The sequence below is a fragment of the Monomorium pharaonis genome, chromosome 10 (assembly GCF_013373865.1).
Source record: "Monomorium pharaonis isolate MP-MQ-018 chromosome 10, ASM1337386v2, whole genome shotgun sequence".
In the NCBI taxonomy this organism is placed as follows: Eukaryota; Metazoa; Arthropoda; class Insecta; order Hymenoptera; family Formicidae; genus Monomorium; species Monomorium pharaonis.
The window spans coordinates 14,093,267-14,356,168 of record NC_050476.1 but is presented as its reverse complement, the minus strand read 5'-3'; the positions used below and the strand labels follow the sequence as shown (position 1 = coordinate 14,356,168).

The 262,902-nt window shown below is 37.1% G+C and overlaps 3 protein-coding genes and 1 long non-coding RNA gene across 13 annotated transcripts; 3 read left to right on the top strand and 1 right to left on the bottom strand.

Annotated features, from left to right (window-relative positions):
• The first annotated feature begins 26,301 nt into the window (after positions 1-26,301).
• On the top strand, positions 26,302-213,963 carry LOC105833171 (sodium-coupled monocarboxylate transporter 1). 6 transcript variants are annotated; one of them, XM_036293368.1, is made up of 16 exons: positions 26,302-26,392; positions 26,648-26,732; positions 57,278-57,574; positions 82,130-82,344; positions 82,425-82,476; positions 82,690-82,757; positions 124,643-124,797; positions 148,289-148,429; positions 149,573-149,681; positions 162,443-162,552; positions 193,556-193,742; positions 200,850-200,936; positions 201,040-201,128; positions 201,576-201,686; positions 213,119-213,323; positions 213,676-213,963. In XM_036293368.1, the coding sequence occupies exons 3-16, from the start codon at positions 57,310-57,312 to the stop codon at positions 213,778-213,780; spliced, it is 1,899 nt and encodes a 632-aa protein (XP_036149261.1). In that variant the 5' UTR covers positions 26,302-26,392; positions 26,648-26,732; positions 57,278-57,309; the 3' UTR covers positions 213,781-213,963. The 6 variants fall into 6 exon arrangements, with proteins under 6 accessions (XP_036149261.1, XP_036149266.1, XP_036149262.1 ...); XM_036293373.1 differs by lacking the exon at positions 57,278-57,574; XM_036293369.1 differs by lacking the exon at positions 26,648-26,732 and having other exon boundaries at positions 26,307-26,392.
• LOC118647813 lies at positions 184,498-186,285 on the top strand. Its single transcript, XR_004964946.1, has 2 exons — positions 184,498-184,828; positions 184,918-186,285. It is a non-coding gene; the product is annotated as an uncharacterized LOC118647813 (long non-coding RNA).
• A 31,998-nt stretch (positions 213,964-245,961) lies between the features above and the next one.
• LOC105834307 lies at positions 245,962-255,547 on the top strand. 4 transcript variants are annotated; one of them, XM_036293067.1, is made up of 5 exons: positions 245,962-246,787; positions 253,514-253,759; positions 253,901-254,040; positions 254,285-254,846; positions 255,005-255,547. In XM_036293067.1, the coding sequence occupies exons 2-5, from the start codon at positions 253,560-253,562 to the stop codon at positions 255,258-255,260; spliced, it is 1,158 nt and encodes a 385-aa protein (XP_036148960.1). In that variant the 5' UTR covers positions 245,962-246,787; positions 253,514-253,559; the 3' UTR covers positions 255,261-255,547. The 4 variants fall into 4 exon arrangements, with proteins under 4 accessions (XP_036148960.1, XP_028050557.1, XP_012532151.1 ...); XM_028194756.2 differs by lacking the exon at positions 245,962-246,787 and adding an exon at positions 251,480-253,399; XM_012676697.3 differs by lacking the exon at positions 245,962-246,787 and having other exon boundaries at positions 251,480-253,759.
• Positions 255,548-255,665: 118 nt separating this feature from the next.
• On the bottom strand, positions 255,666-259,860 carry LOC114255608. Of its 2 annotated transcripts, XM_036293069.1 has the most exons (3): positions 256,592-259,860; positions 256,153-256,469; positions 255,666-256,013 (listed from the first exon to the last, which is right to left on the bottom strand). In XM_036293069.1, the coding sequence occupies exons 2-3, from the start codon at positions 256,459-256,461 to the stop codon at positions 255,693-255,695; spliced, it is 630 nt and encodes a 209-aa protein (XP_036148962.1). In that variant the 5' UTR covers positions 256,462-256,469; positions 256,592-259,860; the 3' UTR covers positions 255,666-255,692. The 2 variants fall into 2 exon arrangements, with proteins under 2 accessions (XP_036148962.1, XP_036148961.1); XM_036293068.1 differs by having other exon boundaries at positions 256,153-259,860.
• Positions 259,861-262,902: the final 3,042 nt, after the last annotated feature.

Genomic DNA, 262,902 nt, shown 5'->3' with positions numbered 1-262,902 from the left:
ATATGTACAAAAGTTTAAAACTTTATTTTTATTTATACAAAAATTTTTTTTAATCAGAAGTATATATTTATTAAAAATATTTAAAAAAATATTTATTAATTTAGAAATAATTATTATTACATTCCAAGAAAAAACTAAAAAAAAAAGACAAACAATTGGACAACAAGATTGTCATCAAGCGGTTATAGGATACATATTTGTTTACTATATTTACACACTTTTGTCATTTCACAATTTTCTTCATAGATCTACAAAGAAAGTTATGGATTTATTACACGTTTTCTTATCTTAATTTATGAATTCACAGTTAACTCTTTATGTCAGGTGATGCAATGTTTAAAGCTGTTTTATAATCTGTTTGCAGACATCAATCATGGCGTGTGAGTTTAACGATGACGTTGTAATAAGTGCTGATTCTCGGGATACATGAGATAAAGTACAATCTATTCTAATAAATTTTATTGATTACAATTTTTCACATTAAGTCACATAATGTTTTTAAAGTCTATGTCTCTAACCGTTTTGCTGATAAATTGACGAAAGTAACGAATTATATTTATTACTGCCGTTCCGGCTCGGCAGTAGACACTCGAGCAATCTTTTGACATTGTAGCTTATCATTGTATCAGTAAGATATCAGAGAACATCCATAAATTTATTTCATATATATCACAGAACATTGAAAGAATGTTCTTGAGATCTGTCAATGTTGAACATTAAAGTGAATTTTTTTTAAAGATTGAATTTATATTGATTTTTCCTCATTGATTGTTAATGTTACTGCAACGAAGCAATACAAAATTAAACAATTTATTTGAAAATTTAAAAAAATTATACACATGTACATGCATTTGCACGCGCGTACATACAACACTCGTTGTGAGATAAGAAAGCAAAATAAAAATGACTAATATGATTAAAATATGATTTAATTTACTTAAAAAATATATTTATTTATTAAAAAATAGTAACATATTTATAACATTATTTTTTATTGAATATAGAATAAAAATTCAGTGTATCAAAATCGACATTTGTTTACCTAAATTTATCTATTTCAAAGTAAGCCTATCATATTTTAAGCAGCAAAAAAAACAATTTAAATTTATTTGCTATGTTCTTTGACGTAATGATTAAAATGCATTATTACATATATAAATATTTTGCATTCAATTGCGTATGACATGAAGATTTTACATAGTAATATTATAAAGATAATATAGAGAATCTAATTGCAAGATGCAGAATCTAATTGTATCCTGAGGAATTTCGTGCTATAGGCATTGTAATGCTATCTTTAGTTGCTATCTCCGTGCAATATTTTCTTTTGTCCAACACACACACACCACACACACACACACACACACACACACACACACACACACACACACACACACACACACACACACACACACACACACACACACACACACAGCGCAAAATCTAGCAACCTTCTCGTGGTGCGCATCGGATAATACTAATGCTGGCGGTAACAATCATAAACGGACTAAATTTAATATGTTATAATTCCGCTCCCAAAAATCGTACAGTTTTCAAGTTTTTTTCAATTTGTAGGGAAAAATTTATATTTTGCAATAATTTTTATAAAGTTTACGAGAAAAATTTATTGCACCCCGTACAGCGCGTCAAAGTATGAAAATTTTTGAAGACAAAACATGTTTTTACTTTTAAAGAGATGTCGAAAAGAAAAAGGAAGAGAATTGAAATCTGAAAAATCATCTTTAAAGTAGAGACTTCAAGCTTTAAAATGGAAAAAAAAAAAAAAAAAAAACTTTCCAATACGATAAGTTTTTGCGAAGTTACGATTATTTAAAATTTAGTGAAATTTGGTATAAATTTTTGTTAAGCTTATTTTCTTGCTCAGTATATATAAAAAAAAATTTTTTATACATACGTTACAATTTGTTTTTCAAAATTGAAAATATGCTCTGTTACATAATATAATTCTAGTTTAGTTATTCTGCATATAAAAATGTATTAATACTATTTTTTTATATTATGTGCGCAATATTGTCATGTGTGCAATGTGTATGTGTGCAATAATATCATGTGTGCAATGTGTAAGAGCGTATTAATATTATGTGTGCAATGTGCACATGTAAAGTAATGTCATGTTTGCAATGTGTATGATCGTATTAATATTAAGGGTGCAATGTGCATGAGCGTAATAATATTATGAGTGCAATATGCATGTGCGCAATAATGTCATGTGTACAATCCGAATGTGTGCAATAGTGTCATGTGTGCAATGTGTATATGTCCAATAATGTTCTGTGTGCAATGTGTTAACATTATTTCTTTATCTTATGTGTGCAATAATATCATGTGTGCAACGTGCATGTGTGCAATGTGTATTAACGCAATATTATCGTGTGTGCAATGTGCATGTGTGCAATAATGTCATGTGTGCAATGTGCATGTGTGCAATATTATTGTGTGTGCAATGCGTATGTGCGCAATAATGTCATGTGTACAATCCTACTTTTGTACCTTAATTATTTTTGTATGTACAAACGAAGCTATAGGCAATCGGGATGTAGGCAATCGGGAATGTAGGCAATCGCGCATTTTTGCAAAATTTGTGTGCAAACGAAACTGTAGGCAAACGAAGCCCATTCTTTTTTACGCTCAAACTATTGGAAGTTTTACTTTGTCAAAAGAACATTTTAAGCGTAAAATTTTTTTTAATTTATTTAAACAAATTTTGTTATAAACAAAAAAAAATTTTTACGCTTAAAAGGTTTTCTTGACCCAATGTAAAGCTTCCAATATATATAATAATTATTTTTATATTTTTTCATCATATTTTCCAATATATATATAATAGTTCCAATATATAATAGTTACTTTTCCCACCCTGGTCTAGCAGGACAATAATAGGTACAAACGGGGGGAGGGGGGTTCCGTTTGCTTACAATCCCGATTGCCTACAGCTTTATTTGCACACAAATTTAGCAGAGCTGCTAGATTGCCTACATTCCCAATTGCCCACAATGTCGATTGCCTACAGCTTCGTTTGCACACATGAAAATAATTAAGGTACAAGAGTAAGATTGTACACATTACGCATTGTTACGCTCATACACATCACACACATGATGTTATTTTGTTCATATACATTGCATACATGACATTATTTTACATATGCACTGTGACGTGACGTTTTTTGTCAGATACCGAGGCCGCCTTGACAGCAGCCGCAAATGCTGTCGACGCGGAAACTACCAACGACGAGTGGTACAAGAAGCGATACAAACAAGTCTTCACGGATCCGAAGCGATTTCTCCACTGGAAAATCGTGGAAGATCAATTATATTTCTTGAGACCGAAACCTATTATTTCTGAAATAGTAGAAGATTTAGACCGGTGGAAACTTGTATTGCCGTGCGAATTGCGGGCCGACGCGCTGGGCGAATTCCATAACGCGCCTCAGGCCGGCCACTTGGGGATTGACAAAACGTATCAACGCTTAGCAGTCATGTATTTTTAGCCGAAGATGTTGATCCGAGACGTGGTCAGGTATCTGATAGTGTGCGATGCCTGTCAGAAAACGAAGGTAGAGCAGACAAGTCCGGCGGGGTTGATGGGTTGTCGCATAGCGGAGAGCCCTTGGTTGGTAATCGCTGCGGATATCATGGGTCCATTACCCTGTAGTAAAGCAGTCTTTTAGTATCTTTTAGTGGTGCAGGATCTTTTTACAAAATGGATCGAGTGTCGAGCTCTTAGGGCGGCGAATGGCGTGAAAATCAGAGAGGCTCTAGAAGATCTTGTTATCTCGATATGGGGTACTCCAAGGTTCCTACTAACAGACAACGGAGTTCGTGAATCGAGTAATGAGAGATTTTGCGGACGAGCACAAAATCGTATGTACGACCGTACCGCCGTATCACCCCCAGGCAAACCCCGTAGAGCGAGTGAATAGAGTTTTAAAGATTATGATCGTGGCGTTTATCGATCAGGACCATCGAAAGTGGGATGAACATATTATCGAGTTCCGCTTCGCTTATAACATCTTATTCTTCGTTAGGCACTTCTCCCGCATTCCTGAATTTGGGTCGTGAATCATTACCGAAGAAGTTGGTGAGGGGAGCAAGGGGTGACGTGGCGGAGATCAAAACACGCAATATCAAGGAATGGTCCGAATATGAAGCAATTAGAGACTATGCATGAATGGGTTACCGAGAATTTGGAGGAAGCCTACGACAAACAGGCTTCGCATTACAATTTGCGTCGCCGACATCGCGTCTTTGGGCTGGGGAAGCTGGTGTTGAAACGACAACATGCTTTGTCGTCGGCCGCACAGAATTTCGCGGCGAAATTGGCCCATTCGAGGGACCGTATTGAATAGCGCGGAGGTTATCCTCCGTAATATATGAAATAGCCCGTTTAGACGGGTCGCTCGCGGGAAAAATACATGTGCAGAATTTAAAACCGTACCATACTCTTGTCTTAATGTAGAAATAATGAGACTACCGAGCAGAGAAGACAAAGTGGAGGAGCAGCGTTCTGTTCCGGTACAAGAATTTAGTAAAATACATAGACGACCACTACTCCGGATTTTGGGAGGATGTGGTGGACGTCCAGACGGTTCAACGCGTGTACAACGCGTACAACGCGGGGGGCCACCGTCCGAGATTGTCCCGCTACGAGCGACGTGGGGGTCAATACGCCCCGAGTTGCGACAGATAGTACCATGTCGCAAACAGACCTCCGGGGCCGCGACATAAAGCCCCGAAGGCCCACGCGAAACGTCAGGATCAACACCCGCCCCACACCGCCGGAAGACCAGAACCCAACGGCGACCGCGACCAGGGCCATACCGAGAGAGCAGGGACGGAGTGTGGAGCCCCGCCGAGCTGTCCTTCGGCTGTTGGAATTGCGGGGGCCGTCACCGTTATTCAGTCTGCCCAAGGCCAATGCGAGCCTTCTGTTTTGGGTGCGGACAAGAGGGGGTGACAGTGAGGTCGTGCCTCAGATGCGGACCCACATACCGAGAGGGAGCCGCTCTGCAGGACGAGCGAGGACCGCGAAGCCGCGGGAGAAAGCGGTCGCTGAGTCGTCGAGGTCGCGAAAGCATGGAGCGGCGAGACAAGAGCGACCGGAGGCGTCGTTAAAAAGCACTGAAGGGACGGGCTGAGGCCACAGGGACCCGACAAACCTCCTCACTTCGGAACCCTGGACTTTTTGTTTCTCCTCCCCTTTCGTCGTTTTGTTTTTTTGTTTTTGTTTTGTTTCCCACATTTTTTATATTATTATCTTTAGTTCCGTCGGTTTTCTGTTATTACTTTAAGTGTCCCCGGTGATACCGAGCCGAAGGCTCGTGGGGAACGTCAAGTTCTGTGCGGTACTAAGTGTCCTGTATAAAGTGCAAGGGAGGAGTAGGAGAAAAAAATATAGTTTTGTACGAGTAGAGTAAGAGTTGTTATTCGCGTGTACGTCCCTATCCCCTTAGATTAAGGAACAGCGTGACACGTCGATTTCTTCGGAGATCTCGAGAGTTGTTTCGGTGCGGAAGAGGATATTGCTTCGTTGATTTTGGTGAGTGATGAAGAAGTCGGCTCGTGGAGGCAGGAGAGGTGGGAGGTTAGTGAAGGCAAGTAATGTGGAAATACCGCATTTTGTCAGTTTTGTGCAAGTCTTTTGGTGCTCACTTTAGTGAAGTTTGTGCGAGTCGGTTGGTGCTCATCTTGGTGAAGTTGGTGTCGGAGTGGTGGTCATCGACGTTCGTCAGTGGCCAAGACCTTCTCAGTCCTTCTCCGGAAGAAGGAAGTTGTGACGTTTCTCGTCCGTCACAAGAAGCGGAACGGCCCAACCGGGAAGAATCATTTAGGACCACGTCGTACCTTGAAGGGGGACGGCGGCCTCTCTCTTTTTGGCTAATTTTATGTTAGAAATTAATAGCAAGCGGATGGAGTGATGTGCCAAGACGACCGATTGTAAATCGCGGAGCAGCCGTCGAGAGACTGTCAATGGAGGGCCAACGAAGGCAAAATCATTTATTCAATTAATAAATTTTTTGCATCTGGATCTATTATTAGTTTTGTTCTTTTAAGTTTTTGTTCAAACCCTACTGTGCGCCGCTGGGTCGTCTAGGGGTGGTATTCATAGTCGAATCTTATTTAAAGATCGTCTCAAGCAATGTCTTAAGATGCTAATACGGGCCTGTGATTAGCTGATGGTATCTTAAGACAGTACTTAAGATGATCTTAAATATAAGATCCGACTATGAATACCGGCCTAGGCTCTCCATTGACAGTCTCTCGACGGCTGCTCCGCGATTTACAATCGGTCGTCTTGGCACATCACTCCATCCGCTTGCTATTAATTTCTAACATAAATTAAATAACGATCCCATCTTCATTGCCAAGATCCATCACTGATCTTTTTTACCATTATTCAATGGCAAATAGTTAAGTTTTAAGTCCAAAATCAAGAGACACGGTAGTATCTTGCGCCAAGTGAAAGTATAATTTACAAAAAATTATGCATGCGTACATACGTATAGGACTGTATATATATCCATTCACGTACAAATATACATGTATACATATGAAACAACGTACATTAATATATAGTTACATAGAATTGCACATACACATATTTAGGTATCTATAAATGTCTATATACAAGTATATACACACGTATATACGTTAGTACATATATGTATATAGACATATGTCTCGTATACATACATGCACATATATGCACTTGCGCACATGCCTATAAATACACACATACAAGCATACACACATAAACATGTTTGAGAACCGTTCATTAATCTATTTAAATACGTTTCATGTAATGATTCATCAGCCAAAGTTTACTTTCAGGAAAAAGTATCTGTGTTTGTATGTTTCATTAATTTTTAGCAATCTTATTAAAAAATTGGCTACGAGGGATCTCTTTCAAATTTCAAGACGAACATAAAAAAATGCATCCAAATTGGTTGAAAAATAAAGGCTCTAGTCATTTTTGAAACAACGCATGTCGGGCGGTCCCATTCTGCGGCGTAGCCCCGGACAGCCGAAGGACCGCAAATCAGGTCAAGTATCCAGGGTGTCAATACCGAGATACACAAGGAAAGTCGTGGGGCAGTCACTGCCGTTATGTCCTGTTTTAGAGAAGGAGGAAAGGTAGCAGAGTAACCGGGAGTCACCAGAGACGACGCCGGGGAAGTAGCATACGCTCTCATGCCCGCCGGCCAGAGTGGAGGAAACCCCAGCAGGAACGGTCGTCACGATCTCGAGAAGTAGGCTGGACGGGGCCTAATCACCCATGAGCCGGCCCAGCAGGAGCCAGAGCCGTAAGGAAGGCCATCGAGGCGTGCAAGCGGCAGCCTTCAAATCGCGCCGCGTCATGACCAGAAGCACCCTTGGACGCGAAGATCCTATAGAACGAGCAAATGCCTCCATCGACTAGCGATCTGTGTGCGCGGATCGAAGCGCGATCAATGCGCAAGCCGCTACCGGCGTTCGTGGCGCCCTCGACCGCTCACGGTTCGTCACTGTTTGGTGAGGTGACCAAGGGTGCGGATCAACGACCACCAGCGACGTCCACGACTATTGTAAGGCCACCACTTCGTCCACGATGTAAGGACGGAGACGACATGATCACCCCGTGATTCGCGAGATAGTAAAAGAGTTGATAAGCGCCGTAAGAAAATTCTGCGGCGAGTAAATTTAGTGATACCGAGCATATCTGGGGCCCGTGTCGAACTCCGTCTTATAATTTAAGTGCCCTTTTCTTGTAATTCTCCCTCTCGAGAACCCCCGAGCCGACAGTCGCGTTGTAAGCAAAAATTGCGATTTGCGGGATACCGGGACGACGCGAGAGAATGAGACTTCTGAGATGCGTGTTCCGGGATTAAGAATACCGAGGGCCCTGTGTGGCGGGCATTGCGCCGAGACGAGATCTCGAGAAATCCGCCTCTCGGACGAAAATACCGAGTACCCGGGTACGATGCCGTTATACCGAGGCGCTGTAACTGCCTCGCGAAGATTTGTGTAAGACCCACTACGGGCGGAGCTATACCTCGGCGTATGTTGAATTTTCTGCGTAGTGTGTGTAATCGCGTTTGTTGTTCGCATAATATTGTGTCATTCGTACAATCGGAATTGTACCGTCTTTGCATAGAGCAATTAATAAATACACTTCTGATTCGGGTGCGCTCGTTGTCGAGCCTTAATTGTGTCTCCGAACCGTCAGGAGAGCGTTCTACCAGCGAATAATGATTATACCCTGAACTGTTATATATTTCGATAATATATGATTTATTATATTGTTATTAGATGAGTCGTTAGTGACTGAGGGCCTCCTATTCCCACTTTCCGAGCCATAACATCCTAAGAACTCCGCCCCTCTATCATTTCGTGTAGAAGCGGGCTACCGGGTAATTAGCCGTCGTGATTAACTAATCTTTCAATTTTGTGCGGCGCGGAGTATCGTGCCTGGCGCACAGAGTTTGAGAGAAATAGAGTAGTGGGAATTGAAATCGTGACGAAGTTGCTGACGAACCGAGAAATTATCGTCGCAGCACATTGCACACATGATATTAATATGTTTATACACATTGCACACGTGACATTATTGCGTATAAACACATTGCACACATGATATTATTGTACACATAAGCTAAAGAAACAATATTAACACATTACACACATGATAATTAAACGTTCGTACATATTGCACACATGATATTATTACGCTCACACACATAGCACACATGATATTAATACGCTCATGCACATTGCACACATGACATTATTGCACATATGATATTAATACGCTCATACACATTACACACATGACATTATTGGTTACATACACATTGCACACATAACAATATTTCGCACACGCACATTGCATACATGATATCATTGCGCTCATATACTCTGTAAACAAGAGGAAGGGCGTGAGTCGCAGATGCGCACAGTGTAAAACGGACCATAAATCATCAATTAAATTCTATAAATTTATCCTAACATTAACTGAAACAGTAACCCGAAACAGTAATCTGATTGAAACGATGTCCACGCTTGTACTGTACCATATGCGACTGTCCAGGCACTCCCATCGATAAGGTGAGTGCGAGGGGGAGGGGGACGAAGTCTCCCTTGCACCTGCCCGTGTGTGCGTGCGTGCGTGCGTGCGTGCGTGTGTGGCCACAGCGAATAAGTGTCCACGTTTCGTACTGTTTCACATGGGTTTGCGACTTTCCATGCAAAACGATACCTACCTTTTTTTTTTATTTTTAATCTACTTTTATTTTTATTTTTAATATGATATATTTCGAAAACTAAAGCAGTTAGCTCTATAATAAGATCTATACAATTTTTTGTTGAACATAAAAAATATTATCAAAAACAATCGTCAAATCAAGGCGCCCAAGTTATTGTAATCGTGCCTTCAGAGTGTATGAGCGCAATGATATCATGTGTGCAATGTGCGTGTGCGCAATATTGTCATGTGTGCAATGTGTACATGCGCAATAATGTCATGTGTACAATCCTACTCTTGTACCTTAATTATTTTCGTATGTGCAAACGAAACTGTAGACAATCGAAATTGTAGGCAATCGGGAATGTAGGCAAGCGAGCAACTCTGCTAAATTTTTGTGCAAACGAAGCTGTAGGCAATCGGGATTGTAGGCAAACGAAGCCTTCTTGTACAAACAAATAAATTATTTATGACATTAATACAGCAAAATAAAAAACATTTTTGGCAACGTAATACATCATTTCCATATAATTTTTGCCGTAAAGTCAAATAGCGCTATTAGTTTTTTTTTAAAGTCGATTTTGTAATTTGTTTAAACAAATTTTGTTATAAATTGTTTATAATATTACTACAACAAAATAAAAAAACATTTTTGGCAACGTAATACATTATTTCCATATAATTTTTGCCATATAATCGAACGGCGCTATTAGTTTTTCTTAAAAAAACGATTTTTGTAATCTGTTTAAACAAATTTTGTTATGAACAAATTACAAAAATCGACTTTTTAAGAAAAACTAATAGCGTCATTTGATTATATGGCAAAAATTATATGAAAATCATGCATTACGTTGTTAAAAATTTATTTCATGTAATATTTATGAAATTTTCGTTAATTGTTCTGTTATAATTAAGAAAAAAATCTAATTAAGGTATATTTTACAAAAGTAGACCTTGCTTTACAATTTCTATGCGTTTGAATTGCAAAAAAATCTTATTTTATTAATTATATAATAAATGTTTATAATAACGTTTATTTTGTCTTTGTACCGAGTGAAAAAATGTTTTATCCATTATTAACGTATGTAACCAACTAATTTTTAATTTTACTATAATATTATAGTATCATCATAAAGTACACACTCTAAGCTTCAAAAAGCATACCTATAAAAATATTTTATGCTTTATCTTGGTCTTCAATATTCTGAGACAAGTTGAAAAACTTATGACAGAAACACAATTTTCTTAAAATTGCGAGCTTTTGAAGTCTTGTATTTTGCAAAATAAATTTTTGTAATTTTTTTTCACCTACAGTGCTCATAAAGTATTATAACAGAAATAATATCTTGTAGTTTTAAATTTAATTTAAATAAATTTATAGAAATAGCAAATGAAATACTGGATCAAGTTGAGAATTTCATATAATAAAATATTACGTTTTGATTACTAATTTAAAATATTATTTTTGCATTAAAATTACATTAAACTTCTAATTTGAAGTATGTTTTATCAAAATCAATCGTTTTTTTATATTTTTTAAATTATTTATTATTAATTAATTGGATACTAGGAACGTATTTGTGCCGAGCGTGCGGGCTCACGCGGGCGCTCCGCACTTGCCGTTACTCTAGGTCACTAACAAAATGGCAATACTTTTAAAAAATTCTAGTTTTTTAAATTATGGTTTTGAAAAAAAAAAATTATGAACATTTTTTATGTGAAATTTTCTGTTCTTTCGATTGGCGGCATTACTTAAAAAAAAAGTTTAATTAAAAAGTTATTTACCAAAAACCTCAATTTTGCATTTATTTTGTTAAATAAAAAAGCTCACTATTTAAAGTAGTAGATAATTTTCATATTTTGAATATATTGTAAAAGAGATTCCCATTGAATCTACCCTTCTATTGTTGCGAATTTTTCCTCAGTCAAAATCTAAGTGTACTCCACTATATAGCAGCACCTTAAGAAAGTGCTAAAGGAAACCGTAAATCTGAGTTTAGTTTATATAAGAAAAGAAGAGAGTAATCCATTAATATATGTTAGGTAGACGTAGATTGGGGAGGAGACACACATGATCAGAAATCTGTATCTGGACACTTAATTAAAATATTTAGTAGCATGGTACATTGAATTACTAGGAAACAAAATTGTATTGCGTTATATAGTTTCGTTGTAAATGAAATATGGTTCAAGAAACTATTATTTAATTTTAACATAAAGACTGGCAATTTTATGATTTTTGAAGACAACCAAGCATGTACCCTTTTCATTAAAAATCCAGAAAATAATAAAAGAGTTAAGCATATAGATTTAAAATATAAATTTGTTTGTGGAAAGTTTAGGAATGGCGATATACAATTAAAGTACATTAATAGTAAAAACCGGAAAGCAGATATAACTTAAGAGTTAACTAACAAGCGTTTTGTTTTATAAAATTGATAAAGTTTTAGAAAGTTTAGAAAGGTTTAGAAAGTTAAAGAGGGTGTATCACTTAAATTGTTATGTATAATGTTATTTCAGTTAAGATGTTTATTTTAAGGTGAAGAAGAGTGGTAGCGAAGAATAACATTAAGAGAGGATGTTGAGATAGTAATGTCATTTTACGTTAATAGCTAGTCTATAACAAAGTTTTATTTTATGTTAGCTAGACTGACATAGAAAAAAATGTATAGAGAGAATGTTCTTTCCGCCTTGCTATAATTAAGAAATAAAGGATATTTGGTAACGAAATACATAGTTGAAATATAAGCTATTGGAGTGCTTAACTGTGTCTTAATAAAACTTAAATAACAAAGGTTTAGAAGAAAGTTCAACGGGATTTATTAGCCTACCAAGAATAGTTTCCACTGCCAGTTTTACATCATAATGTTTCATTATTTGTAAATTTTGCGATCGATTCTCAATTATGAAAAGAGCAAGCTTGTGACTTAATTGTCATATTCTGCATTTATTTATTCTGTTTATTTAATATTAATATTTTATAATTTTTATAATAAATAGTATAAGCTGCAAGAGTTGCAATATCTGTGATGTTGTAGAAAAGAGTAAGCGGCCATCTTAGAATACATCACTGGCTTGTACCTTCCAATCACTTGATCAATGGATATTGCGTCGACTTTAGTTTTGTATTTATTATGGTAATGATTGATTTCTGGTTTCTTTTTGGTGATATATAAATCTTTGTGATATTTGCAATATAATGAGTGTTATTATTCATAACCTTTTCTTGTAATATACTGTACTTTTTATAAAAGTGCGTAAAACATTATAAATAATTGTAATTATCTGTTTAAATAGCCGTAAAAGTGTGTTAAATATTATTATTAATTGTATTTTGTAATTAAACTAGGTACTTAGAAAATTACAAATGTTTTCCAAATCTAGCAAATTTTTATAAATTTCTGTTAATTTTTGTAAAATTCACGTAGAGTTTCGTACATTATTATGTAATTTTTTTATTTTGTTGCAGTAATATTTTTAAATTTTTGTAAAATTTTGTAAAAATTTTTTCGCCAGAAAGGTTTGCTTTGTTTTTGCTACAAAATTTGTTGTTATGCTTTACTAGCAAGTTTTACCCTGTTATTTGCATAAAATATGCGTCATACTATCCAATGAGCACAACGATGTTTGAAAAATATTGTTTGAGAAACATTTTTAAAACATTTTTAAAAACGTTTAAGTAATGGAATAAGTCCCCTTTTTCTCATTAAGAAAATGTTTATTTTACATTAAAAAAATATTCTTTTATTATTTAATAAACATTAATTTAACGTTTAAACAAATTCTTTTTTAAATATATACTGAACATTTGCTTAATGTTTTAAAGACAAAAAATTGGTTGCATTATTCGATAACTTTGATAAATTCAACGTAAACTCATCAGTCTAGCAACGTTTAATTTCCACGATATAATAATTTAAGGGAGGAGACTATACATGTTTCAGCCAAGCCATAGTCGTACCTATTAGAACATGTTTAATTTATACACCCGAAAAAACGGTCATCCATTTAACTGTTAGCCACCGTCGAAAATTGTACGCAACCTAACACTTCGTGATGATCCGTGAATACTTCGTGTTTATACATACATATTTGTTAATGATCATTTCAATAGATGTTGTCAGAAGAATGAAACATGTATAGTTAACTCATACTTTTATAATTAAACATAAAGTTTTACAGTTTTTTTACTAATTTTTACATATGCGAAATAGCTGCGTGGAATAACTTATGAAAAGATTTATTTTTGTTCTGTTCGTGAAAAAATGAATGATAGATGTCATTTCTTATAATTTTTTAGTATTGTTAATGTTGTGCGACACTCACACCAAGAATAGCGCGAGTGATAAGGGTGTCGAGTGACACCTCGCGAGATGACACCGTCCGGCCTTCACACCGGACGTCGCACCGGGTAATGTACTCGATTGCCACCCGAAATCTCCTGATTTCCAGTGGAATGCACGTAGCCAGCAATTGCTGGCTAAGCAAGTGCACGTATCGTGTCCCGAGACACCAGGGACACAATATTAATATGCTATATTATTTCGATAAGTGCAATATATATTGTCTTAATCTCTATTTTCTTTATGTTCCGATGTTTCCATATGTATCTCTTAGAGGTTTCATTTATATTTATGTTTTTAACACTTTTATTTGCGACGTTACTTTCTCGGCTCGTCTGCAACTTTATCGCGATTTCACTTACGTTATTCTAATTCTCTTAATTGTTGGGCGCCAGGCGCGAAAAATCGCCGCACAAAATTCACAAAATAGTTGATCACGACAGCTAATTAATTACCCGGTAGCCCGCTCCCACGCGAAATAGTAGAGGAGCGGAGTTCTTATAATAAGGTGTTTTTTCTCGGAGAGTGGGAGAGGAGGTTCGCAATTACTAAAGACTTATATAATAATGATATAATAGATTGTATATTAATAAATTGTGTAACAATTAAGGAGTTTTAATCATGGATAGCTGTTCGAAATTCTCACAACGTAATCATAATTAATAGTTTGTAAGTTCTCCTTGCGAATTGGAGACGCGATCAAGCTCGACATCTCTACAGCAATCCTATGCGAATTTATAACACGATTGATAATCGCTCTACACGGTAACGATACAATTACGATCACAAAATTAGAACAAATACGAATAACGAAACATCTCGATGTTACGCGAACAGTTAACGCGATTCTCGTCGACGCTCGAAACACGCACGCATCCTACTCGTGATTCCACGCGCGACCTCATACACTACGCACAGCTCCAATATCTACGCCGAGGTATAGCTTTGCCCGTAGTGGGTCTTACACAAATCTTCGCGAGGCAATTACGGCGCCTCGGCACAACGGCATCGTCTCCGGGTACTCGGTATCTTCGTCCAGGAGACGGATTTCTCGAGATCGCGTCTCACCACAATGCCTGTCACTCGGGGCCTTCGGTATTCTCAATCCCGGAACACGACTCTCGGAAATCTCACTCTCTCGTGTCGTCTCGATGTCTCGCAATTTATATTTACAACGTGACTGTCAGCTCGGCGACTCTCGAGGGGGAGAATTACAGGAAAAGAGCCTTAGATTATGAGACGGAGTTCGACACGTGCTTCGGATATTCTCGGTATCACAAAAATTACTCGCCGCGATCTTCTCTTACGACGCTTACCAACTTCTTTATTATTTCGCGAATCGCGGAGTGGCCGTGCCGTCTCCATCCTTACCGCGTGGTCGAAATGGTGGCCTTACATAGTCGTGGACGTCGCTGGTGGCCGTTGGTCCGCACCCTTGGTCAACTTGCCGAACAGTGACCAACCGTGAGCGGTCGGGGGCGCCGGTAGCGGCTTGCGCATCGATTGCGTTTCGATCCGCGCACACGGATCGCTAGTCGATGAGGGCGTCCGCCCGTCCTACAGGATCCAAGTGTCCGACGGCGCCTCTGGTCCTGACGCCGCGCAATTTAAAGGCAGCAGCTCGCACGCCTCGATGGCCTCCCTTGTGGTTCTGGCTCCTACCGGACCGGCTCGGGGGTGGTCAGACCCCGCCCGGCCGACTCTTCGAGGCCGTGACGGCCGCTTCTGCTGGGTTTCCTCCACCCTGGCTGACGGGCGTAAGGGTGCACACCATTTCCCCGGCGTCATCTCTGGCGGCTCCTGGTTGCTCTGCTCCTTTCTCTCCTTCTAAAACAGGACAACGGCAGTGACTGCCCCACGACTTTCTCGTGTGTTTCGGTATCAGCACCCTGAAAAATTGACCTGATTTGTGGTCCTTTGGCTGTCCGGGGCCCCGACGCTCGGTCGTCTTGGCTCTCCATTGACAGTCCCTCGATGGCTGCTCCCCAATTTACAATTGGTCGTCTTGGCACACTACTCCACCCGCTCGCTATTAACTTATAAACTAAATTAGCCAAAAAGAGAAAGGCCGCCCCCTCAAGGTACAGCACGGCCCTAAATGACTCTTTTCGGCCGGGCCGTTCCGACCTTTGTGACGGGCAAAAACGCCACGTCACACATTATACAGATTCACTATTCCTTTACACTTGATTTATGCTCCATAATTAGTGAAGCTTCTTAATCGGGAGTCAAATATTTTTTGTAATATAAAATAATATTTTAAACTTTTTAAATGTGAAATAAAAATTACATAAACATTAAATAAATTTACGTAAATATTATTTTAAACAATTTATTAATATATTAAGTTAATATTATAAAAATATCAATTAAATATTATATATAAAATAGAGGAACTAAGATGGCGTCAGAGTGTATGGAAGTGAGTATGTGAACTCCGGAATAAAAAAAGGAATAGTGAAGATGAATGGGGGCGGAAAGAGAGTTGGGAGACAGATAAACGTGAAGAAGAGATCGAGAAGAACGGTAAGAAATGGAGGGAAGAAACAAAAGAAAGGAATAAAGAAGCAGTGAAGATGTGAAAATCGGAGTAGGGACGAAAATGAGTAGGCAAGACGGGAACGGCAGAGGAGATCAAAGAAAGGGGGTAAGAAGAGAGATGGTGGAGATAATAGAGCGGAGTTGGTGAAATACGAGGTATTGAGATATCGGGAGAGGACCAATAGTAAGAGAAATTGAGAGTTGTTCGAGAGTCGAAAACCGGGTTGGCAGGACTGGGATAAAACGGCGGTAGCGTGTCTTGTAAACGCATTGTTTACGAACATGTGGTCCGCGGCAAAAGCAGCAACAAAGGCAGTAGTAAGTGAGAAGGAAAGTGGAGAAAAATGGGTAGTTGGAAGGAATCAAGGGAGGAATGGAAGGAGATAAAAAGGGAGAAAAGCAAGAGATGTCGAAGGAAATGAGGAGAATGAGAAGGGAGATAGAAAGGTTAAGAAGGATGACGGAAGAGACGGCGAATATGATCAGGGGAAGAAAAAGGGAAGAGATCAGAGGAGACAAAGAGGGAGGGGAGGAGAAGGAGCAAGGAAGAGAACGGAGACGAAGAGACGAGAAGAGGAGACGGAACGGGAACGAGCGGAGGAGATGGACGAAGGAGATGAAGATGATCGGAGAGTGAGAGAGGGAGTTCGGAATGGAGGAAGGCAGAGAAAGAGAGGCTAGAGGGATAGGAGAGGAGACTCAGGTGGAAGATAGTGGAAAGGGCAAGGGCTGAGAGGGCGAAAGAAAAGGTGGTTGTTTATAATAGGAAACTCTGGGTGGAAGGGAAAAGATGGGGATGGGATGAAGTGATGGAGAAATGGAGGGAGACGGACGAGGAGGGAGTAGAGGGGGAGGGGAGGGAGGATGGGAAGGGGTATAGAAAAGTGGTGAGGGGTAAAGAGGGGGGGTGAAAGGGGAGTACAGAGAGACATGAGAAAGAGGGTGATTGATGGTAGAGGGCGGGAGAGTGGAAAAGATGTAAGGCTGCTCAATGACCAGGTTGGGTAGGGGGAGAAATAATGACATTGTAAGATTGGTGTAAATATATGTATATATGTAAAGTTGTGCAGAAGGAGTATAGAAGAAAGGTGCAAATGTAAGGGGTTTGGTGCACCCCAGAACACACCCCGCGAACTCCAATAGGAAAGCGGAATAAACGTATCTATATTTATCTATTATATATAAAATATTTGTTCTAAATTTTTATTTAATTGACTAATTATTGCAATATAAATATTAAATCAATATTTTTCACGGAAAAAAATAGTTTTGCTGTAGCAGCAAAACCGTTGCTGCTACAGCATATTTGTTGTGACAGCAATAAAAATTTGTTATTATAACTAATTTTTTACGATGTTGATTTTTACAACAAAATATGTTTTGTCTGTACAATTAAACGAATTTTGTAAAATAAATTTGTCCAGAAACACATTAATTTGCTGTGGAAACAAAACAGTCTGTTCTTAGCAAATATATTTTGTTAATATAACGAAATCATCACTGCTGATATGAATTTGTCACAACAAATAAAATTTTTTATTGTAATTAAACTAGTTTGGCCACGTCATTTCCCGCCAGTTAGTGCGCAGCGCCACCGATAGGCGAACAGGTAGCTTAACTGTCTCGAGAGTAAGATGTAGCCAACGCGTTACATAAAGACCACCCGCAGCGCGATTAAAGCAAACCAAAATCAGTTTCCTTTTCTGCGAAAGAGTTAGATCGGCTATCAACAGCGCTGCGCACTAACTAGCGTGCAAACTCAAGAGTGCTCGACGTGGCGGAGGACACATAATACTTTTACAGAATATATTTAGACGCAACTAGGTTTATATATAATTACAGGTGTTCGGGATTCAGTCTGTATTGAGTTCGCACCGTCGCGTCAGATGGCAGCATTTATCGGGCTAAGCTAACCCAGATGGTGGAGCGCCGCGCTAGCGTACCTTGTGCATATGTTGGCTCCCGTTTTACTTCGGTACGTGTGGCGGCGGTTTACGTTTTTCTATAGTGCGACCGTTTTCGACGTAATTTGTGCTCGATTCTACTGGTGGGATCTTCGAATACTATCTCAAGGACTGCTCAACGGAAGGACTCATTTAGTGATAAAGAGAGACTATCATCGCTCAGGTACATCATCAACGAGAGACTCACGCTCACCACGCTACACGTACGCCGGCGCCGCGTGATACCGGCTCACGGGCATCCTCATTACCACCGGTAACAGATTAATTCAATCTCTCCCGTATAAGTGATCAAGACTCAATCACACCCGTTAGACTCATTATTGTGCTCAGTAAAGAACAAGCGTGTGCATGATGTAATTTTATATCAGTGATCTTAAATATACGACAGCTCAAATTCGGTCTGAGTATTATGTGTGTCTGAGTATTATGTGTGTCTGAGTATTAATGATTTCCACATCAAATCAAGTTGTATTATTTATTCGAGCATTGTTCCACGGTGTCCTCTCACCCTGCTTCCATCCGTAGGGTGGCATCCATTTGTAGGTTAACTAGCAAACTCATCGCCGTCTCGCGAACAACAGGTTTCTTCATTTTTTTCAGATCTTTTCTATTCTAGTGAATTTTGTTCGTTTATGTAGCAAAATTATATAGTTGATATAGCAAAAATACTTCAATGGCAGCACAGAAATTATTTTGTTCTTATAACTAGATAATTTGCGAATTCAGTAAAACCATTTTTCAACTAATAAAATTAGTATTCTTAGCAAATCGTTTTGCTGCCCATATAATAACTAATGAAATTTGCTAAGACAGCATAAAATTTACTTTTTAAAACAACAGATTATTTTTCTTCATGTTTAAAATATTGTTTTAAACGATTTTTTAAATAAAGAATAAATATTAAATATTAATTTAATATTACTTAAATATTAAATAACATAAATTTTAAATAAATATTAGGTGTACAAATTTGCTTCCGCTGTTTTTTTTTTTTCGAAATTCAAGGCTTTATTGTGAAAAACTGGTTATACATTTACGATTCAATGTATTGTCCATCGCTGGCCACTACTTTCTCCCATCTTTCTGGCAGCATACAAATTCCGCGTCGAAAAAACTGGTCATTTTTTGAGACAATCCACGAATCGATCCAATTTTTCACTTCTTTATAAGAACGGAAGTGCTGGTCAGCCAAGCCGTGTGTCATTGATCGAAACAAGTGATAGTCAGGGAGCAATGTCCGGAGAATACGGTGGGTGGGATAGGACTTCCCATTTCAACGTTTCCAAGTATGTTTTGACGGGCTTTGTGACATGAAGTCGAGCATTGTCGTGACACGAGTCTTTAAGTAATGTCTCCAATTCTGTATTTTCGAAAACCTTCTCTCTTCCACCGCTATACCGGTCTTCGGCGTCAAAATCACAGTTCTTGTAACGTTAAAACCACTCTCGGCACTTTCTTTCACTAATAGCGGCCAAGTGGATATAATTTGCCCACGTTCGAAATGGCCACGTTCAGAGTGGCCACGGGAAATATTGCACGAGTTTAATTTGCCCACGTTTGAAACGGCCACGTCCGAAACGGCCATGTTCGGAATGGCCACATTCGGAACGGCCACGTTCGAAATGGCCACGTTTGGAATGGCCACGGAAAATATTGCACGGAGGTCAATTTGCCCATGTTTAAAACGAGTGAGTCCCAGATGCGCACAGTAATAAACGGACACAGCAAGCTGAGTGAAACGGACACAGTAACAAACGGACACAGACCAAACGGACACAGTAATAAACGGACACAGTAACAAACGGACACAGTGCGAAACGGACATAGTAACAAACGGACACAGACCAAATGCGCACAGAGCAAAACGGACACAGTGCAAAATGGACACAGACCAAATGCGCACAGAGCGAAACGGACACAGACCAAATGCGCACACTGTACATGCGCACGGACCAAATGCACACACGGAAAGTTGCAAACCCATGTGATGCAGGGAATGCTTTGCACGGCCTTTGGCCTCCCTCCCGCACTCCCCCGTCCAAGTCGCTTACCTATGTGGACTTTACTCTGCTTGCAATGTACATGGATTGCATTTGGACCGTGCAATGTGCGCATGTGCAGTGTGCGCATTTGGTCTGTGTCCGTTTCGCACTGTGTCTGTTTCGCTCTGTGCGCATTTGGTCTGTGTCCGTTTGTTACTGTGTCCGCTTCGCTCTGTGCGCATTTGGTCTGTGCCCATTTGTTACTGTGTCCGTTTCGCACTGTGTCCGTTTGTTACTGTGTCCATTTGTTACTGTGTCCGTTTTTTAATGTGTCCGTTTGGTCTGTGTCCGTTTGTTACTGTGTTCGTTTCACTCAGCCTGTTGTGTCCGTTTATTACTGTGCGCATCCGGGACGCTCTCTTTAAAACGACCACGTCTAAAATGGCCACGTTTAAAATTACCACATTCGTAATGGCCACGTTCGAAACGGCCATGTTTGGAATGATTTTTTTCTTGTTTTGCGTGGAAAGTTGCAAACCCAGGTGCAGAGAATGCTTTGCACGCACGCACGCACACGCGCACGCGCGCGCGCACACACACACACACACACACACACACGGAGGTGCAAGGGGAGCCTTTGGCCTCCTTCCCGCACTCACCCTGTCTAACAAGAGAACCTCACGAACCCGTAAATTCTGATTTTAATAAAACTTGGCATAAATGTAGAGGGGGTGAATACATGAATTTATAAATTTTTAGTTGGTGTCCAAAAACGGTTTAAAAGGGTAAAACTACCCTTCAAAGTTGAGACATTTTTGCGGTTTTTTGATGTATCTTGTAAACTAGACAAAATATTAAAAAATGTTTCATACAAAAGTTTTACAGCATAAATACCTCCATTTAATTACGCTATTCATTTTTCGAAAAAAAAAAAAAAAAAAAAATTTTATAAAAAATTTTTTTTTTTTAATAAGTAGCATAATTAAATAAAGGTATTTATACTGTAAAACTTTTATATGAAACATTTTTTTATATTTTGTTTAATTTACGAGATATATCTTGTAAATTAAACAAATCCGCAAAAATCGTCTCAACTTTGAAAAGTAGTTTCACCCCTTCAAACCGTTTTTGGGCACCAACTAAAAATTTCTAAATTCATGTATACATCCCCTCTACATTTATGCCAAGTTTCATTAAAATCTGAATTTTCGAGTTCGCGAGGTTCCCTTGTAAGTCGCTAATCCATGTGCATTGTACTGGAAATTATGTAAAACGTACGTGTCCATTTTGAACATGGTCGTTTCGAACGTGGGTAAATTGAACTTCGTGCAATATTTCTCGTGGCCATTTCGAACGTGGTCAAATTTACGCGTGGCCATTTCGAACGTGGCCATTTCGGACGCTCCCATAGCGGTCTCACCATACGTATTTGAGAGTATTCCATGAACCTCAGCAGCAGATTTCTTCATATTGAAGCAAAAAATTAAAACCTCCCGCAAATGACAATAATTTGGCTCGTAAGCTGACATTTTCAATCGAGAATAACTTTATGATGCAGATACAAATTAACTAATGTGGCCATTTCGATGGCGTTATATTTACAAATGCTTAAGTTTATTGTATGTCTATTTGTTTCGACTACCACTTATCGCTTCAGCCATTTATTGGAAAACGGCGGAAGCAAAGTTGTACACCTAATATTACTTAAGTAATTTTCTTAAATCATTATTTTTAATAAAAAATTAATCATTTATAAATAAATTAAATAATCGTTATAATATTAAATAAACGTTAAATATAGGTTATAAATATTTTTTCTAATTCATTATTTGAAATAAATAATTAATATAAAAAAATTGTTTAATAAATATTAAATAAATATTATTTGTACCCTTACGGAAAGAAACTACGGATTGCAGAAAATTATATTACAGGAAATACATAAAAGTATTACACGAAATTACAGGCTGAACTATATGTTGTAATATTCTGTAATATTTTCGCACTGCACACTCGGATTACAAGAAAATAACTTCTAATATCTTGCCAGTAATATCTATCCAGTAATATATTGCCTTTAATATATTGTCGATATTACAGGATAATAGCCTGTAATATCACAGCGGGATTACAGGAAAATAATCTGTAAAGTATAATTATACATAGAAACAAATATATAATGTAAAATAATGGAAAAAATCATTTATTTAAAAATTACGTGCATGAAATTTGTACATTGTTTATGGCTAGTACATCCAATGTGGTTACAAAGTGATACAATGAATCTAATAAATTTCAAATAATATTTATGGAAATAACTTATATGACAAGACTCGCTATCTCAAATTTCATGTATTACTGGTGGCATTACACGTTTAATGCATTATACGCGTATAGTAATGTATTATATACATTTTGTAGATTACATGTGTAGTATTATTACACATGTAGTGGATTACACGTGTAGTCTATTACACAAGTCACTTACCACACCTGTAGTATATTACACATGTAAGATTACACACTTCATGGGCTAGACATGTATTCCGTATTACAGGGATTTCACGCACTGGTAACAACAGCGTGTAATAACTACAAATTACTGTGATCTTTTCTGTGATAACTATCGAGTGTCTTATAATAACTACACAACTGTAATATTTATTGGCTGTAGTTTCTTTCCGTAAGGGTACAATTAACGCTAATAATATAAAAATAATTAGAAATAAATATTTAAAAGTATTGTGTGCTTATTTCCACATAGGAAAAAATTATGCAAAAATTACTGCATAAAAAATTACATATTTTTGTGCATAAATTGTTGCAGTTTTTACAGATTTTTATACAAAGTTTTGCCTTCAAAATTTTTCCGCAGAATATTTTGCAGAATTTTATTAATATTTTCTGAAGTTTTTTGCCTTCAGAAAAAATTATATAAAATTCTGCAAAATTTACTATAAAAAAATTCTGAAGGCAAAAATTTTATACAAAAATCTGTAAAAACTGCAGAAATTCATGCACAAAAATATGCTATATTTGTGCAGTAATTTTTGCGTAATTTTTTCCTACGGATTGGGTATTTACAACAAGCTCTGCCAACAAAAGCTTAATGTGGACACAACTTGTAATTTTGCTGCAAAGGTTTGCTCGAGTTTGCGGCAAATTTTGCGCAAAGTTTGCGTCATTTTGCTAGCTAGGTAGTTGAGGTATTTGGTAACTGCAGGAATAATAGATCAGTTTTAATTTATGAATTAACATCTATATATTGACGTCATATTGTGTGGCCATTAAATTATTATTTCTATAAATGTTAATAAATTTGCAGAAAATTTGAATATATGTATAATATAAAAATTTACATAGAGCGTTTTGTAATGACCGCATAAATCATTTAAATTTCTATAAGCATACATGTTCATGCTCTATTCTTAAGATGTTCCCCAAGTACTACGAATTTTTTAACAGTTTCATTGTATTTAGGAGATCAAAATGTAAAACGATTCGCGCGACTTAAAAAGAATAAAATAAAAACAACTTAAAAAATAACAACTCTCGATTGTTAAAAAATGTTTTAAATAAAAAATAAAAAAGGTTAGAAAAGTTAATACGCTTTTTTAAAATAAGGTAAATTTATGTTTAATTTCGGAGAAAAATTTAATAAAAAACTTTTCGGAATAAATTGTAATTTATTTAAAAAAAAGTGAAAAGAATAATGCGCGTGACCAAGAAAATATGTAGCAAAATTTGCGCTTGCATTTAAAAAATTATTGCCAAGTTATCTAAATTAATGGCCTTTAATATTTCAATCTAAAAAAACAAAAAAGCTTTTATTTTATCCCAATAAGAAAGTTTGAAAACTTTCCCTTGTTTTTCTATAAACGTTTAAAAATAGCTGAAAACACTTTTTTTGTACCTTTGATTCTGTTTTGTTTAAAAACTGCAGCCAATTCACTACTTTTAGATTCTTTAGGAAAAGAACCCATCAGAATCAGTTACTATTTTTCTTTTTCGTTCCTCGATGTTAACAATAAATATGGCATACGCATATATCCACGTACATTCCTAATTCGCGAATTTTTATTTAAAAATGAATGACAATACATCATTCTATTGGTGTTGTATGTTTAAACACCTGTATTTCTAATAAGCTGTACCTGTATATAACAGATTGTTATGCTTGTTATGATTGTTAAAATTATATTGTTTATTTTTAATACTTTCTCAAATTTAATATTTAAAACTTAAGCGATTTTTTTTTTATAACTATATGATTAAAAAGCTAAATAACTTAATTAAAACTACATTAAATTAGAATTTTTGAAAATCTGAAAATTCTTAGGGAAGCCTTTTACAAAATTTGAGTAACATGGTAAATTTGCTAAATTTTTGATACGTATCCCATACATACTCCACAGTTTATTTAAATTAAAAGCATCTATTACATTATTGTAATATTAAATTGCAATATTATTAAAACTTTTAATTTAAAAGCAAATATGTTACTCTTGCAATAATGTTATAGCAATATACAGTAACAGTTTGCAGTATTTTTGTAATGTAATGCTATTGTAATGAGATATTTTACGATCTTTTTCTGCTGTATGAAAAAAAATTGTAAAAAAATAGTTTGAATAATAATTGAATACTTATAAAAATGTAATATTGAACAGTATTCCCATACAGCACAAAAGCTTGCAGCAACATTGCTGCAACGTTGCAACATTGCATATTGCGATGTAATGTTTCAGAGATATTGCAAAGACATTATTTTACAATATTACTTCAGCAATGATGCAGCAACATTTTAAAATATTATTAAAATAGTGAAAATAGATAAAATTAATATTCAATACATAATATTGAATAAATATATTACAGTAACTTTTCAAAAATAATATAAAAGTGATCGTTCTATATTATTTAAAATTTTTCATCTATAGAGATACATGCATTCTGGAGTAGTTTTAATTTGTGTGTAAAACTATTATTATGTAGATTTGTGTATAACAGAGTACAAGGTTATTCAAAATTATTTTAAATAACTGTATTTTTTAATTTAACAAATACAGAGTGATTATAGTGACATCAACCAAACGATCATCCGATCAATTCATTCAGTTTTAAATAACTATATTTTAAATTTAACAACAAAGTGATTACGTCAACCAAAAGATAAATTTTGTAAGTTTTGTCTCTCTCATCTTATAATGTACTTATATAAGATAAAAGACAAAACTTGCAAAGTTTATCTTTTGGTTGAAGTTTCACTAATCACTCTGTATTTGTTAAATTCAAAATAGTTTTTAAAATCAAATGAATTATTTTGAATAATCTTTTTCTGAATAATATTGCATACATATTTTACTGCAATATTGCTACAATATTACGTAACAATATTTCTAAAAGCGGACATTTTACCATTGCTGCAATCTTGCAGCAACCTTGCAGCAACATTTCACAACGTTTATGCAATATTGCAATCTTGCGTTGAAATGTTGCCACAATGTTGCTGCAATCTTTCTGTGCTGTATGGGATTAAGTTGGCTAGTATTTATTACTTTTTTAAATATAAAAAGTACTAACAATAGTGCTTTTTATACTTAAAATAAGTAATACCTACTCGCCAATTTAATATTATATAGTATTATATTTTTATAAGAAAATGACTTCTTTAAGCGCTCGCAATAGCGCATAGCATGGTCATATAGTAGCAGTAATGGTGTGATAAGCTACTAGTGTGATGACACAGAATAAAATCGAAAGAAGTCATATTGGGCAACGAATTGTCACGCTTTTATAAATGTTGAATATTATATCATTTAATATGATTATTACGATACATATAATGTAAGCTATATGTAGATACTTTAATGATGTAACGAAATACAAATATATTATAATTTTGAAGTTTTTAATTAGTTGTTATATATATATATATATATATATATATATATATAAATCATGTTAATTATTTGAAAGCCATAATTATGTACTAGGATATTATTATTACTTTATAATGTTCCGATTATAAGATATTTTTGGACAGATTTACATAAAGGATTTAGTTTTATATAAAAAATTTATTTAACTATGTACATATATTTGTATCACCTACTAAATTTAGATCGTATTATCCACTCGCGAGTTTTTCTTCTAACGAGTTGTACCCGTCAACCGTTCGTATTGTGCGCCATACTTTGTGCCTACTGTCAGTTTAATTAGAAGATTGTCACAATGACACTATCGTGATACGTGTAATCGCGACGCAACGTAACGCTCCGGACTCTCGGGTTCCGCTATGGTTTGAGTGATCTTCGTCGAGGTAGTTTTCTCTTGACTTCCGCCATAGATTCACTATTCTTGTGTACGACACATCTAACATCTTTACTTTGCTGATAACGATCAATTCAATCAGAAAACGATTTGTCCTAATGTAACTCATGAGTTATTACATTCTTGAAGTTATAAACTATCGTCCGCGAGATAAGTCAATAATGAATATTTTGTTGCAAGTGATTATTTTTCATTTTGATGTTTAAATTAATAATGATTTGTCTTTCCTGATTTATTTGTGAAGATGGTTTAAGTGGCTAAAGAAATCATAAAATTGGAAATTTATATCGGAAGCTAAGGATTGTTTTCTAAATATTTCAATATTAAATGTAAGTAAAAAATAAATGTAATTATTCTGGCAAAAATTTTTCTCAAAATACCTTTTACAATATTTTCAAGAATACCTTATATATTTTAAATTTATAAAAATTTTTGAGAAAGAATAGCTAGAATTTTTTTTAGATTCTGAGTTTTTTCAGAAATAGAGAAATTCTTATAATATATAAGAATTCACTTTTACAAAAATTTTTAAAAGATATAAACTTTTTATATTTTTTCATATGTTTTAAGTTTTTATAAAAATATGATATAGTAAATAAGAAATGTTTTATTAACATTTTAAAAATATCATTTTTATATAAATTTTCTGAACATCGTGACTTAATGTTTCATAAATATTTTTAAAATATTTTATCACCACGAGTTAAGAGGTTTTTAAATGTAATTAAACGATAACATAATACCTTACAAATATTCTTAAAATATTATTTAATAAGTTGTCTAATATTTTAAAATGATTTTACAATATACACTGAGCAACAAAATTAGCGCAACACAATTTTATACTAAAATTTTATTCAATTTCTCGTAACTTTGCGAAAACTTATCGCATTTAAAAGTTTTTTTTTATTTTAAAGCTTGAAGTTTCTACTTTAAAAAGCATTTGTCAGATTTTGATCCTCTCCTTTTTCCTCTTCAAAAGTAAGAACGTGTTTTGTCTTCAAAAATTTTCATACTTTGACGCGCTTCTCGGGGTGCAATGAATTTTTTTTGTAAACTTTATAAGAATTATCATAAAATATGAATTTTTCCTACAAATTAAAAAAAATTGAAGTCTGTATGTACGATTTTTTGGGCGGAGTTATGACATATTAAAATTACCTATGCATTTTAGTTTGTTTATGCCTGTTATTGCCAGCAATTATATTTCAAGAAAGTATATTTTCTTTCTAATTGATCTAATCTCATTTTGTAGTGTTACATAATAATAATAATTGTTTCGAGGACTAGAAGAAACATTATCTCTATGTGAATTCTTTCGAATTTTTTTACTACATAATTAAAGAATAATAAATTCTTTTGAAATGTACTACATAATTAAATGCAAATAAAAAAATTAAATGTTTAATACTACTGCTTAATACCATTAATAAAACGTTCCAAAGAGTTAATTAATTCTTTATTTCTCCCCTTGCCTTAATTTAAAATAATAACACAGAACCACAAAAATTTTTTTTCATTAACAAGTACCAAAAGAGATCTTCTATATAGATCTCGGGATGTTGAACTTGAATCTGTTGCCTGTTTTACTCCAATACTACAAGTTTTTTTGTAAATCATGAAAATATGTGATTTATACATTAACCCACATTAATGCCCATGGCTAGATCAGCGGCGGGATCGGAAAAGTAACTATTAATTTCCACTTAATTTTTCCCGTTGAATCGAATGGCGCTATTAGTTTTTCTCAAAAAGTCGATTTTCGTAAGTTATTTAAGCAAATTTTGTTATAAACAAATTAAAAAATTGTTTACGTCTAAAATGTTCTTTTGACCCAAAGTAAAGCTTTCAATAGTTACTTTTCCAATTCTTTCGTTGGTCTAGCTATGGGCAGTAACGCGTATAAATAAATTGTTTATAATATTACTGTAGCGAAATAAAAAAACGTTTTTGGCAATGTAATACATGATTTTCATGTAATTTTTCTTGTACAATTGAACGGCGTTATTAGTTTTTTTTCAGAAAGGCGATTTTTGTAATTTATTAGAAACAAATTTTGTTATAAACAAAAAAAAAAATTTTCACGTTTAAAATGTTCTTTTAACCTAAAGTAAAGCTTCCAATAATTACTTTTCCGATCCTCCCGTTGGTGTAGCCATGGGCATTAATGGGTTAATATTTAAATCACATAATTAAACATTTTTCAACACAGTGTTATTAGTCGCGTTTATTAATTATATAATGTTTATTTAATAAATTATAACGTATTAGGGAAATTTTGTCTTGGCTCGATATATTGACCTGTTTATTGTGTTATTTTTACTTAAAAATTTTTAACAAATATTTACAATAGAAACATCCCAGCAAACACAAAGTTACATGTAACGTGCTTGTTAGTTGTAATTTCCCACTCAATAATATAATTGCAATATAACACACGTGTTATATTACAATTACATTGTTGAGTGGGAAATTACAACTAACAGGTACGTTACATGTAACTTGGTGTTTGGTGGGATACAAATGCTATAATATTAAAAAAATATACATCATATGACAACATCTCATAAAACGGTTTCCTTATGACGAATCAGCACATAATAATGCTACAAGAGTTTTGTCATTTATGATGCCGCCATTGCGCAATATTTTCATGATTTTCACATCGGGCATATAAAAGGAAACTAACATCAATCGCAATTGTAAACAGATAGCATTTAATATAAACAAATTGATCAACATTGACACGTAACCATTGACATGTAACCAATATTGACGTGACCGATATTAGCGTGACTAATATTGACGTGGCCATTATTGATGTGGGCAATATTGACACGACTTATAAAGAGTTTTATAGGTTATACACAGGGTATTCCACGTAAAGTAAAGCTACCACCTTTTGTTTTTTAAACAAAAGCATGGTGCATTGTTCATCTTTGTTGTTTGTCAAATGTTAAATGAGGATAAGTAATGCATTATGCGCATCATGCGTGAAACGAAACATAGATAGACCGCGTAAAATACATGTACATCAATTTAAATGATTTTAACTAAAGCCTATTTCAACTCTACTGAACTCTATTCGAACTTTACTAAAGTAAACTTGTTATTACAGTACATGAAAGTATTATCTGTGTCAAAGAACGGATAGGTATACATAATTTTTAAATTAAAATAATACTATACGCTCGTTTTTCTAAAAAATAGAATCAAAACGATAGATAAGTCGCAATCATACGAGCAAATTGTTGGTTAATAAATATAATAAAACTTTATTAAATCTAATATGCACCGCTCCAATAAAACAGTTACGTAACATCCACGTGGAATCCACGTGACTTACGTGGATGCAGGTTTTTTCACAAGTTATCCACGTGGATGCAACGTTCTTTTTTCATCATAGCATTGAATTCTTTTATCTTCGAAATATCTACTAGATTTTCTGTGGATATATCTGTTAAGAAATATTTATAGAGAATTTACATGGATATTTCGAGAAATACCGTGCGCTTGTTCGGCAGTTAGTACACGCCGAACGTCGACAGGCAGCGTAACTTTTTCGGGAATAAAGTGCACCCGACGCGCTATATAAAGACCATCCGCAGCACGATTAAGACAAGCAATAATTAACTTCTTGCCCGATGTGAAAGAGAACCGCCACATAATACTCTTACTCATTTTAATTGAGTGAACGATTCGTTACAAGAAAAGTGACCTTCACTGCAGTCAAGTGAAGAGATCACTTATTGAGCGAAATATTCATTCTTATAAGATGTGAGATGTCACCCAATTTGAGTGACCGTATTCACTATCGTTTAGAGTATAATTTCATTATTTTGAAGTGACGTTTCACTTTAAGAAATTTAGAGAGTACATGTATATTACGAGAATGTTTCTAAAATTCGTAAAATTTTTGAGTCCTAGATGCGCACAGTAATAAACAAACACAGTAACAAACGGACACAGTGTCGATCAGACAAATAAATTCGTGCAAAATTTTTAATAAAACATTATAAGCATGTAGTATTTACTAAATGAAGTCGAATGTAAACATGGAGGAGGGGGAGGAGTGGAGGTGGACCTTGCTACGCGTAGAAAGTCGCAAATCCATGTGGTACAATACAAAGCGTGGATACTTCTTTACTGTGGCCACACACACACACGCGTGCGCGCTTACGCACACGCACGCACGCACGCACACACACAGGGTGTGCAAGGGGGGGTTTGCCCTTTCCCTCTCCTGCACCCACCCTGTTGGTAGGGGTGCCCTGGAAAGTTGCAAACCCATGTAGTAAGTCTGTTACTGTGTTCGTTTCGCATTGTGTCCGTTTGTTCCTGTGTCCGTTTCGCACTATGTCCGTTTTGCACTGTGTTCGTTTTGCAATATGTCCGTTTCGTAATGTGTCCGTTTGTTACTGTGTTCGATTGCCACCATGGTGTGTCCGTTTCGCACTGTGTCCATTTGTTACTGTCTCCAATTGCCATCACGGTGTGTCCGTTTTGCATTGTGTCCGTTTCGTAATGTGTCCATTTCGCACTGTGTCCGTTTTGCAATGTATCCGTTTCGCAATGTGTCCGTTTGTTACTGTGTCCAATTGCCACCACGGTGTGTCCGTTTTGCATTGTGTCCGTTTCGTAATGTGTCCATTTCGCACTGTGTCCGTTTTGCAATGTATCCGTTTCGCAATGTGTCCGTTTGTTACTGTGTCCAATTGCCACCACGGTGTGTCCGTTTCGCACTGTGTCCATTTGTTACTGTGTCCGATTGCTACCACGGTGTGTCCGTTTTGCATTGTGTCCGTTTTGCAATGTATCCGTTTCGCACTGTGTCCATTTGTTACTGTGTTCGATTGCTACCACGGTGTGTCCGTTTTGCATTGTGTCCGTTTTGCAATGTATCCGTTTCGCAATGTGTCCGTTTATTACTGTGTCCGATTGCTACCACGGTGTGTCCGTTTCGCACTGTATCCGTTTGTTACTGTGTCCGTTTCATTTAGCCTGCTGTGTCCGTTTATTACTATGCGCACCTGAGACGCTCCCTTTTATTAACATAGGCTCTTATAAGAATCGATAATTTTTCAGAATTTTTCAGTTTGTGTTGTCGTATTAAACCTAAAAGTGATAAACAGATGTTATTAAAACTTTAGAACGATACATCTTAACTGTCCAGAAAAGTACTGTTAAATTTTTGAAACGATGCACTTGCTCGTTTGAATAAAATAACTGATAAGATAAAAAAAGTTTACAATAATCGAATTAATACAACACGTAAGTGTGGTGAATGTGTGCTAGTGATATAATATGAATTTCAAATTGTTGTATTTAGTTATCTAAGCGTGGTATAATAGTAAAGAATGTTTATTTTTAATAAAAAAAAGTATTTCAGTAATGAAGGTAGTACTTTAGAGCCGAATTTTTTTTATATTTATCTTTATTAACTTTAGACCATTTACTGCAAAAAAAGAAAGCAACAAAGTTATCATTTAAATATTTTTCTTTACTTGAACTCCTGTACCACTTGTTGTGCCGGGCCTGAGCAAAGGAACTCCCTTAAGGAGGCTGCCTTAAATGTTTTTCAAAATGTTTCCTCGGAACAAGTTGGACATTAGATCTTGTAATACAAATACTTTCTAATACACAGCACTGCAAAAAAATTGTCTATTTTGTTCTATTATTTTTTTGTAAAATTACATTTAGTACTTTCAAGTTTACATATTTTGTCGTCCACATTGTAAATTCCGAGCTTTGAGATTAATTATATTATATTGTAGGGAGGTTGATTGGGTGAAGTCAGAAGGTCTTATAAATCTTAGAAAACGTATTTTTTACATTTTTTGTTTTATGTACAGTTGTGCTTGTGTAATCTGATTGTCTTGAGATAATCGCAAGAACCTGGAGGTCAATCTTAAGACGAAGATCTTAGAGCCATATCGGACTAGAGAATGAGATTGAGATTAAATTGGAATTTGACCATTCAAAGTAAAGTTAAAGAATTTTGGTTTTGTTCCTAATTAGTTACATTTCAATTCAATCCCAATATTAATCTCTTGTCTGAAACAAGCTTAATGAAAAATTAAATTTTTTTTATAACAAACCGTTAATCGGTTGTTCAGATGCTTAGAAGGCTCCTCGTGTGGTAGGATTAGTCTGTACTCAGAGGTGCCTAAAGACGATTAGTGCGTCTTAGTCACTGTCGTTCTCACTTTGGATTTCGGATTTGGAAAAATTTTGTGCGAACATTTGCAAATAATATAATTCTTCAAGAGAGAGATGCTAATTTGCACTCCCGTAAACAAAATAATTAAATTGCAATCATTAACCCATAATCAGCTTTCTTTGCTTAGATTAAGAAATCTTTTCCAATATGCTTGGTTTAAAAGCGAATATGTAGAAATATATCCTGGCAAATTTCAAAATCTTGTACAGTTCTGTTACTTACAAAATGAAAAGCATATAACCAAATGTAGTATTTATGGAATGGCCGCTTTTATGCGCTGTGCATGGTGCGGCGAATATTTCTGTTTTAAACATTTTTATGAGGAATATTATTATTGTACAAATTATAATCCGTAATTTATAAAATAGTTAAACATATTCGCATTATGTAAATCAGAAAGTTAGACAAGGTTATCAATGCATTATATAGTTTTACGTCATTTAATATTAAATTAGAGTTTTAATATATTGTTTATTGATTTGCAAAATTATCCACTGAAATAATAAATGTATAAATGTTATTATTATAAAATAATAAATAACGTTTATTGTTATTATGATTTATACATGTCGTTAATTAGTATTAATTTGTTTCAATTTTTATATAGTTGTAAGTACATACTGATCGGCTTAAAAGCTATCTGAAATGTATGTTAATATTAATTTGAATAATTTAAATATTGCTTTACAAAACCATTTTAATAATTAAAATTGCTAACAATTAAAAAAAAATTACTTTAGATACAATTTTTTGATATCTTACTTATTGATAGTTATTCCGCAAAAACAAAGTCTATATTTTTTACAAAGTAATTTTTCTTAAATTGTAGTATCGTCGTTGTTTTCGTAAAGAATTGAGTGCTTACACGAATAGCATACGAATAGTTTATATACGGATAGCGTATATGCGGAAACGTTTATAATTGTTTTTCGAAAATGGTTTATTGAAACATAAATTAATCATATATGGTTAAATTCGAAAAAAAGTAACCTTTAATTTAGTGTAAACAAAAATAAAAAAATTTAAAAAATTTTTTTCTATTTTTTATACATAGTTTCGAAGATATTTACATGAAAGGAAAAAAACCGATTTTTTCGAAAGAGTGTTTTACCCCCTCAAAGTAAAAGTTAGCAGAAATGAAAAATAGTTCTCTATTAGGAACGAACTGCTCTACTTGCACATAATTTTTCAGAATTTTCAGAATTTTCGGGTTTGATAACTTCCCTTGTCAGTGATTAATTAATTTTACATTGGTGTTCATGATTAAATAAATGAGGTGTAACGTAGAGTTGTGCGCCTGTTAAATATTGATAACATTATAAGGATACTGATCACTCTCGCTGTCTTTCTTTCTCTCTCTCCCTTTCTTTGCCTCCTTCCCTCTCTCGAAGTTCTTCCATCGATGATTTCACGAGTATCTCAAACAATTATCAATAAAGAACAATTCGCGAAACTGTCTCCACAGAGAAAAACCAAGGAGAGGTTTCTCTCTGGTCTCCAACTGTCTCATGTTGCGTATGTCACTTAAAGCGAATCAGTATCATACCACTCGAAACTTTGACCTCTCTTAAAATATAACAAATTATTCTTTCAAATAAAAGACACATCAGTCATTGTTATAGACATAACGGTATAATAACTACTTCACGAAACTGTCATAACAACATAACTTCACACTGTACGTCGCTTCGCGCGAACCCCTGGCGACCAGGGCCACCAAACTACCACGTAATTTTACGTGACCCGTTAAAATAAAACTAAATAGCAATATATATACATATACATATATGTATATACATATACATATATATATATATATATATATATATATACCCACATAGAAATGAAACCTCCAATAGACGTCCATTAGACGTCTGCCATGGAAGTTTGAACTTCTAGTGGACGTCCATTAGACGTCCAATATAGAACCATTAGAAATCCACAGTTCCGCATTGCGTACGTCTATTAGACCTCCATTAGACGTCGTCAAAGAGGTCTATTAGACGTTGTGTGGATTATTAATAGAGGCTTCACGGAACCTCGATGGATGACTGACGGATGTTTTGTGGATCATTAATAGAGGCTTCATGGAGCCTCGATAGATGATTGACGAAATAAAAATTTAAAATAAAAATTTCATTTTTTTTAAATTATTTTTATCAACAGTACATACTAAATTTAGGACAAATTTTTATTAATTAATTAAATTTAAATTATATTATTTTATTTTATTCTTACTTGCCGCTGGTAGGTTTTGAACCCGGGACCTTAGAATTACAAACCTTGTACTCTATCTGCTATGCCAATTTGACTCATCAATATGGGTACTTGTTATTGCCTACATATATTATATGTTATAAACTGATGCAATTATATTATTTTTTATAAAAGCAATTAAATTTTGCAAAACATATTAAAAATAAATAGCATTAATTTATTTACTTATTAATTTTATTGTTAAATTTATCTTTTTCTATAACTTTAATAATTTGATGGAAATTGCGATCTATTTAGCATTAATACTTTGAAGCGTTCAAATGGTTAATTAGGTGGTTAACTATATAGATCATATATTCTAAGAAAAATTGAATAGTGACATTTATTATCTTGTTTTCGTTCAGTACATGATGAATTTAGATTTTGTGCATTTTTCTTTGTGCGCACTAATTGTAGACAAACCGTTATTTTTAAAAACATTATCTTTATGATAATTTTTTTAAATATCAAATAGATCTCTCATTCAGAATGTTATAGTGTTGTCTGATTTTTGAGTCAACTACGAGAGTGAGTCCCAGATGCGCACAGTAATAAACGGACACAGCAAGCTGAGTGAAACGGACACAGTAACAAACGGACACAGACCAAACGGACACAGTAATAAACGGACACAGTGCGAAACAGACACAGTAACAAACGGATACAGTGCGAAACGGACACAGACCAAATGCGCACAGAGCGAAACGGACACAGTGCGAAACGGACACAGACCAAATGCGCACACTGCACATGCGCACGGACCAAATGCATACACGGAAAGCCAAACCCATGTGATGCAGTGAATGCTTTGCACGCACACACACACACACACGGGGGAGTGCAAGGGGGGCCTTCGGCCCCCCTCTCGCACCCACTCCGTCCAAGTCGCTAACCTATGTGGACTTTACTCTGCTTGCAATGTACATGGATTGTATTTGGTCCGTGCGCACGTGCAGTGTGCGTATGTGCAGTGTGCGCATTTGGTCCGTGTGCATTTGGTCCGTGCGCATTTGGTCTGTGTCCGTTTCGCACTGTGTCCGTTTCGCTCTGTGCGCATTTGGTCTGTGTCCGTTTGTTACTGTGTCCGTTTCGCACTGTGTTTGTTTCGCTCTGTGCGCATTTGGTTTGTGTCCGTTTGTTACTGTGTCCGTTTGTTACTGTGTCCGTTTGTTACTGTGTCCGTTTATTACTGTGTCCGTTTGGTCTGTGTCCGTTTGTTACTGTGTCCGTTTATTACTGTGTCCGTTTGGTCTGTGTCCGTTTGTTACTGTGTCCGTTTCACTCAGCCTGCTGTGTCCGTTTATTACTGTGCGCATCTGGGACGCTCCCAACTACGACGCGCATGGACGGCTCAAAAATCGGACCATTGTGATATCTTTTATGCGACATTAAGCTGGTATTATTTAGCTGATGTCATAAAGATAACATTTTCAAGAAACTTAAATGAAACTCTTCAATGAGATATCTTAAAGATCTCTCTTAGTAGACGTTTCTGATAAATGTTACCATTTTGACATCATTTCCAAGATATCTAATAAAAATATCTAAATGTTTTCTTAAAAAAGTTCTCTTAAAGTTTTCATTCTGGCAAGCGTGTTGTTTGGGTAACTTCCCCCATGGAAGTAAATGTTCCATAGAACTTTCGTCAATCCCTAATGGACGTCTATTTGACTTCTACCATGGAAGTAAATGTTCCATAGAGCTATGGAAGTTTAGTGGATCCCTAATGGACGTCTATTTAACTATCGCAATGCAGGTAAACCTCCAATGGAGCTAAGAAAGTTTACTAGACCTCTAATGGACATCCATCTGACTTCCACCGTGGACATAGACGTCCCATGGATCTATGGAGGTTTAATGAACGTCCATTGCACATCCACTGGATGCCAATTTCTATGTGGAATTTATCAAAATGTTGTCTACCAATAGTGTTTCATACCAATCTATGTTAAAATTGATTGGAATTCATGTTGAGCGTTGAAAATTGGGATTCCTATAAAGCATTTAAATTTTTTCGAAGTTTGAATGAGTTTTTTAAGATTATGTTACTCGGGACCTAATTTATAGCAGTGATCTGTTAAAATAGAACTCTTTCCAAGTATTTAAAAAAAAAAGTTAAAATCGGTTAAGATTTGAGTTGTAGCCAGATTTTTGTCTGAAAAAGCGACTAAATTTTTTACTGTGTTTCGTTGCAGATCAGCACGCTCTTAAATTGTATATTAATTGTATATTAATTGTATATTAATTTGTTAATTATATATAGCGTATTTCGTGTATAAAAGTATAAATTAGCATTTGTTAAGCGATATATAATTGTAAAAATGTAATTGAGATTGTCCAAACACTCGAGTAATTTCTGATGAATACTCAAAGTATTCCAAATAATAAATTGCGAGGTATTTATTACAATAAATTCTTAAGGAATACTTCAATGTAAATTAATTGTGGCTAATTCTTCATGAATTCTTCATGTATTTATTTTTTTACTTTTGCAAGTATTTTTTAACCTTTTAACGTCGAACCAGCACTGTTTCGTATCGTTCACTTCAATCATTCAGGACTCAGTGAAAATGACGAAAATATCCATAAGAAATGCATATTCGGATATTTTCGAGTATGCTCTTTCCGATTCTGATCTTCAAAATTTGAAAAACTTCCAAATTCTTGATGATTTTTGAGATTAAAACAAAAACTTATTTTTTACAGGTTTTTTGGTTTTAATTCGAAGTTTTGATACATCTTTGATATTTGGTCGGAACCTTTTTAAACCGTGCAATTTTTGTTTGAACTTAAAAATTATGTACTTAGTTAAATGAATTTCACCATGGCGGATGCAATATATGGCGGTCGAAACGTCGAAAGATACGAAATTTCGCTTTTTTCTCATATTTATCGTTAATAATTGATTTCAAATATGCATAAAACCATTCTGATTAATGTAATATATAGTCACAAAATAATAACAACAAACAAATATGGCAGAATCCAAAATGGCGCCTCGAAATATTAAATATCCCACACAGCACGGGGAGCTCCCGAGGAGCTTCCGAGGAGCTCACAAAATTTTTCATAAGCTTCATTTATGCTTCCAAAAAATTCGCACGGAGCTCCCTGGGAGCTGCTATGTCCACTTTTGAGAGTTCCTTGAGAGCTTCATTTGAGCTCGCAGGGAGTTTATAAATCATGTTTTAAGAGCTTCCTGCGAGCTTCAAAGTAATTCCCGGAAAGCTTTTATACATGCTTTCTGAGAGCTTTATCTAAGCTCGCAAGGAGTTTAGAAATTATGTTTTAAGAGCTCCCTGCGAGCTTCAAAATAATAATTTTGAAGCTCGCAGGGAGTTCTTAAAACATTATTTCTGAACTCCTTGCGAGCTTAAATAAAGCTCTCAGGGAGTTCTCAAAAGCGGACATAGGAGCTGCCGGAAAAAATTTTATTTTCATATTTTCACAATTTTCGGAAGCCCTCTCTGAGTTGCGAAGCCCACGAACTGTCTTCGTGTAACAAAAACAATATATACTACACTTTGCTGCTAGTGAAGTACTAACTGCTAGGTAAGCCGTGAATGGTTTTCTTTTATAAGCCTTTTGGAGTAAATTTTCTCACGAGAAGGAGGAGCGCCGCGCCTTCGCCTAGTGGCGATCTTGCGAACTACTCGCGGCTATATGACTATACATGCAGTACATTAATTTACCTGATATGTTCAATCTCTGGGAGTTTGTTTTGTCGAATTTTGTAAACTTCTCGTTAGTTCAGCAAAATGAACTCCCTGGGAGCTTGTTTTGTCGAATTTTGTAAGCTCCTCGGGAGCTCAGCAAAATGAACTTCTTGGGAGCTTGTTTTGTCGAATTTTGTAAGCTTCCCAGGAGCTCAGCAAAATGAACTCCTTGGGAGCTTGTTTTGTCGAATTTTGTAAGCTCTTCGGGAGTTCAGCAAAATGAACTCCCTGGGAGCTTGTTTTGTCGAATTTTGTAAGGTTCTCGAAAACTCAGCAAAACGAACTCCCTGGGAGCTTGTTTTGTCGAATTTTGTAAGCTCCTCGGGAGCTCAGAAAAATGAACTCCCTGGGATCTTAATCGGAGCTTTGTGTTATATGGGATATTGTAAAAATTAAGGATTTTCTCTAATTTTTTGCACTTTCCTCCTTACGGAAAGCTCCTCGCGGAACTTATAACGTGAAATATGATAAGAATAGTGGAATAAATTTCATCACAGTTGTTGATTCGAAACCTGTATCTATCCTTTTTACATCTATCTCTCTCTCTGGTGGCACTACGTCACTTTCATCTGTAAAACGTTATAAGGAAGACAGGATTATATAGCAGATTTAAGTTTTTAAGATCTATAAGTTTTTAATAACAGATCTGTTATTAATCTTATATGAATTATCAGTCGGAAAAGAAATAAATTTATAAACATAATGTTTCCACTTCGTATTCTTCTATTAATTTTGCTTGTTCCACAAACTTGCCATTTTTTATAGTTGCCTCCAGTAAAAACCGATTTTCAAGGAAAAAGCTTGCTACATCTGATCTTCAAACTTAACAATAACTTGTTGCGAATACAAATAAAGGCAACAAATTCTGTTTGCTGAATGATGAGAAACATACATAAGTATCAACAGACTATATGACAAAGAAAAAATAATATTAAATATTAATTTTACGAACCTGTTCTTCAGTTTGTCCATTACTATAGTGACAGATGTGACACATTTAATATGTTTAACTTTGATATTTAATGTTAGCATGTGATTTCAATATTTGCTTATCAGGCTGCATTCAAGGATATAGCATCCTCAGAATTTGGCAATCCTACTTCACAAGAAATTGTTCTCCAGCTCTTAACATTTTGCGAGTCGACAGCTAAAAAAAAATTCTATTAAAAAAATTGGTTCAACAATAATATAATTACAAAAGAACATAGATATTCCCATACAGCACAAAGCTCCGATTAAGCTCCCAGGGAGTTCATTTTGCTGAACTCCCGAGAAGTTTACAAAATTCGACAAAACAAGCTCCCAGAGATTGAACATATCGGGTAAATTAATGTACTGCATGTATAGTCATATAGCCGCGAGTAGTTCGCAAGATCGCCACTAGGCGAAGGCACGGCGCTCCTTCTCGTGAGAAAATTTACTCCAAAAGGCTTATAAAAGAAAACCATCACTCACGGCTTACCTAGCAGTTAGTACTTCACTGGCAGCAAAGTGTATATTGTTTTTGTTACACGAAGAGAGTTCGTGGGCCTTCGCAATTCAGAGAGAGCTTCCGAAAATTGAGAAAATATAAAAATAAAATTTTTTTCGGCATCTCTTATGTCCGCTTTTGAGAGCTCCCTGAGAGCTTTTTTTAAGCACGCAGGGAGTTCAGAAATAATGTTTTAAGAACTCCCTGCGAGCTTCAAAATAATTCCCGTGAAGCTTTTATATAAGCTCCCAGATAGCTTCATCTAAGCTCTCAAGGAACTCCCAAAAGCGGACATAAGAGCTCCCGGGAAGCTTATATATAAATTTTCCGAGAATTATTTTGAAGCTCGCAGGGAGCTCTTAAAACATAATTTCTAAACTCCTTGCGAGCTTAGATGAAGCTCTCGAGAAACTTGTATAAAAGCTTCCCTGGAATTACTTTGAAGCCATGAATTACTTTAAACCACACAGCACGGAGAGCTCCTGAGGATCTCCCGAGGAGCTCACAAAATTTTTCATAAGTTCCATTTAAGCTTCAAAAGAACTTGCACGGAATCCTCCGGGAGCTCCTATGTCCGCTTTTGAGAGCTCCCTGAGAGCTTCATCTAATTTCTCAAGGAGTTAAAAAATCATGTTTTAAGAGTTCCCTGCGAGCTTCAAAATAATTCTCGGGAAATTTCTATATAAGCTTCCCGGGAGCTCTTATGTCCGCTTTTGGGAGCTCCCTGAGAGCCTAAATAAAGCTCTCATTGAGAGCTTAGATGAAGCTATCAGGGAGTTTATATAGAAGCTTTAGGGGAATTATTTTGAAGCTCGCAGGGAGTTCTTAAAACATGATTTCTGAACTCCCTGCGAGTTTAAATAAAGCTCTTAGGGAGCTCTCAAAAGCGAACATAGGAGCTGCCGGAGAAAAAATTTTATTTTTATATTTTCTCAATTTTCGGAAGCTCTTTCTGAGTTGCGAAGGCTCACGAACTCTCTTCGTGTAACTAAAACAATATATACTACACTTTGCTGCTAGTGAAGTACTAACTGCTAGGTAAGCCGTAAATGGTTTTCTTTTATAAGCCTTTTGGAGTAAATTTTCTCACGAGAAGGAGGAGCGCCGCGCGTTCGCCTAGTGGCGATCTTGCAAACTACTCGCGGCTATATGACTATACATGCAGTACATTAATTTATGTTCAATGCAACCAAAATTATAGACATATGCGTTATCCTTGGTCCTAACGTGAATATTAGCTACGTAGTACATGCCCACGGTAAAGCACTCGTTTATCCCACTAACTATAGTGGAGATAAATATAGTAGGGATAAACGAGTGCTTTACCGTGGCCATGTATTACGTAGCTAATATTCACGTTAGGACTAAGGATAACGCATATGTCTATAATTTTGGTTGCATTCCGTGCATAAAATGTCCACGCGATAACACAAAAATAAGCAAAATTTCGAGATTCAATGACCGAATTGATTTTTGTACGCAGTTATTCTCATCTCACTCACTCTTGTTATTATCTAACTTTTAGACAGAGAGAGCTACACTCCGGATATTGTTCTTTCACTCTTTTGTGTCAGCGTACGTGTTCCTACAAGATGCGCAGTTAATGAGTATAAAGTTTATGGGTCAGTGTAGAACTACGCACTCCGTCCAGATAGCACACGGACGTCCTTAGGACGTCCTCAGGACGTCCAGGACGGACTTCGTGGATATCCTGAGGACATCCTGATTTTATCCCGGGACGTCCTCAGGACATCCTGAGGAATAGCAAACGAGCGCCACTTTTTAGTCCTCAGGACATCCTGAGGACAGTCCATCGGACATCCTGAGAACAGTCCATCGGATGTTCTGAGGATATCATAGGATTTCCTCAGGACATCCTCAGGAATAGCAAACAATGACCACTTTTTGTCAGATTTTTTGGATTCTTTTTTTTTAGGATTTTTGATAAATGTATCGATTTTTTGTAAGAATTGAAACGTTTCTCAGAAAAATTTAAAAAATAAAAAATTCCGATTAATTTAGAAAATTTTTTAAATATTTCTAAGTATTTTTAACAGTTTTTGAGAATTGAAAAAAAACTTTAACAAAAAATTAAAAGTTCAAATTATCTCTACAATAATTTTGTAAGAGGAAGAAGAGACTATACATGTTTCAGCGACAGTTGTACCTGTTAAAGCATGTTTAATCTCTGTACCCGAGAAAACGGTCATCCATCCAAGTATCAACCATCGCCGACGATGCTTGACTTTGAAGACCATACGCTTCCTAACGCTTCGTGATGATCCATGAGTATTTCTTGTTTATGCATACATATTTGTTATAGATCATTACAGTAGATGTTGTCAGAAGGATGAAACATATATAGTTAACTTATATTTTTATAAATAAATATAAAGTTTTACAGTTTTTTTAAATCATTTTTACATACGCGAAATAGCATGTGGAATAACTTATTAAAAAAACTGTTTTTGCGCCGTTTGTATAAAATAAAATAAAAAAATTATTTAATGTCATCTTTTATAATTTTTTAGTATTGCTAATATGCCATATTTTTTCAATAAATGTAGACATTCAATCTGACTTTGAAGTCAACATTTTTACACATTTGATTTTGAAATACATTCTAGAAATACGTACGATATTCAAAGATTTCTCACTTGCTATATTAATTTACCCGTCTTTTTCAAAAATTACTATACGTCCAGGATGTCCCTGAATACTATTTTAGGATGTCCTGAGGACGTTCGTAGGATGAGGACTCTCTTAGAACGTCCTGAGGACTTTCAGAATATTATATTCTTAGAACATTCTAGGCTATCTAAAATGTCCGGTATTTATACAGTCATTATATTTAGTTTATTTTCAGACATTTTGTAGCTAATAAAACTCTTTATACAATATTTTAAGAATAACGTTTTCAGCTAGAATACATATATCCTCAGGACATCCCAAAGATGTCCTCAAGACATGAGTAAAATTTCAATTTATATTAATACTATTACAGAATTTAACATTCTAAACTTACTTTAAAAGTCAAATTTATACATAAAATATTTACAATAATACAACTATTATATCCTGACAAGATCCCAGGACATCCCGGGACATATTCAGGATGATCCTGAGGACGTCCTGTGCTATCTGGGCGAGCACGTGTTCGTAGTAACAAAAAGTTACTAGCCACTGGAACGGAACGAGTGTATGCCAATCGAATTTGCCATAACTCAACTAAATGTAATACTATCCAGGTAGCAAACACAAGTCATTTTTACGTCAAATTTTGGTCATTCCCTGACTATTATTGACGTCTTAATGACGTTAAAATGACGGTCTAATGTCACAGACTGTTGACGTCATAATAAAGACGACATTTTAACGTCATTTTTATGACTATCCCAGATAATACAAGTCGCCGTTATTTTGACGTTTTAAAAAATATTTCGGGTACATGTCCTATAAATGCAGCACTTACATTGTGAAAATATTGAAATAACATAATTATAATGTAAAAAAAAATAAATTTACGTTGTTTCTCAACAAGCATTGTTATCCCCACCACATCATAGTCACATCTGGCATTGTCTAACTTCTGCGATCACCCATCCAACTCTGAACCGCCGCGCGCCGTCGACATTGTTTGACTTCGAAGATCGTACGCAACCTAGCACTTCGCAATGATCCATGAACACTTGATGCTCATGAATACATATTTGTTATATATCAGTTCAATAGATGTTAGAAACATGAACCGTATAGTTACATAATATTTATAAATAAATATAAATTTACAGTATTTTAACTGATTTTTACATATGCGAAATAACATGTAGAATAACTTATAAAAATATGTTTTTGTTCTGTTCTTTTGATAAAGCTAAATTATATCCCAGACAATATTTATAAAACATTTACAAAATGTTTATAATATTTATTTGAATATTTTATAAATATTTATCCAAATATTTTATAAATATTTTTATGGTCTTAAATTTGACAGATTATAAAAAGATTTATCATAAATATTATAAAAATTTTATAAAATATTTATAAATATTAACAAAATATTACTTGTACAAATCTTTATTTTTTATTCATCATAAATATTGTATAAAATATTTAGTCTATATTTTAATAATATATTAAATAAAGATTTTTTTCTTTATGTACTACACTGAGCAACAAAATTAACGCAACAAAAATTTTTACTAAAATTTCACTCAACTTTAAATAATCGTAACTTCGTGAAAATTTATCGTATTGGAAAGTTCTTTTTTTTTATTTTAAAGCTTGAAGTCTCTACTTTAAAGAGCATTTGTCAGATTTTGATGTCAGATCTTCTCCTTTTCCTTTTTCGGCATCTCTTCAAAAGTAAGAACGTGTTTTGTCTTCAAAAATTTTTATACTTGACGCGCTCCATGGGGTGCAGTGAATGCAGATTTTAAAGTGGTCCTTCATCAGTAGCCCTCACGTAACAGCCGTGATGTGGTATCTTGAATACGTCAGATATCAAAATAATATCAAGTATCCACCAACAATGCTTTTAAATAGCATATTAGATGCACAAAATGAAGACATAATAGTAGAGGTGATTAATTTATAAGAGAAAAATCAAATAAATCCAGTTATTAGTTCATTAAGAGTGGTTGATTGGGGGGTAAGAGGGAAAGTAGATGCATAGGACTACTAGTAAAGGATGACTATAAAAATTTGTTACACACACACACATGTATACACACCCTTCCCACGCATTCCTCCTACACATCACACATGGCACCCCTTTTTTTAAAAAAAGATAATTCTGTTCGGATATCACATATTTTGTGGTGTTAGGCATTTTATTTAATCTACGAAACTATGGTTAACTTATTACGACATGCATAAACAATGTAGTGAATTAGATTCAATACATTAGTATTCGATATACATTTTTCTTTGCATATTTTTAATGTAAAATTAAGTTTTATTTAAACACTTATATGTTAATGTTAGTTATTCAATTTAATCAAACACTTCACAAATAAATTTAATAATATAACTGTTTAAAATATATGTAATATTTTTAAAAATAATCACATCTCTAATACATATGGTATGGCATTTCATCCATTTGTTTTATCATCAACACCAGTGCACATTCTAATAAAAATCTGTACAAACAATCAAAATTAAATTAATTTTTATTTAAAGGCTTTAATTTAATTTATTAAGAGTATCAACAAACATTAGTATTTTTAGATTCAATACATTTCCCAAGCAACACATATTAGTCAAGATGACATCAAACTGATATCAATTTGAGGTCAAAAGAACGAAGTCATTTTAACGGCAACCAGTCTCTCAATAATGATCAATTTTTGATGCCATTTGATCGTCAAAATTACATCACATTGACCATTTTATAAAAATTTATTCATAAAGTTGCATAGCTACATAATTATAGTTATAAAGAAAATTCCAATCACAATGTATAATAGAAATGCGACTGGGTTGTAAGGGAGCGTCCCAGATGCGCACAGTAATAAACGGACACAGCAGGCTGAGTAAAACGGACACAGTAACAAACGGACACAGATCGAACGGACACACTAAAAACGGACACAGACCAAATGCGCACAGACTAAACGGACACAGTAACAAATGGACACAATGCGAAACGGACACAGATCAACCGCGCACGAATTTACCACATGGGTTGCAACTTCTCAGGGCACCCCTACCGACGGGGGTGGGTGCGGGAGGGGGGGCAAAGCTCCCCTTGCACCCTCGGTGTGTGTGCGTGCGTGCAAAGCATTCTCTGCACCACATGGGTTTGCGACCGACTGTGTCCGTTTCGCACTGTGCACATTTGGTCTGTGCGCATTTGGTCCGTGCGCCTTTGGTCCGTGTGCATTTGGTCCGTGCGCATTTGTTACTGTGTCCGTTTGGTGTGTGCGCATGTAGTCTATGCGCATTTGGTCTGTGCGCATTTGGTCTGTGTCCGTTTGTTACTGTGTCCGTTTCGCACTGTATCCGTTTGGTCTGTGCGCATTTAGACTGTGTGCATTTGGTCTGTGTCCGTTTCGCGCTGTGTCCGTTTGGTCTGTGTCCGTTTTACTCAGCCTGCTGTATCCGTTTATTACTGTGCGCATCTGGGACTCACTCGGTAGTAACGAGTACAGAGTACAGACAGCGAAAAATTGTTTATAATATTACTACGGCAAAGTAAAAAATATTTTTGGCAATGTAATACATGATTTCCATGTAATTTTTCTTGTACAATCAAATGGCTATTAAATAACTTTTTTTTTCAAAAAGTCGATTTTCGTAATTTGTTTAAACAAATTTTGTTATAAACAAATAGAAACAATTTTTTACGCCTAAAATGTTATTTTAACCTAAAATGAACGTTCCAATGGTTACTTTTCCGATTCTACCGTTGGTCTAGTCATGGACATTAATGGGTTAATCAGCTACTATGTTATAAATACTGATACGATGAGAAATAATGTTGAACCGATTATCTACGTCTTTTTAATCATTATTTCTCACCAGGGTGGAGAGGGGAAGGGTAGCCGCTGCGCAAGTAGTGCTTTCAATAATGTATTATTTCCAATACATGAAAAATGATTGTACTAAAATTTTTTACGAAAAATTAAATGAGTTATGTAAATATAACTCAAATCTAACCAGGAAACTTACTGTATAACTTTATGATCTGTTAATTAATGAATATTAACATTTAATTAATATTTATAATTAATGTTAATTTAATAAATTAATATTTATTATATTATTATATTAAATTAAGTAAAGTTTATATTTATTGTAAGTTAGTATAAATGTTAATATATTATTTATTAATAAATATTAATTTAAAAGTATGTTAATTGTAATTATATACTATGGTACACTTATTTATTATTAAATATATTACACTTTACTATTAAATATAGTACACTTATATATTATTAAATATTAGTGTAAAACGTTGTCATTTATAATAAATTATAAAAACCTTAATACGCCACAGTAATAATATTATGAGTTAAATTGATAAGTTTAATAATTTAATAAATACATCTTTTAACATTATATAACAATTTTATTGGCAACATTTTTTGTAAAACTTATACTTTTGTAACTGTGAATCATGATTCGAATTATCAGTGCGGATAGCCGCGGGATTCAGGGTTCGGGCGGTGTACTCAATGAGTAAGGCGTACGTTTGATTAACTAGTGATTTATTGATAAGCAGTGTAATGACCCTAATACTAATATATACCATACAATGCCCTATTCTAATATATACATGTCAAGCTCGTCTTGCGAGAGGCGTAAGCGGTATCTGGCGATCCTTATTGCGGCGCAAGTGGGCGCGTTGTATCTTGATTGCCGGTGACGGCACACGGCCTGCGGCCGGTCGATCGGCGCTGTGATTGGCGGCGGCGGTCGGTCGGTGCTGTGATTGGCGGCGGCAGTGGCCCCGGTGTCTGCGACGTTCGGGGTGGTGCAGCTACGACTGCTCGGCGCGCGGTGGCGTTCAAGTCGGTCGCTGTGGCGGTGCGATTGGTCGGCCGTTATGGCGGCGGCTGCGCGATACGGCGCGAAGCCCGTACTGGCTGCTCGGTCGATCACCGCTCGGGAATTGGCCCCGGCGGTGCGCGGCTGCGCGGTGCTCGCGGTACGATGGAGCGCGTGTTCCGGCGGAGTCAGCTGTCTACCGGTGATCAGCTGTTCGCATGCGGTCGGTGATCATCCCGCGAGGATGATCTTTGCGGCGCCGGTTATCCCCTCATTCCGGGGTTCCCAGCGGTGGTGCGGGACCACTCACTCCGTGGCCGGGACGAGAAGCGTGTCGGGATGTCGTCGCTCAGTCCGCGACTTGGGAGACACTCAGTGCGTGGCGATGGGATTTGCAGGTTAGGTGCGCACTCACTCCGTGCTCTAGGAGACCAGGCTCGATCCACCCGGAGGTATGATCAGCTCACTCCGCTGATCGGGAAAATCTGCCTTCTCTCGATCGGTGGGGGGTTTTTATACCCTCCACCGGGTGACGAGAAGGATAGAGAAGGAGCGGGGAGCCCGCGCGAGGTAAAGGGTAACGGCCTCACAATGTTTTTACCCGGCTTATTCCGATCGCGGCTCGTTACACTTTTTCAGATATTTTGGAAGTCCGACCTATGTATAGAGATAAAAAGATAAAGTCAAATTAATCATTAAAATGATTTAATGTCATAATATCGCTTATTTATTTACAAATATCACTTTTTTCCTACACAAATTTATGCAAATAATGCATCCACATACCAGATATAATGGAAGTAAATAAAAAAGCATGAGGTCAAAATACAATCAAGTTAAAGTCATTTTGAATCAATGACGAATTTCGAGTCAATTTGATGTCTTTTGACGCGTTGATTGATGCGTTGCTTGGGTTTTGAATTAAATTAATAATAACGTACTTTGATGCAAACCTGTACAAACAATATAATTTTCAGATTAAAAAATACACATTTTTATGTGTGTATTTTTAAAACGTCAAATTAATTTTTATTTAAAATTATTTTTAATTTAAGTTATTTAATAATAACTCCATAAAGTAGTTATCAATAACACAGGCACACAAAAAAAGTGGTTGGTCCGGCGGACCAGACTAGTCAATCCTTATGTATTTTGACCCGCTGAATCCGAATCCAAGGTCAGAATTGCAAAGTTAGCTCGTATTTCCTAACCTCAAAAAAAATTTCTTTTTAATGTTGGTCCGGCGGACCAGACTAGTCAATCCTTATGTATTTTGACCCGCTAAATCCGAATCCAAGATCAGAATTGCAAAGTTAGCTCGCATTTCTTAACCTCAAAAAAAAATTTTTTTTAAATGTTGGTCCGGCGGACCGGACTATTCTTATATATTTTGACCCGCTAAATCCAAATTGAAGATCAAAATTTCTGTATTGGCTCATTTTTTCCTAATCTCAAAAAAAATTCTGTTTTAATGTTGGTCCAACGGACCAGACTAGTTTATCTTTATGTATTTTGATTCGCTGAATCTAAATTCAATGTCAGAATTGGTGAATTAACTCATATTTTCTTAAGCTAAAAAAAAACACCTTGTAAAAGCAGTTTGGGTCACAAATGTATAACCCGGAGCGTTCAGGGTTGCGTAACCACATTACCCGGGGAAAATTCAATACGGATAACAAGTCTGAGCTTCTGTGAATAAATAGCGTAGAAAATTCACTCCCCTTTTCTATTATATCTAACTCTTTTATTCTCGAAGGTTCTGTGCAAAGGTTTTCTCTTACGTTTCTTCCCTTTCACAGAGACATCTCGTTTGAGCGTCCAGCAGAAGTCAGCCATCATGTTCACATCCCACTTGCCTTGATATCGATGCTCCATCTCCTTGATGTCCTGATGAATTCTTTCTCCCTGTACTTCACTATAATCACCTAGATTTTCTGGGAAGTAGTCGATATGAGAATCCAAGAAATGCAACTTAAAATTTATTAAGCAACTTAGTTTTTTATGAGTGAGGCCCAATTGCGCACATAAGCGATTGGACACAATAGTATTTCCCGATTGGACACAGACCCAATTGGGACTCTCATCGGGAGGTGTGCAATCGGGTCTGTGCGCAATCGGGTCCGTGCGCAATCGGGTCCGTGTGCAATCGGTTCGGTGCACAATTGGGTCGTGTGCAATCGGGTCGGTGCGTAATCGGATCCGCGTGCAAACGGGTCAGTGCGCAATCGGGTCCGTGTGCAATCGGGTCGGTGTACAATCGGGTCCGTGTGCAATCGGATCCGTATCCAATCGGGTCCGTGTCCAATCAGGTCCGTGTCCAATCGGGTCCGTGTCCAATCGGGTCTATGTCCAATTGAGTCCGTGTCCAATCGAGACTGTGTCCGATCGGGTCCGTGTGCAAACGAGTCGTGTGCAATCGGGTCGGTGTGCAATCGGGTCCGTGTCCAATTGGATCCGTGTTTAATCGGGTCTGTGTCCAATCGGAAAATACTACTGTGTCCAATCGCTTATGTGCGCAATCGGGCAACAGTCCCGTTTTTTATAGTTCTTTATCATTTCCACCACCCTTTTTCTGTAAACTTGACTCTTGTGGTTTCCTAGAAAATTTTCTATAACACCTTTAAACTCAGCCATTCTGCTCTTTCGTCTTTATTTATTTTGGTGACAAAATCGTTGTCTCAACATTTTACGTATTTGAGGTTTATCGAAAATTTTTTCCCGCAATTTCGCATTAAAGATGGAAAATTTTTCTTGTAAATATACTGATACTATTCACCTTTTTTATTCAAAGCTTTTACCCATTGTTTCATGAATCCTAATTTGATATGAAAAGGTGGAAAAAGAACTTTTAAAGGCTCAAATAACGGTTCATTTATGATGTTTTTAGATACAGGTTGCAGAGACGTTCTTGTCGGCCATTTTTTTCTTATGTAATGGTTCGTTTGATCTCTACTATCCCATTCATATAGGAAGCATAGATTTTTTGTGTAACTTGATTGTTGAATAATATGGTGAAAATTTTCAAATCCCTACAAATTTGCCATCTATGTTCTGTGTATTTAATTTTTTCAAGAACTGTTTTCGGGTTTGTGTACTCTTCTTTTGTCACTACCGAGTGTACTACAGGAATGGAGACATATACATTAGTATTATGCAGCAACACTGCTTTCAAGCTTTTTTTAGAAAAATCGATGAATAGTCTCCAGAATAGTCCAGACTTGTAACATCCAGGTTTCAGTTTGTTCATTAATCCGGTATCATCATGACAATAGACTAATGAATGTTCTAGCATTGTGTTTCAACCAGGACGCCAGAAACTGCTCCATTCTTGGGCAAACCCAAATTTCGAACGAGATCGTTCACCTTCTCTTGTGTTATTTTTTTTGACTTTTTTGAAATATTAGAACATAGTCACCATCAGTTGATTTACTTTCACTCTTAGTCTTGCTCTCAGTTTCACTCTCAGATTCTTCCAAACTTCCATCAATTTCCATTTGATTGAGTTCAGAAGTAACCTGTATCTATGACTTCATCGTTTGTTTCGTCAGATGCTGATATATATATATATAAGTTTTTTTAAATTCGAAACATTGGCGTAGCATAATGTCGATTTTTTGTGTTGTTTATTCAATTCAAACTTGTCATACAGAAATATCAATCTTTTTTGGTTATCGTTTTTTTCCATATAGCAGGTACTCTTATTCTCAGTTTTGTTTTGTTTTTTTCACAACTTTGCAACATTTTGTAACAAGAACTACATATTTTCTTGGGGACCCAATCGGATTCTTGGTTCGCGATTTCAATACAGAAGGAATTTTTATAGAGGTTTTTGTTTTTGTTATTAATGTCTCTCCGGTTCTGTGGTATCTCATATCGGAGGTTAGAAAAAAATGAGTCAATTTAGCAATTCTGATCTTGAATTTGGATTTAGCGGGGCAAAATATATAAGGATTGACTAGTCTGGTCCGCCGGACCAACATAAAAAAATTTTTTTTTTCGAGGTTAGGAAATACAAGCTAACTTTGCAATTCTGACCTTGGATTCGTATTCAGCGGATCAAAATACATAAGGATTGACTAGTCTGGTCTGCCAGACCAACTGCTTTCTTTTTGTGTGCCTGTGTAATTAAACAATAAATGAACAGGGATGAATATTTTCGAAAATAATGTAATTGTAAGAATACTTTATTCTATACTATATTGATGGCATGTAAACAGTAGACAGCATCATAGATAATAAAATCCTTTCACAACATCAATTATAAAAAAAAATATGTACAAGTAATTCAGAATTAAATTAATTTTTATTTAAAGTTTATATTTAATATGAGTTATTTAGATTCAGAGTCATCACAACATTTTTGCAAGTAAATGTGAAAAATATTAATCTATACTTAGTGAGAAAGAGTGTACCCGTTTGGCCACGTCAATATTGACCACAATCCCGATTGACTACGGGGTGGATTCGCCACGTCAATATTAATCAATTTTTTTTGTTTAGCGTGGAAAGTCGCAAACCCATGTGGTGCAGAGAAATGTTTTGCACACACACACACACGCACGCACGCACGCACGCACACACGGGGGGGGGGCCTTCGGCCCCCTCTCCCGCATCCACCCCGTCCAAGTCGCAAATCCATATACAGTATATGTAATAACGTGGCCAATAGTGACGCGTGGGCAATATTGACGCGCGACCAATAGTGACGTGGCCAATATTGACGCGTGGCCAACATTGATGTGGCCAATATTGACGTGAACCAACGGGACGCTTCCGTGAGAAAGGATGATGAAATCAAATCAATGTTGAATTAATGGTTTTTCGATTTGTACTTTTAAAACATTTGAAATTTAATTAAATATTTAAATAAATATTTTTGAACATAATACGATTATAAGAATATTTTATTTACTGACATACTGGTAATATGTAAATAGTGGCAAATACACGAAGCAAAGTATACAGGATAAAGTTCTTTCACAATATCACATCTAGATGCACATCTTCTTTGCCACATAGCAGCATTTCGTCTATCCGTCTCCTTATTAACACTATTGCACATTTTAATGAAAACCTGTACAAACAATATTCAGAATTAAATTAATCTTAATTTAAAAGTTACTTTCAATTGAAATTATTTAGAGTATTAATCAACAGTACCTTTAAATGTAAAATACATTTTTAAGGGGTTATACTACTCAGCAAAAAATTTTTTTTCCGTTTTTTTTTATTGGCTTAAATGATGCATAAACTATCTAAAAATGATATTCCAGCATAATTATAAGTGGGAAACATTAAAAAAAATTTTTACAACTTATTTTCCGAAGCGCCGCCAAGCGCTTTGAAATGTTTAAAAATGCCACTCCGTCACGCGCAGCATTTTGAAGCGTTGTAGTCAAGTCGGTATTTTTATATAGGTAGAAGTAAGTTATACTTTCTCAAATTAAGTGTTAATTAAATGCGAATGAAAGTTTAAACGCCGTCGTTTGGATAGTAGCCGAAATCGGTATCAAGCAGCACAATTATTATTGATATAGCGACTAACGTTGCTGCAATCCTTTATAATGATGGTTTTCAAGGATTACTTGCTATAATGAGCACTTAAACTGAAGATTAGCCACGAATTTTACAATTATTGTATAGAAATCGATGAACGGCGCTGCAAACCGCTCAGCATCGATAAATAGAAAAAACGCGCGGAAGGACCTTACATCGCTTAGAAAGGAGGCTGAAGAGCAATATTTAGGCTTGGAAGAAATGTTTTACGGTCCTGAGATAGCAGAGTGAAGGTAAAAAAATCAGCAAGCCGATATTTTCAATTTTTCATATAGTAAACATGTTTTGAAACTTTAAACGCGATTATCTCAGAACCATGTTTTTCAAATTAGCGTGCAGCATAACACGGGCAATTTATATTCGATTGACTTGAAATTTGAACTGTAGCTTCTTAGATAGATTATCTATCGAAGTACCAATGATTTTTACGATCAATAAATAATTACATTTTTTATAAACGATTTAAAATCAATTTTTCATCGAAAAAAGTAATTTTTGTTTTTAAATGCATGCCAAATTTGTAAAAATCAATATTTTTAAATAATCGTTAGTACTTCCAAAGAAACACTAATATAGAATATATTAAAAAATTTTTTTTATCCCTGTAGATACTGTATGAACATTGCTACCCTGCACGCCGTTTATCTCTTTGAAAAAAAAAAGCGTTCTTAAGTAACTTATTGCCACGACGCCATTTTGTACTTTAAATAAAAAAAAAATTTTTTTGTATATCTTAAAACTTATATAATAAACCCTGTAAATTTTAGTTTGATTGTTTTATTAGTAGTGGAGAAAAAAATTCATAAAAAAAGCCTCATTTTTCAGCACGCCTGGGTAGTATAACCCCTTAATTAAATCAATAACAATTTATTATTTAAAACCTGTACAAACCATGTAGTATTCGAATTAAAAAGTACACATTTTTATCTGTATATTTTTGAAACGAAATTAAATAATAGTTAAATTAACTTTTATTTAAAATTATTTTTAATTTATGTTATTACGTGAAAGAAATCTTACATGAAAAACAGTTTTTTTGTATACATTCGAAATTAAAGTAGAAATATGGTATTAAATAATATTACATAATTTTTTTATAGTTAATTTTATATATGCATTGACTGTCTGAAGTCTGCCGATGGTACTAGTGCTTATCCCAAGTTCGCATCTCCAATCGTTCTCGAAATATGCAGTTAAGAACAGATCAGACGAACTAGCGTGAGCTAGTATAAACTTGACATAGAAAGTTGTTTCTTGAATGAAAATTTTACATTTCTGACTTTGCATTGCGATACCTCCATTCGTAGAACACATAGCAAAAAAATTACAAAAATTTTCTTATACAAATCGAACTCAAACTTTTGATTGAGTCTAGTTAGAACTCAATCGTTTTGGCCATTATTGAGATCTGATAATTTCAGGTGTTCGCAAGTCGCGTACTCGCGTAAATATACACGGTCTGTCTTGTGCTGCGCTTTTACTTAGCGCGAGAAACTACTGTTTCTCTTGATTTCTAGTTGAGAACAGCATTTCATGCTCATATAAAGGCATATAACATTCAATAATAAAAATTTACTTGCAGCAAGTATTTATTTTTTTTGTGTATGCGTAAATGTAGAGCAGTTATATAACCATATTTTTTGTTTATTTCTGTTATAATATTACAATCAAATATCACAATAAAATTTTGAATAAAAAATTATCAAATACAAGTACACATAAAGAATTTAAAAAATTTTAGATAACATATAAAAATATATTTATATTTTATAGTAAAATATTGTATTAAATGTAAATAGGTAGCCATATTATCATCTTTCCTCTATATACATATATAAAATTTTGAATAAAAAATTTAATTTTTATTCCACTTATAGAAACATGAAGAATACGTTTTTTGAACTGATTTTAAAAAATGTTTCTATTGAGACGTTTCTTAATAGTGTTCAACAGTCAAAAAATATTGGATACGTTTAGAAAACGTTTATAAAACAAACATGTGCTGCCTGAGGTGGTAGCTATCGTGTAGGCCTGAGGAGCGGGAGAGTTGATTTCTCGCCATGGGTGGTCTTCTTATAATGCCCTTGAGGCAGCATGTTTCTTCAGAGTGAGCGGCGCGGCACTCTCGTCTAGCGACAGTCTTGCGTACTACTAGCAGCCGACCACCGTCAAGTTAGCAGATGAATTGAACGTTTTTAAATAATTCTTTTTTATATAATAAATATAGAACTCTTAGAATTATAATAAAATGAAATTAAAACAGGCAAATGAGTTAGCGCGGTTGGTGAGGTGCAGATAATAAAACTTTTTCGTGCAGTTTAGCACACTTATTACATTTGAATTATAGATTTTTGGCGACAAAATTATCATTTTCGCCCATTGTAAGCGGTGGCCATGGATGCTGTGCGCGCGCGTGCCGTATCATGGCGTTCGGGCTGTGTTCATAGAACTTATACTAATGGAAGTGGAATAGCGTATACCGTCCGTATGCCGAAACTGTGTCCAACATCTGTGCCACAAGGATAGGTAGAACATGACTTGACATGAAATGAGACAGAACTAGTTTTCTGTCTCATTTCACAACTTTTCCTCATAATGCGCATAAGCCGTCGTATTTGTAGGTATGAGACAGAAATAGTTTTCTGTCTCACTTCTTGGACACACTTGTACGGGTTTTTTTCCCCTTCCATTAATATAAGTTCTATGGTTGTGTTTTAAAATTGCTGTCAGCGCTGGCAGCACTGCTAGTACTGTTCCAAAATGCCTCGCAGCACAGTGCTGTTGAGGAATAGTAACGTCATTAAATTTTTCGTCACTTCTTGCTGTAGCTGCTGTAACTATAGAGGTGAGGCAATTACAGCAAGGTACGTTATCAAAAATGGCGAACACCATGGAAGAGATAACTTTAATTGATCCCGAAAATAATATAGAATACAAAGTTGAAATTTCGTTAAAATAATTAGGTACTTATTATCTCTGTTGAGTCACTAGATTCTTTGCTAGAATCTTCAACAATCACTTTTAAAATTGTTTCAAATAAAAATTTCTTTTGTATATTTTCTCCCATATTTCTAAGTTATTTTGCTGTTGCTGTCAGCGCACAAATACCGTTCCAATTTGAAAACCGTATTCTTACTATCAGCATGCTTATTGAAATTGGAACGCAATTGGTAGCATGATTTTGTGACGTCATGCTCGCAGCACTGACAGCAATTTTGAAACAGCCTCGGTAGCCGCCACAATATAATATTCAGGGGAAAACATTACATACACAAAAAAAGAGAAAGAGGTGAAATACGTGCATGTACATACATGCTCATATGTATATTTGTACATACATATAATATATGTATGGACATTATTACATAATATTATTCTCTCTCTCTCTCTCTCTCTCTCTCTCTCTCTCTCTCTCTCTCTCTCTCTCTCTTTCTTTTTCTTCTTATTTGTCCACTCTTTTTTCTTTTATCTATTCTTATTTTACTTTTATTTCAAATAAAGCGTTTCTTCCTCTCTTTCTTTTAATATAATAACTAAAAATAAAACATAACACAAAGTATTAAGTTATCTCAGAATAATTATTTTCATTAAAAAATAAAAATTTTGTGTAATGTATATATTTGATTGTACAATGCATTACGTTACATTAACCTTCAAATTTGGCTTTCTTTCTACGATGTAATATGCATAGAGAAACTAAAATTTAATTCGCCACTAACCAAACATGTACTTTTAGTCTATTCTCATGTCCGTGTCACTCGTACGCTATTTATTGTGCGGATAGTAACAATACAAATCCCCTTTATTTATCGGGGAGCACGATGTAGGCGAGTCCGCTTCCCGCACGTGTGCTGAAAAGCCGACCTTCCGCACTTGTTATGCAATGTATTAATCTTCAATTTAAAGTATTAATAAAATATTACTAATTTATAAAGAAATAAAATTTTTATTTTATTTAACTTTTATTTCATTGCATAAAATAATTTTTGTAATTAGCGAATAATATTTACTTAATAGAAAAACTATGTTCTTCAAATAATATAAATATGATCTTTTATTAAGAAGATAATTATAGTTGTAAAATTAATATAATAATGATATAGTACAATTAATATTTATTAAAATTCGGAAATTTTATAAGTATATTTTTTTCAGTTTTTGTTTAAGAAATACAATCGAAAAACAAAATGACTTCGGGAGGCATCTCGGACCATCTAAGTATAGCAAATTGGGCGCCAGAAATGCCCACTGTTCAAGAAATCAGCGAATCTATGCAGAATTTCGACGTGCTGGATTATATCGTATTCACTGTTATGTTGATCATATGCGGTATCGTCGGTATTTATTTTGGTTTTATAAAGAAATCCTCAGGTGAAGACGAATATTTGATTGGTGGGAGGAACATGAGTACATTTCCTGTCAGCCTCAGTCTACTAGCTAGTTTTATATCAGGTATAATCACATTTTGTATTTCTTCCTACCATTTTATTGCAAATTAATTATAAAACAGTACAAAATATTTACAAAATATGAATCAACTGAAAATCTATATTACTTCATCCATATTACAATCATCGTTCCCATGATTTAATTGTATTATAATAATGTGCTTTTTAATACTGATTCGACCTGCGAAACGTTGTGAACACACGCTTAAATTTACAAATTGTCAATTGTGGTCAAATAAAAAATCGTAATACGGATTTTTTGTTACTGACGATTAAAAAAAGGCTTCCTATTGTTGAATTAACTAATTTCTTGTTTTGAATGTAGATAAACAAATGCATTGATTAACGCAACAAATTAAAGAATTTAATTGGAACATTTTGTGATACTAGAATGCAACAGCGTACAACACGTGCGCCATTAAATTCTAAATGTTTTATATAATTATGATATATTTTTAAATATAAACAAATCTACCTTTTTAAAAAATTTTTTAAAGCGCTAAATATATACCGTTCGAAAAGTTCTGATTACAATTAAAAAAACAGAAAATATTAAAAAAGAACTTTTTTATTACTTTAGATGTTCTACATAGTACATCTCCTCTAACATTACAATGTTTATTAGCGGTCTTACAATCGTTGGAAACTTGTAACGACCCCGTTCTCTTCATCTGAACAATTGCGCGATAGTTTCAGTTGGTAACAGAGAGAAGAAACAGATCCGGAGACACAACATATGATTTATGGTTATTACAATAAATTTATTCTCCTTTATTTATGTATATACATCGAATAATTAAAAAAATTAAAATGCCGTGTTACGTAGTTACAGTTAGTATATGCAAATTGCCTATCGGCGTGGCCGAAGGTTCCGTACTTGCTTTCACTGTCGTGCGTGTGCTTTATGAACGCGACCTACTGGAGCCGCATTTGGCGGGTGCGTATTGTTTGGCGGACGCGGCGTATAAGCGTTCTTCACGTTGAGCACGGACTGTAACGCAGGGACCCGGTGGGAGTAAAAGTGTTTTTGGACACGATATCTTGCGCACCGTTTATTTGCACACAACTCACTTGCACATCGTTCAGTTGCACACTGCTCACTTGCACACCGTTCAGTTGGACACGAAAAGAAACGAACACATACACACACGCGCACGCGCACACCCACACACGCACACGCACACACACACACACACACACACACACACACACACACACACACACACACACACACACGGGGTGTAAAGAGAGCCTTCGGCCCCTCTCCCGCACCTACTCCGTCCGAGTCGCTAACCCATGTAAACTGTATTAAAAATCTGCAAACACATGTGAATGTGTGTGTGTGTGTCCAATCGTGCAGTGTCCAATAATGTGGTGTCCAATCGTGCTGTGTCCAATCATGCGGTATCCAATCGTACGGTGTCCAATCGTGCGGCGTCCAATAATGCGGTGTCCAATAATGCAGTGTCCAATCGTGCGGTGTCCAATCGTGTGGTGTCCAATAATGCGGTGTCCAATCGTGCAGTGTCTAATAATGTGGTGTCCAATAATGTGGTGTCCAATCGTGCAATGTTCGTGTCCAATCGTGCGGTGTCCAATCGTACCGTGTCCAATCGTGCAGTGTCCAATCGAGCCATGTCCAATTGTGCGTGTCCAATCGAGCCGTATTCAATCGTTACGTGTCCAAACGGGATACTCCCCCGAAGCGCAAGTGAATATTTAAGAGACTTCATATAGACGTAATTTGGTAATTTCCAAGCCGGGGCCGATTTCTCAGACTTTGTCGTCTATCGGAGTCGTAAGGATTCTACTCGATCTCTCATACCGTTTTTTTATATACTTGGGTTAAGCGGTGGCCTGGTCTTAATCTGGGAAGTGGGGTACGTTATCGAGTAAGATTGTTGGTTTTTCCGATTGTTTAAATTTATGAAAAATTCAATAGCGAGTAACAACCTTCAGTCGTTTATACGTCTTGTTTAAACGCGTGCTAGTGCCCTTGCACGGCCTGTTAGTCGCAACGCGGTGACTGCTTCGTGCTTGCCGGTGCAAGTTACTAGCGTAAACTCTCTGGAGCGATTAAAATGGGCGCGATGCATCCTTGTCATTGCGGTCATAGAATAGTGTATTTTTGGGCACCGTTACAAACTATTTGTAAATGCTTTTGACTGAATTTTCTTCAATTCGTGCGTCGTATTGGAAAGATATCTCAATATCTTTTATGTTATCGTAGCTTTCACTTTTCATGTGTAACTTGAGTTTTGGAAAACGAAAAAAGTCACAGAAAGCTAAATCTGGTTATTTTTTTGGGGGGGGGGGGAGGTGGGTATCGAAGTATAGAAAGGAAGGTATAAAAATCAAGGATTTGCTGACCGCGAGGTGAACTCAAAATTTTCACGTTTTCTAATGTATTTTTCCCGTAAAATCCAAATATAAATACTTTTAAAATTATGCTAAGTGTTACGTCCGGCTGACTCCACGATTTCTCTTCTTCAGAGAAACAAATAAGATTACAAAAGAAATTCCGTTTCAACGGTCTCCGATAATTTTTTATGCGTCTAGGATTAGTTCGTTAGAAACGTGACGACAAATATGGATGGACGAAACGACCAAGTTGATAATTTCAATTCTTTTTGAATATCGAGTCAACAAACAATAAATTTTGAAGGTAAAAATACAAAAAACAAACTCGGGATTGAAGCAAAGTTTTACGTTTCCTCACAAAAAAGGGAGCAATAAAGTATCTAAATATTAGCAAAAAATAAATAACCGTTTCCTCCATCTGCAAACCATACCGTAGCACGTCTAGCACGATAAAAAATTATTTATCTTTTAAATCCAAAGGGAAGATGACCTACGCGATAGATCGGATCCCTTCGATAAAATTAAAGGAATGTGGGAGGAAACAGAGAAACTTTCGACAAATGACTCAACGTATGATTGGTCAAAAAGGAAAAACTATTTCTCCAATAAGAAAACTTAGAATTCACCACAAAATCCTGAAAAAGAGTCCTACCAATTAGAATATTTGAACCACCTACATCTGAATTCTTCCCCCCGTAAGACTCTGTATATATAATACCAAATCTTGAAGAGAACCAGTTAGTAAGAGAGTGAGTTAATAGTCAGTTAGTCAGTATTCAGTAATCAGTAATGAGTAATCAGTAATGAGTTAAAACAGTTTTTCACTCGAGTAGTCAGTAATCGGTAACGAGAAAAGGTAGTTAGTAAAAGAAATGGTCATGTAGAATTAGTGCGCGAATAAACGTTAGTGCCGTTCCATCTGGTCAAGAAATCTATTCGATTCCGACAGATTTGTTCGAGAACTAGTAATGAGTAAGTCCCACAATCACAATTTCTTTCTTTTGTTTTTACGTTACACATCTACCCCCTTCCGTTTTAATTCTTTAAAACACGCTTCTATTATTTATAAATAATTCCTTCTTAGAGTTTAATCGTCGAGCTCGCGCACTACTCGACGCTGTCTACTCCGAATACTTGGACTCTTTTTAAAAAATACCTCTACCGGCATCTCACAATCTTGAGAAACCCTTGTATGATCCTCAAGATATCCCTCACAACCTTGAGGAACCCTTGTATGATCCTCAAGATATTCTTACACTTCTCACAATCTTGAGGAACCCCTGCGTGATCCTCAAGACGTCCCCGCTCCTCTTGCTTCTCCTATTTATTCCCCGATTAGTTTCCCAAAACCCGAAGATGTTCCATCCCTATTCTCTCCTGCGCTATTCTTTATCCTCTTACAATTTCAAGCATCCCTATTTTCCCCATGTAACTATTTAGTAAACTTTTCGACTATTTCTTTGCTCCGCGTTTATCGTAACTATAGAACTAAAAAATCTATAGAACAAAAATCTTTTTGTTTCCCTATCTCCGCCCACCACATACTTATATAATATTTGTACAACTATATACATATTTACTATGAGTTTTAAATTCGATTATACCGTTATTACAAAATTGTCAAATCACGACTTCAGCGCCTATTTATATTGTAACCGTGAATCGTGCTTTCAAATTACCAGTGCGGATAGCCGCGGGATTCAGGGTCCGGGCGGTGGACTCAATGAGTAAAGAGACGAGTGTTATGTTCGGTTAATAATGTAATTTATTATACTAGTGAGAATGTCCTATGCTACTATAATACAGTGCCCTATTCTAATATATACAGATGTTGCCTCGAGTGTCGCGAGGTGCGGGCGCGTACGGCCCTCTGATTGGCTGTGGTGCCACACGGCTAGTGCGTCAGTCGGTCGACGCTGTGATTGGCGGTCGCGACCGGTCTCGGAAATCGTGGCGCTCGTGGCAGTACAGTTGCTGCGGTGCGGTGCGAGGCGGCGCTCGTGTCGGCGACGGCGGTGCCGGGATTGGTCCTTCGCTTCGGTCGTGACGGCGCGGTACGGTGCGTCGTTGTTACTGGCTGCGTCGAGCGGTCTCGGCGTCGCGATTGGTTACGGCGGTGCGCGGCTGCGCGGTGCTCGCGATGTTGTAGACGGCGGAGCGCGTGTCTCGGCGGAGTCAGCTGTTTACCGGTATTAGCTGTTCGCGCGGTCAGTGATCATCCCGCGAGGATGATCTTCGTGGTGCCGGTTATCCCCTCACTCTGGGATCCCCAGCGGTGATGCGGGACCACTCACCTCGTGGCCGGGACGAGGAACGTGCTGGTGTGTCGTTGCTCACTTCGCGACTCGGGAGACACTCAATGCGTGTCGACGGGAATTCGAGGTTAGGTTCGCACTCAATCCGTGCTCTAGGAGGCCGGGCTCAATCCACCCGGAGGTGCGATCAGCTCAGTCCGCTGATCGGGAAGATCTGTCTTCTCTCGATCGGTGGAGAGTTTTTATACCCTCCACGGAGTGACGAGAGGGGCAGAAAAGTAAGGAGCGGGGTGCCTACACGAGGTAGAGGGTAACGGCCTCATATGTTTTTACCGGCTTATCCCGGTCGCGGATAACGGCTCGTTACAATATTCTTATAACTTTTTGGGAAATTTAGAATAAATAATTTAGAATAAATATGTTTTTTTTGTTACATAAATTTTATCATTTATTTTAATTAATAACGATCTCCCCTCATCCCGAACAAAGACTGCACCTGGTCCGATCCCGAGTTAAAGCGATTCAATTCGTTGACTCGAAACTTGGACCGACGGACGTACGACTTGAAACTTAGCGGGCCTATCGGCACGTTGACCTATATTTTTGAGTCATAAAAAGTGCGTTCGACCCGAGGCACCTACCCACTCTTAATTTGTGTTCCTACGGGAATTCGACGTGTTTGTTACGTTCTTCCCTGCCTTACCTGTTCTTCTTGAAGTATCTTTCCTACCAAATAAAGAGTTAAAATCCCATAAAGCTGGACGTAACACTAACAATAAGTGAAGGGAAAAAAGTTATTTTAACGTCGATAAGTGCGAGCTTATGGTTGTTGATTTAATTTAATTTTATGTTTTATATTCTGTTACTTGATTACAATTGTTTTAAAAATTAAAAAATTGGACACTGAAATTTACAAAATTAAAGTTTTTTATTCAAAAATTATATTTTGAAAACTTAACTAAAAAGAAGGACCATGATCAGTCTGGCACAATCCTGGCTGAGACAAGAAAATTATATTGGCACGTAGTAGAAGTGGTACGGTATATTGACTTATAATACTTAGCGATTGCAAGAGCTTATTTAACTGTCTGCCATAAATACTTATAGCTATTTACTTTACTAAGGTGATTAATATAAAGTAATTTCTTAAATATCTGTTTTCTAAAATATTACATAGTGTCAAAAACTTTTTGAGATTATTGTTGAGTTAGCTTTAGGATTTAGACTCTAAATGAGGTTTAGACTTAGATTTGCTTATCCATTTCTTGAAACATATATTACAGTAGCATTTGACGTAACAACATGACATTTTCTAAAATCCTACAGATTGTTTTAGACACCCGTGATTACTAGGGCACTTCCTATCGTTACATTCCAACGTTTGTATTATTTTTGTTGTCGACATATTTTTGATAGACCTATATCAAAAAGTTAATTTGTTTCTTGGATGTTCAGGCTCAGAAGATAAAAAGTAATTAAAATATCCGTCCATAAAAATTCCTTCAAAAGTATAATAAAAATAAAAACTAATTTTAAAAATAAAAGTAAAAAATTTCAAAAAGTTAAAAAATAAAACAAAAACAAATATGCACCCATTTCTCTCTACGTTCCCGTTCGTGGTCCTCGATTCGACAGAGAGGGAGTTAATAACTGATTATAGTTATTGATAGGAAATGATAAAAGCACGTTTGTATCAATAAAAATATGTAGCTTGTCAAAGCTTAAATAGCTTTAACTAGCTGCAACTTTTTTTTCTCTTATTTAGCATAATTTTAAGAATTATACTCTAATTCTACGTGAAAAAATACACTAGAAAACATGGAAATTTTGCGTTTCTCTCGAGGTCGGCAAATCGTCGATTTTTCATACTTTCCTTTGTTCTTTTCAAGCTAAAAACTGCGTAACAATTTCAGCTGTATAAGCGGATGCGTTGTTGTGTAACAGAAAGAAGCCTTTTCTATCTACCGTTCTCGTCGGACTCATCGAATTTTGTAGAAAAACCGTTCTTTTACACCCAAATAGTAACGAAAAGTTATAGTAGCGTCCTCGAAAACAAATTTCTTGTGAATCATGCCTTGCGCGTCGAAAAATGTGATGGGCATGGTCTTTGTCTTCAATTCCCTGGTGAAAATGTAAAATCGGAGCGTAAGTTGAATGTAAAGGGAGAGTAAGAGCGTAAGTCGAATGTAAAGGGAGAGTAATAGAAGCGTTAACCTTCTACGAAGCGTAAATTAAAACAATGAAATGTAAAAGAAGTGTTAACACTTCTTTTACGTTTCATTGTTTCAATTTACACTTCGTAGAAGGTTTGTTAACGCTTCTATTACTCTCCCTTTACATTCGACTTACGCTCCAATTTTCCATTTTCACCAGGGTTTCATTATTCGAACTTGTTTTTATTGGCCTTGGCTCAACTATTCGATATTTTGTCATTTCGTAGTAGACTTATAGCAAAAGCATCTTGACTTGTTACTCGTTTACCAAGTTTAATTTTATATTTGATCAAAACTCTTGCTTCATGATAATTTTGATAGTATAAATAATTTAAACGAATTAAAAATTTTTTTACTCAGCACAGAATAATCATAACTGATTTAAAAAGACTACAGCTGAATGTTTTTATTAAACGGTTATTCAGGTGTCCAACAGATTGTGCCACATGTAGGCCAGAAAAAATCAGTCTCGAAGGGATTCCAGTTTGACGCATGCGTTTTTCGTGTTTACATCTTTGACTTTATTGAGCTTTATTCTTGCAATTTATAGTATTTTTAATGGGAAACATTCCCACTTTTCTCTTGTGTGTATACCAAAGGATGTGCACTCTTCTTTATCGAGCTAGGCATGTAAGACAACCACATTGTTTAGTTCCAACTTTATCAACAAGTGTCCGCCATGTGGTCGGTACGTTCTCGCCAAGTTTGGAAAACGCTGACTCGGATTTGCAAATGTGCCTGATATCGAGAGAAGTACCGATGACATAATGTGAAGCAATGAAAATAAAGGCTAGGAGATTGCTGTTTTTTGACAATGTAAAAATGTCTGAGGACCAGCGTAGCTCACTGTTGGAGGTCTTGGTAAAAATGGGCTTTCTTTCTTATTAAGTCAACTATCTTTCAGCAATTCCAGATTTTGATATTATTTATTTACTTGACCGTTTCATATGTTTAATTAAAAACTTTCGCATGGCAATGTGTATAAATCCTGCTGTTGTATTCTTATTTTATCGCTGTATCCAAACGTGATATTGGCATACGGATTATACGTGTGAGTCTCCATCTTGACAATGCTATCGTCAAAGATCGACTCGCCTTCAATGTTCAAGATGTTAGATATCTCAAATATTTCGTGTGACGAATCCCAATGGTTTAAAAAGATCAACGTTTAATGCGGTGAATTTATTTTATCAGACTATCGAATATCTTTAACTGGCGTAAAAATTTTGTTAGACGGCCGAATATTCTTGATTGGTGTAAAAATCATATCTCACACCTGCTCATTCAACACAAGCATCTCACGTTATCGTATTCGTACATACAATTTAACGGTGATATCCTCTTTCCTGCGAAAATCGAGTAATCGACAGTAATATATGGGCAGCCATGGGGCGTTAAAACAAACCCCCTCTCCTCCCTCGTCTGGCGACAGGTGGGGGTATTTAGACGGTGTGACGTCACGGGAAGGGATGGAATGGCGCGTTCTGATTGGCTGACGCGTGGACATTGCTGAATTTTAACAAAGCGTTTTGATTGGCACCCCATGGCTGCCCAGAGCCTTGATTGGCTACCCTGAGTATATTACTAGATTTTAAATAGATAGAAATTTTGGGGCTAGGGACTCCACATGAAACTAGCGGAGGCGAAAAAAGTTGTGAAAGTCAGATTCCGAACGTCTTGTACGGCGGGGGGTGCGGGTTTTTGTAAATGAGATAATAGATCTGTAGGTCAAGAGTACTTTGTAAGAGAGAGAGAGAGACAGAGAGAGAGAGAGAGAGAGAGAGAGAGAGAGAGAGAGAGAGAGAGAGAGAGAGAGAGAGAGAGAGAGAGAGAGAGAGAGACAGAATTAAAAGCCGAATCTATTCATATATAATATTATAATATCTTGGTTCCATCATTCTCAATTATTGACAAAACGATATGATAATCTCGTGCTATAGGCGCCGCGCTAGAAGTTGCGTTATTTCTTTAGTCGCGCCATATTCAGTAACTGCCTTTCCTGCGTATATTTTTATATTAGAACATAAAAACGGATAAAGACGGTCTCGACGACCGCACAGCATCTCGACCGCTGGGATACGGAAACCGAAGGGACTCGAAGACTCATGGGAATCCCCGAGCTTCCACCTGAGCGGGTATAAAAAGCCGCTCCGGTGGGAGCACCGATCACTTCTCGATCCACCGGCATCCGGCACACCGATCCGCCCGATACCGAGAGAAGACCTTTCAAACGACTAGTAGGGTAGAGAGTTCGCCGAGGGTTCTCGGTATCGTTCGACTAAATTCCCATTCCGAGCTAGCAAGCAGAGGGTGAAGGGTTCTTCGCCTGCGCTGAGGGTTCTCGGCCGCTGCTCACTCCATTTTTTAAAAATGGACGGATTATTGAGGTGGAGAGTTCTCCGTCTCTCTCGAAGATTTTCGGGAGTCCGCATACCGTTTCCAACGCCTGTCATAGTCAGCAGACAAAATTCACGGAATCACCCGCCGCACACCGCACTCACCGCGCACTGTCTACTTAAACACGGGCTATCGCCGTCCCACCGCGCCGCGCATCGCGCCAGTCCCGAGTTTGAGCGCCCCGTCGTGCGGCCTACCGCCGTATCGTCTCGCGCCCCTCGAACACCACGGAACACGTCGTGCAATACAAACAGCTGATCAACCAGCCAAAACGCGTGGAAACATAAACGTGTATATAGTATGTACATAATATAAAATAGCTTTAGTATTAAAATATATAGTATTAAAATCGAACTCGATTTCTGTTGCCTCAAAAACCTCTTCCTGCCGTGGCGCCAAAAAAAAAACCAACGAGCTAGTGCGTGCAGAAAACAAGGTTGTTACAATCTTAATTACATAATACCTAACGTATTACACGGTGTAAAGCATAAATGCATATATATAACAAAAGCATCCCACACGGCATGTAACATTGCTGAAATATTGTAACGTTCGGAAATGATATAGAAATATTTCATTGACATTTTAATTATAACTTTTCATCCTAAATATTTCAGAAATGTATTTGCTTTATGTTTTTATAAAATTGCAAATGCAATATTTCTGAAATCCTTTAGAAACATAAAAAAAGGTTGATTTCATATTTGACTGTCTCAGTCGATTTTAGTAGCTCATAATACACTACGCTGAGCTGATCTCACCAAATACACAACATGACCTTGGAGCCGTGAATATTCGGTTTGGCCGTCGACGTGGAAGCATGGCCGGGAAGTCCTTATGATTTTCTGCGCTTGAGATTATCGTAATAAACCCATTTTTCGTTCCCAGTCACAATACGATGCAGAAATCCCTTCCGTCTTTGTCTTACAAGCAGCTGTTCACAAGCAAACGCCGTTCAACATCTTTCGACTTCAACTCGTACGGCACCCAATTTTCTTGCTTCAATCATTCCCATGACTTTTAAGCGTTTTGAAATGGCTTGTTGAGTCACTCCCAATGATCCTGCCAATTCTTCTTGCGTGTTACACGAGTCTTGATCAAGTAATGCCTCTAATTCTGCATCTTCGAAAACCTTCTTTCTTCCACCGCCATGCCGGTCTTCGATGTCAAAATCACCATTCTTGAAGCGTTGAAACCATTCTCGGCACGTTCTTTCACTAATAGCGGCCTCACCATACGTATTTGAGAGCATTCGATGAACCTCAGCCGCAGATTTTTCATATTGAATGAAAAAATTAAAACCTCCCGCAAATGACGGGAATTTGGCTCGTAAGCTGACATTTTCAATCGAGAATAACTTTATGATGCAAACACAAATCGACTAATATTTCGATGGCGTTATGTTTACAAATGCCTAAGCTTATTGTATAATGTCTACAATCTATTTATTTCGACCACCACTTATCGCTACAGCCAACTATTGGAAAACGGCGAAAGCAAAGTTGTACAGCTTATATATTAACCAGAAATGTTAAAAAAAGTATTCGAAAAAAAATATTTGAAAATGTTCGATAGCATACTTAAATTTACCGATAAAACAGGTTCAAATTTTTAAATACTTTATTATTTTTTAACATATTATATTGTTTTATTAAATGTGAATTTTATTGAATAATATTAAATAATAACGAAAGAAAATTAGTTCATTAACTATTTTATTGTAAATATGTTATTCATTAATTTTATAATTAAGAGAAATAGTTATTGTATTATATAATTCTCATACACTAATGGAAAATTTAATTACGTGATTAATTATAAATACGAATACGTAACTTAGGATATTTAACGATAAACAGCAAGATATGAACGCTTTTTAATATGAATCAAATACATGCGCTTTTAAATTACATTCAATATAGATAAAGGAAATTGGTTGAAACGTTGGGCATGAAATTAATTATGCTCGATATTTCTTAAATTTATACTGTATTGATGAACTATATTTCCTTTCCTCTTGTAATACAATTAATAATACTGATGACGTGTGTTCGCAAGCTTGCATTAATCGCAGTGTTCGGCACTAAATTTATGTGTGTCTCGGACGATGGACGACTCCGTACTGCTGGCGTGCCGGCGCTGGATCATGCTTGATGCGCGGCGGTGACGCTAGTTACTAGAGCGCAGTGTCGCTTAGCACGGATGCCCCTTTACTTAATGAGATTAACCAGAAATATTATCAGCTAACAACCGCTATTTACATACAATGTATTTAGTAAATATTTCCGGCTAAAAGCCGCTATATATTTTTATGATATTATTCCAAAAATTATAAATATTTTAATATATTTTTTTGAAATAGTAACCAAAGTATTGGCAAGAATGTCCTTGAGATTATATAGATCACATGTTAATTAGAAGGGATACGTTCTTCTTCTTACGCGCTCCATGAGCGTTCACCGAGCCAGATCTGACGTCAGTTATTAAATAATATTTTTAGTTATAATATCATTTATTATATCATATCATTCTTCTATTCATTCACTCACTCATTCATTCATTCATTGGTTCATTTATTCATTCATTTATTTATTCATTTATCCTTTTTTTAATTTAAGAGAGATTTCAAAAAGAAAATGAAACATATATAGTTGCAACACATCGGTACACTCTATCTCCATGGAACCGCGTAAATGCTATCGACGTCTAATCGACGTCGATTCGATTTACTATTTCTACCTGGGAAAACTGTAGACGCCATCGACATTGATCAATGTCGATCCGACTTATCATTTCTCCCTGAGGAGGATGGGGTCAGACCGATCTCTAAAGTTCTTTAGATCTAAGATCCATTATCACGTCCTCCTTTTTACTTTAGACTTAGGTCTTTAATCCCAGCCTCTTGTCAGAGGCTAGGTATGCTAAATCCCCTGCCAGATTAAATATCTTTTACGAGGGCTGTATGATAAGTACCTGTGTTAGGCAAGAAAACACATTAAAAAAAATTTTTTTTTTATTTATTTCTCAATATAGTCTCCTTTCAGCTCGATACATTTAGTCCAGCGGTATTCTAACTTTTTCAAGCCATCCAAAAAATATGATTTGTTGAACTCCGCAAAATAGGCCTCTGTTGCGGCGATGACTTCTTCGTTTGACGTGAATCGCTTTCCGCCAAGCCATTTTTTCATGTTTGGAAACAAAAAGAAATCGCATGGGGCCAAATCTGGAGAATAGGGTGGATGAGGCAGCAATTCGTAGCGTAATTCGATCAGTTTTGCTATGGCGATTGCGGATGAGTGAGCTGGTGCATTGTCATGGTGAAAAAGGACTTTTTTCTTTGCCAAATGGGGCCGTTTTCTCATCAATTCAGCATCGAATCGGTCTAATAAATCAGCATAGTACTGCCCCGTGATTGTCCTTCCATTCTCCAAATAGTCGGTAAAAATGATGCCTTGAGAATCCCCAAAAACGGTGGCCATGACTTTTTGCGGCCGATGAAACCGTTTTCGCGTTCCTTGGAGCAGTTTCGCCGGATGAAGTCCACTGTTTTGACTGTTCTTTCATTTCTAGCTTGTAATGATGGATCGATGTTTCGTCAACAGTGTTGTGAGTATGATGCACTCACACAAGAAATGTCGCAAGCGATATAAGGTGTCAAATGACTACATGCCGGGCGTCGCACCGGGCAATGCACCCGATTGCTTAATAAACAACACCCAAAATCTCCTGATTTTGGGGTGGAATCTGCATAGCTAGCAATTGCTGGCTAAGCAAGAACATTGACCAAAGGCCAGTGATCGAGAAGTACCCTCCCCGGTTATACACCAAAAATCGGTGTATATAAACACCGAGGTACAGACAACGAGCGGGCTTTGCTACACATTATACAGCGACGAACGTATGTCGCTCATTCTTTTATATTTGTCACGGGTATTAACGAATTAAGTCAGTGTAACTCAGTGTAATCAAGATAGGAAATATATACACATTGTTATACGACATTCGGCTACAATCTCTCAAGAAACCTGACCCGAGGAGTATCGACGGACGATCCCAAATACCTGTGACCCTTTATCCCAATAAGAGCCACAACAACAGTCACGAAACGCCATAGAAACTCTTTTGGATTGCGCTTAAACATGTCCAAACAGTGCTCCAAAGTTGTCATGCGATTCCGTTTTTGCTCCACTGTTAGCAAACGCGGCACCCATCTCGCCGATAGCTTTCTCATGCCCAATTTTTTGTGTAGGATATTTTGTATGCGTTCAATTGAGATATGTACAATGTCAGCAATCTCTCTGATATTCACTCGACAATCTGCTAAATCATGGATTTTGTTAACCATATCCTCCATAGTCACTTCAATCGGACGGCCTGGGCGCTCTTCATCAAAAACGGACGTTCGGCCACGCTTGAATTCAATAAACCAATATCTGATGGTAGTCATCGAAGGTGCATCCTTATAAACGGCATGCAACTTCACTTCGATTTTTTCACACGTCTTCCCATCCGAAAAAAGAAATCGAATCACTGGTCGATATTGCTTTTTCTCCGTGGTTGTAAACAAACACGAACTTGACGACTTTCAACAGCTATCAAAACAAAACTACTCGATAAATCTGTCTGAAATTTTGACAGTCATCGTTTTGAAGATGGGGTTAAACGATGGAATAAACAATTTGCGTCAGTGGTGCCATCAGTCGGTAAACACGGGTACTTATCATACAGCCCACGTACAAGCCAAAGCGGGATAGTGGCAAAGGATATGCACACTGTCCTCTTCGACTTGTTCGCAAAGGCGACATATACTGCTGCCTGCTATTTTCAGCTTGAGCAGTTGGGCCTTTAGAGTCACGTGTCCCGTAAGGAGTTCTATCGTGGTCCCAAAACCGCTGTCTACTCATTGCTGTTAGTTCTAATGCTCGTTCACGTCAGTGAACCTAGCACCCCCACCACTAAAAAAAAATTCGGACCTACCCTATAATTTTCTGCTAATTATTTGCTAATTTTCTGCCCTAGTTCCGAATTTTTTGCTTCTACTCGTTTGCAGGAAATTAAGATCAAAAGTGGGGGTGCTAGCTTTACGTAATGCTAGCACCCTCACTAATACAAAAAAAATTTTTTTTTTAATCAAATATACCAGAATTTTCTGCTCATTTTAGGCTTTAAGAAACTGTAAACAAATATCAAAAATATCGAACAATTATCCAAGTACCGGTACTCAAAAACAATATACCGCAACATTATATCGAAAAATAGTTAAAAACAACAAGCTACCAGGACAATACCATAACAGGACAATTTTAAAACTATTTCTTGAAATATTTAATTTGCAAAATAAACTTAAAAAATCTAAAATTCACAAAAACACAAGAGTAAAATACCATTACAAAATTATTTGCTGCGTCGACTGTGGTGTCAAATTGTTTCCCTATTTTTCTGCTCCTAAAATACCAAGTCTCGAATTTTTTGCTCAATATATAACTTGTGCAACTTAATTGTTATTCCGCGCGTGCAGGAGTAAACTACCTTAAAAAAATTATTTGCTGCGTCGACTGTGGTGTCAAAATGTTCCCCTATTTTTCTGCTCTTAAAATACCAAGTCTCGAATTTTTTGTTCAATATATAACTTGCACAATCTTATTGTTATTCCGCGCGTGCAAGAGTAAACTACCTTAAAATAATTATTTGCTGCGTCGACTGAGGTATCAAAATGTTCCTTTATTTATCTGCTTTTAAAATATCAAGTCCTGACTTTTTTGCTCAACATTCAACTTGTGTAACTCAATTGTTAAGGTGGGGGTGCTAACGTCATGCTGTGTTGTATATCGCTCTCATGATGGAGAGTTCTAGAGGGCCGTTTCCAGCGCCTCTATTGGTGTGGTTCTCACTGCCAGGTAGTTTTCCTATAGGCTTTTCAGCGGGAGCGGTGCATTTGCACACGGTTCAAATGGACATGATGCATTTGCACACGATGCTTTTGGGCACGATATTTTGCGCAACGTTCATTTGCACACCGTTTATGTGCATACCGTTCAGTTGCCCACCGTTCATTTGTACACCGTTCACTTGGGCACAGTAAGAAATAACTATGCCAAGGGCACCCTACCGACGGGATGGGTGCGGGAGAGGGACCGAAGGCCGAAGGCCACCCCTCGTGTGAGTGTGTGTGTGTGTGTGTGTGTGTGTGTGTGTGTGTGTGTGTGTGTGTGTGTGCGTGCGCGCGCGCGCGCGCGCGTTTAATTGAACGGTGTGCAAGTAAGCGGTGTGCAACTGAACGGTATGCAAATGAATGGTATCCAAAAATACCGTGTCCAAATAAATGGTGTGCAAGTGAATGGTGCGCAAGATATCGTGTCCAAAAATACAGTGTGCAAATGCACCGTATCGATTTAAACCGTGTCCAAGTGAGTGTCACCCTTTTCAGCAGGTTCCTCGCCTACACCTTTTTCACTCTTGGCTACCATACGACAGCGGCATAGGTGATTCTCGGTAGTAATACCGCTTTATATAGCCACAAAGTAGTCGCGGGTCTAAGGCCCCAGGACTTACTCATGCTTCTTCTACATGCTCACATGGACGTATAAAATTTCTTTCTCTTTTTTAAGAAATTTTGTTTCCAACTTAACTTGGAGTCGATTAAGACTCCATGGTGTTTAATCATACTTACGTACTTTAGCTCCTTTTTCCTTTAGAACCTTAGCGGTTCTATCGATTCATGCTTGTATTTTCTGGTGAAGATTACTACATTGATTTTAAGAGGATTCACTTTCAGACCCTTGTCTTCACACCATGTTTCTATAATTCTCAGGGCTTTTTGCATGCGCTTTCTGAGATACGTTAGGAAGTTTCCTTTGATCACCACGGCCACGTTGTCCACGTAGCCGTAGACCAGAAAACCCTCCTTTTTGAGTGACTTCAGGAGTCCGTTCACCACCACACGTTCAGGCACCACAGAGTAGGCGACAAAACGCCACCCTGCGGACAGCCCTCGGTTGATCGGTCCTCCAAAGTTTTGTCTCTATGGCTGACGGTCAGGTTCCTGGTCATCAGCATATATTTTGTCTACTTCACGATTGCCGCCGGTATTCCTTGGCTAATCATGGTTTCTTATAGTTTTATTCAAGGTGCTATTGAAAGCCCCTTCGATGACCATAAAGCATTCTAGAGCGTATCTTCCGATTGGTCGACCGCCAATTGGCTTCCTATGCCACACGCTAGGTGGTGTAGGACGGTCGTTGTGGACCTCCCCTGTAAGCGTACTGCGAGGCTGCCAAAGGTTTTCGCAGTAGGGGAGCACTCTTCATGTATATATCAATTAATCTTTCTAGGGTCTTTAGAAGAAAGGAGGTGCGGTGTACAAATTTTGCGTGTCCAATTGCACGGTGTACATTTTTATTGTGTCCAAATTGTAATTTGTCTAGAATTTATTTTTTCTGTGTACAAATTGCTGTGTCCAAAATTCCTGTGTCAAAATGAACCGTGTTCATTTGAAACGTGTACATTATTTTGTGTTCATTTGCACCGTGTCCATTTGCACTGTGTCCAATTGTACTGTGTCGAAATGAACCACTCCCGACGAAGGCCCCCCTTGCACCGTGTGTGTGTATGTAAAGCATTCACTGCACTACATGGGTTTGCGACTTAAATGGTGTGTAATTGAACAGTGTGCGATTGAACGGTGTGCAACTGAACGGTGTGCAATTGAACGGTGCGCAATCGAACGATGCACAATCAAACGGTGTCCAATCGAATTGAGTCTAATCGAACGGTGCCCAATCGAGCTATGTCCAATCAAACTGTGTCCAATCGCACGGTGTCCAATGGAACTGTATCCAATCGAACCGTGTCCAATCGAACAATGTCCAATCGAGCGGTGTCCAATCGAACGGTGTCCAATCGAACTGTGTCTAAACGAACTGTGCGCAATTGAGCGGTGCGCAATTGAACGGTGTGCAATATTTCGTGTCTAATAGCACGGTGGGGAATTGCAACGTGTCCAATTGTACTGTGCGCAAATGGAGGCCACTCTCTCCGAATCCTAGGAAATTACTTTTCATAAAGTCGTTCAGAGTCTCCTCCAACGATTTTGTATAGGTTTAAGCAGCTCCAGCCGGTAGCCTTTTTTGTATTAAGGATTTTATGTAGTTTGGCCGCCTCCGGCGTGCTTTCCACACTTTCACAGAAGCTCCTCCAATTGATCGTTTTTGCTTTCGCAATTTCTGTTTTATAGATTCATTGGGATTCTTTGTATGAGTCCCACGCTTCTATGTTTTTAACCCTTTTGGCTTTATTGAAGAGTCGCCTAGTTTTTGCTTTGAGCTTGTTGAGCTTTGCGCTCCACTATGGAGTCTGGGCTTTGGTCCTCTTTTGCTTAGATTTGCAATTGAGTTCGAAGGAGCCCCTTATAAAGAACGCCTCGAAATTCAACTCTTCTATACATTCTATAAAACCTTTTTGGGGTCTTTTGGAGACGTTCCTTTAGGCTCTGAAGGTATCCCAATTTGTGTGCTTGGGATTTCTGACCCAGATTATTTTGGTGTCAATTGTTCCTAGGGTGTAATGGATCTGTCTGTGATCTGAAAGCTCACTTGAGACTCTCCAGTCTCTCATCAAATATATCAGCCCCCTGAACCTTATTGTGATGTCGATTACTTCCTGTCTTCTTGAGTCTATAAAGATAGGTTCTTTGCCCCTGTTCAGGATATATAGTCCGCTATCTGTTACAAATTCGAGAAGGCTTTCATTTCTTGAATTGTTATCTGTGCTGCTCCACACCAAATGGGGATTTAATGGGGTGGGAATTAGCATCGCAAGGGAGTATCTCGTTTGAACACATAACGATTGGACACGGCTCGATTGGACACGCACGATTGGACATGACACGATTAGACACCGCACGATTGGACATCGCATTATTAGACACTGCATTATTGGACACCGCACGATTGGACACCGCACGATTGGGGATACACACACACACACACACACACATTCACATGTGTTTGTAGATTTCCAATACAATTTACATGGGTTAGTGACTTGGACGGAGTGGGTACGGGAAGGGGGGCCAAAGGCCGCCTTTACACCTCCGTGTGTGCGCGCGCGAACCATTCTCTGCACCACATGGGGTTGCGACTTTCCACGTAAAACGAGATGCTCGTAAAAATACGTATATAGACGTTTGAATCGTACGGTGCGGTGTTTAATCGTACGATGTCCAATAATGCGGTGTTCAATCGTGCGGTATCTATTAATGCGGTGTCCAATAATGTGGTGTTCAGCTCCCCTCAGTCCCGTCTTCAGCATTTGTTTTTTTATAGCGTGACCTAGCGGCTCCGTTCTATCCAACTCGGGTCTTGGTGACAGATTCCGTATCCTGCTTTTCAGAGCTTTTGCTACTTAACGTAGCTAACCCTTCGAGCGCTTTATTGTAAGTTTTTTTAGTTTTATTTTCGGTTTTTATTTTGGTTCCATGAGTACCGCGGTAAAGCCTTCTCACGCGGGTAGAGCCGCGATTGCCCGGGGCTTGGCTTTTTATTCCTGAAAGTCGCCCGGTATTCTAGAGGCACCGTTATCGACGCAGCTCCCTCTACGCCATGCAGCTTTCGGCATGATTGCTTACACCTTGGTTTGCGGGGTTCCTCTTAGCTGACTGCTCCCAGGTACACTCCCGAGCGGGGGGGTGTTTTCGGTGCAGTCATTGCCCCTCTACTATTAAAATGTACTCGTAATATGAAACTGAGCTGTTCGAAAGGCTCAATAAACTCTTATGAAAAAATTTTGTCTAGTACACAAGCGCGCTCTTATTTATGTACGTCTTAAAATCAGGAACTACGTAGCCAAAATTCAATATGGCGTCAGTTCACACGATCTTAACTGCAACATGGATTGTTGAGTCTGACCGAATGCAGTGCAGCACACTAAAGCACGTTTAAGCGCGTTTTAGTGCATTTCTTACTTAACAACGTTTAATTGCGTAGTGGCATACAGATGTGTTTTGCCGGGTCTGGCCGAGTGCATTGAAGCAGCATATATCTGAACATATTTCCAACATGCTATTTCCAGTTGTACAGTAATGTAAGGCCTGAACTTATGTAAAGCCTAAATACCATATGCTTCTTCAATACACTTGGCCAGATCCGGCAAACCACGACCAAACACGACCAATACGCCATTACCTAATTAAACGTTGTACATACATATATGTATGTATTACAGTTTAAAATAAGAAAGAATTTAAAGTTTTATTATAAAATAAACATGAAAATTTTATTATAAAAAAGGACAAAAAATATACATTTTTATCATAGATACCGTACTACATTCTTACCGACAGATTGCTATTTAGTTACAGGGATATAATCCAGTCGACGCTGGATAACTAGACAAAAAATAACATGGGAGTTTGATGATCCTGATTCGACGGTATATTTAACTATCAACATGCCAAATATTCCGGTAACTCTGCGTTATATGTTGCTAGCACTGACAATTCAGCGCGAGCAGTAAGACGGTTGGAGTTGCTTCTGCGCGAACCGGTTAAAAATTCGTCTACTTCAAGCGGCGTCTCTCACACATACATATGAAATTTTCAGACAAAATTTTTTTTATACCAAAAGGTTCTAGCTTATTTTTGAAAACACATTATTATTTTTTCCTGTAATGACAACTCTGTTTACTAGTTATTTTGTATGTATAGAGTTTTTAAAACTTACAAAGTGCTGTAGATAAAAGTTTCGAGATAAGTGCAGGAAAGGACTCACACAGCAGTGTAATATTTCAGCGATATTGCAAGAAAATTACAATATTGCAGTTATACTACGTGATAATATATCGGTAATATTACAGAAATATTGCTAAAATATAAAAATGTCCGCGAAAATTTATCGCTGAAATGCAATATTATGGAAATATTACGATAATATTACTGCCATTTTTCTAATATTTCAATAATATTTTTGCAATAAAAAATATGTATTTCAGGTACATGTTTTATCTAGCATTTGCATCCACATTACAAAAATATTTCACCGTAATGGTGCACTACACATATCGCGACCATCCAAACCATAATTATACTCTATTTGTCGCATTGCATAATATCTATAATCAGAAAAACGGTCACCCATCCAAGCGAGCCGCTTTTGACGTTGCTTGATTTCGAAGATCGTACGCAACGTAACATTTCGTGATGATCCCTAAACACTTGATGTTTATGAATACATATTTGTTATAGATCAGTTTAATAGATGTTAAATTAAATAAAAATTTTATGAAATCAATAAAGAATAAGATTGTCCGAAAATCAAAGAGTAAAAAATCACAGGAGGGAACATATCAATAGTGGGGGTACGATTTACTTGAGACGGATGTGCTGTATAATAATCGAACCATCTTAAGCATTAACTTTTGTGAAATGCGTATCAGCATGTTTTTTATAATGTGCTTTCATATGTTGTATGCGTGTGTATGTATGTGTGCATGTATGTGTGCATGAATGTGCGGCCATCTTGAAGATCAACTATATACATAGATTTGTTGCCCTCTCTGAAACCAAATGGAATCTCCTGTGATTTTTTACTCTTTGTCGAAAATAATAGTGTTTAATTGATAAAAGAGATGACTCCAGCATCTCTTTAACACACAACGTGTTAGAAAGGACATAGGGAGATAAACATATAGAAACTGCCCCTGCACATAACAAGTATAAATTGGTACCATATATTGATATACTATACCCTGATAACACAGAAAAGTTTCTGCAATGTTGCAGAGACATAACACTGAAATGTTGAAACTATTACAGTTACGTTACATTATGCCTCTGCAATGTTTCTGTAAGGTTGCAGCAATGTCAAAATGTCCGCTTTGGTTCGCAAGAACGTTTCTGAAATATTACGGGAATATGACTATCCCAGGTAGTAAAAGTCGCCGTTATTTTGACGTTTTAGAAAATATTTTGGGTACATGTCCTATATATGCAGCACATCCATTGTGAAAAATATTGAAATAACATGGATTGTATTTGGTCCGTGCGCATGTGCAGTGTGCGCATTTGGTCTGTGTCCGTTTGTTACTGTGTCCGTTTATTACTGTGTCCGTTTATTACTGTGTCCGTTTATTACTGTGTCCGTTTATTACTGTGTTCGTTTGTTACTGTGTCCGTTTCACTCAGCCTGCTCTTCGCGATAATCCATGAACACTTGATGCTCATGAATACATATTTGTTATAGGTCAGTTCAATAAATATCAAAAACATGAAACGTATAGTTAAATAATATTAATAAATAAACATACATATGTATGTATAAATGTAAATGTACAGTTTTTTACTGATTTTTACATATGCGAATAACGTGTGGAATAACTTATAAAAATATGTTTTTGTTCTGTTCTTTTGATAAAACTAAATTACATCTCAGACAGCACACAATATTTATAAAATATTTACAAAATATTTATAATATTTATTTGAATATTTTACAAATATTTATCCAAATATTTTATAAATATTTTTGTGGTCTTAGATTTGACAGATCATAAAGATTTATTATAAATATTATGAAATATTTATGAAATATTTATAAAATATTTATGAAATATTTCTAAGTATTTACAAAATATTACTTGTACAAATCTTTATTTTTTATTTACCATAAATAAATTATATATAATTATATATTTATTTACCATAAACACACCTATAACCCATATGCATATACATGAGGAAGCCATGACATGAGGCGTAACTTGCATAATGCTCTTTGGCGCTGTACCCGCGTTGCCAAGAATGTGCGCCAAAAATATCATATGAAAGGTTTCAGAAATTTTGTATTTATAATATTACAAAATACTACCTTGCAGGTACATTTTAAATGTAAAGTTTCAATCAAGATGATTGCAGAAATGTTGCAAATGTAATGTTAAAAAAAAGGTAGTCTTAGAAATATTACAAATGTGATGATACACAATTGAAACATTGAAACGTCTCTGCAACATAACTGAAACTCTTTGTGCTATCAGGGTAGATTGATGTGACTAAAAAATTCTACAAATATCAACCTTAAAATTGCATTTTTTAGGAGTTATAGATGGATAAAGTAAAATAAAAAAGAGGTTTTTCTCGAAAACGGCTGAACCAATTTTGATAAAAAAAAAATTATAATCATTACTAACGAGGGACCGTTTTTAGGTGTAAATCTCTGATTTGAATGAACTTGAAATATGTTGTAAAGCAGCTAAAAATAAAAGACACGTATTTTTTTTAAGTGCCAAAACGTACGATGAAACACCCGTTAAAAGAAAACGGTTTTTCTCTTTCGGGGCGAATATTGACGAAACAATAAAGGATTTTTTTAAATTTCAAGTAGAAATTAAATAACTCTAGAAGTACTATAGAACAATGGAAAACATTTTTTGTCTATTAAAGTTTTAATTTTTTTAAACCACTTAACACTTTGTTATTTAATTATGACTAAATCGAAGGTTATTTTACTACAAATTTAGCCATGTATAATAAAGTTATGCTATGTAAAACTATTTTTGAGAATTAATTATAACCTCTCTACAGATACGTTAAGAGGCATTAAATTTCCAATAATCGATATCGCATTAAACGCTTTCTAAAAAAAATTTAAAAATGTTTTCAAAAACAATTTTTTTTCGACCATACTATGTTACACACACACACACACAATGTTGGAAAATTATTTTACCTATAATTTTAAATTATATAATTTAATTTTGTGATTTTTAATTTTTTATACATATTAATAATTTATTCAACATAAGGAAGTTGAAAAACGCTTATTTTTTTATACGTTTTCAAAACAAAAACTTATATTTATTCTTTATTACTGAAAGATGAACAGAACGTGTTGCGTGAAGATTCGAGCACATAGCAAGCACGGAAAGTGTATCTGTAAAGTGGTTATAATTAATTCTCGAAAATGGTTTTCCGTAGCATAACTTTATTATACATGTCTGAATTTGTAATAAAATAAGTTTTGATTTGGTTATAAATAAATTTTAAAATTTTGAAAAAAAAATGTTACGTGGTGGGATTATTTTGAAAAACTAAAATAAAACTTTTTTTTATTGTTTTATAATAGTATTTCTGGAATTATTTAACTTTTACTTGACAATTTTTTTTATCTTTTATAGTTTCATCGATATTCATCCTGAAAGAGAAAAACCGATTATTTTAAAACGGGGGTGTTTAGGTTTACTCCCTAATAAACGTGCGATTGCGCACTTTTAAAAAAATACGTGTCTTTTGTTTTTAACTGCTCTACAACATATTTCAAGTTCATAGATTTACACCTAAAAACGTTTCCTTATAAGATTTTTTTTTAATTTTTTAAAATTCTGACAAAAAATATAGACAAAAAACTTTTCAACTTTAAAAAAAATTTTTTAGGTTATGTTTTAGAAATACACCTTCAAATTTTTCAAAAAACCTTGAAATGTTTTCAATATATTTTTTTTTCCAAATTTTTGATGGAAGGACTTTACGGCGAAAAATGATGAAAATCTGCGCGGCGCAGCATCACGCCTTCGCAGCACACTCGCTCCAGCCGCATACATCGAATGTAACCTAGTTTTTGTCGGATTTTTTAATTATTTTATGACCACAAAGTTAATGAAAATTTAGATTTTATTTTTATTTGTATTGTATATTTATTTTTCCTTATCGGAATGCTTTTTAAAAAAATGTCCTCCCACACTTTTGATAAAATGGGCATTTTTGAAATGAGTCTTTTTGCATTTCGGGCAAAAACGGATATTCGAAAATAAAGAGAAACTGTTAATTTCAATGAAGCTGAAATTGTAAATATATTTTTTATAATTTTTATTTTAACTTTTACTTTCTTAAAGTGTGTTGCAATCAGCATATCTCGAGTTTGTTGCTGTCGTTCTAGGCATTCTTAAAAAAAAATTCTAATAGTACGAACGAGTGAACAAATTAGATTAATTAAAGAAAATTAGATTTCTCTAAACGAGTATATAACATATATAACATATATTTTTTTCATCAAAATTGATTCAGCCGTTTTAGAGAAAAATCACTTTTTTGATTTTACTTTTCCCCTCCATAATTCCTAAAAAATGCAATTTTAAGATTGAAATTTTTAAGATTTTTTAGTCACATAGATGTTAATTAATGGTACCAATTTAGACTTGTTGCGTGCGGGGGCAGTTTTTACATGATTATCCTCCTATACCTTTTAACATAAAATTTTATACACATTTTAACACAAATACAAAATTTTTTTGTTGGGTTTGGAAAATAAATTTTCTGTTTACATTTGTTTAAATAATTTGTAACAGGTATCTCGTTATTGGGTACACCGACGGAAATTTACGTACATGGAACAAGTTACCTATTCATCTGTTGTGCGATCGTCTTTGTCAGTATTGTCACGCATTTTGTGTATTTGCCAGTTTTTCATGAGCTCAAACTCACTAGCACTTATGAATACCTCGAAAAGCGTTTCGATAAAAGAATGAGATTATTAGGGTCAGTCCTCTTTGCTATCGGTATCGTGAGTAAATTCAGAAAATCATATTTGTATAAATTTTTTTTGTATATCTCATATAATATAAATATACAATGTTTTTTTAGATAACTTGGCTTCCAATTGTCATCTATGTACCCGCATTGGCCTTTAATCAAGGTATTTATTTTTCAAACAAAAGTTTAATGAAAATTTTATAAAAAATTAATTTTATAATTTCTAAAGTTTTCTCTGTAAAATATTTACTTTTAATTAATTATGCGCTCCCGCACATGAACAATTTTAATTTTTTTGGTAATATTATGCAATTATGAATAAATCACAACTTGATATTATTTTTTTAAAAATTATTTTAAATTATTTTATTTTCAGTCACTGGAGTAAACGTACATATAGTTACACCTTTCGTGTGCATCGTTTGCATATTCTACACTTGTGTGGTAAGATAATTGATTTAAAAAGTATGTAAAAAAAAAATGAATAAAAACTCTATAAGAAAACAGTACAAACACAGATAATAACGGAATTGCAATTAAAAAATATTCAATATTCAAACTAAAACAAAATAAGTAGTTGCGCATATTTTTCCTATTTTTATTATTCTAATAAAAAAGATATTTAATTTTAACCCTCAAACTCTTTAACGCTCAAATGCACAAGATTTTTCTATAAACTTTGACGGTGTAGACTTTGTATAAAACGGACAAACTTTTTCCATAAGTACTTATCCAGAAGTACTTTTCTAGGATGTTTCAAGTGTGTTTTTTTGAATGTCGTCGAGAAAAATTGAAAAAGAAGTCAAGAACATCAAGTTTTTGAGATTTATTTTAAAAAAATCACTATTCTTTTGGTGTAAAATATTTTTTTTTTTAGTGGATTTTCTTTATCGTAACGGGTTTGAATTGGGAACTGCATAAAGCGTGCACTTTTTAGTTGTACTTGAAGACTATGCAGCGCAAAATTTTTTTAACATGGCGAATTTAATATGGCTGCTTAAATGTCAGAAATTTAAAAAATTCCAATTTTTTACAATTTTTTCTATTCAAATAATCGTAATTCGTTTTATACTAATGCACATAAATCACTCAGAAACGTTTGACCATATTAGTTCGCACCATAAAAAGTGAAATCCAATATAACACTTTTAATATGGTGGCTAGGATTGACGGAAACATCGAAAAAATTAGTATAATTCGTAGTTTTTTCTATATTTTCATGTACTAATGTGACTTAAGAGTACAAAAGTAACTATCTACACTGTGTGCGAGTATGTGTGTACGTATCCAATTCAGGAAATAATTATAAATGAAAACTGATATCATTACTGACTTCTAAATCGTTTTTTGCCAATGACTTCATATCAGAATTATTGATTCTCACCGCGTGAAGAAATGGACAATTGTTGGGGATCTTTTTTTACGTTTCGTTTTTTAATATTTTTTGGGAGCGTTCCAGATGCGCACAGTAATAAACTGACACAGCAGGCTGAGTAAAACGGACACAGTAACAAACGGACGAAGTAATAAACGGACACAGTAACAAACGGACACAGTAACAAACGGACACAGTAATAAACGGACACAGTAATAAACAGACACAGTAATAAACGGACACAGTAACAAATGGACACAGACCAAATGCGCACACTGCACATGCGCACGGACCAAATGCAATTCATGTACATTGCAAGCAGAGTAAAGTCCACATAGGTTAGCGACTTGGACGGGGTGGGTGCGGGAGGGGGGGCCGAAGGCCCCCTTTGCACCCCTCCCCGTGTGTGTGTGTGTGCGTGCGTGCAAAGCATTCACTGCATCACATGGGTTTGCGACTTTCCGTGTGTGCATTTGGTCCGTGCGCATGTGCAGTTTGCGCATTTGGTCTGTGTCCGTTTATTACTGTGTCCGTTTATTACTGTGTCCGTTTGTTACTGTGTCCGTTTATTACTGTGTCCGTTTGGTCTGTGTCCGTTTGTTACTGTGCGCATCTGGGACTCACTCTATTTTTTTATATATATAGTAAGTTTATTCCGGTTTTCTTCAAAACTGCCGGGGTGTTATCAAGAGACCATCAAACTCTTTACAAACTCCTAATCCCTTCTACATATAAAATACATCATACACATCATACGAATATTTATAAAATACTCCCTACACGATCTGGCCATTTGGCAGCCGTACAGACTACACCATCTTCTCCTTCAGATCCACTAACATAAAGTTGAACAATAGCGGACTGAGCGGACACCCCTGTCTTGCCCTTCTCGCTGTCCGAAAACTCCCACTTATTTCTTCTTCCACTTGTACCCTGCTTCTCGTTTCCCTTAGTACTTCCTCTACTCTCCCTATCATCCCCTTTCTCTCCATTATTTCTATTTACGCCCTCCTATCTATTGAATCGAACGCCACTTTCAAGTCTACAAACATTGCCATCCCCCTTTTTCCAACTGCCTGTTTATCAACAAGTTTAATGTGTAAATATTGTCAATTGGTCCTTCCCCCTTCCTAAATCTCGTCAGGTTTTCCGGTACCATCCCCCCCCTCTCTCTCTCTTTACTTGTTCTTTCAATCTCTTCGCCAAAACTGCTGCATAAACTTTATAGAGTGTGGGCATCAATGATACCCCCTGTAATCTTTTACCGCCTTTCCCTCCCCTTCCTTTACTATAGATATTATGATGCCCTTTCTTCAACTATCCGGCCATCCCTCCCCCCTGCATACCCCTGCAAAATTCCCTTGCCTATGCTTCCAATCCCTCCTCCGTATTTCCACGCCTCATTCGGTATCGCATCCATCCCTGCTGCTTTCCTTTCCTTCAATCTTTTTAAGACTCCCCTTGAATTCTTTCCTGCCCAACTTCTCCTCCGTATCCAGCTCTCGATTTTTCCTTCCTTCCATATAACCACTCTACCTTCCATCTCTTCTAACAAATTCACGAAATGCATTTTCCATTCTTTTATCTCTATTTCCTCGCTTATTTTCTTTCTCCTTTTCCTCTTTTTATTAACTAACGCCAACACATCCTCCTCTCTTCTAACCTTCAATGCCAGTTTTTCCCATCTCTCATTTTCTTTGTATGCATATTACATCATAGAGGGAAAATACGCCTGTGCCAAATTTAAAGATTAGTATAACACAATGCGTTGTACAATTAAATAAATATATTACACAAATTTTTTTATGGAAATAAGTATTTTGAGATAAGTTAATACTTGTGTCATGTTTTGTTTTTAGTTACTATATTTATACAAAAGAGAGAAAGAAACGCTTTATTTGTGTGTGTGAAGTTAAAGTAGAAGATTAATAGATGAAAGAAAAAAAAGTGGACAAGTAGAGAAAGAGAGAGAGAGAGAGAGAGAGAGAGAGAGATTTTTGATTGATTGATTTGATTAATATTTATTAGCTTTTCCAACTATTTTAGTCTCTTACTACACTTAATTTCCATTGGTAAATCATTATTCTTTTTTTTCTTTTTTACATTTTTATTCTTTTATACAACATTCTTTTTTGCGCGCTTCTCATTCGCCAAAATTTAATCGCAATATTTCCCGCTTGACACGTCTGCTTTCCACTTACATCATCTATTATTTGTATCTCATTCTTAAAATAGTCAGGTAATAGTCCTTTCATCACTTTAAAAACAAATATACACATATTATAATATAATATAACCTCTGCCTCATTGACATAAAACGCAACGCTTGCAACATACATTCTACTTTAGTCTCCCGCTTACACTGTAATATGACCCGCATTGCCCGATTTTGCGCTACTTGTAGTTTTCTAAGTTGTGTCTCTCCATCTCAATTAATAACGTCGCACAATATTCAAAATGAGGCGCAATGATTGACTTATATACAGTACATTTGCTATAAGTCGATAAACTACTACCTAATCTATTAAAAAAACTTGTTTCTTTACCATACATTTCCTTTAACACACATTCACATTATTCTTGTAATCTTAGTTTAATGTCAATCATTACACCTAAATATACTTTATTTTTTCAACTTGCTTTATTAATGAACCATCTCTACACTTTACTACAATGTTTGTTTTTAACTTTTTTCTTACACTCCTCACCACTATAAAATTTGTCTTACTCGTGTTTAATTTTAATTCCTTAACATTTAATCATTCCTCAACTACGTTGAACATCTTTTTTTTTTACTTCCTCGCAACTTGCTCCCGCAATATACAATATGGTATCGTTAGCGAACATTTTTATATTACATACTTCTGGACAACTATTAACTATGTCGTTTATGTATAGAGAGAGATTCGAAACAACTTTTTGTTCTTAAAATGTCGTATTCCTGACTTAATTCTGAAACGATTTTTTCTTTCCCAAAATTTAGTCTAAAGTTTAGTTTTTGAATTATCAAACGAAACAGTTGTCTTATTATTATTATCAAACGCATTTGAAAGCACCTTCATCACTACTATTTCTAAGTGCTTAAAATTCTAGCCATGCCATTAATTAGTAGTACTTTAAACTCTTCCTATTTGAAAATTATTATAGCCTCAACATTTTCGTATTAGAATTTTCTTCTCAAAATGTTACAAAGAATTTGTTTTTAAAAAATTCGCGCCAGTTTAGATACAGCTGTATATATATATATATATATATATATATATATATATATATATACATACACACTCAGTCGAAAAAAAAGCGGTACACCTAAAATTTGTAAAAAATCACTAAACTTTCAATAACGATAACTACGCGAGTAATAAAGATAGGAAGGTTTCTAAAAAAAGAAATTAAAGCTTCAAATGTCTACTTTAAGAATCGATTCATTAAAATTTTGCATAATAATTTTTTTTTTAATGGCGTATGACAAAGCGAAAGCATGCGAAATTGAAAAATATTGGTCCGAGTTTGCGACGATCCATGGCGTGAGGCAAGTATCACAACTTAATTGAATAAAAAGCATGGGATAGAACAGAGTGTTGCGTCTTGCGGTACAACAAATGATTTTTGCCGTACCTTGCGGTGCGACAAAAGATCTTTAAGGATTCGTTGCTGCCCAAGGAATAAAAACTCGCGGAAAAAGGCGGCTTTTGTTGACAGGGTCTTCAAATCACTCACTCACTGATTTTAAGTGAATTTAATAAAAAGGTTTATTCAGTTTATAATGTACAATAGCGGCGGTCGGCGAAAGTGCCGCGTCGGGTTACACTTGATTAGATACGGCGCGTGACTCGGAGTTAGCGCGTCGTCTCTTCGCTCGCTCGAGATTTGCTTGCGGCTAAGTCCCGAACTCGTGCGTATTTTACTCGCGCGGGCCGTACGTATCGGCTTGATAGCTTATCACTGATCCCACGGGCCGCTGTTCGGCAGCAGCTTAAATAGTGTCGCGGGTTTGATTATTAGTGGGGGCATCGGGCCCTCCGCATGACCATATATGGTCATTCCCGCGCGCCGGATGCGCGCGGGAAATATTTGCGAGCTTAGCAACAATTGCCAAAATGCAGGTATGCATTTCCGGTGGCATGATTGTTGCTAAGCTGGTTTCGCTAATTCCTTAAGGTGGCTGGTGCGTTGCCCAGTGCGATGACCGGCCGGCAGCGCACGAGGCATATGTCGCCTTGTGATAGCGAGCCTTCCTCGGCGATCTATATCAGTGCTGCCAGACCCCCCGCCATGGGTCAAGCCGCGCATGTGTAATGGATGGCAAATACAGTTATGTGTATTATGGGCGCTTAATTTTGGCGGGCCCAGTACTCTCAGTACAGAGGATATCTCAGTAGTATTTTTGCCAAATAAAATATTTTTCTTAATTACAGAAAAATGTGTATTTTTTATCATTATGTGAACATTCTACTCTCTACTTATCCACGCACACCTGAGTGTGTAGTCACAAGAGTCTACAGATTTGTGATACGTTACTGTATTTCAACTCGTAAGCGCATGCGTCGGCCTACCGTGCCGGGCAACCCGGCAAAATCTGGCAGCTCTGATCTATATGATAATTTTAATACTCTATATTCTTTATTTATAATATAATTTTATTGGTTGTGAGTGTTTTGCTCACAACAAGAGTTTCCCCTTCAAAATGCTTTTTTATTCTCTATATGATGATTTTTCGCTGAGATATGCGCATTTGAATAAAAAGGCAGTTTTTTACTTTAAATGCCCATATCTGACCGAAAAATCATCGTATAGAGACAAGTAGAAAAGCATTTTAGGGAGGAAACTCTGTTCTATCGCATGCTTTTTATCCAATTAAGTTGCGATACTTGCCTCACGCCATGGATCGTCGCAAACTCGGACCAATATTTTTCAATTTCGCATGCTCTCGCTTTGTCATACGCCGTTTTAAAAAAAATTATTACGCAAAATTGTAATGAATCGATTCTTAAAGTAGACATTTGAAGCTTTAATTTTTTTTTTTTAGAAACCTTTCTATCTTTATTACTCGCGTAGTTATCGTTATTGGAAGTTTAGTGATTTTTTACAAATTTTAGGTGTACCGATTTTTTTTCGACTAAGTGTATATATATATATTGGGGATGGGAATAAGTTTTAATCGTTTTCCCATAGATGGCATTAATAGTATTGTTTGCATTTTTTCTAACCTTTCGATGCATGGATTTGAAAGGTGTTTATGTGAGCTATTAAACGCAGTATAAGACTTTTGTTTAGAGTGTAAATGACAAGTATTTATATCACATCGAAAATGTCGGAATTTGTTCCAACAAAGCAGCATTTGCGGAAAGTTCTTCTCCACTATTTTTTTTTAAAGAAAAGTGCTGCAGAAACGTGCCGTTTGCTTGTAGATGTTTGCGGCAACCATGCTCCATCAGAGCCAACTTGCAGATATTGGTTCCAACGCTTCAAAAGTAATGATTTCGATGTCAACGACAAAGAACGCGATGGTGCCCCAAAAAAGTTCCAAAATGAGGAACTTGAGGAATTACTTGATATTGATCCATGTCAGACACTTAAAGAATTGTCTGCAGCATTGGATGTTGATCGGTCCATCATTGGAAAACGCCTACATGCTCTGGAAATGATTCAAAAAGGCAGGGAATTGGGTGCCACACGAGTTGAAAAAAAGGGACATTGAAAGGCGTTTGGTCACGTGCGAAATGTTGCTTCAACGACAAAAAAAAAGGGTTTTTTGCATCGGATCATTACTGGCGATAAAAAATGGATTTACTACGACAATCCTAAACGCAAACTAGCATGGGTGAAGCCAGGCGAACCAGGTCCATCAACGCCAAAACGCAATATTCACGGGTCAAAGGTCATGCTCTGTATCTGGTGAGACATGCGGGGTGTAGTCTACTATGAGCTATTGAAACCGTCAAAAACTATCAATTACCGACTTCAACTAATTCGTTTGAAACAAGCTATTGAAGAAAAACGGCCGGAATGGCGCGATAGACACAAGAAGCTGATTTTGCAGCATGACAACGCTAAGCCACATGTTGGTCAACCCGTCCGGACATACCTAGAAGGGGTGAAATGGGAAGTTCTACCCCACCCGCCGTATTCACCGGATATTGTCCCTTCAGATTATCATTTATTCCGGTCGATGCAATCAGCACTTACTAGAGAGCGCTTTACCTCGTATGACAGCATCAAAAAATGGGTCGATGACTGGATCGCCTCGAAAGAAATAAAATTCTTCACTCGAGGAATCCGTTTATTGCCCGAAAGATGGACGAAGGTTGTCGCTTCCGATGGAAAATATTTTGAATAAAATTATTTAATATTATTTTATATTTAAACTATGTTTTTTTCTACATAAAAAACGATTAAAACTTATTCCCATCCCCAATATATAATATATATACAGGGTGTCTCATTTTAATCTATCATCCCTTGTAACTTTGCAGGGAGCGATCGTGTAGAAAAATATTTCAGACAAAAGTTGTATGGTTTCAAAGAAGACATATTCAAGGGAGCCTTGATTTTGGAATCAAATTTAAAGAACTATTTGTATGTTAACTTAATTTTTTTTAATGAAACCCCCTACTTTTCATTACATATTCTTGTAGTTTATCTCGAAACCTTTTCACAACACTATAATTAAAAGTGTTTTGTTTAACTACTTTTTGAGTTATAGGATTTGAAAGTTACAATACCGCCGGCATTAGAATTACCTAAGATGTACTACTTGGAGGTTGCTCAGATTTGCATCTCGTGTGTGTGTGTGTGTGTGTGTGTATGTGTGCGAACGATCGTGCTTACGTCTTGATGTAAATACCTAAAAATGAAAAAATATTTTATTGTAGGTATTTAAAAACGCGTCCCTCTTTTTGGCTACATAAACGCAATCTTTCGTCAAAATTGTTACGAACTTTTTCAAGCATAGCTGATGTTATTCTCTGAAATACGTTACGAACACACACACAAACACACACACACACAAACACACACACACACACACACACACACACACACAAGAGGTGTAAATCCGACCGAGCAACCTCCATGTGGTATACTTTGGTTAATGCTAATGCTGGCGGCACTGTAACTTTCAAGTCCTATAACTCAAAAAGTAGTTAAGCAAAACACTTTTAATTATAGTGTATTGGAAAGATCTCGAGATGAGCTACAAGAATATGTATTGAAAAGTAAAGGGTTTCATTAAAAAAATTAAGTTGACATACAAATGATCTTCAAATTCCTTTGATTCCAAGGCCAAGGTCAAGGTCACCATTTTATGTTTCTCTTGAAGCCATATAATTATTGTCTGAAACATTTTTCTATACGATCGCTCCCTGCAAAGTTACAAGAAATCATAGATTAAAAAATGGAACACCCTGTATATATATATATATATTGTATATATATACACACACATATTTATAATTACTTAGATTCAAAACAATTTTTTATCCTTAACATGTCGTATTTCTGATTTAATTCCGAGACGATTTTTCTTTTTCCAAAATTTTGTCTGAAGTTTAGTTTTTGAATTATTAAAAAAAATAGTTGTCCTATTACGAGTCGCGTACAAAAGGTAGACAAGAGTGGCGCAACGGACCGTCAGACACGGGCGCTTACGCGGGACACTTGGTGTGATCAATCAATGTCTATACATAATACGCGCACATACATGTTTTAGAAAAGGAAAAATCGTCTCAAAATAAAATCAGGAATACATTTTTAAAAAATAAACAGTTTTTTGTAGGCACACATTTTCTCGTTTCAACCTTTTTTTCCCTTGCATACAAACGCGCGCGCGCGCACACACACACACACGCACTCGCTTTCTCTCCCCTTTCTTTTTCTTTTCTCCCACCCTCTCTCTCTCTCTCTCTCTCTCTCTCTCTCTCTCTCTCTCTCTCTCTCTCTGAAATGGAATAGTCGTGTCGAACATTGCTCTTTATAGTGTTTTGAGAAGAAAAGAGAACATGAGGGAAGTACAAAATTGCTGTAGTGATAGTTCCATAGATCAGTGACAACAGGAATTGTTATCTAGCCGGGAAATGCAGATTTGAATAGAGAGGTATATTTCTAATAATGTGTGTAGCCGACGTTGTGACAAGCAAGCACTGACGTGGATAGAATCTGTTGACGTGTAATTTGACGGAACACAGGTGTCGACGATCGATAAATTATGGAAAAGAATACCGAATAATATCAATGTTTGGCATGCAAGAAGGCTATTAAAACTGAAGTAGTACAATGCAAATTATGCGTTAAACTGTTTTACCATCCAGGTTGTGTTAGTAGACGTTGTGTTAGTATCACAAAATTTATGATAATGAATTAGTAACGTGCCAAGGTCCCTTTGTAAAATTTAGAATAGAGAATGAACTTGGAGAAATAAAGAAAACGGTAAGTAGCAACAGAGATAGGTTCAGATCGACGGAAGCATCTGGAAGACCAAGCACAAGTACAAGTGGATCAGCAAATATGGACTTAAAAATTGATTGACTTATGAGAATAATAAAAGAAATAAAAGATGAGACTATATATAAAAAGAAAATTAAAATGATGATAAAGAAAATTATCTAGCATGAGTTAAAGAATATCAAAGAAGAGCTAGAAGAAGTAACAAGGATGCTGTCCACTGGACCTAGTAATTCATCAAGAGGAGCACAGAAGAGTTATAGTGAGATGGTTAAAGAAAAGAAGAAAGAAAATATTAGCTATAATATAATTATAACTGTTAAACCGAAGGTTCAGCAAGAAAATGTTGATACGGTTATATTAATAAAAAGAGTAAATATAATATAAGGAATATAAAAATGGGAGTAACGAAGGAAAGGAAACAATGATACAGTCATCCTGGGATGTGAGACTGGAGAAGAAATGGCAAAATTGAAAACTACAGTGCAAAACAAGCTAGGTGATGACTTTAAAGTTATTGAATCACTACAGAGGAAGCCGAAAGTAAAAATTGTTTATATTGACGAAGAAGAATGGAACCTGAGTGATGAAGAATTAATTGACTCAGTCAAAAAGCAAAATAAACTTGGGATACAAAAAGAAAGTAATATGAGAAAAATGAAAAGATTAAAAAAACTCAATCTATTAGAAGAGGTAAAACAGAAGGCGCCATGATAATTGAACTGGATGAAAAAACACATGAATTAATGTTGAGCCAAGAAAAGGTAAATATAAGATAGGAAAGATGTCCTGTGTTCAATCACTTCAGCATAAAGAGATGTTTCAGGTGCTAGGGATGCTATCACATTGCAAAGAACTATACGAGAGATAAAACGTGTCATAAATGTGCAGGAAAGCATAAAGCAAGTGAATGTAGAGAAAAGCATAACAAATGTATAAATTGTATGTTTAAAATAAAAACATAATTTGGAAATAAAGGACGATCATGATGCTCTAACAAGGGAACCTCGCGAACCCAAAAATTCTGATTTTAATGAAACTTGGCATAAATGTAGAAGGGGTAAATACATAAATTTAGAAATTAAAAGTTGGTGCTTATAAACGGTTTAAAGGGTTGAAACCACCCTTCAAAAATGTTGAATTTTTGTCTTTTCTCGATATATCTCGTAAACTAAACAAAGTATTAAAAAATGTTTCATACAAAAGTTTTACAGTATAAATACCTCTATTTAACTATGCTATTTATTTTTTCAAAAAAATTTTTTTTCAAAAACAAATTTTTTTTCTTTGAAAAAAAAATTTTTTTGATTAAAATAAATAGCATAGTTAAATAGAGGTATTTATGCCGTAAAACTTTTGTATGAAACATTTTTTTATATTTTGTTTAGTTTACGAGATATATCGAGAAAATGCAAAAATGTCTTAACTTTCAAGTGTGGTTTCACCCGTTCAAACCGTTTTTGAACCAAAATAAAACATTTCTAAATTAATATATTTACTTCCTCTACATTTATGCCAAGTTTCATTAAAATTAGAAAATTTTTTGTTTGGGCTTATAAACGGTTTGAAAGAGTGAAATTACCCTTTAAAGGTTGAGATATTTTTACCTTTTCTCGCTATATCTCGTAAACTAAACAAAATATTAAAAAATGTTTTATACAAAAGTTTTACAGCCTAAATACTTTCATTTAACTACACTGTTCATTTTTCAAAAAAAATTTTTTTTTTTTATTAAAATAAATTTTCAATAAAATTGACTTTTATGTATATAGCATTTATAAAATAATTATACTATTTTATACTACGTTCTATTTATATCATCTATGTGTATATTATGTATGTTATATGTTATCTATGTTATAATACTATACATTTATATTATCTGCATCCCTATATGTATTAGTTTTCATATAACAGTTGCGCAATATTAGAGTAGTCACGTTGCTTTCACACAGTTCATTCTGTCTACGTCACATATTTCACATTCAAGTTTTATATTTGTCATATCACGGTATATATCAAATATGAAATGGAAATCACGTATTAAAGTTTGATATCTTTATTAATGATGTTACGCGTCATTTTCACATCTGTATCAAGTCTAACGTGTGCTTGATCAGTACATCAGTATCACATCTAACGTGTGCTTGATTTTTCTGTTAGATTATTTAATTAAGCGAAGCATAATGTTACACGTAAATGTTGCGAATGTTCTTAATATGTTAATTATTTTATTTCAAATTATACATATTCCACCTATAAATGAAAGAGAAATACAATTACGTGATGTGATAGAGGATATTATAACAAATGATATTATAACAGTGAATGTGACTTATCATTTGATGTACACACTGATACTGCTTTAGAATTTTAAAATTATTGGGAAGTGGATTTACCTGACATAGAATATGTAACAAATGTTGAGGAAGAATTTTTTAAAAATGATAATTGTGGTAAGGACTTCACCTTTCTGAAGCGACGTTGCACTCCTAAAAGAGAGTGTCGGCCTTTTATCACTTCTCCAATATTCGACGGCTTTCCTTTTATAGCTACTATTTAAAATTTCGTCTTCTGGTTCACAATTATATTTATTATCAGGTTCATAATCAACATTATCATTTTCTAAAAATTCTTCCACTTTATCTGTTACATATTCTATGTCAGGTAAATCCACTTCCAAATAATTTTGAAATTCTAAAGCAAAATGAGTGTGTACATCAAATGATAAGTCATTCACTGCATTTGTTATAATATCCTTTATCACATCACGTAATTGTATTTCTCTTTCATTTATAGGCGTATGTGTAATTTGAAATAAAATAATTAACATATTAAGAACATTTGCAACATTTATGTGTAACATTATGCTTCGCTTAATTAAAAACAATCTAACAAGAAAAATCAAGCACATGTTAGATGTGATACTGATGTACTGATCAAACACACGTTAGACTTGACACTGATGTGAAAATGACGCGTAACACCATTAATAAAGATACAAAACTTTTATTAATACGTGATTTCATATATGATACATACCGTGACATGACGAATATAAAACTTGAATGTGAAATATGTGACGTAGAGAGAATGAACACTGTGTGAAAATAACGTGACTACTAATATTGCGCAACTGTTAGATAAAAACTAATACATACAAGGATGCAGATAATATAAATGTATAGTATTATAACGTAGATAATATATAACATATATAATATACACATATATGATATAAATAAAACGTAGTATAAGATAGTATAATTACTTTATAAATGCTATATACATAAAAGTCAATTTTATTGAAAATTTATCTTAATTAAAAAAAAAAAATTTTTTTTCAAAAAATAAACAGCGTAGTTAAATAGAGGTATTTATGCTGTAAAACTTTTGTATAAAACATTTTTTTATATTTTGTTTAGTTTACGAGATATATGGAGAAAAGGTAAAAATATCTCAACCTTTGAAGGGTAGTTTCACTCCTTTAAACCGTTTATAAGACCAAACAGAAAATTTTCTGATTTTAATGAAACTTGGCATAAATGTAGAGGGGGTAAATAAATTAATTTAGAAATGTTTTATTTTGGTTCAAAAACGGCTTGAAGGAGTGAAAGCACGCTTCAAAGTTGAGACATTTTTGCATTTTCTCGATATATCTCGCAAACTAAACAAAATATTAAAAAATGTTTCATACAAAAGTTTTACGGCATAAATACCTCTATTCAACTATCATATTTATTTTTTCCAAAAAAATTTTTTTTTCAAAGAAAAAAAAATTTGTCTTTGAAAAAAAATTTTTTTTTTAATAAATAACATAGTTAAATAGAGGTATTTATACTGTAAAACTTTTGTATGAAACATTTTTTAATATTTTGTTTAGTTTACAAGATATATCCAGAAAAGGCAAAAACTCAAAATTTTTGAAGGGTGGTTTCAACCCTTTAAACCGTTTATAAGCACCAACTTTTAATTTCTAAATTCATGTATTCACCCCCTCTATATTTATGCCAAGTTTCATTAAAATCAGAATTTTTGGGTTCGCGAGGTTCCCTTGTAAGTCCGAAATGTCCGACATATAAGATGACATATAAGAGGGAAGAGGAGAAAAGGAAAAGTGGATGAGAAGCCAAAAAATAGCAACTACAGAAAAAAGAGGAACAAATAATATATTCAAATGCGCAAAGTTTAATGGCACACAAGGACGAGATACAGCATCAGATTATGAAGAAATTAAATCCTGCAGTCATAGCATTGTCAGAGTCTAGACTAATTGCCGAAATTGAAGACAACGAAATAAGTATACCGGGGTACAGTGTGGTTAAATGCGGCGCGGAAAATAGGAGTACAGAGGAGGTTGCTCTGTATATAAGAGACGATATCAAGTATGAGATAGTAGTATCGAAAAAACTAGAAAGGATCGTTTGGTGCATTGCAACAGAAGTAAAAGAAAAATTGTTTAAAGGGTTGTTAATGATAATATATCATTCACCGAGTGCGTCACATGGTTTATAGGATTCTTAGAGGAGATAGTAGAAGAATTAACGATAAAAGAAGAGTGTATAATATTAGGAGATTTTAATATAGATTGTATGATAGACTCTTATCATACAAATAAACTACTAACGACTATGCAAAGTCTAAGTATGAAGCAATATGTTGATAAACCAACGAGAGTTACCGAAAATAGTAAAATAATTTTATAGATTTAGTTTTTGCGAATAAAGAAATAAATGTACAAGTAAATTATAAACCTAAGATAACGGATCATGCGTAGATAAAAATTTCATTAGGAGGGAAGAAAAATGTTAGTAGATATAGAATATTTACTGCGAGAAATTATAAGAAATTTAGCATTGAGGAATTTAGTTTACTAGTAGAGAAAAATATAAGACAGAGTCTAGCTCAAGGAACCAACGAACGAGCATATAGGTTTGTAAATGGTATAGTTGATGCGCTAGATATTACAACACCAAGAAAAGAATTTCGAATTCCGAAAGTCTGGAAAGAAAAAGTGTGGTTTTCAAACAAGATTAGGGAAGCAGCAACTAGTAGAGATAAGGCATTTAGGAAAGCTATAACTGAAAATACGGAGAGCAGCTACAGTATAAAACAGAGCAGGGTACAGTATAAAACAGAGAGGAATGCAGTAGTAAAATTAATTAGGGAAAAGAAGAAGGAGTATTATAAGGCTATGTATTATGAGGCTCACACGTACAACGTTTGCCAACACAACGTTCGGGCACAGCGACGAGATACGAATACTCATACAGCAACAGGATCTGTACACGTTGCCGTTCAAAAGTTTTCTGTACATCGAGGGAAAAGTGACGATAAACAAACCAGCCGAGGGATTCTCGGTGATACTAGGAAATAATTGCGTCGCGTTCATGTTCGATACGAGCTCGACGGCGTGGAGATTGATCGCAGAAATGTCAAAATAACCAGCACACTGAAAAACTATGCAACGGTGTCGTTAGACAAAAACTTGAGGAACGCTGGCTGGATTTCAGGCTGGAACGTGAATGGATACTTTAATTATTGCGTATCGCTCAACATGTTGTTGGGGTTCTGCAAGAATTATAGACGCGTGGTGATCAACGCTCGTCACGAGTTAATTTTAATACGCGCGCGTAACGATAACAACAGTCTGATGGGAAGTTCGGAGTTGGAACCCGTGATTGATATATTCAAGATACAATGGCACATGCCTCACTTGCTGTTGAACGAGATATATAAGTTGTCGATGCTGCGTACTGTGGAGAGCGGACGATACCTGAGCATGGCTTTTCGCTCGTGGGATCTGAATTTTCACTATTGCAGCAAATAACTGAGCATTCGTGGGCTATCAAGACCGCTACTCAACTCGAGAAGCCGCGATACGTCATCTTTGCTCTGCAGACGGTTCGAAAGAACGTTGTGTCCGAGGACCCAAGCCGATTCGATCATTGCAAATTGACAAACATGAAGTTGTATCTAAACTCGGAATGTTATCTATACGACGATATGAACTTAGATTTTGATAAAATAGGCGATTCTGTACGACATGTACGCACGTTTCTGCAAGGGCTATTATGGATACGAGTATCTCGAGCCGAACCTCACCGTTTCAACTTTTCTACTTAACGGTCCGTTCGTAATCATCGACTGCTCTCGACAGAATGAATCAGTCAAGAGCGCAACCATGAACGTGTACATAGAATTTAAATGCAAAGAGAATGTGCCGACGAATACCACCGCGTACTGCCTCATCATACACGATCGCGTGGTTCAGTACAACCCGTTGCCAAACGTTGTGCGCAAAATCACCTAACCGTTGTCTCGTTATACGTTAAAGGAGAGGGAGTGGGAATGAGACGATATATCGGAGTCAATCACAGTATTCTCAAAAACAACAGTAATGTCTACACCAACGTTCGTAGACCTGCAAGGTTTCACCGTTGGAAGAAGTTTTGTTGTGAAGGAATTTGCCTCTCTCAAAGATGAATTCGCACTTACGCATTATGCTTTTAAATGCTCCACACCATGGCATAATCTCACCAAGGCGGAGAGACATCAGGCGATGTGGTTGAATAAGAATCATCACAGAATATCATGGGAGGATGGAATGGTTCCACACATCATGGCTAGGAGTTTGATTACCAAGGCGGATGGGTATAACGACGACCGATGATGAAATTGTTGTGTGAAATTGTACGTCAAGGGACGTGAGAAACGAGAATGGCTGCGGGATTTGGGTCTAATATTTTTTTATGTTCTACAACATATCCAAAGCTCATTAAAATCGGTGAGAAACAGTTCTGTCCGTTCCCTTGTTAGTGAATTTGAAAACATTGAAAAAATTGATCATCGATACAATACTTTCATTTGAAAGGTCTCAGTCCAACCCAGGGTTGGGTCATCTAACCATTTTAGAAGTTTTCTACATTTCCATGTATAATACGTATGAAAACGTAGGAAACGTATTATGCACCATACCCAATCGCGTTGCTCAATTCAGCAGTCCAGAACAACGCGATTGATTGTAATTTTATGATTATAGAAAGACAAAAGGAAATTATATTGTAACCTCTAAAAATCAAGTTTGTCTTTGTGTTACATTTACATCACAATTAACCCTTTGTAAAATGTTACATTAACTAACATTTGTATCTGGCAGGAACATTCCGAACTTGTAGTTGTAGCCCTTACCTGTGGTCCCTTAACCTACATTCGGCACTGTGCTGTATAATTTTTTTGCAGTAATTGCAATGTGCAAAAAGTTTCTGGCCTTCATAATACTTTACAAAATATCCTTCCTCCCAAAATTTATGGCACGGCCTGCCTCCACAATTTATATTTTACAACTAATGAAATTTGTTTTACTTTTTATTATTATTGATGCAGAAGCCAAAACATCTGGTTTTTAAGGAAAAACGGTATGTTGATTGGCTACCGTGTCGCTTCTTGCCTGTGTGCCAGAGCCATATTAGTATACGTATAATACATGGTTAAACTCACGTCGTATTATACTAGCTTTAATACATGGAGAAAACCTCGTATAATACATCGAGTATAATACTTGCCCAACCCTGGTCCAACCAATATCAAAGTCGAGCTAGATTCTGCTCTATGGAAGTCTGGTCCTTCGTTTACAACAGTAAAATATTGGATAGCAGAGTTTAAACGAGACTGTACGAGCTGCCAAGACAAACATTTGGTCGACCAAATGAGGTGACCACGCCAGAAATGGTGAAGAAAATCCATAAAATGGTATTGGATGATCGTCGACTGAAAGTGCGTGAGCTAGCAGACACTTTAGACATTTCAAAAAGTGCTATACATTGCATATTGACTGAAAATTGGTAAGAAAACTGTGCGCAAGATGGGTACCGCATTTGTTCACAATGCAACAAAAATAGCGTTATAAGGATATTTCAATCGAGTGTTTGGCAATGTTTCACAGTAATAAAGTCGGGTTTTTGCGTCGATTCATAACCATGGATGAAACGTTTATCACTTCACACCTGAGACGAAGGAACAGTCAAAACAATGGACTGCAAGGGGAGAATCGGTTTCAAAGAAGGGGAAGACGGTTCCATTTGCAGATATGGTCATGATGTCAGTTTTTTTTGGATATGCGTGGGGTAATTTTCATTGACTATTTTCAAAAAGAAAAAATAATCAATGGCGAGTATTATGCAAATTTATTGCAGCGTTTGAGTGATGAAATCAAGAAAAAACGGCCGCATTTGGCGAAAAAAAAGTGTTGTTTTATCAAGACAATGCACCAGTTCACATATCCATTATCGCGGTGAACAAAATCAATGAGTTAAAGTTCGAATTGCTTCCTCACGCACCCTATTCGCCAGATTTAACCTCCTCGGATTATTTTCTTTTTCTAAACTTGAAAAAATGGTAAAAGATTTACCAACAATGAAAATGTGGAATCTGCGGTTGATGGCTATTTTGAGGAGTTCGATGGTTTTTATTATAAATAGAGTATCGAAGCTATTGAACATCGCTGGGAAAAGCGTATCGAACTAAAAGGAGAAATGTTGAGAAATAAAGATATTTTTTCCCTTTCTTGTGTTTTCTTTGTTAGGTCGGATACTTCTGGGACCTTCGTATTATCACCTAAAATAAGGATATCAAATTTTACTTGGATCAGTGCAATCGTTTTTGAGTAATCATAATCATCGACTTGTAAAATGCTGCTTCGAGAAAACCACGATTTAAAGTTGCTTATAAGTACTTTTTTTTAATGAACTTTATTGAATCCCCTTAGGGTTTACAATCTCAACATACTTATTCTATCTTAAACTAACTTATTTCTAACTTAAATCTAATTCCTGGTTGCTTTGGCAGCCGCTGCTGCCTCCACAACCCATCCTCCTACGCACACACACACACCGCCTATCTGTGGACTTCCGTTTCCTCTGCCCTTCCTTCAATTAAATAACCATTTTTCCACTCCTCATGCTATCGTCGCCTCTCTCTATCCCCTCCCTCTCTCTCATCAATTCCCTAATCCAACTCTCTCCCTCCCCATCTGCCCCTAGAATTCTTCCTACCACCTCCTACCAACTATCTCTGTCTAAACCCCAATCTCTACACTCCTCCCATACATGCTCCCACGTCTCTACGCCTCCTCCACATAATCTACATCTTTTCTTTTCTTCCTCCTCCCAATATTTATTGCCTCTCATCTCGTTACCCAATCTACACCTTATAATTCTCCTCCACCTTCTCTCTCCCTACCCTTTTTTCAAGTATCCTGGTATGCCCTCCTCCTTCACCATTTTATACCACCTATTATATTCCGAACCTACAATTCTCTCCCATCTTTCCTCTCTCTGCATTTTTCTCTCCTTAGTAAATATCGCTTCTACTCTATCCTCCTCTCTTTCCTTGCCTAACTCTTCCAAACTCCCTCCCCTGTCCTCCCAAAAACTCCTTCTTTCCCCTTCCCAGCCACTCCCTACTTTTTTTGTCCTACACCTCGCCTTTATTTCTTCTAAACACATTCTTGACAACTCGCTACCTCCGCCTTCTTCTAACCTCCTTTCATATTTCCACGCCCTTCTTCCCGCTTTCTCTCTCAATTTATCCCTTAATATCTCCTCTCTTACCATATAACCCGGCGTGTGCCAATCTAAGCCTAGCATCCATCTCAGATACCTCTCCTCTAGCTTCTCCATACCGTCTCTCTCCTTCCATCCCCAAATTTCCACCCCGTATCCCATAACCGTCCATACCAACCTGTCAAAAAGCCACACCCTCCTTCCCCAATCACCCCCGTACCTTCTCTTCCCAATCCCCCAAACCTGACCCATCACTGCCGCCGCCATTCTCACCCTATCTTTTATCTGTGCTTCTTGCCCCCCATTTTTTTGGAACACATACCTAGATAGCAAAACTCTTTCACCTCCTCTATCCTATTTCCTTTCCACCACCAACTTCTTCTACTCTCCCTACCTCCTCCCTTTCTAAACCTCACTATTTTCGACTTCTCTGCATTTAAAACTAAGTTCTTTTCATCCAAGTATCTTTCTAGCCTTTCCAACATACTTCTCATCTGATCCTCGTCTTCCGCTATTAACACCATCCGCATATGCTAACGTATACACCTTCACACCTCCCACCTTCACCTCTCCCCACTTGACCCTCCCCATTACCTCTTCTAAGTCTGAGATCAATAGATTAAACAACAACGGACTCAGTGGACAACCCTGTCTTACCCCCCTCCCCGTCCAAAACTCTTCTCCCGTCTCCTCCCCGACCCTAACTCTACTCTTCGTTTCTCTTAGTAAGCATTCTACTCTCTCTATTAAACCTTCTCTAATCCCCCTCTCCCTCATCGTCTTTATCAAAATCCCTCTATCCACCGAATCAAATGCTGCCTTCAAATCTACGAATAACGCTACTAATTTTCCTCCTTTTTTGTCCACACTTCTATTTACTACATAGTTCAATACAAAAATATTATTTATTGTCCCTCTCTTATTCCTAAAATCTGCCTGATTTTCTGGGATTATTCCCTTCTCCTCAATCTCCTCATTTAACCTCTCAGCTAAAATTTTTGCATATACTTTATAAAGCGTGGGCATTAACGTTATTCCCCTATACTCCTTCACCTGCTTTCCCTCTCCCTTTTTAACAATCGGTACTACTACTCCTTCTTTCCAATTCTCCGGCCATTCCTCTCCCCTCCATATCCTATTCAAAAAACTCCCTATCCACTCCTCTAACCTTTCTCTCCCCCACCTCCATACCTCATTCGGAATACCATCTAATCCTCCCGCTTTTCCTACTTTTAGTTTACTCACCACCTTTCTTACCTCCTCCTTGCTTATAACCTGTTCCTCCTCTTTCCTACCACCCTCTCTATCTTTTCTCTCCTCTCCTCTAACCACTCTTGTCTCTACTCCACCTAACAAACACATGAAGTACTCTTTCCACTTCTCCATTCTTATTCCTTCGTTGACCCTCCTTTTCTTTCTCCTATCCTTATTTACTATCTCCTACACTTCACTCTCATTCCTGGCCTCCTCTGCTTTTTTCTCCCACTTCCTGTTCTCCTCCTCTTTCTTCCTCTCACAAAGAACTTTGTATTCTCTTTTCAGCCCTGTATATTTACTTTTATCCTCCAATCCTTTTCTCCACCTCTTTAATTCCCTCCTCACCTGTCTCTTCACCCCCTCACATTCTTCGTCCCACCAGCCTCTTACTACCTTCCTACCTTTCCTTCTCTCTCTCTCCGTCTTCCCCATTACATCTTTAATTTTACTCCGCATCCTATCCCACTCCTCATTTACCTCCTGTTCATATTCTTCCTCTATCTCCCCCTCTAAAACTCTCCTGAACAATTCCCTTCCCTTTTCATCCCAGACTCCCCTTATCTCCCTGCCTCTCCTCCTTACATTTACCTCTCTTACCTCACTCCTTACCTCTGCCACTACTGGAAAATGATCCGACTCTACCTTATCTATTACCCTCATCTTTTCTATTCTATCTTTCGCCTCTCTATCTACTAATATATAGTCTATCACAGTGCTTCCCCTAGCTCCTACATACGTATACTCTCCTTCCTCATCTCCTACCATCCTTCCATTTAACATTTCCTATCCACATTCACCTATCAGTTCTATTAACTTCCTTCCTTCTTTATCTACCTTACTATCTTTGGACATTCTCCTAGTCTGCTCTTCCCCCTCTTCACCAACCGAATTCTCCCCCAACCTTCTCCTTTTCTACCGGTTCTCGCGTTGAAATCGCCCCCAATAATCACCTTCGCTTCTCCATCCTTTGATTCCATTATCTGTTTCAGTAACTGCATAGCTCCTTCCCTACCTTCCTCCTTTATATATACCCCTACCATCCTCCAACTTTCCTTTCCTATCTTAATTCCCACCGACAATAGCCCTTCTCCTATTTCAACTATTTTACTTCCTCTATCACTTAGCTCTTTTCTTATTCCTATCACCATCCCCCCCATCGCTCTACCTTTTCTATTTCTTCTACTAGCCTTCTGTACTCCCCACTCATAACCCTTTGGTACTCTGTCTCTTATCTTTTCCCAACCCCTTGTGTCCGCCCATGTCTCTGATAAAAACATTACATCCCATTCCTTTAAATTATCCCAAAAATCTTTATCTTTATTCCCCAGCCCTGCCACATTCCAAAAAGCTATTTTCAAGACCCTCGCTTCTCTCACCTTTTCCTCACTTGACTTACCCTTCACAATCTTCCTACATTCCCTTCCCCCCTTTCCTCTATCCTCAACTCTCCTTTCTTATTCCTCAAGACTTCCTCTTCTTCATCCCACTTCCACCAATAATCCCCTATCCTGATCCTCCCATATCCTAACCATACCCTATTTCCCTTTTCCTCTTCTACTCTAGCTATTTTTTCTAACCTCCATCTCATCCTTCTCTCCTTCCAAGTCCAATCTTCCAAAATTCTTTCTTCCCTACCTTTCAGCGACTTCTTCCTACTCCACACTTCTTTTCTCTGTTCTTCACTCTCTAACTTCACCCATATCATCTCTCTCCCTTTTTTGTTCCCCTCTCCTATTCTCCTAACTCCCTTCACAGTCACCTCTGCTCCTATCTCCCTGAACACCTTCTCCACCGCCTCTTTCCTATTTCCTTCCTTGACCTCTACACCTTTAATTAATAGATTCTTCCTCCCTTTCCTTCATCTCTAACCTCCTCTCTATCTCTTTCACCTTTTTTCCCACTGCGTTATCTCCTCCTACTTCTATTTTCTCTATCTTTCTCTTTAACTCTTCCTGCGCTATCACTAACTCTTTTCTTTCTCTTTCCCATCTATATTCTCTCTCCTTGAAATCATTAATTTCTTTTTTCAACTCATTTATTTCCTCCCTCATCTTTCTCCCCTGCTCCTCCATAATCTCCTTCAGTTCTTCCTTCATCTCTAATTTAACCATCTTTAAGCTACTAACAATCTCCTCTTTCCAATCTCTTAATTTCCTATCCCATTCCTCTCCGTCCTCTCCCGCCGGCGATTTAGCTAATCTCTTGCTACCTCTAATGCTATCAACCGAAGTGCAACTGTCGCTTCTGCCTCTATCCGTCATTTCTGTCGCGTCTACTGAACCCGCCTTAACTCTATATTACCTCCCTACTCTGTCACTATGCGGCGCTCCTGCTCCCCCACTCTCACGTACACACGTCTTCTCTCTACCTGCTCCCTGCTTTAACTCTGTTATTCCCCGAGACACCTAATTAATACGTAAAATCACTCTTATCCTCTCTTTCTCCACTCCCCTATCCACCCACACACTCTCTATCGCTCTCTTTCACTCCCACCCGACTATCCTACCCTCTCCTATGCTTTCTAACACCTCTTATTACACTCAACTCACTGCTTGCAACTACACACGTCTAACTCACTCTGGCCCGGAAACGGAAGTCCCTGCTTATAAGTACTTATAAAACATAGATTAAAATTTTTTTCCAACTTACACTGAATCATCTATTTCAGGACTATAAAGTAAATTCTCAGCTGCAATTGCAATGTCCAGGACATTGATTTGCTATTGTTTACCTCACGAGTGCATTGCTGCATTTTTTTCTCGGCTAGGCTTACGTGCGACTCATCTTTTTTCCTAGCATAATCGTAAGCCGATTTCAGCCGAGAGTCACTTCCATACACTCAAGATCAATAGTAAAAATGATACTCCTTTGTTAAAAGTATGGTGACCTCCTTTTGGACACGTAACGATTGGACACGGCTCGTTAGACACGCATGATTGGACACCGCATTATGCGGTGTCCAATAATACGGTGTCCAATCGACCCGTGTCCAACCGAGCCGTGTCCAATCATTACGTGTTCAAACGGAATACTCCCTTAAAAGTACAGGCGATATTTATAACAGTTTCCACTAAAGATGCGCCACTAGAAACTATTTTAGGGTTGATCTTCTATATAAGCTGGTTATAACTTTCGTTGTTGTTTTAAAATATTTTAAATAAAGCCGTCGACACATTTCTTTTTAAGAACCCTCCCGTAAGAAAAAATTATGCAAAAATTACTACACAAAAAATTGCATATTTTTGTGTACGAATTTCTGTAGTTTTTACAGATTTTTGTACAATGTTCCCGCTTTCAGAATTTTTCTGCAGAAAATTTTGCAGAATTTTATGTAACTTTTTCTGAAGGCAAAAAATTTCAGAAAATATTACATAAAATTTTGCAAAATATTTTGCAGAAAAATTCTGAAGGCAAAAACTTTGTACAAAAATCTGTAAAAACTGCAGAAATTTGTGCACAAAAATATGCAATTTTTTGTGCAGTAATTTTTGCATAATTTTCTGCAAAAAAATTCTGAAGGCGAAAACTTTGTACAAAAATTTATAAAAACTGCAGAAATTCGTGCACAAAAATATGCAATTTTTTGTGCAGTAATTTTTGCATAATTTTTTTCTACGGCCTAGTGGAAAGAATTTCTATGAAAGTGTAAAAATATTTACTGTGATATATTGAGCCATGCGTTTGTAAGCGCGTTGTAAACGCACCGTTAGTCGAGTCGCGCATCTAGAGGTAATTCATGTTCAATGGATGAGAGAAGATTCGAGGCGCGCGCGGGCTTTAGCTTCGCGTGGGTGCATGCTACATACTTACCTGTACAGTTATTAATATTAAGTATACGAAGTACGAGGAAACAATCAGTGTATTCTTTAACGAGCCTCTAACCACAACATTTACTAAAAGTAAAGATTTGTAGAAGATTTTAACATTTTATAAAAATACCAAATTTTTTGTAAAAATTCTAAAAAAAAAACAAATTATAATTCTCTTAAATAAAAAATTTATTGTAAATAAGATTTTTTAAAGATGTACGATTTTTAAAAAATGGTACAAAAATTAGAAGAAAGTTAAAAAATTTTTAAAACGTTTAAAATTTTATTGGTTGAAAAATATTTATTACTTATATAATACCAAAATTATTTACAAATAATTGTAGAAATACAGAAGAGAAAAAGCGATTATGGACTAGATGTGGGATTATGAAATTCGCGATCTCATCGAAAGATCCGCCAAAAAGTATTAATTTTTTATTTTTTATAAAAATAATTTTGAGAATATTCATTTTAACGTTCCATATTCTCTTACAGATTCCATAATCGCAATCTTTTTCCGTTTTTCAGTAAATTGTTAATTATGTTCGTTATGTATTCCAAAGAACTTCTACTTATAACATGATTGGTAGAACTCTACGGGTAACAAACTTGTACTAACAAGAATTGTGTCACACAAACTTTTACTGAGTTATTTAAATAAAACAAAATAGTGGTTCGTAACCCCCTTCTCTCCTCTACTAAGTTTTACTTTTTGTATAAACTACAGAACTTGAAGCTTTTTCTATTTTTAGTTTCCCATAAAACTACACTACAAATTGTACATAAAACAACAAGATTGTTTAGTTTCTGTAAATAATTTTAAAAACTATTTTCCTTGAAACTCATAAGAATTTGTAGTTTTTTATAAATATTTAAATGTAAATATTCTAAAAAATATTAAATTTTTTTTGGAGTAGACTTCGTTTGCCTACAATCCCGATTACCTACAGCTTTGTTTGCACACAAATTTTGCAGAGCTGCTCGATTGCCTACATTTCCGATTGCCTGCATTCCAATTGCCTATAACTTCGTTTGTACATACAAAAATAATTAATGTACAAGTGTAGTATTGCACGCATGATATTATTGCGCACATACACATTGCACACACGACAATATTGCGCGGAGACACATGACGCTATTGCACACATGCACATTGTACATATAACATTATTGCGCGCATAAGATAAAGAAATAATATTAACACATTGCACACACGACATTATTGGACATATGCACACATTGGCATTGCACACATGACACTACTGCACACATTCGGATTGCACACATGACATTATTACGCTTATGCACATTGCACACATGATATTAATACACTCATACACATTGCACACATGACATTATTGCACACGTGCACATTGCACACATGACATTATTGCACACGTGCACATTGCACACATGATATTAATACGCTCATACACATTGTATAGTCGGCGCCACAGAGGTTGACACAGGTTGCAGCACCTCTTTTTTTCAATGAGTTTATGAACGCGCTAATACGTTCAGAAATGTCAAATTTGCATATATCATCGTTTGCATATAATATCATAATCATTCGTTATGAATGAGGGCTTGACAGTTTATTCGCATTCTGAACATATTAGCGCGTTCATAAACTTATTGAAAAAAAGAGGTGCTGCAACCTGTGCCAACCTCTGTGGCGTCGACTGTACATATGACATTATTGCATACATAAGTTAAAGAAACAATATTAACACATTGCACACATAATATTAAAACGTTCATACACATTACACACATGATATTAATATGCTCATACACATTGCACACATGACATTATTGCACACGTGCACATTGCACACATGATATTAATACGCTCATACCCATTGCGCACATGACATTATTGCATATATACACATTGCACACATGCACATTGCACACATGATATCATTGCGTATATACTCTGTAAGCAAGAGGAAGGGAGTGAATACCAAATGCGTACAGTATAAAACGAACATCACCAATCAAATTTTATAAATTTTATGAATTTATCTTAACTAAAGCAGTAACTGATTGGTGGCCGTTTTTCATGTTTTGGTGACCTTTTACACACCTGTGCGCATTTGGAATGCTCTCGGGGAAGATGTGGAGGTGCGACTTTGATAACTTGAGCGTCTTGATTTAACGATGGTTTCTGATAATATTTTTTATGCTGGACAAAAAATTGTATAGATCTTATAGGGCTAACTGCTTTAGTTTTCAAGATATACCATAACAACAACAACAATAATAATAATAATAATAATAATAGTTTCTTTGGTAGGAGGCTAATGAGCTAATACAGGATCTTGGTGTATAAATCTTTCTATTTGATTACAATAAATATAAATAGACGTTTCGATCTGTCATCAGATCATCTTCCGTATTAAATCGCGAATTTAAATTACATATTTCGGGGACGGAACTAAATTACGCATTAAAATGAATATCCTCTTTACTCATCTCTGTGTGTGTGTGTATCGGCAATTAGTGGGACGTAGGATTGTGTGAATTATCCTTTTGTGACTCATCGCGCTGTTTTTCTTTGGAGTCCAAAATTTAATGTGTTAAAACCATTCTTCGCGTGTCAAAGATCTCTTTTGTCAAATTTTTATTTAAAAAATCAATCTTTATTGGCGTCAATATATTAAAATTCGATGTGTTGTGGTGGACCCAAGTTTTTTTTGTTAAGAACTCCTACATATAACACGCTGTAAATTATGTAACTATTTGATACGATTTATGTGATTTGTATTATAAACACAGAGATAAGCAATTGAGTTTACATGAAATGTACCTGAGTGAGAACTTCTTCGTGCTTGTGATTAATGCTGGGTCTTTATTAGACAGTTGGAATATACAAAGAATTTTCTAATTTTATATATGAACTTTACACGTGCTTGGTCGATGTCGTGTTGTCTATTGATTCATGTTGTGGTGGTCATGATACTGAAAGCACATGGTTGACTGGAAAGTGATAAGTGGGAGGAAGAAATACGAGGAAAGAAAAAACGCTTGGATAATAATAATAGTATCTTGGGTGGTCCTCATTTGAGGCCCACTTTTGGCACTCAGACCGGGTCCATTATGTCCCCGTTATCAACTGCCATAGCGGGGCCCCGCTTCTTTCCAGAAACGTAGCAGATCCTCCACAACCAGTTGTCCCACCTGATCTAATTCCAAAATACCTGAGCTCAGCAGACGTGTTCTTGGTCCGACTAATATTGGACAGTATCCAAGGATGTGGAGGCTAGTCTCTTCTTCTTTGCCACACAACCTGCAGTCGGGTATATTGCTACAACCCGATTTATGCAGGTGGTAGTTAAAGTCACCACGGCCCGTGAGCAGATGCGTCACGAGCCTGCGTCCCTCCTGCCTAGAGATCTTATGCTTCTGGCCAGGTCCCTGCTGAGACACTCTTCCAGTAAGTCCCTAGCCTGTCTGGATTTGCTCTCTGTTTCTTTTTTCCTGTATTTAAAATGCTAGTCCCGGAGCCAGCTATTGATCCTCCCTCTGCCCAGACAGAAAGAGATCCCACAGAGAACAGCCGGCTCAGGTCCTAACAGCCTTGTTTCGGCCGCCTCCTTAGCAAGCAGGTCCGCCATTTCGTTGCCCTTGATCCCCGGGAACCCATACTAAGCCAACATCATTATTCTTCGCCAGCTCATCCAGTACGCACTTGCAATCCCAGACTAGCCGCGAGTTAATTCTTGGACCCTCAAGCGCCTTAAACGCCGCCTGATTGTCCGAGCAGATCCTGATGCATCTTCCCACCCTATCAGACTCTAATAGGTTCTGGGCAGATCTCATGATGGCTAACACCTCCGCTTGGAAAACTGTAGCGTGTTCGCCAAGCGAAACGACGATTCTTGGCCGGTCGCGCTGGCAGTAAAGATCAGCTCCAGAGCCCGTGCTCGTTCTGGAGCCGTCCGTGAACCAGACGTCCCCGTCCCGAGGAACCGGTCCCTTAGAGCTGTTCCACTCCCGGGAAAGCTTATCCTCTACCTTCTTTCAAAGGTACGAATCACCGGCCTCTTATCCTGTCCCATTGCAAAAATGGTGCCCGATAGGATTTCTTCAGGAAATTTCGTGTGAAAGGCTTCTGCCTTCCACCGTAATTCACACTTCAGGCAGTAGGCCGCCATCGCCGCATTTGCCACTACCACCCGATCGAGAGGCTCGACGCCAAGCAGCACTCCCATCGTCGCCACCGATGTGGTCCGCACAGCTCTCAGAGCCCCTTTTAAGACCACAACTCTGATGTGCTCCAGTGTTGACTTAGCGGTCTTTCTAAGCACCCTTGACCACCATACGACAGACGCGTATAGCAGCCTAAGTCCGAGTATCGCCGTGTAGATCCAGTAAACCATTGGTTTGAGACCCCAGGTCTGCCCGAATGTCCTTCTGCATGTCCAAAAATAAGAGCATACACTCTTACAGCGATTCTCAAGATGTTTCTTCCATGTCAGCTTCCTATCTAGGATCACTTCCAGATGTTTAGCAGATCCGGTTGGAACTAATATCGTTCCCCCAAGGACCCCTCTTTCCATTTTGTACCTGCGAGTGAAAATTACGATCCCGGTCTTCAATGGATTTATTGACAAACTGATCTCGCCGCACCACTCCTCAATCACTCCAAGGCCCTCCACGTAAGCTCCAGGAGAGTCTCCAAGAAGGGGCCTCGTATCAGGATAGCCAATTCATTTGCATATCCGAATGTAAAGAAGCTCCTTTCGTTTAGCGTTCTGAGCAGTTGTCCGCCACAAGACACCACAAGAGTGGATAAAGAACTTCCCCCTGCGGGCAGTCTCTCTCCACCCATCCATTGACCCTCACTGCTCCCGTTATAATGAGGCCGTTACCTGCCGCCCGAGCCTTTGATCCAATCCACGATCCTTTCTGGCACGCCCCTGCGAGCAGCTTCCTCACACACCATCTCGTGCGGTGTGTTGTTGAAAGCCCCTTCTATATCTAGAAAAGTACCAACTACGTAGCCCTTCCTCTCCAATTGCTCCTCGATAAACGATACAGCGGAGTGAAGGGCCGATTCTGTGGAGTGTCTCGTGCGATACGCGTGCTGATTCACATGCAGCGGGTGTTGCAGTAGAACCACGTCTCGTATGTAGACATCCACCAGCCTTTCCAACATCATGAGAAGAAAAGACGTTATAGGCTGATTGGACAAAAATCCTTGACGGAGCTGTAACCCATTCTTCCCGCCTTGGGGATGAACACAACTTTTGCCTGCCTCCAAGCCCTAGGCGTATAGCCCAGTGCCAAGCAAACCCTCAGCGTCCGCGTGAGCGGCTCGGTAATCTGCTCTAGTCCTTTCTGAAAAACAGAAAAACACGGTCCGACTTAAAGGGCTTGAAAACTCCTACGGCCCATTTGACCTTGTCAGGCCTAACAATTTCTGCCGCAAGAGACCAATCCTTCCCTCGTGCCCTGTGCAGGTTCGAGGTTTCTTGCTGGATGTCTTTCTCCGGGCTTCCGCGGAAGATCGGAAAGTTTAACTCCAGAAAGTGGGTCAGGCATCGTTCCTCAGCCATCATCGTCCCGTCGTCGAGCCGAATGGCCTCCAGAGCCGCGTCCCGATCCCTGGCCAAGATCTTGCTGAGCCTAGCTTTCTGAGCCCTCCGAAGGTCCCAGTCAGCCTGGCGACCCGTGTTCCTGGCCCTGTTCCAGGCACGACGCGCCGGACCTCTGAGCTCCTGCAGCTTGGGGTTCCACCAGGAGACTTTCTTGGTATTTTGCATCGTCCTTTCTAGACAGTTCTCAAAGCTGCCGACGAGAACCTTTTGCAGATGCTCGACGAACAGTTCGATCTCTTGTGGGTTCCCGTGTCTTTTGGGAAACTCTCAAAGATGGCCAGGTCCTCACGAAATGAGTCCCAGTCCGTTTTCTTTGGGTCTCTCATAGTCATCAGGCCTGCGCCTTGGCAAGCCTGAAAGTGATTTGTCTGTGGTCCGACAATGAGGGCTCATCAGAGACCCTCCAGCCGGTCACCTTCTGCACTAACTGTCTCGAACAGACGGTTTCTCACCGCAGTGACAAAGGTAGGTTCCTCGCCTTTGTTGAGAATCTCTAGGTCAGTGGACACTAGAAATTCCAACAGCCTCTCACCTCTTCCATTGGTATCCGTGCTCTCCCACACCGTGTAGTGGGCATTTGCATCGCACCCCAGCACGAGGGGAAGCCGCTCCCTTTGGCAGAACTCCACCAGACGAATTATCCGGTCCGATGGCATCGGATCGTCCTCTCCGTACGGGAGATAGCTTACCACCATCCTTTTCTTGGTTTCGGTTCCGCTGATGATCTTGATCACAACCGCTACCAAGCCTCTTTAACAGAAATCCGGCAGTAGCTGGGTTTCCAATTCTTTAACGGCCACGCAGGGCCTGGGTCGATCTTTATGCGGAGGTCTGAACAGCTTTCTACACCTCGCTAGACCCCTAATACGTTCCCGGACTAGCCAAGACTCTTGTATTAGCGATATGGCTGTGTGCACCCTTGGCGCCTGGCAAGAACAGCCAAAGTTTCTTACTATGGTGCAAGTTAATTTGAGTGATGCCCACTACAAAGACGAGACATTTGGGTCGGGCTCCTCCCTACCCTTTCCCACCTTCTCTTGGGATGTCTCGGTCACCTTGAATGTAATCCGGTGAGGCACACTATCTTAAGGTGAGGTTTAAAGCTCAGCGCCTTGAATCTATTGACGCTGAACTGAGGAATGCCGAGAATGAGATTCCTACCTTCACTGGTCGCCCCTACATTCTTGGCATAGACGCGCCAGCCCGAGGTAACAATACCCAGATTCTGCCACTCCAGTAGCTCCAGAAACGCAGCCGCTTCCACTGGAGATTCCGGGATCCACACCGCAGCCTTGTACTGTTTTTGCAGCACTTTCAGTCCCATCTTCCTGAGCCTGGCCCCTTCCCATGGTACGATGCCACCGATCCGGCTTTCTAGCCATCTCAATGCGCCGCATCCGCGCATTTCACGACGGCAGCCCCGCCCTCAGAGTGGTGCTGTCGAATCTGCGCAGGGTATCCTCCCGGATCTTCTTAAAGACTGCACCCCTCAGCTGCGCTAACTGCTCAGCAGTCATCACAGCATCGGGATATCCCTCTGCGACAATTACCCTTGTCAGAGAGTCCGCGGCGTCTGCATAAGCATAGGTCTCCTGGATCCTCTGCTTCTTCTTCGCCCCTTCCGCCGATTGTGGGTCCTATTGGGGTCCTTCTGGCGTTTGCTGCCGGAGTTCCCCTGAGCCCCTCAACCGGCGTCCGGGGAATGGCCGAGGACGAAAAAGAAGAGGTCTCCGGAACAGCCGGCGGAGGGCCAGTCCAAGCCTGAGCCAGAGCCTGAGCCCTCCCTCCCGCTCCCGAGCCCTTCTCCTCTTTGCGGATCCGGAGAGTTTCTTCTTGCGAAGATCCTCTTCCTTCGCCGTTGCAGTTTTGGTGCCTCCCGTGCCCCCAAAGGCCCGTTCGGCTCCCGATCCCGCTTCTACCACCCTTCCGGAGTCCTCTAATAAAACCTTCATCGGGGTGTTTTCAGTGAGTTTTAAGTTTGTCATTTCAGTCTCCATCCAGTTCCGACGAGCAGCTAAGGAAAAGAAGGTCCGCCCACGCAGAGCCCCGCATGCGTGGGTAAGGCTAAATACTCTGGGGTTTCGCCTGGTTCCCCTTGGTCTAAGTTTGAAACAGCGCGGAGGAGCGGATAATTAACCGGACAGTCGGAAATCTTCTTAAAGTACGGTAGCAATCTGCCAACCGGTGTCGCGACGGAAATTTTGCTGAGCGTTAGGCATCACGTCCTATCGGAGCGAAGATCTTGACCACGGCGATGAAAGTAGATCCGCGAGGCAGACGTACTCTCGCGAGCGCGAATTATCCGATTGCTCCTCCAATTTTAAGCGTGCCAAACCGATAATTAGTAAACAGCGACGTGGTGTTAATTGTTAAGGATGCGTATCCGATACAGCGTTCTTCAACTCGTAATTTCTTGCAGCGCGACGCGCAACTTGTCGGCGAAAGATTCAACGGAGCGAAGTGCTTGAATAGATAGCGAACGCAAGACTGGCGAAAATTCACCTCGAAAATGTAACGCGCCTTATCCTCCCCCGATATTCGTCGTTAGGAGAAGAATATCGGGGAAGAGCAAGCAGCTGATCGACTCGGCACTTCACGCGATCACGACGTGTAAGTGTGAAACTCACGGGTTCACGCTCCGGCTCGGCGGGATGAGATTATTGTTTCCCGGCAAAATCTCGCGATAGGAAACAGAAAAATATTTATGTTAAACGTTCGAACATCAATTCGTTAAGGATACTTTGAATCTCAAACATACCGGCCGCCTTGAAACGCTCGTTTCAAAAGAAGGAGAAAACAACCGCGTGAAGGCACGATCCCGCCGACCGCGTTGAGCGCAGAACATTGAACGAGAATGACAAGTTGATGCTCAACATTTAGCCTTGACGACTTTAGTAAAGTACAGAAAAGCGAACATTACTTAAGGGGGGCAAGTCATATAAATCGAAATTTTTTAGCAATTTTTTTTCTTGTTTAAATTTATAGGAAATTTTCCGTAAAATATGAAAAAAAAATAGTAGAAACCGATTTGAGAGTTCCTTCTATGTTATTTTCGCCGAAAAGTGAACGGTCGAATTGGGCGGAGCACTCACGTAGACGAGTCGGAAACTTAGTCTTTCGATTCTTCTGTAATAAATGTTAACCTGGCTGTGTTAGAATAATGTTCGAAAAACAGGAAGATCTGCTCTATGGCCCTGGAATCGTAGATTAGCAAAAAACTGCGGTAAGTTAAAATAAATTACGATTTTTTCACGATTTTATTATTCGAACTTTAAACGCGTTTTTCTCCAAACTACTTTTTTAAAATTGCGTGCAAGATAACTCAAAAACCATTTATCCGATTGAGTTCTCCTTGTGCATACATTTAGATAAATACTTTCCTCATAAATTGAACCTTTATTTGTAATTGTATTGTTTAAATAAATTCTTTTTATTGCATAATTAACACGAAAATTTTTCGTAAAAATCAATACTTATTCTTCTACGTGTCGCCATTTTTACAATTTTGCATTATTTTCTTTAACAATAGGTTCAATCGATAACGCAAACCGTACAAAAAAGAAATCTATTTGGTTTTTTTGTTTCAGATGAATACAAGCAGCGCTACATTGCACGCCGACAAGTGACTTCAACGTCGGCACATTAGATTTACATTATTATTATTAATAAAATACATATTATTTTTCTGTCAAAAAATATTTTTTTAGTAGTTCAATATTACAATAACATACCCTGAAAATTTCAAAAGAATTGGTTGTATAATTTCCTCAAACAAAATTCCAAAAATCACTCAATTTTCAGCACGTTACATGACTTGCCCACCTTAATCTACAGACAAAGAATACATGCTTAAATGTGACTTAAATTAAAATAAATCTAACGTGTCTAAAACAAAGTAAATATAATGACGCAAATTAAATTAAATTTTGCAGAAACGAACGAGCTAGTCGCTCGACGTTACGTCTTCGACGGGAAGGAGGCATAGTTGCCCGATTGGACGCTTAAATTCGGATGTAGTTTTCACGGTAACGACGCGTGTTAGATCGTCAGAACCGGAATGAAGCTGCGTGACCCGGCCGAGCTTCCACTTACACGGGGGACAGCGTCGCATTACGCAACAAAACAATTTTTTCGATTTTTAGATCCGAGTGAATCTTTCGCCACTTGCTTCGCTGCTGCAACGTGTTGACGTAATCGTTTGCCCAAAGCTTCCAAAATTGTTTAGAGAGGTGACGAATGAGTTGCCACCGCGATAACCGATTTTCGTTAAGTTAAGTTGCAGCAGCGAAGATTCAGGGAGAACATTGAGAGCGGAGCTTATCAGGAAATGTTTCGGAGTGAGGCTCTCATAGTCGTCGAATGAATCGGACAACGGCGCGATTGGACGCGAGTTTAAGCATGCCTCGATCTTGCATAAAAGCGTGATGAGCTCCTCAAAAGAAAGCGTGAAATCTAGAATTCGATGCTTCATGTTGCGGACACCCGCCTCCCACAATCCACCGAAATGCGGAGCAGACGGGAGGATGAAATGCCACGATACGCAAGCGGTTTTACTTTGAAAGTCAGGATCGCGCAGGGCATGCTGATAGGCGGACTGCAGTTCCCTGTCGGCGCCAACGAACGTCGTGCCGTTGTCTGAGTACATTGCCGACGGGAGGCCTCGTCGCGAGCAAGAACGAAGATATGCGTTGAGAAACGACGGAGTCGAATAATCACCGACTAACTCTAAATGAATGGCGCGTATGGCTAAGCATATGAACACAGCGATGTACGCCTTCCTCGACGTTATACCGCGACCGGCGGACGCGCGTACCTGTACAGGCCCGGCGTAATCGATCGCCACAGTGAGAAAACGGCCGAGATGGAGTTGAAATGCGTGCTTTGGGGAGATCCTCCATTAGTTGCACCGAAATAGCGGCTCGCTCTCGACAGCAAACAGTACATTTATGGATGACCACCTTGACCAAACTTCGAGCGCGAACAATCCAATATTCGTGACGGAGCGTGCCAAGGGTGAGCTGCAGCCCTCCGTGCCACTCGCAGATGAGCTTGCAAGGCAATGAGGTTTACGAGGAGGTGCGACACCAGCAAAACGGGATGGCGTGTTTTATATGAGAGAGGAGCGTGGCGGAGACGACCTCCCACGCGTAATATCCCGTCGCAGTCGAGGAAGGGCATCAAAGCGGCTAATGAACTCTTCGGAGAGACGCTTTTGCCGGCGGTTAGCGTGCGAATCTCAACCGAAAAAAGCTCCGATTGGATACTTTTGATCCAAAATGTTTTGGCCGAGTTACATTCGAGAAGTAAGGGGGTGTTGATTGAGGAAGCGAGAGGAGAAGAATCGACGTTACGGCGTCGACAGGCATTAATGAACTTGAGGAGATACGCCATGACGCGAATGAGCTTGAACCACGAAAAATATCGGATCGCAAGATCCCACCGAGTGGGCGGAGTGGAGACATTTAACAAAACGAGTTTTTCCTCGGCGCATCCACAACCTGTGAGGCGGGCTCGCGAGGCCATTCCTCTTCCGAAGCAACCAAGGCTTCCCGCCACAAGAGAACATGGTGTATCAATTCATCACCGAACAAGCCCTGCAATCCGCGGGATTTTCCGAGGTCGGCACGTGACGCCACTCAGCATCCGGTAACTGAGTTTGAATCGCGCTGACGCGGTTGGCGACGAACGTTTTCCATCATGAGGGATGAGCGCACAACCACGTAAGCACGATGGTTAAGTCCGTCCAACAAAAACACGGAACAGATTTAATCAAGAGCAAATTAGATACAAAATTTATGAGACGGAGCAGGAGAGCCGCGGATAGCTCCAGGCGAGGTACGGTGAGAGGTGTAATGGGAGCGACCTTTGACTTGCCGGCGAGCAACGAAATCGTAACTGCACCAGAGGCGGAGACAACCTTCAGGTAAACGGCTGCCGCGTAGGCGTGAGTGGAGGCATCGGCGAAACCGTGCAGCTCGATATGGGAGATGTCTGATTGGACTCCTGTCCACCGCGCAATGTGGAGATCGTTTAGTGAGGAAAACCGAAAATAGATTGAATGCCATTGACGGAAAAGAGGCTCGGGAATATCTTCGTCCCAGGACGCATGAAGACGCCAAAGTTGCTGCATACAAATCTTAGCCGAAACGGTGACGGAAGTCGCCCACTCCGAAGGGTCGTATTGCTTCGCGATTGTCGACAGAACTGCTCGTTTACTCCGAGGAACTGATCCGGAGAGAGAGAAAGACTCTAACTTGAAAAACATCGCGCGCCGTATTCCATACAATGCCGAGAACTTTTACCTTTTCGTCGGTTGCAATGTGTCGGTCACAAGCTAGTCCGTGATCCGATGGATTAACGTCGCTGAGCAGTGCCGGCGAATTGCTCGCCCACTTGCGCAATTCGAATCCTCCGCAGCGTAATAAGCCAACGAGTTGGTCGCGAGATTCTCGGACGTCGGTTGTGTCATCAACCCCGAATAGGACGTCGTCGACATAGATTTGATTGTGCAGAATGGGGATGGCCAACGGAAAACGGTGCCCGTCGTCCTCGATAAGACTGTGGAGGACGCGAAGCGCTAGGTACGGCGTGCATGTCATACCGTAGCAATTATAATCGTTAGGCTTATTGTTAGCACCCCTCCAAACAATATGCTGGTAATCTATGTCTCGCCAATCGTCCAAAATTTGGCGATACATTTTCGCAATGTCAGCCATGTAAACGAATTTGAAGTGGCGCCATTGCAGAATAATCGCGGGCAAATCCGTCTGTAATTTTGGACTCGCGAACAAGTGGTCGTTGAGAGATGATCCGTTTGAAGTGACGCTCGACGCGTTAAACACGACGCGTAAGTGCACTTCCTTCGCGGAACACCGGGTGATGCAGAATATGAACAGGTTGATGGGAGGCGTCTTGCGGGGGCGGCGCCCGTCGCATGTGCCCGAACTGTTCATATTTACGCATAAATTGATCGTACTCTCGTTCTCCGGGTGCAGGCGGAAACGACGCAGCAAAGAATAATATAAGTGTTCGATAACAGGTCGCGAACGATTGATATCGATTGGCGGACCTCTTTTAAAGGGCAGTCGGACGATATATCGGCCGTCCTTTTGACGCAAGTGATTATCACGGAAGTGAGCCTCGCATGACTCATCCTGTGGCGTTAGAGCTTGAGATTGAGGGAGCTCCTCGACCTCCCAGAATCTCCGGATCAATCTCATCGGCGAGAGACTGACCGAGTTGTGGACAGTGAGGTGAGCAGAGTGTCCTGAGCCAGCGAGTGATCGACAGTAGTTTTTGACGAGTCGAGCGACGACGCGAGAGGACCGGAGATGATCCAGCCGAATACGGAGTTTTGTGCGACGGGTTGTCCGCTTTGTCCCTTTCGCACACCCTCCAAGATTACATCCCCGTAGAGATCAGCGCCGATAATAAATTGAATCGGATCGGAGCTGGTCGGCTCGGCATCCGCCCATGGCAGGCCGGTGAGATGCGGAAGGCCGGACAACTCCGAGACGCATTTCGGAGCGTACGACATAAGCGAGTTGAGAACGAGCGCCGTTGTTTCGAACGCCGGAGTATCCGACGCGCGAGGAGATATAATAATCGCTGCGGCGTGTCGCACTGTGCCGACATGAGTCCCGCCGACGGCGAAGATGGAAACCGGCATTCGAATGCGTTTCGCACGCAGTAATTGAGCCACGTTCCCGCTGATGAACGTGGCTTCAGAGCTCTTACTAAGATCGATCGACCAGAAGCGACCCTGACGGTGACCTAGACGGTCGCTAAAAGTACTTGAACATTAGTGCGCGGCTGCGCGGAAGAGAGCAACGAGTTAACTTCGACTGCGGGTAACGCATCGGACGACACCTTTGCATGTTGTGAGGTGCTCGTGACCGGATCAGAATTCGCTTCCGCATCAATGTGTAACATCGTATGATGTTTTTTATCGCACAAACGACAGGTATTTACTTGTACAATCTGACGTGGAGTGGCGACTGCTTAAACAGTTAAAGCAGCGCTTGAATCGCTTGACGAGTTCCCGCCACTGACTCGTATTTTTCGCAATGAATTGCGGACATGAATTAATGAAGTAACGAGACTTGCACAATGGACAAGTCAACGCCGCACCGTCGAACGTCGTCGAAGTATGAACGCGCGACGAAGCCATAGATTTAGAAGCTGATTTCGGGTCGGAGTGAGGAGAACATTATTTCAATGCGCGAATGCGAGAGACGAGAAGTCGACCTAACGCTTCGTACGTCGACGGCGCGTCGGTGTGAGTGGTATGATGTAAGAGGCCTTCATTTGCGCACAGTACAATTGGACACGTTGCAATTGCCCACCGTGCTATTAGACACGAAACTTTGCACATCGTTCAATTGCGCACAGTTCGTTTAGACACAGTTTGATTGAACACAGTTCGATTGGACACAGTTCGATTGGACACAGTTCGATTGAACACAGTTCGATTTAGTTGCGCACCGTTCAGTTGCGCACCGTTCAATTGCACACCATTTAAGTCGCAAACCCATGTGGTGCAGTGAATGCTTCACACACACACACACACACACACACACACACACACACACACACACACACACACACACACGCGCGCGCGCGCGCGCGCGCGCGCGCGGGGAATGCAAGAGGGGCCTTTGCCCCCCCTCCCTTCCGCATCCACCTCGCCCAAGTCGCTAACCTATGTACACATTGCAACCGCAGCCATAATGTATAAATATTTAATATGCGTTTGATTGAACGGTGCGCAATTGAACGGTGTGCAATTGAATTGTGTGCAATTGTACGGTGTGCCACTGAACGGTGTGCAATTGAACAGAGTGCAATTGAACGGTGTGCAACTGAACGGTGCGCAATCGAACGGTAAGCAATCGAACAGTGCGCAATCGAACTGTGTCCAATCGAACTGTGTCCAATCGAACTGTGTCCAATCGAACGGTGTCCAATCCTGATCAAGTCGGCACTTCACGCGATCACGACGTGTAAGTGTGAAACTCACGGGTCTACGCTCCGTCTCGGCGGAATGAGATTATTGTTTCCTGGCAAAATCTCGCGATGGAAAACAGAAAAATGTTTATGTTAAACGTTTGAACATCAATTCGTTAAGGATACTTTGAATCTCAAACAATTTTTTCTTGTAATTGTAATTGACTTGTAAAAACCTTTTATTGTAATTTACTCTTTTTCATATAAAACTGCGTAATACAATTATAAATAATTGTAATTATCTGTACTTTAAATAGGCATAAAAATGTGTTAAATATTGTATTAATTGTACTTTTATGTAATTAAACTGGTTACTTACAAGTAACACTAGAAAAATTTCATATGGCAATCTTCCTGAAACTTGCCATACAAGTAGTATATGGAAAACTATTGGACACGTGTATTGTTATATTGGCCCGAAAGCCGTTTGATTTGTAGAAATCATCATTATTGATTTTGGGGGTAGGTTCGACTATTTTACGAATTATTTTTACGATTGTTGCGAAATCAGGTAACTAAGGATTTTTGGGGTCGCTAATGACAAATCTGAAGTCTGTTTTTAAGAATTCAAAATGGCGGATCCAATATGGCGATCGCATTTTTTCAAAAGTTTTACACCCTGTCATAAAGTGCAAAAATTGCAAAAAAGTAAGAAATGAGCATAACTTTGAGGCAAATTTGTAGCAAAAAGGTCCTAATCGGAAACTACCTCTAACAGTAACGAAACATCGAAAACCATTCCTACAAGTAGTGATGCGTCTAAAAATCAATCCTTTCTTAGCGCTACCTAGGATGAACGACGTGGACGTGATAGGGTTCTTATCTCATTGAGGTGCTTTTTGAACGTGAGTCCTCTTGCCTCTCACGAATCCGAGTGCTTTTTGAACGTGAGTTCCCTTGCCTCTCACGAATCGGGGTGCTTTTCGACTTACCCTTTAAATTTAGTGCAGTAATGTGGAGAGTTAGCGTTTGTTACGGCAAAGAAGTGCTGCATGCACATTGATGTCATACACCAAGCACATTTAATTATTGTAGTATCATTGCAGAGTTCACATGTGCTATTGCAGTTTTAACTTTCCACATTACTGCACTAAATTTAAAGTGTAAGTCGAAAAGCACCCCGATTCGTGAGAGGCAAGGGAACTCACGTTCAAAAAGCACCCCGATTCGTGAGAGGCAAGGGGACTCACGTTCAAAAAGCACCCCCAATAATGGGATGAGAATCCTATTACTTCCACGTCATTCATCCTGAATGACGTGGAAGTAATAGGGTTCTCATCCCATTATTGGGGGTAGCACTGAGGAGGGATTGATTTTTAGACGCATCACTTCTGGTTTTCGATGTTTCTTTAGGAGTAGTTTTCGATTAGGACCTTTTTGCTATAAATTCGCCTCAAAATTATGTTAATTTTTTACTTTTTTGCAATTTTCGCATTTTTTGACAGGGTGTAAAACTTTTAAAAAAATGCGACCGCCATACTGGATCCGCCATTTTGAATTCTTAAAAACGAACTTTAAATTCGTTATCAGCGACCCAAAAAGCCTTAATTACCTGATTTCGCAACAATCGTAAAAATAATTTGTAAAATAGTCAAACGTACCCCCAAAATCGATAAGTGTGATTTTTACCCTTCAAACGGCTTTCAAGCCGATATAACAATACACGTGTCCAATAGTTTTCCATGTACTACTTGTATGTCAAGTTTCAGGAAAATCGCCGTATGGCACTTCTCTAGTGTTACTTGTTAGAAAATTACATAAAACTACAAATGTATTCTAAATTTAGCAAATTTTTGTAGATTTCTGATTAATTTTTATAAAATTCACGTAGAGTTTTGTAAATTATTACGTAATATTTGTATTTTGTTGTAGTAATATTTTTAATCTTTTATAAGATTTTGTAGAAATTTTTCCGCCAGCGGAAATCAGAATAAACAGTTTCAAGGATTTTTCAGCAGCTGCTGCAGCCTTTCTGCTGTGTACGCGCGCACAAAAGAGGGAATGGGCGAAGGCTCTTAAGACTGTATCTCTGTGAATTTTCTTCGGATTGTTTTGAAATTTTGAGAGAACAATTTTAAAATGTTCTACTATAAGAAAAAATACTTTTCAGAATATCTATACTTTTAAGATTTTAAGACTGACTGCACATAACCCCTTAAAATTATGCGTAAAGTCTTTTTTAATCGTTTTTATTCCCCGAAGATCTAATGGCGAATTCGGTTGGGTGCACCAGTGCGCACTAGTGCGCTCTCGTTTAGTATTTCGTATTCTGTTGACTTGTATTCAGAATGGGAAAAACTAAACTGCACTAAACGAGAGCGCACTCAATGCATCTAACCGAATTCGCCATAAGTAAATTAATTTTAGTTTTTTCACATTCTTGGATACAAACTTTTTAGTTTTTAATCTAAAATTCTTTAAACAATAATAATAAGTTAAGTAATAAGAAGTTATTTGACCAGTATGTGAATAACACAAAAAGTTTGATGAATAACCATTTCTGATCATAGTGGATTTTAGTGTTAATAATAATTATTATCATATTAAATCCTAGTTTGTGAAACATTTTTTATTGTTATTAATTTAAAAACTAGATTAATTAAAAAATTTATTTCTAGCTTCAGTTTACGATAGTGTTTTACTAAAAGATAATACTATTGTTTACTATTGTTAATATCTCTTACAATAAGAGTCAAAATAATAAATTATATAATAATTAATAATTGTATGTTGTATTGTAAAAAAAATTAATATCTAAAAAAAATTTATTTATTACATCATACGAATCACAACATCTTGAAACAGTTACAGTTAATCGAAATGTTACAATATAAATTTACACACACACAAATGTTAAATATACTTTTTAAAATTATTCAAACGTATTACATAAGGAAGAGTGATATGCACGTTTAAAAAGTACTAATAAAAAATATATTTATAACACTATACTTTTAAAATATTTTATTTATATTCCAATGTGATGTGTAACACATTCCAAACATAATGTGACATTAATGATCTCTTAACAATATTTAACTTCCGACTCTAATGTCAAAATATTAAGTTATTGGACATTGATCTGCAATTTATGATGTATTACAACAATATGGCTCTAATTTTTCAATCTTATTTATAAAAATGTAATATGTCAGTAATATGTTATACATAATATTTATAGTATATTGCAATACTACTGCAATATTTTTCTAACATTACATGCAATGTGTATTATTATAATTTTGCTAAAAGATTTTATTTTATTTAGGGTGGTCTCAAGGCAGTAGTATGGACAGATTTCTTTCAGACTTTTATTATGTTTGGCTCCATGTTATTAATTACAATTAAGGGCACAGTGGACATTGGTGGATTATCGTTAGTACTCGGAAGAAATTTGGATTCCGGAAGACTTGAATTTCCTACGTGTGTGCATTATATATTAATATTATATATAATTTTTAATTAATAGTGATACAATATAAATCCCAGTAAGCAAGATTTTAACAAAACGTTATTATAATGATATTTTATAATATGTAACGTTTTCAATATGTAGTCTTTAATGTTGTATACAATATTATTATACTGTAAAAAATATTTGAGTAAAACGTTAAAACTAATATTTCTATATTGTAATTGTAATGTTTAAAAATATTATGTTATGAAGTAACATTTCAAAAACATGCAAAAATATTACGTCATAATGTTTATAAATTCACATGAAATTTTAAAAGGGTGATTTAACATTTTTTGCTTATTGGGATCTGTTTATGTTATTTATATTATATGCACTCTTTGTTCTTTCTTTCTTTATGATCGTATTCATAATTTAGATTTTAAATTTAAGGTCTTAAGTTTATTTTAAAATTGTCTGTAGCCAATAAAATAATCCGTAAAGCATTTAAAGATGAATGTAAGGTGGTTTAAATACATGTACGACCTGGCTATGAATACGAACACCAATGTTTGAATATACGTTACATATATTTTCAGCTGAAGAAAATGTTAGAGAATATGGGATGTCATTTTTGTTTTTGAGAGCGGTGCACTTGGACACAGTTCATGTGGACACCGTTTATTGAACACTGTTTATTGGACACCGTTCACTTGGACGCTGTTCAATGGGATACAGTAAGAAATAACTATGTTTGGTGCACCCCTACCGGCGGGGTGGGTGTGGGAAGGGGAGCCGAAGGGGGGGCTTGCACTCTCCGTGTGTGTGTGTTTATTTCTTTTTATGTCCAACTGAATGGTGTCCAAGTGAACGATGTCCAAATAAACTGTGTCCAAATAAATGGTGTCCAATAAACGGTGTGTCCAAGTGAAAGCCTTTCCTCGCTGATTATGTATGAAGCCCAAACGGCATTTGTTTGTATTCAAATACTCCGAAATGTGTAGTGAATGCGGTATATTTTATTGTCAATTTATACTTGTCAACTATTCGAATATGGAAAAAAACATTTTTCAAATTAAGTAAGCTGAAGAACTTCTTATCCCTAATCATCAATTTGATATTCAATTATTGTTAGAAAATTATCGTAATGCATGCTTGAGCTTCTATTTTTTTCAAACCTAAACTGAATTCTTTTAACACGTCACGACCTAATATTATTGGGCTTACCATAGTTGTATCCAGGACAACCAATATCATTTGATTATTTTTTGTTTCACCATCTAGAGTAATGTTTAAGTATACACTGACAATGACTTTTCGATAATGACTGATCGGCAATAGTCTTGATTTATCATGAACTGAAACTCGGTTTTAGATGCTTTAAGTTTGTTAGCATGGAGACGTCGCGGTTGCTCAAATACGGGTTGCCAAAACATCTTTAGGTTTGGTAATCTCTGAAATCTAAAAGGTTTGATGATCTTTAAAAATTCTGGGAGAATGTCAGCAAAAGGTGTAATTTTATCGAAGCAGAAATTCCGGAAGATGAAGCGTTGCCAATTTTTGCTTTGACTATAAGTCTTGTTATCGAATCTTTGAGTGTTTTTAATCACAGGTAGCGTTAGTTAGTTAAGTGTAAGGAAGCACCCATAGTGCTATCAGCCAAATGTTCTGATTATGGAACCATTAGCTGCGTATAGAGTACCTTGTTCAGTTTTAACCGGATCTGAAGGACGTAGCTGGAAGACAGAGACATCCGCTCCTGTATCTATCAGGAAACGGAGTCCGGATATTTGGGTGATAATAAAAAGTCGGTGAAAAGAATGCGTGCTGTTTGAAATTGCCGCAATTAATGACGGCTTCTTTAGTTTTCTGTCGGTTTATCTTTCTTTTTTTTAATTGCGCGGTTGTACGCATTTCTTTGCTTTTTCCTCGAATCAGCGGTGGTAGTAACAGTTATTTGAGCTGCGTGACTGGCTGCACGAGGTACTTCTTGCACGTACGCGAACGTGAACCTGAGCGCGACTATGATAAAGACTCGAAGCACGTCCGCATTTCGTTAATTTGCTTACTTAATTGCGCTAATTGACTGGCGAGATTATTTTCTGGTTTATGAATAGCCATCACCTCTTGGTTTGCATCTGTCGATCGATGTTCCATAATTTTGTCTGTGACTGCTGCTAACGCATTAATATCCCCGGATACGACTTGTAAAGTCATGCGCACTTCGCTTGGCAGATATTCGAGAAACAGCGTTTTAAAATCTTCATCATCTTCCAGCACCGGCGAGCGACCGCATCTCTGCGAGCAGCCTCAAGGGCTTTTCGTCTTTGATCGATAGGCCCGATAGTAATTTCTTAAGTTTTTATTCTCGTGATAAGGAATAATGTTTAACAAGCAACGTTTTCAGTGCTTTGTAATGGTTATTGAGAGAAAATCCGACGATTGTGTTATTGATGTAATCGTATCGTCGAGATTGAATATTCACGCGGTGAATTTGTTCGCTTCGGATGTTCTGCGCTCTCGAAATTCGCTTTCCGTGATTTTGAATCAAACTTGAAAGTTCTGACCCGGTTTAAATTTGCGTAGTCTTACTCAATATTCTGAGTAGCTTCGGTACATCAAAGTAGCGTCGTTTGTAATAGGCATCGTGAATAAAAAATATGGATAATTGTGCGGTACCTGTGTTGCCTGTGAGGAAGAACTAAACGATTGTGATCCCTGGATTGCTAGTCTTACGCGTCGATCATCCATCGAAAAGACGAGTACTGCCATCTATTGGGTACCTGCTTCAATATGATGGAAGTTCTTCCTCTTTGTTGCTGCGTTCGCTAATCAACTAATTTGATGAGCTTCTGTGCGCCGTTAGTCTAGCTGTCGCTTTTGATGTCCTGTGTGCTAGTGGCTTTCGGAGAATGTACCAAATTCATGTTTCTTGTAGGAATATCTGTTGTCTTTTACAAAAGTCCGAATCTAAGCGTGTCGACCGTCCATTTTTACGACACTTAGGATTTCGTGACCGAGTGCGTAACGACACGAGCAGTGTGATGAATTAGACGTGCCGTTTGCTGCCGACTAGCGAATTCAGTGTAGAATTTTTACTCAGCCCCAGGCAAAGTAGATATTTATATCAGAAAACTTAACTCGCGTCGTAACGTCACTAATTGTGGGATTACCAATTGTAGGATTTGCAGGTTAGGTAGAGTAAGGTCTACGGAATAAGGATGCCGATTAACTACTAACGGTTGAACTTTATAATATATTCATGTTCGTACAAGTACAAGTGTTAGATGTCGACTTCACGGGTAAAAAGATGAGACCGAAACTACATATGTGTATATTACATGCGAAGCCTGTACTTGTAAGTGTTATGAAGTGTAGCTGCATGTTACTGCAGTGCTGCCAATTCCTACATAGGAAGCACCCATGGCGCAATCAGCCGGCAGCGGCTAACTGAACATATTTATCGATCGAGTCGAATTATCGACTACTGCAATACATGCGCAATTTATCACAAAAATTAAACATATTAAAATCAGAAATAATATTAAAATAATATACTAAATATAGTATTTATTTAAAATATTATTCATATTAAATATTTTTTATTTTTCTATTATAATGCTTCTTATATATAATTATAAATTAATTATAAAAACATGAATATTTGTATATGATTACACAAAAAAAAAATATATATATATTTGTTAATGCATTATATATAATGTAATGTTTACACAGTTTTGTGAGTAATATAATTAAATATACAGACGTTTGAATTTTTTAATAATTGTGCATAGGTTTAATTGCATGTAATGCATATTTACAATCCAATTATGTATTATTACTTATAAAAATATGAAAACGTTAGAGAAATAAATAATTTATTGCCAAAGAAGGAAAAAAGGAATGGATATGAATAAGTGTTAAAATTGGATCAATGTTTTTAAACAATTTTAAAAAAATTGCTTTATATATGTTCTTAGCAAAATGTTTTGCGTAAACGCTTGTTCCAAGTCGATTAATTTGTGCCTCTAAAAAAAAACGTTTAATAATTGTTTAATAATTCGTCCACCAACTATTTTGTGTAACTACTTGATTCAATCTTTTCTCTATGAAGCTGTAGAGATTTTTTTTAAATTCAGGCTGTTGACTGAGATTCTCCCACTCATTTTTCGCGTGCGCAACCAGTTGTGTTCTTTCATGACCAGGGTTTTACGAATTTGTAATTGCTGCCCAAACATTTTCAATTAAATTGAGATTTAGGGACTTAGTTGGCCAATCAAGAACTTTTATTTCAAGATGTTGAGCAAATTCCCATACGTGAACGGCGTGAACAGCACTATTATTCTGAACTAGTCGAAATGTCGATTGTTCGCAGTATCTTCTACCATAGATACTGCGAAAGCTGGAAAGCGTTCTCCCGAATATTTATATATTCGAAGGCGTCCATACGCGGAGACACTTCAACTAGTTTTCCCGGACAATGAGGTCCAATCCATTTATGCATAGCACAAATAATGCCCCCACTATACTTGCTAAAAAGCACATATTTTGGAACAAGTTGATGACGATCTTGACGTCTCCAGACATGTTAACATTTATCATCTGTTGAACAAAATATTTTTTCGTCAGTACAGATAGTTTATTTCCAATCTTCCGGTGACGCGGCATTGAGTTGCTGCAGCACAAAAGCAACACGATCATCGTGATGTCGATTCGTTAATTCGATCTTACGTGTTGACTGGTAACAGCACATATTCGTTTCATGTAAATTCCTTTGCGCTGTTCTTTCAGATATCTATAAATCTAATGGCGTTTTCGACCGGGCAAAATCGAGTTCCCATTTTAGGTTTTTATTCTTCTAGAACTAGCCAAAATTATTTCATTCTTCAAAAGAATGGCTGTGAATGGCTTTATGACGTCATTAATCGCTCCCTAACCCAAGACCGATCAAAAGCGTTATAATTGATTTACAGAGTGCGAGACCGGAAGAAAAGAATCTTTATCTATATGACTAACTAATAACATATCTTGTTTAACACTTATAGATGGAGAGCGTCCAGAATGGCCACGTTCGGATTGACCACAGTCATTCACACATGATCGCTGCTATAGTTTTTTTCTTGCATCCATCAATTAGAACATTGTATTTTAAATTATTTAATCGATGGATGTGGGCATTCTGGTACCATTCTTGTAAATCTTTATCTACAGTTGTTTTTCCGTTTGCCTATCATTCCTTCTACGCCTTCCTCTTGCCATCGATTAATCCATTTTTGCACAGTTCTTGAATCGCACTAAAGACGATGAGTGTCTTCTACACTTCACCAAATTTCCACATACCAGTAATACAGCCACGAAAAGAATCGCTATGATTCGCCATAGTTGCACAAGTTAACAGCACGTGTGTTACACAAGAAAAGACGATTTATTAAAAAGAATAACAACAATTAAACATCGGTTTTGGCGATAGTCTTTTCTTTGTTTGCCTTTATTCGCTCGAGTGAAGCAAGATAGTATAAGCTGCCGTATAAATAATATTATTCTTGCACAAAATGGTTGGTAGACAGATTCTTAAACAATTATTAATGAATTTTTTTCAGAACCACAAATTATTTGACTTTAAACAAGCGGTTACACAATTAATTTTAAGAACATATACGAAACGATTTTTTTAAATTGTTTAAAAAATATCGATTCAATTTTAACACGTATTTATATCGTTTTCTTTTCTACTTCTCTGACAATAAATTATTTATTTCTCTAACATTTGCATATTTTTATAAGTAATAATACATAATTGAATATGTAAATATGTATTACTCGCAATTACCCATGCACAATTATTAAAAAATTCATACATCTATATATTCAATTATACAGGATATCCCCAATTTAAATGGCAAAACTTCGGGAGTGTGTAGGGGACCGAAAAACTAAGACAAAAAGTCCTTTAGAAAAAAACTAAGACAAAAAGTCCTTTTGCTCGTTTTTGCTTCATTTTCGAAAATCGTAAGAAAAGAAATAAAACAAGTTTTTGTATTTTTACCTATTTATTTACATTTTATTCATGTTTTATCATCTATTTCAGTGCTCGGAATTAGTTGCACATTTCGCCTCGATTCCTGAGGCACCGCCTGCTATGTCCCTACTACCGCTGTAGGCTCGACGGCCGAGCCGCCGATTGCGCGCATGGCCTTGTGACTCAGGAGCGTTCTACGATATGCCTGGTCCATTCGCGTGATTAAAAAATTTTCTTGCGCTGTGAATAATTTTTTTATTTTTACAGACAATTAAAGTTATTAATATTATTTTTATGTTCATAAACATATTTGTATATATGTACATATAATGAGCATAATATAATACAATGTAATAATTGCAATTTTGTCAATAGCTTTCCACATCACCCAGGAGGAAAAAGCCACACTAAACCTGCACTATTATTGCGCTAGTGAAGTTTTCATCGAAATCTACCACAGCGCTAGTGCTGCACCAGTTTTCCCAGTAGAAAACGCTATGATTCGGTACCTCAAATGCTCTCTTGAATTGATCGGCACCGAATAAACTTTCTGTTTCAAGGTTCCCCAAACGAAAAAGTCTATGGGTGTCACGTGGACTCATTGTGATGTCCGAGTCGTACCGTATATTTATTACAGATATTAGTTGATACATATTACATGCGTTTACATATTACACTATTTAACGAGAACACAAGAATGAGTCTCTGGATGATAATATTGTCCTTGATCACTTACGCGGAAAGATTATATTAATTTGTTACCGGTGGTGCTAATGATGCTCGTGAGCCGGTATTACACGGCGCCGGCGTGCGCGTAGCGTAAGTCTTTCGTTGGTGATACCTGAACGATGATAATGAGTATCTCTTAATTACTAAATGAATCCTTCTGTTGAGCAGTCTCTGAGTATTTGAAAATCCCACGAATAAACTTTGAGCACAAAACTATGTCGAAACGATCGCACGAAATACAACGTAAACCACCGCCATAGAGCACACGTACCGAAGTGAAACGGAAGACGAGCCAACGCATGCGCGAGGTACGCTAGCGCGGCGCTCCATCATCTGGGCTAGCCTAGCCCGATAGATGCTGCCATCTGACGCAATGGCGCGAGCTCAATACATACTGAATCCCGAATTCCGCCTCCCATCAGCAAGCTTGTTGATGATCCTTATTCTTCTGGTGGTACTGGTAAAACGGCGAGCTTGGTCATTTATAAGAGTGGTGGTGGCGGTCTTCAGCGTCACCACTCTGGCAAGTCTATTCTTGCCTGAATGCAGAGCAGTTACTCTTGCGAGTGGCCATTTACATGGCGGTAACCGTTCATCTGTAATGAGCACCAATGAGCCGATTTTGATGTTGTTATTCTTGTGGTGCCATTTTGAGATTAATTGTTAGTGTTGGAAGTAATGCGCTGATCATTGTGACAAAAATTGTTGCACTCGTTAAATAAACTGCCATCGTGAAAGTCGTGAAACAGCCAGGTCGTCAAGCGATGGTTCTGGTACCGTTGTAAGTGGACTTCCGATGAGGAAATGACCTGGGGTAAGAACTAAGATGTCGTCGGGATCATCACTCAACGGCTCAAGGAGCCGTGAGTTGAGAATGGCCTGTATCTCAGTGAGCAATGTGGTGAGCTCTTCAAAGGTGAGCAGAGTCTCGCCGATGGTACGTCGCAAGTGTTATTTCATTGATTTTAACACAGCTTTCCACTTTCCCCCTTGTGTGGAATTGCTGGTGAGTTGAATTCCCATCGAGTGCTGTCTTGAGCGAGCATCTTGCTGACCCGTTGATGTTCTTGAGAGCTCTGAACAAACAGTCGCTTAAGCGATGCATCTGCTCCGATGAAGGTAGTCCCGCAATCCGAATGAAGAATGTGAACGATGCCGCGTCTGGATGAAAAACGTCGGTAGGCAGCAATGAATGCGTCAGACGAATAGTCACTGACTGTCTTTAGATGTACTGCAGATGTTGAGAAGCACACAAACACGCAGATCCAGCTCTTATGGCTCTTTGCGCTTCTACCTTTTCAGGTTTTGATGGTGAGTGTCCCGGCGTAATCCACCCCTGTGTGAGTAAATGGATGCGACAGCGTGACCCTTGAGAGAGGTAGTTAGCCCATCAATTGATGAGCACGGATCCCCCTCTGTCAAGCACACACGACACACCTCTGAGAGCTGTAATTCTCAATAACTTATTGAGAGTTGAGTACTTGTAGATGATGTCCCAATGATAATCAGGTTTCAGTGCAGCTGCAATTAGTGAGACACCTGGGCGAGCTTCAATTGCACTCAGCTCGTCAGTGAGTGCAGGTTGTGACGGCCAAGAATCTGAATTGAGTAGCCAAGGTGGACCCGACCACCATAATGAGTGGCTTTGAAGTTGAGCAGTTGTGAGGCCTCGTGACGCGCAATCGGCTGGATTTGATGTACCAGGGATGTGCTTCCAGTGAGCGTTTGGAGTGAGTTCTTGTATTTGTGCCACCCTGTTTCTGACGAAGTCCTTCCAGCGTGATGCGTGTGATTTGATCCACGAGAGTGTTACGAGAGAATCCGTCCACAGATGAGTAGCTGTTACGTTCACTTTTAGCGTGGCTTAAACGTACTTAACGAGTCGAGAGAGCAGAGCGCTGCGGTGAGTTCGAGTCTCGGGATTGAAAGCCGCTTGAGAGGTGATATCTTTGTCTTGGAGAACACAATTAAACTCGTGGCGCCATTTGAGTTGTGAACAGAGAGATATACGACTGCAGCCATTGTCAATTGAGAGGCATTAGAGAACCGTGGAGTTCTACTGTTGAGACGTTTCATGTATGAAACCACTGAGGTATTGAGAGCTTAGACAAGCTTGTGAGTTTTTCTCTGATGATGAGTCATCGCGATGAGAGCTGGAATGGCAGTAGTTCATCTCATTGGAACTTGTGCACCCAAAGCTCCTGCAAAAGTATTTTAGCTTTGATCAGTACTGGTAAAGAAAAGCCGAGTGGATCAAAGATCTGAGCCACTTTAGATAATACAAAACGTTTCGTGAGATCGCCGGTCTTGAATGGAGTCTTCAATGAGAATGAAAATATATCTTCCTGAGGGAGCCATTGCAGTCCAAGTATTTTGGTTGCCCATTCGTCAAATATGATTGGACTTGAGTATTGTTGATAGAGTTGATGACATCGATATTAGTTGGGTGGCACTCACTTGGACACAAATCAAATGGACACGGTGCTTTCGGACACAATATTTTGCGCACAGTTAAAATGGCCACGGTGCATTTGAACACGGTACATTTGGACACAAAAAAAATTTTATTAAAAATGTACACCAGTTATATGCACACGTAAAATTTGATCACCGGATACTTGCAGACGAAAAAATGCCCACCGTTCATTTGGACACGTAAGTTGCACACCATTCATTTTCATACCGCTCACTTGCACACCGTTCACTTGCCCACCACTTATTTGCACACCAACAATTGTGCACCGATCATTTGCACATATAAAGATGCACACTAATCATTTGCACACAGAAAGATGCGCACTGATCATTTGTACACGGAAAGATGCACACCGATCATTTACACGTCGTTCATTTGGACACGGTGCTTTTGGACACTGTTTATTTGCGCAGCGCTCAGTTGCACACCGTTCAATTGCACACCATTTAAGTCACAAACCCATGTGGTGCAGTGAATGCTTTACACACACACACACACACACACACACACGCGCGCGCGCGCACGAGGGGGTGCAAAGAAGGCCTTCGCCCCTCCTCCCGTACCCACCCCGTCCATGTCGCTAACCCATGTACACATTGCAAACGCAGCCATAATGTATGAATATTTAATATGCGTTTGATTAAACGGTGTGCAACTGAACAGTGTGCAACTGAACGGTGTGTAAATAAACAGTGTGCAACTGAACGGTGTATAAATAAACGGTTTGCACATGAATGGTGTGCAAAGGATTGGTGCACATCTTTCAGTGTGCAAATGATCAGTGCGCATTTTTCCGTGTGCAAATGATCAGTGCGTATTTTTCCGTGTGCAAATGAATGGTGGGCGAGTGAACGATGTGCAAGTGAATGTTGCGCAAGTGAGCAATGTGCAAATGAATGGTGTGCAATTTTTACATGTCCAAGTGAACGGTGGACATTTTTTTGTGTGCAAATATCTAGTGGCCAAATTTTACGTGTACATGTAACTGGTGTAAATTTTTAATAAAATTTCTTTTGTGTCCAAATGCATAGTGTGCAAATGCACCGTGGTCATTTGAACCGTGCGCAAGATATTGTGTCCAAAAGTACCGTGTCCAAATGCACCGTGTCCATTTGAACCATGTGCAAGTGCACTGCTCCTTATGAGTTGCGTGCCATTTTACGAGAGAAAAGCCGCCCGCCAAGCAGAGATCTCTCAGTTGACATGCGATTTCCTTTAGCTGTTGTACGGTATCTGCATCACCGAAAATGTTGTCGACATATCTGTCGTGAGTGATGGATGGCCCGGCTAGTGGAAATCGATGCCCTTCGTCTTCTACCAGTTGAAGCACGGTTCCCACCGCTAAGAACGGCGCGGCCTTCGTTCCATAAGTAACTGTTGTGAGTTGATATGACACTTTGTTGAGATGGTGATCAATCGAGAGTATTCGCTGCAAATGCCGATCATCTTCGTGAATCTTGATCTGTTTATACATTTTGGTGATATCTGTGGAAAAGAGATGGCGATGTTGACGAATCCACAATAAAACATCTGTGATGTCTAGATGTAACTTCGCTCCGGTATACATGAGATCATTGATGGAATATTCTGATGTTGACGGGCTGGAGTTATTAAAAGCAACTTTGTTATTGCGTTATCAAGCTTGAGCTTGCCGTGATGTGGCAGATAATAATGTGAGCGATGATGGGAATCTGATGATACTTTTGTCATGTGGTTGAGTGATTGATATTCAGTCACAAAGTCTTAATAGAGACGCTGATATGTGGAGTCTCTCGCAAAGCGCCGGAGTAGACTCTCGAGACACTGATGAGCGGTGTTATACGAGTCACCCAAGATGTTGCTTGGCGATTTTAACGGAATACGTACAATGTATCTTCCTGAAGAGTCACGAGAGTGTATTGATCTAAAATGCGCTTCGCATTTTCGTTCCTCCGGGGTGAGTAGGCTGACGTCATTTGTAAGCACCTCCTCTTGAATCCAAAATTTCGTTATTAGCTCGTGTATTGCTTCTTCATTAAATCGAACAGTCACATGATGCGTTAACGTGCGCTCTACTATTATTCTGTTGACTGATCCAAGAAGAACCATCCAAAGATGAAGAGCTGTGCGATAGGCATAAGTGGAGAATGCCTGATTATGTTTGGCTTGATGATTTCCGTAAGCATCAGCTCCGATGAGAATGTCAACTGACCGTGGAGTAAGAAATTCTGGATCGACTAATGACAAGTTCTTGAGATGTGGCCACTCTTGAGGTTCCGCTTGGAAAGATGGTAAGATGATAGTCAACGTGTGGAGGACGTGAGCTTGAATGTTGACAGTTGCATTCAAGCGTAGAACGTAGTGTAAGCGACACTATTTCTCTTGTCTGAGTAGATTTCTTGCCATCAATGCCAGAAACAATAATGGCTGAACGTTGACGAGAAACGTTGAGCTGGCGGATGAGCTTTTCAATTGCGAAGGTGAGTTCTAAGTCTGAATCAATGAGTAAACGTACTGTTAGATGAGATACTGATGAGCTGACCTATGCCAAGGCTGTGGCGAGTAATGTTGAGTAAGATGAGCGTGTGGATGAGTCTGGTGTGACGATTGCACTAGGTCTTCATTTGGAAGGCTGAGATAATGAGCTGTCAAAGATTTGATCCAGGTATGAGTTAATGAGCAGGCGTTTATTTTCATACCTGTCCTTGAGAATCTCCCAAGGCGGTGAGAATGAGTCTCCGGACATAGGCAATTCAGTGATGAGCTTGGTAGGTTCGCTATCAAAAGACGCCCGAAAATAGGCAGCTTCTTCACTCCAGTAAGCTCCTGGTTGTCTCTGATAATGCTCACAAAGGGATCTCTAAATGCCGACCATTCTGAGTAAATTTCGGAGAATTTTGGAAGCGGGATGTCGAGCAGGCGTGAGTGGTCCCGATCTGACTTGCTGGACGTGAGTGCCGCATCCTAAGAGGCGTAGTCGACTGTTGGCGTAGCCGACAGTGAGTGTCGAAGTCGACTAAGAGTGCGTTGGGCTAAGATATACAGCATGGATTCTTTCCCTAGTGCATTTTTCGCCAAGTAACTCATGATTCACTAGCGCAGTGGACCATGATACTTCAAAATATGCGTGCTCCTTCGCAAAGGCCTTGTGAGTCTCTTCGAGATGTGATTGGACTTGAGCGAGTTCTTGGAGAGACGTCTCTTCATGAGTCGCTGGGATCAATTTTGCGACTCGTTTCATGGATGCAATGCGGCTCCATTGAGTTTGCACCTTGAGAGTAAGTTCGGTGTAGAATCGAATCGGAGATGCGTGATGAAATGTCGTTCGCTCTTCTTGAGGCACGTCCAGTTGTGTAGTCGGAGAGCGTTGCCCGTTTTCTGAGATTCCGCCATAACACGGGAAAATGAGAGCACGTAGCGGCAACAATAAGATGGCACCGAATGTAAACACTGAGCAGTTGAGTGGCCTTGAGTCACAAATGCGATGCGTGATCACGATGAGACACTGAAGTTCGTCGCACGTTCCACGACTCGGCTTGAAGGACCAAAAATGTTCGCGACTCGGCGAAGAGTTCGCTAGTTAACCCTAAGGATGATAAGCAGGGTGAGAGGACGTTCGTGGAACAGGTGTTAAGTAAAAATTCATTGCAATTACGTGTCACGTGGACTTATCGTGATGTCCGAGTTGTACCGTATATTTATCACAGATAATAGTTGATACACATTACACGCGTTTACTATTTAATGAGCACAGGAATGAGTCTCTGAATGATAATACAGTTCTTGATCACTTACGCGGGAGAGATTATACTAATCTGTTACCGGTGGTGGTGATGATATTCGTACGCCGATATCACGCGACATCGGCGTGCGCGTAGTGTGGTGAGCGTGAGTCTCTCGTTGGTGATACCTGAGCGATGATAGTGAGTCTCTCTTAATTACTAAATAAGTCCTTCCGTTGAGCAGTCTCTGAGTAAGTATTTGAAGATCCCACGAATAGACTTTGAGCACAAAACTACGTCGAAACGATTGCATGAAATATAACGTGAACCGCCGCCATAGAGTACACGTACCGAAGTGAAACGGGAAACGAGCCAACGCATGCGTGAAGTACGCTAGCGTGGCGCTCCACCATCTGGGCTAACCTAGCCCGATAGATGCTGCCATCTGACGCGACGGCGCGAGTTCAATACATACTGAATCTCGAACACAAACAAATGGTCGAAATGTCATGAAAATTTGAAACAAACCTTTTGAAAGTTAGTACTTTCTAAAAATCATACAGATATTTGATTGATAACATCATCTAGTAGCGATTCCCGGCACGTTTCAACCCATGTAGTAATAAGCATTATAAGAAAAAAGTGAAAAATATTTAATATTAATAATATTACTAATAAATACTATATTTGCTATAATTCAATATCATTGTAATATTATTTCTGATTTAATATATTAGATTTTTGTGAAAAATCGCGCGCGTGTAGACTTAGCGATTATTGTAGCGATCGATGATTCGATCGATAAGTATGTTTAGACAACCGCTGTCAGTTAATGGCGCCATGGCTATTTTCTGCGTCCCCTTTACTTAGGCAAGGAATACCTAGGAATGCATTATTGTCAGACAGTATACGTATTCATTATCCGCAACGGAGAATATACCCCAATAATTTTTCGGCAGTTCGTCAAACGACCTCATTCTTTTTTGCGGCATGAAACTTTCTTTCACAAAACTAATTTTACTACCTATATCTATTAAGGTATTTAATCTAATGTTCCGATTCGCATCTAAACTATTCATCCCGTAATCGACGTTTATGAAAAATGTTGTCTTCTCTCCAGTAGAACCTACAACAGAACAGACTTGGTCCTCTGCTTTCGTTTCATTGATCACTGCTATCGACGTTGATGGCGCCATCTTCGGTGTGCAGTCCTTGAAGGTGTGAACTATTTCGACACTTGAAACACGAACCCTTCTCATGTTTGGGTAAGTCGGCAGTCCGCAGCCAAATAGCCCAAATTGTTGCAGTTGTAACATCGAGGATCGTTAGTTTCCCCCTTATCGCTCTTTATTTCCTTCTCTTTGTTGTTCTCATCGTCTTTTTGCTGGTTCATTGATTTTGTATTTTACTTCCTAGCTGACTTTAAGTCACGTTTCGGATTATTTCTCGAATATCGCAAGATTATTTTCTCAAAGACCTTCAACATGTCTGCTTTCTGAGAAAATTCTTTTATTCTAGCTAGGCCTTGCTAATAGTCGTTCGGAATGCCATCAATTAAGTAATCGATCATTTCCTCTTTGTCAATGATAACGTCTTTTGTCAGAGTGAGTCCCAGATGCGCACAGTAATAAACGGACACAGCAAGCTAAGTGAAACGGAAAAATCGTCCTACTGCGATAAAGAAAGCGATTACATTTACGATCCTATGGGTATCCCATGAGACGATCTCGTTACAATCGCGGGATAACTAGCATGATGTCCCAAGGACGTACTATGGATGTAAATTTATTGTCTGGGTAAGTCTCAAGATTCTATAAGACTAATTCGGCTGCCACGGATAATAAGAGAGAACCCATAGGAGTTCCAAAGTTCTGCTTCGGGGCAGGCTAATACTGGTGCGGTTGTGAGCGTGTTTTTTAGTGCTTCGAACGCGGCCTGTTGCTCGGTTCCCCATTGCCACTGGACGTTCTTCCGGGTCAGGGAAGTGAGCGGTGCGGCAACGGTGGCGAAGTCGCGGATAAATCGGAGGTACCAGGAAGCGACTCCGAGGAATTGGCGGATTTGCTTCACATTTTTGGGGGTTTCCCAGCGTGTGATTGCGTTGGTCTTTTCAAGGTCGGTCCGAATCCCGTCGCGGTCCAAAACGTGCCCTAGGTATGTTAGCCGCTCGACGCCAAACTGACATTTCCCTGGGTTTAGGCGTAGGCGTGCCTTGCGGAGCCGTCGGAAGACTTCGCGCAAGGTTTCGAGGTGTTCCGCGAATGTGTTATTTACGATAATGATATCATCCAAGTAGACAAAAACGTGCGGCTCGAGTTCTGGCCCCAGGACCGCGTCCAGTAATCGTTGAAAGGTCGCAAGGGCGGAATGGAGACCGAAAGGCATCACTCAGAACTATAATAGCCCCTTCCCAGGGACGGTGAATGCGGTCACCGGGCGACTCACGAGGTCGAGGGGCACTTGCCAGTACCCGTTTTTTAGATCTAGTGTGGTCAGGTACCGGGCCCCGCGCAGCTTATCTAGGGTTGCCGTAATTTGGGGCAGTGGGTACGCGTCTGGATCGGTGACCTCGTTCACGCGTCGGAAGTCCACGCAGAACCGCGGCTTTCCGTCCTTTTTTCGGACAATTACTATTGGAGAGCTTCACGCACTACGAGAGGCTTCGATTATCCCTTCGCGGAGCATCTCCTCGACTTCTTCATTAATGATTGCTTGCATGGCCGGATTTCTGGGGCGGTATCTTTGATTTATCGGCGGATGGTTTTTTACTCGGATGGTGTGCTGGATGCGGTCGGTGGGGCCGCGCACGGTTTCAAACAGGGGTAGTTCGTGGTCTAAGAACTTGCGGAGTTGTTGCCCTTCGTCCGGCGTGAGGCCCTTGAAGGTGGTTTTGGCGATCCGCTTCGATGCGGTTGTTGCGGCGCGTTTTATCGGCGGCGGGGGAATAGCCTGTCGTAGGCGGGCCCAGAAGTCGACGCCGATTAAGACTTCGGCGTCGAGGCCCGGCATGATTTGGAAATCATGCCATATCGCGGGGCCGGCCGTTGTAATTGGTAGAGTCATGTAACCGGTCACGGAGGTGCTGGACCCGTTTGCGAGATGTACCCGGCCGGTGGCCGGTTTTGTCGCGAACCCGGCGGTGTGCAGCAGGGCGGCGGCTTGGACGCCGACGAATAAGGCCTCGAACCCGGTGTCCAGTAATGCGAGAAACGAGTGGCCCCGTATGGTGATCGGCAGGTGCGGTCGCGGCTGATAAATTATTCTGAGGGACGGGGCGCGACCGCGCTTCCCTCGGCCCTGGTTGCGTTTCCCGGCGGCGGGTGACATTCCTTGGTGAGCACCCCGTCTTTCCCGCATTGGGAGCAGAATTTTCGCGGTATCCGGCGGCATTCGAAACGCGTATGACCTCGCTGTTTGGACCGCCAGCAGCATTCGTCTTTATTATACACGGCTGCGGCGGTGGAGCTTTCTTTTGGCGCGGGTTGTCGCGCCTTGCATTGCTCTTCGAGAGATTCGTACTCCTCCGCGCGTCGCAGCAGTTCGTTAGGGCGTGATATATCCTCGCGGCGCACATAGAGCTTGTATCGTGGCTCGAGGTTCTCATATAGGATATCTAATTGTTCACCGGCGGTGTACCCTCCTGCGCGTCTCATCATGGTTAGCAGTTCGGTTGCATATTTTCGATATCTTTCCCCGTTTCGCTGCGTGCGGCTTTGTATCTCGCGCCGGAGTTGTGTAAAATAGCGGTGGGGCAAATAATACTTCCGGAAGTCGTGTACGAAGTCGCTCCACGTCCCCCAGGTTTGCCGGTTATTCCGGAACCAGAGTAGGGCTTCCCCTTTTAGTAGTTCGGGTAGCCCGCGTAACAGCTGGTTGTCGCTGTATCCGTATTCGGTCTTTAATTCGTCGACGCGTTCGAGAAATGACATGGGGTCTTTCCCGTCGAAGTGACAACCCCACTTCCGGATTTGATTTATCACCTTTGCAGGTGTTTCCGTCGCATTTTCTGCCTCCGGGGTGTCTATTGTAATTCGCGGCGCGCTCGTCGAGGTCTCCGGCGGGAGCGGCATGTCGGTGAACTCTTCGGGGTGATCGGTGACGTATTCGCTGAGACGACGGCGGATGACGTCAAGCGTACCGTGTGTTTCGAGACCTAGCTGCTGTAGCCGTAATATCAGTTCGGATTTCGGCGCGAGGTAGATCCACTGTTTTGGCATTTAATTTCTGGTCGGTTACGATTCGTTGCCTCGCGGCAAGACCTGTTAGTCCCTGTTCGGGCGCCAAATGTAACGACCGTTTTTCCTACACGGACGTAGCTCGCCGGGATCTAGGGTAGGAAAGGTTCTGAGGCAATGAATCGTACCCGACGGTATTTGATTCCTTATAACTATATTTTAATGAATATATACAAGTATTTACAGTTTGTACAGGCCGGCGTGACGTTTCGGCGTCAGCTGTTTGTGTGAGCCCGCGGCGACGTTTGGTGGTGGAGGCGGGGTACGCGGCGCGCGGTCGGGTAGTATCCCGCTGTGCCGAGCGAGAGTTTCTAGATGCGGGAGCGCGCGGCGTGGTGGGCGCGAAGCCGTGTTCACGCGGAACGTAGGTGATCGCGGAGGCGCGCGGCCTATAACTTCCCGTCCCGTGTCGGAGATGACGGTTGCTTAGGGAACGGCACCGGTCCCCGAGAATACTCGGGAGAGACGGAGAGCTCTCGATCTCGTGTCCGGGCCGTGTGTTAGGATGGAACGAGCTGCGGCCGAGACTGCCTCAGCGAAGGCGGAGAACACTCCACCTTCAACTGATGAGCTCAGGATAAGGAGATGATTTGATCGTGGCCAAGAGCGCTTGGCGAAAGCGGAGACGCTCCACTCTGTTTCTTGATCAAGGGGGCTTCTCGTCGTATCGGGCGGACGGGATTGCCGGAATACGGTCGGTCGAGAAGTGACTTGTTCCTCCACCAGGACGGCCTTTTATACCCGTCCGAGTGGAGGTTCGTAAGGTTCCGAGAGCGCTCGGGTTCCTCCGCACCTGATCCCCTCTGCTGATCGGGCGAGCGGCGGGGCCGGTGCGCGGATCGTTGGAGATGTCTCCGACGCGAGACGTGTAGTTTTTTATGACGGGCCGGTGCCCGTATAGCGGCCCGACGGGTGTTCGGTCGGGCCGTGCGTGGACGATGAAAGCCGGCGGACGGGAGGTTCGTTACAAAGGTAACAATGACATTGTGTTGTAGCATGAAATGTATATACTATTGTACTGTTATGCAATGCCGCTCAAAAGTTCAGGAACGTTACTTATTTAACACAGAAAATGTGCTCTGGCAATAACAAATTACCTCTACTGAATTAGTATCCGTCCAGGAGTCTAATATAAATAAACAAGCAGTACGAACTATTTCGACGGGAATCACCTGCTGTTGTGTATTTAACCTATATTATGTTACAACTTTGAAAGCCCGGAAAAAACATTTTTATATAAAAACACATATAAGTAAATATTAACACATAATTGTTTTAACTTAAAATATTTAGAAAATATTTGATAGAAATATTTGATTTTAATAAATGATTATTTTGTATATCAAAGTTTGTAATTATTAATGTTTAGTTTTTTTTAATGTTAAATTGACTTTGAGACATGTAAATTGTTTAAAATAATTGTGTTAAAAATCACTTAAAATAATATTCCATTTCTAAAAAACATCCAAAATGTTAAGTTATAAAGTTAATATAAATATTACACATAAAAACATTTAAAAAATAATAACACATGCGTTATATATTAATCTTATATCGAAATTATGAGTAATCAAAACGTGATAACATAAGAAAATTTTAACATAATACAGTTTTTTACTGTGTATTTTTTCGGAAAGATGCCTTAACTTTTATTTATGGCACTCTGTTTTACAAGAAAGTAATACAGCGATATAGCTTATTAATCGTGAATTTTTTTATTTCGAACCCGACATTCCATAAAAAGAATTTGAAATTTATCGTAAACACTCTTCTGGAAAATAATTACCCTTTAGATTTTTAGATTTTATTTTTAACATAATTAATAATTGTCTTAAATGCCTATTTTTTGAGCATACAGAAAAGCAAAAATTTGCCAAAGATTTGAAAAGAATGGTTCTTGTTTTATTATACCATTCCTTCCTTTCTTTCCATTACTGACAGATTTAGATTTATTTTTAGGAATTCTGATTTTAAATTATTATTTTACAAAACTAATAAATTACGTATGTATTTTGATAAATGTAATTTGATTTAAATTTATGAAAGATTAAAAAAATATTATTCTAAGTTCCTCTAAGAACAATATTGTATATAAAATTTTTGTATATAAAAGGTTTTAATTGCGATGCGTCTTATATTGGTCAAACGGGCAAGTAAAAATATTTCTAAGCATCGAAATCATATCCGTAAAAATAATGTAACTCACTCTGTCATCACTGACCACAACGTGTAACAAAATCATAAATTTAATTGGAATGCTATTGAAATTTTAGCTCATGAAGACATTTATGCTAACAAGGGAACCTCGCGAACTTGAAAATTCTGATTTTAATGAGACTTGGCGTAAATGTAGAGGGGGTAAATACATGAATTTAGAAATTTATCGTAGCTGCCCATAAACGGTTTAAAGAGGTGAAACCATCTTTTAAAGATTGAGACATTTTTCGTTTTCTCGATATATCTCGTAAACTAAACAAAATATTAAAAAATGTTTTATACAAAAGTTTTACAATAAAAGTTCTTCTATCTAACTACAGTAATTAAATTAAAAAAAAATTTTTTTAAACAATTGTTTTTTAATTTTTGAAAAAAAATTTTTTTTTTTAAATTTTATTAATGTAGTTAGATAGAGATATTGTCACCATAAAACTTTTGTATAAAACATTTTTTGATATCTCCAATACTTTTCGAGATATATCGGAAAAAGCAAAAATCTGCTTTACGCTATGCACTGAAAAAAGCATGAGAGAATGCGATAGCACCGCGACGAAGAGCGTTAAAAAATATTTTAAAGAAATTTTTTATTAAGGTTTATTTATAATATTGAATATAATATAAGATACTAAAAATATAATAAAATAAAGTAGTATAAAATAATAATATTTTGTATAATATAATAATATGTAATAATATATATAATAATGTCGCACGTGAATGCATGCTGATGTGAGTGAGAGAGAAAGAGTAAATAATATTAATATAATATAGTAATATAATAATATAATATAATATAAAATATTTATATCCAGACTTTTTGGTCCGGATCCATTAGCGGTGACATGCCAGAGAGTCGACGCAGATCGACGACATCTGCCAATCCAAATCGGCCATATGATTTGTCAATTAAGGCATTATTTCGCTCTCTGTCGATCTTGCAAAAGTATCGCGTCCAAAATCTTTTTCTTATATTGATAAATCCATGTATGTGGATGTTATAGAGATATATCCATGTCTAGATACAAAATTAACATATTTTAGTGTGGCATTATACATTGAACAACAATATACTTTAAATCAGGGTAATGAAAATGCAAATTAAAAAATAATGCATTACTTATTAATTTTTTAATAAGTAATTATTTCTTAACTCATTAATTATTCAAACAATAATGCGTAATGTAAAAACTCGCATTAATTATTTCAAAAGTAATGCGTAATAAAAAAAATCGCATTACTTATTACAAAAGTAATAAACCTTAATAAAAAATTTCTTTAAAATATTTTTTAACGCTCTCCGTCGTGATGCTATCGCATTCTCTCATGCTTTTTTCAGTGCATAGCGTAGAGCAGATTTTTGCTTTTTCCGATATATCTCGAAAAGTATTGGAGATGTCAAAAAATGTTTTATACAAAAGTTTTATGGTAACAATATCTCTATCTAACTACATTAATAAAATTTAAAAAAAAAACTTTTTTTTAAATTAAAAAACAATTGTTTAAAAAAAATTTTTTTTTTTTAATTTAATTACTGTAGTTAGATAGAAGTACTTTTATTGTAAAACTTTTGTATAAAACATTTTTTAATATTTTGTTTAGTTTACGAGATATATTGAGAAAACGAAAAATGTCTCAATCTTTAAAGGGTGGTTTCACCTCTTTAAACCGTTTATGGGCAGCTACGATAAATTTCTAAATTCATGTATTTACCCATTCTACATTTATGCCAAGTTTCATTAAAATCTGAATTTTCGAGTTCGCGAGGTTCCCTTGTAAGTTTTATTAAATTTTGAATTTTACTGCAATGGAAAATCTATTATGTGGAGGGTAAAAAGGATAAATTTAAAAAAATAATTTTTTAAATCGTTTTTAACCACATTTTAACCTTTAAAGAATGGTTTTTAGGACGCTACTAAAAATTTAGAAATTCATGTATTTACCACCTCCCTACGTTTATGTCAAGTTTTATTAAATCTGAATTTTTGGATTTGTAAAGTTTCCTTGTAAATTATATGTTAAGTAATATAAAAAAATTACAAATTTGATATTTATGAATCAGAAACACGATGTTAGATATATCCCAGCAAACACAAAGTTACACGTGTTATATTACAATTACATTGTTGAGTGGGAAATTATAACTAACAGATACGTTACATGTAACTTGGTGTTTGGTGGGATTATAGACTTTTCCTCATCTAACTTTTATCCATTTTTTTAAGCAGATGTATTTATTATATGCGTAAAAAATGGATGTTTTATAATAATTACAAAATTAAGTAATACGTTAGTATTAACATCCAATATATAACAAAATGAAAAAATTTAATGTGTCTGTCGTGCCGCTCCGTGCACGTCGGGGTCCGTTCTCCGTTAGGGGTCCTTGCACTGCTGGTCTTTTAAATGTCGATGGATTATTGTAGATAACCAGTGAACACAGTAATATAGCAGCAGTGTAACAGTAATGTAACCGAATATAACAGGTTACGTTACTCTGAAATTACACGTAACTTACATGTAAGTTACAATTTCCGACTCAGCAATATAACATGTTATAATTACATGTTATCTAACCGTTACACAACAGTTACAAAGAAAAATAAAATAAAAATTTCATTTTTTTGAAATTATTTTTATCAACAGCACATACTACATTTAGAATAAATTTTTATTAATTAATTAAATTTAAATTATGTTATTTTTTATTTTATTCTTACTTGCCACTGTCAGGTTTGAACCCGGGACCTTAGGATTACGAACCTTGTACTCTACCTGCTACGCCAATTTGACTCATCGATATGGGTACTTGTTATTGTCTACATATACCTATATGTACTCTGACGCGACTATATTATTTTTTATAAAAGCAATTAAATTTTGCAAAACATTAAAAATAAATAGCATTAATTTATTTACTTATTAATTTCATTGTTAAATTTATCTTTTTCCATAACCTTAATAATTTGATGGAAATTGCGATTTATTTAGCACTAATCTTTGAAGCGTTTAAATGATTAATTAGATGGTTAACTATATAGATCATAATTCTAAGAAAAATTGAATAGTATACATTTATTATTATTTTTGTTCAGCACATGATGAATTTAGATTTTGTGCATTTTCTGTGTGCAGTAATTGTAGACAAACCGTTATTTTTGGAAACATTATCTTTATAATAATTTTTTTTATTATTAAATAGATCTGTCATTCAGGATGTTACAAATGTCTGATTTCTGAGTCAACTACGACGCATCGTTCCGTAATAACATTGATACAAACGTGTTATGTTACGATTATACAATTTTTGTTGAATAACTGTAACGCCAAAACGATGTATAACAGCTAGATCACTTGCGTATAACAAATATTACGTAACAGGTTATTTCCATGTCATATAGCATCTACATATCACAAGAATAACAATGTTAAATTACATGTAACTTCCATGTTATATTGCCGCTATAAAATGTGTTCACTGGGTAACGTCGCGGTTGTTCTCTTTCACGGTCACTCTGTTTCACTAGGTGCTGCACTCTAGGGGTAGGAGTGTTAATGAGGCACTCACGAAGTTCGTATGTTAAACACTTTTATTTTACAGAGTAACAAAGTCTACGCGATAGATTACAGTATTACGAGACAACTTCTAACTGAAATTACTTCTAACTGAAATGACTAAATTAACTGAATGACTTGGCGTTGGTCTTTCCCTTTTTATTCCCGTTTTCTGGGTTACGATGCATCCTTGCCGATCAGCGTTCCTGCTACTCGGCAAGGCTGCTGGGTCTGAGTTCCGATTATCCGGCTCTAAATTAGGTCGTTGCGTTCTTTTCCTCATTGTCGCGTTCGGCGTTGCGCAATCTTTTTTTTTGCTACATTTTATATTTCGCCGGATGCTTAATCGCGGTTTACATATATCGAGATCGGATGGAGAAATCCGGCCCGTAACATGTCAATAGAAATAGAGGAAGCAAGAAAGAGAAAATAAATGAGAGAGAGAGAGAGAGAGAGAGAGAGAGAGAGAGAGAGAGAGAGAGAGATAAAAAGAGAGAAGGAAGAATAGAGGAAGAGAAAAAGAGTGTTTTTGTCAGAATAAAAGCTTGGATTAATATCAATTTAAAGCATGATTATTATTTATAATAGGACAGATTGGAGTCCTTTGGCAAGACATTCAATTTGGGCGCTTACAATAGGCGGTTTCGTACATTGGTTGCAAATCACAGCTATTAATCAAAATATGATTCAACGATATTTATCACTTCCTACTTTGCAGTCAGCTAGAAGGTATTCTATTTTAATTAAATAACTTTTATATAAAAAGATAAAAGGGATAAACATATTTCTCAGATATAATTTGTAAATAATCAATAAGTGTAACACATAAATTAATATTACTATTTTTTAAATTAATTTCTACATATCTGACAATTCGCTAAAACATCGTATGCAGTATGTAATATTGTAATATTACAAAATTATTTGTATTATGTAATGTAATTGTATAAGAAATATTATAACAATATATAATGTTGCAAATTTCGCTCTAATATTCAATTCCTGCTTTTAGTGGATAAATATTTTTACGAAATTTCAGTAATATTATTTTACAATATTAGAACAAATTTCTCTAAAATTTGTTTAACGTTTCTGTAATATTACAATATTTTTACAATATTGCAATAATATTCTATTAATATAACTGTAATTTATTTATAATAATATAATGCAAAAATATATAATATTTTTGCAATATTATTACTTATAATGATGTATCTTCAATATTACGCATATTGGTCTGTAAATTTGCAATAATAAATGTGCAATATGACAAAGATGTTTATATATATTATTATATTATATCATTATGACCTGATTGTAAATACAATAATAAAACTGGAACAATATAAGTGGCCCATATATTGATCAGTACCTGTATAAGATATAATAAAACCAAAATTAATTTCTCTAGACACTGAATTAAATTTAAAATTAATATGTCGTTTTAAAAAATTAAAAAATAATACTCTTTTTTTTCGTCGGTCTTTTGGCTCAATTGTTAAATCTTTATTGTATTTTAAATATAAACAAGTTAATTATTAACATAAGAGCATTATATTATTTTTGCAATTTGTAATTTCTGTAATTTTGCCGATTTTGCGACATTTTTATAATAATATAGCTTACATCAAAATCTTTTCAATATTTTAAACTAGATACAAATGTTTTTTTCATGGTGTTAATTTTTTTATGTTAACAATTACTCTGAAATATAATTTCATGTTTCAAAAATTGAACGATACATGAATGTAACAATAATTACAGTCTAATTAATTATTACAATCATATGACAAATATGTAATTATTATCAAATGATCATATCATTGTTATTATTTCCTAGTCAATGTTTTCATTAATTACGTATTTTAGAGCACTCTGGTGTTTTCTGATCGGAGTTACATTGTTGATGTGTCTGTGTGGATATGCTGGTATGTTAATTTACGCTTGGTATCATGAATGCGATCCACTTACAACCAAGGTAACATTTATTTAATTTTTAACACAGAGTCTCCCAAATTTGTATAGATTGTAATTCATTTTTTTGAATAACAAACATCCACTTTAATGGATATGAAAAGAAATATAGATAGAGATCATTGATTCTTTATTTATATCACTTTATACCATTTCATTCCTTTTGTTTTTTATTAAAGATAAGTTTATAAAATTATATAAATATAATTTTATTTTTTCTCTTTAATATATAATGAGGTATAAAGATGTAAAAAATGTATTTATTTTCTATTTCTGTTGATGATAGCTTTAATATTGCAAATTATTTTCATGCACAAAATGTTTGATCATTGTAGCTTATATCGAAATTTAATTTTAATTTCTACTATCGCAAATAATTTTTCATGATTCGCTAATTAATAGCTTTAGGAATCTCTGCTACATTCAATATAAAAGGACTCCACACTTTTCTTATGGAAAAATGGATTTCATACGAATTAGCTCAAACTCTGGAAAAAGATAGTTGAAGGCATGCCGATTAAAAGTTACCAAGTCAATCTTATGAGTCATTTTCGACTTAGGAAGGCTTGATAATGAAAGTAAACGTGTCATGTGTTTCAAATAATACATACATACGCGTGCGCGTGTCATGTATGTGCGTGCACGTGTGTTCATATGTGCGTGTGCATTATACGCAGTAAGAAAAGAAATAATGATTCAACTTTAAATCGACCTTGAAATGATAATGTCGAATTTACATTAAAATCCGTATCAATTCAAGGATTTTTTAATTTCTCTCTCCCAAGAGGTGTTTTCAAAATTGCATCGATTTGATCGATCACCATTTTGACGAAGTTTTGTTAATTTGTCTGTACTGTCATCAATATAGACCGATCACTATTTTAATGTTTTTAATTTCGATCAATTCGGTTTTGAATAATGTTAATCTGACATATATATGTAGTTTCAATATTGTTTTTACATGATAACATTTATTCCACTTACACTTTAAATTTTTACACATAATTTTGTACCGTCGTACGTACAAATAAAAACTTTTGTAATAAACATACAACATATATAAAACTATGGTTCATAAGATATACAATCTTCGTTTTTTGTATGTTACAATTTTGCATAATTTACAATAATTTATACTTATGATGGCACAAAATTATCCGTAAGGATGTTATAAATAAAATTTTAATACAAACAATTTTTATTTATAAGAATCTAAAAATACATGAAAGATCAATTTATATACTGACAATAATTCAGCCATATATTATATAAATGTGGAAGTAAAGATCATTCTAATTGAAAAAATTTTTTGATTTTTAAAAATTTATTTTTTCACAAAAATAAAACATAAAAATAAAAAATAGGAGCACTATTAGAGGTATTAGATAAATTAAATATATTTTTTCAATTCTTAATATATTCTTAAATATATTTCTTATATAAAAATGTTTTTTCTTAGCGAACATCTATAACTCTCATAAATGTATATAATATTATGCGCGTTCAGTACTGTCAGACGAGGCGGATCAGTGAGCGCTCAGTGATTCTTTACTATGATTGGTTTCTGCTTCTAAACCTAACAAAGAGCTAAAAGCAAGAAACAATCATATTAGAGAATCACTGAGCGCTTACTGATCCGCTCCACCTGCTGAACGCGCCCATAGTTTTGATATCCACTATTCCGTCCGTCAAAATAGCGTTTAAAAATATTATTTGACTTTATTATTTCAATTTCATCAAAAAAACAGAAACTATAAGTTCAAAAAAAGGCATTTTGTAAAAAAAAATTATTACGAGTCTAAAAAAAGCAAATGATGATGTGAAAACGACATCAAATTAAAATCGATTCAATGTCAATTTTATTATCACTTCTTATTGGGGTATTTAGATCTACTAGAAAAAAAATGCTTTTTTTGAATTTGTATGTAGTTTTTTATTAGATTATGTCGTATGTCGAATCAATGTTGAACAAAAATGTGTAAAAAATCTTGAAAAAAGGATTATATTGTATTGCTGCTGTTACCAATAAATATTATTTACACATTTATCACGAAATTGAAATAATTTCGAAATATTTGAAATTTCGATGTTCAGCAACTGGTAAAATCGTAATCGATGAAATTTGATCGATTCGACATCAACTCGACGTTGACTCCAACAATTGACAATTGAAAATTTACCATTTCTCATTGGGTAGGCTGGTATTCATAGTTGAATCTTATTTAAGGACCGTTTCAAATAATGTCTCAAGCTAATACAGCTCTGTGATTGGTTCATGGCATCTTAAGATTGTACTTTTGATCTTAAGTATAATATTCGACTATGAAAACTGGCCATAGGCTTATATTTAAGATCATCTTAAGTACTTTTTTAAGATGTCATGGACCGATTGGATAGAACCGTATTGGCATCTTAAGACATTACTTAAAGATCATTGCACGTACATTTCTGTAACCGTTACCATATAAAACTGAGCAATACAATTGACTAATTCAGTTGGTTACGCAATTTGAGCAATATGATTGGTCAAAATCTTATGGTTACGAGTACGAAAATGTACGAAAATGTGCAATGGCCTTAAGATGGTTTTAAAATAAAAATCGACTATGAATTCCGGCCATAGACTTATATTTCTAGACTGCGCGTCTCGTAGGCGCATACACGCTAACACAAAAATGAGAAAACAATAGTTGGAGCGTGACTCTCTTTGTCTAATCACAGTCTATATAGTTCGAGTTAGGAAGAGAGAGCTACACTCCAGCCAAGGTCTGTAGATGAACGACTGGAAGGGACGGGAAAGGTTTTCGCATCTATTGTTACACATTTGGCTCCAACATGGCCGGGGCTAATACGATTTATCAATTCCATCTTCCCCACATTCTACTTTTACTACTATTCACTCTTCTCATACAATAAACACTACACATACACCTTATAGTTCTAAAATGGCGCTTATGCGAAGACCTTCCTTCGCTTCTTGTCGTTCATCTGCAGACCTTGCACTCCAACTATCCTTTAGTAAGAGATATAAAAATCGACATTAGGATTGGTTAATGGTTGACTTTGGAAAAATATGGCGGAACCAATGAAATAGCAGAATGCCACTATGTATATGCCATGTAGGGAAGTCCGGGCAAGAAGAGACGTCGCTATTTCTCGACTACAACAAAATAAATTCAATATAACACTGGATTCTTAAAATATTATGAAAGCAAAAGGTTTCTACTCGTTGAAGAGGTGAATAAGTGTACAGTGTAAATATATCCTTTCTAAAAAAGGGCATGACATCGATACTCGCATCTCTCGAAGTATTGTTGTCAAGAACTGTCGATATTTCATAAGCATTTCACATCTAGCCCTCAAAATTCAAGTTTTCCGGGCAAAATAATTGTTTAAAAAATGTTTTAATTAATTATATCACCGGAACTCTTTAGAAACTTATTGTACGCATCCGGAACTATATGAGAACTGCGTTAAAATAAATAGAACTGTCGATATTCGATTAGCATCTCACGTCTAGCCCTCAAAATTCAAGTTTCCCGGGCAAAATAATTGTTTAAAAGATGTTTTAATTAATTATATTACCGTAACTTTTTAAAAAATTATTGTACGCGTCCGGAACTATATGAGAACTGCGTTAAAATAAATAGAACTGTCGATATTCGATTAGCATTTCACGTCTAGCTCTCGAAATTCAAGTTTTTTGGGCAAAATAATTGTTTAAAAAATGTTTTAATTATTTATATCACCGGAACTTTTTAGAAAATTATTGTACGCGTCCGGAACTACATGAAAACAGCGTTAAAATAAATAGAACTGTCGATATTTGAACAGCATCTCACGTCTAGCCCTCAAAATTCAAGTTTTCCGGGCAAAATAATTGTTTAAAAAATGTTTTAATTAATTATATCACCGGAACTTTTTAGAAAATTATTGTACGCGTCCGGAACTATATGAGAACTGCGTTAAAATAAATAGAACTATCGATATTCGATTAGCATCTCACGTCTAGCCCTCAAAATTCAAGTTTTCCGGGCAAAATAATTATTTAAAAAATGTTTTAATTAATTATATCACCGGAACTCTTTAGAAACTTATTGTACGCATCCGGAACTATATGAGAACTGCGTTAAAATAAATAGAACTGTCGATATTCGATTAGCATCTCACGTCTAGCCCTCAAAATTCAAGTTTCCCGGGCAAAATAATTGTTTAAAAAATGTTTTAATTAATTATATCACCGGAACTTTTTAGAAAATTATTGTACGCGTCCGGAACTATATGAGAACTGCGTTAAAATAAATAGAACTATCGATATTCGATTAGCATCTCACGTCTAGCCCTCAAAATTCAAGTTTCCCGGGCAAAATAATTGTTTAAAAGATGTTTTAATTAATTATATTACCGTAACTTTTTAAAAAATTATTGTACGCGTCCGGAACTATATGAGAACTGCGTTAAAATAAATAGAACTGTCGATATTCGATTAGCATTTCACGTCTAGCTCTCGAAATTCAAGTTTTTTGGGCAAAATAATTGTTTAAAAAATGTTTTAATTATTTATATCACCGGAACTTTTTAGAAAATTATTGTACGCGTCCGGAACTACATGAAAACAGCGTTAAAATAAATAGAACTGTCGATATTTGAACAGCATCTCACGTCTAGCCCTCAAAATTCAAGTTTTCCGGGCAAAATAATTGTTTAAAAAATGTTTTAATTAATTATATCACCGGAACTTTTTAGAAAATTATTGTACGCGTCCGGAACTATATGAGAACTGCGTTAAAATAAATAGAACTATCGATATTCGATTAGCATCTCACGTCTAGCCCTCAAAATTCAAGTTTTCCGGGCAAAATAATTATTTAAAAAATGTTTTAATTAATTATATCACCGGAACTCTTTAGAAACTTATTGTACGCATCCGGAACTATATGAGAACTGCGTTAAAATAAATAGAACTGTCGATATTCGATTAGCATCTCACGTCTAGCCCTCAAAATTCAAGTTTCCCGGGCAAAATAATTGTTTAAAAAATGTTTTAATTAATTATATCACCGGAACTTTTTAGAAAATTATTGTACGCGTCCGGAACTATATGAGAACTGCGTTAAAATAAATAGAACTATCGATATTCGATTAGCATCTCACGTCTAGCCCTCAAAATTCAAGTTTTTTGGGCAAAATAATTGTTTAAAAAATGTTTTAATTATTTATATCACCGGAACTTTTTAGAAAATTATTGTACGCGTCCGGAACTACATGAAAACAGCGTTAAAATAAATAGAACTGTCGATATTTGAACAGCATCTCACGTCTAGCCCTCAAAATTCAAGTTTTCCGGGCAAAATAATTATTTAAAAAATGTTTTAATTAATTATATCACCGGAACTTTTTAAAAAATTATTGTACGTGTCCGGAACTATATGAGAACTGCGTTAAAATAAATAGAACTGTCGATATTTAAACAGCATCTCACGTCTAGCCCTCAAAATTCAAATTTTTCGGATGAGACCGGGAGAGACGGGGAGAGACCGGGAGAGACGGGTAAAGACGGCGAGAGACGGCGAGAGACGGCGAGAGACCGGGAGAGACAGCATCTCACGTCTAGCCCTTAAAATTCAAGTCTTCCGGGCAAAATAATTGTTTAAAAAATGTTTTAATTAATTATATCACCGGAACTTTTTAGAAAATTATTGTACGCGTCCGGAACTATATGAGAACTGCGTTAAAATAAATAGAACTGTCGATATTCGATTAGCATTTCACGTCTAGCCCTCAAAATTCAAGTTTTCCGGGCAAAATAATTGTTAAAAAAATGTTTTAATTATTTATATCACCGAAACTCTTTAGAAAATTGTTGTACGCGTCCGTATCTATATGGGAACTGCGTTAAAATAAATAGAACTGTCGATATTCGACCAGCATCTTATGTCTAGACCTATAAATATAAGTTTTCCATCAAGATAGTTGTTGAAAAATACTTTTAAAATTTTTAAATGATTTAATTTTGTCTATCTGAGGTGCCAGTTACACCAAATCCACGTGCGCAGACGTACACGCATATATACGTATGTTTTGTAACAAAAAATTTTTTTTCCATTAATTTAATCATCAGAACTATTAATAGGACGTCTCTAAACGATACAACTTTTATAGATTTAGTCTTCTCTGTGGTCGTATATTCGAAATACGGTGGGATGCTATTATGTAATTTTGGAAGTTAACATCTCATTTATAAAAATTTAATTAAAATAGGTAATTCAATGGAACTATTGTTGAAACCTATCAAGAACTGTAGAACTATGCTGGATGCAAGTAATTCTGCAGTATTTTTATGAGATGCTAAACTTTGAGATGCTAACTTCACACACGTGCCGATTGGTTCTCTCGTTGCGCTTACTTCGTGTTGCGAGAGTAATTATTGCGATTGAATTTTGACAGCTGTCAAATTTATATAAATATTATCTATACATTTGTTGTTGTAATTTATTTTTAAAAGGTAAAAAATAAAAAGTTAAGTAGCGCGTGAGGAGTGAGGAGGAGTGAGTGAGTGAGGAGTGAGCGAAGAGTGAGCGAGGAGTGAGCGAGGAGTGAGTGAGCGAGGAGTGAGCGAGGAGTGAGCGAGGAGTGAGCGAGCGAGGAGTGAGTGAGTGAGGAGTGAGTGAGTGAGTGAGTGAGTGAGGGAGTGAGGGAGTGAGTGAGTGAGTGAATGAGTGAGTGAGTGAAAAAGGGAGGGAGGGAGGGAGCAAACGAGCGAGCGTAACTAGATAAATATGTAGCTAGGTAGCTAGGTAGCTAGATAGCAGTAATAAGTATGCAAGTAGGTATGTATGTATGTAGATGGGTATGTAGATATGTATGTATGTATGTATGTATAATTAAACTTTACATTTTTTTATTCAAAATTGCAGAAGACGTTTGATTAATGTAAACCAAAGATAGAGAAAATCAAATTGCAATTATTATTTTTAAAGTGACAAGTCAAATAGCGCGCGCGCAGCGCGCGCCTTTAATATTCTAGTATAGTTAAAAAAATAGCGATGTTTTTTTCTTGCTTGGACATACCAACTTTCCCGGGGTTTTCCTATATATATTTTAATACTTACACAAACATAAGTCATGTCATGGACACCGTCATATTCTTGCAAACAACCATAGTTTGCAATCTTTTACTAGAGAATGTCTGACTCCAGCTATTCACTCTTGTGTCAGCGTGCGTGCATCTACGAGACGGGCAGTCTATGGCCGATACTAATAGGACGGAATTCATAGATCGATCTTATAGCATTTTCGACCATCTTGGGTCGATCGCTTCGAGAACAATTAATGACGTCATAAGGACAATCACAGCCATTCTTCTGAAAAATAGAATAACTGTGGTTGGCCAGTTCTAGAAGATAAAAGCCTAAGACGGGTTAACCCAGCCCTAGTCGAAAACGTCATTAAGTTTAAAAGTGCAGTCACATGGGAGCCAGCGTACAGCATACCGGTGTAAGGCGTAAAGGAATTAGACCAATGTTTGTGCTAACAAAAGAGTGAGTCCCAGATATGCACAGTAATAAACGGACACAGCAGGCTGAGTGAAACGGACACAGTAACAAACGGACACAAACTAAACGGACACAGTAACAAACGGACACAGATCAAATGCGCACAGGCCAAATGCGCACAGACCAAACGGACACAGTAATAAACGGACACAGTAACAAACGGACACAGTAATAAACGGACACAGTAATAAACGGACACAGTAATAAACGGACACAGTAATAAACGGATACAGTAACAAACGGACACAGATTAAATGCGCACAGACGAAGTGCGCATAGATCATACGGACACAGTAATAAACGGACACAGTAACAAACGGACACAGTAACAAACGGACACAATAATAAACGGACACAGTAATAAACGGACACAGTAACAAACGGACACAGTGCGAAACGGACACAGTCGCAAACCCATGTGGTGCAGAGAATACTTTGCACACACACACACACACACACACACACGCGCGCGCGCGCGGGGGGTGTAAGGCCCCCCCCTCTCGTACCTACCCCGTCGGTAGAGGTACCCTAAGAAGTTGCAACCTATGTGGTAAGTTCATGCGCATTTGGTCTGTGTCCGTTTGTTACTGTGTCCGTTTGTTACTGTGTCCGTTTATTACTGTGTCCATTTGTTACTGTGTCCGTTTCGCACTGTGTCCGTTTGTTACTGTGTCCGTTTCACTCAGCCTGCTGTGTTCGTTTATTACTGTGCGCATCTAGGACGCTCCCTAACAAAACGGGCGTAAACCTTGTGATTAGTTTCATTCCTTTACGCCATATGCCGGTACGCTGTTCGCTGGTCCCATGTGACTGCACCCTAAGAATCGTCTCAAGTCTAGCCATGAGCAGACTTAAGACTTACTTAACCAATGAAATAACAGTATTCTCAAGATCGTACTTAAGATGAATCTTGAATAAGATTGTCTATGAATTCCATCAATAGTTGAATTTTATTTTAAAATCGTCTCAAGTAATTTCTTAAGATGCTAATACAGCTTTGTGATTGGATGATGATATCTTAAAATAGTACTCAAGATGATTTTAAATATAAGATTTGATTATGAATACCGGTCTGAGTATAAAGATTTGTTCGCATCTTAACCCTTTGTGTCACGAATTTTTACAGACACTTTCATGAAATATAAATACCGTATAAGTATTTGGAGTCGTTGATTACGAATTTGACATCAGAATTTCAAAATTCAAAATAACATATCCAATATGGCGGACTGAAAAATTTATTATTTAGTTTATTTGGATAAAAAGCATAATACAGAGGTTTTCGGAGTTACTGATTACAAATGACATCAGAATTTGAAAATTCGAAATGGCGGATCCAACATGGAAAATCATAAAATTTCCAAGTTTATTAATCTTGTTAAAATTTGGTGTATAGCGGTTTTTTGGGTTTCTGATTACGAATTTGATTAAAAATATTTAAAACTCAAAATGGCAGATCTAATATAACACGCTAAATATATTTTTTAAGTTTATCAATATTAATATATTAGTTTCTAGAAATTTCCGAGACAATTCTTAGATAACACCTAAATGACACCTAGATACTCATATATACGTAAAGAGGTTTTGAGTAGTTTTGAGTCGTAAAGTAATATGCAGATGTGACATACTGCGGTGTCGTCGCTCTTCACGCAGCACACTATAGGATGTTCATTTCAATACAAATCACTTTGTTCTAAATCTGAGTGAATTCTAAAATGTTCCAACTATAATAAATATTTATAACTATTATTTTTACAACACATGTGACCCATAGAATAAAAAAATAAAGTTCGTATAGCTTGCATGTGATGGGCAAAAATTGACTCCTTTTAACACCCTCTTTTATAATAACATAAATTAATAAGTTAAACACTGATGTAAGGTTTGTAGTTATTACCCCGTACACCACTAAATTAAAAATATTCAAATAAACAAAATTAAAAAATTGCTGTCCACCATGTTGGATCTTCTATATTGAATTTAAAATTCTGATGTCAGATTTGTAATCAACAATCCCAAAAACCCGTGTTATAAATTTTATTCAAATAAACTAAGTTAAAATATATTTGGTCCGCCATATTGGATCCGTCATTTTGAATTTTGAAATTTAGATGTCGGATTCATAATCAGCAACCCCAATCGGGTCCGTGTGCAGACGGGTCGGTGCGCAATCGGGTCCGTGTGCAAACGGTTCGGTGCGCAATTGGGTCCATGTGCAATCGGGTCGGTGTGCAATCGGGTCCGTGTGCAAATGGGTCATGTGCAATCGGGTCGGTGCGCAATCAGGTCCGTGTGCAAACGGGTCGGTGCGCAATTGGATCCGTGTGCAATCGGGTCGATGTGCGATCGGGTCTGTGTGCAATTGATTCGGTGTCCAATTCAAACATTATGTGTCCGATCGCTGTTGTGTTCAATAGAGTCTGTGTCCGATCGGGACGGTATGCAATCGGGACTGTGTCCAATCGAGTCCGTGTCTAATCAGGACTGTGTCCGATCATTTATATGCGCAATCGGGCTTCACTCAATTTCTGTGAGTCATTCCCCACATAGAAATAGAACCTCTAGTAGACGTCTAACGGACGTCTGCCATGGAAGTTTAAACTTCCAGTGGACGTCCATTAGACGTCTAATATAGAGCCATTAGAAATTCACAGTTCCGCATTGTGGACGTCCATTAGACCTCCATTAGAGGTCGTCAAAGAGGTCTATTAGACGTTGTGTGGATCATTAATAGAGGCTTTATGAAGCCTCGATAAATGATTGACAAAATACAAATTTAAAATAAAAATTTCATTTTTTAAAAATTATTTTTATCAACAGTACATACTAAATTTAGGACAAATTTTTATTAATTAATTAAATTTAAATTATATTATTTTATTTTATTCTTACTTGCCTCTGGTAGGTTTTGAACGCGGGACCTTAGGATTACAAACCTTATACTCTATCTGCTATGCCAATTTGACTCATCGATATGAGTACTTGTTATTGTCTACATATACTTATATGTTATAAACTGACGCCATTATATTATTTTTTATAAAAGCAATTAAATTTTGCAAAACATTAAAAATAAATAGCATTAATTTATTTACTTATTAATTTCATTGTTAAATTTATCTTTTTCCATAACCTTAATAATTTGATGGAAATTGCGATCTATTTAGCATTAATACTTTGAAGCGTTTAAATGATTAATTAGATGGTTTTAACTATATAGATCATATATTCTAAGAAAAATTGAATAATACACTGGTGCAAAAGAAAACGAAACAAAATTTTTGACCGATTTTTAGGCAATTTTCAAAGTGATGCAACTTTGCGAAAAATTATCCAAATTACATGTACTTTTTTTTAAATTAAAGGGCAAAGACTCTACTTTGAGAATCCCTACGCGAAAGTTTGATTTGTTAAGTGCGAACCTTTTGTACGCATGAAAACCAAACATGTGTTTTTTAATTGAAAAAAGTAAAAGTTTGTTATCATTTTGCACAAGTTTTTCGTTAAAATCTTGCTAATATTAATTCAGATTCTTAAAGTTCATTTTTTTCTAAGCAATTTAAAAAAATATATATGTCGATACGATGTTTTTTATGCAATTAATTCTGAGTCTGAATCAAATGCTGTATGTCCGATTGTTGTTGTGTCCAATAGGGTCCATGTCTGATACGGATTGTGTCCAGGAGCGGTACGCAATCGGGATCGTGTTCAATTGGGTCTGTGTCCAATCGGGACTGTGTTCGATTAGAAAATACTACTGTGTTCGGTCGTTTTATGTGCGCAATCGGGACAATCCCGAAAAATCTGTAAAATTTGTGAATAACCGCAAAAATAATAATTTAATTCGATATAAAATAAGAAATTAAGAGGAGATTAACCTCCTAGGCTCCAATCGATGAAAATCAAATTCGATAATTTAAAATTCAACAGGTATTACTATCGCCTCGGCTTGAGAGTTGTGTTTTACTTCAAATGAAAGAAAATTGCTTCCAGATGTTTCCTGGATAGCGTTTTTAAAATAATCTAGTTTTCGTTGTTTAAATCTCAACACGGCCTCTCTTAAGAATCTAGATTACATCTAGCGCTTCTCGATAATCGTTAAAAATTCCGTAAACAGTCAGAAAAGCTGCGTTAATATTTCAATGTTTATCTCGGGCGAAACTTGAACCTTCCCCCGTATTTAATAACAGTACTCGACCTTAGGTATTCTCACCGCGCAATGCTAAAGTCCGTACTTCTTAAATCCCTGATAAATGCCAGATACAATTTCTCTTAACTTATTTATTTCTTCAAAGGTCAGGGTAATGAAAACGTTAATTTTCCGGACGTAACAATTGAAATAGTCCTTTCTTTTCCACACTCAAATCCTGAGGCAGAAACAATTTTTTCAATCGTAACAAACGTAAAAAATAAGAACCGAAATCCTTTATCAAATAAAATGCAATTTGTATGTCCGCAGTTCGGTCCATCTTTCAAGATGCAAATATAAACTACAGAAATTTTAATGTAGACGCAAGGCATTTACAACTGCATAATCTGTATGAAATAAAGCAAATCTGTATGAAAAGAACAACGCACATAATTTTATTACTGTGTTTTAATATTTTTTTCTGACAGCTTTTGCATTGCATTTTACATATCTAGTCATTATGTTATCTATAGATTTTTATGTCTTTTATCTTTATTATTATATATTAGATATAAAAAGTTATGATGGAGTTTTACGTTTATCTTGAGTCCGTCTATTTTTCTATTAAAAAATGCGATGCTCGCATTTCTCCCTGTATATATAGGCAAAAATGTCGTATGTAAACATTTTTTTAAACAAATTAATAATCTATCAAAAATTTTTTTACAGGCGACCAGTAACACACCTTTTTGTTTATGAAAAATACCGCGTTGTCATTAAAACTGCGTCCACCGCGCACGTGCAAAAAGAGGCATTCCGTCTGGTATCGTTGCGTGTGCACATATAGTGTATGTAACGGAAGAAATAATTACATATTTTGTTTGAGAAACCAGTCTTGCTATCATAATGTCTTTTCAAGCATATAAACTGTATTGACTTGGCAATAACAACTTTTAATTGGCATGCCTTCAGTTTTCTTTTGCCAGAGTTTAAATCAATTTGAATGAAACCTATATTTCCATAAGAAAAGTTCGGGATCCTTCAAAATCAATTCTGATTTTATTTATCTGTACACAGTTGGCACGTGCAAAGGATCAGCTATTACCTTTGTTGGTTATGAACGTGTTGGGAGATTTTCCAGGTCTTCCTGGTCTCTTTGTCGCTGGTGTATTTAGCGCCGCACTTAGGTAATTATATTTATACTTATTTTATAACTATACTTTAATTACGTCAATAATTGGATATCCGGGTACTCACTTGAATACTTTGTGAAAATTTTATCATGGCCACTTTGATTGTCGTTATTTGAACTTTCTAAAAGCAAAATATGTTTTTATATTAGGTGTACAACTTTACTTCCGCCGTTTTTTTTTCGAAATTCGAGGCTCTATGTAAAAAACTAGTTATAAATTTACGATTCAAAGTATTGTATCGCTGGCCACTACTTTCTCCCATCTATCTAGCAGTATACGAATTCCGCGTCGAAAAAACTGGTCATCTTTTGAGATAATCCACGAATCGATCCAATTTTTCACTTTTTTATAAGAACGGAAGTGTTGGTCAGCCAGGCCGTGTGTCATTGATCGAAACAAGTGATAGTTAGAGGGAGCAATGTCCAGGAAATGCGGCGGGTGGGGTAGGACTTCCCATTTCAATGTTACCAAGTATATTTTGACGGGCTTTGCGACATGAGGTCGAGCATTGTCATGCTGTAAAATCACTTTATTGTGTCTATCATTATATTGCGGCCGTTTGTCTTTCAGTGCTCGGCTCAAACGCATCGATTGCTTTCGATACCAATCGATTGTTTCAGTCGGTTTTAGTAGCTCATAATACACTACGAGTTGGTCCCCCACCAAATACAGAGCATGACCTTAGAGCCCCGAATATTCGGTTTGGCTGTCGATGTGAAAGCATGACCGGGAAGTTCTTATGATTTTCTGCGCTTGGGGTTATTGTAATGAACCCATTTTTTTGTCTCCAGTCACAATACAATGCAGAAATCCCTTCCGCTTTTTCCTTGCAAGCAGTTGTTCACAAGCAAACAAACGCCGTTCAACATCTCTCGGCTTCAACTCGGCACCCAATTTCCTTGCTTCTGAATCATTCCCATGACTTTCAGACGTTTTGAAATGGCTTGTTGAGTCACTCCCAATGATCCTGCCAATTCTTCTTGCGTTTCACACGAGTCTTGATCAAGTAATGCCTCCAATTTTGTATCTTTGAAAACCTTCTCTTTTTCACCGCCATGCCGGTCTTCGACGTCAAAATCACCGTTCTTGAAGCGTTGAAACTTCTCGGCACGTTCTTTCACTAATAACGGCCTTACTATACATGTTTGAGAGCATTCGATGAGTCTCAGCCGCAGATTTCTTCATATTGAAGCAAAAGATTAAAACCTCACGCAAATGACGAGAATTTGGCTCGTAAGCTGACATTTTTAATCGAGAATAACTTTATGATGCAGACGCAAATCGACTAATATTTCGATGGCGTCATGTTTACAAATGCCTAAGCTTACTAGGTATGTAAATATGAAACCGGAATTTTTGTATAGATATACTGAAAATACACGTTTATTGAAAATGATAAAAAATGATAAAAAATATTTTATTCGAAGTATTGCCCATCGCTAGCTATACATTTTTCTCATCTCTATGACAATTTGTGGATGCCACGCCAAAAAAAAACTATTCATCTTTTGAGACAAACCAGTTATCGAGCCATTTTCGTACATTTTTGTAAGATGTGAAGTGCTGCTCAACAAGTGCGTGTCCCATCGATACAAATAAGTAATAATCGGATGGAGCCAAGTCTGGTGAGTAAACCGCATACGAAAGTATTTCCCAACCAAACGCCTCAATCGTTTCCTTGACTAGTTTTGCTGTGTGTGATGGTGCATTATTATGAAGCAAAATCACTTTGTGTTGTTTTTTTTTATATTCTGGTCACGCAAAGCTTGATTCAAATCGATTATATTTGTTGTCGGTAGCGTTCAGTATTAACGGTTTCGCCAGATTTTAGCAGCTCATAATAGATCACACCCTTCTGATCCCACCAAACACAGAGCATTGTCTTCCGTCCATAGCGATTTGGCCTTGCAGTCGATGTCGATGGTTTGCCTGGAGTTACCCATGATCTTTTACGCTTAGGATTCTTAAAATATATCCATTTTTCATCGCCAGTCACAATTCGATGGAGAAATGACTTTCTTTTGTACCTGGCGAGCAGCATTTCGCAAGTGATTTTTCGGTTTTCCTGCTGTCTTTCATTCAGTTTATGTGGAACCCATTTTCCTATCTTCTGTATCTTTCCCATGGCTTTCAAACGTATGGAGACGGCTTTTCGTAACATTTAATTGATCCGCGAGTTGTTGCATTTGAGCGTCATCCTCATCCAACAATGCTTGCAATTCGTTGTCTTCAAACTTTTTCGGTGGTCTTCTACGTTCTTCGTTTCTCACGTTGAAATCTCACTTTTGAATTTTTTAAACCACTCAAAGCACTGTGTTTACCAAGAGCATGCTCACCGTAAGCTTCGACAAGCATTCGATGCGATTCTGCAGCAGTTTTCTTCAAATGGTAACAGAAAATCAATGCTGTCCGCAAATTGTAGTTTCCAGGCACAAAATTCGACATGTTCAACGCTATTAAAAACTATGCTGTTGTATGAAACTTGTATTGTTGTGAGTTGAAAATCTTTATCAGATGTCAAAACAAGAAAATGGCGCCAATGACGCGGTTTGACGGTAACTACCCATATAGCACAGAAACCTTTCAGAGATATTTCAGAAAAGTTTCAAGTAAAAAGTGAAACATTTCAGAAACGTTTCGAAATATTTCTGAGACAGCTCTGAGACAGTTCTGAAACATTTCTGAAAATGTACTGAAAGGTTGCTGAAACATATCTGCAACCTTTCTGAAAACATTCAAAGTTATGAACTATTTACTATATTACATATTACTTTTAAAAATGTAACGACTCGGTATAATGAATTGAAAAGAAACAGAGATTGTAATATGGCCACTACAAATTAAATGTTAAAAACTGGTTTTACTTTAAAAAGTCGCAATATTTTATTACAATATTTTATATTTATATAATATGAATTAGATTAGAAAAAAATTGTAGCATAACTGTGAAGAAAGATAAAGGTATATAGACTTACTTAATAAAGGTAGGATTTTTAGGTTTACGTACCCCTTTCGTTCTGTTGCGATAATAATTTATACATGAATTATTGGTTAACAATAGAGATTGGTTAACTTATCCAAGAATTTTTTTATGTGAAGATAATCAAAAGTTACTATATTACTAGCACGCTTAGGTGACTAACAAAATTTCATGTCATTATTTAGCTTTGTATAACTCAAAATGTATATAACCCAATAAAAAGTTAAATAAAAAGATACCCAAGTGTACATACATTTGTGATAATAGGTTTAAATTTAAAAAGATTGAGGAAGTATATGTAATTAAATGTTAAAATGTACTTTAAAAAAGTTTCAAAATGCTTGAAACTAAAAATGCCTCATAACAAATGTTGGCTATTGTGTATTGTCGCATTAGCGCCACTTCATGATGGTAAGCTGCTAAAACATTCTATAAATAATTACTAGAATTCGTTAATTAATAACAAAGATAATACGGGTGGCCATATTGTCTACATTTAATAACAATCTGAAAATTATTAGTAAATAGGAGTTGAATTAAAAGAATGTTACTGTTGAAGTTTCTTTCGCACTAAATTATCTTATATAGGGATTTCCGAAGTAACTAAGTACGAGTTTTATGATATAATTAACATTTCACTGCAAAACTGGGAAAAGATACATACGCATGTATTAACATTGTAAAATCTGTCCAAACAGGTAAAGGAGCGCTTTCTTAAATAGATTTTCAAATTATGCAATTACTCTTTTTTCAATAAATTTTCGACTTCAGAATTTATAATCCTTATTTTTTTGTCCATTGTTTTCTGAGGAAAGTTATTTGTGGATCTGAACAAATTAGGAGTTTATGCATAATGTCTTCATTTGTTAATAAATGAGAATATTTTCACATATTGTGAAGAGGAAAACGTTTAAAATCTTTATTCCAAGGTTCTGCAGCTTCTTCCGGTAATTGTCCAATCAGAAGACGAAAGTATCAAATGACATCAGCTCCATATAAAAGCATTTTCTGTTTCGTAACGGGCATGTAATACCATGAATCCCTACAAAAATTACCTTTTTAAAAAAAGGTAAAAAAAACACCAAGTATACGAGCGCAAGAAACCCCCTCAAAAATATATTTTTATACAAACGTTCTCAAAAATGTATTCTTGTAAAAGAACAAAAACTATTTTTTCTCTACAAAAGTAATGATGTGAAGAAAATGCGCCAACTATAAAAATGGATATTCATACGAATTAGAACATCTACTTTTACAAATAATTATTTGTACAAATATTACAAATAAATATTTTAATACAAATAAATATTTTACTACAAAAACTTGGCGCCGCCATCAGTGCTTACAGTACTGGCAGTACTAGAAGCAATAATAATATTCATCAGTACTTCAAAGTATTGAAGTGGTATCAAAACTTTATCAGATTAATACTCGGAGTACTATCAGCGCGGGAAACAATATATAACACTCGTCAGTACTCTAAAATTTTTAACATTAATTTTATAAATACTTAAGGCAATATCTACATTTTTATGATATATTTCTTATGTCATATGATTTTTTTCAAACATTTGTTTATATAAGTTAATCTTATATAATTAAAAGCAATACCAAAATTTTAATAAACTAAATATTTAACTTTAAGACCTATTTAGTATATATCACATAACAAATTAAAAACATTTGTGAAGTCTAAATATAAAAAAATTGTACACGTTGTTTTACAACACTGTATAAAAATTTATAAGCAAAATTATAATGCAAATATAAAATTATAGTACGAATTCCGATTAACTCCCAGACAGCACACAATATTTATAAAATATTTACAAAATACTTATAATAATTGTTTAAATATTTTATAAATATTAACCAAGATATTTCATAAATATTTTTGTGATCTTAGATTAAACAAATCATAAATATTTATCGTAAATATTAAAAATATTTGAATATCTACGATATGTATGTAAATATTTGCGAGTGCTGTGTCAGCGTATTTTAATTATGTGCTTAGTTATTGCTACACAAATACTACGCTACCCAAGTAGAACAAATAATCATATAAAAGATGATGTCAAAATGACGTCATTTTGATGTTATCTCCTTTTATTCTAATTGTAGTTCTACGCTAGTGCTGCGCCTATACTACGTTAGTATTCAATGTAAGTACTACAAGAATACCAAATGAGTACTGGAAGGAGTGGGAGAGTTCAGTGGCGTAAAGTACAATTGAACGTTACAATTGCCCACCGTGCTATTAGACACAAAACATTGCGCACCGTTCAATTGCGCACCGTTCGATTGGACGCCGTTCGATTGGACACCGTTTGATTGAACACCGTTCGATTGGACACCGTTCGATTGCGCACCGTTCGATTGCGTACCGTTCAGTTGCACACCGTTTAATCGCACACCGTTCAATTGCACACCGTTCAATCAAACGCATATTAAATATTTATATATTATGGCTGCATTTGCGTGTGCAACTGAACGGTGTGCAATTGAACGGTGCGCAATCGAACGGTGTAAAAATCGAACGGTGTTCAATCAAACGGTGTCCAATCGAACGGCGTCCAATCGAACGGTGCGCAATCGAACTGTGTTCAATCAAACGGTGTCCAATCGAGTGGTGTCCAATCGAACTGTGTATAAACAAACTGTGCGCAATTGAACTGTACGCAATTAAACGGTGCGCAATTGAACGGTGCAATGTTTCGTGTCTAATAGCACGGTAGGCAATTACAACGTGTCCAACTGTGCGCAAATGAAGGCCTCCCGGAAGGAGTATTAGACGAGTATTAAGATGAGTATTAGAGAGAGTACTTAATGAGTGGTAAATGAGTATTGGATGAGTACTGAGGAGTACTGACGACAGTACAGGCTACATTAGTACTTCGAAGATCAGTATGGTCGAATTTAGTAGTACTTTGAATATTTATGTCTCCAGTACACACACACACACACACACACACACACACACACACACACACACACACACACACTTTCACCAATACTTTTTTTAGTATTAAAACCAGTACTACTTTTTCATAAGGAAAACCTGTAAAATAACCAATGAAATATGTATCTGTGGTGCTATATATCAAATGTTGGAAAATCTGAAAAAAATTGTAGATACTCTCGGCAATTTCTTCTATGTAAAAAATTGGGATGTTTCATAATATTGAATCTGTAAATGGAAAAATGTTATTAAATATATTCCAAATCTAAAAACTATCAAAAGTATTAAAAGTAATAAAAATAATTAAAAATATTCTAAATATAATAGGGAAAATACGGACACTTAAGGGAGATTTTAAGTTAAAAGAAATATTATACACATGGAATTCACTTTTTGATGGGAAACAAATCATTGTTTATCTTTTATAAGAAAAGTGTAATATATTGTCCTTAAACTTTGAAAATTTTAAACAAAAATGAAAATCTTACTGTTCGTAATTATCCGAACCTTAGGGTAGCAGACGGTATTGCGCATGGGTAATTACGGACATTATGAAATTAATGCAGGTATAAGGAATAAGTTTACCTGTCACAAAAAACAATTGTCATAAACGCAGCCGCTTGAAGAACTGTTACCAATGCAGTCCTCTTGTGCCAATTTTCGGTATATAATACACGTTATTCAATGCACATTGTTGGTACATTGTTGAAACAATATACTTCTTGCAAATTATGCAAAATGTTTCCTTTATTCACTTTCTTTGTACTTCTTCGGCTTTCTTCCTCTTTTTTTCAAGTCTTCTCTTTCAATCTTTGGTTTTTTATTTGGTAGTTTTTTAGTAATTCTTGTTTACTTTTCTTTTTTTCTATTTGTTTTCGTTTTTTTCTTCTTACGTTTCTCTTTTCTTTTTTCTTTTCTCTTATTCTTTTTTCTTTTACATTCGTAAATGTCCGGTATTACCTCACAGCATGTCTAACTTTAAAATGTTACGAGACACATAAAAAATGTATACACAGTATTATTTTTTAATCTAATAATGACCAAATGAAACATAGAACATTATAATATTACTACTTAAAAAGACATAACACAGAAAATACATTGACCGAAATATTAAAAGGAACGTGTAACAAATCTTTACATAACTTGTCATAATTTACCTTGAAACGTGTTCGCAGCTTGTCGTCGTAAATGTTTGTTTATAATTGAGTGTGTCACGTTCGTACACTATTATTGGAAAAAGAGAGCGGACAAATCCCAAAATGGTGGTGTCCGGTTTTATCCGGCGTCCGTATTTCTCCCATTCTCCCCTACTTTGTCACATGTATAAAATAAGCAAATAATTTATAACGTGTCGTTAGATACAGATTAATACCAACAACAATAATAATACGATAATAATAATAATAATAATAAAGTAGCAGTAATATAACAAGTAATAACAAATTAACAATAAAAATAATAATAACAACAATAATAATAATAATAAAATATACCATTGACAAATTCTATGTTCCTTCTATTTTGCTTCTATTTTGAGGGAAAGGCTTACGAACAAATTTTCAGTAGTCCGATGGGGTCCCATCTTTCGCCGATTTTAACAAATATTGTTATGGAGGATTTAGAAACACAATGTCTATTGTTACTTAACTTTAATGTTTCTTGCTTTTATAGATACGTTGACGATATTTTTGCGGTTCTCCCCAGGGCAAAGTTTTTAGATGTAATCGATGTTTTTAACAATTATCACCCTCGCTTGCATTTCACATATGAAATCAAATCAGAAAATGCTATCTGCTTTCTAAATACAACAATTCATAGAGATAACAATAGACTTATAACTAACTGGTACTGAAAATCTACGTTTTCGGGACATTATATTAATTTCTTCTCTAGCCTCTCATTATAAAATTATAATGCCATACTCTCAATTATAAAATTAACACTATTATAAATCTCACAGATCATGTCATTCTCTTGTCCGACAAACGTTTTCATGAGTCTAATATTAATAAAATAGTAGAAGAAATTCTCTCCAATAATGGTTTTCCAATCAGCTTAATTAAGAAACATATAAGCAAACGCGTTAAAGACCTTGCACACCGGCACACTGATACAAGCAACGGTAATTCCGAATCGTTTTTCAACACACAAAATTGTATAGTACTTTCTTATGTAAAGTGTTATAGTGATGAATTGTGTCGTATTCTAAGAGGACAAAATCTTGACATAATTTACACAGTTCCTACAAAACTAAACTGTTTATAAGAAAGAGTAAAGAGGGACTATCTGTGGAGAAACGAACGGAGTTAATTTATCAAATCAATTGCATGGATTGCGATGCGTCGTACATAGGTCAAACTAAACGACATTTGCAAACCAGAGTAAAAGAACATCAACGTAATATTAGTGGACCTGCATAAAACTATTCGATGATTACTAATCACCGCATCTTGAATGACCATCAATTTAATTGGTCGAATCTTAAAATATTAAATAAAAAAAGGGGCATAGCGGAATAAGCAGGTGAAATCTGATCCCGCACTAATCGAGCTCAAATTGATATCATTAGTTGGCACCCTTGAGATGTAAAACTTCCCCAAAAATTAGCTACAAAATTGCATTTTTTGGGGAGTTATGGAGGGAGAAAGAAAAATAAAGAAAGAATTTTTTTTCGAAAATGGTTGGACCGATTTTAATGAAAAAAATATATGTTGTAAACATCGTTTAGATAAGTTTAAAAAAATTTTAAGTAATTTTTTTGGTAAAAAAACCCGATAAAAAAATTTTTGAATTTTTTATGAATTTTTTTAGGGGTGATAGTTCTGAGATACCACTTTTATATTTTCACAAAAACATCTATGGATTTTCTTCTTTAACACATATTTTTTTCAAATCAATCGGAGTGGTGGAACATGGTTAAAAATAATAATTCACACCGCGCCGTTGTGCCGCGCCGCGTCAGCTGGGCGACCGCGCCGCGGCGCACGGCGATTGTTGTCATGTTGAACTTACATACTAGTTGTAGTGTTGCAATGTTTAGTTGCCAAAAAAAAATTATGATGGATGAACTGCCATCGTGAGAGTCGTGAGATAGCCAGGTCGTCAAGAGATGGTTCTGGTATCATTGTGAGTGGTTCTCCGATGAGAAAATGATCTGGGGTAAGAGCTGAGACGTCGTCTGGATCATCACTTAACGGTTCAAGCGGCCGTGAGTTGAGAATGGTCTCTATTTGAGTGAGCAACATGGTGAGCTTTTCGAACGTGAGCAGAGTTTCGTCGATGGTACGTCGCAAGAGGTATTTAATTGATTTTACCATGGCTTCTCACTTTCCCTCCATATGTGGATTTGCTGGTGGGTTGAATTCCCATCGAGTGCTGTCTTAAGCGAGCATCTTGCTGACCCGTTGATGTTCTTGAGAGTTCTGAACAAACAATCACTTAAGGGAAGGTAGTCCCGCAATCCGAATAAAGAATGTGAACGATGCCGCGTCTGGATGAAAAACGTCGGTAGGCAGTAATGAATGCGTCAGACGAATAGTCACTGACTACCTCTAGATGCACTGCAGATGTTGAGAAGCACACAAACACGCAGATCCAGCTCTTATGGCTCTTTGCGCCTCTATTTTTTCAGGTTTTGATGGTGAGTGGCCCGGCGTAATCAACCCCTGTGTGAGTAAATGGATGCGACGGCGTGACCCTTGAGAGAGGTAGTTGGCCCATGAATTGATGAGCACGGATCCCCCTCTGTCGAGCACACGCGACACACTGCAAGATGTATGATTTTACAGGAGCTCTCCCGCCGAGGATCCAAAAGTTCTATCGGATATGTGCGAGCGTGAGTTGAGTACCTCCATGTAGGTTCCTTTGATGAGAGTGAGCGATGACCAGAGACGTTAAATGTGAGTAGCGAGGCAAAATCGCAGGACGTTTGCCATCAGGTGAGAGAGATGAGTGAACGAGTTGTCCACCGATTCGGATGATTCATTGAGCGTCGATATATGGAGTCAATCGGCTAAATGCATGTGTCTTTGGTAACGGTGAATTTGACTGTAGAGCCTTGAGTTCGTACGAGAAGTATGCCGTTTGAGTTGCCTTGATCCAAAAGAGTTTCGCTTTCTCCAAAGCTACAGTTGATAATTGTATGATTGGCGTTGAGTCGTGGGTCTTCTTCAACCGTGAGATAACTCTGAAACAGAGAGCTGTAATTCTCAATAACTTATTGAGAGTTGAGTACTTGTAGATGACGTCCCAATGATAATCAGGTTTCAGTGCAGCTGCAATTAGTAAGACACCTGGGCGAGCTTCAATTGCACTCAACTCGTCAGTGAGTGCAGGTTGTGACGACCAAGAATCTGAATTGAGTAGCCAAGGTGGACCCAACCACCATAATGAGTGGCTTTGAAGTTGAGTAGTTGTGAGGCCTTGTGACGCGCAATCGGCTGGATTTGATGTACCAGGGATGTGCTTCTAGTGAGCGTCTGGAGTGAGTTCCTGTATTTGTGCCACCCTGTTTCTGACGAAGTCCTTCCAGCGTGATGCGTGTGATTTGATCCACGAGAGTGTTACGAGAGAATCCGTCCACAGATGAGTAGCTGTTACGTTCACTTTCAGCGTGGCTTGAACGTACTTAACGAGTCGAGAGAGCAGAGCGCTGCGGTGAGTTCGAGTCTCGGGATTGAAAGCCGCTTGAGAGGTGATATCTTTGTCTTGGAGCACACAATTAAACTCGTGGCGCCATTTGAGTTGTGAACGGAGAGATATACGACTGCAGCCATTGTTAATTGAGAGGCATCAGAGAACCGTGGAGTTCTACTGTCGAGACGTTTCATGTATGAAACCACTGAGGTATTGAGAGCTTAGACAAGCTTGTGAGTTTTTCTCTGATGATGAGCCACCGCGATGAGAGCTGGAATGGCAGTAGTTCATCCCATTGGAGCTTGTGCAGCCAAAGCTCCTGCAAGAGCATCTTAGCTTTGATCACTACTTGTAAAGCAAAGCCAAGTGGATCAAAGATCTGAGCCACTTTAGATAATACGAGGCGTTTTGTGAGATTGCCGGCCTTAAATGGAGTCTTCAACGAGAATGAAAATACATCTTCCTGAGGGAGCCATTGTAGTCCGAGTATTTTGGTTGCGCAATCGTAAAATGTGATTGGAGAGCTTTGGTCTTGAGTATTGTTGATAGCATTGATTACATCGATATTAGTTGCATGCCATTTTGCGAGAGGAAAACCGCCCGTCATGCACAGATCTCTTAGTTGACATGCGACTTCTTTGAGCTGTTGTACGGTGTCTGTCCCACCGAAGACATCGTCGACATATCCGCTGTGAATGATGGATAGCACGGCAAGTGGAAATCGATGCCCTTCATCTTCTGCCAGCTGAAACAGGGTTCGCACCGCTAAGAACGGCGCGGCCTTCGTTCCGTAGGTGATTGTTGTGAGTTGATATCACTTCATTGAGTTGCTCATTAATCCAGAGTATTTGCTGCAAATCCCAATCATCTCTATGAATCTTGATCTGCCTGTACATTTTGGTGATATCTGTGGAGAAGAGAGATTGACGAATCCACAATAAAACATCCGTGATGTCTAGATGTAACTTCGCTCCGGTATACATGAGATCATTAATAAAATATCCTAATGTTGACAGGCTGGAGCCATTAAATACGACGCACAATTTCGTAGTTGCGCTGTCAGACTTGAGCACGCCGTGATGTGGCAAATAATAATGTGAGCGATGATGGGAATCTGATGATACTTTCGTCATGTGGTTGAGTGATTGATATTCGGCCATGATTTTTTAAAAGAGTCGCTGAAATGCGATGTCCCTTGCAAAGCGCCGGAGTAGACTCTTGTGGCACTGATGAGCAGTGTTATACGAGTCAATGTATTTTCCTGAAGAGTCGCGAGAGTGTGTCGATCTAAAATGCGCTTCGCATTTTCGCTCCTCTGGGGTGTGTAAACTGACGTCACTTGTAGGCACCTCCTCTTGAACGCAAAATTTCGTTAGCAGCTCGTGCATTGCTTCTTCATCAGATTAAATAGCAACGTGATGTGTTGACGTGCGTTCTATTATTATTCTGTTGACTGGTCCAAGGATGAGCCATACGAAGATGGAGAGCTGTACGATTGACATGAGTGGAGAATGATTATGTTTGGTTTGATGATATACCCGTAGGCATCAGCTCTGATGAAAATGTCAATTGACCGTGGAGTGAGAGATTCTGGATCGGCTAATGACAAGTTCTTGAGATGTGGCCACTCTTGAGATTCCGTTTCGAACGATGGTAAGATGGTAGTCAACGTGTGGAGAACGTGAGCTTGAATGTTGATAGTTGCATTCGAGCGTGTAGAACGTAGTGTAAGCGACACTATTCCTCTTGTTTGAGTAGATTCTTTGCCATCAATTCCAGAAACAATAATGGCTGAACATTGACGAGGAACGTTGAGCTGGCAGGCGAGTTCAATGACGAATGTGAGCCTGAATCAATGAGTAAACGTACTGTTAAATGAGATACCGATGAGCTGACCTGTGCCAAGGCTGTGGCGAGCAATGTTGAGTAAGATGAGCGTGTCGATGAGTCTAGTGTGACGATTGCACTGGGTCTTCACTTACAAGGGAACGGACAGAACTGTCCCTCACCGATTTTAATGAGCTTTGGATATGTTGTAGAACATAAGAAAATATTAGACCCATATTTTTTTTTATCTGCGTATCTCGACGTTTAGGGGTTAAAACCACCCCTCGAAAAAAACGCATTTTTTCGTTTTTTGCGAATATCTTTGAAAATATAAGGTTTATGAAAAAATGTTTTATACAAAAATTTTATGGTATTTTATACTCTTTACAATAGTATATTTATATTTTTTAAAAATTTCAAATTTTTTAATTTATCCCACCCCCACCCCTTTTTTTCAACATTTAAAAAATTTTGTAACGACAAAAATTAAAGAGCATTAAAAGCCGAATCCACCCATATATAATAACATATGGGTTCCATCATTCTCAATTATTAGCAAAACGAAACAGTAATCTCGCACTATAGGTGCCGCGCTAGAAGTAGTGTTGCGTTATTTCTTTAGTCGCGTCACACTCAATAACTGCCTCTTCTGCGTATATTTTTATATTAAAACATAAAAATGGATTAATCTTAATTATATAATACGCAACGTATTACACGATATAAAGCATGAATGAAAGATGTACAATCAAAGATCTCCTTCCTATTACTAATGGATATTTTATTGAAGCCTCACGTGATGCGCTTGCGCGAAAACAACCGGTCCCTTTATCAACACTGATATTAAAGTTATTTGTCTGTGTCGCATGCAAAATGTATATATACATCCGTATAAATGTATTTTCAAACTTCAAATTAAATTAAATTATATACTTATATACTTATATTATCTTTATTATCAGAGCGTGCTACGTGCATATAGTGTAAATAATATAATTATGCAAATAGTTATTGCAGTTTATGTTTTATATTTTTCTCTTGATATTATATATTTTGTTATATTGTATTTGCAGTTTTAAATGTTAAAAAATATTTTGCTTCATATTAATTTATATTCGCATTTGTAACAATGAAAATGTACGTAGGCACATACGTATATATATGCTACTTTTGTTATATATATGCATTTATGCTTTATATCGTGTAATACGTTGCGTATTATATAATTAAGATTAATCCATTTTTATGTTTTAATATAAAAATATACGCAGAAGAGGCAGTTATTGAGTGTGACGCGACTAAAGAAATAACGCAACACTACTTCTAGCGCGGCACCTATAGTGCGAGATTACTGTTTCGTTTTGCTAATAATTGAGAATGATGGAACCCATATGTTATTATATATGGGTGGATTCGGCTTTTAATGCTCTTTAATTTTTGTCTTTACCAAATTTTTAAAATGTTGAAAAAAAGGGGTGAAGGGTGGGATAAATTAAAAAATTTGATATTTTTAAAAAATATAAATATACTGTTGTAAAGAGTATAAAATGCCATAAAACTTTCGTATAGAACATTTTTTTATAAACCTTATATTTTCAAAGATATTCGTAAAAAACAAAAAAATGCGTTATTTTCGAGGGGTGGTTTCAACCCCTAAATGTCGAGATACGCAGATAAAAAAAAATATGGGTCTAATATTTTCTTATGTTCTACAACATATCCGAAGCTCATTAAAATCGGTGAGGGACAGTTCTGTCCGTTCCCTTGTTAGAAGGCTGAGATGATGAGCTGGCTGCCTGGTGAGCGGTTGTTGAAGGGGTGTTAGCCTCGTGCAGCATTGTATGGTGTCGTTGCGAGAATTTCTTGCACCCCGTTCTGCTTTTACAAGATCGAACATTGTGGCATCCCAAGCAATTAAAACAGAGGCGTTTGTCAAAGGCAAGCTTCTGTCAATCTGTTGGTGAGAAATCTCTGAATTTGGAACATGTGACCATATAGTGCTCACCTTGACAGCAATCACACGGGTACACCGTGGAAGCATTGTCGATCGCCGCCTTGCCTTGAGTTGTCTGATGAGCCGTGGCCTTTGTTTTCCTTTGTTTTTCCTTTATGTCGATGAGGGTGAGAGGACATTCGTGAAACAGGTGTTAAATAAAATGCACTGCGATTACGTGTCACTCATTGTGATGTCCGAGTCGTACCGTATATTTATCACAGATCTTAATTGATACACATTACACGCGTTTACTGTTTAATGAGCACAAGAATAAATGTCTGGATGAGAATAATGTTTTGATCACTTACACGAAGAGATTATATTAATCTGTTACCGGTCGTGATGATGATGCCCATGAACCGGTATCACGTGACGCCGGCGTGCGCGTAGCGTGGTGAGCATGAGTCTCTCGATAGTGATGTACCAGAGCGATAATTATGAGTTTCTCTTAATTACTAAATGAGTCCTCTATTGAGTCATCTTTGAGTAAGTATTCGAAGATTCCACGAATAGACATGAGCACAAAACTACGTTGTAACGATCGCACGAAATACAACGTGAACCACCGCCATAGAGCACAAGTACCGAAATGATTTTTGGCGCTACGCACGCGCTAGCCCGCATGCCGCAGCGCTCCGTGATCTACGCGAATGATGATCAATAGCTGCTGCCATCTGACGTGACGGCGCGAGCTCAGTACATACGGAATCCCGAACAAATTTAGTGTAAATAAAAATGTAAACATAAAAAAATAGGGAGTATTTTGTTAAACAAAAGTATTTCGTTAAACAAATAAAATTTTTTTTCTTCATACCTTTAAAGGTATGAAAAAAAATTTACCTTTAAGTACTTAAAGGGCATGAAGAAAAAAATACCTTTTAAGTACTCTTAAAATCGCTCGATTTTTGTTAAAAAATTTTTTTTCTATTTTTTATAGTTTCGAAGATATTTGCTTGGAAAGAAAAACCGATTTTTTCGAAAGTGTTTTACCCCCTCAAAGTAGAAATTAGCAGAAATAAAAAACAGTTTCATATTAGGAACAACTGCTCTACTTGTACACAATTTTTCAGAATTTTCGAAATTTTCGAGTTGCCTTACTTTCTTTGTTAGTCGCCACATTCAATAACTGTCTCTTCTGGATATATTTTTGTATCAGAACATTCTAGTTTCTGAAATGTTAGAGCAATGTCCACTTATGAATCTAATAACAATATTGATTGTGACATGACATGCGGAAAAAATACTTTTTTAAACCAAGTTTTTATATGATTTGATAATAATTTTTGTACTTCCGAAAAGCCCATACCTCCGATTTTTTTTATACTCTGGATTCTTACGTATTCCGACGTGCTGATTACGAATATAATAGTGAAAATTGGCGCAAATTTGATTTTCATGGCGAAAACCTTAAAAAAACCATAAAAATTATGGTTTTTTCTATTTATCTCCGTAAATAATGAAAATTTTGAAAAATACTTCAGATAAAAGTTATAGATCTCATCGAAATACACATTTTATGTTCTATTGATTTTCGCTGTAAAAACAATAGTTTTTGAGAAAAACGACGTTAAATGTTCAAAACTTTATATAACTCATGTAACACAATTCAAGTTTTATTAGTTAATTTTATTAGTTAATACTGGAAGGAAGTGAGCTTTGCTCATGTGTTTTCTGTACCATTAGAATTTTCCATGCGAAGCATGATCCACCCATTTTTAGGTGTGGTATAAGTTTTTGACCATCACTAGCACCAAAATGGTCTTGATAGTGGGGAGGGGACGGGGTCCGCATACAGTAATGGTTTGTGACTTTCCACGCGGAGCTCCCTACTCCGGCTAACCCCCACTTTCAGCCATCTGAGGCCCCTACCCGGAGCGGGGGCGTAGCCCCCGCGGAGGGGGGGGGGTCGACTACTTCCACCTAGTAAATTCTGCCACCTGCGAGTGAGAGTATAAAAATAAACTGGGAGTAGTCGACCTCTTTCTCTGTTCCACGCATAGCGAGGTCCACTCACACTCTCCCCCTGCCTCGGGGCGCTGCTAGATCCGCTTGTATGGTTTCACATGAGTTTGCGACTTTCCAATCATAACTACGTTCATCCCACACTTCTTCTTTTCTTTGGGCGAATTTATGATTTAACGGAAAATACGGCCTAGTATATTTATCATATACGAACATTTGTCAAGGTCAAGGGGCTGGGTCCCGTAAAGTGAATAATTACCATAAAATTAACTAATAAAACTTGAATTGTGTTAGATGAGTTATATGAAGTTTTGAACATTTAACGTCGTTTTTCTCAAAAACTATTGTTTTTACGGCAAAAATCAATAGAACATAAAATGTGTATTTCGATGAGATCTATAACTTTTATCTAAAGTATTTTTCAAAATTCTCATTATTTAGGGAAATAAATAGAAAAAACCATGATTTTTATGGTTTTTTCAAGGTTTTCGCCATGAAAATCAAATTTGCGCCAATTTTCACTATCATATTCGTAATCAGCACGTCGAAATACGTAAGAATCTAGAGTATAAAAAAAATCGGTGGTATGGGCTTTTCGGAAGTTTATCCGACATAACACATGAAATGTTGAAACTATTACAGTTACGTTACGTTGTGTCTCTGCAATGTTTCCGTAAGGTTGCAGCAATGTCTAAATGTCCGCTTTGGTCCGCAAGAACGTTTCTGAAATATTACGGGGATATGACTATCCCAGGTAGTAAAAGTCGCCGTTATTTTGATGTTTTAGAAAATATTTTGGGTACATGTCCTATATATGCAGCATTTCCATTGTGAAAATATTGAAATAACATAATTATAATGTAAAAAAAAATAAATTTACGTTGCTTTATCAACAAGCATCGTTGTCACATCTGGCATTGCCTAACTTCTGCGGACTCATCCAACTTTGAACCACCGTCGACACTGCTTGACTTCGAAGATTGTACACTGAGAAAAAAAATTGCTAGATATAAATAAATATTTCTTTGAATAGTGCTAATAACATACACTCAGTCGAAAAAAAGCGGTACTAATAATATTATTTTATAGAAAATCAATAATATTTATTTAAAACAAGTACTAGTTTTCTATAATTTAGAAAATATTACTTGTTTGAAATAAATATTATTGATTTTCTATAAAATACACTCAGTGGAAAAAAAGCGGTACATCTAAAATTTGTCAAAAAATCACTAAACTTCCAATGACGATAACTACGCGACTAATAAAGATAGAAAGGTTTTTAAAAAAAAGAAATTAAAATTTCAAATGTCTACTTTAAGAATCAATTTAGTAAAATTTTGCGTAATAATTTTTTTCAAAATGACGTATGACAAAGCGAGAGCATGCGAAATTGAAAAATATTGGTCCGAGTTTGCGACGATCCATAGCAAGAGGCAAGTATCGCAACTTAATGGGATAAAAAGCATGCGATAGTACAGAGAGATATGCGCATTTAAAGTAAAAAACTGCCTTTTTATTCAAATGCGCATATCTCAGCGAAAAATCATCGTATCGAGACGAGTAAAAAAGCATTTTGAAGGGGAGACTCTGTACTATCGCGTGCTTTTTATCCCATTAAGTTGCGATACTTGCCTCTTGCCATAGATCGTCGCAAACTCGGACCAATATTTTTCAATTTCGCATGCTCTCGCTTTGTCATACGCCATTTTGAAAAAAATTATTACGCAAAATTTTACTGAATTGATTCTTAAAGTAGACATTTGAAGTTTTAATTTCTTTTTTTTTAGAAACCTTTCTATCTTTATTAGTCGCGTAGTTATTGAAAGTTTAGTGATTTTTTGACAAATTTTAGATGTACCGCTTTTTTTCCACTGAGTGTATTTTGCTAGGTTGCGTACACTGAGAAAAAAGAACTAGATGTAAATAAATATTTCTTGGAATAGTACTAATAATATTATTTTATAGAAAATCAATAATATTTATTTCAAACAAGTAATATTTTCTAAATTATAGAAAACTAGTACTTGTTTTAAATAAATATTATTGATTTTCTATAAAATAATATTATTAGTACTATTCCAAGAAAAATTTTTTTTTACATCTAGTTTTTTTTTCTCAGTGTACGCAACCTAGCACTTCGCGATGATCCATGAACACTTGATACTGATGAATACATATTTGTTATAGATCAGTTCAATAGATGTCAAAAACATGAAATGTATAGTTAAATAATATTTACAAATAAATATAAATATGTATGTATAAATATAAATGTACAGTTTTTTTTACTGATTCTTACATATACGAAATAACATGCGGAATAACTAATAAAAATATGTTTTTGTTCTGTTCTTTTGATAAAACTAAATTATATATATCCCATACAGTACACAATATTTATAAAATATTTGCAAAATATTTATAATATTTATTTGAATATTTTATAAATATTTATCCAAATATTTTATAAATATTTTTGTGGTCTTAGATTTGACAGATCATAAAGATTTATTATAAATATTATAAAAATATTTATGAAATATTTATAAATATTTATAAAATATTACTTGTACAAATCTTTATTTTTTATTTACCATAAATAAATTATATATAATTATATATTTATTTACTATAAACACACCTATAACCCACATGCATATATATGAGGATGCCATGACATAAGACGTAACTTACACAATGCTTTTTGGCGCTGTACCCGCGTTGCCAAGAATGTGCACCAAACATATCATATGAAAGGTTTCAGAAACTTTGTATTTGTAATATTACAAAATACTACATTGCAGATAGATTTCACATGTAAAATTTCAATCAAGATGATTGCAGAAATGTTGCAAATGTAATGTTTAAAAAAAAGGTAGTCTCAGAAATATTACAAATCTGATGATACACAATTGAAACATTGAAATGTCTCCGCAACATAACTGAAACTCTTTGTGCTATCAGGGTAGCATGTTGAATAATATTCCTTAGAGTTTTGGACTAAACGTTTCTGTAACTTGTTTTAATACGATGAAAAGAAATGAAAATAATCGTCTATCACCCGAAATAATCGGTGAAATCGTACAGCTATGCGTGATATAGCATTGCTGATGTAAACTGTACTACAAATTCTACCTTTTTTATACCTTGAACTAAAAGTATAATAGAAACCAGAATAAAATCTTAACTTAATCCATTCTGATCCAACTGATAAATATCTTCCATTCCATATCGATTAATATAATATTTCACATTTGTACTAAATTTATTTATTTTCTGAATCGAGTTTTAATGATAGAGTTCTTTTGTAACAAATTTTGTTATTTTTCTAGACACAATATTATGATGTACCTTTTTAAATTTTTCTACCTAATCTCTGAAGCTTTGAATCGTGCTGCATTTTTTCTTTGAGTGTTGAAATGGACTCTCCGATTTTAATAAACTTTTACATATTTGGGACATTATATTAAAGTTGTATTTTAAGTTTTACCTTAGGTTTTTGAATAGTTTAAAAGTTATTTACAAAAAAAAAATGGAAAAATGTATTACTTAATATACAAGTTTTTGTAGGTAAATGTTTCGATTAGGAGAATTCGCTCTGACGACCTTGGTCTTGACATATGTTATGAAGATCACTCTTCTGAGTAACCTTAAAGATTTTAGCCGTCGCTGATAATTCGTTAAAAAATTATAAACAAAAGAAATCTAAGTAATCCCACACAGCATACTTTATCCTGAGAATATCCCCAGGTTATCGAGATATCCTATTGGACATATTGCAATCCCATGGATGTCCTACGGTTGCGATATCCCTCGGATATCTGGTGGATATTGCGATATCCTGTGCTGTGTGGGATGTATCAACTTACGTTAGTATTTAGGAACATAATTTACTACACACACGCGCGCGCGCATGCACACGAATACACACACATACATATTAGATATAGTACATGATACAATGATTGAAAAGTTAAAAACCCATGTGGTGCAGAAAACGCGTGGGTGGGGTGCAGAGAACGGAGCTTCGCCTTTCCCCTTACATTTCCGCATAAATAACTATAACATATCCTATCTTCTGGCAGAACAATGTAGAAACAAACTGTGTATTTATCTGTATTATTTATTTGTAAGATTAGATCCAGCGTTTTTTTCCACATTGTTCTGCACTACGGAGATAGGATATGTAATAAATATTAATGCAGAAATGTAGGAGGAGAAGCTTCGCCTTTCTGCAAGAGCAGAACCTCTTCCCCTGCACCCTGCCCACGCGTTCTCTGCTCTACATGGGTTTGTGACTTTCCACGCAAAACGAGATCCTCATAAAATAAGTACACATTGGGAATTTGCGCACTTTTTGCATGGGATTTTGACCAAGGAGCATAGAAAATGTGACTAATACGTATGCTCATGTCGCTAGTAGTCATTTCGGTAGTATGACAGGTATCTTAACCTGATTAATAGTCAACTTTAACGATTAATATCTTGCTTTACGAAAGACGCTTTTTTCTGCCAGATTCTTTTACTTCGTGCGAAAATAGCTCGCACGTCGAATAATTCGTGCGTCGAATGAATATAATTTCATCGATATTTAAGGAGAGACCCCTAAACTGAACAATTACCCCATCTTTTTTGTTAATAACTTTTCAACTATTTAAAAGCTGAAGGTAGGACTTAAGATACAACTTTAATATGATATCCCAAATATGCCTATAAAACTTCATTAAAATCGGAGGAGTGATTCTATTCGGAAAAACTTTCGGCAGTTATCGAATGTGGCGCGACTAAAGAAATAACGCAACGCTACCCAATCAGAAATATAATCTTGATTCAAGATTGATTCGAGGTTGATACGGTTGACAGCTGGTTGAGTCGATAACAAAGTTGACATTCCTACAATATCGACCACTCTTTGTCAGAAATATTGTGTTGATTCATGGTTGATTCAACGTCGAAGCAATTAATAGTGCTCCTATTATGTATTATATGCTTTTTTAAGACTGTTTAATTCGCAAGTCATAATTTTCGCAGTTTGACCTATCTGATTTATATGCGATTATTAATAAATTACACGATATCTTAAATGTCCATAAATTGTTTAACGTACAATATTTTCATAATGTATGTTATAATATTTGTGACGGTTCGCCTTTCCCGAACGCCTCGGACAGGCTCGCCGGGTACCAGGATTCGAGAGAAGGGGGGAAACCAACTTGCGCACACCGATGTTAAAGTAATAAGTCTTTATTCGAAGCCTCAGCCTAACTTACATATTTCTTATGCTACCTTATGTACTACTTAGTCTATGCGGGTATATACAGCAATGTACAGCTTAGCCTAGTGACGTCAGTCGGACGGGAGCGCGCTAGTGCGCAGCACCTTAGAACGCGGTCGCGACCCGTGATCGCCGGCGATAACCGGTGGGCAGGGCGGCCAGGTAACCTGCCCCGTTGGAGATGACAAGGACGGCCGAATGCCGGCAAGAACCGGGCGGCAGAATGGCCAAGTGGCCTGCTCCGTCGGCGGATACAAGAATAGCCGAATGCCGGCAAGAACCGGGCGGCAGAATGGCCAGGTGGCCTGCTCCGTCGGCGGACACAAGGATAGTCGAATGCCGGCGAGAACCGGGCATCGGAGTGGTCCGGAGACATACTCAGTCGACAGGACGGGACTAGTGCTCGATTCGGATCAGGGCATATAATCTCTTATGTATTTTTCGTGATCAGCGTTTGTGGCGCCGCCGCTGCAAGCGAACCAGTCGAACCGAACTAAAATGCAATATGGCCGTCTAAAATCAACATGGCCGTAGTAATGAGTTCCGTTCAACAAGCAGAGTGAAGTGAAGCAAAGCTTACGAGCGAAAGAGGTTATTTCTTACGAACGGAATAATTTGAAACTGATGGTATGTAATCGCAATTCCGCTTACAGAAACAGCTTTTTTCTCGCTGTGATTTAATTTGCGATGTATAAAGAGACTGTTTTTTTTTTTAGACACCAGTAGCTGTTCCAGCTTTCGACTGTACACCAGCCTTCGACACCATATAAAATAAAGTTGCTGTGGCTGCGTTTGGAAACATCACCTGAGTGCTCTCGGGTATTCTTTGAGAGAGTCATTCTATGATAGAGAGTTATATCGAATCATTAATCATGACAATTACCTATTTACTTTGTTTATATTGGAAGAGTGAAGAGATTGTGAAATGATGATTGGTGTAGATTGTAATAACTAGCTTTCTTAACAGATTCTAAATTTAATTTATTTTTAAAAACAATTTCTGAAAGAAACAAAAATATATTTCTCTTCTTAATATTAAATGTTTATGCAGTATTAGTCAAAGATTAGATTCTTACATTCAGTATTTGAATTACTTAATCGTGACAAATTGTAGCATATGTTTTACTTAGTCCCAGCTTTCATCTGATGAATTAATGGCGATTGAGCTTGGATTTTCCACGTATTAAACCAAAAGTTCTTACTTAAACTGATTGTGATACGTAGGCACGAGAAAACGACTATCTCTTTTCACTCTTCCAAAAAAGTATATGCATATATTTATACTGTAAGCGTATATAAAATATTTTTCATTTGCAAATGTCATATGCAAATTATAACATTTTATTTGTTTGTACTAATCATGTAATGGTTCCATAAAACATGTGAAATAAATAAGTTCAAAAATTTTATTAAATATTATTAATTTGGACGTGTACGTGTGTGCATGTGTGTATGTGCGGGTCAATGGTAGGGAAGGGGAGTGAGGTGAAAAGGAAAGCATATTGCATTTTAGTTCGGTTCGGCTGGTTCGCTTACAGCGGCGGCGCCACAAACTCTGTTCACGAAAAAAGCATGGAAGATTACAGCCCCTGATCCGGATCGAGCTCGGCTTTTATACCCGTCGGGGCGATCCCCACGCGCTCCCAGCAGCGTAGTGGGATCGGTTCCCGACGGGGATACTAGACTTTTGGGAGGGGCGTCCGTAGACGCCGAGTCCCGTGTAGTGAGGCGGATGGTCGGCCCCGGGACTCAGTGACGTATCGTCACATATTTTTTTAATTTAAATCTGAAGTGAAATAGATCGAATTTTGTGTATATAAAAATAGTCCCAGTCAGAAACATATAATTAAAAAACTGATGTCATCATTAATATGACATTGAACCAATTATTATATTTTTGACATGTAATTTATGGATGCGCTTTTAAAATTTGATCAATTTGGTTTTAGATTTTAATCTTAAAAATATTATGACACATTGTTTATAAAAATATTGTACGAAACAATTTATGAACATTTAAGATATCGCGTAATTAATCAATAATTGCATACACATCAGTTAGGCCAAACTGCGAAAAAAAAAAAGATTTGTGAATTGTAGACAAAATCTAACGAAGCATGTATAATCGGTGACTACATTCAATAATTATACGTAAAAACTCTTTACTGACCCGCGATTGAATAATGCGCCATAAACGGCGCTGCTGCGATCGTAGAGCGTCAAATAAAGAGGATGCAGGACGTGTTTGAACATGTTTAGCGCGCGAGCACGTGCGAGTCGCAATTGTCGCAAGTGCTGTTCTGTCTTCTATGAGTGAGTCCCAGATGCGCACAGTAATAAACGGACACAGCAAGCTGAGTGAAACGGACACAGACCAAACGGACACAGTAATAAACGGACACCGCAATAAACGGACACAGTGCGAAACGGACACAGTAACAAACGGACACAGACCAAATGCGCACAGAGCGAAACGGACACAGTGCGAAACGGACACAGACCAAATGCGCACACTGCACATGCGCACGGACCAAATGCACACACGGAGTGTCGCAAACCCATGTGATGCAGTGAATGCTTTGCACGCGCGCGCGCGCACACACACACACACACACACACACACACACACACACACACACACACAAACGGGAGGGGTGCAAGGGGGCCTTTAGCCCCCCTCCCGCACCCGTCCAAGTCGCTAACCTATGTAGACTTTACTCTGCTTGCAATGTACATGGATTGCATTTGGTCCGTGCGCACGTGCAGTGTGCGCATGTGCAGTGTGCGCATTTGGTCCGTGTGCATTTGGTCCGTGCGCATTTGGTCTGTGTCCGTTTCGCTCTGTGCGCATTTGGTCTGTGTCCGTTTGTTACTGTGTCCGTTTGTTACTGTGTCCGTTTATTACTGTGTCCGTTTGTTAATGTGTCCGTTTCACTCAGCCTGCTGTGTCCGTTTATTACTGCGCGCATTTGGGACGCTCCCTCTATCATGCACTAACTTGTTTCGCCATCGATTATCCGTGGACTATAGATTTTACTCGATATTTGCTTTTTTGATTATTTCTGCTTAGCATAGCCAAACAATTTCAAGTCTCACTGGGACGGTGCTCGTGTTGAGTTTTATTTATTGGACACAACGGCCTTGTTGACCGGGCTAAGAACCATTTTTTGTGGAAAAAAGGTATTCAATCAGTTCATGTAAAATAATATTCCTTAAAAGTGATCGTTATCTTCCAATTTTCTCAGACCGAACTATTTGTTTGGATTTGAGATCTCCTTAAAATGCCTATTGTTGAATCTATGCATGACATGAAATTAATTAGTTTTCTTTTTTCCTCTAATTTTATTTTATCATAAAGGCAAAATTGTCGATTAATTTTGTTTCAAATATGCACGTACTGGAATTTTGTTATTATAATTTATATAAAAGAGATTTTTATTTTGTACATTTCTTGATAAGTATCAAGAAGTATGTATGTGCAATTGCTTTTAAATAAATGTTAGAAAATTTTTTTGTTTAAATATTTTTACCTAAAAAATAAAAACACACACACACACACATACAGGGTGTCTGGTATTTTTTTATGGAATGTTCATGAGCAGGTAGAGCGCATGAAACTGAACAAAAAAATCCTTACCGTTTTTCCCTTTTCGCAATAGTTAACAAGTTAGTGACTTGTAAAATTTTTTGTATTAGCCCGGCCTACCGGCAAATGCAAGCGCGCTGAGCGCCCGGCCGCGGCGGCTGCCCCTCCCCAGTGCTTGAACCTTGAGATTGCTAGGCGCGTGGGGGGAATTGTTACAACAAGCGACAATGGCTACGCACAAGCGACGCATAACGCTAAATTCTCCCTTCGAGTTATGATAGTTCCTTACCCTTTTTAATGAAAATAAAATTTTTTAACGACAAAAAGTATGTGTGTACGTGTACATACATGTGTACAAAAAATATCAGTTCTAATGCTTAAAGAAGCGATTACTAAATTTATTTTTTTTATAAATAACGATTATTTTTAATAAAAAATATTTTTTTGATGATAGTCTTAAACACCGTAAACTGTCATTATAAATTTTAAAAGAAGTTGTTATCATATGCTCGAAACAAAATTTATGCTTCTTCAAAAAACATTAGAAAATTTTATCGATTAAAATGAAAATGACAACCAAATAAATGTTTGTTTCAACTTTATATTCTTAATTAAAAATTAAATAACTAGGATATTTATATTTTTAATAAAATTAATCCTTGTGATAGACTTATAATACACGGAAAAAACTTTATGATAAAAATTATTATGGTAAGTAGTAGACACAGGCCAAGGAGGAATTATAAAAATTTTTATTATGTTTTTCATCAAATTACGACAATATTTACACTACTTATATGATATAATTCTATGAAATTTCTTCTTACAGTTCGTGGTTACTGTCATGAATAATAAATTGTACATAATGTTACTATAAAATTTTCTCCGTGTAAATTTACGAATATATGAATTTATTAAATGTTTGAAAACTTATAAACAATATTTATTTAATTTAAGAAAAATTTAGTATAAAATCACTTTTTTAAGCATTACAACTGATATTTTTTATACACATGTATGTACACATACACACATACTTTTTGTCGTTAAAAAGTTTTATTTTCATTAAAAAAGGTAAGGGAATTATCATAACTCGAAGGGAGAATTTAGCGTTACGCGTCGCTTGTGCGTAGCCATTGTCGCTTGTTGTAACAATTCCCCCCGCGCGCCTAGCAATCTCATGATTCAAGCGCTGGGGAGGGGCCGCCGCCGCGGCAGGGCGCTCGGCGCGCTTGCATTTGCCGATAAGCCGGGCTAATACAGAAAATTTTACAAGTCACTAACTTGTTAACTATTGCGAAAATGGAAAAACACTAAGATACTTTTCTGTTCCATGCGCTCTACCTGCTCATAAACATCCCATAAAAAAATACCAGACACCTGTATATACAGGGTGTTTGGTAAAGATTTATGCAATTTTTATAAGCAGGTAGAGCGCATTAAGCTGAACAGAAAAGTCCTTATCGTTTTTCCATTTTCGCAATAGTTAACGAGTTATAGACTTGTAAAATTTTCTGTATTAGTTCGGCCTATCGGCAAATGCAAGCGCCCGGCCGCGGCGGCCGCCTCTCCCTAGCGCTTGAACCTTGAGATTGCTTAGCGCGAGGGGGAGTTGTTACAACAAGCGGCAATGGCTACAATGTGTACGTGTACATACATGTGTACAAAAAAATATCAGTTCTAATGCTTAAAGAAGCAATTACTAAATTTATTTTTTTTATAAATTATGATTATTTGTAATAAAAAATATTCTTTTGGTGATAGTCTTAACGTCGTAAACTGTCATTGTAAATTTTAAAAGAAGCTGTTATCATATGTTCGAAACAAAATTTATGCTTCTTCAAAAAACATTAGAAAAATTTATTGTTTAAAATGGAAATGACAACCAAATAAAATGTTTGTTTCAACTTTATATTCTTAATTAAAAATTAAATAACCAGGATATTTATATTTTTAATAAAATTAATCCTTGTGATAGACTTATAATACACGGAAAAAACTTTATAGTAAAAATTACTATGATAAGTAGTAAACGCGTGCCAAGGAGGAATTTTGAAAATTTTTATTATGTTTTTCATCAAATTATCCATAGTACATACTTATCCATAGTATGTTACACTCTTTGTAATAACACAGAAAAATATTCCCTCTTGATGTAACGATTTCACGATAGCTTAGGCGCGATGCTACGATAATTATGCTTAAAAATTAATGTTCAATATCATGTATTGTTAACACAACGAAGGATTTTCTTTTATAACCATAGAAAACTTACGGTTTCTTCTACCTTTAATTGCATTATTAATTACGACAGATTTTCAGTGACTTATAATGTATTAACGATAGAAGAAACTCGAAGTTCTCTATCATATACAAGAGAAAATCCTTTGTAGTTAACCATACTAACGATACTTGACATAACATTGATCTCTAATTACCTATAATTACCGTAGAAGTCGCATCGAATAATTTATCCTTAGATCAAACGTGAATATTTTTCTATCGTGTTATTTTACAAAGAGTGTATAATAGAGATAGTATTTCGTGCATTTCGTAATTTTCTAATAAGATGGTTACGAAAGGAGAATGTATAAAAAATCAATCGTGATAAATCTTCGTTAATTTAATATTCCATAAAAAACGATAAGAGAATTTGATGCGGCAAATATTATATTATTTGCAAGTTTTATACGTTTCCATCGCTTTCTCTCTTTCGACTTTCTTATTTACAGAAGTTTATTACGATTTAAATTTGTCCTATTTTTATTAATAATTCATAATCTCGTCATGTAATCGCGCATATGCGTAGCAGCCATCGACGCGAGCTTAGGCGCGGTGCGGCGAGACGTGGGAACGGCGACGACGCCACGCTTCTCCTTCTTCCCCCCGCCGCCGCCGGCAGCCAATGCTTGAGACAGTAGGCCGTGCTATGGCTCGAGCGGCTCGAGCCCTTCCTTCGGCGCGCAAGGCGCGCTCTCATTCGCATAAATTAAAAAATTTATATCTTGATTATTGATAGACCTAACCAAGACTATATTGGATTTTTATGTTCATCTCGATCCCGTCTATCTTTCTATGAAGTATTGCACACCAGATTTGGGACACCCTGTATATACAGGGTGTTCCAGATTAACCGGAGGATTCGGCATGTACGTATTTCTCATGAAAAACTGAGCCGAAAGTGTCAATATGTTGAGGGGTCAATAGTTTTCAAATAGTGCGCCTTTGAAACTTCCGACCACAGGCTGTAAAACTCGCGTCGGCAGGCGCAGTACAACTAAGCGATCGGCCGGTTGGCGCTTTAACGAGTACCGCTAAACAGCACAGGTACTGAATGAGTATGGCACCGTATAAATCTGTGAAATCTCTATTAACATCTATTGCTGTATTTGACTTATATCAAATCCAATTAAATTGACAAAGAGTGATATCAGTTGCAAATTTGATAAAACATCATTTATAAATTTATATCAATAAAAAAAATGTGTTTCTGAAATACGTTTTATGTATAAATAAATTAAATAAATAAAATCAATATTAATGAAAACATCAGTCGACAAACATTTCCAAAACTTGTTTTCAAAGAAATTCCGTCACAATCAATATTAGAAAACATTTACATTTAAAATTTGCATTTGATGTAAATAAGTATTTCATCATATTTAGGAAATAAAATGAACGAAATTCCAAATTAGGATACAAGAGGAAAAAAGTAATACTGGGAAGAAATCGACGTAACAAATAATAAGTATTATTACTACAAATTACATTTTTTGAATAATATTTTAGAAACTTTTAGAATAGGTGTTCGAAATGGCCACCACTCATTTCAAAATACAAAACTGAGCAAATCTAATCAAATTTTCTCTTGATGTTAATACTTATTATATTTACTTATGTTGTTGTACTATGTCGATTCCTTCACAGTATTACTTTTTGTTCTCATATCATAATTTGGAATTTTGTTTATTTCATTTCCTAAATATGATAAAATATTTATTTACATCAATTTCAAATGTAACTGTTTTCTAATATTGTTTGTGACGGAATTTTTTGAAAACAAGTTTTGAAAATGTTTGTCGACTGAGGTTTTTGATATTATTTGATTAAATAATTTAATTAATATTGATTTTATTTATTTAATTTATTTATACATAAAACATTTCAAAAACACATATTTTTTTATTGATTTAAATGATGTTTTATCGAATTTGCAACTAAACTCACTCTTTGTCAATTAAATTGGATTTGATTTAAGTCGAATACAGCAATAGATGTTAATAGAGATTTCACAGATTTATACAATGCCATAATCGTTCGGTACCATGCCGTTAAGCGGTACTCGTCAAAGCGCCGCCTGGCCACCCGCTTAGTTGCGCCGCGCCTGACGGCGCAAGCTTCACGGCCTGTGGTTGGAAAGTTTCAAAGGCACACCATTTGAAAACTATTGACTTAACATTTTGCTATTGACATTTTCGACTCAATTTTTCATGAGAAATACGCACATGCCGTACAGGCTCCTTCGGTTAATCTGGAATACCCTGTATATATTTCAATTAAATTTCGACCTTACTTCGACGTTGAATTGACATTGAAATATAGTTGAATAGTAGTTGAATAATAGTTGAATAGTCGTTGATATTTTATACGCTTTCGACGTTAAGTCGATCAGAATTTCAACGTTGATTCGAGGCATCAACAAATCAATGTGGCATCAACGAAACATTTCTGACTAAGTACTTCTAGCGTAACCATGATGGCGCGGCGCCTATAGTACGAGATTATCATCTCATTTGCCCAAAAATTGAATGACAGAACCTATATATTATTATACATAAATGGATTTGGTTCACAATGCTCCTTAATTCTTGTTCTTACAAAATTTTTTTAATTTTGCAAAATAAAGGTCGATTTACATATATCCGTAACGTATCAATGCCGTATTCGCTTAGTTCGTGATTTTCCGTCAATGTTAGTGATGATAAAAATTATTCCTTTGTTTTTAAATGGACCTGTTCACACATATCGGGCACAGTATTGTGAAAATTACAAACTGAACGAATACGGCACTGATATTTTACAAATATGTATAAATCGACCTTAAAGAGTTAGGGTGGAAGTAAATTTACAATTTTTGAAAACACAAGTATACCATCCCTGGTGAAAATGTAAAATCGGAGCGTAAGTTGAATGTAAAGGGAGAGTAAGAGCGTAAGTCAAATGTAAAGGGAGAGTAATAGAAGCGTTAACAAACTTTCTACGAAGCGTAAATTGAAATAATGAAATGTAAAAGAAGCGTTAACACTTCTTTTACGTTTCATTGTTTCAATTTACACTTCGTAGAAGGTTTGTTAACGCTTCTATTATTCTCCCTTTACATTCGACTTACGCTCCAATTTTCCATTTTCACCAGGGATTAACGTAAAGCGTATAAAATACAACTTTTATATAGAACATTTTTTCATAAACTTTATATTTTAAATGATATTCGCCAAAAACAAAATAATCTGTTATTTTTAAGAGATGGTTTCAACCCCTAAATGTCGAGATACGCCGCTAAAAAAATATGAGTCTAATGGTTTTTTATGCTTTATAACATATCTAAAGCTTATTAAAATAACTTTTGATCGTTCACTTTTGTTAGTGTTACTTTATTTCTTTCTCATTCTTTACTCTTTCTTTCTTCCTTCTTTTAATTTCTGCTAATTAGTCAAATACGAATACGTATGTATGTGTATAAAAATTAATTTGATGTTATTTTTTTCTAGTTCATTGTCAACCGGTCTAAATTCCATGGCAGCCGTAGTTCTGGAGGATTTTGTTAAACCTTTTATAAAAACTCCTTTTACGCGCAAAGGCGCTGATATCTTTATGAAGCTCACGGTTGTCATTTTAGGAACAATTTGTGTGGCTCTCGTTTTCGTCGTGGAGCAAGCCGGCACTCATGTATTACAGGTAAACATATATCTAATAGGATTTATCAATATTAAAGATATGGCCCGATCTAATCTAACTTAATTAAAGAATTTAATTAGTCTATGCTTAATTTTATTATATGCAAATGAATTTGACTTAGCAGTTATGTAAAAGCTAAAGGCAGAATATGAGAATAATAAAAACAGAAAAATTATGAATAAAAAATTATTGAAAAGAAATTATGAATGAAATATAAATTTATGGTTTTTACTGATTTTTACGTATGCGAAATAATATATGGAATAATTCATAAAAATATATATTTTTGACTGTTCTTATGATGAAGCTAATTAAAATTATGTTATATGATTGGTACACATAACAAATTAAGTTTTAAGTTGAAAAACGCGTTATAATTATTTTCGAAACAAGTCACTAATATCTGCCGAAAATACATGTGTAATATTTTGACAAAAGTATAGAACATTTTATAAAAATATTATTTAAAAACAAAAATATCAAATACAATAAAATTTTTTTATGGTAGCTATTTTAAGTGTAATTTAATTTTTTATTACTTATGCAATTTTTCAAAAACTTATTAGGAATATTTTAAATACAATATTGCATTTAATATTTTGTGGAAATATTATTTATGCAATGTAAATATAATGTTACTTTTATAATGTCTTAGGAATACTTTTGAAAGATTATATTTGCCACTTTTCTTTTGTAATATTACAGAAACATTTAAATACAAAAGCAAATTTTTCTATGTTTCTAAAAGATTTCAAAAATATTGCATTTGCAATTTTATAAAAACAAGCAAATACATTTCTGAAATATTTCGGATGTAAAGTTACAATTAAAATGTTAAAGAAATGTTTCTATACCATTTCCAAACGTTACAATATTTCAGCAATGTTACATGCCGTGTGGGTGATTACACAGGCACACTGAAAAAAAGTTTCTTGTTAGACTACACCATTATTTTTGGGGGGTTACCTAACCTATATGTTTTTGGGATTGCTGAATCCGAATCCGTTGTCCGTTTTACCCCATCCCGTCAGGTTTTGTCCCTAACTTCAAAAAATGCCTCAAAACGGCCTTTTTCAGATTGAGAAATAAAGTATACCACTATATCGATATGTTTTGGGGGTTGCTTAATTCGAATTCATTGTCTGCTAAACGCTATCACGTCACCATTCACTCCTAATCTCAAAAAATACCTCAAATAGCGTTTTCGACACTGAACAGTGTACGCTGCATGGTAACTGAAATCTGTAAACAATAGACTACTTATGTTTTCGGAGATATTAAATTTGAATTTTGAAGTAGAATTAATCTTAACAGGTTAGAATTCCGTTTCAGTCCTAAATATATCACAATTCTCTATTTATTTTTTCCTATTGTATGTAATTTTTTTACTTTTAAAAGATCGATGGAGTGGCTTTCTTTTTACGTTTGATTTCCTTCCGGACACTTTCTCTTTTCAAAGTCCAACAGTAGTCAGCCATTAAATATATTTATACCCCATCTCTTTGATAGCGACACACCATTACTTTTATATCTTAATGAAATCGCTCCACTATAATCTCTTAAATTTATTGGAATATAATCAAGATGAGAATTTAAAAAGTGCAGCTTCAGATTCATCAAATATCCTAATTTTCCAAAGTTTTGCACCATATCCGTTACTATTTGTTTATTGTCGTCACTTTTATAATTGCCCAAAAAATTCTCTATCACTTTCTTAAAACTAATTTACGCAGTTTTTTCTTTCTTATTTATTGACTTGATAAAACTCTCATCTTTTGCATCTTTAACATTTTTTGAATTTATAGTTCATCAAAAATGCCTTATTTGGATCCGATATTTCTTAGAATTGTTTTTCTAAATACTCAAAGCATTTTTCTTCTCCTTTAAGAGTCTTGAATAACTATTTTATTAAACCAAATTATATGTGAAGGGGTAGGAGCAATATTTTTGGGGGATCAATCAAAGGGTTAGTAAAATGATGTTCTTTGAACCTAGTTTAAACGAAGGTTTTCGTTAGACATATTTTCTGTTTATAGTGATTGTCACGGTCTTGACTATGCCATAAACATAAGAAACAAGGGAAATTTGTAAAGCCTGACCTAATATTGTGTTCAAAATTTTAAGATTCCTACAGATTTGACAATTATGCTCTAAATATTTCATTTTTTCTGGAAGTTGAAAGCCCAGGTAGCAAACACAAGTTATTTTGACGTCAAATTTTTGTAATATTAGTATGAATAACCAGAATGCGACCATGACGGTATATTGACGTTATTCAATGACGTCTTTATGATGTGATATTTTGATCCTATTTCTTGTTGTCATTTTATGACGTTATTATGACGTCATAATTTGATCCCGCTTATTGGTTAACAAATATAATATCTTTGATTTTAATATTTTTAATTTTTAATTTATATTAACGTAATCAACACATAACATATATAATATAAACAATTTTTTTTTATTGTTAATCATTTAAAGATTGGCTAGACAACACTATTACCCAGATAGCCAAGCGAGATTAAGCATATCTGGCAAATTAATGCACTGCATGTATGTTGTGAACTTGCCCATAATTTGCTGTCATTGTAACGTGGAACGAAGTTAACATCAGGAGAGCAAATAACCTTCATGAATTTATAAAATTATAAGTGCATGCATTGAGGAATAATAAACTTGTCACATTGACAGCAATTGTGCATGCATGTTGACAACTTGCCATCAGTTCGTTGAATTCTAATGTAGAATTTTATATGATGTCAGAACAACAGACAGTTTGCGGAAACACCTTGGCTTTAGTTTGATAAAATTAATAGGGAATAAGTGACAACAAAATAACAACACGTTGCCTTTATTTGGCTATCTGGGTAATAATAATTACTGTAATATTTTATATAGTTAATACTACTAATTTTAAAATTACATAATTAATTTTTAACAGAAAGACAGAGAACAAATATATTTTTATAAGTTATTTTACATGTTATTTCGCATATGTAAAAATCAGTGAAAAACTGTAATATTTATTTATAAAAATATTATTTAATTAACTACGCGTTTCATGTTTCTGACATCTATTAAACTAATCTATAATAAAAATGTATTCATGAACATCAGGTATTTATGGATCATTACGAAGTATTCAGTTATAATACATACGATTTTCAAAGTCAAGCAACGTCGACGGTGGTTCAGAGTTGGATGGATGACCGTTTTTCTAATCGCATAAGTTAAGTCGTACGATAAATAGAGTGTAATTGTGATTTATGTGGTCGCAGTATGTGTAGTGCACCATTACGGTGAAAGATTTTTGTAATGTGGATGCCAGTGTTGGATAGGACATGTACCTGAAACAATTTGTAAAACGTCAAAGTAAAACATCAATGGTCTGTGACATTAGACCGTCATTTTAACGTCATTAAGTCGTCAATTGGTGACGTCAATTATAGTCAGGAAACTAAAACTGTCAAAATGACTTGCGTTTGCTACCTGAAAAGGAGTCAAACATAAAAAAATTTTGAAGTATTTTTTAAGGTTAGGGGTGAATGGTGACGTGATGGCGTTTAGCAACGGATTCGGATTCAGCATTTCCAAAAATATATAGATTTAGTGGTCATGCTTTATTTCTTAGCCTAAAAAGAGTCATTTTAGCGATTTTGAAGTATTTTTTGAGGTTACGGACAAAACCTGACGTGATGAGATAAAACGGTGTAAAAGGAGGGACAGGGGGAGGTTCTGGTTTGGAACGTGACCCTGGTCAGGAATGGTAAGGGCGAGGCGTGGAAATAAACCGTGACCCGAAGTTCGAATAAGCTGTTTATTGTGTGAGTCGGAGACAAAGACTGACTGCGTCGCACGTGTTGCGACGCACGCTGGCTGTCGACGCCACGCGTGGTGACATGCGCGGTGGCGATGTCCAATGACTGGCAAGCGTGTTGCCGTGTGTATGCTTAGGCCAATAGCGAGCAATCTTACAACGGACAATGGATTTAAATTCAGCAACTCTCAAAATATAGATATGTTAGTGTAGTTTAGCGGACAAGCAACTTCCCACATAGCACATGATCATTAGAATATCCTGTGAACATAAGGACCGTATATAATGTACTGAAAATATTCTTATAATATTTTCTATAATATATCATAATTCGTATATTATTAAAACGGACCTGTTATATCTAAATTAGTATATTATTTCTCGTACATTCTTAGAATTTACTTTTGCAATCCAAATATCTTTTAATGTTTAAAGTTTATTTTTAGCGTCAAAAAATATAACGTTACCAAAAATGACGAAATAATTTCTTTATTTTGATTACTGTAAATATATATACCGTACATAATATACTGAACGATATTACGCGTGGCCATTATTGACATGGGGAGCGTCCGAAATGGCCACGCGTAAATTTGACCATGTTTGAAATGGCCACGTTCGAAATGACAACATTCGAAATGGCCACGTTTGAAACGCCCATGGGAAATATTGCACGGAGTTCAATTTGTCCACGTTCAAAACGGCCACGTCCAAAACGGCCACGTCCGAATAGGCCACGTTCGGAATGGCCACGGGAAATATTGCACGAAGTTCAATTTGCCTACGTTCGAAACAATCACGTTCGAAACGGCCACGTTCGGAACGGCCACGTTCGAAATGGCCACGTTCGAAATGACCACGTATGTTTTACTTAAACATGCGCAGCGGTCATATTTTCATGCTTCTTGGCCACAAGCGCATGCTCTGTCTAGCACAAGCTAAGCAAAAAAATGCGCTTTAATCTCACGTACATTGTAAACAATGTAAAGTATACATGTATTTGCAGATTTTCAATACAATGTACATGGGTTAGCGACTTGGACGGAGTGGGTGCGGAAGAGGGGCTGAGTCCCCCTCCTCCGTGTGTGTGAAGCATTCTCTGCACCACATGGATTTGCGACTTTCCATGCAAAATAAGATGCTCGTTGAAATACGTATGTAGATACTTGATATTCACGCATTTTTTGCATGGCTTGTGCTAGACAGAGCATGCGATTGTGGCCAAATTGAATTCCGTGCAATATTTCCCGTGGCCATTCCGTACGTGGTCATTTCGAACGTGGTCGTTTCGAACGTGACCATTTTGAACGTGGTCAAATTTACGCGTGGCTATTTCGGACGTCGGCAAATTATATCCACTCATTGACGTGGGCAATATTGACGCGTGGCCAATATTAACGTGGGCAAATGAGACGCTCCCCATCCCCACACACACACACACACACACACACATGTAAGGAGCGTCCCAGATTCGCACAGTAATAAACGGACACAGCAGATTGTGAGTGAAACGGATACAGTGTGAAACGGGCACAGTGCGAAACGGGCACAATGCGAAACGGGCACAGTGCGAAACGGGCACAGTGCGAAACAGACACATTGCGAAATGGACATAGTGTGAAATGGAAACAGTGCGAAACGGGCACAGTGCGAAACGGACACAGTGTCAATCAGACAAAGTAAAGTATGTACTTGTAGATTTCCAATACAATGTACATGGGTTAGCGACTTGGACGGGGCGTGTGCGGAAGGAGGGGCCAAAGGCCCCGCTTTAGATTCTCCGTGTGTGTGTATGTGTTCGTGTGTGCGCGCGCGCGCTCGCGTGCAAAGCATTCTCTGCCTCACATGTGTTTGCGACTGTGTCCGTTTTGCACTCTGTCTACTGTGTCCCTTTATTACTATGCGCATCTGGGACTCAGTCCACGTCATGTACGGGTCATTCCACGTCATACGGGCCTTCGCTCTGCCCAAAATTTGATGCAACGAATGCGATGAATGACGGATCAAAATGTTTGTATAAACATTGCATCTCAAAAGCCGTCTGACCTGAAATTCTAAATGGCGAACCATTTATGGCGATCCGAATATGGGGGCTGCAATAGGCGAAATTCTTAAGAGCTAAAGTGCCCGTTAAACTTGATCAAATTCGAAGAGGTAGAGTCATTCGTTTATCCTTGTTCATGAAAATGATCGATTTAAAATAAAAATTATGTAACTTATATATACAAATGAATGGTACCCCGGGATTTTGAATAGATTGAGTAATAAGACTATATTCGTCAAATCACGATTACAAGCCGTAAAAGAAAGTTATCTGTGTGATCAAATATTATTTATCTAAACGCGTTCACTGCAATTTTCTGATTATTACAAATTTTTAATAATTTTTTTTTACGGATTTCACGTTTAAAGTACGTACATAAATAAATCCGGGGGCGATTAGATCAAGACCAATAATACAAAAAAAATTTAAAAGTTTATTTGTTCATAAAAATGTTTGCTTCAAAATACAAGTTATGTAGCTTATACGTACAAATGAATGGTATCCCGCCGTTGCTCGTGTTTCGCCGAGCTTCTCCTCCTTTCCCCTCCCTCTTTCCCGCCCTTGGCAGCCAATGCTTGATAGTGGGCTGTGCTATAACTCAAGCGGCTCGGCGCTTCACTCAGCGCGCCCTTATTTGTACAATTTGAAAAATTAATATCTTTACTATCATTGAAGATATCAAAAAATTAGGGTGGACTCTTATGTTCATCTCACGTCTATCTCCCTATTAAAAAATGCACAATGCTCGCATTTCTCCCCGTATATGTAGTGACGAGTCCATACACAATTTGCGTTTTTTATTTTGTTATTGCGGATCTTATTTGCGATTATTGAAATTGTGTATTTTTGACTATGTTTGCTATATTGTTAAGAAAAACAATATTAGTTTTCATTTATAAAATGTTTGTGTATTAGATATTTAGATTGTAACTGTAAGGAGATCCATAAACCATATTACTACTACTACCACCATATATGTAGTAGATTTGGATTCCCACTGCTGTCATCGTATTTGTTTCAGCAGTACATATATTAAAATACTTGTATATATAATTTAATATATTGTAAAAATTGAAATAATAAGTTGTTAGATTATCTTTATTAAAAATGCTTGTGTAGCCTTTTTTACATAATTAATTGCTTTGCAAATATAAGCGTGGTTATGTATTTATAAATTTTTACTTGGATACAAATATTTGTTGATAAATGCAAATCTTTTTTTGTATTTGAATGAATGTTATAGTTGTCGATAAGTCTAGGCGCCATTACCAATGGACCATCCTTTGGCATTTTCAACATGGGAATGTTATTACCATGGATCAATGGCAAGGTATTATATATACAGATAAAGTTATTTTAATTTTTTATCAAATTGTATTTAAATTTTCTGTCAAAAATAAATATATTTATTTATTATTAATTAAATTTGCTAGGGCGCTTTAATCGGAGGAATTGCAGGTTTGAGTTTCATGGGTTGGCTTGGTCTTTCTGCCGAAGCAGCTATCACCAGTGGAAAAATTAAGTTCGTGATATAATTATTAATATTACCTGTGATATATCAAAGACAATATTGTGCATTATTGTTTTTAATTGCATCTTTTAAATATAATTATATATACATATACAGTGATTCTTAATAGATGTCCTGACCTTTTACCATCAAAGATGACAACTTACCGATTGCATTTTTACAGATTCGGACGGTCTATAGGTGATAGCTTCTTGGGTCGGCTGCAATGTACCGACAAGTTAAAAAGTAGTTAAATATTTTACATTAAAAAGAAGCTGTCTCCTATGGGTTGTCCGAATCTTTAGAGATGCAATCGATAAGTTATCGTCTTTGATAGTCAGGACACATCCATTAAGAATCATATATATATATATATATATATATATATATATATATATATATACATATATATGCATATATATGTATGTATACACGAATGTTCCACGATTATTTTTATAGGTTTGATATGAAACCCGTCACCACAGAGGGATGTACCTATTCTTTTCCACAAGTAGAGAATTTATTGTTGTCTGTTCCACCCGATAAGTCCATTTTGGATGACGTTGAAGAGTAAGTTCAATAATGACTTTTTTTATAGATAATTATTTATAACAGAATAGTTATAACAGTATATAACAAAATAACTGTTAAAAACTTTTACTCAGATAATCAAGCATGCCTTTAAAAAATCGTATAAATCTATTGTTGCGTCGAGACGCTCTTTTTCACTCCCACACACTCGCACTCACTCGCGAAAAGAAAGCTAGGCGAGATTTCAATGTTACACCAACTTTATTTAAAGAACGGAAACAGATTTGCGATGCGATCTCCACGGCAGAAGTCCGGCGCAGAACTGAACATCTGTTTTTATTTACAAACAATAAATTCGTTGTTAAACAATTCTCTCCCGACAACCGGCCAATCGATATTATCAGTCGGTCCTACAGCTGACTGGCGGCGAGGAGTATACCGGTCGACGCACGACGCGCAACACTGCTCTCCTCTTGAAATTGTCCTCCTGACAATTCGGAGAACCGCTTGCCGCATCTCTCCAAGAAAGGGGCTCTTTCGAAGGTTTCAGAACAATTTCTTCTGCCCGTGCTGCTGCGTGGGCTTCCGGGCCACGTCCACCTAAGCTCTCCCAGGAAGGACTTCCTCGGACTTTCTCCCTCGCAGAACTAGCCAGGTTCCGACGAATCTCCGACGTCCAAATCCTATTTCCGTCTCCGTGCTCCTCTCCCGCCAAGTCTTCCCTTTTCAATCCGCCGGGTCTTGTGTGCTTCTTGCTTCTTTCTTTGGGATCGGGGAGGGGGAATTAACTCCCGTGGACCCAACGCTCGCAGAGCTTCCGGTCCTCTGTCTCGTCATTTGCCCTAAGTCCCACAAGAAAACCACGGTCAAAAACCGTGGGAGGGGCAATCCGACGGAATATCTTCGAATCTAATGGAATATCTTCCTCGAACTCTAGAGCACTCCTCTCCTTCACTCCGTCGAAAATGAAAAGCTGAAACAGAAGAACGCAAAAACGAAACGCAGGTATCCGAACTAAAACGTATTTTAAAAAATTACAATATCCCTCTTTAAATTAAAAAAAAAAAAAAAGTACGGGCTCAGACTTTCGCCGGTACTCCTAAATAATTTTACAAAATTTCTCTCAAATAAGGGAGCCAAACGGTCTACATGTACCACTTTATTTTTATGTTGAGGAGATTTCTGTATACAAAACATCACTTCTCCGAGCTTTTTCACAATCACCCATGGGCTTTACCAAGGGTTTTGAAGCTTCGGAGCCATTCCTCGAATTCGGCAAAGAATAAAAAACCAAACTTTTTGTCCTGATTCAAAATACGTTAGTTTCGTCCGTTGATCGTACCAGGACTTGACATTGTTAGATCTGACTTGAAGACGTTGCCTAGCAAACCGATGTATAGTTTCCAGTCTATTTCTTAATTTGGACACATAATTTCCTTCTTTCTCGTTCTTATTCCACCTAAAAGGGCAACCTCTCAGAAGATCAAGAGATAAACGCAGATCTTGTCCAAGATACGTCTCTACCGGAGATAATCTAGTGGATTTATGTTTTGAAGAACGGAAAACCAACAAAAATAAGGGAACCCAGCGATCCCAGTCTCTCTGATTTTTACAAATAAACTTTGCCAGATAATTCAGAAGAATACGGTGCTGGCATTCGACTTGCCCGTCAGATTGTGGGTGAAAAGGGGTTGTTCAAGTCTTCTTAATTCCTAAAAGCAACACCATTTCACAAAAAAGTTGAGACTCAAAGTTCCTACCTTGATCTGTATGTAACTCAAGAGGAATTCCATGTCGCGAACACGGGAGCGGTGTACTTGCACACAGTTCAAATGGGCATAATGCTTTTGGACACGGTATCTTGCGCACGGTTCAAATGGCCACGGTGCATTTGTACACTGTGCATTTGGACACAAAAGAAATTTTATTAAAAATGTACACCAGTTATATGTACACGTAAAATTTGGCCACCAGATATTTGCACACAAAAAAATGTCCACCGTTCACTTGGACATGTAAAAGTTGCACACTATTCATTTGCACACCGCTCACTTGCGCACCATTCACTTGCACATCGTTCACTTGCCCACCACTGATTTGCACACCAAGAAATGCGCACCGATCATTTGCACATGGAAAGATGCACACTGATCATTTGCACATGGAAAGATGCGCACTGATTATTTGTACACCATTTGCACACCAAGAAATGCGCACCGATCATTTGCACACGGAAAAATGCAAACTGATCATTTGCACAAGGAAAGATGCGCACTGATCATTTGCACACGGAAAGATGCACACCGATCATTTGCACACCGTTCATTTGGACACGGTGCTTTTGGACACCGTTTATTTGCACACCGCTCAGTTGCACACCGTTCAACTGCATACCATTTAAGTCGCAAACCCATGTGGTGCAGTGAATGCTTTACACACACACACACACACACACACACACATACACACACACACACACACACACACACACACACACACATAGAGGCGGTACAAGGGGGGGGGGCCTTCGGCGCAAGACGAGAACATCTATCGTGCATTTAACGTACGCCCTGTGTGTTTGTGGCAAAATTTTTCTCTTTTTTTCGTAAATACATATAATTGTGATTTGAACAGAAAATAAATCCTCTGGCTTGTATGCCCTCAGAGTTTTCAATTAAAAGGTATTATCCGTTCAGAAGAAAGAACAAGTGTCGTATACTCTCTACCTCTCTCTATCTCTCTCTCCATCTCTGCAAAAACCTAACGCGGCAACATTCTGACGACTGTGACAAGACTTCTGTTGCCAATTATCATTAACAGTGAAAGTTGTAGAGAAGAAGACACGCAATGGATAATCTAAAATTATCGCAAAAAGTAACACGAACCGCGTTCACACGAGCATACACCGCTTTTGAGACCCAGAGAACGAAAGCGTCACCGGATATAGTTTTACTACAAGTCTGCTTTGCGCTGATCCAGGACCAAGCGAGCGAACTAGAAGAAATAAGTCAAAAACTGCGGGATTTCATGATAGAAACCGGAGAAACAGAAGAGGCTATCATCAAAGAAACGGAAGCTGACGATTACGCCACTAGGTACCATCTAGCAAAAGTTAAATTGGCGCAGTTGACGGAAAGGAAGGATGTCCCCGGTCCATCAACGCAGGCTCTACAACGATCACTCTCCGAGAACACGCGGACACAGAAAAGTATACGCGCACTAAAATTGCCCAAAATCGAATTAAGAAAATTTGGAGGTGAAATTAAAAATGGGCTTCTGTTCTGGAGTACGTTTAAAAAAATCCATGACGACTCAACGTTATCCAAAGAAGACAAATTTTATTATTTAATACAATCTACAGTCAAAGATTTGCGTGCGTTTGAGATCGTGAACAGTTTTCCCCCAATCGCGGATAACTATGATAAAGCCGTACAAAGCCTCGAAGCTCGATTTGGCAAAAAAGATTTGTTAATAGAGTTTTACGTGCGTGAACTTTTAAAGCTAGTTCTGAACAAAAATAAAGACGTCTCGTTAATGGCTATTTATGATAAGTTAGAGACACATCCATTAGCGCCACCTGCAATATTGTCCAAGAAACAAGTGCGCGATGCTTCAGGTAACAGGCGTTGACTACGCGGGCCCCATTTTATTAAAAGGAGGAATCAAGGCTTACATCTGTTTGTATACATGCGCGGTCTACCGTGCTGTTCATCTGGAATTGGCCACGTCACTGTCTACGGAGGAATTTTTGCAAGCCTTCAGAAGATTTGTTGCACGTTAGGGCAAAACCCTCTGTAGTTTGTAGCGACAATGGCAAAAATTTTGTTGGAACTTCAAATTTGCTGCGAAAAGTTAATTGGAAGAAGATTTCGCAATATTGCTCTATCAACAAGATAGACTGGCGTTTTAACTCTCCTTTGGCCGCATAGTGGAGAAGATGGTGGGAGCGACCTGCCTACTTGAGGACCTGTTAAAAAGAACATTAAGAAGAGCTTTGTTAGACTATGAAGAGCTGAGCACTGTCCTTTGCGATTGCGAGGCCATTATGAACTCCAGACCGCTTACTTGTCTGACGGAAGAAGCAGACAAACCAATGACAATCTCTCTAGCGATGTTTATCAGCGATATGCGGGAAAATAGAGTTCCCGATCTAGATCAGTTCAATAAGTCACACTTTGCAAAGCGCATACGTTACCGGCAAAGGTTGAAGGAAGAACTAAGAAAGCGTTTCCATATACAATATTTGGGCCAATTGTCCAGGCGGAGTAAACATCAAGATACCTTCTGTCAAGTAGCAGTCGGTGCCGTTGTTCTCATCGGTAACGATTTACAGAAACGTCTGGACTGGTCTCTGGCCAAAGTCAAGGAGATTTTTCCTGGTAAAAATGGAAAAGTGCGTGTTGTAAAACTAGGAACGGCTAAAGAATTAGTCCGTCCAATACAACGATTGATCCCTTTGGAAGTCGATTGCTTCGACTCCAAAACCCTGAAAACTTCCGAGTTGATAAAACCGGCCTCAGTACCCGACGCCAAGCCTGAATCTGTTCCAGATAAAAGATCCGATCATGCCCCCCTCCCCCCCAAGAGAAATCAAAGACAAGAAGTGGTCGTGTCATCAGGCCACCTCAACGGCTCGACATCTAGCATTTTTTTATGTTGAGTTGCTTACATAACATAGAAGCGCAACTCAAGATGGGAGAAGATGTTGCAAGTCAGCCTTTATCTTTTGAGTCGTCTATGGCGAGCGAGCGTAGCGCAGGAGCTCTCTGCGCAGGACGAGAACATCTATCGTGCATTCAACGTATGTACGCCCTGTATGTCTGTGGCAGAATTCTCTTTTTTCTTTTTTTTTTCGTAAATACATATAATTGTAATCCGAACAGAAAATAGATCCTTTGGCGTGTATACCCTCAGTTTTCAATTAAAAGGTGTTATACGTTTAGAAGAAAGAACAAGTGTGGTATTCTCTTTCTACCCCCTCCCCTCTCTCACTCTCTCTCTCTCTCTCTCTCTCTCTCTCTTTCTCTCTCTCTCTCTCTCTGCGAAAACCTAACGCGGCAACAATTGCAAACAAAGTAAAGTTTATATGTGTTTGCAGATTTCCAATACAAAATTACACCGTGTACAACTTTGCGGTATACAACTTTGCGGTGTACAACTTTACGGTGTATAACTTGGCGGTGTACAACATTGTGGTGTACACATTTTACGTGTCCAATTGCACGATGTACATTTTTTTCGTGTCCAAATTGTCATTTGTCCAGAATTTATTTTTCCTGTGTACAAAATTATTGTGTCCAAAATTCCTGTGTCGAAATGAACCGTGTACATTATTTTGAGTCCATTTTTACCGTGTTTATTTGCATTGTATCTAATTATACTGTGTCCAAGTGAATCATTCCCTCCTTATGTATTTTGACCCGATGAATCCAAATTCAAGGTCAGAATTGCTGAATTGGCTCATTTTTTTCTAACCTCAAAAAAACACATTGTAAAAACAGTTTGGCTCACAAATGTATAATCCGGAGCGTGCAAACTTGCGTAACCACATTACCCGGGGAAAATTTAATACGTATGACAAATCTGATCTTCTGTAAATAATAAAGTGTAGAAAATTCACTCCTTTTTTAAATTATATATAACTCTTTTATTTTCGAAGGTTTGGATTAATGAACAAACTGAAACTTGGATATTACAAGTTTGATGAGTAAAAACTATTCATCGATTCTTCTAAAAAAAACTTGAAAGCAGTGTTGCTGCACAATATTTATGTATATGCCTCCATTCCTGTAGCGCACTTGGTAGTGATAAAAGAACAGTACACAAACTTGAAAACAGTTCTTGAAAAAATTAAATACACAGAACATGGATGGCAAATTTGTGAGGATCTAAAAATTCTCACCATTATTGAATCAACAATCAGGTTACACAAAAAATCCATGCTTTCTATGTGAATGGGATAGTAGAGATCAAACGAACCATAACAAAAAAAATGGCCGACAAGAATGTCTTTGCAACCTGGGTTTAAAAATATCATAAATAAACCGTTAGTTAAACCTTCAAAAGTTCTTTTTCTACTTCTTCATATCAAATTGGGACTCATGAAATAATAAGTGAAAGCTCTGAATAAAAAAGGTGAATGCTACCAGTATTTACAAGAAAAGTTTTTCAACGTCTCTGATGCAAAATTACGGGAAGAAATTTTCGACGGACCTCAAATACGTAAAATGTTGAAAGACGACAATTTTGTCACCAAAATGAATAAAGACGAAAGAGCAGCATGGCTAAGTTTCAAAGGTGTCACAGAAAATTTTCTAGGAAACCACGAAAGTCAAGATTACAGAGAAAGAGTGGCGGAAAGATGTAGACTATGAAAAACTACGTTGTTTAATGAATCTTAAGTTGCATTTCTTGGACTCTCATATCAACTACCCAGCTAGCCAAGCCTGTTAAAATCACATATCGTGAAAGCTTTACAGCAAGGATTGTTTCAATTTTGACAACAATTTTATGACAAGTAATTGTCTGTTGCTTTGTTTTCTAAAAGTTTCGAGCAAATTTACGGCAAAAGTTTTCATCACACGATACTGCAAATAACAGAGAAAGACTTGTACATAAATATTACGTATAGAAATTACAAGATTTGTTCCGACACGATAAAATGCAAAATTTAAGCAAATAACAGAGCAAACCTTGCTACACGACATGACAATAAATTTATGGCAGGAACAGGAAATCTTGTTAACTCATTACTTCCCAAGCGGACATTTTATAGTCGATTGGTTTTCGGCTCAGAAAAGTGATGAGATCACATGAAAACTTAAAACAAAATATGCTCTTCTACGTAAAAAGAGTTGCTCTTTCAGATTCCGGGGTCAAAATTTCAAAATTTTTTATTGGAAATTAAATATGGCGGCTCAAAGTTGATATAAATTTTTTCATCGACTATTGACTTTTTATAGTAGAAAACTTTGAAAAATTTTGTCCATGACTGTTGTAAACGATTGAAATGACGAAGTTTGCCTTTTTAAAGTATAAACTATGATTATTAATTGATTTTTTTAAGTAGTTCAAGTAGTTCAAGATGGTGGATGCAGTATAGCGTCCAAATACATGGAAATCATATTTTATTACGATATATGTGTGTGAATAGCCATTTCTCACATTTTCGAGGTCGCTGAGTACGAATCTTTAGTCAGTTACTCATTTTTCAAAATGGCGGATACTCGCGGGTACCAGGATTCGAGAGAAGGGGGAGAAACCAACTTGCGCACACCGTTATCAAGTTAACAACCTTTATTATAAACCTTAGCCCATCTTATACATTTACTTAGCTTACGGGGATATATACAAAATATACAACTTAGCCTAGCTACGTTAGCCGGACGGGAGCGCGCTAGTGCGCAGCACCTTAGAACGCGGTCGCGACGCGTGGTCACCGGCGAGAACCGGGTGGCCAGGTGGCCTGCTCCGTCGGCAGAAACAAGGATAGCCGAACGCCGGCGAGAACCGGGCGGCAGGGCGGCCAGGTGGCCTGCTCCGTCGGTGGACACAAGGATAATCGAATGTCAGCGAGGACCAGGCGTCGGGGCGGTCAGGAAACCTGCTCAGTCGACAGAACGGGACTGGTGTCTGGTCTAGATCGCGCCCGGCTTATATACCCGCCGGGACGATCCCCACGCGCTCTTAGCTGCGTGGTGGAAATGGTTTCCCGTGGGGAAATCTTAGATTTTCGGGGAGGGCGTCCGTAGACGCCGAGTCCCGTGTAGTGGAGCGGATGGTCGGCCCCTGGACTAGTGACGAATCGTCACAAAGCATTGACTAGTCTGGTCCGCCCAACCATTTTTTTGTGTGCTGTATTATTTAGTGTCCCTACGCTAATATGTACAATACAGGGGCTTGATTCTTGAATTCATTTGCAAGAGAAACGTATTCGCAAATTCTGTTCTTATAAAAAAGTTGAAAATTTATTGGCTATCGTATGGCTTTTAACCAATAAACTTGCAACTTTTCTGTTAGAGCGGGTATTTGCGCATACGTTTTCTTGCGAATGAATTCAAGAATCGAGCCCCAGGTGTGTTGCCTCGTCTTGCGAGGTACGCAATGCTTGCTGCTGGCGATGTCGTAGCACGCGTGCGTGCGGAGTATTTCGCAGTAATGTTGCGCTCGGAGTGATTGCGGCGGTTGCGACGGTGCGCACGATGCGTGCGCCGGTCGGTCAGTGCGTGGATTGGCGGTAGCGGTCGATCGCGAGGGATGCGTCGCTCGGATTGGTTGCGGCGGTACGGTCGCGACTGCGCAGTGGCGTTCGAATTGGCCGTGGCGGCGCTCGTATTGATCGCGGCGATGCGCAGCTGCGCGGTACAGCTCGGTGCGGAGCTCCGGTCGGCTGTCACGGCAATCAGCTGTTGCGACGATCAATTGTCGTTGACAAGCATCCTGCGAGAATGATCATCCGCGGCGTCGGTTTCTCCTCAGTACGGGGTTCCCGAGAACGGTGTCGAGAGCGATCACTCAATACGCGAACCGGGAGTCGGATAACGAGTGAGGCGGTGTAGTGCGTGGCGTTGAGGAAGCGCTCAGTACGCGCTGTTACGGAAATCGGGTTTCTAGGTTAGCGGCACTCATTGTCAGTACGTGCACAAGGAAGCTCAGCTCACTCTGCTGAGAGGATCGGAGATCTGTCTTCTTATCACTGGTGGAGGGCTTTTATAGTCCGATGATAAGAGGACCGGGGGCGTGAGAGGAAACGAGATAACGGAGGGAGCTACGCGAAGTAGAAGGGCAACGGCCCTGTATCTTACAGTCGCAACGGTCGCATAACAATGGTTCATTACAAATATAATAAAATTTTAGGCTACTTGCGTTCTACTATTTTAGCCAGCAGTTCAATTAAAGACTGTTAAAACTGTCTTCGTTGCATTTGATGCAACTCTATCTTCCTATTTTTTTGCTCTTCGCTATTCTTTATCTGATTTCTCCTTTTGTTTATCTTCTTTTATTTTTGTGATTCAAAAATTGTTTCTACCCGCCTTTTTTTAGGTTTTTATTTGCCTTTGACCAATCACTAAATAAAAAGTTCATCAATAAGAAGTTATTAACTTTTAATTTAATTTTTTAGCTATTGACTTTAAATTAAACTTTAAAAAGTTAACTTATTCAATTATCCAGTTTTTGGTTAATTTTTCTGATGCGCTGGAGTTCTCTGATGAAGAAAAGCCTAAGGAAGATGGACCATCACTGGTAGCGGTTGATACAGGTTCTACTCATGTTTTTTTTTCAAATATAGAATTCATTGTGGAATAAAAAGTCCAAGAACTGGCAAAGTTTCCCGATTTCTTATTGCTATCATTTATGTTTTTGTATGTCCTTTTCAAACCGGATTTTATTTTGGCATTGCGCAGCAGTGACGTTGTAGTTTGCCTCTTTCATCTCATTATTAATATCTGTTCATATTTTATTGTGACATTTTAAGCTTGAAGTAAACTCAGGCTCCTTATTTTTATAATGTCCAAAAATAAAAGATTTGGCCTGATCTGGCCAAATAAAACTTTTTTTAAATTCGTTTATTTTAGATTTTGCATCTACAGATTTTTCTGGTTTATTAGCTCTTTCATTGATTAATACCATATTTCGTCGGTAAAATAAAATAACTTTAATTATTTAAGGTATATTTTATAAGTAGTGAGTGCTATTCCATAAAAACAATGCTTTAATGTCTTAATATTTAAAATATGATTATACAGTCTGATTTATGCTGGCTTATCGGTACCTTATGTCAAAACCGGCTTTTAATACTGAGATTTTTATGTTTTCACCCATAAATTCTTAATTACATGGAAAATTCAGTTATTTTACTTTCGACATGATTTATCGATTACAGCCTGCATAAATCAAGCTTTAGAATTATGTTTTGATGGAATGAATACACTGCTACAAGAAATTTGAGGTTACAATAAAAACTTTTCACGATGTTAATACTTACTGCCACTTGATGCTATCAAGAATTCGGCTTCTGACATGGCAAACGTCCATAATTCGTTGTCCACATAACTTATAGCTCCTTTATGTTGTAAAATAAATTTCTTTCCAGAAACAAAGGATCTCTTTACCGGCAAATAACTTTGCTTTTGCGCATGAAACGCATACGCGTATAAGCTACCTCACCTCGAGAGTGCTTCCAGTCTCGCATCTTTTTACAGCAGCGTGCTGTAAGTGGAGGGGATAACGAATAGCTTGTTCGACGGCGCTCGACTATTTACTATCTCCTTTTCTCTCGAACTGTCTCTTTCAAAGAAAGGAGACAGCAGATAGTCGATTGTCGATCGCTCGCTGCTGTAAAAGATTCGAAAGCTCGAGAGCTGAAGCAGTTTATGCGTTCTCATGCGCTACGTGTAGCAGGCGGCAAGATGGTTTTTATACGCGCATGAATTGTGTATGGAATAAAATGGAACAATCTTCAAGTTTTCCATGCACATCATGCATGAAATGGAACGCACCTTTTGTCAATTTTTGTGTCCGTGTCAACTCGTACCCTATCTGTCGCACCGAAAGTAACAGTATAAACCCCCGCTATTTGTCCTGAGCGCCGGATGACGACGACGATAACAATAATAACGACGTTTCTTAACCAAATTTACTCTTGAGCGAAAACTTTAAAACACGATATCCCCGCTCATAAGGCAAGCTTTAGAATTATGTTTTACGTAACGGAAAAATAAAAACACTTTTATAATATAAATCGGATTCAAGCTATTCATTAAACCTACTTAGGAATCAATCGATTCAGCTATTATTAAGAATCCGACTACGGAATCTCGCAAACGGTGTCTCGCGTAAGTGGTGCCTCACTGCGCATATACTTGGCGCGAGGCACTGCCGTGCCTCTTGATAAAAATAATAATGACGACGACGACGTTTCTTAAAATATTTTACTCTTGTTGTGAAATTTTAAATCGCGATATCTTCGCTTGTAAATCACGTAATGAAATAAAAATATTTTTATTATACAAATCGGATCTAAACTATTCATTAAACTCATTTAAAAATTAATCGATTCAGCCGTTATTAAGATCTAATCTACAGAATCTTGCGAACGGAGTCTCGCGTAAAAGAAATAGCGGTGGTGCCTTGCTGCGCGTACACTTGGCACAAGACACTACTGTACCTCTTGATTCCAAAAAATTATTTTTAAAATGTTTTCAAAAATAACAGATTCGCTGGTACAATCGTAAAAGTGTCTGAAAGGACTACTTTAAAGCCAATTAAAGATAATTAAAAATAAATTTGTACCGATAAGTATTAAAGTTTTTTTTATGAAGACAGTTTGGGAACTACTTGATCATATCTTGTAATAATGATTTGTCCAAATAATGGAAACATCACAATAATAGAAGATAACATATGTTTCTTATTTTTTTGTTAAATAATGTAACACCCATATAATTTATATTTATTTTTTTAATATATAGGGAACCATGGGCATTATACCGAATCAGTTATCTTTGGTATACCATAACTGGTGCCTTAGTGACCATGGGTGTTGGTCTCATTGTAACTCTGATTACTTCCGAAGATGTTGATAAATTGGATCCAATGCTTGTGGCACCGTTTGTAAGAAAATATCTGAAAACTTCAAAAAAAGATATTGCACTTGAAGAACTTCAACAAATCAAGGTTTTATTATTTTTTATTAAATTGTTACATCACTTGAAATATCGTTTTCACAATGTTAAGTCAGGACGATGTTTTTCTCTCTTCTAGACTTTCTTTAACATATTTACTTGATATGACTCTACATCATGAGTACGATATTTCAAATAATGCAACAAAACAATATTTTATTATTTTTTAGTTAAATCTATTTATTTAAATAAATAATATCTCGTTTTACTGTAACAACTAAATAAGTAGTGTTTAATTGTTAAATTAAGTATAATTTTATAGCATTACTTTATATAAAATAATATTATTTTATGTAAGATTTATTATAAGTTTGTTGAAAATTTGATTTATTGTTTACAATTAGGTTGCAAAATCAAATGAAAAGATGGCATCTTGTACTATCAATGAGGATGATAAGTTATTATCAGAAGCAACTTCGATACATAATGATATATACAAAAATAAGTAGTAATTATTATAATATAAACTTTAATGCTTCGAAATTATTAAAACCAGAATTTTTATAGTTCAATAATACCGATTCGATTGTCCAAGTCTTATATTGAATTATTGAAAAAAGTTTTGTACAAAGTTTGTGTACAAATACTATATATTTTTGATAGTATATTACATATTATATTGTAAAAATAGTTATAGTCATTATTATTAGATACTACATTTACTTAAGTACATTATAATAAAAAACGTAAATTATACAATAATATTTTTGTTTTATATTATACAGGGTGTTTGATAAAGATTTATGCAATTTTTATAAGCAGGTAGAGCGCATTAAGCTGAACAGAAAAGTCCTTATCGTTTTTCCATTTTCGCAATAGTTAACGAGTTATAGACTTGTAAAATTTTCTGTATTAGCCCGGCCTATCGGCAAATCAAGTGCGCCGAGCGCCCGGCCGCGGCGACCGCCTCTCCCTAGCGCTTGAACCTTGAGATTGCTAGGCGCGCGGGGGGAGTTGTTACAACAAGCAGCAATGTGTACGTGTACATACATGTGTACAAAAAAATATCAGTTCTAATGCTTAAAGAAGCAATTACTAAATTTTTTCTTAATAAATAATAATTATTTTTATCAAAAAATTTTTTTTGGTGAGATAGTCTTAAACGTCGTAAACTGTCAAATTTTAAAAGAAGCTATTATCATGTGCTCAAAAAAAATTTATACTTCTTTAAACAACATTAGAAAATTTTATCGATTAAAATGGAAATAACAACCAAATAAAATGTTTGTTTTAACTTTATATTCTTAATTAAAAATTAAATAACGAGGGTATTTATATTTTTATTAAAATTAATCCTTGTGATAGACTTATAATACACAAAAAAAACTTTGCGGTAAAAATTACTATGGTAAGTAGTAAACGCGTGTTAAGGAGGAATTATGAAAATTTTTATTATGTTTTTCATCAAATTACGATAATATTTACACTACTTATATGATATAATTCTCTGAAATTTCTTCTTACAGTTCGTGGTTACTATCATAAATAATAAATCATACATAATTTTATTATAAAATTTTCTCCGTGTAGATTTACGAATATATGAATTTATTAAATGTTTGAAAACTTATAAACAATATTTATTTAATTCAAGAAAATTTTAGTATATAATGTGTGTATATGTGTGTGTGCGCGCGCGCGCGCGTGTGTGTGTGTGTGTGTGTACGTACCTGAGAAAACAATAATCACTTTGTGACAGGAAAATGATTATTCCTTAGTTCGTGATTTTATATCACTGTTATTATTCATGCTGATTACTATAATATACAACACACGCACACGTAGAAAAATATGATTCTAGTTTTAAGAAAATCAATTATTTACTTTTAATTGTATTCTTTTTTAATAATTATCTTATCTTTAATGATTGAAAAAAATATTCTGTTGATAATAAACACCTCACTTTACATTAAAAAAAAAAGTTTAACATTTTCGTGTATGTACACACACACACACACACACACACACACACACACACACACACACACACACACACACTTACTAAAATTTTCTTGAATTAAATAAATATTGTTTATAAGTTTTCAAACATTTAATAAATTCATATATTCGTAAATCTACACGGAGAAAATTTTATAGTAAAAATGTAACGTGTATAACGTGTAACAATAACATATTATATATGTTATTTTAACACAATCATAATATTATTTTAACACGTTATATATATTAATTTAACATATTATATATGTTAAATAATAATTATTCTAGAAATTCTGAAAAAAATGTTTACAATTGCATATATAGATCGTTCCAGGATCATCGATAAAAACTTTGTGTGTATATTATTGGAATCAGTCTAATATTATAATATATGTGAATGCAATCGTACTTGGTTCTCTGTTCTTGGCGACCCCCTTTTATTCACCTAATAGGTAAATCTTTTTCACGAGAAACGCGCCATCTCAGGGTAGATAGTAAAGTCCTCAAAAATGAAATGGTCCTTGTTAAAACTCAATTATAGAGTAAATTCAACTTTTTTTTTTTGTCAATTTTAACAGCTAAATCCTATCACTAATAATAAAGAACATATTTATGATGTAAAATTAAAAGTACGTGCACATTGTGTTACTTTTACACTTTTTTTTAGTTATTCTAGTAATTTAACACTTTACTTGAATTAACACAACAGCAATATGTTAAAGTAACAAGCAAATATGTTAAATTTTAACATAAAAGTTTTAACCAGGATATTTTTTAACAAGAAAACACAAAATTTTTTACTGTGTAAGGAACTATCATAACTCAAATGGAAAATCCAGCTTTACGCGTCACTTGTGTGTAGCCATTGCCGCTTGTTGTAACAACTCCCCCCGCGCGCCTAGCAATCTCAAGGTTCAAGCACTAGGGAGGGGCGGCCGCCGCGGCCGGGCGCTTGGCGCGCTTGCATTTGCCGGTAGGCTGGGCTAATACAGAAAATTTTACAAGTCTATAACTCGTTAACTATTGATAAAATGGAAAAACGATAAGGACTTTTCTGTTCAGCTTAATGCGCTTTACCTGCTTATAAAAATTGCATAAATCTTTACCAAACACCCTGTATAATGTTAAATAATATTCCTAAAATGTTTTTAGATAGTTATATGTCCGCTTATAATAATGTTATATAATATAAAAAAAATAATATTATTTAATATTATAATATTTTAAATTATTAATTAAAAAATTTAAACATTTTTTATAAATAATAGAAGTTTACTAATTGTTATAAATAATTAATAAAGGAAACGGCTTCGGAGCCATTGCGGTTGTTCGTGCGAAATAATAATTTTTAATGTACTCTTCTACGCGGAGAAGAGAATAATTAATAAATGTACACCGATCTCAATATTCGAAATACTTAGAAGTATACGAACAATATGTACATCATTCTCAAATTGAGAAATAGAATGTACAGATTATGGGAAATATAAAGGATAAATTGCATTTATTAATCAAGGATTTTCTGCTATTATATCAAGGATATATATACATATACAAATATCTTCAAAACTTTTCTTGAGAGAGATTAATAGATGCTATTTATAACACAATTTGTACATTTTTATTATTTATAAACAATTTTTAAACTTTTTAATGAATATTTTAGAATATATTATTATAATATTATATAATATTCTATATTATAATATTATGGAATTGTAACGTCCGTTTTTCGCGCGGAGATTTTAACTCGTCGGAAATAAAAGGCCAGGGCGAAAAAGGTTCAGAAAACAGCAGAAATGCAGTGGATAGGTTGAACGATACAATTTATTTCTTTATTAAAGTACAATGATGTTTACTCGGATATTTACAACGCGAATGAAGTATATACAACGGTCGTACTATGTACAGCGATATTTCCCGGTGATCAGGAGCGGAGCGCGTGACAGCGGGCCGATCAGCTGTCTGGTATGGCGGGATGTCGGCGGTGCGCGGTGAGGCGGGGCGGCGCGTGTCGCGAGCCCGACGTTTGGGCTAGGTGGCCGGCGGGCGCGCGGTGTGGAACCGGCTGTCTCGCGTCCCGATGTTTTCTACGAATTGTTACGGGCAATTCCTCGAACGGCGGCTTGGTTTTCTGGAACGGCGCCGGCCCCGAGTACTCTCGGGGGAGGACGGAGAACACTCCGTGTCGTTTACCGGGCCGTAAGGATGCGGTCGGGAAGGATCCCTGCTAGCTGCCGAGAGCTCTCGGCGGAGACAGAGCACGCTCTACCCCCGTTGTCTGCTAGCGAGGAAGGAAAAAGAATCGAGCTAGGCCGAGAACTCTCGGCGATGACGGAGAACACTCCACCGTTTTGCTGGCTCGTAGGGCTTGTCTTCTCGTCGACGGAACGTATCGGACGGGATAACGAGAAGTGAAGTTTGTCGCTGCCGGGCGGCCTTATATATGGTCCCCGGCAGCGACTCGAGAGTTTTCGGAGTTCCTCGGCCTCCTCTCGGTTACATCTCCGGGATGCTGGTTCGAGAGGAGGGAGGCGAAGCGCCTCCGAGATGCGCGTCATCTCGGCGGTGTGGAGTGCTTATGGGCGCGCTCTCGTCCGTTTCTCGGCCCGTTTCTTGGCCCGGCGGATGGTCGGCCGGGCCTTGCGGTCGTTGTTAGCCGCTTAGGAACGCGGTTCGTTACACCACCCCCTCTTTAAGAGTGGCGCTGACCCTAGGGCGCTTATTCTTGGCTTGAAGCCGGGGGGGTAGGATTTTCGCGGCAGGATCGGAGTCGTCCGCAGCGGTCAAACCGCAGGTGCCACCGCCGATTTCCCATCCGGGCCTTGTATTGCCGGCTGACGTGGATGGCAAAATGGGGCACGTCGACGATGGTTCCCGGCTCCACTTCCACTGGAATTGATGGTGGCGGCGCCGGGCCGTATACCCTGAGCGGCTCGAGAGTCGGCCTGCGCTGGTCCACCGGCTGGTTACGAGGCGTCGGTAGTCGGCGTGGAGGTGCGGGTGGCGGCTGGAACATCCAAGCGTTTCGCTCGCTGTTACGGCGGTCGGACGGCTGTACTAGACGTCCTTGGCGGTACCCGGCCATGGCGACGCGGACCGCTGGTCGGCTGGTGGTTGTCGGCGTTGACTCCGGGGCGGTCGCTGGGCGGTCGAACCCGGGTTGTGCTGGATCGTAGCCTTCGGGCTCGTCTAGGAGCGCGTTGATGGCTGCGAGTACGTCGTCGTGGTCCATTGTTCCCGGTCGGGTGGTTCGAGACGAAGTGTGCCTTGGCTGCTGCTTGTGCGAGCTTCCGCGGCGCCCCGTTCGTTCGGTAGCCTCGTGCGGTCCGCGTGATCGGCCTATTGTTCGTCGTCGGTGCTGGTATCGTCGTCATCGTGCCTTTGGTTATCGGTAGCCCGCAGGTCTTGCACGTGGACGTGTCGGTACCACTTACCCCCCCGGCTTCGCAGGTCGACTATAACGGGGGAGATGATGCGTCGGACTTCCAGCGGGCCGATGAACTTAGGTGCCAACTTCGCGTTAAACGCGTCCCGCGCGTTTAGATAGAGGGTGGTCGCGTTTCCAGACCCATTCCCCCGCCTTTGGTTGCCAGTCTCGGCGGCGGAGGTTGTAATGGCGTTCTTGCTTCTGGAATGCGCGCGCGTTTTGGATTTCGACTACTTCGTATGCGTCGCGGAGCCGGCGCTGTAATGCGTGTGGCGGTCCGCGTTCGGTTTCGGCGGGGGGTTCGGTCGGTCGTCGGAGCTCCCGCCCGTAAATCAGGAACGCGGGGGTATACCCGGTGGCCTCGTGCGTTGCCGTATTATACGCGAATTGCAACTCACTGACGTGCTCGTCCCAGGTGCGATGGTTCCGTCGGAGGTACTGAGCAATCATTGTTTTTAATACCCGATTTGTTCTCTCCACTGGGTTGCAGTGCGGGGCGTACGCGGGTGTGAGCCGGTGGCGGATACCGTTCTTTCTTAACAGATGCTCAAACTGCGTGGATCGTAATTGAGTCCCGTTGTCGGATAGTATTTCTTCCGGACACCCGTGTCGCAGAATTATTGCCTCGGTGACTTTGTCGACAATGTTATTCGCGGAGGCGCGACGCAGGACGCGGACTTCGAGCCACTTGGGTGAACCGATCCTGCATGGTGAGCGCCCACGTGTGTCCTCGGGCGGTGCGTGGTAACGGGCCGACGAGGTCTATCGCCACCTGCTGCCAGGGCCGTATCACCGGAGTCGGATGTAAAAGGCCGGCGGGTCGCGTCTGAGCGGGCTTGTGCGCCAGGCATTCCGGGCATTGGCGGACGTACCGGGCGATGTAACGGAACATCCCCGGCCAGTAATAATGTTCCGCCACGCGGGCGATAGTCTTAGCGATCCCGAGATGCCCTGCGGTCGGTTGGTCGTGGTACCGGCGCAGGATCTCGGTGCGCTCGTCGGTCGGAACGCAGTGCTTCCACTGCGATTCGGGCGGTATTTCCTTGAAATTTAGGGTATGTAGCACGTGTTTTTTAAGTTTGCCCTTCTCTATCCGATAATCCGGAACGTCTCGAGGTGCCTTTTTAACGGCCTGCCACATGCGCCGGTACCAGGGACATTTTGGGCGTGTGATCGTGCTTACGGCGGTTTGGCGGGATAACGCGTCGGCCACGCGGTTTAGTGCTCCCTTTCTATATTTGACCTCGAAGTTGTATTGTTGTAATTCAAAGGCCCATCGGCCCAGCCGACCGGTCGGTGAATCCAGCGTTCGGAGCCAGCGCAAGGACTGGTGGTCGGTGACGACCCTAAACCGGTAGCCCTCGAGGGTAACAGCGGAATTTCCGGACGCCCCAGATGACCGCGAGGCACTCGAGTTCGGTTGCGCTGTAATTCCGTTCAGCGGCGTTGAGCGTCCGGCTGGCGTACGCGATCACGCGTTCCCCTTCGGGGAAGTCTTGGGTGAGGACCGCCCCCAACCCTGACGTACTTGCGTCTGTCTGTACGACAAACTGGCGGGTGAAGTCCGGGCATGCGAGAACCGGCGCGGACGTGAGCGTGTTTTTAGCGAGTCAAAGGCTGTTTGTTGCTCGGTTCCCCATCGCCATTTGACGTTTTCCGCGTCAGCTGCGTCAAGGGAGCGGAGATGGCGGCGAAGTCCCGGACGAACCGTCGATACCAGGATGCGACCCCCAGAAACCGTCGCACCTGTCGGACGGTCGTGGGTACCTCCCATTTCGCAATCGCGTCGGTTTTCTCTGGGTCGGTCCGAATCCCGTCGCGGTCGACCACGTGCCCGAGGTATGTGAGGCGGTTTACCCCAAATTTGCATTTCTCCGGATTGAGCCGTAGGCGGGCCTCCCGCAGCCGCCGGAACACTTCGCGTAGCGTCTCGAGGTGCTCCTCGAGTGAGGAAGTCACGACAATGATGTCGTCTAGATACACGAAAACCCGCGGCTCCAGCTCAGGTCCCAGGACCGCGTCCAGCAGGCGTTGGAACGTCGCGGGCGCGGAGTGTAATCCGAACGGCATTACCCGAAATTGGAAAAGTCCCTTGCCGGGAACAGTAAACGCGGTCACCGGGCGGCTCTCAGGGGCGAGTGGGACCTGCCAGTACCCGCTCCGCAGGTCCAGCGTGGTCAGGTATCTGGCCCCTCGCAGCTTATCTAGAGTGGCGGTGATCTGCGGGAGCGGATACGCATCGGGCTCGGTGACCTCGTTCACCCGGCGGAAATCGACACAAAAACGCGGTTTTGCCGTCCTTTTTTCGTACGATCACGATCGGTGAGCTCCACGCGCTGCGGGAGGGTTCAATAACGCCGTCGCGGAGCATTTCTTCGACCTCGGCGTCGATAATCGCTTGCATGGCGGGATTGCGGGGTCTGTATCTCTGTTTAATAGGGGCGTTATTCCGGACGCGGATTGTATGCTGGACGCGGTCGGTGGGCCCCCGTATGTCGTCAAAAAGTGGTAGCTCGTGTTCCAGGAATTCGCGGAGTTTTTCCCTCTCGGTCGGCGCGAGGCCCCCCGTAGCTTGTTCCGGAGATGTGCGGTGGCGTAGTCGCGGGGGTCGCGACGTATCGGCGGTGGCGGGATGGCCTGGCGCAAGCGAGCCCAGAAGTCGACGCCTAATAACACGTCAGCATCGAGATGCGGCATAATCTGCATCTCATGCCAGACCTTCCGCCCCCCTATCGTGACCGGAAGGGTTATGCAACCAGAGATCTGGGTGACCGTTTGGTTCGCGAGGTGAACGTTGCCGGTGGCGGGTCGGATAACCAGTCCGATGCCCCGAAGCGCGGCGGCGGTCTGCGGACTGACGAATGACGCCTCGGACCCCGTATCGAGCAGCGCGAGAAACGATAGGTGGTGGACTCTAATATGCAGGTGCGGTCGCGGTAGGTACGTTATTCGGAGGGGCGGGGCGCGACCGCGTTTCCCTCGGCTCCGGCGGCGTTTCCCGGCGGAGGGTGACAATCTCGCGTAAGTACGCCGTCCTTACCGCACTGGGAACAGAACTTCCGGGGAATACGTCGGCAATCGAAACGCGTGTGTCCTCTCTGCTTGCACCGCCAGCAGCATTCCGTTTTATCGTATGCGGTTGCTGCAGCTGCGCTGGGTTTCGGTGCAGTCTGCCGGGCTCGGCACTGGCTATCTAAGGTTTCGAACTCTTCCGCGCCTCGTAGTAGGTCGTTTACGCGGTGTATGTCGCCCCGTCGCACGTATAGTTTATAACGCGGTTCCATGTTTTCGTACAGTATATCGATTTGTTCGGCGGCCGCGTATCCCCCTGCGCGTCTCATCATGGTGAGAAGCTCGGTGGCGTATTTCCGATATGGCTCGTCGGTTTTCTGTACGCGGGTTTGTATGTCGCGACGTAATTGGCTAAAGTATCGACGCGGTAGATAGTAATCGCGGAACTCGGTTACGAACTCATCCCATGTCCCCCAGGTCGTCCGGTTGTTTCGGTACCACAGCAGGGCGTCCCCCCTCAATAATTCCGGTAACCCTCGCAGCATTTGGTGGTCCCCGTATCCGTACTCGTCTTTGAGCTCGTCGACCCGCTCTAGGAATGATAGGGGGTCTTTGCCATCGAAGTGGCACCCCCACTTACGTATCTGATTCATCGTCTTTGCGTGCGCCTCTGCGCCCGGTTCGGGGTCTACGGCCGTGACGTTGATTTGCGGGGGTTCCATCGCGGGCCCTGGTAGGGAGAGCACGTCAGTGAATCTTTCGGGGTGTCGGTTTACGTAGTCGCTGGCTCGTCGACGGAGGTCGTCTAATGTTCCGGTGGTGTCGAGACCGAGCGATTCAAGCGTTTTTGTTAAATCTGCTTTTGACGCGAGGTATACCCACGTTTTCGGCATTTCTGCTGTTTCTCGGAGCGGTTTATCGGTCCCTGTTCGGGCGCCAATGTAACGTCCGTTTTTCGCGCGGAGATTTTAACTCGTCGGAAATAAAAGGCCAGGGCGAAAAAGGTTCAGAAAACAGCAGAAATGCAGTGGATAGGTTGAACGATACAATTTATTTCTTTATTAAAGTACAATGATGTTTACTCGGATATTTACAACGCGAATGAAGTATATACAACGGTCGTACTATGTACAGCGATATTTCCCGGTGATCAGGAGCGGAGCGCGTGACAGCGGGCCGATCAGCTGTCTGGTATGGCGGGATGTCGGCGGTGCGCGGTGAGGCGGGCGGCGCGTGTCGCGAGCCCGACGTTTGGGCTAGGTGGCCGGCGGGCGCGCGGTGTGGAACCGGCTGTCTCGCGTCCCGATGTTTTCTACGAATTGTTACGGCAATTCCTCGAACGGCGGCTTGGTTTTCTGGAACGGCGCCGGCCCCGAGTACTCTCGGGGGAGGACGGAGAACACTCCGTGTCGTTTACCGGGCCGTAAGGATGCGGTCGGGAAGGATCCCTGCTAGCTGCCGAGAGCTCTCGGCGGAGACAGAGCACGCTCTACCCCCGTTGTCTGCTAGCGAGGAAGGAAAAAGAATCGAGCTAGGCCGAGAACTCTCGGCGATGACGGAGAACACTCCACCGTTTGCTGGCTCGTAGGGCTTGTCTTCTCGTCGACGGAACGTATCGGACGGGATAACGAGAAGTGAAGTTTGTCGCTGCCGGGCGGCCTTATATATGGTCCCCGGCAGCGACTCGAGAGTTTTCGGAGTTCCTCGGCCTCCTCTCGGTTACATCTCCGGGATGCTGGTTCGAGAGGAGGGAGGCGAAGCGCCTCCGAGATGCGCGTCATCTCGGCGGTGTGGAGTGCTTATGGGCGCGCTCTCGTCCGTTTCTCGGCCCGTTTCTTGGCCCGGCGGATGGTCGGCCGGGCCTTGCGGTCGTTGTTAGCCGCTTAGGAACGCGGTTCGTTACAGAATATTATATAAATATATTATAGAATATTATATAAAGTAGACATATAACTTCTGAATATTCCATTGATATTAAAAAATAATACATAATATATTTGAAATATTACTACAATATTATTTTAATTTTTTAATAATATTCACATAATATTCTAAGAGTATTATGTGCTTATAGAGATGTGTATAGCTGAGACAGTACAGTAAGTGATGTTAATAAATTAAAAAGTATTCCATGGTTAGATGAGAAGCAATGCATAGTAAAATAATTAAAATAAAAAACCTGTTACATAATCAAGAGACACGGTAGTGGCTCGCGTAGATGATACAACCAAGGATCAAAGGAAGGATGTCAGGATCGGATTGATAATCTATAATTTCATCGACTTCCCAATCTTTGTGTTCTAAGGCAGCATTCAATGTTTTCTTTATTTTTTGATATGTTATCTTACTCTTTGCTTCACTGTATTTTTCGTATACATCTTTAAGCTCGCTCAGAGACACGAGAGTTTGTGGTGACGATGTATCGTTAGAAACTGTACAATTGCCATATTTTGGCGGCTTAATTACGCTATATACCGACAGCAATTTGTACAGTTGTAAAAACATTGAACAACTTGGGTGATCGTTAGATCCCGCAGCTTGGCGTATGGTTCCGAAAAATTTCTGTAATATATAAGCAATAAATATATAAAAATCGTAAATAGTAAGTATTGTTTCTTTGCAGATTATTACTTCCAAGTTATCTTGATTAACTTTGCCCGTGACTAAATATTGGAGTTGGAATTTTTCAATAAAATAACGACATAATTCTATTGTAGATTGGAGAAATATTCGTAATCCTTGTGCTGTCTCTTGAGTTAAAAATTCGTCAAATGTTATGTCGTCTTTCCGTGCAGCTAATTCCCATCGATTAAGCCATTCCAAAGAATCTTCTAATACCTGTGAGTAATGGATGATTACAAAAATATTTTGACATTTATTGGAGACACAAGTATATATATATATACAGTTCATATAGTATATTATATCGCATTGTAATTTTACATATGCCATTGTATTCTCACTCGTCGTGCAAGGGTTTAAATTATAAAATATGACATTACCTTGAAGTCTTTGCTATCCGGAATAACCCCTTCATTAGGAGATTTGCGGTTTAACGCATCGAATAAATCGTTTATGCGGTTGCAAAAAGATATTGCCTTTTCGCATCCCTCGAGTTGTGTGCATTTTTTACTTAAGTAGAATGTCAAGCCATCAGCAACAGAGTTGCTAAAAATCTGCAATAAAGAGAAATTAATTGATAAGAGAAAACAATCGTTTAATATTATGACATAAAATTAGATTATACTCAAAGTTTCTACTGCAAAAGTAGAAAAATGGCCAACGTTTTATAAATACTTATTTCACCCTGACATACGATAAACTATGGCTATAAACTTGTGACATTTTATTTTATTCGTTAAAATTAGACGTTAAATTATACATAAATAAACAAAAAAATACCTGAGTTGCAAGTCGTATGCGCATTTTCGAAGTATTGTTCAGATAAACGTGTCTTCTTGTTATTTTCGGGCACGTTCTAGCATTTCCTATATATTTACTATCAAGATGAAACAAAGTTTCAAAGTACTTCCATTCGATGTAATTGCTTGTAGAATTTACTTATAAAAAAATGGTGACATAAAATTCCGTTAATAGTGAGTAATTAAACGCATTTTTCATTGTATTTGTTTTGTTTATTATAATTTAAATTCATATTCACAGAAATCAGATGTATTAACTTTGAAGCTTACTCGTAATCGTTTTTTATTGTGCAAGCGATTGCGAACGGTTTTCATTAGATGCGGCGTATCGGAAAACATGAAAACTTTTTGCTCGCTGTCCAGGGAGTGACTAAAACATGCTTTCGTATCATCGATAGAACTGAAAATACCTAATAGCGACCACATCTTCTTATTCGTGGATGCGCCATCAGCAATTATTCCGCGAATTTTTGCTCCATTTTCTTCGAGGTACGCAATAGCTTTGACCGCAATCTTCGCTAATTCTTCCCCTTTAACAGGATTTTTCGACGCAAAAATAGCGATGAGTTGTGTATACGTTTTGGCAAGCGATTGAAACATAATGACTAGACCATGAGTTGCTTGATCATTAATATCGGTAGACTGTGGTCCAAGATCAGTTTAACCAACGTAAGTAAGATTTCTTGAGCAAACTGAGATAGATCTTTGTAAATTTATTTCGTCCAATAAAAGCACGCCGTGGCATTGTAGAGATGATTTACGGTCAAAAATTTTTTTTTAAGTTGCAAAAAGTCATCAAAACCGCATTTCAAATTAATCATAGAAAAATAACCACATATCGTATGGCCGAGGTAGAGACGCTCTCCGACCACCTCTATATAGAGATACGTCTGCTGGCCGCGTCCCTCCGCGCTGCCTCTGAGGCCTCGGGTCGGCGGCGTCGCCCCACCCCTCTCATCTTGACCCCGGGGGATGCGGAGGCGGCGGGCCGGGTCTTCTCGAGATGGGCGGTCTCCCGGCTCAACGGGGACGCGCTGATGGCAGCCACCGTTGCGTCGAAATGAGTGAACGACGACGGAGATGGAGGGGAAGATGCCGACCCCCCGGACCACCCCACCCGGTCCTGGGGGGGGGGGAGCGCGAGGGCTACGGGAGGGCTTCCAACCAGTGGTGCAAGATCGTGGGACTTCTCGCGCACGCGCAGTTACTTACCGCGCATGGAGCTGATCACATGACCGTTCAGTCAGGCTCGTATATGCGGGCAATTTTAATGGCACTTCTGGCGATTAACAATACGCATAAGCATTTTTATTTGAATATGAATGTATAAGTATCGTATATATAAGATAATATAACATAATATGGAAAATACTATATAAATCATTATATATAAAATATCTTATTAAACATGTATATTAATATACAGGGTGTAATGTAATCGGAAGCCATCCCGTAATGGAAAGATAGACGGGATCGAGATGAACATAAAAGTCCAATATTGTCTTGGGTTAGGTCTATCAATAATCGAGATATAAATTTTTCAAATTGTACGAATGAGAGCGCGCCGTGTGAAGAGCCGAGACGCTCGAGCTGTAGCGCGGCCCACTGTGTCGAGCATTGGCTGCCGGCGGGGGGAGGGAAAAAGGAGAAGCGGTGCCGCTGCCTGGGCTTCGCCGCCCTCGCGTCTCACCGCACCGCGCCAACACTCGTGGCGATGGCAGCTATGCACATTCGTGATTACTTGACAAATTAGGAGTTAGCAAAGATATGATAAATTAAAACCGTAATAAACTGCTGTGATTAAGAAAATCGAAAGAACGAAAGCGATAGATACTTATGGAATCTACAAATAATCTAATTTCTATCGTAATTGTGAATAAGTAAATTAATAAAAGTTTTTCGTACATTCACGAAAGATTCTTTCTTTTTCTTAAATATCTTATTTACAGTATCATACAATTCTAACTTTGTTTCTTATCGAATTGTGTCGTACTGTTAAATCCTTGATGAAAACATTAATAAAAAATTACCATAAATTCCCGATTGATTCTTAAAGTGATAATTTTCTTTTATAAGTGTATTATAATATTTGCCACATCAAATTCTCTCATCGTTTCTTATTGTTTTTTTTCCATGGAATGTTAAATTAACGAAGGTTTATCACGATTAATATCTACGATTGATTCTTCATATATTCTTATTTCGTAAATATTTAATTAGAAAATTATAAAATGCGCGATATATCCATATAATATGTTACACTCATTGTTCATAACACGATAGAAAAATATCTCTTGATGTAACGATTTCACAATAGATAATGCCTTCTACGATAATTATGCTTAGAGATGTTCAATATCAAATATTATTAATATAACGAAGAGTTTTTCTTTCATAACGATAGGGAACTCGAAATTTCTTTTATCTTTAATTACATTATTAATTACGACAGATTTTCACTGATTGATTTAGAATAGATACCAACAAAAATACGAGAATCTAATTGATTTCTCTTTTGTAATCCATTACTTGTCTGAATAAAAAAAAAAGAATTTCAAGAAGTGATATCATTGTCTATCGTTCTCTTGTTTCCTGTTAGGAAAGTATATTTTCTCGTTGGAATATGACAAAATATCTACGGAGACATCGTGTTTAATAGTTCGGTTGGAATATTTCGTAAACTTAAGTTCTCTATTGTATAATTACGAAAGAAAACACTTTGTTGTTAACCATACTGGTGACATTAACATCTCCAAATATAATTACGATCGTATCGTATAATTTATCACGAAATCGTTAGATCAGGCATGAATACTTCTTCGTTTAAAAAACTCTTCGTTATTAATAATATTTGATATTGAACATCTCTAAGCATAATTATCGTAGAAGGCATAATCTATTGTGAAATCGTTACATCAAGAGATACTTTTCTATCGTGTTATGAACAATGAGTGTAACATATTATATGGATATATCGCGCATTTTATAATTTTCTAATTAAATATTTACGAAATGAGAATATATGAAGAATCAATCGTAGATATTAATCGTGATAAACCTTCGTTAATTTAACATTCCATGGAAAAAAAACAATAAGAAACGATGAGAGAATTTGATGCGGCAAATATTATAATACACTTATAAAAGAAAATTATCACTTTAAGAATCAATCGTGAATTTATGATAATTTTTTATTAATGTTTTCATCAAGGATTTAACAGTACGACAATTCGATAAGAAACAAAGTTAGAATTGTATGATACTGTAAATAAGATATTTAAGAAAAAGAAAGAATCTTTCGTGAATGTACGAAAAACTTTTATTAATTTACTTATTCACAATTACGATAGAAATTAGATTATTTGTAGATTCCATAAGTATCTATCGCTTTCGATTTTCTTAATCACAGCAGTTACGGTTTTAATTTGTCCCTATCTTTGTTAAATAATTTTGTCAAGTAATTGCGAATGTGCGTAACGACGCGAGTCTAGACGCGGTGCTGCGGGACGTGAGGGCGGCGAAGCACAGGCAGCGGCGCCGCTTCTCCTCCTTCTCCCCGCCGCCGGCAGCCAATGTTCGACACAGTGGGCCGCGCTACAGCTCGAGCGTCTCGGCTCTTCACACGGCGCGCTCTCATTCGTACAATTTGAAAAATTTATATCTCGATTATTGATAGACCTAACCCAAGACAATATTGGACTTTTATGTTCATCTCGATTCCGTCTATCTTTCCATTACGGGATGGCTTCCGATTACATTACACCCTGTATATATACAGGGAGTCCCAGAGCATACTGGTCACTGTTCATAAAAAGGTAGATGGGATCGAGATGAACATAAAAGTTCAATATTGTTGTGGGTTTGGTCTGCTAATAATCGAGATATAAATTTTTTAAATTATGCGAATGAGAGCGCGCCTTGCGCGCCGAAGGAAGGGCTCGAGCCGCTCGAGCCATAGCACGGCCTACTGTTTCAAGCATTGGCTGCCGGCGGCGGCGGGGGAAAGAAGGAGAAGCGTGGCGTCGTCGCCGTTCCCACGTCTCGCCGCACCGCACCTAAGCTCGCGTCGATGGCTGCTACGCACACTCGCGATTACATGACGAGATTATAAATTATTAATAAAAATAGGACAAATTTAAATCGTGATAAACTTTTGTAAATAAGAAAGTCGAAAGAGAGAAAGCGATGGAAACGTATGGAACCTGCAAATAATATAATATTTGCCGCATCAAATTCTCTCATCGTTGTTTATGGAATATTAAATTAACGAAGATTTATCACGATTGATTCTTTATACATTCTCCTTTCGTAACCATCTTATTAGAAAATTACGAAATGCACGAAATACTATCCCTAATATGCACTCTTTGTAAAATAACACGATAGAAAAATATTCACGTTTGATCTAACGACTTCAGGATAAATTATTTGATGCAACTTCTACGGTAATTATAGGTAATTAGAGATCAATGTTATGTCAAGTATCGTTAGTATGGTTAACTAGAAATGATTTTCTCTTGTATATGATAGAGAATTTCGAATTTCTTCTATCGTTAATACATTATAAGTCACTGAAAATCTGTCGTAATTAATAATGCAATTAAAGGTAGAAGAAACTGTAAGTTTTCTATGGTTATAAAAGAAAATCCTTCGTTGTGTTAACAATACATGATATTGAACATTAATTTTTAAGCATAATTGTCGTAGCATCGCGCTTAAGCTATCGTGAAATCGTTACATCAAGAGGGAATATTTTTCTGTGTCATAACAGAGAGTGTAACATACATACTATATTTCGCGCATTTTAGTATGACACCTCTCTCTCCCTCTCTCTCTCTTTCTCTCTCTCTCTCTCTCTCTCTCTCTCTCTCTCTCTCTCTCTCTCTCTTCCTCTTTCCCTCTCAAGCACTACGTAGTACACAAATACAATAAATATTACCACGTTTAACAACATCTTTAGTTTGTATTATTCTACTTTCATTATGTGTAATTTGAATAAAGTTTTAACAATCATCATTTCTTTATATTTTTAGTGTTACACACGATCGAAAAAAAAAATTATCAAAAATTATCACTAAAACTGCGATAAATAATCAGCACAATACTTTCTTTTTGAGTGTCGTATCGTGTTTAAAGTTAAAAATGTTAAAAAATAGTAATCTTGTTAAAAAAATTTTATGACATTTAATGAAACTCTAATAATATTGATTGGAACTGTTGTTGAAAATGACGTTTATCGTGTTTCTGTAAATACTTTAGAGGGAAAGATATTCCTGCTATTACAAAGTATAAAAGTACAAAGTTCAATTTTACATACGAATCAAGAGTAAATAAAAAATTAAATAATGAATAAAAGAATTCAGAGTTTCTTCTACCTTTAATTGCATTATGAATTACGACAGATTTTCAGTGACTCATAATGTATTAACAATAGAAGAAACTCGAAGTTCTCTATCATATACAAAAGAAAATCCTTTGTAGTTAACCATACTAACGATACTTGACATAACATTGATCTCTAATTACCTATAATTACCGTAGAAGTCGCATCGAATAATTTATCCTGAAGTCGTTAGATCAAACGTGAATATTTTTCTATCATGTTATTTTACAAAAAGTGCATATTAGGAATAGTATTTCGTGCATTTCGTAATTTTCTAATAAGATGGTTACGAAAGGAGAATGTATAAAGAATCAATCGTGATAAATCTTCGTTAATTTAATGTTCCATAAAAAACGATGAGAGAATTTGCGGCAAATATTATATTATTTGCAGGTTCCATACGTTTACATCGATTTCTCTCTTTCAACTTTCTTATTTACAGAAATTTATTACGATTTGAATTTGTCCTATTTTTATTAATAATTCATAATCTCGTCATATAATCGTGAGTGTGCGTAGCAGCCATCGACGCGAGCTTAGGCGCGGTGCGGCGAGACGTGGGAACGGCGACGACGCCACGCTTCTCCTTCTTTCCCCCGCCGCCGCCGGCAGCCAATGCTTGAAACAGTAGGCCGTGCTATGGCTCGAGCGGCTCGAGCCCTTCTTTCGGCGCGCAAGGCGCGCTTTCATTCGCATAATTAAAAAAATTTATATCTCGATTATTAGCAGACCAAACTCACAACAATATTGAACTTTTATGTTCATCTCAATCCTATCTACCTTTTTATGAACAGTGACCAGTATGCTCTGGGACTCCCTGTATACAGGGTGTTTGGTATTTTTTTATGGAATGTTCATGAGCAGGTAGAGCGCATGAAACTGAACAGAAAAGTCCTTACCGTTTTTCCATTTTCGCAATAGTTAACAAGTTAGTGACTTGTAAAATTTTCTGTATTAGTTCGGCCTACCGGCAAATGCAAGCGCGCTGAGCGCCCGGCCATGGCGGCTGCCCCTCCCCAGCGCTTGAACCTTGAGATTGCTAGGCGCGCGGGGGGAATTGTTACAACAAGCGACAATGGCTACGCACAAGCGACGCATAACGCTAAATTCTCCGTTCGAGTTATGATAGTTTCTTACCTTTTTTAATGAAAATAAAATTTTTTAACGACAAAAAGTATGTGTGTACATACGTGTACATACATGTGTATAAAAAATATCAGTTCTAATGCTTAAAGAAGTGATTACTAAATTTATTTTTTTAATAAATAACGATTATTTTTAATAAAAAATATTTTTTTGATGATAGTTTTAAACACCGTAAACTGTCATTATAAATTTTAAAAGAAGTTGTTATCATATCGAAACAAAATTTATGCTTCTTCAAAAAACATTAGAAAATTTTATCGATTAAAATGAAAATGACAACCAAATAAAATGTTTGTTTCAACTTTATATTCTTAATTAAAAATTAAATAACTAGGATATTTATATTTTTAATAAAATTAATCCTTGTGATAGACTTATAATACACGTAAAAAACTTTATGATAAAAATTACTATGGTAAGTAGTAAACGCGGGCCAAGGAGGAATTATGAAAATTTTTATTATATGTTTTTCATCAAATTACGACAATATTTACACTACTTATATGATATAATTCTCTGAAATTTCTTCTTACAGTTAATGGTTACTACCATAAATAATAAATCATACATAATTTTACTATAAAATTTTCTCCGTGTAAATTTACGAATATATGAATTTATTAAATGTTTGAAAACTTATAAACAATATTTATTTAATTTAAGGAAATTTTAGTATGTAATGTGTGTGTGTGGGGGGGGGGGGTACATACATACGCGAGCTAAAGAATAATCAGTTTGTGACAAAAAATGATTATTCCTTAATTCAAGAAATTTTGGTATGTAATTTGTGTGTGTGTGTGTGTGTATCTATGTGTGTGTATGTGTGTACATACGCGAAAATGTTAAACATTATTTGTTTTATGTAAAATGTGGTGTTTATTATCAACAGAATACTCTTTTCAATCATTAATGATAAAATAATTATTAAAAAAAATAAAATTAAAAATAAGTAATTGATTTTTTTTTAACTAGAATCATATTTTTCTACGTGTATGTGTATAATAATCAGCGTAAATAGTAATAGTGATATAAAATCGCGGAACTAAGGCATAATCATTTTCTTGTCACAAAGTGATTATTCTTTAGCTCGCGTATGTATGTACCCCTCCTCCCCCACACACACACACATTACATACTAAAATTTCCTTAAATTAAATAAATATTGTTTATAAGTTTTCAAACATTTAATAAATTCATATATTCGTAAATTTACACGGAGAAAATTTTATAGTAAAATTATGTATGATTTATTATTTATGGTAGTAACCATGAACTGTAAGAAGAAATTTCAGGGAATTATATCATATACCAAGTCTGTAACTTTAAAATGCGGGTTTTTTTCCAAGAGATGGAGCACAAAACCTATATATGCTGGTGTCATAACCAATATGTCATTTTGTAGCTATGATAGTTAGCTTCAAAACGCCATATTTGTTTAAACGTTTAAGTGTTAGTAGCATTTTTTTTTTCGGTGGTAAACATGTCGAGTTTTGAGCCGAACAAAGAGCATTTGCGGCACGTGCTGATTTTCTTATTCAATCAGAAGAAAAAAGCAGCGGAAGCACATCGAATATTTGTGGAAACATACGGTGCACATTCTCTATCTGTGGATACTTGCGAACGGTGGTTTAAACGATTCAGAAGTGGTGATTTTGATGTCAGTGACAAAGAACGTGAAAATCGACCGAAAAAGTTTGAAGACACCGAATTGCAAGCTGAAACCTGGCGAAACAGTTAATACTGATCGCTACCGACAACAAATGATCAATTTGAATTATGCGTTGGTCGAAAAACGACCAGGATGGGCTCAAAGGCATGGGAAGGTGATTTTGCTGCATGACAACGCACCCAGTCACACAGCAAAACCGGTTAAAAACACTTTGGCAGCACTTGAATGGAAAATATTACCTCACCCGCCGTACTCACTAGACCTTGCTCTTTCCGACTACCACCTGTTTTCATCCATGGGACACTCACTTGCCGAGCAGCATTTCCATTCTTATGAAGATGTTCAAAAATGGCTCGACGACTGGTTTGGCTCGCGCAACTTTCAATTCTTTTGGAATGGCATCCATAATTTGCCTACTAGATGGCAAAAATATGTAGAAAGCGAGGGCCGATATTTTGAATAAAATATATTTTTCCATTTTGTCTAAATTATTGCGTATTTTTATTGAAAAAACCCGCATTTTAAAGTTACAGACCTGGTAAGTAGTGTAAATATTGTCGTAATTTGATGAAAAAATATATAATAAAAATTTTCATAATTTCTCCTTGGCCCGCGTTTACTATTTACCATATGTAGTAATTTTTACCATAAAGTTTTTTCCGTGTATTATAAATCTATCACAAGGATTAATTTTATTAAAATTATAAATATCCTAGTTATTTAATTTTTAATTAAGAATATAAAGTTGAAACAAACATTTTATTTGGTTGTCATTTTCATTTTAATCGATAAAATTTTCTAATGTTTTTTAAAGAAGCATAAATTTTGTTTCGAGCATATGATAACAACTTCTTTTAAAATTTATATTGACAGTTTACGGTGTTTAAGACTATCATCAAAAAAATATTTTTTATTAAAAATAATCGTTATTTATTAAAAAAATAAACTTAGTAATCACTTCTTTAAGCATTAAAACTGATATTTTTTATACACATGTATGTACACGTATGTACACACATACTTTTTGTCGTTAAAAAATTTTATTTTCATTAAAAAAGGTAAGAAACTATCATAACTCAAAGGGAGAATTTAGCGTTATGCGTCGCTTGTGCGTAGCCATTGTCGCTTGTAACAATTCCCCCCGCGCGCTTAGCAATCTCAAGGTTCAAGCGCTGGGAAGGGGCGACCGCCGCGGCCGGGCGCTAGGCGTGCTTGCATTTGCCGATAGGCTGGGCTAATACAGAAAATTTTACAAGTCACTAACTTGTTAACTATTGCGAAAATGGAAAAACGGTAAGGACTTTTCTGTTCAGTTTCATGCGCTCTACCTGCTCATGAACATTCCATAAAAAAATACCAGACACCCTGTATATATATGTATATATATATATATATATATATATATATATACATATATATACAGGGTGTCTGGTATTTTTTTATGGAATGTTCATGAGTATATACACACACGTATTTAATAACCTCTATTTTAATATTGCATTATTTATCATTTAATTGTTATATATTTTTTAAAATTTTATATTTTTTAAATTGTCTAATACTAATATATGCACAATATTACATAACAAATAATTTGTATAATTAAAATATGTACAACCTGGGAAAAAGTTTCATATAAAAATATATATAAATATATATAAAATATGTCCATATACATATGTTTATATTAGTATTCTTTCTTTTGTAAAATTTATGTTTGATATAAAAAAAATAGTCATAATGAAAAGACAGAAACTAATAAAAAAAAAATTTTTGCATTGTTTCTTTTAAAAAAACTAAGTTTGAAAAATTGTTTATAATTATGTCTATATATTCCGGAATATATATGAATATGTATGGACAATTTTTCATACTTAACTTTTTTAAAAGAAGCAATGCGAAAATTATTTTTTAAATTAATTTGTTTTTTCAGTATGATTATTATTTTTTTTAATTACACAGAAATTTTACAAAAGAAAGGAAACTAGTATAAACATATATGGACATATTTTATATATATTTATATGTATATGTTTTTATATAAAACATTTTTTCTCGGATTGTAATACATATTTTTTAATTATACAAATTATTTATTATGTAATATTGTGCATATATATTTATGCATATATTAGTATTAGAATTTTTAAAACGACAATTTAATATAACATTATATATTGATAAATTACACAGGCACACAAAAAAAAAAGTGGTTGGTCCGGCGGACTAGACTAGTCAATCCTTATGTATTTTGACCCGCTGAATCCGAATCTAAGGTCAGAATTGCAAAGTTAGCTCGCATTTTCTAACCTCAAAAAAATTTTTTTTTTAAATATTGGTCCGGTGGGCCAGACTAGTTAATCCTTATGCATTTTGACCCGTTGAATCCGAATCCAAGGTCAGAATTGCAAAGTTAGCTCGCATTTCTTAACCTAAAAAAAAAAAAAATTTTTTTTAATGTTGGTCCGGCAAACCAGATTAGTTTATTCTTATGTATTTTGACCCGCTGAATCCAAATCCAAGGTCAGAATTGCTGAATTGGCTTATTTTTTCCTAACCTCAAAAAAAATTTTTTTTAAATGTTGGTCCGGCGGACCTCACTAGTCTATCCTTATGTATTTTGACTCGCTGAATCCAAATCCAAAGTCAGAATTGCTGAATTAGCTCATTTTTTCCTAATCTCAAAAAAAATTTTTTTTAGGTTAGGAAATGCGAGCTAACTTTGCAATTCTGACCTTGGATTCAGATTCAGCAGATCAAAATACATAAGAATTGACTAGTCTGGCCCACCGGACCAATATTTAAAAAAAAATTTTTTTTGAGGTTAGAAAATGCGAGCTAATTTTGCAATTCTGATCTTAGATTCGGATTCAGCGGATCGAAATACATAAGGATTGACTAGTCTAGTCCGTCGGACCAACCACTTTTTTTTGTGTGCCTGTGTAATTAAAAAAGAATTTTTTTTGTGGTTTGAAAATGCGAGCTAACTTTGCAATTCTGACCTTAGATTCGGATTCAGCGGATCGAAATACATAAGGATTGACTAGTCTAGTCCGCCGGACCAACCACTTTTTTTTGTGTGCCTGTGTTATTATAAGTCGATAATGTAGATTACAATTATATACCTTGTAGGTATATAATATATACACTAATGTCGTGGTAGATAGAGTTCATACGCGGGTAAAGTGATAAAGTCGATTAAATACGTGGGCGAAATAAGTTTTATAGGAAAAGGAGATGTCGAGTATGAAGAATGGATGATCCACAACCTTCTACAAGTGGCGTTGGAGTACCAGCAAAAAAAAGGAAGGTGAAAAGATTTCAAACTGCATGGTTGGAGCATCCTGAATTTAAAGATTGGTTAGAGGTTCATCCGGACAATGAGAAAGCTTATTGTACTGCATGTGATAAAATTCTGACGAATGGTAAATCAGAACTAAGTAGGCACGCATGTACGGTCCAACATATAGAAAATATTAATTTAATAAATAATTGGAATAACCCGTCTGCTTTGTTGCACTCTGTTGCTCGTAATGAAAGAAATGTAGACCATATTAATAAAATAAAATCTGCTGAAATAAAATTAGCTGCATTTTATATCGAACATAATATTGCATTTCAAACACTAGATCATATGGTCCCTTTATTAAAAAATATTGTTGATGATTCACATATTGTTAAAGAACTTACACTGTCATGTATTAAATGTTCTTAAATAATAAAAAATGTAATTGCAAAAGTCGAAAATGAAAATACAATTAATAATTTAAAATCTCAACCATTTTCAATTTTAATAGATGAAAGTACGGATATTGCTAATGAAAAAATATTTTGCATTTTGGTCAGATATGTTTTACCTAATAATAAAAAATGTATAACAGAATTATTAGAATTAGTTCAATTAAATGCAGTAGATTGTTCTGCAGAGAAACTATACTCTGCATTTGAACAGTGTTTAAAAAGTAAAAATATCCCTTTTAATAATATTATTGGAATGGCTTCAGATAATGCTGCTGTCATGATTGGAAATAACAATTCTTTCGCAAGTAGGTTAAAGAAAAAAGTACCAGCTCTTATTGTGTTAAAATATATTTGGCATTCTTCTGCTTTAATTGCTAATAAAGCTTGTGCTAAATTGCCGGATTCGTGGGAAAATTTATTGCACACAGTTGCAACGTATATTTCAATTTGCAAAAAGGTCTTGCAAATTATCGGGTACTAGATGGCTTACATTGCAAAAATGTATTGTTAGATTATTAGATAATTTGGATGCATTAAAACATTTTTTTCTTTTAGAAGTTACTGAAACCAAAAGTAAATACGCAGAAGTAATTTTGAATCATTTTAATAACGATGAAAATAAAGCTCATTTGTTATTTTTAAAATATACATTAAACTTTTTAAATAATTTTAATGCCTTATATCAGTCTAGAAAGGTTTTAATTTATAAATTAGCTGAAAACAGTGAGCAACTAATTAAGCAGATGGGACAGAATTTTCTTTTACCAGCAGCTTTGCAGAATGTTACTTTAGAATTAACTCAATCTTGTAATTTGTTACCTTTAGATTCAATATATGTTGGTCCGGAATGTGAAATATTCTTAGAAGTCAAACATCAGAATTTTCAGAAGAAGTAAAATTAAAGTATTTAGATTTTTACGTTACGGCAACTAATGAGATGTTGAAATGTTTACCGTTTAATGATCAAATTTTGCGCGGGCTAAAATTTATTGATCCTAAATTTGCTTTGAGCGATAACGTCAGAAGTGAGATTAAAGACCTCACAGACATCGCAACATTTTTTGGAAATTTTGATGTTACAACTTTAGCATATGAATGGAGAGTATTATCATCAATGTTTAATGACGCGAATAAGGATGTTTTGGCCAATTTAGAAGTAGATGATATGTGAATGAAAATTTTTGAAACCAAAAATTTTAGTGATGAACCAATGTTTCCGAATTTAGAAAAATTAGTACATGCAGTTTTTTCACTTCCCCATTCTAATGCTGAAGCTGAAATAATATTTTCCATTGTTACGGATGTTAAGAATAAAAAGAGAAATCGACTGAGTATTGATAATCTTAATGCTATTTGTAAAGTAAGATCAAGTTTTTAAGCTCGAAATATAGATTGTTATACGTTTAAAGTTGAACAAAAACGTTTAAAATTACATAATTCTCAAAATTTATATTCTTCTGATATTAACAATGATATACAGGATGAAGATGAGGATAAATTTTAAATATGTACTTAAATATTTTAAAAACACACTTAATATAATTTAAATTTACAAATTCATTCTAGATATTAAAATTTAACTGACTTTTCTTAATAATAATTTTCACCATAATATTTTGTAATCTTTAATGTTAATACTAATGTTTCTAATACTTTAATTATTACTTTGTATCTTATTTGTTTTGCCTATTTATTATTATTTGACAATAAACTCTTTTTATTCTTAATAAATATCTCTAGTATGTGTAATGTATATAAATTTTTTACAGTGCAATTAGAGAGTGCAATTCTTTCAGTTTAGTAATAAGTTTAGTTCGTAATTTTTAATTAATGTAGTGCAATATTCCTACTCTCATATATGTGCAATATTATCTTTCTACTTAAGAGTCTAATATGTAGGCAATATTTTTTTCTACATTCTATTTTTCTAGAAAAATTTTATTTTTATTTGATAATGATTTGTAAGGAAGATAATTTGAGGAGAGGAAATTATTAATCCGATTTTAAGTTTCAGGAAATTTTTACTACTTTTCAAGATTCAAAAAGCTGAAGATTCCAGAAATTACAGAAACCAAAAACTCCAGGAGCCAAAGATTTTAGAAACCAAAGGAAATGCAAAATAATGTTTTTGTTATTAAAATAATTTTATTTAATTTATTGTTTAAGATATCCTTATTTATTTAAGATAACATATTTAATTATCATTTCTTAAATTACAATTTGTATACTTTTATTAAAAATTACACAAAAAATTATTTAATTGCTTTGTTGAAATGTTTGTTATATTAATATTTAATGTTATATTAATATTTTAATTATATTTTATATATTGATAAATATTTATATGTAAATATATTTGTTTTATATTTGGAATATTGGTAAGGTTTTCTGCAGTTTCCTTTACCCATGCAACAAATGTTGATATTCATGAAGTAAGTCGGCTGCAGACGCACTTAATAAACTTTATTATTAGTATTTATATGCCATATTATTTTATTGATAAAGAATTTTGTCCTATTTTTTACATTTCCTATACGTTTCCTATATGATTCCTATACTTTCCTGTAAAAATCCTAATAATACCACTCTCTTCAAAAGATTACGTACGCTACTGAGTGGCTGTTCGGACTGGCGTTACTGCGCGTGCGCGAGAAGTCCCACGATCTTGCACCACTGCCTCCAATAAGTGTGCGACCAGGCGATGCCCCGCGCCTCGGACCCCCTGTGAGCCGCGGACACCGCGCGACCTACTGGTGGAGCCGGGAGATCGCCCAACTGCGAGCAAGAGCGGTTTCCGCGCGCAGAGCCCTACAAAGGGTGCGTCGTCAACGCGGACCCGGCGTCGTACTGGATGAGGTGATGACCCAGGCGGAGTATTGCCGCGCACGTGCCACCCTGGGGGCGGCCATTAGAACGGCAAGGCCAGGGTCTGGGGGGAGTTGTTGGCCTTCCTACAGGCAGATCCGTGGGGGCGCCCGTACAGAGCGGCCATGAGAAAACTCAAGTCGCGGGCCCCCCCGTTGACGGAATCCCTAGAACCGGGACTGGTCTGCTGGGTGGTGCATACTTGACTGGCAGTGAATTTCCGAACGTGGTCTAACTCGACTGACCTCGCGCAAGTCATCACGTCTTAATCTTAAACTGTCATCACATCATCGCCGTGAAACTCGCCGCGGACACAAACGCACATATCTCGTATCCGTGTTAACGTATACTACTTAACGCGCGGAAAGCAACAGTACAAATCCCGACCATCTGTCCCCGACGACGATAATAACGTTTCTTAAAATATTTTACTCTTAATATGAAACTTAAGAACGTGATCTTTACTTGTAAGTCATGTAGTAAATCCGCTGTATGGTGAACAAAATTACAAAATAATGGGTCAATTTATTTCAATTTAAGGGGTTACACTCAGAAATTTTGAAAAAGTGCATTTTTTGTTTTTTGCATATTCGTAAAGTACAAGGTCTTGAGAATATCTCCTGCAAGTTTCAAAGTGATTCCTTGAAAATTGTCAGAGATATAGCGAGAAAGGTCCAAGCGCGTTCGACGACGCTGGGCGCGATAGGCGCCTTCTAATCCTTCGCAGCAGGTAGCTTACGCAAGAATATTACGCCGGCAAGCTAAAATCGAAGGCTTTGATGCCGCTATATCTGAGGAGGGTATGTCACTGTATGGCCCTGGAGTGGATGACTGGAGTGGAGTAAGTTTGAAAAAAAGTGATCTACGTTTTAACCGAATGTCAAACTTTAAACGCGTTTTTCTCGAAACCATGTTTTCAAACGCGTGCCAAAAATATCTCGGAAACGGCTGGACCAATTTACTTAAAATTTGGAGGGCTTAATCTACACAAAAAAAGGCAGTCTTTATCGTAGCGGTTTTTTTAGAGCTCTTACTTTTTTTTAAGTTAAAACAACGACCGATTTTTATCCTAAAAAATCGCTTTTTTTCTTTAAACGGCCGCCATTTTGCCAAAAATAGATAATTTTAAAATCGGCTACGATAAAAACTAGATAATATCATTCAGTTTAAGAAAATTCTAGGCTAGTCTGTTTCAGATAAGTCCTGTACGAGCTGCAGTTGGCACCGCGGAGCACCTTTTTTCAACAAGGTCTTGCGACGAGGACAATATCTCCGCCATTTTTAAATATTTTCAGTTTTAATTTATTCTGAATCATGTTCTAAGAATGTATTTTAAAGTAAAGAAAACTAGGATTAATTATATACATTACGTTTTGAAAAAAAAAAATCGAGAAAGACTATTTTTTACGTCTCTGGGTATATGTAACCCCTTAAATATCTCTAGGGAAATTTGGGATTGCTTATTACGAATCTGACATCGAAAAATTAAAAAATAAAATGACGAACCAAGTTTTTAAAAAATGTTTGGATTTATGTATATTTTGGTGTTTGGGTTTTTTTGGAGTTATTAATCGGTATGCCCGTTGCATTTTATGCAGTAAAAAAATAAAAAACAGTAAGTTTGTAAATAGATTTGTAAAATCTGCGAAGTTCTTTTGTGTATCAGACAAGGAATTGTTTTTCTTCCTTTTATATAAAGAACATTGTAAATTACTTTATAATGTTACAGTATCGATCTACAATTTTTTACTTCAAATTCGTAATTACTAATTAGCAACCACTAAAACCTTTAAATACTAATTCAAATAAATTAGTCCTTTTTAAAACCTTTGATCACCATATTGGATTGATTCTTCTGAATTTTTTGATTTCGAGTTCAGTAGCGGGATTCTGTACTAACTCTCTTAAAGATAAATTTCGTATCGCTGATTATCGATATCGATAATTATCGCACAAAATGATTCTCTAACTGTCGATTAGAATTGTTAAAATCCGAAATGTCGATGCGTTTGCGATCGATACCGAAGACCTCCTAATAAGTCATTAACGATAGTCGGTGTGAGTGAGTGATATATTTACCGGTATGAAGCCAGCTGTCGATCTAACACTTTCAATCATTTGGAAAACGCTATTCGATTGCTAGTCGTTTGCTAGTTTTTGAGTACTGGAAGAAGTACTAGATGAGTATTAAGATGAGTATTAGAGAGAGTACTTAATGAGTGGTGAATGAGTATTGGATGAATACTGAGGAGTACTGACGAAGTACAGGCTACATTAGTACTTCGAAGATCAGTATGGTCGAATTTGGTAGTACTTACTTTGAGTATTTATGTCTCCAATATATATATATTTTCACCAATACTTTTTCCAGTATTAAAACCAGTACTACTTTTTCATAAGGGAAGCTCGACTGAGAGGAGGAAATTTGGGATTGCGCCCTCGTGTCGACGGGGACCGATCTCTTCACCTCGACGGCGTATATCTATTCGTATTTTCATGCGTCTTATTGTGTCTTTCGATTCAGTTATTTTTTGTTAAGTGCTTTTATTTAGTGACTGCGGAATTGCGAACTGGATCCGGATGAGAGGCCAAAGAAGATTTTTGTCGTAAATTAAAAAAGCTGTAAGAAGGGTACTAAGAACGCGGCTGTACGACTGTATCTGTGGAATCCGGAACTGTGTATCACCGGCTGAGTTCCTATCGGAGCCGTTCGGAAGCACAACGTACCACGCCCAGGAAAGAGATCGAGGAATCGAAGGACCGAAAGTCTGGAGAACGTTTCGACTTCATTCCAGGAAAAATTGGCGTACTGCAGGACGTATTCGGAGGCCCTGGTGTATCTCGACATTCCGTAGCGGACAAGATTGCCGCAGCCTGGCCAGCCGAAGGAGAGTTGTACCGCGAGGCGTAATTTGGAGAGGTCGCAGCAGGATCGATACGAATGCATAAATTGAATGTATAAATAGTAAGTATTTAATTTGTAGGATTCTTCAATACGATTGGTTCTTAAGTCTAGTTCTTCCGAATTTCAAAGTATAAAAGAATTATATAAAAATTTTTTACAACAGTTACAAAGATGCTTTTTCTGCTGAACACAGCCATTAATTCATTCAAGGTGTTATATATTTTAATAACTAATTACTAATAATGCTAATCCTTTAAATATGTGACCCAAATTTTAAAATATTTCACCAAACCTATATTTATTTCGTCACCATTCATCCCTAACCTCAAAAAATCTTCAAAATTCTATTACGTTTACTCTCTTTCGACTCCTTAAAAAAATAAAATATTCAGAACATAACTGCTGGCAAATCTATGAGGATCTTAAAATTTTGAACATGATATTAGGTTAACAATCAGACTTTACAAATTTCCCTTGCTTCTTATGTTTATGGCATAGTCCAAACCGTGACAATTACTATAAACAGAAAATATGGCCAAAGAGAACTTCGTTTAAACCAGGTTCAACGATCATTGCTAATCCTTTGGTTAATCCCCTAAAAAAGTATAAAACTTAGTCTAATAAAAATTAACTAACAAGGGAACCTCGCGAAGCCGAAAATTCTGATTTTAATGAAACTTTGACATAAATGTAGAGGGGGTAATTACATGAATTAAAAAATTTTTAGTTGGTGCTTATAAACGGTTTAAAAGGTTGAAATCATCCTTCAAAAATTAAAGGTTTTTACCTTTTCTCGATATATCTCGTAAACTAAACAAAATATCAAAAAATATTTGTTCATTCTGTCTATGTCACATATTTCACATTCATGTTTTATATTCATCGTGTCATGGTATGCATCACATATGAAATAGAAATCACGTATTAATAAAAATTTTGTATCTTTATTAATGATGTTACCCGTCATTTTCACATCAGTATCAAGTGACGTACGTCTAACATGTACTTGATTATTCTGTTAAATTGTTTAAATTTTTAATCAAACAGAGCATAATGTTACACATAAATGTTGCAAATGTTCTTAATATGTTAATTGTTTTATTTCAAATTACACATATTTCCCCAACGCCTATATATGGCAGAGAAATACAATTATATGAAATGGTACAGAATATTATAACAAATAATGTAGCACTTGTTATACAAACCAATACTGCTTTGGAATTTCAAAATTATTGGGAAGTAGATTTACCTGACATAGAATTTGTAACAGACAAAGAAGAAGAATTTGTAAAAAATGTTAATAATAATTATGAACCTGATAATAAAATAATTGTGAACCAGAAAACGAAATTTTAAATAGTAATTGTATAAAAGGAAAAACCGTGGAATATTGGAAAACGCCGATATGTAGTATAAGATAGTATAATTACTTTATAAATGCTAGATACATAAAAGTCAGTTTTATTAAAAATTTTTGTAATTAGAAAATCTTTTTTATTAAAAAAATTTTTTTAAATAAATAGCGTAATTAAATGGAAGTATTTATGCCTTTATACTGTACAACTTTTGTATAAAACATTTTTTTATGATTTGTTAAGTTTACGAAATGTATCGAAAAAAGGCAAAAATGTCTTAACCTTTGAAGGGTGGTTTTCACCCTTTAAACCATTTTTGAGCATCATTTGAAATTTTCTAAATTCGTGTATTTAATGAACCCCCCTCTAAATATTTGTACCAACAATTGTGCCTGAAATTCAAATTTTGATGTAATAAATATTCAACATAGGGAAGGTATAAAGGGTAAATTTTAGTTCATAAAGTTTGAAAAAAAATTTTTTTTCAAAAAATAAATAGCATAATTAAATAGAAGTATTTATGCTGTAAAACTTTTGTATAAAACATTTTTTGATATTTTATTTAGTTTACGAGATATATCGAGAAAAGGTAAAAACTCTCAATTTTTGAAGGGTGGTTTTAATCCTTTAAATTGTTTATAAGCACCTTATAACTAAAAATTTCTAAATTCATATCTTTACCCCCTCTACATTTATGCCAAGTTTCATTAAAATCAGAATTTTTGCGGTTTGCGAGGTTCCCTTATAAGTCAATAATATAAGACTTTTTGGCAAATCCGTTTATTAAATGTATTACAACGTTTCGACCATTGATTTTGGCCCTCTTCAGGTAAAGGTACACTACTTGGTTACGACATAACTATTTTATAAATTCAGGCCAAACAAAATATGAAGCACGTTGTAAAATAAATACAGATTGATGTACAGTGACTAATAACATTAAAAATAAAAAATAACAATAACGTATAAGTTATAAAAAAAGGAATATAAATTACATTATTTGAAACTTACATGTCCCCAGTCGATGAATCATATACAGATTGTGACGTGATGTTTTTCGTCGGTCACAAGGGCCGGATGGCCGGGAATTCCCGACGGGAGCGTCCCAGATGCGCACAGTAATAAACGGACACAGCAAGCTGAGTGAAACGGACACAGTAACAAACGGACACAGACCAAACGGACACAGTAATAAACGGACACAGTAACAAACGGACACAGTAACAAACGGACACAGACCAAATGCGCACAGAGCGAAACGGACACAGTGCGAAACGGACACAGTAACAAACGGACACAGACCAAATGCGCACAGAGCGAAACGGACACAGTGCGAAACGGACACAGACCAAATGCGCACGGACCAAATGCACACGGACCAAATGCAATCCATGTACATTGCAAGCAGAGTAAAGTCCACATAGGTTAGCGACTTGGACGGGGTGGGTGCGGGAGGGGGGCCGAAGGCCCCCCTTGCACCCCCCGTGTGTGTGTGTGTGTGTGTGTGTGTGTGTGTGTGTGTGCGTGCAAAGCATTCACTGCATCACATGGGTTTGCGACTTTCCGTGTATGCATTTGGTCTGTGCGCATGTGCAGTGTGCGCATTTGGTCTGTGTCCGTTTCGCTCTGTGCGCATTTGGTCTGTGTCCGTTTCGCTCTGTGCGCATTTGGTCTGTGTCCGTTTGTTACTGTGTCCGTTTCGCACTGTGTCCGTTTGTTACTGTGTCCGTTTCGCACTGTGTCCGTTTGGTCTGTGTCCGTTTGTTACTGTGTCCGTTTCACTCAGCTTGCTGTGTCCGTTTATTACTGTGCGCATCTGGGACTCACTCTTCCCGACCGGGAAAGATCATTTAGGGCCGCTTGTTACCCCGAGGGGGAGAGCGGCCTCTCCTTTTCTGAGTAATATTTCTTTAGTCATAAGACACTTAGGTATCCGCCAAGCGGAAGACGCGATCCGCGGGAGAAGTGGTGTGCCACGGATGACCATTTGTGAATTATGGAGCAGCCGTCGAGGGACTGTCAGCAAGAAGCTTAGACGAGTGAGCGGCGGGGCCCCGGGCAGCCGGAGGACAGCGAGCCAGGGCAAGTATTTACGTACAGTACCGAGGTACGTAGGGAAAGTCGTGGGACAAACACTGCCGCTATATTCCATTGTAGAGAAAGGAGCAGCAGTTCGGTGCAGCCTGGGACGACGCCGGGAAGAGAGCGTGCGCCCTTACACCCCACGACCAGGGTGGAGGAAACCTCAGCCGGAGCGGTCGTCACGGCCTCGAGGAGTAAGCCGGACGGGGCCTGATCAACCCCGAGCTGGTCCAGTAGCAGCCGATACGGCAAAGGACATCGATGCGTGCAATCCGCAACCCTTAATTGCGCGGCGTCACGACCAGAGGCGCCCTCGGACGCTGAGATCCTGTAGGACTGGCAGAGGACCCCCCATCGACTAACGATCGGTGTGCGCGGATCGAAGCGCGATCGATACGCGGGCCGCTACCAGCGTCCGCGGCGCCTCCGACCGCTCGCAGTTCGTCACTGTTCGGCGAGACAACAGACAGCGGTTCCACGGTCCTCGACGACGTCAACATCTGTAAGTTGGGCGCCACCACTTCGACCACGCGGTTAGGGCAGAGGCGGCCGGCCCGGCATTTCGTAAGAGGTAATTAGGTTTCGCAACCGAGCGTTCGGTGGGCGAAATAATTGCAATCGGAATACCGAGAGTAGAGTCACCGCGTAGCAGGGCCGTGTCGACCTCCGTCTCGTAGTGATTAATAACAATTTCGCCTAGTGTCTCCTCCCTCGGGGAGTATGTCGAGCCGACAGTCGATCTATGTGTAAGAAATAAAGTCTCGCGACGAGATAGTGCGTAGATTGATATTACCGGGATTCACTTGCCGTATACCGAGAGTGCGAGCTATGTACGCGTTACCGAGGCGAACTTCCGTAGGAGAGAATTCGTCAAAGCCTATCCCGTCTATTTTTAAAGTCGCGTGTTATATTGTTAACTTTTGTGTGTAGCCTATAGAGTGTAGTATTTGATACGTTGTAAATATCAAGTCAAGTATGCGACAGCCGTGCAATAAAGTGATGTCGAACGACCATTACATACATGTCAGATAGAATTGTCGATATCTCCGTTTTCAATATATGATTTACGCTGGCCGCAATAAGAGAAAAATTGCGAGTTAGAGGGCTCCTAACGACGGTATCGAAGAGCGAGCTGATCGCTCGATTGAAGGAAGCAGACCCAAAGAAATCATGGATGCAAGAAGATACTGGGGGCGGCCATGTTAACGAAGCAAGCGACACAGCCCAAGCAGTACCGAACATCTACCAGAGAAAAGCTGAATTATGTAGGCGAGAAAAGGAATTGGCCGAGCGTGAAGTAGCCCTGCTACGATAAGAGCTAAACCTACTTCGAGGCAGCTTTCCGAGCGCGAACCATGAGGAAGAAAGACGTGGAGTGCCAAACGACAACGGCACCATAACGAATGCGGAAGTACACTCGAAACGGGTGCATACGAGCGTAACAACCATTGCAGAGTTATTACCACAGTTTGACGAAAAATATGATTATGATACGTGGGAGCGTCAGGTTACATTTTTGAGGACGACTTATCATCTGAGTGATGATATTGCAAAAGTAATGATTGGCATGCGATTGAAGGGCAGAGCGCTAGAATGGATGCACTCGAAACCCGAGTACATCGGAATGCCATTAGACGGATTCCTCGAAGAAATAAAGGTATATTTAAACATCGACGAGATAAACTAACGCTGCGCAAGACCTTCGAGAACCGTGCGTGGAAAAAGGATGAGACATTTGGTGAATACATGCACGAGAAGACGATCTTAGGAAATCGAGTCCCAATAAGGACGAATTATTGGATTATATTATCGATGGCATCTCCAACGAAACTTTGCGCAATCAAATGCGCATCCAACAATTTGAAACAGTGAGCGCGCTGGAGGGAGCCTTCGAGAAAGTGACCTTGCGCAATAAAAGTGCATTAAAAAGCGAAAAAGGCGGGAAGCGAAGTAGCAAGCGCGTTGACGGCGACTCAAGATCGCCGGTAAGAAAGGAGGCGGCAAGCGCTATTTTAATTGTGGAGAACGCGACCACTTAAGTAACCAATGCCCGTCAAAAGAGAATAGCAGAAAGTGTTTCTCGTGTGGCGAGTACGGGCATGTCGCAGCAAAATGTACAAAGAAGACGACGACGAGAGACAGTTGCGCGGTCTCACAACCAGGACGACGCAAATGTATCAAGGAGGTTATGTTGGACGACGTTAAAATAGAAGCGCTAATTGACTCGGTGAGTGATTTGACGCTAATGCATGCAGATTAGTACATCAGGCGAGAATCTCCGAGATACAAATCATGTGAAGTGACTCTCCGCGGAATAGAAGCCAAGGAAATTATTGGGAAAATTCGAAGCGAAAATTACTGTGGACGGACGGCATTACCCTATTTGTGTTCACGTGATTTCAGATACGGTCACCACCTATCCGCTTTTAATCGGCACAGACTTTTTAGATAGATTTGAGGTGAATATAAGAGCAGAAGAAGGTCGAGTTTTTGGGACACCGAATAGAAAATGGGTGCATACGTTCTTCCAGCACTAAGATAAATGCTGTGCGACGTTTCCTAGAGCCCACGAACGTACGGCAAGTACAAAGTTTTCTGAGGTTAAGCGGATACTTCCGCAAGTTTATCCCAAGCTACTCCAAGACAGCACAACCTCTGACGAACTTATTAAAGGCAGACACCGAGTTTCACATTGGAAACGCCGAAAAAAGCGCCATCGAACAACTAAAGGCGACATTGACGAAGGAGCCGGTATTGGCCCTGTACCGCAGCGAAGCGGAAACACAGCTACACACGGACGCTTCCCAGCAAGGATATGGTGCCATCTTACTACAACACGGGAACGAAGATCAACGTTTTCATCGTCTACTACGCCAGTGGAACGACGACGATAGCCGAAAAGAAATACGCCAGTTACGACTTGGAGGTTCTGGCGATAGTAAAGGCGCTAAAGAAGTTTCGCAGGTACCTATTGGGAATCCCCTTCACTATCGTTACCGACTGCCGTGCTTTCACTCAATCAATGAGCAAAAAAGATCTATGCGCCAGAATAGCCCGACGGCCCTTGCTACTAGAAGAATTTGACTACAAGATTGAGCTTCGCCTAGGCAAAAGCATAACGCATACCGATGCGCTTAGCCGCAATCCGCTACCGATTTGTTTAGTGATAGATGAGAATGATATGTGGCTGACGGCCCACATGAAGAAGGCTCAGGACAAGGATGATGACCTGAGAAAAATCCGAGAGTCGGTTCATTAAGGAAAGGTTGTATATTACATCGAACAAAGAGGATTGCTGTTTTGTGAGCTGAACGGTGCTCATTTGATGGCAGTACCTAGGAGAATGCAGAACCAGGTAATCAGGAAAATGCACGAACAGGGATACTTTTCAACCGCCAAGACCGAGGACTTAGTGAAAGCCAATTACGGGATCCCCGACCTTCGACCAAAAATAGAAAAGATTGTGAGGAACTGCCTTTGCTGCATACTAGCAGAGAGGAAGCACGGAAGGCAGGAGTGTCTCCTAAATCCAATAGAGAAAGGGAGCGTACCGTTGAATGTGTTGCACAAGTATGTCCTATCAGCACATACTTGTCGTGATCGACGCTTTTTCAAAGTCTGTTTGGCTTTACGCCACGAAATCGACGAGTACTGCAGAAGTGTTGGCGCACTTGCGAGAATGGGCAACTATATTTTGTAACCCCCGACGGATCATTTCGGATCGAACTGCTTTTACTTCCCGCGATTTTAAAGAATATTGCAGAACGGAGAACATAGAGCATTTATTGATCACCACGGGGCAACCTCGAGGAAATAGACAGGTGGAACGCGTGAATCGCACACTGATTCCTTTGCTTACGAAGCTAACTTCTCCGAAGTTACAGGAGTGGTACAAGCATCTGGAAACAGCCCAGCAAGCTCTGAACACTGTGGCTCACCGAAGTATTGGAACTTCGCCATTCAATTTGTTGTTCGGAACCCACCCAAGATTACCGTCCTGACATCAAGGAAATACTAGAAAAAAAGGGATTTCAGCATTCCAGGACTCTCGCGATGAATTGAGAGCCCAAGTCAGTGAGAGCATTAAAAAAGTACAACAAGAAAATAAGCGAACATACAACCGAAAGCGGAAGAAAGCTACAAGTTACCGTGATGGCAATCTTGTCGCCATAAAGCGCACCCAGCAAGGCCAAAAACTACTACAGAAGTTCCTGGGAACCTACGAAGTGGTTAAGGTACTCCGAAAAGACCGCTACATGGTTCGGAAGATAGGTGAGCAGGAAGGACCATCACAGACTACCACGTCGGCCGACCATATGAAGCCGTGGACCTGAAAAGGGCCGTTTTAGCGATTTTGAGGTATTTTTTGAGATTAGGGACAACCTGACGTGATGGGATAAAACAGACAACGGATTCGGATTCAGCGACCCCCAAAACATATGAGAATGGTGGTAGTCTAGCGAACAAGCAACTTTTTTGATATGCCTGTGTTATTATCAGAGTACTTATTAGATCTCTATTATTAGAAAACATAAACCGATAATTGATTTTTAGTTTATAATAAATGATGGATTTAAGAGTGAGTTTTAGATGCCCACGATGTAAAACGAACATTACCAATCGGATTAACCAAATTTAATCTAACTCTAATTAAGCAATCTGATTAATAGTGTCCGTTTTACATTATGCGCACCTGGGATCACGTCGTTCAGTGCATAAATTAATAATAACGTTAGTAATAACGAATAATAACGTTTGTGGACCTCTTGCTATCGCGCGACGTATCCAAGATCGTTTAATAACAGAAAAATTTGAGCTCTCTTAAGCTAGCAGGACCAAATCAGCAAAATTAAATCTGATCTATTAGATTACTTATTTTGCACTAATTTGCACCACTAATAAAAATTTTGTACTCCGTGCCGCACAGTGATGCCAAACGCCTAAATTCTTGGACATGGTTTGAAAAATCTCAAAGACTCTACTGATACGCATACAATTTGGTATATAAAGGTTGCTAATTTTGAATTTGGTATCCACATTTTAAAAACAAAATGGCGGATTGAATATAGCGGACAAAAATTCAAAAAGTACATGAATATTGACTTCTATTTGTAAATTTTTTTAATAATATTTTAATCAGTCTCATGGAAAATAGTATAATAATTCTAGGCACATACTCTCTAAATTTCCTAGAGTGAAACATTACTCTAAAAGAGTGAAAATCGAACATATCTAAGTTCGAGTGATTTGTCACTCTAATTAGAGTTTGAATGGCAAAATATGACGAGATATGTTTGAATGACAAAATATTTAATTTAAAAAAGTACAAGAAGGCTTTTACAAGATTATATTAATTTTTTTACCAAAATATAAAAAAATTTAATTTTTAAATTTGATTTTAAAAAAACGTTAAATGATGCTAAAGAAGAGACAAAGTGGAAATTAAAGTACTCATCTTAAAGAACGAAATTTCACTTGAAACAACTGCTGCCGAGTGCAACTTTAAAAAAAATGCCCTCGGCATAGTTATTTCTCACTGTGTCCAAGTGAACGGTGTGCAACTGAACGGTGCGCAAATGCACCGTGTCCATTTAAACCGTGTGCAAATGCTCCCGGCAATAATCTGCTCTCGTACGGATCATGCTCATTTTTTTTGCTTTAATTGCTATCAGTACCACTTACAATTTAGTCAAATATTAGCCCTTTTTATTGAATCGTTTTGGTGTAAATAATAAAAATAAACATTCCAAAAATAATTTATATTTTTTGATCAGCTTAATCGATTCTGATGAAATTTTAATATGTTATAGATATCATTGAGACATCTTTATGAAAAATTCGGGGAGGGTTTCTGATGACAGAAACATTGATTTAAAAAATGAATAAATGTTTTTGATTATTTTTAGTCCGGATATCCTTCTGGTACAATTACGAAAATTTTTTTGTAGAATCTTGGAACAGTTTTCTACAAGACATTTTTTTTAAAGCAATATAGTGGGTATACCTATAAAAAATAAAATATTTTTTAGATATGATATTTCTTTCGGTACAATCGCCATATTTTTTGTAGAATGTTGGGACAGTATTCTACAACACCAAATTTTTTCGAAATAAAATCAGTGGAAGGTACTTAAAAAAACAAAATATATTTTTTAATTTTTTAAAAATGTGATGTTTTTGGTACAATACATATTTTTTGTAGAATTTTTAGACAGTATTCTATAACAAGTAATTTTTAACACTAATATTTAAAATAGTTTGTAAGTTTTGGCCGGTTATTTTCATTGTAACGCGCCAGTTACAAGTATTTTATCGAATGATATATTTATTTGATATGATATTATATTTTATTGCACACTGCTGAAAATCTCGACTTCATGTTTACAACTCTTTGGTCCGTGTCGTTTTCGCGAAGCTCTTTCTATGGTGTTCAACTCTTTCTGTCCCATCCAATCTACATTGTTTTATCGCGCTCTCTGCTTGTCCATACTTCCCTTTAGCACGCTCTCTATATTTGTATTCTACTATACCTTTATCCATATCTATTGTTCGCTATACCTACATTTATTGCCAGACTTGTTTTGTATACCTATAGCGACTATCGCGCTTTCCGCTTTGTGCGGATCTTCATAGCTGCGCTTCTCTCCCCGTGCGTACCTATCCCCACCTAAGCCGCATACCCAGTAGGCCAGTTGAGCGTTCCCACCTCTATCCACATGCGCGTGAGAAGGGGTTGCACTAGTTTCGGAGTTTCGGAGTCCGAGCGAGCCAGCTAATCGTGGCTTTTTGATAGTCGATTAAAGGCCGTATTAGACTAGCGATTCGGGGCTGCGACTGCGATTGCGATTGGCGACTCTCCAATCATACTTGCGACTTGTGATTGCGGCTATTGATTAATCGCAGCCAATCACAGGATGCCGATTGATCATGTGATGTTGTCATGCGTGATCGTTGACATTAAGGTTAGATTCTTTTTATACGAAGTTAAGTCTGCAACACCCAATAACTGCGGACTCGATTAATTAAAGCGTAGTATAACAAGTCCTAAATCAGAGACCCAGTAAATTGAGGGAATTAGGAGAACAGTTCACCTATTTCACCTATAATCAGAAAGGTTAGTTCCCCAAGAAAAAGAAATAAATAGAAATCGAGTGATAGAGTTATAAGATACTAATTTCTGTTTTTAAATTTCTAGTATTAATTTCTATATATTTTCTTTCTTAAACAGAATTAGATTCGAATAGTATTGTATAAAATATTGTATACAAATATGGATGCAACCCAGCGATCGAGAAAAAAAAAAGAAAAAAATATTGTGCGCATTCTTGGCCTTCTTAATCATTCATCATCATTATGAGAATGTTCCTCAAAGGAGGATGTGGGTAAAGCCATGGGTAGCAAGGCGACGAGAACAAGGTTGTCATCACAATCTTTTCTTAGAATTGCAATTGGAAGACCCAAATAAATTTCGGAGGTAAATGTAATAAAGATGGATTTTGAAAATTGTATTCTGTATTATTTTAAAATATTTTTTTACTTTTTTATGCACAAATAGTACAGGTATAAATAGTAAGTATTCTTTGTTATTTAATTTAACTTTTCTCTTTTTGCGTAGATGTCTTCGAATGAGTGTTGAGATATTCGAAGATCTTGTCATAAAGATAACACCTTTAATTCAGAAACAGAACACGCATCTTAGAGAAAGTATATCACCTGCTGAGAGACTGTCCGTAACATTACGTCACTTAGCAACTGGTAAGACTTATTTTGGGTATGTCTATACTGTTTTTTTTTACGTCGAATTACTTATATTTTAATATTACTCTATATCTTAAAATTTGCAAAAGTTTCACTTGCTTTAAAAAATTTTATCTTTAATTCGCAATTTAAGAGACAAATTAAGTTGCTATTTTCATGTAATGTATGTTAATTTAAAATATGATGTTTAACCCTAAATTTTTTTTATTTTTAAATTTAAATTATTTTGTTTATTTTATAGGTGAAACTCAAGAATCCCTTTCAATGAATTTTAGACTTGGACAGAGTACTATTTCTGGCATAATAAAAGAAACATGCTATGCTCTGAGAAGTATTCTTCAAGAATCTTATCTAAAAATTCCTGATTCTGAAGATGCGTGGAAAGTAGTGGCTCGTGACTATGCAGACAGGTGGAATTTTCCACATTGTCTTGGAGTCCAAGACGGTAAACACTGCCGCATTGATCCCCCCTTACAATCTGGGTCTTCGTATTACAATTATAAAGGTGATAATAGCATCATTTTGCTAGCTCTCGTTGACGCTCAACTTAGATTTATTTACATCGATGTCGGTACTAACGGTAGAGCGTGTGATAGAGGAGTATGGAACAAAAGCATCTTCAAAAATGTCCTTGACAAAAACAAATTAAAAATTCCTCGGCCATGTCCTCTACCAGGTACCGATAATGATTTTCCATATGTTATTGTTGCGGACGAAGGTTTTACATTATCGGAAAAAGTCATGATACCTTTCCCTAAAGAACAATGTTCCGAAAAAAGAAATAGAAGAATTTACAACTACAGGTAAGTTGTACCTTTAAAAAAATTTACGAAAAAAAATTTAAAACTTAACACAGAAAACTTATCAGCACTTTTCCTTTTTATATAATGCAGACGTCTCGTGCTAGAAGATGTTCTGAAAATACATTTGGTGTCATGGCCAGCCGTTTTCAAATTTTCAGATCTCCAATGAGATATGATCCGGACGATGCCCGTGATATTATAATAGCTGTATGCTGTTTACATAATATGCTTCGCACTGATGCAGTTGGTTGTGCCATGTATACACCACCATCATATATAGATGTAGAAGATGAACTAACAGGAACGCTTTGCCATGGTGACTGGAGAAATGAACAGATTCAAGGCTTGGTGAATTTTCGAAATCCAGGAGGCTATCGACATGCTAATAGTGCTTTAGCTTTATGTGAAATGTGATGTGACTATTTTAATAGTGTGGGAGCAGTGTCGTGGCAAGATAGAGCTGTAGATAATTAAAATTATTGAATAAACTTTAAAAAACGTTAATAAACTTTTTTGATACAATATAATAATATTGTGTAAACATACAAAATGTAGAACCGAAAATGGCGATTGTTTAACTTTCATTTTAATTCGTATTTTTGTATCTTTGCATACTTTTAAAAACTAAATATGCAAAAAAAACTTAAACATTTACATCACAATGGCACTGCCGACAAAATAAAATCATGAACTGATCAAAAGAATAATTAAGTTACTTAATTGTATCTTAATTCTCTTCAATACTTGGATAACACCTTCCAAATTTTGTCTTCACATGTTTTTCGGTTCTCTGGAGATAATGAACGAAGTCTGATTAGTATGTATTGTACAAAAAAAATACTTTGATCATTTGGTATTTCGAATAGAGAAGATGGAACTGGATCTGATTGGCAGAACTTTTTCAAGGCATCTACAGCCTCCTCTATTATTGCTGGTGTTGATTTCTCTCTTTGATCCTCTCTTAGAAAATAATTGTACCTCTGACGATCGTTTGTTATTTGCAATAACATGATTGTTTGAAAGAGATTGAGATGATAAACATATTTCTGGTAGAGGTGTACTAACTGTAGCTGGTGGATCAAGATCACTATATACACTAGAAGAATTTCCAGAAGATAGCGAGTCTAGATTTTCCATATTTTGTTCGTGTGGTACTAACATAAATTTCTAAAAAAGAATTATGGATACAAAGAAATAATTTTCGGTATTGGCATTAACCGAGATTGTAAAAATATTTTGACTTATTTTCATTTTTAGAAATAATCAAAAAATAACATAAGAGCAATTATTGTGAAAAAAAATTTACCTTCAATGCTTCATCATAGTACACATTGAGAGGTACATCTGCTGTACATGATGTACTATTATTAATTTCATTAGAGAAATTTGAAATTGTAGATTGTATTTCTGAGTTTGTTGTTTCTAATTGGATGGAAGGAATATTTGATTCTGATTCTCCTAGGACACAGGTCTTTTTGAGGAACATCAATCTCTCAAACAAGGGCCACTTGGGCTTGTATATACTATCAGTGCCAGCTTCACTACGTTTTAATTCTTTCACAAGTCTTAAATTTCTTGCAAACATGTCTTTCATATTTTTAAAACGGCTTGACATTATAGCACCTGTATCAACAAGATCTATTAAATAATTAGTGATTTGTGATTTGTAATCACATTCTATTGCTACTCAAAATTTTAGTAAGCAATTGTAATATTGAATACACCAATCCATTTCTAAAACATACCTGTAAAATTTGAACTTAACTGATTAGTTATTTCATCCCATGCTTTAAGCTTCAGGTCTGTTCGTCTATAAATTTCGCTTGTACAATCTCAAAGAAGGGGTTTAGACTCAACAAGATCAGACGATTATCTATTTCTTTAGAAAAATTATGTTTTGGTGGCATTATATATTTCTCTCTTTTATTTTAAAAATCACTACTATTCGAACCTAATTTAGTTTAAGAAAGAAAACAAAAATTAATAACATTATTATTAAAATTATCACTCGCTGTGTGGTGTAAATTTGTGTAAATGTTCTCCGTTTACTCTATATACTTATACTCTAGAGTTACATTCCAAAACGTCCTATCGAAGAAAATTTTACTTGAAATATACATAAAGTGTCTTATATTATATATAACTCTCCGAGGAAAATTTTACTCGATATATAATATAAGACACTTATATGTATAGTTCGAGTAAAATTTTCTTCGAAAGGACGTTTTGAAATCTAATAATAGCGAATTATATTATCTATACTTACAGTATAATAATAATAATGTGTTTAAAACGTACCTTATTTGTGTAACCTTATATTTTTATTTATCTACAGAAGTATAGCAAGAAAAATCTACAGAAGCATATCTACAGAAAATGTAGCAAAGAATTTAACCTTGATGTCAACAATCACGCATGACATGATCAACATAACATGATCAATCGGCGTCCTGTGATTGGCTGCGACTGGCCGCGACTGCGATTGCGACTCGGAAAAATGGCCTGGAAGCCAAATGGTATAGTCGAGTCGCAATCGCTGACCGCTGCTTTTTGATTGGCTGAGGCAGAATCGCAATCGCAGTCGCAGTCCCGAGTCGCTAGTCTGATACGGCCATAAGTCGGTCGCATTATGGGAGCTGTCTCCAAGATTCCTCTCGAGCGTTCCCTCTTCTCGGCTCACCTGAGCATTTTTCTTACCTTCCTACCCGGGTCGCTGGCCAGCTTGTTTCTTTTTAATATACTTATTAATACACTTCTCTATCTGTAAACTGGTATTTTTCTAGAATTACTTATATGTACAATATGTGCTTCGACGTGCTTTCGACGCATGTCGAAAGATGCTATCCGAAGTGCGCGATATGTGGTCGATTCGTGCATAAAATACCAGGCACTAGGAAAATAATAGCATCATTAGATGATGCAGCTTTTTATTCAAAAAGTTCATCGCAATATCTTAGTATTACTGATATTATTTGTGGCAATTATCGGGTGTTTGCGTATAAACGACACAGAACAGATGATTCCAATAATCGAGATGAGCTAAAAACTCATCTCACAGCTTACTGCAGAGTTTTGTCACTGATGCATCCGCATCTTAGTCTAGTCAGAAGGGCTTTTAACATTCTATTTTAAATTGCCAACTGATTCTGAAGAACGTACAATTGAATACATAGAGATTGCAATTCCTAAAATGGTACCTACTCATAAATATTGCTGTTTATGTACTGAAAAAAATAAATTGAAAACAGTCCCAAAAGAAGCCAGAATGCAGTCTTATATCAAACGGAGAGTTTATATTCCGGAAAGAAATCGATGCTGTGAACATCACTTAATTAATAATCGTTTATGTGATGATAATATGAATCTCTTAAAAAGTCGATTCTAATTCGTCTTTCATAAAAATAGAAGAGGTAAAAAAATCTTTGTTTATCAAATGAATGTGATTTAACATTATTTGACAAAATTAGTAATTATAATTTATCTGAAGAGCAGATTCGTATATTCACAGGTCTAACTTGGGACAATATTTTCGAATTGAGTAGAATGATGACATTAATGCGAGATACTGCAGGTTGTACTGTAACTCGAGCATTGATTGTATTTTTATTAAAACTTTGATCCGGAATAAAATGATTGCTTCTATATTACTTGAAAAAGAGCAACTAGTTTCCGAGTATTCATCCTTTGTTATTAATGTTTTCGAAACAAATATTTTATCTAAGTTTGGATTAATGGCAGCGTCTCGAAATGATTTAATTGAAAATAATACCACTGAAATTGTGAAAAAACTCTATGATATTCATGATAAGTTGATACTTATCTGCAATGGAACATATGCTTATCATCAGAAGAGTTCCAACAATGAATATCAAAGAAAATCTTATTCAGGTAAAAAAAAGATGCCATTGTGCAAACCGTTTACAATCTATACAACTAATGGATTTGTAGTTGATATATTGGGGCTGTATCTTGCTAATGTCAATGATGCTAAAATTATGCGACGTGTAATAGAAGACACAAACGGTTTGTGCAATTTAATGCTTCCAGGTGATATTTTCATTGTAGATCGAGGTTTTCACGATGTAAAGTGCCATTTAGAATCTAAAGGATATTATGCCAGCATTAAAAGGTGCACACCATCAATTGAATGCAATGAGTCGCGTTTTGTAACAAAAATTCGTTGGGCAGTAAAGGGCGGTTCACGGAATGATTAAGCAGAAAAATCGTCTTCTTGATCAAAAGTTCGATAATAAAATGCTTCATAAGGTAGGTGTACTTTATCGAATAGCATCGTTTCTTTTGAATCAATTTGGAAAGCGATTAAATTCTGATGACCAAATAGCATCTGAGGTTGTTGAATGAATAATTGCACAAAAAGACTTCGAAAATACTTTGGCTATTGTGGTTGAAGAGAATGGTTGGTTTCGGAAACGATTGCCTTTTCAAAATATGTCCTCCAGTGACTTGCTTGACTTCCCGGAACTAAAAAACTGATTTGAAAATATTATTCACTGGAACTTGTCAGTATTCGCAGGCAATTTTCTACTTAGGAGAAATTCTAAATGAAGGTGATAGTTTGAATTTGTAGTTCCTCAAAAACCAATCCAACATACTGAAGCTTCAAGTACGGTCCCGTCACTTTTCTAAGAAAGTGTATCGATGCTTTATTGAATACATTCCTGATAGTATTGGTCATTCAGGGAAAAAAGATACTTTTATGAGTGCACCAATGAAGAACAGTTGGCTACTGTTCACACATTGCTGCCATTATTTATTATTTATCCTACGGACGATGTTTATCAAAAATTTCGAGACCAGGCCAGCACTTATGTAAACTATTCAAAACAGACAACATCACGCCTATTATCAATGAAGATAGTGATGAAGATTAATTCATCCATATAAATATTGTAAATAATAATATGAGAGTGAGTATGTGAACGAATGTGTATGTGTAATTTATTATTTTGGGAATCATTAATAAACATTTGATTTAATACGATTAGTTTATTTTTTATAATTATTTCATTTAATTATTTTTTTAGTAAAAATTACTTGTTGTAGAATACTGTCTAAAAATTCTACAAAAAAATATGGCGATGGTACAAAAGCATATCATAATTTTAAAAAATATTTTGTCTTTTTAAGTAGCATTAATTTTATTGATTCGAAAAAATTTGGTGTTGTAGAATACTGTCTCAACATTCTACAAAAAGATATGACAATTGTACCAAAAGCATATTAAAACAAAATAAAAATATATCATACTAAAAAAAATAAAAAAAATACTTTATTTTTTATGGGTATCCACTATATTGCTTAAAAAAAAATTGTTTTGTAAAAAACTTCCAAGATTCTACAAAAAAATGTTCATTGTACCAGAAACATATCGGGACTAAAAAAAATCAAGAACATTAATTTATTTTTTTATCAATGTTTTTGTCATCAGAAACGAATTTCCCGAATTTTTAAATATGTCTCACTGATATGTAGACGACATTTTCGCTATCCTACCAAAAGACAAAATTAACCATATTCTTTTTGTTTTCAATGATTATCATGAACGACTCAAATTTACACATGAAACTGAATCTAACGGCATGATCTCTTTCCTTGACGTAACAATAATTACGAACAATCACAGATTAATAACAGATTGGTACCGTAAACCAACATTCTCAGGAAGGTACATCAATTATTTTTCCAATTATCTACTAAGCTACAAAATCAACATAATTAACAATTTAACTGACCATGCTTTATTACTCTCTGATGAAAGGTTTCACAAGACAAACACTGAAATAGTAAAAAACATACTCATTAACAATTGCTTCCCCCATAGACATAATTAATAAACACATTAAGATACGTGTCAATCAATTAAAAAACCAGAACAGTAATTTACATACAAAACAGCAAATTTGATATTAAAAAATGCTTTGTTTTGCCTTTCATCCCGGGAGTCAGCAACAATTTAAAACGTCACACAAACAAAATAGGATTAAACATTGTTGTTGTAAGCCGATTACCACTATATCTATTAAAATTGCGACACGCATCTTTCGAAAGACGTTGCAAAAAGCACCTCTTTCGAAAGACGCACAAGAATCCGCCGCGCTCACGGAAGTCCCAATTAACTTCCGTGAGATTACAACAGCGCACTCGGAAGCAGTTCGTATCGCCCTAGAAATAGGCCCTATGCTGCAAAATCAAACCGCAAAGCTACCGCGTTCCGATGTCGAAACGCTTAGCCTCGCGGAAGCTATCGACGCCCGGTCACTGGCCCCCGAAATTGTGCCAGATATCATAATATATAAACGCGACCACGCCGTGACCGAGCGGAGAGTATCATAACAGCGACCGAGCATCGTCGCATACCGTAAACCTTATCGCGAGTGTTACGTGACATCAACACAGCTGATTGTAAGCGCAAGAAACAGAAATAAAGACAACGAACAAGCACGTAAGAAGCGTCTTCTTTTCTCTTATACACCGAGCCGAACCTTCACCCTTTGGGTCCCAACCCTTCAGGCAGAACGATCCCAACTACCGACGGGAAAGAATTCCCAAAACGAGCAAACGCTCACAACACTGTGCTCACAATTCCTAAAAAATTAAACTCTGTAATAAAAAAGTGAAAAGACAGTCTTGAACACATGCAAAAGACCAACATTGTTTATTGCATCGATTGTAAGAATTGTAATGTAATGTACATTGACCAAACAAAGCAACATTTAAAAACGCGCATAAATGAACATTGCAGAGATTAGAAGTATCAAAGATAATAGATTATTCATGCATGTTATTTTCATATAAATTTAACATTTACAATATTAAATTGGTCATTAACAATAACGCTTTTAATATTCCAAATAAATGACAATAGCTGTAAACATCGATAAAATTATTCGACATTTTTCTACAAACAAAACGAATTTTAAAAAGTATTGAAATAAAATAGAAAATTTGGATACTTAAGAGTGACAAAAATAGTATGTGAAGTCTATGTTGCTATTGCCATGTAGAATACACATAAAAATAAAATATTATAGGTAGAAAATGTTAGATCAATAGGTAGTACAGTATAACATAAAAATTATAAGACAAGAAATACAAAATTCTGACTTACAAATAATAGAAAATAACATCAAATGTAACGATCAATATCTTGCTCCATCTTATAAAGCTAGATATTAATAATTATAATTTTTTATGGTAATAATTTAATGTATTTTATTTAATCTCTTACCTCTTTATACCTCTTATTACCTATTAATCTTTGTACCTCTTATACAATTTTAGAGTAATAAGTTTTCTTGTTTGCGTTCCTAAATTTTCTTAAAAGTCACTAGATTGTCACTGTTTAAAATCTGGCAACTGTTATGAGTGGCACACTCATACCGGTAAGAAAGGTGTCAGTAGCACCGATGACGTAAGTCGGTCAGCTGCAGCAGTCAGGATCGAGCGCATTGCGCGAGGTTCCACGCAATCCACTCGACAATTAGCGCAATGCTCCTTAGATAGCACTTGCTGTCTAAGCAAGAATTTGGAATACTGACCGATTTACGCCTCCTGGTGAAAATGTAAAATTAGAGCGTAGGTCGAATGTAAAGGGAGAGTAATAGAAGCGTTAACAAACCTTCTACGAAACGTAAATTGAAACAATGTTTCAATTTACGCTTTGTAGAAGGTTTGTTAACGCTTCTATTATTCTTCCTTTACATTCGACTTACGCTCGATTGGATCCCGGCGTGATATGTTCGGTGGTGGATTTCTCTAATAATGAGTGACGCGATTGTTTGACGGAAGAAGAATCGGATGTCGCGTGCCAAAAGAAGAATTCGATTTTCGCAATCGTCCCCCGACGCGAAGCAAGCCTTCGTCATCAATAAATGGATTTAGTTCATCAAAACGTGTGCTCTTTCGATGAGGCACCGTAATCTCGCCCGGCTTTGTTTCACGCGATTTCATAAGTCGTTTAATTTCGACCAAAAAATTTTCTCGTTGAATCACTCGTAGAATACGCGTCTCGGCCTCGTTTCTTTCCTCGACGCTG

What these genes read in the sequence shown, in the direction of transcription:
- LOC105833171 (XM_036293368.1), top strand. Translation starts at nt 57,310, where the DNA reads ATGACTTCGGGAGGCATCTCGGACCATCTAAGTATAGCAAATTGGGCG. An exon ending in ACTAGCTAGTTTTATATCAG is followed by an intron (nt 57,575 to 82,129) that starts GTATAATCACAT and finishes AATTTGTAACAG; the next exon opens with GTATCTCGTTATTGGGTACA. An exon ending in ATTTTGGATGACGTTGAAGA is followed by an intron (nt 201,687 to 213,118) that starts GTAAGTTCAATA and finishes TTTAATATATAG; the next exon opens with GGAACCATGGGCATTATACC.
- LOC114255608 (XM_036293068.1), bottom strand. Translation starts at nt 256,461, where the DNA reads ATGTCAAGCCGTTTTAAAAATATGAAAGACATGTTTGCAAGAAATTTA. An exon ending in ACTATGATGAAGCATTGAAG is followed by an intron (nt 256,014 to 256,152) that starts GTAAATTTTTTT and finishes ATTCTTTTTTAG; the next exon opens with AAATTTATGTTAGTACCACA.
- LOC105834307 (XM_036293067.1), top strand. Translation starts at nt 253,560, where the DNA reads ATGCAACCCAGCGATCGAGAAAAAAAAAAGAAAAAAATATTGTGCGCA. An exon ending in GACCCAAATAAATTTCGGAG is followed by an intron (nt 253,760 to 253,900) that starts GTAAATGTAATA and finishes CTTTTTGCGTAG; the next exon opens with ATGTCTTCGAATGAGTGTTG. An exon ending in AGAAGAATTTACAACTACAG is followed by an intron (nt 254,847 to 255,004) that starts GTAAGTTGTACC and finishes TCAAATTTTCAG; the next exon opens with ATCTCCAATGAGATATGATC.